This window comes from Rutilus rutilus, assembly GCF_951802725.1.
Source record: "Rutilus rutilus genome assembly, chromosome: 6".
NCBI classification, from domain to species: Eukaryota; Metazoa; Chordata; class Actinopteri; order Cypriniformes; family Leuciscidae; genus Rutilus; species Rutilus rutilus.
Window position 1 is genome coordinate 39,586,186 of NC_140214.1, and position 233,667 is coordinate 39,819,852.

General features: G+C 39.2%; 8 protein-coding genes and 3 long non-coding RNA genes across 25 annotated transcripts; 5 read left to right on the forward strand and 6 right to left on the reverse strand.

Annotated features, from left to right (window-relative positions):
• The first annotated feature begins 17,285 nt into the window (after positions 1 to 17,285).
• LOC311291369 lies at positions 17,286 to 223,217 on the forward strand. Its single transcript, XR_014627554.1, has 2 exons — positions 17,286 to 17,343; positions 223,056 to 223,217. It is a non-coding gene; the product is annotated as an uncharacterized lncRNA (long non-coding RNA).
• Positions 56,265 to 76,540, reverse strand: gpaa1 (glycosylphosphatidylinositol anchor attachment 1). Of its 2 annotated transcripts, none has more exons than XM_084410329.1 (14): positions 76,447 to 76,540; positions 76,219 to 76,283; positions 75,471 to 75,577; positions 75,138 to 75,317; positions 72,518 to 72,629; positions 71,930 to 72,077; positions 70,437 to 70,538; positions 69,857 to 70,053; positions 66,096 to 66,292; positions 64,808 to 64,961; positions 61,926 to 61,997; positions 61,386 to 61,582; positions 59,534 to 59,704; positions 56,265 to 58,061 (listed from the first exon to the last, which is right to left on the reverse strand). In XM_084410329.1, exons 3-14 carry the CDS (start codon positions 75,542 to 75,544, stop codon positions 57,818 to 57,820), a joined length of 1,848 nt encoding a protein of 615 aa, XP_084266455.1. In that variant the 5' UTR covers positions 75,545 to 75,577; positions 76,219 to 76,283; positions 76,447 to 76,540; the 3' UTR covers positions 56,265 to 57,817. The 2 variants fall into 2 exon arrangements, with proteins under 2 accessions (XP_084266455.1, XP_084266456.1); XM_084410330.1 differs by lacking the exon at positions 76,447 to 76,540 and adding an exon at positions 76,386 to 76,435.
• On the reverse strand, positions 76,443 to 108,812 carry LOC311291341 (uncharacterized protein). Of its 5 annotated transcripts, none has more exons than XR_014627544.1 (17): positions 108,663 to 108,812; positions 107,075 to 107,858; positions 105,689 to 105,862; positions 95,103 to 95,475; positions 94,590 to 94,705; positions 94,492 to 94,517; positions 94,293 to 94,333; positions 93,684 to 93,728; positions 92,058 to 92,190; positions 91,696 to 91,855; positions 90,053 to 90,176; positions 82,701 to 82,735; positions 79,010 to 79,073; positions 78,871 to 78,905; positions 78,717 to 78,780; positions 77,663 to 77,816; positions 76,443 to 76,495 (listed from the first exon to the last, which is right to left on the reverse strand). XR_014627544.1 is itself a non-coding variant. In XM_084410313.1 (17 exons), exons 1-17 carry the CDS (start codon positions 108,669 to 108,671, stop codon positions 77,598 to 77,600), a joined length of 2,268 nt encoding a protein of 755 aa, XP_084266439.1. In that variant the 5' UTR covers positions 108,672 to 108,812; the 3' UTR covers positions 77,124 to 77,597. The 5 variants fall into 5 exon arrangements, 4 of the variants coding, with proteins under 4 accessions (XP_084266439.1, XP_084266440.1, XP_084266441.1 ...); XM_084410313.1 differs by lacking the exon at positions 76,443 to 76,495 and adding an exon at positions 77,124 to 77,606 and having other exon boundaries at positions 77,737 to 77,812; XM_084410314.1 differs by lacking the exon at positions 76,443 to 76,495 and adding an exon at positions 77,124 to 77,606 and having other exon boundaries at positions 77,737 to 77,816.
• LOC311291343 (uncharacterized protein) lies at positions 97,198 to 103,756 on the forward strand. Of its 5 annotated transcripts, none has more exons than XM_084410321.1 (2): positions 97,198 to 97,350; positions 97,852 to 103,756. In XM_084410321.1, the coding sequence occupies exon 2, from the start codon at positions 98,360 to 98,362 to the stop codon at positions 100,247 to 100,249; it is 1,890 nt and encodes a 629-aa protein (XP_084266447.1). In that variant the 5' UTR covers positions 97,198 to 97,350; positions 97,852 to 98,359; the 3' UTR covers positions 100,250 to 103,756. The 5 variants fall into 5 exon arrangements, with proteins under 5 accessions (XP_084266447.1, XP_084266450.1, XP_084266449.1 ...); XM_084410324.1 differs by having other exon boundaries at positions 97,230 to 97,350; positions 97,819 to 103,756; XM_084410323.1 differs by lacking the exon at positions 97,198 to 97,350 and adding an exon at positions 97,454 to 97,764.
• LOC311291336 (NACHT, LRR and PYD domains-containing protein 3-like) lies at positions 109,198 to 141,401 on the reverse strand. 2 transcript variants are annotated; one of them, XM_084410307.1, is made up of 14 exons: positions 140,886 to 141,401; positions 138,648 to 138,773; positions 137,952 to 138,056; positions 137,692 to 137,776; positions 137,233 to 137,428; positions 135,308 to 137,138; positions 133,792 to 133,962; positions 121,220 to 121,393; positions 120,333 to 120,503; positions 112,370 to 112,543; positions 111,798 to 111,971; positions 111,456 to 111,617; positions 110,571 to 110,654; positions 109,206 to 109,970 (listed from the first exon to the last, which is right to left on the reverse strand). In XM_084410307.1, exons 2-13 carry the CDS (start codon positions 138,704 to 138,706, stop codon positions 110,606 to 110,608), a joined length of 3,351 nt encoding a protein of 1,116 aa, XP_084266433.1. In that variant the 5' UTR covers positions 138,707 to 138,773; positions 140,886 to 141,401; the 3' UTR covers positions 109,206 to 109,970; positions 110,571 to 110,605. The 2 variants fall into 2 exon arrangements, with proteins under 2 accessions (XP_084266432.1, XP_084266433.1); XM_084410306.1 differs by having other exon boundaries at positions 109,198 to 110,654.
• LOC311291364 lies at positions 152,152 to 153,074 on the forward strand. The gene is made up of 4 exons (XR_014627550.1): positions 152,152 to 152,479; positions 152,573 to 152,774; positions 152,873 to 152,914; positions 152,984 to 153,074. It is a non-coding gene; the product is annotated as an uncharacterized lncRNA (long non-coding RNA).
• Positions 153,480 to 155,220, reverse strand: LOC311291355 (putative nuclease HARBI1; the record flags this gene model as incomplete). The annotated part of the gene is made up of 4 exons (XM_084410347.1): positions 154,320 to 155,220; positions 154,124 to 154,239; positions 153,931 to 154,042; positions 153,480 to 153,853 (listed from the first exon to the last, which is right to left on the reverse strand). Exons 1-4 carry the CDS (start codon positions 154,750 to 154,752, stop codon positions 153,480 to 153,482), a joined length of 1,035 nt encoding a protein of 344 aa, XP_084266473.1. The 5' UTR covers positions 154,753 to 155,220.
• Positions 155,906 to 158,393, reverse strand: LOC311291363. 2 transcript variants are annotated; one of them, XR_014627548.1, is made up of 4 exons: positions 157,985 to 158,393; positions 157,747 to 157,906; positions 157,577 to 157,672; positions 155,906 to 156,859 (listed from the first exon to the last, which is right to left on the reverse strand). It is a non-coding gene; the product is annotated as an uncharacterized lncRNA (long non-coding RNA). The 2 variants fall into 2 exon arrangements; XR_014627549.1 differs by having other exon boundaries at positions 157,747 to 158,391.
• c8a (complement component 8, alpha polypeptide) lies at positions 171,997 to 186,142 on the forward strand. Its single transcript, XM_084410331.1, has 11 exons — positions 171,997 to 172,165; positions 172,235 to 172,346; positions 172,625 to 172,772; positions 173,767 to 173,914; positions 174,531 to 174,720; positions 175,625 to 175,807; positions 177,964 to 178,204; positions 178,336 to 178,455; positions 178,549 to 178,706; positions 181,267 to 181,492; positions 185,540 to 186,142. Exons 1-11 carry the CDS (start codon positions 172,065 to 172,067, stop codon positions 185,686 to 185,688), a joined length of 1,776 nt encoding a protein of 591 aa, XP_084266457.1. The 5' UTR covers positions 171,997 to 172,064; the 3' UTR covers positions 185,689 to 186,142.
• On the forward strand, positions 193,078 to 199,012 carry LOC311291422 (uncharacterized protein; the record flags this gene model as incomplete). The annotated part of the gene is made up of 10 exons (XM_084410457.1): positions 193,078 to 193,091; positions 193,274 to 193,338; positions 193,547 to 193,593; positions 193,685 to 193,840; positions 193,943 to 193,987; positions 195,159 to 195,236; positions 195,473 to 195,663; positions 196,116 to 196,275; positions 197,493 to 197,596; positions 198,980 to 199,012. Exons 4-10 carry the CDS (start codon positions 193,693 to 193,695, stop codon positions 199,010 to 199,012), a joined length of 759 nt encoding a protein of 252 aa, XP_084266583.1. The 5' UTR covers positions 193,078 to 193,091; positions 193,274 to 193,338; positions 193,547 to 193,593; positions 193,685 to 193,692.
• On the reverse strand, positions 200,558 to 232,873 carry c8b (complement component 8, beta polypeptide). Of its 4 annotated transcripts, none has more exons than XM_084410326.1 (13): positions 232,715 to 232,873; positions 231,869 to 231,983; positions 231,315 to 231,465; positions 227,522 to 227,663; positions 226,699 to 226,831; positions 225,884 to 226,081; positions 222,155 to 222,395; positions 221,922 to 222,050; positions 219,277 to 219,440; positions 215,357 to 215,507; positions 207,493 to 207,554; positions 203,341 to 203,491; positions 200,558 to 202,236 (listed from the first exon to the last, which is right to left on the reverse strand). In XM_084410326.1, exons 1-13 carry the CDS (start codon positions 232,777 to 232,779, stop codon positions 202,082 to 202,084), a joined length of 1,857 nt encoding a protein of 618 aa, XP_084266452.1. In that variant the 5' UTR covers positions 232,780 to 232,873; the 3' UTR covers positions 200,558 to 202,081. The 4 variants fall into 4 exon arrangements, with proteins under 4 accessions (XP_084266452.1, XP_084266453.1, XP_084266451.1 ...); XM_084410327.1 differs by lacking the exon at positions 203,341 to 203,491 and adding an exon at positions 203,068 to 203,080 and having other exon boundaries at positions 207,499 to 207,554; positions 231,869 to 231,986; XM_084410325.1 differs by having other exon boundaries at positions 231,869 to 231,986.
• Positions 232,874 to 233,667: the final 794 nt, after the last annotated feature.

A 233,667-nucleotide genomic window follows, 5' to 3' on the forward strand; every position in this document is an offset into this window, starting at 1 on the left:
GTACTCGTTACATCATAAGAAGAATGGCATCTACGCTAATTTTAGTGTCTTTGTTTATCCCAAGGTTTTCCCACAGCCTGCCGTATCCAGGCCGTATCTAGATCTGATGAAGGACCTTCGCCTGGACCGATGACAACGCAGTGCTGAATTACCAACTAGTCTCTCCCTGTGGAGGATCCCTTTCCCACTCTACAGATAAAGCATTGTCGGGAAAATTCATTTCGCGTACCTACCCCCAAATGATAAAATAAAATTCTGTATCAAAATTTATAAGGAAAGACCAGTACTTTGTTTAGGCTTGGTTTGTAGGGAATTCCAAACCTGCGCACATATATTCAAACGCACATAACTATAGAACCAATTCTTAATGCTCATGTGAACGCCATCAGCGTTTATCACAGGTTCGTGTTTAAAGTCTGTGTAGAGAGAATGGTGTCGTCTTGGCGGCCCCTAATTTGATAACAAATGATCGTTGCAACGGAAGCGAATCAATCAAAACTAACTTTAGCTGGAAAATAACTTTATTAAAGAACCCCTATAAAGCCAAAACAATCTCTATTACCTTAAATTATACGTTTATCTCTGTAAAGCTGTTTTGAAACAATCTCCATTGTTAAAAGCGCTATATAAATGAAGATGACTTGACTTGGGTAGGGAGCACTATGGCTCATGTCCTCCGCTCCGAAGTGGCGAGTCTGCTAGCAAAAGGGGCGATGGAGATAGTTCCCACATCACAAAGCGAGTCGGGCTTCTACAGCCGTTACTTTCTCGTCCCGAAGAAAGACAGCAGCCTGAGACCCATTTTAGATCTCAGACACCTGAACAGGGCCCTCATGGTACGGCCATTCAGGATGCTCACGACCAAACACATCCTGGCGCAGATCCGCCCAGGAGACTGGTTCTTTTCAGTAGATCTAAAAGACACTTACTTTCACATCCAAGTAAGCCCCCATCACAGGCCATTCTTAAGATTTGCCTTTGAGGGGCAGATATATCAATACAGAGTCCTACCATTTGGACTGGCTCTAGCGCCTCGTACATTCACGAAGTGCATGGACGCGGCTCTCTCCCCCCTGAGACAGCAGGGAAACCGTATCCTAAACTACGTCGACGACTGGCTCATACTGACTCAGTCAGAGGTGGAGTCCCACACTCACAGAGCTCCTTGGCCATCTAGAATGCCTCGGGCTCAGGGTAAACTTTGCCAAAAGTGTGCTGTCCCCCAGCCAATGGATCACGTTCCTGGGAACAGTTCTCGACTCAGCATGGCCCACGCCGGGCCGGGCTCTATCAATACAGCGGATCGCCGCGTCGTTCAAAGTGGGCTCCTATGTACCCCTCAGAACGTTTCAAAGGGATTTGGGCCTTATGGCTTCGGCATCTTCAGTACTCCAATTAGGTCCCCTTCAGCTATGGCTAATGCCGCAAATTCCAGCCCATGCGTGGTGTTCGGGCCTCATGAACATCAGGGTAAACCAGCGCTGTACCAGAGCTCTGGCCCCCTGGAAGAACACCAGCTGGTATCAGCAGGGTGCAAACATGGGTTTGGTTTCAGAGAGGAGGGTTATCTCAACAACCTCGGTTGGGGAGCCCTGTATGAGGGCAGGCCTCTGATCGAGCTCGGAGAAACGCCTACAAATAAACTGCCTCCTAAAAACCTTCCTCTGGCGGGACACCACGTCTTGGTCTGTACGGATAACATGGCCGTGGTGTCCTACATAAATCGCCAGGGCGGCCACAGGTCTCGCAACCTGTTCACTATAGCCAAACAGCTACTGCTATGGGCTCACGCCAACCTGCGCTCACTCAGGGCAGCTCACATGCCGGGCATGATGAATACAGAATCAGACATGCTGTCTCGGGGTAACGTTCCCCCAGAGGAATGGTCTCTCCATCCCCGGACGGTGCTTTTGTTGTGGGAAATCTTCGGCGAGGCAGAGGTGGAACTCTTCGCCTCAGAAGACAACTCTCATTGCCCAATATTCTTTTCAAAGAGCAGGGACGCGCTGGCCCACGATTGGCCCAGCCTCCCCCTTTATGCATTTTCTTCGGTCTCGATGCTCCTTCAGGTCATTGAACAGATCAGGAACACCAAGTGCACAGTCCTTCTTGTAGCCCCCCTCTGGCTAACCCAGATTTGGTTCTCAGAGCTGATGGAGCTGTCCACGACACGCAGATGTCCGCAACCTCCTCACGCAGGCGAACAGGACAATCTGGCACCCCCATCCCAACTTGTAGGCCCTTTATGTATGGCCCCTCAACGGGTACCCCAGGGCCTCCCAGAAGGGGTCCTAAACACCATAATTGAGGCTAGAGCTCCGTTCACAAGACGCCTCTACTACCTCAAATGGTCAGTTTTCTCCAGCTGGTGTCTAGCTCGAAACCTCGACCCACTTAACTGTGAAGTACCAATGGTACTTCCTTGGGAAAAAGCGACCTCATTGTTCGCTTCCTTAAAGGAGCCAGGAGACTTAACCCGCCGCGGCCACCTTCGGTGGCGGCCTTGGACCTTTCCCTGGTTCTACGGGCTCTTAAGGGACCGCCCTTCGAGCCGCTTCAATCGGCTGATCTGAAATCTCTCTTAAAACCGCTCTGCTGTTAGCACTAGTGTCAGTTAAAAGAGTTGGGGACTTACAAGTACTCTCCATGAGCGCGTCTAGTAACATGGATTTTAATGGTGAGACTTTTGTTTTTTTAATCAGGCTCTCAAAAAGTACTTAAAAATATTTTGGATTTAGCCACCTATTATTGTGCAACAGGCCACAGGCATTTATCTCACATTTTGAGATGTTTCATTTTAAACCAGAAAAAAAAAAACCTGATTGATTAAATCTAAAGCATTTGACACACACTTTTCATCTTTAACATCCTTCCCTCGAGTCATTTTGACCCGAAATTCATTTTTAAATGTATTAAAAATTGTGTGTTCATCAGAGGGGTCTAAGACTCCAGGGCTTTTGTCGAACTTGTACCACGAATGCACGCCAAAGAAAAATGTAATGGATTCGAGGAGTTTTGTGGTTAAAATTTAAAAAACCTACAAATCCTGCCCTCGTGGGTCAATTTCAGTACACAATTCAAACTAAAAATGCTAAAACTTTACCAAAAAAATATTTGCTAATAGGGCAATTCCGCGCAAAACTGTCACATCCATAACGCCAACTAAATACCATGGCATTGTGTTGGCGTTATGGATGTGACAGTTTTGCGTGGAATTGCCCAATATCTACATGTGTATCTGAATGCATACTGAAGAACTGACTTTAGGACCCAGAGGAAACACATCATTTGCTCCATATAGCGCTATAAGGCCATCTAGTGGAAGAGTCATGAAATATCATGTAGCCTAATGTTATTTTTCTCCCACAAGAGTCCGCAAAGACACCCAATGCAAGATATTTTGAGCTGAAATGAAAGGATTATGCAGGAAATTGTGAGTTATTTTGAATTGCAAGTTAAACTGTGAATTTTAAGTTGAAAGAATGTGAGGAATGTGCTTATATTTCTATTTATTTATTTATCAAATCTAGTAATTTAAAGGTACATAAAAAATAATAATACATTTTAATCACTGCTCTCTCTCCACCACTGTGCCGTCTCTTAAACAAATGGTGACATGTCATACGAGGGGTGACAAAACTATTGACTTGTTCTATACAAGGTACATAAAAAATAATAATACATTTTAATCACTGCTCTCTCTCCACCACTGTGCCGTCTCTTAAACAAATGGTGACATGTCATACGAGGGGTGACAAAACTATTGACTTGTTCTATACGAACGTTAAGGATGGTTTTGTTGCTAAATTGCTTCCTCCACTGGGTAAAATTGATAACGTCAAAGACTGTGCGCATCTGGTCAGAGGATGCCTGGGAAACATTAAGGGGGTGCTTTGAGTGCACAGATTGGACTGTATTCTTTGATGGAGACAGTGATTTGGACAGTATTTCTGACAAAGTAACCTGTTATATTAATTATTGTGTTGAGTCTATGATCCCTTGTAAACTAATCAAAATGTTTCCCAATAACAAACCATGGGTCACCAGAGAAGTTAAGGCTGCTATAAATAAGAAGAAAGCTGCTTTTTACAGTGGTGATAAAGAAAGAATTAAAAACGCTCAAAGAGAGTTGAAAGTCATTATCAGACAGGGTAAATTAAAGTATAAGGAAAAGGTTGAAGGAAATATGTCCTGTAGCAACACAAGAGGACTATGGAATGGTATGAAGTCTATTACTGGATATGGGACCAGTAAACCCAGTTTATGTAATTTGGGTTTACAGGCTAACGATGCCAATACTTTTTTTGCAAGGTTTGATGAATTAGACTGAGAATGAGAATGTCCTTTCCAATCTTAACAGCTCTGAGGACTGCAGTCCAGCTATTATTCGTAACATTGAAGAGGTTCGTCAGCAGTTAAGGCGTATTAAACCAAATAAGGCAGCAGGTCCTGATGGTGTTCATCCAAGTACCCTAAAAGTGTGTGCTGACCAGCTGTGCTCTGTCCTTCATTCATTGTTTTCTTTATCTCTGTCTTCTGCCAAAATCCCAGTTATGTGGAAAACATCCTGTCTTGTCCCTATTCCTCAAAAAAGCTAAGGTGTCTACTGTAACAATCTTGCTAACCTGAGGCCTATAGCTCTGACGTCGCAGATTATGAAGTGTTTCGAGAGGGTTGTACTGGATCATCTGACTAGGCATGTGTCTGCCTTTCAGGATCCTTTGCAATTTGCTTACAGGAAGGGTGTGGGGGTAGATGATGCACTACTATTTATGCATCACAATATTTACAGTCATCTTGAAACTACTGCCAGTTCCGTTAGGATCATGTTTTTTTTTTTTTTTTCTAGTGCTTTTAATACTATACAGCCACATATTTTAGGTAATAAATTAAGTAAGGGTTTAAACAGTATATCACCTCGAAGGGCATTAACCCGCTTATACCATGGTCACTTGCCAAATAACACATTTTTAAAACATTAGTTTATATTTTAATTAGTTTTACAATCGAAATCTAAAGTTACAAGTTACAAACAATAACTTGGTTTCCTTGGTTACGCCTTACGGTTTATTTAGGTGTTCTATATCACTTTTTAACTATATATCTAACTGTATATTTAACAGTATATCTGTTGAGGACAAAAATAGAATAAACCAGATGTATTGGAGGTTACTGTGGAAAAGAGGATAAGTTCAAAATTAAATATTGTCCTGCTTTTTGAAGGCCATCCACTACACAATTTGTTTAAGGGACTCAGAAGCTCTTTCAGTGAGCGATTGGTTATGCCTCGATGCTCTAGTGAGCGCATGAGAAGGTCTTTTTTTTTTCGCAGCGATCAGATACTTCAACGAACATTGTTAATTACTAAATATTATCCTTGTTTTTTATAGTGTTTGTATTTTTATACTTTTGAACTGTGATATTGATTTTTTTTTTTTTAATTGTGTCTCCTAATCAGGTTTTATTAGTCTTCTAATGCAGAATTATTCATTTGTTTGTTAGTTGTGTATTGTGTTTGATGGCTGTATGGTTGGTGGCAAACCAGTTTCCCTACCGGGATTAATAAAGTTTTTCAATTCAGTTCAATTAAAAAAATGCATGAAAAATAGAAAGAATATTATGAAAATGAAATAAAATAAGCTTTCTGGACAAAACAATAAATCATTTTAGGGGTTCAGGTCAAAGTGCAAGGGAAGGATTAGGGTTAACAACCACCAAGGGGGTAATGTTTCAGAAAAAAACTGAAGCTTCTCCAGGCGCCGCCATTGATTAGCGGACCCCCACCTGCTGTTAGCATTCCATTGACTCCCATTCATTTTGGCGTCACTCTGACAGCGAATAACTTTACATCTGAGGCGTTTAAAGACTCCATTTGTCCATTATTTATTTCTAAAGAAACATGAAAATGTATAAAAGGCTCCATTACCTTGTATCTTACGTTATGGCCCCGTAGAAGCAGTTTTTGTAAAAATAGGCTAACGATTGCGTCATAACCACGCAACTCTCTGTCGCACAGTAGAGAGATTACCGTATGGACAGGAGGAGAAGCTTGCGGGCAATCGGGCGGACGTGGAGGCAAAATGACAAAATAATTAATCAGAATACTTAGCAAAAGTTGCTCCTGCTCCTAGCTCATGGACACCTCCTACTCACACTCTCCGTCTCTGCAAGATTCGGAAGGGAATGATTCAGATTTCTCTTGGCACAGCTACTAGAAGACAGACGGGTTGCTCACGTCACATCTACGTCGTCAAGCTCAGTGTGAGTCTGCACAGTCGCTCACCCATCAGGAAGTGAGTGCTTCTAATTGACTTCACTTTTCTCCGTTGAATCCAATGGGGTCGCTGTGTCCATTTCTTTTACTGTCTATGAGAACAACTAGTATGCGTAGTATGTGTCATTGTACCCAGCACTTCTGAAAATGCGAAGATGGTGGTGGGTGCAGACAACCTTTTCTAAGTGGAGATAATTTTCCCGGGATTTCCCTTCTAACTTTACTTTTAATTATGAACTGACGACAGTTCGAACTTTGTGTAGAATTTTTGAAATCGATCAACTTTTACCCCGTGTTATTCAAGAAGTGTTTTGACTGAACAGTGCATAGTGGGCCTAGTCATGGCGGGGAAAGGAGAAAAGCGCACACAAAGTGAAGTACATTCCTATGCAAAGAATTCTAATGCTGAGAAAAGTAACAGTGATGGAATGAGTAGCTCAGAGAGTAAGAAAAAAAAAGAACAGAATTGAATCAAAGGTGTCTGAAAATGCTGTGCTCATCGAAGATCTGCGGGAGAAAGTAGACTGCATATACAACGAAGTGGGCGGCTTTCGCATCGAAATGGACGTTCTGAAGCAGAAACATGAAGCTTATGAACAGAAAATTGCGATGTTACAAGAGAGGTTGTCCGATGTGGAGCGTTATGGAAGTAGGTGGAATTTGCAGCTTTAAGGGCTATCGGAGAACAGCAAGGACGACCTCAAGGCCAGAGTCAAGGAGGTGTGTCGTGCAGTCGTTCCAGAATTCAAACATGAGCACAGTTGATGTGGCTCATCGACTGGGCAAGATCAACAGTGAGAACCAGCGAGCCAGGCCTGTGATCATTCGATTCATTTCACGATCTGAGAAAGATATTCTCTGGAGGGCAGCCAAAACCAGCGAGTACTTGAAGACTGCAATTCAAGGAAGATTTGACGCCCGCTGATAGAGCAGCGAGACAGCGGCTGTGGCCAGAGGTAGAGCGTGACAGGAAAGCTGGAAAGACGGTCTACTTTGTGGGAGCGAAGGCGTATGTGGATGGGATCCAGATTCGACCAAAAGATGGAAAAATGGAGATCTGATGAATTTATTCTTTTAGAGACCCAAAGCGAGCAGCAGAAGAGAGAAAGGAGTGAAAACAGATTTCTCCCTTGAAGTTCGACAGCTGACAATCTTCATGAAATTTCTGTGTTCAGGTAAAGGGGGAAAAAAAAGGAAGAAATAACTAATTTGTTCAGATATATGTTATATACTCAGGGAGGTGCTGAGCAGTTAAACCAGTTCCATGGACAGTTTTTCCCCTCCCTCCAACGTCTCATTTTTATATATTTTTCTCTCTCTTTCCCTTCTTACTCCTCATCAATACATGAAATATATAGAAGGTTCTTTTTTTTTAATAAGTTTTTGTTCATTTTAACACAGAAGGGTTGTCCGGGTATTGTTCTACTTAGTAAACCAGAACCTATACGGTTGTTGTTCAAGTTTTTTCTTATCCTGTCTTTTTCTTTAGTTTCTCTTAATGTTAGGGGCATCCGCGATATAAATAAAAGAAAGGCTGTATTTTTATTTTTGAAAGACAAAAGGGCCGATTTTTATTTATTACAAGTCATGGTACAAATAGATCAGCAGGGGTCGCTATTCTCAGAGGGAATTTCAGGGGCAAAATTCTTCATAATGAGAGTAATAATAATGGAAGGTGGATAATAATCATATTAGAGGACTCTCATAAGCAATATATTATTGCTAATATGTATGGTACTAATTGCAAATCTACAAATTTGATTTTACTCCATGAATTAGAAAAACGAATTATAGACCTATCAACTAAATACATGAATGCAAAATGTATTCTCGGGGGTGATTTTAATGTAGTCCGATAGTAACTACATTACTGTTACAGATAGTAACATAGATAACATATAACATATCCGTCTTATTCTTGATTTTATTGATTATAGTCACCTTCTCAATGATGACAATCTAATACTATTTGTTGATTTTAATAAAGCGTCCGATACAGTAGAACACAAATTCATGTTTGGGTGGTTGACATGACATGGCCTTTTTTTGGTCCAATGTGTCAATGTAAAGTAAATTATAGAAAAATATATCAAAAACTGTGATGATATTGTTCAGAAAGTGCTGTTTTATATGAACATACAGAGCATTCATGGGTTTAATCTTCCATTTTTTCACAATTTTCAGCCAAACCAGAATAAGCTCATATGGCGTGACTGTCCCAAGCACATTTCACAAATTTTTATTTTGAATAAAAACAAGAAAATTAATTTGTTTTCTGTTTAATCAATCATAAATTGATATCCCAGATGTCTACTTGTGAGTCTGCTTGACTAAAAGTTCAGGCATAATATTTTGAAGCCACCCTTAACTAAAACATTTTGTCCCAAAAATGGATATCATAATGTGTGACGCCATATTCCTTTTTTTAAATGGGCAATTGTTTGGAGACCTTTGGGGAGTGGGGGTCCTCCTTCTTTCAGGAGGAAGAACAACACCTCAGAAGGACACGGAAAGTTACAATGTCAGTTTTCCCTCTTCATCTTTTAAAAAAAATCAAGTAAATCCGGCACTCCTGCTTCAGTTCCCAGTCTTTTGGTGTGACGCATTTTACACAAAAATGCCCAAATGAAATTACTTTTCAGTCAATATTACCTTTAAAAATGTATTGTCATATTTTAGTTAGCATGGTTTTAGCATGTTAGCATAAAAGCACATTGCTTAATGTCATGCTAAGTACATGAAACCTCATATGATGTGACACAAAATCATAAGGTGTGACAGGGTTTTCTTGTCACACCATATGATTACTTTGTCACACTATATGATATGAATTGCATTTAAATACGTAAATAATGCTCTTAGATACATATTTTATAACTAATAGTTTAGTTTATTGAATATTTCGTCCTTTTAACACATTTTGATACTATATTATTCACACATTTAATATCTATACACCAACTCAATTATCCAATTTTCAAGCTGAATCCATGTTAAACTACAGCATTTTGTCACTCAAATGTTTCCCTTTATTTATTTATTTATTTATTTATTTACTAGTTTGAGGTAAATTTCAGTAGATGGCGAGATAATGCGAATACAGAAAGAACAAGGAAATGATACATCAGCTTGCTGTTCGGTCATTGTTTTACGCATCCTCATTTTTAAATGAATTTATGCATTAAATAGAAAAAAAATGTTCAATGATTTACTAAAGATTATTAGAATTCATGTAGTTAATATTCAGCAGATTAAAATAAAAAGTGCAACATCAAATGTATACAGTAATTGGATTAATGAATGTGTTTTACACATATGATTCTTTGCTACTTTGAGTAGAACTCAGTGTTTTAAACAATTTTGTGATTTTTGCTGTAACTGAAACAATGATTCACTTGTCAAACTAAGTATGGTTGTTTGTTAAATGCAGCTAATACAGATTTTTGCATACAGATTGTTGTGTGGTGTGACATCATATGGCGTGATACCATGTCATTTGCTGTGACATTCAGAATTTTGAAAGAAAGTAAGACTTTTTGGTTATTAATCATACAATCATCAATGTGACAGATGGGGAATAGTGCCAGCAAAGGTTACAAGCATTTTGGTACTTTTATAACAAGGTATTCCCAAATTAAAGTATATTGAAAGATTATGAGTAAATGTCTTTCTATGAGTGATGATAAAGTAAAATAATGCAAAATGTAACATATTTGCACATAAGAAATGCTATAGGCCTACTTTTATATAGTAATGATAAAGAATCAGGATAAATTGACTTACATTATCACATTATACGCCTTTTTAATTTAATACACAATAACATTCATGTCACACCAAATGACATTTTTAGTCACAGACAGTAAACTAGTGAATAAATGTAAATTTCAGGACAAAATCTACAAGACCACATATATATTTGGAAATATAAGAGTTGGTAGAATATAATCCAATGAGTTCCATGACTTACATTTGAGATTTTTTAAAAAAACTTTTTTTTAGCCAAATATGTCAACCACCCGTTTGCAACATTAGAATACTTTAAATTTGGGAATTTCTTTAGAAAGGCAATTACAACCCTGTACACCGAACAGCTCTGTTAAAATGGTTAATGGGACTTCTGATAGATTTTTTCTTTTTAGGAGCATCAGACAAGGCTGCCCAATCTCACCGTTTCTTTTTCTGCTCGTCACACAGGTCCTTTCTTGCTATGTAAATATGAATTTCTTTCAAGGTATTAACATTTTTGGGAATGAATTAAAAATGTGTCAGCTAGCTGATGACATAACACTATTTTAAAAAAAAATGCTGCAGAGGTTAGCAAAGCAATTCGTACCATGAATAATTTCTCTAAAGTATCTGGTCTCAACCTTAAGCAAATGTGAGATTTTTCCACTTAGGGGTGTTAAGCTTGAAGAAATCGATGGAATCCCTGTCAAGGAGGTTGTCACATATCTTGGTGTAAAACTTTGCAAAGATGAATCATATCGTGCTTCTCTTAACTTTAATCCGATTATCAACAGTACAAAAAGAAAGTTTGACTCTTGGTTGCAGAGAGATTTATCCATTTATGGTCGTGTCTTATTGTATAAATCTGAATTGTTTGTCCAGATCTGCGGATATCTCCCAAGTTCTAACTGGTTTCCAGGCATGCTGTGGTGTTCACAGACGCCTCTGCCACCGGCTGGGGTGCCACGTACAATGGGCATGCAGTGTCAGGGGTGTGGACGGGCCCTCAACTGCATTGGCACATTAACTGCCTCGAGTTGCTAGCAGTACGTCTCGCTCTGAGCCGCTTAAAGAGGCCGCTACAGGGCAGAGACGTGCTGGTCCGTACGGACAACACTGCAACCGTTGTGTACATCAACCGACAAGGTGGTCTACGCTTATGTCGCAACTCGCCCGCCATCTCCTCCTCTGGAGTCAGAAGCATCCAAGGTCACTTCGAGCCATGTATGTCTCCGGTGTGCTCAACCGTGTGGCCGACGAGCTATCATGAGCTGTGCTCACGGGAGAATGGCGAATCCACCCCCAGGCAGTTCAGCTGCTCTGGAGAGAGTTCGGGGAGGCTCAGGTAGACCTGTTTGACTCCTCAGAGACCTCCCACTGCCAGCTGTTTTACTCCCTGACTGAGGGAACACTCGGCACGGATCTACTGGCACACAGCTGGCCCCGGGGCTTCCGCAAATATGCGTTCCACCCAGTGAGCCTACTTGCACAGACCCTGTGCAAAATCAGGGAGGACAAGGAGCAGGTCCTTCTGGTGGCCCCCTATTGGCCCACCCGGACCTGGTTCCCAGAACTCATGCTCCTTGTGACAGTCCCTCCCTGGCCCATTTCTCTGAGGGAGGACCTTCTGACTCAGAGACGGGGCACCCTATGGCACCCGCGTCCGGACCTCTGGAAACTCCATCTCTGGTTCTAGGTGACTTATCCCCAGAGGTACTTAACACCATCACTTCTGCATGGGCGCCGTCCACAAGACGTGTGCCTTGAAGTGGAACCTGTTCGTCGAGTGGTTTTCTTCTTGTCGAGAGGACCCCCGAAGATGTTTGATAGGGTCCGTGCTTTCCTTCTTGCAGCAAGAGTTGGAGCGAAGGCTGTCTCCCTCCACCCTCAAAGTACATGCTGTACTTTGAAGTATTTCAGCTTATAACGACCACATAGATGGCGAATCAGTTGGAAAGCACAACCTGGTTGTCAGGTTCCTTAGGGGGGCGAGAAGGTTAAACCCTCCTCGTCCCCCCTCCATACCCTCTTGGGACCTTTCCCTGTTGCTTCAAGCTCTTCAGGATGCTCCCTTTGATCCTTTGCAGTCAGCAGACTTAAAGCTTCTCTCTTTGAAGACTTTGCTGCTGATTGCACTGGCCTCTATCAAGAGGGTAGGGGGCCTGCAAGCATTTTCGGTCGACGAATCGTGCCTAGAGTTCGGGCCTGGTGACAACCATGTTGTACTGAGACCCCGGCCTGGCTATATGCCCAAGGTTCCTACCAATTCCTTTAAAGATCAGGTGTTAGGCTGGGTTCCATATGTGTAACCCTACGGGGATTCCATATGTATATACTTCCACGGCTGCTCCTAATCAAAGCCCCATGTATTTCCCTTAGGCTAAGTTACCCAATATTCATATGCAGTACAACCTTCAGGCTTCTGCAGCGTTCCCCTTCCATAGAAAGAAATCTCACTGTATGGGTTATCACGGAACAACAGTGACAGATACGCTCTGTGTAAGCCCTTTCCTTTCGTCCGTCCAGGCAAGAATGGTACAGGCTTACACCGGGCACTGGATGGGGTGCAGCAGCTGTGGCGCTTTGGTAGGGATTCCTATCAGTCGGTCACGACATACGATAAGGGAATGTCGCGGTTACATATGGTAACCCTCGTTCCATGAGGGAGGGAACGGAGACATACATCCCATCGTCACATCTGCTGCTGCCCGTCGGGGCGGCCAGCTTACCAGGCTTGGCTCCTCAGCAAAAAAGGAGCTCACGTCACACCTGCTGGTCATTATATACCTGCGCTGCGAGGCTTAACAGCTGATGCAAATGACTGCATGCCAATGTGTTTTGGCTTGTATTAGCCTCTCTAGCGATATTCCTATCAGTCGGTCACAACGTACGTCTCCGTTCCCTCCCTCAGGGAACGAGGGTTACCATATGTAACTGACACGTTTCGCCATTTGGCTGTAAAGAATGTTTACCTGTACAGAAGGTTACGAACATTTACTCTATTAAGGTTGGCTTTTTGATAACAGACTGCACACTAGGGTCATCTTTATTCCTTGTGTTGCGAGGACTTTGGGGACTTTAATAAATCTCACATTTGGTTAATTTGTGAATGGTGCAAATCTTTTGTTCGATCTTTGGTTCAATTATTTCCTTTCCATGAATTGGCCAAATGCGCTTGCATAATGGTCTGAAACGATTCAGATTTGTTCTGATGGCTCTGTCACTGAATCATCTGAAGCTGTTTCTCCGTCCTTCGGATGAGACGTTAAACCGAGGTCCTGACTCTCTGTGGTCATTAAAAATCCCAGGATGTCCTTCGAAAAAGAGTAGGGGTGTAACCCCAGCATCCTGGCCAAATTTGCCCATTGGCCTCTGTCCATCATGGCCTCCTAATCATCCCCATATATACTGATTGGCTTCATCACTGTCTCCTCTCCACCAGTAAGCTGGTGTGTGGTGGGCGTTCTGGCGCAATATGGCTGCCGTCGCATCATCCAAGTGGATGCTGCACATTGGTGGTGGTTGAGGAGATTCTCCCCTTCCATATGTGAAGCGCTTTGAGGACCCTGAAAAGCGCTATATAAATGTAACGAATTATTATTATTCTCGGTCAGTAACAACAAATATATAACAAATAGCGCTGTTTTCAGTTTAGTTTCAGTTCAACTCGCAGTTTAATTTTACTTTGAACTGCGCAGCACCGCCCAGTGGATAACGGAAAGCAAGCTTAAAGGAGTTGCGTTTACTCCCGGTTCTGGACACTATTATTAAACAGCATTGCGACATCCAGTGAGAAGTTGTTCAATTTGACACACCTCTGTTACAGACCACAAATCACTCGATGATTTAACTAGTTTTAAATCAGATGAAGCAGCCTCAACATTCCCAACACGACTGAAACATTGTGCCATGAACGAAGTTAGAAGACTTTAAATCCCCTAATCACCACCTTTACAAACATTTACTGTGAATGTACTGTAGTAATTTACTATGGTTTGGGCAGAAATGTGGAATATTTATACTGAATACTATCTTATAGTCATTTATATTGCAGTAGATTAATTAGGTGGGTAGAGGAATATACCATTCATTTTGTGTATAGTTTTTACCTGTGTTTAGGCATTTTGTTATACAGTGGTAGTGAGTGAGTAGCCATGCATGGTTTTACCTGTGGTTATCAAGTCTCACTGTCAGATTATTTTAATTTAAGCTACAATAATGATAAATAAAATAATTCTTACCAATAGCTATGATCTTGTATAATTCATATTTTTGTACATAGCTGTAAATAAGTTAATTAAAGACTCATAAATCTGCATACTGTTGGGTACCACATTTCCAAGTAAATACAATACTTTTTTAGGTTTACTTTAGCCTATTTATTGATATTGTTATGTTTCAATAAGTAATAAATAATGTTTCAATAAATAAGCTAAACCCACCGCCCCTCCTCAACATTCCGATTTAATAATCCGGCCCTCGAATGAAGCTAATTGAATAGCCCTGACCTAGGGGCATAACATTACTCACTTTTCATGCAATTCACTTCATATAATATAGCAGTACATAAGTCAAGTCTCAACTCTTGTTTAAGACATTGTTCATATACAAAAAATATGCTTAATCCAATATGGAATGGTAATGCTTGAAATGCTTCTGTTTTCTCCGATTTGAGGTACAGTGGAGAACTTTGGTTATACCAGCTATAATCCTCTAGATAGAAAGGTCATCTTGGACTTAAATTGAAGCTTATAAACTTGGGAAGTTTTTCATGTACATTTGAGGCAGTGATATATATAATAAAATGCTTGAAAATGATAACTTTTGATGACAATTTGTCAGGTGGACAGGCATTTTTTTTGTCTTTTGGGGTATGTTGAGGGTGATATTTGACAGCAAAAAGGCAGCAATTCCCAGAATCTTTTTCTGCTAGTTTCCCCTATGTGTCAGGATACACCATGCAAAATTTTAGGGTCATATGGCCATTTATGTAGCTGCAGTACTCTAATATTCACAATTACATCATTCCGCCAAAAGCTTTTCCCAAAAAGGGTGTTTTTTGGCCCCTGAGACCAAACGGGGCCGAGTTGGGGGTGATCGTTATCAACTTGTGATGGCCCACGGTATAAGATAATAGGAAATAATAGTGAAAAAAAGGTAGCAAAAACATCCTGAGGAGTGGACCTGGCTCCCGGCCTATCTGCACCGCTCCGCGCTCAACTCAATTTTTTTTTTCTTTATACTCAAAAATCTCCGATCCGAGAATAGTGATCTATTCATCAAGCCAACGCGCAAATGAAAGTGAGAGTAAGTTGTAGACGCTCAACACACACTCATATTTATTAATAGTAAAGAAACTAAATGATATTAGGCTACCAGTGCTGCTGTCGCTCTCTCCTAGCGCTGATTTTGAAATGAGCTTATGATCAATAAAATGCAGCTCATCTGTTGCTTTTGGTGACGTAAACTCTGCATAGGCCTACATTAAATCTGCATATAGCGCGGGAATAGAAGATCCGATTTATATCAGTTTTGCGAAAACACGACGTGTGTAGCTAACATGAGTCCAGTGGCCCACCGGCGTTTTGCTCATCGTTATTCTAGCGGACCTCCGGCGGCAGCCGCCGCTTTCCCGACAGTGGTCCGCTATCGTGCCGCTGGTTTATAAGTGTTTTCTGGCGGACCACGGTTTATAATCAGTTACTCATGCTAACCAAACTTCCCTTACACTATAATGGATACAAAAATAAACAATGTTCACCCCTTTAATCAGCCAAAGGCGACTGCTACTCACTGGAGAGCAAGTAATGTCCATAAGATAATACAAGTCATGAGTTTAAAGTCCTAATTGCTATCCTTCAACATTTTTAAAGGGTAAGTTTGCAGATTTTCAACCCGCTATTCTTACAATGTTGGTAATATGTTAGAACAATGTTTACTCTTTCTCTGAGTTACGTGTACTGAGATATTCCTGTTTATTTATCAGCAAAACTGTCATGCAAACCTTCCCCGGTTTCACAGAAAAGGCTTAAAATAGTCCCAGACTAAAATGCATGTTTGAACTGTCTTAACTGGAAGCAACTTGCACTGACATATCTTACAATATTTCAGTACCATAGGCCTTTTTCACGGAAGTTAGAACGCACATCCGGTTCAGCGTTTGTTGTGTAAAGCGACTTCCGGTCGAAACAGCAATGGCTGAAGCAACATCGAGGTGTCACTGTAGCATCCCTCATTGCTCAAATAATAATCAGTGACAACCATATTTGAGTTTTAATGCTTTTCCAAGCGATGACTGTCTGACAAAGAAGTGGATGCATGCTATTTGACACGTAGAAGTCCCGACGTTTAAGATCGCTAGAAGCGCACGTTTGTTAGCCGATGCTAATTACACTGCCGCTACTGGCAGTAGCCTACTAAGTTTTATATATATATATATATATATATATATATATAAGATTTATTTTTTGTTAATAGGCTATCTTCATTACCCAGAGATATAATTAAACAAAGTATTAAACAAGTAACCTAGTCAAAACACATCTAACAGAACAATGTTTATTTTTTACATTGTGTTCTTATTATTTTTTTTAATTAACGAAATGTCCATTTTCGTCTTTATAACAGAAGATACAATCTTCAAGATAGCCTACAATCTTCAAATGTATAACGGATTGTCACCTTATAAACAGTCCTTTGTGTGGTGGAATAGTTAGTGAGCATTATTTGGATAAAGTATGGTGATATCTTCCTGGAACAGTAATTTAATTTGTGTCAACATTAACTAAAATTATATTATGACTTGAAAGTGAAAGGACATAAATGTAAAGGCTTCAATAATAGATTTAATAAAATATGGCGGGAAAGTAGCTTCATAATTTGTTTTCAGAAATGCATAAACATACCTGGAAGGAGTGACTGCTAGTCATGATCTGCTCCAGCGCTGTTACCTCACTATTTCGTCGTCAGAGTAAGCTACGGTGCCACATTGCTGCCACATATTATTTCCTTATTATTTTGTACATTATTTTATGTACAAAATATGTCTTTATCCACATAAAATTGATATAGCCTAATCCTATCATGTCTATCATACATCTACGTTCAAAAAGCTGATAGCCCCCAATGGACATGTTAAAATATCAAATTCTGTACACACCTTATTAATAAACCACACTACAGAAAAGACGAGTCAGATGAGTCCAGAATATGAACGCAACGCATTTAATTACACGTTAAGTGTTTTCCTCCCATAGAAACCCTTTATTAAAGAAAAATCTTAACGTGTCTTTCTATGGGATGATGGCATTGCGGTGCACAACAAATCCTTTAAATGGTAGGCTATTCAATGCAAAACAAAAAAGGAAAAATATAAATAGCCTATAAAATAAAGAAATTATTGTGACAATATTTATTTTAAAGCCTAAACGAATTTATTTAAAGAAAAACACCAGCTTTCTAGTGTTGTGTTTCAGCCGCCCAGCGCACACTGGTACAGCGCTTACTCGCCGTAGAAAATTCATGATTTAATTTGTTAAACATGAAGAGGACTTGTCCGTCTGGCATGGCCGCTCGCCCTACCTATTATTAAGCACATATCCAAGTGTTTGTGCAGAGTGCGGAGCGCGCACTGCAGGCGCCGGTGCCATCACTCGCATTTTTACTAACAGTGCGGTAACAACTTAAAATACTCCATCATTTCTGGTCATACAGAAAACAATAATACATTAGTCGCAAATACTTTTATTTGTGTAAACTCACAACAACAAGAACACGTTGTGCTTTTGTAAAATAAAAGAAACAGGACGCGCTTTCATGATCTCTGTGAATTGGGGCGCGTCTCAAAAATGAACTGAAAAAACAGCGCATCACTAGCCTCACAGACAAGAGAAATATATCTATAAAGCTTGAAATGTTCAATAACGAAAAAAAAATCCAATTGAAAGCAAATACGTACGGTAGGCTACTATCTGATGATGTAATCCTGTCCGATGAAAGGTGCATCTACTTTACAGCGGATATGTATGGAGATGTTTTCAGTCGACACTGATTTAGAAAACACCAGTTTATTAATAAACAATTAAAATGCTTCGTTATTTTTTCAGACAAATTAATTACCATTAGCCTACTTTTGCGGCAATATGTATGCGCTTGATTTAAATGAATGACTACTAGAAAAAATCTTTAGTCTATGGCAAATCTTATCAATAGCCTACATTTAATAGTTGACATTATTTAATTAGTAATTAGTATCCAGCTCTTTACATTGCATTAGTTGAGTTGGCATAGTTAATGAACTAATAAAATAAAGTTTAAAATAAGATGCTAACCATATATTTCAACATAGCCTATCATTGCATATTCCACCACACAAAGGACTGTTTATAAGGTGACAATCCGTTATACATTTGAAGATTGTAGGCTATCTTGAAGATTTTTGTAAAGACGAAAATTGACATTTCGTTAATTAAAAAAAATAAGAACACAATGTAAAATATAAACATTGTTCTGTTAGATGTGTTTTGACTAGGCTACTTGTTTAATACTTTGTTTAATTAACGTTATATCTCTGGGTAATGAAGATAGCCTATTAACAAAAAATAAATCATATATATATATATATATATATATATATATATATATATATATATATATATATATATATAACTTAGTAGGCTACTGCCAGTAGCGGCAGTGTAATTAGCATCGGCTAACAAACGTGCGCTTCTAGCGATCTTAAACGTCGGGACTTCTACGTGTCATAGCATGCATCCACTTCTTTGTCAGACAGTCATCGCTTGGAAAAGCATTAAAACTCAAATATGGTTGTCACTGATTATTTTTTAAGCAATGAGGGATGCTACAGTGACACCTCGATGTTGCTTCAGCCATTGCTGTTTCGACCGGAAGTCGCTTTACACAACAAACGCTGAACCGGATGTGCGTTCTAACTTCCGTGAAAAAGGCCTATTGTTTTGTCTCAAGTAATGTTTTTCTAAAGTACATTTTAAAAAGCTACTTAAATATCCTAATTTAACTAAGGCTTAATACTGGCTTAATCTAAGCCCTGTGTGTGAAACCGGGCCAATGCAATATAAGGATAATATCTGGCAGTTTTGTGTCTATCTATAGTTGCCATCATCTGAAGTCTTCGTGAGTGTTGGTGTCATTAGAGGTCTTCATAAGTGAGGCTGGATCTGGAGCTGCTGTAATCTCTAGTGAACTTGCTGAGCATCCTGAGATAGAAACAGGGAAGCAACAGGAGAAAGATTAGCATAGCTGCTGTTCATATTATTTCAGGCAAAAGATGATCATGTGCACTTTTTCTATTTCATCACATATACCTGTAGTGCAAGATTATGAGATGTGTAAATTGAATGCTTGGCTACAGAGATGTGTCTTTAATCTAGATTTAAATGAGGATCATGTTTCTGGGCCCCAAACATTATCAGGAAGGTTATTCTAGAGTTATTCCCTTACATTCTATTGAATTAATAGGAAATCGTCAGATTTTAATGAGAAAACATGACCTAACGAGTCAGCATTTTTATATTTGAATACTATACATTCTCACAATGCAAACGTCCTAAACATTTCTGAGTATTATCAATGTTGAAAACAGTTTGTGCCAGTTTAATCCATTTTCTTTTTTCTCTCTCCAGGATTAATTGTTAAATAGACCCAACATATATAAATGGTAGTTTACACTACTATTCAAAAGTTTGGGTTCAACTAGAATTTTTTATTTTTTTTTAAAGAAATTCATATTTTTATTCAGCAAGGATGCATTACATTGACAAGAAGAGAGAGTAAAGATTTCTGTTTCAAATAAATGCTCCTCCCCCCCCCTTTCTATTCATCAAATAATCCTGAAAAACACAACAATATGAAGCAGCACAACTGATTTCAACACTGATAATAATCATATGTTTCATCAAATCATCATATTAGAATGATTTCTGTAGGATAATGTGATGCTTTTCCATAGAAAACAGTTATTTAAATGTTTTAATATTATTAATGCAGTAACTTTTACTGTAATTTTTTTTTATTTTTTTTACCAACAACATTAGTTTATGTTTGAAGTTTTAGTTTAGTTCCTTTATTGTCCACAAGTGGAAATTTGTCTTTGGCTTGGTTTTACTTACTAGTCATATGGTTGATAGCGCCTCAGAGATGATGATCAGCTCAACTCTGCTACGGTGCAGGGCATCAGCATGGAAGGATCTAGGAACACAACAAACCATTGGTCACAGAGCCAACAATATTATTATACACTGACAGGTTTATTAAAAGGAAAGAAGCTACAGCAGAGGTGAAATGCAGAAAAGAGAAAGAATATACAGAAAATTATATCTTAATTAGGCTAACAGAATTTATGGTTTTAGGTTTACTTATTCATTGTGTTGTGTTCAAAAACCTATAACACTTGTGGTGTTCCCAGTCAAAAATGACCGGCCTACAAAAAATAGCTTATAATTCATTTCTTATGCTATATTATCACCCAATTTTGGATTCAATCTTTTTGTCAACTTGTTTTCTTTCAATTAGGACTGGTTTTATATCTCTATTTGCATCTGATTAATCGTAGGGCTCATTTATCTGAGAGTAGGCATTTATGAATAATTTTGTAAATATTAAGTAAAATATGAACATGTTCATTATGTTCATGTACACATATTATGTGCTTGCAAACATTGAGCCCTTGGACCTGTGCATGTGTCGATATATGCATACACACGCTACCCAAACACACACACACACACACACACACACACACACACACACACACACACACACACACACACACACACACACTTTAAAACACACAAACTATTTTGAGTATTACACACATTCTTTTTCACCGAGAGAAACTTGATCCCTACCCTGAATTGCATCTAATATTCATTCATCCATCTGACATTGATACACACACAAAACAAATCAAACTTCCTTGTGAAACATTAAAGTAGACTAGTTTGATCAAAAGTACAATTTTTTCATATTTTATTTAATATTTACAAAATTATTCATAAATGCCTACTCTCAGATAAATGAGGCCTACGATTAATCAGATGCAAATAGAGATATAAAACCAGTCCTAATTGAAAGAAAACAAGTTGAAAAAAAGATTGAATCCAAAATTGGGTGATATTAGCATAACAAGTGATTTATAAGCTATTTTTTTGTAGGCCAGTCATTTTTGACCGGGAACACCACAAGTGTAGTAACAAGGTGACAAACCTTTCTTTACAAAACTATCAACACCTCTCATTTACACATAAGATGTGATTAAAGGCCCCCCCAAAAAAGGGCCTTAACATAACGTTAGCAACAAAAGCTCAAGCTATAAATTAGCCTAATGTTAACTTACCTCTTGAGATTACTTTTTCGAAGACACTAAACTATTTCTATAAAGTAAATATTCAACAGAAGCGTGTCAGTTACAAGTAAGAGAAGTGTCAAGAACAATTGTGTGTATTATTTGTGTGATTTTAGAGGCTAAACTCACCTGAAAGCAGTGAAAACAGCGAGAGACAGAGTTTTCCTGACAGTTGCAGTAGTGTGGTGCTGCGCCGACGCCGTTTCCATGGCAACTCATCTCCGCTCCAGTGTTTGAAGTCCCCCCGGTGGGCGTGGTCTTCAGATTATGACGCGTTTCGACTGTAAAAAATAGGTTGCGCTCTGTCTCTATCCCGTACGGCCATGCGCTGGCTGTCGATGACGTCACCGCCCATTCGCGCCTTTCCTTCCCTCATTGAGTTTTAACGTCAAGTCTTCTGAGGTGAGGTGCGCAGTTCACGGACACGGTATGTCTCATATCTACACAACCATCAAACACAATACAGGTTGTTTAATTAAGCGACAGACTCATTTCTGTATTGTTTTCATCGGGCACAGCGCTACTTAAGTTGTGCGTCTTCCTACTAGGGTTATTATGGAAAGGAAAATAAGGGACACTCAAAATATTTGTACTGTACAACACAGTGCATATCATTTTAGCATCTACAGTTAAATATGTGTACAAAATATAAAGGTTCTCACTTCTCAGACAAACACATTTGGGTCATTTTGTGGAAAAATGAACCAAATTTCAGAAACTTTCACGGCTTTAAAAATATATATATTCTGAAGAAAGACAAACGTAAATGAAGAAGAAAGCCAAAATATTAGGCTACATGTGATGGATGTGTATTTACTGAGAAAAAATTATAGTTTTGTAAAATGGGTCAAAATGACAATTTTCACCTGAGATTTGGAGTCAGATTACAGGGGGGGGGGGGTAAAATGAGAACTGCATCATTATTTTACTTTTACACATAGATTGTTAGGTCTATTTAGCTAAATCAGTTGACTTAAGCCATCTTTGTTTTATTATAGCTACTGTTTAACTTGAGTGCTTTGTTTTTTTGGCCAACATTTTTTTTTCAGTGTATTTTTTTTGCCTAAAGTTTGCATGCCTGCAGCTCATATTACAAATATCTTAATATCCTTTTAGATTCGAATTCTTAACAAACTTTTCTTTTGGTTTCTTAATTTTTAAGGCTGAATATAGAATAAAGTTAATTTTAAGTCCCAATATATAGGGGAGTTTTCAATGGTCGCACATTTTCTGAAGAAGAAATAACGTTGAAACTAGAAATGTATTTCTTTTTTTTTTCTTTTTTATCAACACAATTGCACAAATTACTGAGTGCCATAAATAGTATTTTTCCTAAGTTTGTGTGCCTGTAACTCTAAAAGTAATATCTTAATATCCTTCTATATTCTCATTCTTAATAAACTTAATTTTAAAGGCCCTATATGGTTCAATCCCATAGATATGATGTGGCTCCATGTTCAAATTGTTGATTTTTTTTCAATATATAGCTACACCAACAGATAGCATATTATTGTATCATCAACCTCTATTCAAAACAATAAACATAAAAGGTGTATCTATCTATAAATTACAGAAACGTCTGTCTGTATGTCTTTGTGTGTGTCTGTATGTCTGTGTGTGTCTGTATGTCTGTTATTCGCATATCTCTCGAACCGTTAGTCCGTTGGATTTCAAACTCGACAGGTGTCTTGCTACGGGCACGAGTAAGTGCAGTGCCAAGTTTGACGTTGTTTGGATGAGAAATGCAAAAGATATCGTTAAATATATCGGTAAAAGAAGCCCCAAGAAGGTTGTGGTTTAAAAATAAACATTCTGACATAAACACTCAGTCAGCTACACTGTTTACTTCTGAATATTATAGTTTGGTTCCAAAATGTGATAAATCCATTTTGATTAATTTGAGAGAAAATGTGTTTTCTTTACCAAGAAAGTGGCAAGATGAAAACCACTATTTTCTGTTTCAATCTTTCACATAGCATCTTTAGGTTATAATAACATAAAAAATTCAAATCCAGATTTTGATTTTCAAAGATTTATTATAAAAACGGATTATTTTTTCCTAAAAATGCAATAAATTCATGACACTTTTTTTTTTCAAAATGCAATTAATCCATTGAATCAATATAAAATTTATTTTTTTATCATATTGAAACTGTTGAAATCAGCCATCGCTAAGAAATATCTCCTCAACTTTTTTGACGGCGATCAGCTCACAAAAACTGATTTTGCACGGGCACTTTGCACTGCTCCCTGAATCAACGCGCTTATTCATTTGTGGATGTTAACTGAATCTGAAAGTCAGCTATAATGTTTACTTCTGTATATTATATTTCATTCTGGTGCGCTTAACGTTATTGCTACTGTGTAATAGTAGCCTATGCTATTCACCAACTAAACATATCCTATTCAATGCGTTCACAGTCTCTTTCACGGCCATCATTTGTAGTAGCCTATTCACAAACTGTTTGCTCAAGCATAGCGTTTTCTCAGAGTTCACTCTGTGCTTGCTTTCTACCATGCACAAATAAAAATGTCTCTGAAATTTTGCTGTGTAATTGTAACAATGAGCACTCAAACACACCAAACCAACAATTACTAAAAACACATTCAAAAACTGATTTTGCACGGGTATTTTGCACTAGTTTTTATTGTAATTTTAGTGTATTTTTTGTCAGGAAGATACATATAGATGGTGTTGGAAACTCAGAATCGAAAGACCAGGAGACTTGGTTGTTTCTTCAGCAAGATTGTTTATTGAAAACACGAGCTGTCGGTCGCTGCAGTCACCAAAGTCTGAATCTGTGAAATGTTTTCTTACAGTTTATATACATTTAGGGGCAGGAACCAAAAAGACTGAGAGTGCTGCCCACCCTAATTCACTCAGCATATCTATTCAAATGCTGAGACCCGAGTACAGGACTGGCAGGACTATCTTGTTAAAACACAAAATCCGAGAGCCTTTAAGAGTTTCAGTAAAACAGGACTGACCGGAGTCTTTTGCTAGAAAACTCTGATAATAATAACGTATACCTAACCTTAACATGCTAAATTCAATGTAAACCTAAATTAAACATTTTAATAAATTTGGAATCCCACAATGGCATAACATTTAAAAGCAAAGTAACTGAACATCTTTGAAATTACAGCAAAAAAAAAAAAAAGAAGCATTTAAACAACGGCAGTTACAATTTTGAACTAGGTCTAAATGTTTTTGCAACCACGTATAGCCTAAATAAAGATAAAGAGTACTTAGATGATTAGTATGGGCTGCTTTTGGTGCTTGAAATTGGCTATGGTAGGCTATTAGTTACTTTAATGTAAAATGTTTTTTCTCTATTTAACATTAACTTACAATAGTTAAAGATGTGTGATAACGTCTTCCCTCAGGTAGATTGCATGTTTTCTTGCGTTACTCATGTATAATCACATTGTTTGTATTGTAGTCGCCTAAACTGATTAGCTGGAATCAAAACGCGGACAGTGAAAGAATGGATTTGCCGTTAGCGCGCGTCCTGATGGCTGTGAAGCGGGAGCGACAGTCAGTAGAGGATTCTGCTGGGTCTTAAAGCCTACCGTGAACGTCTATGTTTGCTAATCAAACAAAGATTTGTCTAAAAAAAATGGTTAATTCTGAATGCCTGATTATGTATGCCTAAAAAAATACGGGACAAACTGCGTTCCGTATGGCTTTCATACGGGACGCTTCATTGTTGCCTTAAATACGGGACGATTCCATATTATAAGAAATGGTTGGCAACCCTACTTCCTACTGAAATAAACATTTAGTGCAGCCGCAGCGTAGCCTACATCAAGATGTTAGGTCTGGCAACTCACCATAGACACACATTATGGTGTCATTCCATTGCGGATACAATATAGCGAATACAACCCCGACAGGCGAAGCGGAGGGATCTTGAATCAGCATGAAGGGGTTGTATTCGCTATAACCGCCTCGCTCTACATTATCCCGCTTATTACATGGCAACCTACCAAATAAATCAATCATTTGAGACAAAATATTGATTTAAAAAGGAGTTTATTGATTTATAAACGATTGTATTGCTATATATTGTTATACTTAGCAGCGGCCTGTTATAAAGAAATAAATGGTAAATAGTATTAAATAGTATAAAGATAAATAGTTTGACACTATATACGTGTCAAGCCTGCGTCATCTACAGTTTCATGACCAAACTAGTGATTTATAACACAAATCTTCACCTTCATTACATTAAAATAGATCAAAATCGTGTACAGCAGTTGTCGACTGGATTTGATGGGATTAAAAGTTCTATTGAACTCATCAGTGATCATAAGTTTGAGCTTCACTTTTTATTTCACGTTTGTCTCTCATTTGAAATCTCACGTCTTAACCTGTAAGCCAGCATCCCCGCTTTTGAAAAAATCCCAAGAATGAACCTTTGCACTAAAAGCATAAATGGTCTCATTTGAAAGCAGAAACATGGCAGTTTATTGTAAAGTCAGAATTAAGTATAGTTATAATGAATAAAATAGTTGTAATGTTATTTTTTATTTATTTTTATGGAAAGAAAATTGAAGTTGCCATTGTTTTAATCTAGAAATGCACTGCAGCTGCCACATTCCTGACCATGTTATATTTCAAGTCTAAAGGCCCGGGCATGGGCGGCACTAGGGAGGGGCTAGCAGGTGCTTCAGCACCCCCAAGAAAGACCAAAGCACCCCGATAGCACCCCCAGGAGGAAAATGCTTAACGTGTAATTAAACGTTGCGTGCATATTCTGGGCTCATCTGATTTTTTGTACATAGCATAGCCTACTTTATGATTTAATATCATAATGATTAAAAAATGCACGCACAATTATCCGTGAACTTGATTTGAACAAATGCTTTCAACTTGTGTGTGCAAAATTCAGAATTAAATGAATGTGCAGCAAATAGAGAGTCTGTAGGCCTACTATACTGTTGTAGCCATTAAATAAGCGCATTTAGTTTCATATTTGTTAAAATATTATAATGTTATTTTTTTCCATCTATGTTGATTATGAAAAGTGAACAGCACGAGTAAGATAGGATGCGCAATATATCGAGAGACATGGAGTGGGTCACCAGACAATATAATCATGGAGGCGCCCGCGCGATCACTTGCATTGCACGTGAACTGGAGCGCATCTTATCCTAACTGAAACTCATACGCCTCACAGACATGAGAAATACATCAAATACACAAAGCTTGAAATGTCTTTAAATGAAATAATTCAAAATTAAAAGAAATAGGCTACTCTCTGATTATGTAATCCATTATGTGCATTAGAGCCCTGCGCAGGACTGTTTTCTTCATCCCGCTCCCGCCCGCCGAATTTCTGACCATTACCGCCCGCTCCCGCAACGTATGTGTTACACTCCCGCCCGCTCCCGCAATATGTATGTCCACTCCCGCCCGCACCCGCAAAACTCTGAGAATTTATTCCCGCACAATAGGGATGCACCGATTGGGAAATTCTGGGCCGATACCGATACCGATGTTTAACTTAACAACTTGGCCGATGGCCGATGCCGATGCCGATGTTTTTTCTTTTTGTTATTTATTCCTTCTTTTGTGCCACGGAAACATACAAGTCTTTCGGCTCTTGATCACACTATCCTAGAATGAGCACAAATTCAATCAGACCAATTTATGAAACAAAAAAAACCTTTAATGTCACTTTCTGGTTGACAGTTATAACCTTATTTATAAGTTCTTTTTCAGTTGTTATGAGGAGCAATATGAGAGAGAAATTTGGTAATCATTGTCTGACCCAACAAAAAAAACATTATAATATTCATTTTATTTTTCGTGTTCGCATTTATGAGGGAAAAAACACGGGTGAATGTTCATACCAAAATATTAAATTTTAAGCGCGCACGCGCTCTTCTGCGAGAGAGAGAGAGAGAGAGAGAGAGAGAGAGCGAGAGAGCCCCGACGGCGCGCGCGCTGTCACTCACTATTCAGAGCGGTCAAGCTTCCCCGTACTTTTTGACAAGCGTCCTTGACAGGGAGGCCAGAGCTTCTTTGCAGCTCAAGTCGGCGGCGGTGTGTACAGTTAACGCTCTATCTGTTGACGGCGCTGAGGGAAAAGCTCCCGCCACTGGAAGAAGCGGTCGCCGCCCATTTGTGTCCTCCTGCGCACCCATCAAAGCCGTGCAGAACGTCTTCAGCACTCGCGGATCGTGCATACTCCGCCGCTTCTTCTGCTACACACCATGGTCGTTCTTTTCTCGAGAAAAGGAGTTTTCTCATAGAAAAAAATAAAATAAATGCGTCATTGTACCCAGCACTTCTGAAAATGCACTTCCGAATGCGTCTCTGTCCCCAGCATATCAAACCAAACTGACGCCCATGTGACATCGGCGAATGTCATTTTTATTTCCCGATGGCCGATGGCAGTTAACGAGGCAAATATCGTCCGTTACCGATGTTCAGCCGATGCATCGGTGCATCCCTACCGCACAATAATAGGGATGCATTGATTTTGTGTCTTCTCCCATCCCGCAGGAAAAAACACGTATTTTTATTGCTATTATTAAAGAGATTCATGGGGTTGTTTGTTTCGTTTCCTTGGCCGGCATGTATTCTGGACACATACACACAAGACAATGGAGGAAATCGAGTGTATGCTGTTTTTGGATAGTTTTGTTTTTGTTTTTGCTGTTTTTTATTCAGGATACTCCGTCTGGCACGTGCAATGATGATGCAGTGAATAGTGATGATGCTCTCTGATCAATCAGCAATCTGCCGTGTTTTCACGTCACATTTATCGCCTCAGCTCGCGATACTAAAATGTGTATCGCTCAGAACCTCGCCGGAGGTGGTACGAAAAAAGTACCTGGAAGCAGATACAGGTACAACTTTTACACAGTGGAAAACCAAACAAAGGCGAGCCGAGCCGAGCCGAGCTGGTCCTGTGTAGTGGAAAAGCGCCATTACTGACATCTCCATCATGTCGCTAGGCTACCTCCCGATCCCGCAGTGTTTTTTTTAGCCTCCCATTCCCGCCCACAGCAAAGTTCAAACCGCCCGCTCCCGCGAGATTTGCGTTGGGTCCCGCGAGACTCAATCCCAATGCAGCCCTCTAATGTGCATTTCTCTCTATAGGCGCGTTCACCCTACGAATATGGTGATCGCCAACTTCATCTTTGCAGCCAACAATGACACAGAAAACACTAGTTTATTAATAAAAATCAATGCATGCGTCACCGGATTTACAAATGCACATCTTGCTTGTTGCACACACACATATGTCGAAAATAACAAGATATTATGTAAGGGATAATGTATAGAGAGGCGGTCGTTATAGCGAATAACAACCCCGACAGGCTGAACAGGACCCCGACGCGAAGCGGAGAGGTCTTGAATCAGCCTGAAGGGGTTGTTATTCGCTATAACGACCGCCTCTCTATACATTATCCCGCTTATTACATGGCTACCTACAAAATAAATAAATAATTTGACACGAATTATTGATTTAAAAATGAGTTTATTGATTTAAAAACGATTGTATTGCTTCCGCCAAAGAAAATAGTCCGTTCCGTGTCCATAGCAACGCACTGTTTTTCATGGCAACGGTCTGTTGTACTTCGCAGCGGTCTGTTATCAAGAAATAACAGACGGCATTCTACATTGGAATTCAGCCAAGCCATGTAATAAGTTGAAATAACATTATTATTAATAAAAAGTATTTTAGAATATTTGATTGAATGCTGAATGTTGCGCTTGTTCAATTTAATAAAATTAAAACTTTAATTGTGATCATTAAAATAATTGAATATTAAATATTTAGAGGCCAAGTTTTGCTAATTATATATATATATATATATATATATATATATATATATATATATATATATATATATATATATATATATATATATATATTGCCTGTAATTGCGCAGCTGCCCGTCAATGATCTAGCAACCCCTCAGCACATGCGTTAAAAATTCTCTGGCGCCACCCCTGGGCCCGGGTATACACGAATATCAGTCACGTGACCTCTTACGTCATCCGCTCTTTTTCCAGATGACTGCCGCCATCTTGAGCATCTACCGAGTACTGTCTATACTCTATAGTACTGACAAGCTTGCTATGATTTACAGCTTCGTACAGATACAGTAAATGGCTACGAAAGACAACATTTCGCGCCTCGACTGCCATGAAAAGAAACGCTACTTTCAAAAAATATCATCGTTAGGGTGTGATCCCTACGCGATACCTGATGATGCCATGGTCCTGGGTTCTAATCCGCACTTATATAGCCTCGTTTTTTTTTTTTCATCAAAACCGATTATGTTTATCAGTGGTTGTATATCAGGCAGTGACATGTTTGTGTGCATTTAGTTTTGTCATTTCACGGGAACGAATAGAGAGTCTCCACAACGGATTGAAGCGCGCGTCCAAGTGAAGACTGTGCGCAAGCCACAAACAAGCACAGTATATCCACAGTAACAAACACTGATCGCAGCGGCAAAGAGCACTTTGATCACTTGATTTCAAAAACAACACATTTCAGCGCTAGATCGCCTCTTATTTAACAAACAAACGGAATGAATGCTCTGCTAGTTAGCGCTTCGACTCCGAACTTCGTTATTCGAATATTTAAAAAATAATGATATTCGTACGAATATTAGGCATCCTTTAATATTCGAACCTGTTATGGGCATTATTTTTTGTAAATGTGTTTGCTTGTAAACGTTGTTTTCAATTCAGATTCCGAGGCTTTTTCACGCCTGGTGAAGTTGTGAATCGCGAGCTCATTAGCAAGGCTATTGTTGGTCATCTGGGCTCCTGTAGGTGACGTTAACGTCCTGGTTAGCGCCTATTTTGTATACCAAAACAATGGCCGGCCAACGCCTACAACAACCACGCCTGAGTTTGAAATCTACACTCCTGACAATTTGAAATGCAACGTGTGCCGCTACTTTGGGTTACCAAAGAAACAGGGAAAAATCACGAGTAAGGAGAAAGTCCCTTTTTTTATTATTTTTATGTTATACAGAAGGGTGCAGGCTTTTGTGTTTTATATACAGAAGACATAGGACACCAAAAACAAAGTACAAACACATGGTCAAACAAAAAAAAACGTATACAATAAAACAAATATACAAATTATATACCCAGTGCTTTAATTTCAGTAATGTCTACTAACATAACTGTTCAGGAGTAATATGGGCTAAAAAGATCTAATAAAGTCAGATGTAAAATAACACTGCATAGTTTATCATAGATAGATTAAAGCTTATAAAAGCCAAAATTATTCATTCAAGAGCTGCGACTGATTTTCTCTTTGCCTTTTGTTGTTTGATTCACATTAATGGAGCAATCGTCAGCAGGTTTATTAGACTGCTGCCTCTTTAAGACCAAATGCAGATCTAATCATTATTACGCATCATATTTTCTCCCAACTATTTACGCCCATTTAAGACATAAACTGTATTTAAGTGAATCTCCAAGACGGTCATTTTGACATATTTTTGTGTATATTTGATCGGTTAGATGCGCACACGAAGCCCAAAATATACGTTGCTTGTCTCGTTGCAGTGTGTTGCGGAACGCGCGCCGCATTTGGAACAGCATCTATTGCGTCAATTTTGGTACTTTTAATAGCCTTTTATTATCAAACGCGTCCCGCAGTTTAGCTATAGTATAGACTACATTTTACAACAATCACCGATCGTGCAGATTCTGACGTTACGTTTGCACTAGACAGAATGTGGCTTTAGTTTTTAATGGTTATACCTCAAATATCTTCTTTTTTATAATCATTGGAAGCCAAAATCGAAATCTAAAATAAAATTAGTTTAATATCAAAGATCTAATGTGTAACCGTTTGAATGTTTAGTTCTGTCCTCATCGATTCGTCAGTAGGGCTGGGTATCGTTCCAAAAATTTCGATACCGATACCGATACCTTGATTTCGATACCGGTTCCTGAACGATACTTTTTTCGATACCCATTTTATGAAATCCATTTTAACAAGATTACATAATACATTACCTCAGAAAAACTTTGGTTTTATTTGTTTGACTCATGCTCCTTAGCCAGTGCTATTTTTTTTTTTTTTATAAAGAGCTCATGCTCACCAAAGCTGAATTTGTTTGATCAAAAATACAGTAAAACTTGTAACATTGTGAAATAGTATTACAATTTAAAATCTTATTTGAATATATTTCAAAATGTAATTTATTCCTGTGATGTCAAAGCTGAATTTTCAAAATCATTACTTCAGTGTCACATGATCCTTCAGAAATATGAAAACAGTTTGCTGCTTAATATTTTGGAAACTATGATACATTTTTTCATGATTCTTTGATGAATAAAAATTTCAAAAGAACAGCATTTATTTGAAACAGAAATCCTTTGTAATATTACACATGTTTTAGGGTCATTTTTGATCACTTTAATGCATCCTTACTGAAAAACAATTCTGACTAACCAACAATTTTTTGAACGGCTGTGTACATTCAGTAGGTCATTATTGCAATATAAACACTGTCAGAGTGATCAACAAGGTATCTCTTCATTTACCAGTCGAAGACGAAGCAACTTTCTGCTCTTATGTTTAGGCTACTCCGTGCACTGTCAAGGTCTTCATCATATCTGTCGTGGTACCGGTCTTTGCAGCAATTATTTTACCGCAAATACTGCATCGCGCGCTGTTGGCATCGAGCCTGGAGAAATGTAGCCACACTTTTGATCGACTTTTCCACATCTTTAGGGTATTGTGTGTGTGCGCGCGCTCTCGCCTCTCATAGGAGTATGTGCGTGGAGAGTTTGTGTGTGTGTGTGTGTGTGTGCTCGCGTCTCATTGAGTATGTGCACGAGTTTGTGTGAGCGCGCGCCTCTCATATGAGTATGTGCGCGGAGATTTCCGCGTGTCTCGTGTGTGTAGAGTTTGCGTGTATGTGCGTGAGCGACTTTAGGTGTGTCGTTGTGCATTTCATGTATTTGTTTGAGCACTGACGTTGACGAGTTAACCCCTTAGGTATCGAAATCTGGTACCGAACAACAAGTCATTTTTCGATACTCTAGTATCGAGGCAATTCGGTCGGTACCTAAAAAGTATCTAACTCGGTACCCAGCCCTATTCGTCAACAGGGCTGTTGTGTTGCGCACCGTGGCTCCCTCGCTCGCTCGCTCTCTCTCTCTCTCACACTCACACTCTCTCTCTCTTTAGCAAAAATGCATCACACACAAAAGGTTCACTATTATTATATATAGAAGTGGCTGGCGAGATTAAATTGGCAAGATAATAATTTAGCAATAATAAATAGCACTTTCTTAATTTCTCCAGTACCGACAGCAGAACGTCTGAGCTTATCGATCCAGCGGTCTTTCATAATTCAGCACAGAGGCTCGTTTAATGCCGGGTCTCGGTACCCATCCCTAGACAGTGTGTTTTTCTTTTGAAAACATCATTGCCTGCCTATTGACATTGACTGATACACTGCCCTCTGGTGGACAGAACATATGCAACTTAAGTTTGATACCAATATGTAGTGTTGTTCCGATTCCGATACTAGTATCGGAAATGCCGCCGATACCAATAAAAATTCTGGCATCGGTATCAGCGAGTACATCTACGCATGTACCGATCCGATACCATTTTATTAAACAATACCTAGTTATGCACGCTAGCTTTGCTTAACGCTGCAAATCGGAGATCAATTCTTCTTCGCTGCTCTAAACAGTGGTTGCTTGTGGCAACACAGGAAGTTGTGCTGTTGCCATAAGCAACCACTGTTTAGAGCAGCGAAGAAGAATTGATCTCCGAAGAAATGAAAACACAAATTTCCAAATGTAGGCGTGCGGCAAGCGCATAATGTAAGAGACGCTGGCACCCAACATCAAATGGCAAACGTAATGAAAACGGAACAAAACTGCGCTACTCGTTATTTTGTGCTTGACGGACAGTTTGGACCAGTGCAGCGCGAGCCGATCGTGATCAAGCTACACTGTTACTACACAACGCTAAGAGATCCAGTAAAGAAAGCATTCGCCACTGAAGTAATACCATCGCTGCGAAATCTAGTGAGAAGCATTCACATTTCTCCGTTATTAACGGATCAAACAGCGTGTGGAAACCTGGAAGAAACATGGTGCTTTCAAGTAACGTTACTTTTTTATACTTTTTTATACAGTTATATATTGTAAAACTAAAATACCTTTTATAAAATAATTCTATCAATTCATACAGGGCTAGTATGAATTGCAGCTGTATAGATATACACACAGGTATCGGATTAGTACTCGGTATCGGCCGATACCCTGAGTCCAGGTATCGGAATCGGTATCGGGAAGGAAAAAAGGGTATTGGAACATCTCTACCAATATGTCTTACTGAAGGCATTTTAATGGTCAAAATATTATTAATAAATATTCTAATATATTCAAATATTAATAAACAAACAAACTTCGAATATGATTTTGGGGCAAAAGTCAAAGCCCTACTGCTAGTTAACTGGAGATGTTTTGTTTATTTGTATTGGTACATTCGTGCCGCGAGATGTTTCTAAAGTGGTGGGGGGACTATATCGACCTTAGCAAAAAGTGGTGGGGACATGTCCCACTAGGGCTGTCACTTTTGTGAAAAAATCCTGTTTGATTTTTGCGACATAAATGTTAATTGAATCGATTGTAAAATCTAAGCAGAGTGGACTACCATAACATAAATGAAAAACATGTTGCATACAACATACTGCAGTCTTCAACATGACTGTGTTTATGATTAGAAATGTCAAACAAATTTCGCTTACGTAGGCGATTGTAGACCGTAGTCTAAATCTGTATGCATGAGACTGTCTGCATACCAGCAAAATTCACAGTTTTTTTGTAAAAAGAGCCTGCAGTTGCTGTGTGATGCGCGTTCGCTGCGGGCGTATCGTGATGAGCTGGACACGCTCCGAGAGAAGACCGTTAAAATCGATTCCCTATTTTCGTTTTCGAAACTTGCGTTGGTTGGTCCGCTCGATTGTGCAATCGATTTTCGAGCGTAAAGTGACAGGCCTATGCAAATCCCACCCGCAAATTACACCTATGGATGTGATGATTAAACGATAAACTGATCTTTGACGCTAAACACATGCTGTTAGACAGTAGCTATATGAACCAATTCACACCGATTTCTTGATACTGTTTGGAAAGATTTGTAGGCTATGTTATTATCTTTAGGTTGGCGATTAGTGACAACGTGCAGCTAGCGTTAGCTCATTAACAATATATTTACATCCACTCACCACAGAGAAAATGAGCACTGCACAGACAGGTGTTTGCAGTTGGTGTCCAGTCTTCTTTCTTCGTCCTGAGGTAGCCTGTAAAAGGATATTTTGGGGTCTCCTTTTTTGTTGTTGCACCCCACAGCACAACATATTGAAGGCATAGCTAGCTAGTTCCTTTGCGACTGATGTGAATCAGGTACTCAAGATGGCGGCAGACAAGTTTTAGAAGTGAGTGACGTCAGTGAGGAGACGTTGGTGACATCATCTGATATTCAGCTATACTTCAATTTCCACATCCGGATGAGTCTCGCGGGCAGTCGTGTCTGCACAGCTTTCAAAGTTAACTCAACTGGGGATGAGGGCATATGGACGAATTTTGACACATGCGCAGTACAGTTTTTGTGACTCTTCTGTCTTTCTTGCACATGTGTCATTGTATGTGCACTGTCCGCATTGTCTCAAAAAATAGGCTTTGTGCGGACGTCTGCGAACCCTCCTGATGACGAAAATTGGATGGCCGAAGTATACTTTGGGCTTAAAACTCTGAATTTTATTAAATGTTTTTAAGATCATGTCAGGAGATTTTATTTTGAGAAGACTATAAAATGCTAACTTAAGTTTATTGTCAATTTCTAAGCATCTATTCTGTGTCTCTATTGTTTTTTGGTGTAAACTGCCCCATTCAGTTTCAGTCTTCCCTGCACACATTCACACCTCTCTGGCCTGGTCATTATGACTTTATTATAAATATCTTTTGTCTTATATATATATATATATATACACGACTTTCTATTCACACAGTTTTAATTCCTAATTTATTTGATCAAACTTCTCACTTCACCTTCTTTGAAACTGTATCAAATGCCCTTCTTGAAAAAAGAAACATTTCAGTGAGCTTTACTATTCAAAGTTATTCATAAAAATAACATTGCTCAGCTAGGTGGTAGGTGCATCTTAGGGCTAGCTAACATGTTAGCTTAGCACACCATCAATGCACAAAAATGTATGAGATTAAAACCATGTTTTTTCTCCAAACTTATTTATAACGCAAGTCGTGACCATCTTGAACGGCAGCCTGTGAAGGGAGTGGTTCAAGACGCGCAGATCCAGGATTGGTTGTAACCCACCGGATCTTTTCGGTACAATGAAGTAGGGGCTGTAGAAGCCGGACTTAATTTCGGCTAGAGGGACAGTCTCGATCGCACCCTTTGCCAGTAGGGTGGCAACCTCCACTCTCATGACAGGGGCATTGCCACTGACCATAGTGAAGCGGACTCCCCTGAAGCGGGGAGGAGACCACGCGAACTGAATCGCGTAGCCGAGCCTGATGGTTCTCATGACCCAGCGGGACAGCCTGGGAAGCTCTAGCCAGGCTCCCAGAAACTGTGCCAGCGCGGTCATGCAAACCACAGACGTACCGTCGGTGGTGTAGCGAGGTGGAATGACCGGCCCAGGCTTGGGTGGCATAGCGGCCCAGTGCGGGGGCACGGTCATTAGCCGCATCCTACCAGAGAAGGCCAGGAGAGGACCAGCGTCCCACGGGGGCGTGCTCTGGCAGGAGTCTGGCGACAGAGGGGGACGAGAGCGGCGTGGCCCGTGGGCAGCACACACTGTCATCTGAGACCTCTGTGACAGAGGGGGAAGATAGTGGCGGGACCCGTGGGCGGCATGCACTATCGTCCGAGAACTCTGTGTGCTCAGGGTTGGGGGAACCAGTTCTTTCTTTGACTACATTAGGGTACTGCTCGTCGTGGGACGAGCAGCGGGGAGTGGAGAACAAAAGATTCTCCCCGGCCCTCCACCGGGGGAAGGAGTGGCCCTGCTACCATCTCCTGGGAAAAACTGGTTGCCAACCCTGAGCAGCCCCTCTCAGGGGCGCCGCTTAGCCTGGCGTTTAGCGGGGCGCGGGGCCAGAGAGGGCTGTGGCTCTTCCTGCGGCTTTCTCCACAACGCGGCCCGGGTGGAGGCTGCTGCTGGGGCCGTGCAGGAGAAGTGGGAGCCACAGAAGGGGCGCCCTCGGCGGCGAGCAGGCTGAGGATTCTGTGGCAGAATATGCTTTATAGCCTCAGTCTGCTTCTGAGCGGTCGAGAACTGTTGGGCAAAGTCCTCGACCGCACCGCCGAAGAGGCCGGCCTGGGATATGGGGGTGTCAAGCAGACGAGTCCGCTCAGCATCCCGCATATCAGCCAGGTTCAGCCAGAGATGTCTCTCCTGGACCACGGCTGTGGACATCACCTGGCCCAGGAAGCGTGCGGTCACCTTAGTCGCTCAGAGAGTGAGTTTGGTGGCGGCACGCAGCTCATCAAAGAGCCCTGGGTCAGACCTGCCCTCGTGCATGTCCCTGAGCACCTGGGCCTGGTAGACCTGCAGGATGGCCATGGCATGCAAAGAGGCGGCTGCCTGTCCCGCCGCTCTGTAAGACTTCGCCACCAAGGTAGACGAAAATCTACAGGCTTTGGATGGGTGCTTAGGGTCACTACTAGGGATGAGCGAGTACAGCATTATCTGTATCTGTATCTGTTAACCATATGAATTATCTGTATCTGTATCTGTACTCGGACTGGGCGGGGCCTAACCCGGAAGTGGGCGGGATTTAACCCGGAAGTGAGTCGGGTTGTCTTAAAATGGGCGGGGCTTTAACCGGTATGTTATTTTAAGCATGCAATTGATATGGGTTGATCAGAAATTGTTATATTTATTGCTGATTAAAAAAATATTTACATGACAGCATCAGCATTGAGCTTCAGATCAATGGTTTTGATCACGATAACAAACGAACTACAGAACAAGTTTTGCAACAATGAATACAACACATGCTGTTGCAATTATGAAGTAAAATGTAATGAACAAGAGTTTTCATCTCAACTAGGGCTGGGTGATATGGACCAAAAGTCATATCCCGATATATTTAGGCTGAATTTCGATATACGATATATATATCCCAATATTTTTTATTTTTCATGTTTTATTTTTTTCAAAATTTGTTAACACACACACAAGTACTGTCCCCCTTTACTTAACATAAATTGTAAGAATATGACTAATAGTAAAGACTAGTACTAATAAATAAACATTAGGCCTATGCTAAAGGTATTAAATAGCAGTCCCAAACTAGTTTTTGTTAATACAATGTTGGTATGAGCCACCACAGTCATTTAAAAATATAAAAAATAACACAAAGAAAAATAGTGGCATTTTGGGGTTAATATGGAAACGACAGTTACCATGGTGAATAGCCTACACAATACAAGAACTGTTAATGAAACATGGAAACTGCTCCTGGTGAATAGAATGAAAATCATACCTGCATTACTTTTATTTCGTGTAATTTACAACGTAACGGCGTTGCATGCTCGTACTTTCTTTTGCACTTTATATACAGTGAGGCGATACACAGCGCGCAACGCCGCATTTGCGCGTGCAATTGAGTGTGCGCTACGACTACAGCTGACAGGACAAGAAAGTCCGTTTTTCTGAGGTGAAAGACTTTATTTCATGTTATAACATAACATGCTCTAAACACGCACGCAAAGTGGAAAAGGAGGGGCGGGGTGCGGGGAGCAGTGCAGAGAGCTCCGGGTCAGCAGCTTGCTTGGAGCAAGGATCACAGCGCAAATTTGAACTATATCGGTATGCGATATGGTCTAATTCCATATCGCATTAAAAAATAAATAAAAAAATATATCGATATATCGCCCAGCCCTAATCTCAACATAACTTTCTTTTTTTTTCAATCCGAGCACAGATATTGACTCGTATTACTCGTATAATACTCGTACTCGACAAAAGTGCTTTATCCGTACCGGATACTCGTTTCAGCCGAGTATCCGGCTCAACTCTAGTCACTACGATAGGAAGCACTCTGCGGACACAGCTGCATCGCGACAGAGAGTTCCACCGGGGTAACCCCAGTGTACCCATGGGCAGCGGCCTCATCGAGGGGAGGAAAGGCGGAAGAGGTCGACGAACGATCACAGGAAGACAATGGTGTCTTCTAGGACCTCTAGACCTCCTCATGCACATCCGGGAAGAATGGTATTGGGGTTGGCTGCCGACAAGGGTCAGCGGCCGCGCCCAAAAACCAATCATCCAGCCGCGAGCGCACAGGGTCAGGTGGAGGGGACCACTCGAGCCCAATGCCAGCCGCCGTGGCTGCCCGGGAAAGCATGGCCGTCATCTCGGGATCTGACTCGGGCAATGCTGGAATACCTGAAGGTGGCAGCACAGCCGAATCGTCACTTCCCGAGGACTCCTGCCCACCTTGTGATGCTGCGACTGACATTGCATCCTCTTCTGGAGCGCCGAAAGAGACACGCGGGGCCTCCGTAGAGGGACCAGTGGTCTCAATCTGAACACTCTCGGGTAACAACGCTGGAGAGGGGGGTGTGGACCACGGACGAATCGATGGTGTTTTGTTCCACACCGTCACCCTCAGGTCACCCTGGCCACCAGCCGAAGTACAGCCTCTCGGGGAGACCGTAGATCGGGGTGTGGATGAGGGGACTCTCGCTCGAATGAGCTCATTGAGTCTCGACCGTAGCATTGAGATGGTCATGTTCCCACAGTGAGAACATGAATCATCCACAAGCGCTGCTTTAGCGTGATCAATGCCCAAACACACAAAGCAGCGATTGTGCCCATCAGAATTGGGTACATTGCGACCGCAACCAGAAATGCACAGGCGAGGCAAAAAAATATATACTATGGAAGTCAATGAGACCAGAAACTGTCTGGTTACTGATATTCTTCTAAATATCTTCCTTTCTGTTCAGCAGAAGAAAGAAATTCATACAGGTTTGAAACGACATGAGGGTGAGTATATGATGACAGAATTTTCATTTTAAAGTGGAGTATCACTTTAACCAGCAAAGCTTTAAATCACATGCAAATAGTGAACTTTTGTCAACTGCAGTGTCCCTTTCCTCTGCGTTAACATTTGATGTGAATATACGTCGCGTTGTACAGTATGTTGAGACGGTGGCACCAGAACTGCAACTGATAGAATGCACGATACTACGATATTTCTTCAAAAGCAGATCGTGGAGACATTTTAATCGTCCACGATCAAAAACCATGATATTGCACACCCCTATGCCGCCGCGCTTCCTTATATACCCACGAGGTGGGGCGGAGTTACGCCATTGCATTGCCATTGGCTCGTTTTATATACTCGAAGGTGATAGGCTTTCTAAGCGAAACCAACCCCATTCGTCGTCACTGACGTAACTTGTAGTGACCCGAAAGGGAACAGAGATTTACTAAATTAAACCAGTAATATATATATATATATATATATATATATATATATATATATATATAAAATATAATATAATACTGTATATTTCTGTCATAATTTCATCTAGTTAAACCGAACTTTTATATTTACAGGCTGTAGTGAAGACCTTTTGAGTTTCAGAGCGTATTTGGCAATGGTTTCTCAAATAAAATGAACAATGCTCTTTAAGCGTTCTCTCAGAGCAGCTCTGGTTATGTTCATGTGTTCACATTTTATATTGTGAGAAATCAACATGTAATTCGTTACTTTCGACCTCTGGCGGCAAGTCACTGTTAACAAGTGAATCATTGAGTCGTTAATTCAACCAATTTGTTCAATTGGACTGATTCATTCAGTAACAAAACAGATGTGTTGCTCAGAGATGCAAAACAGTTCTGCTGTGGCTTTTAGTGTAGACGGTATATATCGCACACCCCTATGAATTATTTTGATGTACTGAAATTGAAATTAATTCTCTTTTTTATTTTATTTCAGACATGATGGAGGAGAACGAGGAGATTGAAGAACTGAGTGAAGTGGAGGAGGAACGTCATGTCAAATATGGAAAAAAACGTTTCAGTCGTTCAAAGACTAAAAAGACATTTTTAAAGAATAGAGCCAAGAAATCTTTCATCTGCACTCAGTGTGAAAAGAGATTCTCAAGCAAACGATATCTTCAAATTCACACAAGAGTTCACACTGGAGAAAATACGTTCACATGTGATATGTGTGGGAAGAGTTTCACACTATCAGCTACCCTTAAAAGACACATGATGATCCACACTGGAGAAAAGCCATTCATGTGTGATCAGTGTGAAAAGGGATTCCTAAACAAAAATCATCTTGAGACTCACATGAGAATTCATACCGGAGAGAAGCCGTTCACATGTGATCAATGTGGCAAAACATTTGCTTGTGCATCAAACCTGAAGAAACACCTGTTAGTTCATACGAAGGAAAAGCCACATTCATGCTCTGTTTGTGGAAAGAGTTTTTCACTGCTGCAAAGTTTGCTTAAACACCAGAAAATGCATACTGGTGTAAGAGCTTATTTTTGCTTCGAGTGTGAGAAGACTTTTGTTTCAGCAAACCATTTGAAACTGCACGAGAGAATTCACACCGGAGAGAAACCTTACAAGTGTTCACACTGCAACAAGAGATTCAGTGTGTCAGCCAATCTGAAAACACATGAGATGACCCACACTGGGGAAAAACCTTTCAAATGTTCACACTGCGACAAGAGATTCAGTGTGTCAACATCTCTGAAAACACATGAGAGGATCCACACTGGAGAGAAACCTTACAAGTGTTCACACTGCAACAAGAGATTCAGTGCGTCAACAAATCTGAAACCACATGAGAGGATCCACACTGGAGAGAAACCTTACAAGTGTTCACAGTGCAACAAGAGATTCAGTCAGTCAGCCAATCTGAAAACACATGAGAGGATCCACAGCAGAGAGAAGCTGCACACGTGTGATCAGTGCGGAAAGAGTTTCACTTTTAAAACTCGCCTGAAGCTTCACATGAAGATTCATGAGGTGGAGAAACCACATCACCGCAGTCTGAGATCACGGTTAGTAGTTCATCTTTATGTGCTGAATCTATGCAACGATTATACACTTATATACTTACAATTATAGTCTGAGGAATAATCACAGTTTCACGATTATTAAGCATTCATTAACACTACTAATGTATAAAATCACATGAACACTCTTTAGATTATACAGTGTTATTTATTGCTGCCCTTTGAAACCGAAATAACACTAACCAATTATTGCTGCTTATTTAAACAGAAATAACTGTGACCAAGTGTATTTTTTTCTACAGTTCTTTTGGAGTTAGAAACATGGTAAAAATATACAATGGGAAGAACAAGTATTTGATACACTGCCGATTTTGCAGGTTTTCCCACTTACAAAGCATGTAGAAGTCTGTAATTTTATCATAGGTATTCTTCAACTGTGAGTGACGGAACCTAAAACAAAAATCCAGAAAAACAAATTGTATGATTTTTAAATAATTTGCATTTTATTGCATTACATAAGTATTTGATCACCTACCAACCAGTAAGAATTTCGGCTCTCACAGACCTGTTAGTTTTTCTTAAAGCCCTCCTGTTCTCCACTCATTACCTGTATTAACTGCACCTGTTTGAACTCGTTACCTGTATAAAAGACACCTGTCCACACACTCAATCAAACAGACTCCAACCTCTCTACAATGGCCAAGACCAGAGAGCTGTGTAAGGACATCAGGGATAAAATTGTAGACCTGCGCAAGGCTTGGATGGGCTACATGACAGTAGGCAAGCAGCTTGGTGAGAAGGCACCAACTGTTGGTGCAATTATTAGAAAATGGAAGAAGTTCAAGATGACGGTCAATCTCCCTCGGTCTGGGGCACCATGCAAGATCTCACCTCGTGGGGCATCAATGATCATGAGGAAGGTGAGGGATCAGCCCAGAACTACACGGCAGGACCTGGTCAATGACCTGAAGAGAGCTGGGACCACAGTCTCAAAGAAAACCATTAGTAACACACTACGCCGTCATGGATTAAAATCCTGCAGCGCACGCAAGGTCCCCCTGCTCAAGCCACCGCATGTCCAGGCCCGTCTGAAGTTTGCCAATGACCATCTGGATGATCCAGAGGAGGAATGGGAGAAGGTCATGCGGTCTGATGAGACAAAAATAGAGCTTTTTGGTCTAAACTCCACTCGCTGTGTTTGGAGGAAGAAGAAGGATGAGTACAATCCCAAGAACACCATCCCAAACATGAAGCATGGAGGTGGAAACAATTTTTTGGGGATGCTTTTCTGCAAATGGGACAGGACGACTGCACCGTATTGAGGGGATGATGCCATGTATCGCGAGATCTTGGCCAACAACCTCCTTCCCTCAGTGAGATCATTGAAGATGGGTCGTGGCTGGGTCTTCCAGCATGACAACGACCCAAAACACACAGCCAGGGCAACTAAGGAGTGGCTCCGTAAGAAGCATCTCAAGGTCCTGGAGTGGCCTAGCCAGTCTCCAGACCTGAACCCAATAGAGAATCTTTGGAGGGAGCTGAAAGTCCGTATTGCCCAGCGACAGCCCCGAAACCTGAAGGATCTGGAGAAGGTCTGTATGGAGGAGTGGGCCAAAATCCCTGCTGCAGTGTGTGCAAACCTGGTCAAGAACTACAGGAAATGTATGATCTCTGTAATAAAATGCAAATGAATTACTTAGAAATCATACAATGTGATTTTCTGGATTTTTGTTTTAGATTCCGTCAATCACAGTTGAAGAGTACCTATGATAACAATTACAGACTTCTACATGCTTTGTACGTGGGAAAACCTGCAAAATCGGCAGTGTATCAAATAATTGTTCTCCCCACTGTAAATGTGACCCAGGAAAAGCCTAAAGTGTAGGTGAAATGTAAAGTATAAATGTTCTTTTCACCCAAAACACAATTGTTTGATGCAAAATGATTTTGATTAGAAATAGTGGAAACTCACACTGGGCATGAATATTCACTCGCTAATGAAGCAATGCTGTTTCCTTCAGAGAGTATTTCCACTATTTTCTTTAAAGGAACAGGCCGACTTTTTGGGACTTTAGCTTATTCACCGTATCCCCCAGAGTTAGATAAGTCCATACATACCCTTTTCATCTCCGTGCATGCCGTAACTCTGTCCGACACACCCACCGCTAGCCTAGCTTAGCACAGAGACTGGAGGTAAATGGCTCCAGCTAGCATACTGCTCCCAATAAGTGACAAAATAACACCAACATTTTCCTATTTACATGTTGTGATTTGTATAGTCACAGTGTGTACAAATAACAAGGTCACATGAGACACAGTCATCTTCTAATATTTTACACACTGGGAACTATATTCTCAGAAGGCAAAGCACTGCTACTTCTGCGGAGTGATTTACTCCGACTCTGAGCGAACTCTCTGCTCCTCACCACGAGGGGTCTCAGCTGCTGCGAGCAAATCACTCCGCCCAAGTAGCAGTGTTCCTTGAACCAAACTATTTAAATATTGAGCAAGCGAGGTCATTGGCTGCAGAAGCAGCAGCGGCCAATCAGCTAGTGCCGTGTAGGAAATTTTGCGATCGTTACAGATTACATGTCAAGCCTGCGCCACCTAGAGTTTCATGACCAAAATAGTGATTTATAACACAAATCATCTTCAGGACATTAAAATAGATCATAATTGTGAACCGCAGTTGTCGACCAGATTTGATGGGATTAAAATGACTATTGAACTCATCAGTGATCATGACTTTGAGCTTCACTTTTCACTTCACGTTTGTCTCTCGTTTGAAATCTCACATGATTTAATGTTTCTTTAGACCGGATGGACGTGAACAAGGAAGAAAAAAACAGAAGCCAAAAAATCTGTCTCCTGCCCTCAGTGTAAAAAAACGCTTCACATGTAAATCAAGGCTGAAGATTCACATGAGATTCACACTGGGAAGAAGCGGCTCAGGCTTTCACTCTGGAAAAACATTTCCTTTCAATGTGTTCTTGTGCTCTCATAGTTCAGAGAGCTGAAGAAGATGCCATAATACTTTTAAGAGGCATTAATCTGATATTCATTTTTAACTTGTTCTTCATTGTTTTTCATTATAACATCTAGTTTATTTTCCACTTCTATTCTTTCATGTAAATGCAAGATATACTTTCATGTCGCTTTACAAGTGGACACTTTTCTTGAGATGCTTTGGCTCTTACAAGTCAATAAAGAGAGATATCCGTCTCATGCACTCATACATGTTTGTATTTGTTTCAAGTTTCAAATTGATTAAAAAGTTCACGCACATAAGCCTGACATTGGATGAGATTTCTGTCTGTCTACATCATTAACAGTTTCACCCTTGTTCACCAGTTTGTTCTGGTCAGATGTTCATTCACACCAGTTGGCTTCACGAAGTCAGAAAAATTACTGTGAGCTTTAAACAACACAGTTTTTACCAAATAACCTGAAACCGTCTCCATCTTACCACAGCTTTACACAGCCAGCAGAAAGAGAGCAGCTGGAATAAAGAGAAGTGGCGTGTAATCCTTGTTATTGAACGATCAAATACACATAATTATGCCAAAATGCCCGTCTTGCCGGTTATGTCTTGAGTGAACAAGTTTGTTGGCTTGTATTTTATAAATTCAGATTCATTAAAATACTGAATTTAATTAAAAAGTCTAATAATAATACAATTATACAAAACATTATAAAAAAAAAAAAAATGTAAGTCCGTTTTGGTTTTCGGCCAAGTGCATTCAATTTAAATTTTGGTGTGTCCCTAGTTTAAATGAATGACTCACTCATTAACACAGTCACTTGCCGCCACCTACTTGTGGATTAATTTCATGTTTAATAGTAGGCTATCATTCGGTCTAAATTATTTAATTTGATTGGTAACAGTCCTCTGGTGTCTTATTTTTGTAACTGAATTTGATTACATAAAAAAAATTAAAATGCGAGATGAAGCATACATTTAATAAGAGTGTCTGCTTATAATTTCACCAACAGTAATTCTGGATTGCCTCCACCAAACAAGTAAATAAGCAAATCAGAACACAGCGCGCCAGAGCAGCAGTTATGTGCACAAGCGTGAACCACTAGTGTTTCTTCTTGCTGCGAATCTTTTACTGTATATGTTATCTGCCAATGCAACAAATTTCTCCCTGAGACCAGAGTTCTGCGCCTTCCCGTCTTACTGGCAACTGGTGAGATCACTGGAGGTAAGGATATTTTTGGTTTATGATGTTATATAATCTACTAGTCATGTAATTTATTAAACATTTCAACTAGGCCTATTTCAATTAGGTACAGTGGGGAGAACAAGTATTTGAGACACTGCTGATTTTGCAGGTTTTCCCACTTACAAAGCATGTAGAAATGTAGAAGTCTGTAATTTTTATCATAGGTACTCTTCAACTGTGAGTTACGCAGGGGAGTTTTTAACGCAGGTTAAAAGGGGGGGTGCTAGATCACTGACAGGGGGAGCTATTATATAAATACTATTAATAAATGAGCAAAACTTGGCCACTCAATATTTAATATTCAATTATTTTAATTACAGTTTTAATTGTATTAAATTGATCAAGCACAACATTCAGCACTCAATTAAATATTCTTAAAGATTTATTATTATTAATAATATTATTTCAACATAATATCTCATTATTTCGACATAATTATGTGTGCGTGCAACAAGCAAGATGTGCATTTGTAAATCCGGTGACACGCGTGCATTGATTTTTATTAATAAACTTTTCTGTGTCATTGTCGGCTGCAAAGATGAAGTTGACGATCACCATCTCCGTAGTGAGCTATAGAGAGAAACGCACATAATAGATTACATAATCAGAGAGTAGCCTATTCGATTTGTTTTGTTTAAAGACATTTCAAGCTTTCTAGATATATTTCTCATGTCTGTGAGGCATAGGCCTACACTGAGTTTCGGTTCATTTATGATGAGATCCAGTTCACGTGCAATGCAAGTGATGCGCCAGCGCCTCCATGTCATGATTATATTGTATGCTATATTTGCTTATTTATTAAATCCAGGCAATTGGTTGATAAAAAAATATTAAAATTAAGATACAATTTAGGCTATATAAAGTGAAATTCACTTTAAAGAAAGGTTTTCTACAAAACAAAACTTGTCTAACCCACACCATGTCTCCCAATATATTGCGCATCCTATCTAACTCATGATGTTCACTTTTCATAATCAACATAGATTTGAAAAAAAATATTTTAACAAAAATGAAACTAAATGCACATATTTAATGGCTACAACATTTAGGCTAGGCCTGCAGACTCTCTATTTGTACAAATTGTTGCACATTCATTTAATTCTGAATTTTGCGCACATAAGTTGAAAGGCATTTGTTTGTGCATAAAACTACCTATCTGCTGCATTTATCAAGTTCACAGATAATTGTGCGTGCATTTATTAATCATCATCATCATGATACTAAAATAATAATAAAGTAGGCTATATGCTAGCCTACTATGTACAAAAAATCAGATGAGCCCAGAATATGAACACAGCGCATTTAATTTTTATTTATTTAAAAACAACTTCTTTTATTTTTTATTTAATTACCATTTTAGGAATGCTTAATGTGGCTTAATGCAGATTAGAATGTCCTCTTATTATGTCAAAATAAAGACTTATGTCGAAAAAAACGAGATATTAGCCATGTTGAAATAACGACTTAACGAATTACAGGAGGGACCGTAAGGGGCCGGTGCTAAGTGGATCGGGCGGCAGTCGAAGGCGGGGGCCTAGACAACCCGATCCCTGGACGCGGAATCTAGCTCTAGGGACATGGAATGTCACCTCTCTGGTGGGGAAGGAGCCTGAGGTTGTGCGTGAGGTTCAGAGATTCCGACTAGAGATAGTTGGGATCACCTCTACGCACGGCTTGGGCTCTGGAACCACACTCCTCGAGAGAGGATGGACTCTTCACCACTCTGGAGTTGCCCATGGTGAGAGGCGGCGGGCTGGTGTGGGTTTGCTTATAGCCCCCCAGCTCAGCCGCCATGTGTTGGAGTTCACCCTGGTGAACGAGAGGGTCGCTTCCCTACGCCTTCGGGTCGGGGATAGGTCTCTCACTGTCGTTTGTGCTTACGGGCCGAACGGCAGTGCAGAGTACCCGGCCTTCTTGGAGTCTCTGGGAGGGGTGCTGGAAAGTGCTCCGACTGGGGACTCCATCGTTTTACTGGGGGACTTCAACGCCCACGTGGGCAGCGACAGTGACACCTGGAGGGGCGTGATTGGGAGGAACGGCCCCCCTGATCTGAACCTGAGTGGTGTTTTGTTATTGGACTTCTGTGCTAGTTACAGCTTGTCCATAACGAACACCGTGTTCAAGCATAAGGGTGTCCATCAGTGCACATGGCACCAGGACACCCTAGGCCGGAGGTCGATGATCGACTTTGTGGTCGTTTCATCCGACCTCCGGCCGTATTTCTTGGACACTCGGGGGAAGAGAGGGGCGGAGCTGTCAACTGATCACCACCTGGTGGTGAGTTGGATCCGATGGCGGGGGAGGAAGCTGCACAGACTCGGCAGACCCAAACATACTGTGAGGGTCTGTTGGGAACGTTTGGCCGAATCTCCTGTCAGAGAGATCTTCAACTCCCACCTCCGGCAGAGCTTCGACCAGATCCCGAGGGAGTCTGGAGATATTGAGTCCGAGTGGACCATGTTCTCCACCTCCATTGTCAACGCGGCCACTCGGAGCTGTGGCCGTAAGGTCTCTGGTGCCTGTCGAGGCGGCAATCCCCGAACCCGGTGGTGGACACCGGAAGTAAGGGATGCCGTCAAGCTGAAGAAGGAGTCCTATCGGGCCTGGCTGGCTTGTGGGACTCCTGAGGCAGCTGATGGGTACCGACGGGCCAAGCGGACTGCAGCCCGGGTGGTTGTGGAGGCAAAAACTCGGGCCTGGGAGGAGTTCGGTGAGGCCATGGAGAAGGACCATCGGTCGGCCTCGAAGAGATTCTGGCAAACCGTCCGGCGCCTCAGGAGGGGGAAGCAGTGCCCTACCAACGCTGTTTACAGTGGAGGTGGGCAGCTGTTGACCTCGACTGGGGATATCACCGGACGGTGGAAGGAATACTTCGAGGATCTCCTCAATCCCGCCGTCACGTCTTCCATTGCGGAAGCAGAGGCTGAGGGCTCGGAGGCGGACTCGTCCATCACCCAAGCTGAAGTCACCGAGGTAGTCAAGAAACTCCTCGGTGGCAAGGCACCGGGGGTGGATGAGATCCGCCCTGAGTACCTCAAGTCTCTGGATGTTGTGGGGCTGTCTTGGCTGACACGCCTCTGCAACATCGCGTGGCGGTTGGGGACAGTACCTTTGGACTGGCAGACCGGGGTGGTGGTCCCTCTTTTCAAGAAGGGGGATCGGAGGGTGTGCTCCAACTATAGGGGGATCACACTTCTCAGCCTCCCTGGGAAAGTCTATGCCAGGGTACTGGAGAGGAGAATCCGGCCGATAGTAGAACCTCGGATTCAGGAGGAACAGTGTGGTTTTCGTCCCGGTCGTGGAACACTGGACCAGCTCTATACCCTCTACAGGGTGCTGGAGGGCGCATAGGAGTTTGCCCAACCAATCTACATGTGCTTTGTGGATTTGGAGAAGGCATTCGACTGTGTTCCTCGCGGCGGCCTGTGGAGGGTGCTCCGGGAGTATGGGGTCCGGGGCCCTTTGCTAAGGGCTATCCGGTCCCTGTACGACCGGAGCAGGAGCTTGGTTCGTATTGCCAGCAGTAAGTCAGACTTGTTCCCGGTGCGTGTTGGACTCCGGCAGGGCTGCCCTTTGTCGCCGGTTCTGTTCATAATTTTTATGGACAGAATTTCTAGGCGCAGCCAGGGGCCGGAGGGGGTCGGGTTTGGGGACCACGCGATTTCATCTCTGCTCTTTGCGGATGATGTTGTCGTGTTGGCCTCATCGGACCAGGACCTCCAGCATGCACTGGGACGGTTTGCAGCCGAGTGTGAAGCGGCTGGGATGAAAATCAGCACCTCCAAGTCCGAGGCCATGGTTCTCAGTCGGAAAAGGGTGGTTTGCCCGCTTCAGGTTGGTGGAGAGCTCCTGCCTAAAGTGGAGGAGTTCAAGTATCTTGGGGTCTTGTTCACGAGTGAGGGAAGGATGGAACGGGAGATTGACAGGCGGATCGGTGCAGCTTCTGCAGTAATGCGGTCCCTGTACCGGTCTGTCGTGGTGAAGAAGGAGCTGAGCCGCAAGGCGAAGCTCTCGATTTACCAGTCAATCTACGTTCCTACTCTCACCTATGGTCATGAGCTGTGGGTCATGACCGAAAGGACAAGATCCCGGATACAAGCGGCCGAAATGAGCTTTCTCCGCAGGGTGGCTGGGCGATCCCTTAGAGATAGGGTGAGAAGCTCGGTCACTCGGAAGGAGCTCAGAGTAGAGCCGCTGCTCCTCCACAGAGAGGGGTCAGTTGAGGTGGCTCGGGCATCTTTTCCGGATGCCTCCTGGACGCCTTCCCGGGAAGGTGTTCCCGGCATGTCCCACCGGGAGGAGACCCCGGGGAAGACCTAGGATACGCTGGAGAGACTATGTCTCCCGGCTGGCCTGGGAACGCCTCGGTGTCCCCCCGGAAGAGCTGGAGGAAGTGTCTAGGGAGAGGGAAGTCTGGGCATCCCTGCTTAGACTGCTGCCCCCGCGACCCGGCCCCGGATAAGCGGTAGAAGATGGCTGGATGGATGGAAATAACGACTTGTGTCGGAAATAACAAATATTATATCAAAATAACGACTTATTAGGTCAAAATAACGAGATATTAGCTATGTTGAAATAACGACTTAGGCCTAATATCTTGAAATAACAAGGTCCATTTTTTTTTTCCTTCACCATGTGGTTCAGGGCTTCCATAGAATAAATTCTGAATATAATTGCTTCCAGAAATATTTGTTGGGGGTGCTATCAGGGTGCTTTGGTCTTTCTTGGGGGTGCTGAAGCACCTGCTAGCCCCTCCCTAGCGCCGCCCATGGAGTTATGGAATCTAAAACAAAAATCCAGAAAATCACATTGTATGATTTTTAAGTAATTCATTTGCATTTTTTGAACGACATAAGTATTTGATACACAAGAAAAGCAGAGCTTAATATTTGGTACAGAAACCTATGTTTGCAATTACAGAGATCATACGTTTCCTGTAGTTCTTGACCAGGTTTGCACACACTGCAGCAGGGATTTTGGCCCACTCCTCCATACAGACCTTCTCCAGGTCCTTCAGGTTTCGGGGCTGTTGCTGGGCAATACGGACTTCCAGCTCCCTCCAAAGATTTTCTATTGGGTTCAGGTCTGGAGACTGGCTAGGCCACTCCAGGACCTTGAGATGTTTCTTACGGAGCCACTCCTTAGTTGCCCTGGCTGTGTGTTTTGGGTCGTTGTCATCCTCCCCTCAATACGGTGCAGTTGTCCTGTCCCTTTTGCAGAAAAACATCCCCAAAGAATGATGTTTCCACCTCCATGCTTCACGGTTGGGATGGTGTTCTTGGGATTGTACTCATCCTTCTTCCTCCAAACACGGCGAGTGGAGTTTAGACCAAAAAGCTCTATTTTTGTCTCATCAGACCACATGACCTTCTCCCATTCCTCCTCTGGATCATCCAGATGGTCATTGGCAAACTTCAGACGGGCCTGGACATGCGCTGGCTTGAGCAGGGGAACCTTGCGTGCACTGCAGGATTTTAATCCATGACTGGCACGCCGTGCCCAGTTCTCTTCAGGTCATTGACCAGGTCCTGCCGTGTAGTTCTGGGCTGAACCCTCACCTTCCTCATGATCATTGATGCCCCACGAGGTGAGATCTTGCATGGTGCCCCAGACCGAGGGAGATTGACCGTCATCTTGAACTTCTTCCATTTTCTAATAATTGTGCCAACAGTTGTTGCCTTCTCACCAAGCTGCTTGCCTATTGTCCTGTAGCCCATCCCAGCCTTGTGCAGGTCTACAATTTTATCTCTGATGTCCTTACACAGCTCTCTGGTCTTGGCAATTGTGGAGAGGTTGGAGTCTGTTTGACTGAGTGTGTGGACAGGTGCCTTTTATACAAGTAACGAGTTCAAACAGGTGCAGTTAATAGAGGTAATGAGTGGAGAACAGGAGGGCTTCTTAAATAAAAACTAACAGGTCTGTGAGAGCCGGAATTCTTACTGGTTGGTAGGTGATCAAATACTTGTGTACTTCAATAAAATGCAAATGAATTATTTACAAATCATACAATGTGATTTTCTGGATTTTTGTTTTAGATTCCATCACTCACAGTTGAAGTGTACCTATGATAAAAATTACAGACTTCTACATGCTTTGTAAGTGGGAAAAACTGCAAAATCGGCAGTGTCTCAAATACTTGTTCTCCCCACTGTAGGTAATATGGTGTGTGTGTGTTAGGGCTGTTGGAACGAATTCCGAAATTCGAATATAATTCGAATATTAAAAAAATCAATACTATTCGAATGCTGAAGTTCCTATTCGAATATTGCTTTTTTATGTATAGATTTTTTTTTTTTAATGCAATCTTGCCTTTCTCGCCGCCTTGGCACACACATGTGAAAATTAAATGCTTTTGTTTCGTCTGATAAACAATAAAGTTTTTGAATCGTAACACAATTGTGCACGTTATCCACGCTGTATCATCATAACAACTGTCAAAAGTCGCGGAGAGGAATGTCTCCACGGTAACGGAGATCAACAATTTGATTCTCAGTCTACATTACAACGTGAAAACGGCGTCTTCAAATATATCCACTTTGGAGTGCGTTTTCATTAATAAAAACGCCGTCTCAGTGTGGACGGAAGGCCAAAACGGAGAGGAAAATATACGTTATTTTTTTTATGACAACTTACAACCTGACAAGCTAGGCGATCTGTCCGAGGAACCGCCGCTAAAACAGGCAAGAATTACTTATGTTCTGCCTCTCTCTCTCTCCTCATCACGGGGCTCAACTACCAGCAGTCCGCCAAAAGGCAATAACAGACAAACTGACGGTTTATCTGTGAAGATATGAGACCGATCAACATCACGCATTGGCGATCCATAAGACTGTGTAATGTCGTAAATATTAATAATAGGATGAATTTGAGCATTTAATATTCGAATATTATTCGAATATTAAATAAAATAAGGAATGGAATTCGAATAGTATTATAGAGGAAGATTGACAGCCCTAGTGTGTGTGTGTGTGTGTTTGTGTGAAACCTACATATCATTACGTTTTAGCAACATCAAGTTCACCTGTAAAAGACCTAGTGCTAGCTAGCAGATCAAGTTATGGATGGCTGTAGCTACACAGAAAAAGTTGTTCGACTATAATCATGTTCGTTTGCACGTCATGCATTTTAATATTAAATTCCTGACTTGGCTACTATCGCCTATCTTGTACAGTAATATTAAAGTATACCCTATGCCACCACTTTTCCAATGTTGTTGTTAATGCTAGAAATGCTAAAGCCTCTCTCTCTCAGTAATGTGTCGCTAGTCCCGGCTTTTTCACTGATGCCACCGAGAAGCATTTAAACCAAAGTGAGTGACAAACTGTGTTATTTTCAAATGGTGCATGCCCATGGATTTACTATGGTTAACGTCTAGCAATATTGCCCTTGACTTTGCTTGCTGTTGGTTAGCTAGCATTGCGTCAAGCATTACTTCTCATAACTTTTTTCTCCATATCCATGTCCTCGATTTTCTCATAGTAAAGTTGTGTTAACGCGATCCCACGTTCCACCATATCTTAAGCTATGAAAGGCGAGAAACTGGTGAGTGGGTTTAGCTGATCAGCAGCTGGTTTTGCTATGTTTAAGGAGGTCCTTTTTTATCATGTAAATTGACGCAAATAGACAGCTGAAGATGATTTTTAAGTAATAATTTTCTTTCTCTGTTCACTAGGCAGTTCCTGGTCCTGGCAGTTATTGCTGAGCACTCTCAACCTCTGACAATGGCACCTGTGTTGGTGGAGTTAAGCCAGGGTCTCGCTGCAGACAAGGCCCTTAGCCAGATTAAACTGTCCCGCACTGCAGCTTCTTACAAAATGGTGGATGGTATGGGCCATACATTTGCGGAGAAAACATTCTCCAACTTACGAGGATACCCCTTCTCTCTGAATGTGGATGAGAGTACCCCCAGAAGTAATGATAAGGTCCTTTCTATGCTCGTCAGCTAGAAGAGCTAAATGATGTTGTGGTTCAACACCCTTGAAGTTGCAAAAGTCAGTTCAGCCAGTTTGGAGAGTTTGATGTGTGACTTTTTTCAGAAAAGTCGAACCCAATCAGCATAATGCTAGACTCAAGCAACGTGATGCGCAGGAGCAGATCAGGGCTGGAGACGAGGATCCGAGAGAGGCATTGTCCCACTCTGCTTGACGTGGATAGTGACTCTTGCCATCACGTCCACAACGCTGCAAAGAGATTGGCAGAACCTTTTGAAAACTACTTGTTCTTTGCAGACATCCACACAGACCATCAATGGGCATCAGATCAGGTATCTGAACATGCATTTCATTTTTGGCATTGGCTTCTTCAAAAGAGATGACATCATCAACATGGGTCCAGTTGATAAACTCTCTGCCGGAGCATTAGGGCTGCAGGGGCCGACAGAGAGAAGAGGATGGAGGCAGGCGGAGTACGGCTGCAGTGCTACATGTGGAAGTGCCGAGAAGGCCAAGACCACTGCTCTGGCCAAAGAGAGGCAGACACGTCTCCAACATGTTGAGAAGAAAACGAGTGCAGCCAGACGGAAGGCCCTGGATACGTTGCAGGAGGAAGAGGAAGGAGGAGGAAAGCAAGAAGAAGTGCTAGATAGTTCAATGAGAGTTTGTTTCTCGGAATAAAAAATTAAATGGAATATTCCAAATTAGTGTCGGTGTATTTAGATTCTCAGAATTTCATTTGACTCTATGTGCCTATAGGGGTGGGCCAGGGATGGCAGGAGTTGGGGGCAATGTAAGTCTCTGGATATTTGCCGCGGAATGAGGGCTTCGATTACCTCTCTCTTTTTGGACCATACCGTAAAACTTAAAATAATAGCCCGGGCTTTTATTTTCCCAAATCACCGAACTGCACCGGCTTGTATTTGAGACAGGCCTTTAATTTAGTGTTGAGATGAGCGTGACAGTAGGAGGTTACCAAATCTGTGTTTGTGTTTAACCGATCAGTTAATGTAAGAATTAGCCTACTATATTTCCGTATGTCTAAAGGGGGTTGCACACCAGACGAGAAGCGCAGCGTCACGTCTTTAAAATTCGAACACATTATTCTCTATGAGTGTACATTCTCAAATCGTCGTTAATGTATATACTGACTTCACCCTGTGCTGCAATATACATTCAGTTTTACACTCATTAGCAGAAATCAGCTGCTTGAATGAAAATTGCTGATGTTATCGGATTTTCGGGTGATATTCTCAATTCATTCAGTTAACGGACGCTCTGAGGTAAAGTGAATTCAGACTGCAGACTAAGCAACAATTGTATTTAACTGTACGGTACAATCATAACATAGTACAGACATGATATTGCTGGCCATAAACTGACAAAGTGTGCGATACCTTGAGTTGTCGTAGACGCGACGCAGCGCGGCGCCTCTCGTATGGTGTGCGACCCCCTTTTAGATTTTTGGCAGCATGAAAAAACGAAATGATGTGACAGCCATGGGCTGAACAATACAAGTTACCGGTAATATCCATCGAGCCTATATGAACTAGTTGCCTGAAACACATCAACATAATGCTTTGAGCATAATGAAGCATAATGTTTTGAGTTTTGACAGTTTTGTAAATTATTCATTTCTAAAACTACTTTTTAATTGTGTGAACAACATTGCACCAGAAATATTCTGTCAACTAGTAGTGAAACAAAAGAGCGGAATAAGAACTAGAGGCACAATAAGTGGAAACTGTATAGCCGCAAAACGTAGAACAACATTTGGTCAGACATCATTTTCAGTAAGAGGCATAAAATTGTGGAACGCCTTACCCATCAGAAATTAAAACATTGACAGAACTCAAGGTTTTTAATACACATTTACAGCAATGGCTGAAACTGAAACAACTCTGTGAACACTGACTGTACAGGATACAACACAATACATACAAGCAAAAAGTTGCATATGTTAGCATGCACAGACATATGCACACTTTTTTTTTTTTTATTGTTAAATGTGTTTAGACTCTGTTTTATAGTGATTCTACATCCATTTAAGCCCCTATCTTATTTCATGTATGGGATGTATTTATTGTATGTATTTTAATAGTTAATTCAATACTCTGTAATTTCTGTTCTAATTTTACAAGCCTAACCAGGGACAGGGGTTGCAAATCATGGCGTTTATAGTCATGGCTATAAACCTGTATGCATGGCATCTACTTTGTATTCTTTATAAAGCAATGTTCTATGCATTTGTCCCTGTCAAATAAACATTAAATAAAAATAAATAAAAAAATAACAAGAAAGAATGAAGGATCCTTCATGGATCGCCGCGATCCTCAACTACAAGTTCATTGGCGAATTCCTCCTCCTCGTCGCTCGTTTGTGTTATTTGTCAATATTATGCAAAGTATCCTTGGGTTCTTGTAAGGCACTATATAAATAAAACATTTGTATTAACTAAAGCTTTTATTAATTAGACTGCTTCAACTTTAACCCTCATACTGTACGTACAGTTTAGTACTGGACATGTGTGTATGTTAGAATAGTTTGTTTAGTGTAGTTAAAGTATTAATTGTATCACACACAATGATGTTGTTAGTTTATGCTCATAAACTGCAGTCAATAATCATGCTAATCACTATTACATGCTCTTAAAAAGGTCTTGGATCGGTATTAGGATATTATTTACGGCCAAGAGAGTAATATCTGTCTACGGTCTGTAGTCGATCTCGCTAAACATTTGCTGGATGAGTGTTGGTAGACCAATTCTGTGAAGAATCCCCAAATCAGTTATTTGATCCAAATGTTTTATTGATCATAAGTAATTATAAATATTTCCCCTTTGGGCTAATATTTTTACCTTACACCTCGTAACACAATTACTAACACATAAAAAAAATAAAAAATAAACAATTATTGATGGCTGGACCGATCAATTCAGAATATCTCCCATCCATCCTTTGCTTCACAAAGCGGTTCATATTCATCACATCAGTTTATTGAAATCACAACTTAGTCCAGTGAATGCTTTCTGATATTTCTCAATTCAAACGGTTGTTTTATTAATATTACCACTTGAGACATGGGAACTTGATTTAAATGTAAATGAACAAATAATTAAGATGCAGTAACTCTGATATTTTGTTTAAAGTAATTTTATTCAACTTTAATAATCAAAAAAATCCATGCCATGTGCATAATGTATTGGAGCATATGAAGACAGTGTTGCCTGGCACACATTAAAGAGGGGGAGAACAATCCTGTTACAAACTCTCTGAGTATCAAACCATATTGATAAAGAGATTCCAGCACCCATGAGTTCAGAACTAGGTAAAACCTTTTCTATAATGAGATAATGGTAACACTTTACAATAAGGTTCATTAGTTAATATTAGTTAACTACATTAGTTAATATGAGCTAACAATGAACTGCACTTAAACAGCATTTATTAATCTTAGTTAATTTTAACATTTACTAATACGTTATTAAAATATTGTTAACATTAGTGAATGCGCTGTGAACTAACATGAACAAACAATGAACAGCTGGATTTTTATTAACATTAACAAAGATGAATAAATACAGTAAAATGTATTGCTCATGGTTAATGTTAGTTAATACATTAATGTTAACTAATGAACCTTATTGTAAAGTGGGTTACACTATTTATTTTAAGGTGTCATTGTTACAGTGTAATCATATATTAGTACTGAGTAATATTAACTAACTACATGTACTTACTATAGGGTTAGGGTAGGATTAGGGTTTGGTTGAGGGTTAGTTGCATGTAATTATGCATAATTTACTGTTATTACTATGGTAAGTACATGTAACATGTAACAAGGACACTGTAAAATAAAGTGTTACCGAGATAATAAATTAACCAATATGTCTACTCTTCTAGTAACAATATTGCCTTTCTTTCCTAATGTTTCTGCATTTGCTTCATTCATTCTGTCCTACTTATGTCCTCATGCCATATTTTGTGAATCGGTTTACAACATTGGGCAATAAATAAACCCCTTTCCCCCAAACACACTCAATACTTGGACCAAAGAACTCTTACCGTTGAAGTCACACCATTAAACACTCTTTATTCGTGCTTTCTCAGCGCCTGACATCCGCCTAGATCTTCCTTCCGCCAACCAATAACAGCAGACAATGCCCACAGATGGACAACAAATCCTTACGATTGGCACAAAGTGGGATTGTCCTGAAGAACCGCTCCATCAGAGGCTGGTTACTTCCAGAAGAGGATGTTCCAGAACATCAGCCAGCAGGGGTAAACAAACAGGGCTAACAGTGGGTACACGAGCGACCCGTAGAGCGCGTGATCCAGAATGCCCTGCGAGATGACCGAGAGGAACAGCATCCAGCCCTCGTTGATGCTGACGGGCGCCTCGATGAGCTCCTGGTAGATGAAGACGCAGTAGAGGATGGTGAAGGCGGGACTGAGCAGCACCATCACCAGAGCACTCAGAGCTCTGACACACACGGAGACACAGCATTAGAGGACAGACACAGGACCAGGAACACAGTAAGAACTCACTAGCTGTGTGATTCGAGACGTATAATTTGGCTATATCTTAGGGTACGTTTACACTACAACGTTATGCTTAAAACGGAGAAGTTTTTCCTTTGAGTTTTCCACATACAGGCGACACCATTATCAAAAATGGCTAAAAACGCTGTATTCTGCTGCCAGGCCAGTAGATGGCGATGAAACACTATAGACTGAACACGTAATACGCATGTGCATGACATCATCATCTTCAGAGATTCACGTTTTTGTAGTTTACACAGAGACAGTTTTCAAAAATGTGCACTTTGAAACCCGTTTTCAAAACTTTGCGTTTTCAGGCTCCCAAAACACTGTTGTCGTGTAAACGAACGGCCAACACACATGAAAAGTTTTACGTTTTTAGTTGAAGACGGTGTCGTGTAAACAGCCCCTAAACTTGTATTAAGAGTATTTTCAGCAGTTATCGGTATCGCTGACCACAGACTGATGAGGCAATGAAATCAACATGTAACGTTAACACTGCAGCCTGTAAGAATGACAGCTAGTGGTGGAAATCGGTACTGCAGTCCAAATTCAAAATATCGGAGAGAGTTGTTTCCCCGCCTCCTCAGACTCGACGCTCACACGGGTTGCCAGATTGAGAACACGCAACAGGAACGAGCGCAATTGACAATGAAAGCTAAGGACACTTACACACTAAGTTGATGAGTTGATTTATCCGCGTTTTAATATGCTCTCGTTAAGTCACTGTGCACAAAGTTGTTATACACAGATGGAAGAGCAGTGAGTGATTTTGTTCTGTCGTTTGTTGCTTGATTAACATTAAAAAACACAGATGGCAGCAGGAATATTAGGCTGCTGTCACTTTAAGAGCGAATGCGAGTATGATCTAATATCAGTGTATTATAGTGGATATATAGTGGATACTCTATATTTTTTGTAACATAATTTTGTGTGAATTTGTCCGCTCAAGTGCAAGAAGACGTGAAAGAGAGCTCAGTTGTCCAAGTAACACAATTAACTCTCTTTTGTGTCTTCTTGCACTTGAATATTTAAATTATCAAGGCTTAAACTTTCGTGACGAAACTGTCCCAAGCGTCCTTCACGTTTGTTCACAACAGCATTGTTAGAAATCATAAAAACGTTACCAGTAAACTGGCAGGTCACATTGTTTCATTTACTCGCCAACGTTTCATGTTTCATTTACATCGCCGAATTTTACTTGAGTTTGGTGATATATGTATATATAACAAGGGAATGTTTTTCAATTTGATGTTCATTATAATGGCCAGTGGGTCTTAGTATAAGCAAAAAAAGATCTGCTTATACTGTCATTTCAACAAATTTAGTCAGATTTCCACCTAAACTGCCTCAGGTTATCATTAGAGCATGCTTGACACATATAAAAGAGTGTTTGCTGAAACTGTTTTGTACTTGGGCATGTGTGGCGTGATGCTGGCGGTGATGGGCACCAGTGTGACGGCCAAGATGAAGCCCAGAGAGAAGTTAATGAGGGCTGTGCAGCCCAACAACGCTGCTAGATAGAGCAAAGCCGTCAGTTTCAGCACTTTCCAGCCCTGCTCTGTTCCCTCTCCAGACAACAACCTGTCACAGACACAAGAAAACACACGATCAGTGTTGGTGAATAAACATCTGACACAGTGGAAATAGCTTTAAGGCCCGGGTATACTTCATTTTCCGTGTTACGCTCAGCTTTCAGAGTAAACTCAACCGTGGATGGAGGAGTTCAACACGTGCGCAGTAATGTTTATTTTCTGTACTCTACCAGACGCCAGAGGGCAGCACTGAGTCACGTCATTTACAGGATATTCGCTCGCAAGGACAGAAGAAGAAAAGTGGCGGATCCGCTGTTGCATGCAAAGTTTAGAACAAGAACCGAAACAAAAACGATGGAGAATGATCTGATGCTTTGTGTTGTTTTGACTAGAGACAGAGCTGCTGTATGACGCAAACAAGCTAAAATAACCCACAACTAAGTTTTTATGAGCTACCGAACCATAAAAACGAGCCTTTAAGGACACAAAAGTGGATCCAGGCAATAAGACGTGAAGGACCAGCAGGAAGAATGGGTTAATTGTGGGATCCTGACACACGTGCAGTAAACATTTTGTCACTGGTAGGTCAAATATCCAAATGTCAGTTTTATGTATTATATTTCTGTAAGATAAGCTATCCTGTCGCCGATTACGTTCCCCTCCAGGGGGCGCAAGTTAGTTCTCAGAGTAATATGACGCGCTCTGTCTGTATCTACCTTTGCGTCCTTAAACGCTCATTTTTTGGGGTCGACAGCTTCTAAAAACGTAGTTCTGGGTATTTTAGCTTGTTTGCTGTAACCCCGTCACAAAGCAGCTTTTAGACATTGTTTTGTTTTTTGTTATAAGGAGGCAGCTTCAGGCAATACAGAGTCACTGGAGAGGGTTGGATTGTTTCCCCAAGGATGGTGTGGTTTTCAGATTATGACGCGTGTCGCTCTGTCTCTATGTGAACGCTAAGCGGACCAGGACTACTTTTGAAGCAAGCGAACTGAACTACAAGTGTGAACACACCCTAAAGCTTTAAAATTAGGACTATATCTGGAGGAATTTGTATAAAATAGTTTGCTATCAAAACGTCTGATGCATACGGCACACTTTTCTGGATGTCGCGATCTGATTGGTTGAATTCTACAGGATGTCCGGGAGAAGTGTGTGTGTGTGTGTCGCATTCTTTATCAGTCCGCCTGGAAACAAATGCCATGACTCAAAACCCCTCGTGGAAGAAGAAAGCCTTGTGTTTACAACCGTGACACTAAACGCTCACCAGGATCAACTAAACGCTGGATTTTCAAAAGTATATGAAGGTTGCGGGTCGCACAACGTTCTTGATTGAACAATTTATTAAATATACGTTATTGTAGGCACATCGACATTATATTGTCACATCCCTAAACATGACGTGGAACAAAACGAACTGTGATTGGTCGCGTTACATGTCAGTCAAACGTCCTCTTGGGCGATCCTTGGCCAAGAAAAGCTGCGATAGACCTTCTGCCGTCAGTCTGAAGCTCTGGCTACGCGAGCCTACTCTGTCTCTTTAGCTCTTTCTGCACTGCTTTTGACTCGGTACATCACAACTGCCACCTAGTGGACTCTTCCGTGTTGACATTCACCTCGCACATGCACTGCTGTATGCGTACCATCCACGTGGACCCTCCTAATGACGAAAACTACATCACGCGGACAGTGAAGTACACTTCGGGCTTTAAGAAGAGTTCGTGTGTGTGTACCGTTGTGTGTTGTGCGGCAGGGCTAGGCCTGCGGTGTAGATGGCAATAGCAGTGAGCACCACAGCTTCAGTTTCAGACACAGGGAAGTGCTCGACTGCGATCTCCTGCAGATGAACAGGGAGCAGGTACAGCGCCAAACCTGTCAGGTGACTGATCACCACTGGGGTCAACACTGACAACACGCCCGGACCCGACGGCTAAAGAGAAACACAGGAAACAAACGTTACGCTACGAGCAACTGGGGATCAATCCCCGAATCTGATATATTAAACATAGCTTTAATGAAAAAGTGAAGGTCAACACCCAGACAGCAACATAGTGTCGGCCCAGATCCGGTGTGTGTATATAATATATATATATAATGTATATATATAATATATGTATATGTATATAATATAATAATATAATAATAATATAATTAGGTGTAATTTTACTTTCTTTGCTTAGATTATCAACATTTAAATTATTTTCATTTCTTTAGGTGTAAAACTAAGTGGGAAACAAATGACTGTGTGTACCTTAAAATAACAGGAGACTTACTCGCTCTGCTTCACTGACTCCATCGACCGCTGCCAGATCCGGCGTTCCCAGATGAACCCAGAGATCCAGCGCCTGAGGGGAAATTAAGGTTTCCAACAAACACATCGTCCTATTCTGGTGAGAAATAGTGTTCGATTCTGATTTGCCCCATTTTTTTTTTTATTCAGAAAAAAATCTTTAACAAAAAGTTGCACCACAATAATTATCACACAAGCAAATTTCCAAACTAGGTGCGGGAAAAAAGGCCCCTTGTCTAATTGTTACTAATGTAGAGGATCATGAAGCCGGCTCACACTGAAGTCCATTACAAACCACGCAGCTTTTGTCAACATGGCAGATCCGCGGGACCAACTTTTGCCCTCGCCCGATCATGTTGATTCCTATTGAAATGACTAGATTTTTGACCGCACCTTTATACAACAAAATACAAAACCAGAAATGCAGAATTTTGGTCAGTATATCTAATTCTGAATGGTTTCTAATAGAGAAAAATAAATTATATCCACACTGATTTGATTGAACTGTACATTCGATTCAATGATTCGTTCATAACTGTTTAATGTTTGTTCACATTGCTGTTTATAAAAAAGTTTAAAAAAAAAAAAGAAAACGTGCCGTTTTCCTGTATTTGAGGGCAGGGTCCCCGCGGATCCTTAAAAAGTCTTAAAGGCCTAAAATTAGATTTTTTAAATTTAAGGCCATAAAAAGTCTTACAAATTATTTAATTTTAAACTTCTTTTTTTTCTCTTGCGAGTGCGAGCTGACATCGCGTTTGTCTCTCATGCTTGCTTTCACTGCGTGATGTGTGCAGTTATAGATGTCCCCAAATGAGTTTTTGTCTTATATTTATATCATATTATGTTGTTATATTAGAATATCACATGAGCAAGAGTGCCGTTTTCCTGTGCACAATTGCAAATGTGCTATTTATTTTATACAACAGTTAAATTAACAATAAAGTTAACATTGTGAGTTACTTTTTGGACACAATATTGTCAATTTTCACTTTATATCGCCGACGAGAATTTCATAATGAAGCCGTAGTCCAACAGACAGCGATGAATTTTTTTTTTTTTACTGAAACCCACGTTTTGAACGAATCATTTTAACGATTCAATGAACAATCACTTGTTTTTCTGAATGAATCAGCCGTTTGAACAAAAATCGGTTGAATAAATGACTCCAATAACTCGCTTAAGACAGTGACTTGCCGCCACCTACTGGTGGTTTTAGTTTCATATTTAAAGTATCCTTTAATTAAAACGTTAAAATTATAAATCATTTCATATTTAAATATTGAATAGCTTTATTTATGCAATTGTAAATGAAGTGTAAACATAGTAGGCTAATGCCAATTTTGATGCCGCTTCTGTGTCACCTCTGCACTGCAAGGATGGATTTTAATTTAAAGGAGTCATAACCTAGTATTACATTGGATACCTACTGCTGTATTATAGTCTTTCAGGCCCTTCTAAAAAAGAAAAGTGGAAAAAAAATAAACACAGACCTACTTTTACCCTTATTTCTGAAGGCATTATTGTCTCGCGAGATCAATGCGATGTTTTGGCGGTCGTGGACGCTCTATATGGCTCTGCACGCCAGTTGAAAGGGTTGTTGGGACAGCGTCATTAAAAATGAATTTCATCCACTGGTCCCTGATAGTTTCGTCCGATTTTGGGAGATAAAACACATTTACATGTTTTTTATGGCAATCAACCACAGAGCAAGTCCGGTGTGCACTCGGTTTCTCCATCTTTCCCGACTGAACTGAATATGAGGGGGAGAGGGGAAGGGCGGGCTTCCTGCTGCGGTGTCCATATATGGTATATCCTACTACCTCATGACGTCAAGAGGGAGCTGAAATCAAAATCTCGTATTTGAGTGGGCGTGCACGCACGCTGGTTTATTTACCCTGAGGTAAACAAACGCTTCACTTTTAAATATCGGCTTCCCGGCCAGTGTATAATCGTTAGTCGATCATAACATACATTGATTCTCGTGGAAAAGTGAAAATTGCAGGTTATGACTCCTTTAATGATTTATTTTGACATTGGTACTGTGTTATTCTAATATAATTTAATTTGAATGTTAGAATTTGACATAAAAAGTGATACCTCTAAATAAGTTTAGAAACAATGTCCATATATAGGTGAAAATGCCCCTGGAAATCAATTTAAGGCGGCAAATATTGCCCCTTAATAAAAATGTTAATTTCGGTCACTACTGTGAACTGACCACTGCATAGAATATAAAAAAATATGAATATCTTCATGAGTCTTCTGTCAACAACAGGCCTAAACCAGCCAGGATACCAGTACAAAAACACAATCAGTAAAATATCATCTAATTATTATCAACAAAACTTTGAAAATATCTAGACATATTTTTGTCAATATTGCGCACCCCTAATGTACGGTATTAATTTTGATTTCTTCAGGTCTTAAAAAGCCTTAAATTTGACTTTAAAAATTGTGCAGATACCCTGGAGGGGCTGTTTACACGTTTTCAACTAAAACGTAAAACTTTTAATGCGTTTTGGCTGTTCGTTTATACGACAACAGTGTTTTGGGAGCCTGAAAACACAAACTTTTGAAGACGGGTTTCAAAGTGCAAGTTTTTGAAAACGGTCTCCGTTTAAACAGCAAAAACGTGAATCTCTGAAGACATGGCATCATGCTCATGCGTATTACGTGTTCAGTCTATAGTGTTTCATCGCCATCTACTGGCTTGGCAGCAGAATACAGTAATGTCGCGTAAACGTACCTATAATGGCAGCTGTCGAAGGGATTTAAGGCTGTTTGGTGTTTTGGTTATTCATTAATAAATAACTAGACCCAGTCCTTACAGACGATTAAAAGCATCGCACAGACTGAAAAGGATACTCGAAGCAGCAAGATGACTGCCAGGAGGCCAAACGCCGGCATATAGTAGCCAATGGAGACAAACCGAGAGAGAGAAGGCAAGAGGTAAAAGAAATATGACTGATGAAGACGCTCCAGGAGATTGTTCAGTTTACGGGCCATTCCCTCCAACAATCTGAGAAGGTGAAAGAGAAGAACAACAAATAAGGATGGATGGTCAGTTTATCTGATTACCCCAATACTGGCTTCAGCCCTGATCCTAAAGTAAGAACAACTGCCATAAAACAGAGTTTGACTGCTTAGCGTGGGCCATGGCTTTTAAAGTAAAATGGTTTTGACATCAATAGTGAGTTTCAAACTAGGGGTGTGCAGGAATATTACATTTTTTGAATATTCGATCTGTAATTATTATTCAAAAAATAAAATATGGTTACACTTTATTTTAAGGTGTCGTTGTTACACTGTAATTATACATCTAAGTACTGAGTAATAATAAGTAACTTCATGTACTTACTATAGGGTTAGGGTAGGATTAGGTTTTGTTTGAGGGTTAGTTGCATGTAATTATGCATAATTTATAGTTATTACTATAGTAACTACATGTAACATATATAACAATGACACTGTAAAATAAAGTGTTACCTAAAATACTATTCGAATTTTACAGTTTGCTTTGTGCTTTTTTTTTGTTATTTATATATATTTTTTGTTTAGGCCTACACATATTGTTTAATGTTTTCAACTGAAAGAAAACCTTAAAGGGATAGTTCACCCAAAAATGAAAATTCTGTCATCATTTACTCACCCTCAAGTTGTTCCAAACCTGTATGAGTTTCTTTGTTCTGCTGAACACAAAGGAAGATATTTGGAAGAATGTTTTAATCAAACAGATCTCGGTCCCCATTGACTTCCATAGTAGGAAAAAATATATACTATGGTAGTCAATGGGGGGACCGAGATCTGTTTGGTTACAAAACATTCTTCCAAATATCTTCCTTTGCATTCAGCAGAACAAAGAAACTCATACAGGTTTGGAACAACTTGAGGGTGCGTAAATGATAACAGAATTTTCATTTTTGGGTGAACTATCCCTTTAAGATATATGGTAAGCTTGTTGTGTATATTGCCTAACCATAGCTTGTTCAGAAATGGTGACAAAAACCAACAAAAAAAACTTAAACTTAAAAAAAAACGTCTTTCTCAATAAACGTCATTGAAATAAATGAATATTCAAATATTAGATTTTTATGAGCCCGAATTTTCTAATTCAATATTTTAGAAAAATGCCCATGCCTAACACAAACCCAACCTGCCAATGGTGGTGGCGTCCATCTTGTAGTGTCTGAAACTGTTGATGCCCCGAATAGAGGCGGCTTCGATGTGGTATTGCAGGAAGAGGCCGTGATCGCCCCACGAGCGTCCACACGCCTGCTTCAACACCATCAGCATCATGGTCTGAGCCGCGTGGGTGTATCCCTCCGCCGTGTCCCAGTCGTTCCTCTGGAGCTGTGGAGACACAAGCAACAGCAATCCTGACGTGTTCAGCAAGCAGTGTCTCGCTAGCCAGTTTACACAAACTCTGGAGAACAGTGAGCGCCTCGCACTGAAATCAATCAATACATTCGTTTGAAAACAAGTCGTTGAGGCTTCGCTGTCGGGAACATTGAGCTTCTGATCCAAACTTCTCCCGAAGCAAACGCAGCCACACATCGCAAACATGATTCTGAGCTGTTCACATATACAGTCAAACCAACAATCATTCAGACACCAGATATCATTTGTGATATTGTTTTACTAGTGTGTGCAGGACACTATAGTTCATTTATGTAAGTGAGGAGAGCAAAATAAAGTAAACTCTGATAAATTATACCCAAAGATTCTTCATACAGTCACTGCCAGTAACATTTATAAAAATTCGGGACCAAAAAGGATTCGGACACTTTGACCTGATCATGTTTTGCTGAAGTGTTTTTTTCTTTAATTGCTAATGCGACCTTTTTACACCACAGACTGAACAAAATGTTTCAGTCTGGTTTCTGTCCTCTTCATAGCACAGAAACAGCACTCCTTAAAATCACTAATGACCTTCTCCTAGCTGCTGACTCTGGTTTACTAGCCATTCTCCAGGCGTGTTCACTAACACACCTCTTAACCGGTTTTATTCATCTCTCAGGCCGCACTCAGTTCATTCAGTTAAAATCATTCACCTCTCATTCAGTCCCTGTCATCACAGGAGTACCCCAGGGCTCTGTCCTGGGGCCCCTGCTGTTCATTATTTATCTTCTCCCCCTTGGTTACATCTTCCGTAAATATCAGATTCACTTCCACTGCTACGCAGATTACACCCAGCTCTATCTTTCAACCAAACCTAATTCAAAACTTCCACCATTTTCCCTTACTAATTGTCTTCTTGACATAAAATCCTGGTTCACTTCAAACTTCCTTAAATTAAATAGCAATAAAACAGAATTGCTTCTTATAGGTACAAGATCGACATTACACAAACTCCATAATTTTTCTATTCCCATTGAAAGCTCCTTCATCTCCCCCTCCCCTCAGGTTAAGAGTCTGGGTGTCATCTTCGATAGCACCCTCTCTTTTCCCTCTCATGTTAATTACCCGGTCTGCTTTCTACCATCTTCAAAACATCAACCGTCTACGTCCTTTCCTCACGCCTCACTCCACTGCCATTCTTGTTCACAGCTTAGTTACCTCTCGTTTAGATTACTGCATTCCCTTTTGTTTGGCCTCCCGCATAAAACCCTCCATAAACTACAACTGGTCCAAAACTCAGCTGCCCGTATTGTCACTCGTACCCCTCTATTCATCACATCACACCCATCTTACAACAGCTCCATTGGCTCCCCATTACTTACCGTATCAACTATAAAATACTTCTCCTCACTTTTAAAGTCATTCATAATCTCACCCCTTCATATCTTTTTGACCTCCTCCATATACCCACACCCGCTCGCACTCTCAGATCCTCTTCTTCCATCCATTTCACTATCCCCCGTGTCCGCCTTGTTACTATGGGGAGCAGAGCTTTCAGCTGCTCTGCTCCTCAGCTCTGGAACTCGCTTCCACCGGACCTCAGTAATACTGATTCCCTCTCACAGTTTAAATCCAAACTCAAAACCCATCTGTTTAGAATAGCTTACTCCCTCTGACCACAAATGCATTGTCTTTTTTAGTTGTACAGTATTTTATTTCATTGTTTTTACATAAATATTAACATAGTTTTGTTGATGATGTATGGCGACTTTGAGTGTCAAGAATATAAATAAAATGCATAATAATAATAATTATTATTCTCGTATTCTTCAGGTGTGAGGATTGATTGCCAGGAGAATAAATGTTGAAATATGTGTTATTTTGTGGGTTTTTTTAGTGATTTTTAAAGAGTAGAGCCTGTGGTCAGGTTAAGGATGGGCAATGAAACCTTAACTGTTTCAGGCAAGTGTATAGTGATAAGGTGCGTCCCAAATCACATACTTGTGCACTATCCTACGCCATTTTGTAGTATAAATAGTGCGAGTAGTGCATGTGTTCACACTGAAAATTCCACCCAAAAAAAGCACTTTAAATACCTAGATGACGCAGCTTTAATTACGTATGGAGGGGGAGGGGCTATCAGACTCTGATGTTGAAAGACAAAATAAACGTATAAAGTTCATACACTGCACGGTTGAGTACATAGTGGATAAGTACATAGTGCGTCGTTTCGGATACAGCTATAATCTCTTTGCTAGTTACATTAGCATATACAAGCGTGCTATTGCTAGCTAACCGTTAACCACAAATATAACTAGGGATGCAAGATATATCGGCCACCATATCGGCATCGGCTGATATATGTTCATCTTTAATGTTATCATTATCGGCCTGATAAGAAAATTTGGCTGATATATTAAAGATAAATAATGGATTATTTCCTTCAGCCGAGACACTTCAGATGTACACTGTTCAACATGATGGTTTTAAATTGCTTGAAATATGATTGGAATCACTTCAAAAAAGAACACACAGGTCAGTGCAACATGTGTCTGTCATATAGGCTACATACAATTATAATGAGAACATCAATATAACTGTGTGTTTGGGACATGGCTTCTACTGTTTATAGCCTCCAACACTGTAACTGTTTCTGTAACTCTCCAAAGCACGTGGATATGAGGCACATGATTGGCTGTCGGTTGCGAAGCATCTAGCCGTAACATTGTAACGCCACATCATAAATTATGAATATAAGTTCTATACAACATAATGACAGTGTAATGTAAAGCCCTATCCGGACGGGACTAGCTTAACATGGAGAGGTGGGGTAAAGTAATAATTACCAGAGCTTCTCTGTGATTTTAGTCCCGCCTGAATGTGCATCTCAGTGATCGTGACGGACAATGTCAGTAAAGATTACAGCGACTTTTACCTTCAGTAAAAAGGTCAGAAAAATGACCTCAGGTAACACTAATCCCGTGCGAATAGACCCGCTGTAAATATGTACGTATATATTTCATAATTTCCTGTTTAAAAGTAGTTTTCCGCGGGTTTTCAAGTATGGAGACGCTTGAAAAAGCATTCAGTTGCGTTCTAGTCGCTGGGACGAGTCTGTGGCAAAACTCAAGTGTTTCACACACACCATTCAGATCAGAGAGAAGATCGACAGCACTTTAGAGGCACGAAACATCTTTTAGCGTTAGGTAATTATTACCAACACAATCCAATCTGAAGTTAATTAATACATCATTCGACCGGACATAACTGTTATATATATATATATATAAATAAATAAATAAAATATTGGTATGTGTTTGCGCACGTGATATCAGGAAGCAGCGTAATACACACATGACGGTATGAGGGTGAAGGCGATGAGTAAATCAAGTTACTCTTCCACTTCTGCTAGTTTTACTGAGATATCTTATCCCGTGTGAATTGGCCATTAATATTACAGACGTCCTGTGGTAAAATTACATCACTCCATCTACCCTGTTAAAGTTAATCTCGTCCGAATAGGGATTAAGACTGTTTAATTTGTAATCTTACTAGGACTTCCCCAGTTTGTCCTACCTTCCCCTGAATGGTGCAGAGCACTCCTAGCTTCTGGCAGAAGGCGTAGAAGAGGTTGGCCAGGTCCAGGTTGGGCAGCTGACCGTTGAGCCCCTCCAGGATCAGGTCCAGGCTGGTGATGACATCACTGCTGAGCTCCAGCGAGAGGGCGGCTTGAATGGACCCCGCGCGGCCCTGCAGGGGCGAGTACTCCATCCCTGAAGCAGAGAGAGAGAGCCGGGACAATGACCACAGACACAGCTGGCCATTCACTCTTTAAAAGCGCTTGAATGAGTGCAGTTGTGAATTTAGTAGGGGTGTGACAAGATCTCGCGAGACTAAAATGGGACGAGATTTCTCGTCGAGTGAGAAGATGATTCGCGATATCACCATATTTCATCCTCCTAAAGTAGAACTGAAATTACATTTATTACAAGATTAAAACATTTCAAAATGGATTTCTATAAAATTCTGTGCAAAAATCTCGTCTCGTTCTCGTGAGATAAGTGTTTCGTCACACCCCTAGAGATAGGGTCATTTTCCCCTAGAGATAGGGTCATTTTTCATGATCTGAATCCAAAATGAAGACGTCTGTTCACACCTGTAATGTTAGTGTGGTGGTATCCTTCCAGCCAGGCCTGCATGCCGATCAGATCGTGCTCGTTCACCAGGAAGATGATGTCTTTGGCCCAGTAAACCTGGCCTTTGGGGAAGAAGTGGATCAGTCAATTATTTAGAAAAGAAGATCAATCTCATTGCAGAACATTGTGATTTTTACACCTAGAGCAAACTTATCAAGAGGCACAGACTCAAATGCTTTATGTAACCTTATAAAACAAACAAAACCTATCTCTCAGAATTCACTTCCATATAGGGAAAACCCACCAAATATATATACATACAGATATACAGATAACAGTCCTAGAACGGTTGCCCAATCAAAGCTTATTAATCACATTTTTAATCATGCAAACTAATTATTGCTGATATTTTGACAATTTTTGGTTTATCAATGCAAACGAAACACATTATCTTGCAGGGTTCGGCCACTTGGTGGCACAATACAATTAGAAACATAAATAGGAACCAGCATTTTTTATCATTTTCTTGATTTATTTTTTGCAGAATTTTAGTACAACTAGTCCAGGGAGATTTTTGGAGACCATATTTAACAAACACATTAAACTTTAAATTCTCCCGGATAATGAATAGTTATGAAATGGCCAAATTCCTTTATATTATATCTTGAACAAAATGCCCAATTTTCAAAATACTGTGTAAGAAGTGATTCATGTAAAAACTGGTGCCGATCAAACACCAGGTGGTGCAATAAATATGATAAACACACCATAATGCTTTAATTCACATTTTTCATTGTCTCTTTTTTTATGCATCACAGAAGTGTGGATATTTTAGGATTGCAGTCATTTTATTCTTGGCACATTTCATGAGATTCTCCAGAGAGTTCAAGCAATTTCTCCAAATAAAGACTTTCAAACTAATCGTTTCATATTAAGCCCCGCCCACTTCCGGTTGCACCCGAATACATATACAGACCCCGCCCACTTTTCCAGCGGTATTGAGATTTGTCGGCCCTGTGTATAGTTGGTATTAAGATGAGCTTCGGTCGATCGGTTCACAAGTGGACGACACTAAACACAGGTGTAAACGGGGTTTAAATGTTTTGAGCTTGTCCACTTCCGACCTAAGTTTGGTTTGAAGATGAAAAACGTACCAAACACAACGTTCTCTCATCATTCCTGATTTCTAACACACACTCACAGCGTTCGGCTGGTCTTGAGACTGTCAGAGCAGAAACTAAAGCTGAAGCGCTCTGTGTGTTTGTCTGTCGTCTACTAGTAAACTAAACACTACATTCACCCGGCCACAGACCCTCCCCTCGAAGAAATCAGGACAGAAGTGGGTGAAAGTGGACAGAAGACGGATTTAAACACCAGGTGTGAATGGGAATGTGTTTCCCTGGTCTACTTGTGATCCGATCCACCCAAACACATCTTAGTAGCGGGTGTAAACTGGTCTGCAGATACCGTCTCCGCTGCACAGCCCTGTGTCCCAGTATAACCAGTGTCTTACTCCTGAAATACTGCGCGAGAGCCAGCAGAAGACCGACCGCCTGGTTGTTGCTGTGTCCAGGACTGCAGGGAGCGCTGATGACCAGAGCCTCTGTGCGAGGAGCTCGAGGAGCTCGCAAGATCCCGTACACATTCGTGCCTCGGACCATCTGAACAAAACACACGGGAAAACAGGATTTACTCAATTATACCTCATTACTGAATCAGATTTACTTCATTCTTCAGACTCTAAACATGAAAGCAATGCCAGTCTCGCCTTTTGTTAAATGCCTATGTATTTAAAAAAAAAACAGTAATAAAATTATTGGTAACACTTTATTTTAATGTGTCCTTGTTACACACATTACATGTATTTACTATAGTAAAAGCTATAAATCAGGCATAATTACATGCAATTAACCCTCCTGATCCTACCCTAACCCTATAGTAAGCACATGTAGTTAATTATTATTACTCAGTACTTAAATCTATAATTACACTGTAACAGGGACACATTAAAATAAAGTGTAACATAATATTCCCCCAAAAACAGCTTACAGTCAGTACAGGTAATTTGCATTATATACGGTTAAAAACGTGATAGACTCACATATCTTTCTTTGTTCTCGTCGGGGAACGGCAGCTTGCGGGAGAAGCTCTGGGTGAACACCTCCAGTCCTCGAGCCTGCATCGTCTTCACCAACCAGTCCACCGGCATCCCACTGCACACACACACACCAGGTACTCCTCACGCACTACACACACTACATCTGCTCTACAGTCCGCATGAAATCAAAAATGGTCAATTCTTGTTTGTTTTTATTATTACAGTATTTATTCTAAATCATTTATATGTCAAGTCAAGTCAAGTATATTTCATAATACAGATTGTATCAAAGCAGCTTCACAGTATTAAATTAAAATAATACAACAAGGTTTGTTTCTAGTGGAATTTATTGATTGATAAAATCTAATTAAATATCCCCAGAATATCCCCAACTGAGCAAGCCAAAGGCAACAGTGGCAAGGAACCGAAAAACTCCATCAAGTGACCTAATGGAGAAAAAAAAACCTTGGGAGAACCCAGGCTCAGTCGGGGGCCAGTTCTCCTCTGGCGTTTATTAACTAGAGGCCGGATTGTAATTTGAACTGTAAGATTAAAAATATTATATGAATGCCTGGCTGAAGAGATGCGACTTTAATCTAGTTTTAAACTGGGAGAGCGAGTCTGAGCAACGAACAGTATCAGGAAGGCTATTCCAGAGTTTTGGAGCTAAATGTGAAAATGCTCTCCCTCCTTTGGTGGTTCTGGATATCCTAGGTATGACCAAAAGCCTTGAATTTAGTGATCTTAAAGAGCGCGATGGATTATAGGGCGATAGAAGATCCGTTAAATAGACTGGAGCTAAGCCGTTTAGGGCTTTATAAGTCAGTAGCAATACCTTGTAATTAATACGGAACTTTATAGGTAACCAATGTAGTGATGATAAAATCGGTGTTATATGATCATATTTTCTTGATCTAGTAAGAACTCTAGCGGCTGCATTTTGGACTAACTGTAGCTTGTTAATTGAGGATGCAGGACAACCGGCTAATAAAGCATTACAGTAATCTAGTCTCAAGGTCATGAATGCATGAACTAACTTTTCTGCATATGTGACCCTGGACCACAAAACAAGTCACATGGGTCAGTTTTTTGAAATTGAGATTCAGAAAGCTGAATAAATAAGCTTTTCTTTGTTAGGATAGGACAATATTTGGCCGATATAAAACTATTACGAAAATCTGGAATCTGAGGGAGCAAAAAATATCTAAACATTGAGAAAATCGCCTTTAAAGTTTTCCATTTATGTTGGCGATTGTGCTGCATTCACTCACAAAAATACATGTTTTATATCTTTAGGGTAGGAAATTTACAAAATATCTTCATGGAACATGATCTTTACTTAATATCCTAATGATTTTTGGCATAAAAGAAAAATCGATAATTTTGACCCATACAATGTATTTTTGGCTATTGCGACTCGTGACTGGTGTTGTGGTCCAGGGTCACATTTATGCACATCATTGTTTTAAATTCATGTTCCTGGTAATCTTGAATCAGAATAACAGCTCATCTCTTCTCTTCTCTGATGATGTGGGCGGGGCTATAACCTGTCACTCACATGAGATCAGCCAATAGCAAACCACAACCATCCAATCAATTCCCGAACGACAAAATCAAGCCCCGCCCACATTTGTTCTTGTTCCAGAAGCGTTTCACTCGGTTATAGTACGTCACAATAGGGGAGAAAAGACTATCGCAACTTTCGTTTCATGGCGACTTTAAAGTGACAATACGTTTACATGCAACAAGGTTATATAAAATAAAAAATAAAAAACCTTTAATATTCTCATAATATCCATTGCAGCATCATTTCTTTACTCACAGTGTCTGAAACAATTCAATAAAGGATCTGGTCTCTCTAAACCAGGGGTGTCAAACTCAGTTCCTGGAGGGCCACTGTCCTGCAGAGTTTAGCTCCAAAAACACCAGCCTGGAAGTTTCTAGTAATACTGAAGACCTTGATTAGCTGGATCAGGTGTGTTTGATTAGGGTTGAAGCTAAACTCTGCAGGGTTGTGGCCCTCCAGGAACTGAGTTTGACACCCCTGCTCTAAACCCTTTCTTTAGAGAGCTTCCTCTGCTCTGATTGGTCAGATGGTCCAGTCTGTTGTGATTGGTCTACGACTCAAAGCTCATATCGGAAGACAAATACCCTTTTGCATTTCTGAATTTCAGCACCAGCTCTTCCTCAGCACTCGGTTTTACCGTATCAATCTCATCAAAGTGGATTTGCTTTGTCAGCAGAAAACAGCGTCTTCTCGTCATGAACAACATGAACCAAACACTTCCAGTCTCAGATAAACTACAGTGTTTGAGGGCGGGGCTAAGAGACGCTGTTCAGCCAATGAAGATCCCAGACTGGCATTATGCAAATGAGCTACAAACCTACATAGGTTGAAGCAGGAAGTGAGACTGGAATTACTGACGATTCGTTTCAGGCAGTTCAGAAACGCTTCTTCCTTTTGAGAGACAATAACTTCATTTATCTGCACTTTGAGCTCTGAAACTTTGCAACCTTTTAAATTCACAAACAGCAATATTACACACTACTTATTACTAAGCATAATTATACAGCAAGCACTCGTGCTGCTCAGACACTGCCATGATTTCCATGATCTACTCACCCTGCCTTTCTCTTGTGAGCGTCGAACTCCTTGGCCGTGGCCAGCGCTCGTTCCCCAGCGGAGAAGCGCTCCTCCACCATGGTGGACCCCATGGCGTTCTCCGACATGTACGTGCGCAGCGTGAAGGGCTCGAACGCCAGGCCCATGAACCACACTATGGCCGCCAGGTAGCACACCATACTGCATAACACAATGTGGAACAGGAAGTGATGACACAGTCAGGTTGAAACAAGGTTAATGAATGCTGTCATTTCAAAGGTGAAACTACACAGAAACAAGCTTTTTACATTCATAATACCATATCTTACATTCGTCTGGCTGGCAAACACCTACCATATGGGTGTGTTGAGGCGGGTCAAGAGGTTGGTCAGGGCTTTTCTGCGGTTCGGGTCGGACAGCAGACCCATGATGATGATCTACTGCTCTTCTTCAACGGACACCTAATGAATGAGAAACAAAACTCTCCATCTTAAAGAATATGGAAACACAATAGCTTTCATTGTAAGTCTTCAACACTTATTATAACAGAAGGTGTTTATTTCCCTATATTGCCCAGGTAAAAGACATCTTCGCATGGTAATGTTTTATAGCGAACATATGTTGAAAGAGGAGATTTAGTTTAATGGACAGAATTCATAAAGGTGTTTAAAACCATTACATTTATCCGTGTTTAAAACCAACACACACAACCACTGCTTGGGAAAACAAGCAAAACGCTGCAGTCCAGTGTTTGTACACAGAGAACCAATGCTTTAAAGTTAACTAAAACATAGATTAATAATAATAATCGTGTTCTGCAGATTTGAGTCATATGTTCTCAGTCTCAGGAGTTTCAGCTCTGTAACTGCACTATAACACGTCCAAATGTTTGTGTAATGCTTACAATAATGTTTTTGAGTTAAGTTATTATTATAACGTATTAATAAATCTATTAAATGGCGATGTCACAATGAATGAAAGCTAACAATGAAACTATGAAACTAAAACACCAGCAGGAGCCATCCACAGCAAATTCAGTGAAATGAGAAGATATAATTGCGATTAAAATGACCAGAATGTTATCATAATTAGGATTAATTACCTGAAGTGTGATTTATTCAGCGTTAATGCTGAACTGCTGTGTGAATGCAGACACTAGCTCATCCCCTGCGAAAACACAATTTAAAAGCCTTCAGAACAATCACAAAATGCGTGATGGCTTTCAGATAAACTAAAGAATATTAACGCTCCTTTATATCGTGTCCTTGCCTTGAAATATCAAACATTACAGTACAGTTTCATCTGCAGCTGCATCAATTCATTTACTCACACTGTTGTTCCGTGTTTCGGCCGGAAGTAATACGGTGCGGACCAACATCCTGTGGCGGGGAGAGAAAACCGGAAGATTCCCGGTTAGTTTTGTTTGTTTATTTTTTCATGTTCCAGTGTCAAAAAGTATCATCATTATTATGGTGCATATAGGTTTAAAAATAATGCCGCCCTTAAAATGAATAAAGTCATCAGAGTATTTAAAACGGCGAAATAAATAAAAGAGGGAATATGAATGATATTGAATATATATTTTACAAATACAAAAATGATACAATGGGCAATTATCCCATTAATTTTAACTTTGAATCTACTTTAAATGGATAGTTCAGCCAAAAATGAAAATTGTTTCATAATGTTCTTATACAAGTTGTTCCAAACCTGTAATTTCCTTGATTTTATTATCCTCAAAATTGCAAAATTTTGTATCTCTTGGTTTTAGGGGAAATCTTAAGATTTTCTATCAAACACTAAACCACAATTTCATTATTGAATTGTACACATTTTTAATTATCAAATTAAGTTGAATGAAAATTACAAGACCCCCGACTCATTTTGTAGTCTAGTAGGCTACAGTATTATTTTAGTGTAACTACAGTAGAGTATATCACAGTTCATAATGCAGAGTTTTATCACAGATTGACTCCAGCTATCACTCATTAGAAAAGAGTCAGTATCACTGCTGAATACAGATCCATTTATTTCACGCCAACATTTACAAGTTGTGTTTTCATTTATAAACAAACATGTAATCAAACCACCGACTTCCAATGATGAAACTTGCAAAGTTCCCACACAACGAGATCCTCAAACACAAAAGCTTGTAAAGTTGTATTTATCGATAACATGCACAAGTTACTCTCAATCCTTAAGGATGACTTTCGCAATTCATTCAATAGTTCCTATGACAAAGTGCCACACCCTCATTTCATTAAAACCCCTAAACCGACCCCTCGCTGCTCAGTGCCAATGTAACGTTTCAAACTTCAAAAGTTCACTCTCATTAAACGCCACAGAGAGTTTGTTGATGACCAAGTCTTCAGAAACAGGACTGACGAACTGTAAAACTAAAGCCCAGTGCTAGATGGTCATTTTCCAAACGCCAGCTCCGGAAGAAATGTGGATTTCCTTGGTTATGATGGAGGTATGAAATCAACATCGCTGTGGAAGGAAAACAAAGATGCGCGTTTCTAAAATGTTACAGATACACAACTCACTTCTTTGATGGTTCAGCGGCTGGAGAGAATACACCACTGATCTCGCAAACATCAGATGATATAATAAAACTCACCACAGGCTCAGAGAGAGTCAGCGTACAGTGCCGGAGGAGGCAGAAGATCAATGTCTGCAAACTGGAAGTTTTCTGCCTCTCTGTCGCGAACACAGAGAGACGGGACATTAACACACACACACACACACACACACACACACACACACACACACACACACACACACACACAAATAGAGACTGCATGAGTATCATTACTAGCAGGGAATTGATGTGACACTAAATAGTTACTATAATCACTTACTTTGATCATCAGTGCTGACAAAAAAAGTTGCAAATGTTCAATGAAAGAAATATAAATTTTATTGCAAATCATGTATAACTATGAATAAAATAACACCTTATATCGATAGTCTTTGGACATTCTGTTAACTACTAGTTAACGTCAGTCAACATTATACTAACCTGAACCTAAACCTAACAAGTCCACTAGTACTCAGAGTTAGTTGACATGTAGTTACTTATAGTTAGTGGAGTGTTAAAAAGGGTACTATCGAAATAAGGTGAAACCTAAAATTAAGAGATAAAAACATAACTTATGGAGAGAATTCATTTTTCATTTCATCTTTTTGAGCTTCATGTTTAACGTATGACCTCTCTACATTAATGAACACTTCAACGCCTGTACAGACTGTCCCGTCTTTACTACTGGACATTTCTTCAAAACTGTCCTCAATAAATCAGTGATGTGGACGTGATTATACAGCTGTGTTTCTCTAGTGTCGAGCTCACTGTGTGTGTGTGTGTGTGTGTGTGTGTGTGTGTGTGTGTGTGTGTGTGTGTGTGGATATACAGCTGTGTTTCTCTAGTGTCGAGCTCACTGTGTGTGTGTGTGTGTGTGTGTGTGTGTGTGTGTGTGTGTGTGTGGACGTGATTATACAGCTGTGTTTCTCTAGTGTCGAGCTCACTGTGTGTGTGTGTGTGTGTGTGTGTGTGTGTGTGGACGTGATTATACAGCTGTGTTTCTCTAGTGTCGAGCTCACTGTGTGTGGACGTCTTCAATACTCCAGTCACTGAAGGTCTGATGAGCAGAAGAGGTGCTGTCGACTGAGAAGAGGAAACGTACGGATTAATCAACAACAGAGCACTACACAGTACATGAAGCTCAACGCAGAGAGAGCACTAATGCATGCTTACAGATCTCAGGCATAGAGACCGCTTTAATCTGACTCCTGGAAATAAAAGAGAGAGAGAGAGAGAGAGAAAGACGAGTCTAGAGATCTGTGTAAAGTTCAGGTGAACTGAGGCCATTTTATGAAACATAGTTCAGGCTCACGAAGTTTCAGCAGAGAGAGACATGGTGTCATCTTCATACATCCATTCTTCACTGTCGTCAGTGACTGCAAGTCAAAACAATGAAACAGAAAAACACACACCATTTTACTTTTTATTGACATGCATCCCAAATATTGGCACTCTTGCACTTTTTTGAAATAATCCACAATCTCTTCCAGAAACTGATATCCACACATGTACTGCATGTCTTCTGTGTGCAACTGAACAAAAACTATCAAAAATAAATAGTGATTTCACAGAAAATCCTAAAATGGCCCAGACAATGTTATATTACCTTTTATAAAACTAGTTAAAATAGATTAAGCAAGTACCAGTAACGTGCGGTGAAATCTTGTCATGGGTAGGCTGTGACCTATCAATGTGGCATATATGTTTATATATTCATTCGGTTAATGTAGCAACCCAAGTTCATATCAGGCATCATCACGCTGCCTGCATACAGCAAAGTCAGTCATATGTGAGGCTAATGCACAAACAAATCTAATAATCAAATTAATGGACACATCTATCTTATGACTTATACAACAAACAAATGTTTTGTGCGGGAACCCAGTAACGTTAAGAGAGGGAGGCGGCGCGGTGTCAGCGAACTGACAAGCAGCCTAGTCACTATTGTAGTTTGTATTAATGCCATGGTTCAACAAATAATGTAAAGGTTAAATAATAATTCACTTAGACTTTATAAGAAGCAATTGCGACTTTATTTCACACAATTCTGACTTTATATCTTGCAATTCTGACTTTATAACATGCAATTGCGACTTTATTTCATGCAATTCTGACTTTATATCTCGCAATTCTGACTTTATAACACGCAATTGCGACTTTATTTCACGCAATTCTGAGAAATAATGACAAGATTGCGAGATGTAAACTCGCAATTGTGAGATAAAAAGTCGCAATTATCTTTTAAAATGTTTTATTCTGTAGCGGAAACAAGCTTCCATACCTCCTGGCCTCTTCCTCCCATCCATCCTCCCTGACGCGTTAGTAGGGCCGGCCCAGCTATCGGTAGGCGCCGGCGGTGCCGCGGTAGCCTACTCCTGAGAAAACGTTTTGGAAAAGACGGGCTATGGACCCAACCAACTCTATAGGAGGGGAGGGGAGAACTCCCTCACATGGTACAACCCATGCAGAGGCTGCGCGCTGCGGTGTCAGAATGCGGAACGTCCGAACGTGTGTAGCCTAATGTAACTAACGTGACAAATGTGAAAAAAGAAAATTTAAAAGTGAAGCGGCCCACCGGGAATTCTCCCGATTACCCACCCCGGGCCTGTTGACAGCCAACGCTAGGCGCTGCTAGATCGGGAAGCGCGGATTGAGTGAGAGCGAGTGGATCACGTGACATGAAGCAAGCTCGGTCTCTGCCTCAATGTTGATAATTCAAGCATGAGAACTGACTGCGCATGCGCAAACCTACATAAACTACGTTCTATGGACCAAAGAGGCACTGCTAACCTCTGCCTCAATGGCCATTGCCTTGCATTTCCTGCATGAAACAATGGTTTTAGGAGCAAACAATGGCAAAATGAGTATATTATATGTGTATTCCTGAAAATTTTTGTTACAAAAATTAATATTTGGAATAAAATAAATGCAATTAATAATGTGGTGAATTAATAAAGTTCTTGGAATTAATAAATGTAATGTCAACATTTCCTTTGGTGAGGCACTGCCTACCCTGCCTACCCTGACCGCACGTCCCTGGCAAGTACAGTGGGAGGCTTTGATTCTTATTTACTTGTTCAACCCTACTTGTTTGAGAGCATGAACAAAAGAAAGAAAACTAGAGAAACTGTCTGAGACGTCAGACAAATAATTCATAGTTTTATCAAGAAAGTCAAGGCTGTCAAGGCTCATCTCTGCCTCTGAACCTCGCTGTGTTTTCCTGGGTTTTGCCCTTTGATTATGGGTTGAGTTTTTGCCTTCTCTCTATTAAAGATGACGCTGCGACTGGATCTCACCGCATCATCAGCCTCTGGTGTTAAACACACTGAAGCCAGACATGCTCTCACTATAGGGAGATTAACTATTTCAATTAAAAATAATAATTATGATTACAATCAATTCAAAACATTGTTTTGGAAGAGAAGTGAATCCGCTGCTGACGGGACGCTTTCTGTGCGATCCGAGCAAAACATTGACAAGCACAGTAGCCTTAGTCTTCGGCTGTGCCTTAAACGGTCAAACACACACAGAAGTGTGTCATGTGAGTATTCAGCAAAGCACAGATGAGCACACACTGTCTTCACTCACTCGAGGACTAATGCTCCTCTGATGGGGACTCACTCACATACAGTACATACTGTAACCTGTTATTCACTGTTTGTTGCATATTAGTTCGTTTTTTGTCATCTATGGACCTAATAAAATTAACTTATTGAAATGTTTTAAAAAGTTTTAATCCGCCCCGAGAAAGCTGTTAAAGGGACAATGTGTAGTTTAAGTATTTTATTATCTAAAATCAATATTTTTATTCATAAATATGTCCTCCATGGTGTACAAATACCTCTGCCAATGATCTGACTTATCCTCGTAAACAAAGAATTTATTATCGTTATTTATTACATGGCTTGGCTGAATTCCAATGTAGAACGCTGTGTTATTTCTTGATAACCGCTGCGAAGTATAACACCCCGTTGCCATGAAAAACAGAGCGTTGCTATGGACGCAGAACAGACTATTTTCTTTAGCGGAAGCAATACAATTGTTTTTAAATCAATAAACTCCTTTTTAAATCAATAGTTTGTGTAAAATTATTGATTTATTTGGTAAGTAGCCATGTATGTAAGGGATAATGTAGAGCGAGGCGGTTGTTATAGCGAATACAACCCCTTCAGGCTGATTCAAGATCCCTCTGCTTCACCTGTCGGGGATGTTATGTTATTCGCTATAACCGCCTCGCTCTACATTATCCCTTACATACATGGGACGGGTAGGTCCATGGAGGCTTCCATGTTGTTCCGCCATCTTGAAAAACTATAATAGCAGAGAGGGACAAAAAGCCAACGCGTTTTCGTTCAGAGCCAGCGTCACGTGACTGAAAGCAGCTGAACCGGACATGGTGAGAGACGCTTGTCACTGCCCCAGCAAGTTTAAAAGGCTGCACTGCATGGTTATTTATAATGGAGGACCATACTTATGTGGAGCCACAGGACCGGAGATTGCAAAAAACAAGGGTTAATGTCGGGATAGCTTTTTCCAGGTGGAAAGAGTTGATGCAGGAGAAAGCTTTCAAAAGAGATGCTGAACTTGCCTGCCTTCTTCTCGACAGGTAAGTCAATGTTACGGTCTAAATTACAAGCTTTTTCTCATTGCTTGGTCGCTTCTCTGCCTTTGGAAACTTTCAGTTCTAATCAAACATCCGTTTGTTCGTTGTGTCAAGTTGCAGTTTGTTTGAAATAACAAACCTGTTCACCCGAAGGAAAACTCGAAGTGCTTTTAGAAGACATGTTGTCATAGCTTTTTGGTACATAACGGCTACCGTAGAAGCAACACGCATTTGAAAAAGCGAGGCGCTGGAGAGCATTATTCGTTTGAATGCAAAATACAATTTCACCACTAGATGGGAGAAATTCCTACACATTGTCCCTTTAAACACACATGATTACTTCACCACAGGCTGTTGCACATATTTGTCACGGCTGTATGAAGAAAAGCAGAACACTTACAGCTACTGGTGAACACAGGATTCTGATGAGAGGACCTGCAAACATCAAACAGTTTCAGATGAGGCGCACTCATGGCACTGTGGAGGTTAACAGTCTGACTATCATATGCTGTGGATATAGTGTTTAAACTGTGTAATGCAGTGCAGTGTCTGATGGGAGTTAACATCAGATGAAGAGGACAGGACTGGATCTTTATACTTCTATCATGAGATGTAGAAGAGTCCTTCAGTTCAGTGATGAACGTGAAGCTGAACGCTCAGAACGCAACATCTATGGACACAATCACTTTTGAATGTTGACTTTTTTAGTCACTATAATGATTATACATTATTGGCAAGAATTAAAACCTATATGTGTACGATGTGCATATCTTCGAGAGCAGGTCGACGGCTGATGTGTGTGATATCAAACAATTTAACGATGGGAATTAATACATGCACACCCGTTGCTGCAATAAAATAAATGTTTACTGAAATTATTTGAAAATGAATCAATGTTGATAAAATAATGAAACCATTTGATTATAATTTGTATACTGGTGAATATGAGATTAACATGACACAGCAGAAACTAGAAGGGTTTGAAATATCCATCCAGTGAGAGCAGAAATAAATAAAATGGATATTCATCTTGCAGTAATTCTTCTATTCCTCAAGTGTCAATTAGTACAGTTGTACAACACAAGGTTGCCAACAGGGGTGCAAATCTAACGTTTTGTCGTGATACGACACTAAATAGATTCTCTCATCCAGATATTCGATATTTGCCAACAGCTTTAAACGTGCCGCGATACAGTTACGATTCGATTTAGCGGTAGATCGATTGATATAGTAATATTATGTGCCTATTTTACACAACCAGTGATTGGGACATTCACAACAAATATACACTTTAGTTTTTTAAATAATCCATAAATAATATCTAATAAAATTTCCAACACTGCGTTTCTGCAGTAAAAATATGCTCCGATTACATTACGATGTCCAGTTTACAGGAGAAAGTGTCAGAACGGTCGACACAGGCTGTGTTTACACTGCAAGTCTGAACGCACATCTGATCTTTTTTCTTTGAGACAGTTTACATTTACTTTAGACACGATCCGATATCTGTTAACATTCATTTCTGACAAAGAAGACTGAGTTAATCCGGACAGATTTGAAAAAGGAGTTTGTTTCAAAACGCTCTCCGTCCACTTGCGTTTTCCAAAAGTTTCTCATCCACACTGAACCGTCGGGAAACGCTAACTTCTCCTCATAAACCCTCACTGAGATGATGCAGACATAATCAAGTTATCATGCAATTATTCTGGCAGGATCATTTTATTTAGCAAAATATCAAGGGCTGGACCCGAATATTCGTTCGGTGGATTGGTATTCGATTTTTTTTTCACACCTGGGATCCCCCGCGAAACGGTTCTCATTCGCGCCTGAATAAGGCCAGCGACACACTGGCTGCGTGGCGTGAGCGTCTTTATTTCAGCTCCCATGTTAACAGGTTGGAGTTTGCACACTGCCTGCGTGAGATACCGACGTTCCTGCAATGGGAGTGTTCTCTGGCTAGAGCGCAGAACAGCGGAGTGTGTGTGGACAGAAGTGCAGAACAGCGGAGTGTGTGTGGACAGAAGTGTGTGTGGACAGAAATGCAGAACAGCGGAGTGTGTGTGGACAGAAGTGCAGAACAGCGGAGTGTGTGTGGACAGAAGTGTGTGTGGACAGAAGTGTGTGTGGACAGAAGTGTGTGTGGACAGAAGTGCAGAACAGCGGAGTGTGTGTGGACAGAAGTGTGTGTGGACAGAAGTGCAGAACAGCGGAGTGTGTGTGGACAGAAGTGTGTGTGGACAGAAGTGTGTGTGGACAGAAGTGTGTGTGTGGACAGAAGTGCAGAACAGCGGAGTGTGTGTGGACAGAAGTGTGTGTGGACAGAAGTGCAGAACAGCGGAGTGTGTGTGGACAGAAGTGTGTGTGGACAGAAGTGTGTGTGTGGACAGAAGTGCAGAACAGCGGAGTGTGTGTGGACAGGAGTGTGTGTGGACAGAAGTGCAGAACAGCGGAGTGTGTGTGGACAGGAGTGTGTGTGGACAGAAGTGCAGAACAGCGGAGTGTGTGTGGACAGAAGTGCATGCCTGAGCTTGTGTTTCGGGTTAAGCTGGGTTGCTTTGACATTGTGGAAAATAGAATAATAGAAACAAAATGTATTAGTCTTTTTACCCGTTATTATCAATCTAAATTAATCTCGTTTTTAATTTAACTTAATTTAATTTTTCTTTATTTAAATTTTGGTTTTCTTTATTTAAATTTTGGTTTTCTTTATTTAAATTTTGGTTTTCTTTATTTAAATCTACCCTTTACTGTGTCAGTAATTTGTTAGTCAGAAAAATATTAGACTACCTTAAAAGTATTGCTTAATTTAACAGACCTGTGTGCGTTTAATAGCACTAGTGCAGTGTCCGTTCTCGGAGAATATAAGCCCTGCTCGTGTGAGGTGCGCCGCTTCCCGCTCGCGCTGTTCTGTGGTTTACTAAAAGTTTATTAATTATGAATGTGTCGCGTCTCGCGTGTCCATCTATATTGCACCAAATGCGACACTGCACTCCCTTGTGAAGTTGATTGGATGAACGGTTCTCGAAATAATCAAAATGCAAACAGACAGACACAGAGATTCCTGCCTTTATTAAAGAGAAGAATGTTCAGCCCCCTCTATGCGAAGCTTCGAATATTCGATGTTCATTACTACCGAAGCCTCGAAGCTCAAAAAATGCCCTAAAAATATCTCCACATTCACTGAATGGTCCAGGTCGCTCTCACTCATCATTATATGTTTGGTCTAAAACACAAATCCTCTCATGTTTTACCGCAGGACAGCAAATGAGTACATTTTCTGTCATGTTTGCAGGACTGTGATATGAAGAGTGTGTGAAGGAACATAGCAACTGTGTGGGAGTGAATAACACATAACAGACACAATACCAGTATAAACATGAATATCTGTGGGTTCAATACGCGTCACATGACTAAACTTACATCTTCGTTCTTAAATGCAACCGTTTTCTCAGTCCACACTACAACACGAAAACTGCGTTTTCAAATGCATCCTGAAGGGTTGGGGTCAGAATCCCTTGCCTCTTCATTATATATCCTTTACATTATTCCTCTAACAAGTACTAATCAAGTTTATAATCACTAACTATATTCACGAGTGATTCAGATATAGTTTTAATCCTATTTTGTTGTCAGCATTTCTGCTCATATATTTTTAAGTCTATTATGGTGTCTGTGACTAATCTTTATTGCCCTGGACGAGGCCCTTGAGAACAGGCCCTTTGTACTGGGAAAACAGCCAATAATAGAAGAGGGCAAGCCTGAAGGCCCATCAGATGCTCTGTGTCTGTTTTCTGCTGACCAAGTTGAGGTTACAAGGGTCAACTTCTACGTGACTTACATGATCTAGTTCACAGTTAGTTCACAGAATTGTACTTCTCTCATGTGTATTTTTCTAGAGAATAAAGTGGACAGTATCTGTACTTCTTTCTGAGGAGGGAAGGTGTTATCAGAATGTTTTGGGTAGTCTGACCTGATAACACTGAGCTCAGGCTCTCTACAACCTTGGTGGAGCTGTGATTCTCCTCGTGCTTTTGTGTATGCGTTGCATGTTCTGTGCAGATCTCGGGACCCTTCTCGACGACCTCCGAGGTCAACATCGAACCTTCAGGGACTCGGACGACAATTATCTTGACTAATGTCAACGTACCCTACTGTCTATCTCTAAAGCCTGGAACACACCAAGCCGACGGTCGGCCGTCGGGCAGTTTCCGTGTGTCGGCCGACTAAATCTTCTCAGTGTGTTCCGCACCATCGGCTGAAATTGGTCCTCGTCGGCTTTGTAACGACATGTTCGACATGTTGAATCGGCGTCGGGCCGTCGGTGAAAGAGGGAACTCTGATTGGCTGTTTAGCTTAGTGAACGAGTCAGTGCAGGAGAATAATAGCAAAACAGCAGCTAAGTCAAAACGGTAGATTGATAGAAGGCTGTTCTAATGATATGTCATCTTACCTTAGTGTTCCTTGGCGCATATTTCAATATTAACACGAGAGGAGTGGAATAAAGAAAGTGTTTAGCAGGATTGATATTCAAAACGGTAAGCACGCACTGCTTTTGTTTATGGTGTGTGTATCTGCAGCCGGCAGCGTCGGTTTCTCTTTTTGAATGACGAATATGCTGAATATATCTTCAGAAATAGACAGTTGTCTCATTTACACGCAGACGCAGAACGTGCATTCTAGCTGACAGTCGGCTGCTGTTCTCTCTGTGTGTTCAAGTGCAGCTTTTAACCCCGACGCGAGGCGACAACACAGTCGGCTTTCATCAGCGCTAGTTCGTCGGCTTGGTGTGTTCCAGGCTTAAGTGTAGAATTGTTTAGACTTTCTGTTCTCTTAGCCAATCAGAAGTAGCAAATGGGTGTTTCTGCAACTACGGGCACTTTTAAGTCCCAGGAGTGAAATTTTAGATTTATGTTAAAATTTGTCATTTGATGTTTCATAAATATAAAAGTAGTGTCAATACACACCTTGACATAAAAAATGATGATTAAATAATATGATTTAATGTAAAATTATGAAGCATTTATAGGTCCAAACACCATTTTTGCTCATGTCCCACACCCATTTGGTTTCAATTTTGAGATACTTAAAATTAGCTCATTCTTTTACAATATGACATTATTTCAAATGGAATTGTTTAACATACAGATTCATTTACAGCATCTTAAAATTCTTTGTATTATTTACTGATCATTTTTATGATTTTTTTAACTAAATGTGCCTGTCCCACACTTTTGAGTCCTTACCGCAACAATGAAAAAAAGCTTTTATTATGAAATTTTAATCGAACACAAACAAGTCTAGTTTCTATGAAAACAGAAATTATCACATGAGCACATTGCTGACAGACTGGACCACCACACTACCTCACTCACAAGATACCAAAAAAATAAGGTAAACATCATCTTTTCTGCTCTAGTATTTATTGTGCGTCCTTACCATTCAGCTTAATAATTGTGTATTTATAACTACATTTTAAAAATAAATTTATATTACTGTTGAATTCACATATATTAAGATGTTAAGAGTCAAAACTAATGTGGTAGGCCTTGCTAGCTGCCAATTAGCTAAAATATTAGCAAAAATGTCATTTCCGCAACATGTCTTTACCGCAGCAAATTTGGGTGTTGCGGTAAAGACTTTTCGTTGCGGTAGAGACAAATTCAAGGTTTACTGTATATTAAATTACAAATATTTAGTATATTATTAGTACTTAAGTATATATTAGTATTTATATTAGTATATATATATATATATAAACATGCCATTTTTTACATTAAAAATAAAATTTTGTCCTTACCGACACAAGATGTCATTACCGCAGCACTGCTCTATTTCCTTTTTTTTCACATTTTCATTTGCAAAAAAATATATTTTTACACTTAAATTGAGATGATTAACACATTGAAATTGCAACATCTGTCATAAAAAGTTAATTATGTTATCTTTTGTGTGTATGGAAACAATTGACATCTAAGGTTACTGTAAATTTTTTACATGGCATAGAAAAAAACATGAAATTCCCTATTTTGTATACTATTTTTTTATATCAGTATTTACAAAACTGCATCAAATTTGAAAAAGCTATTTAAATATATTACATTTTTTATAGAAATTACTAAAGAAAAATGTATAAAATGAACGTTATTGTAACATTGCGGTAAGGACACTTTTTAAGAAGATGACCCGAAAAACATAAAAAATAAACATGTTCCAGATTAAAATCTTAACAAATACATTCTATTTTGTGTAAATCTTTATATGTATTACAGACTGTGATGGTTAAAATTGAAATTCATAGAGGTTTATTTTTTTAAATTAGGATAGTCAAAAGTGCCCGTAGTTGCAGAAACACCCAAATATGTAATGAATGCCCTTGGAAATGGTATAATTGGTGTAAGATTTTGTGTAAGGTAGACTTTGACGCTGGCTCTACCAATTTAACTGCAAACTATTCTCCAGTAAATTTTTACTTATTTGATTGAACTTCACGACTCCTGGTCTTCTTTCATCATATCTGGTACTGGGTCTGAAAACCGTACCCCCTTAAGCCTCTGTTATACTTTCCGCGACCGCGAGGGCGCGAGGGTCCGTGTGACGTAAAAATTGTCATCGGGGGTGCGCGCGGAGGCTCCTTGCGGACAGCCGGTTCATTAGGTTAAAACCGCGAAAGAGATGGAAATAACATGGACGCCGAATCTGAAAAAAAATGGAAAACGCATGCTTGAAATAGAACCAATGCCTATGCAAGCGTTTCCAGGCAAAATAGAATAGGAAAAGATGTTTATATGTCATTTTGACACGAATACATGTTAATAAATGTCATTTTGATGTTTGAAAGTGTCTAGGTTTTGACATCAATGCAAATATAAACTATAAATATAAAAAATATTATCGATTATACTGTCCCGACCGATCTACTGCGCATGCGTTGAACGCGTTCACCGAGCGGACCTAAGCAGAAAGTATAAATACAAGTAGTCCACGTCCGAGCTGTGCGCAGCTGTCGTGTACGCGTCCAAACTGGAGTATAACAGAGGCTTTACAATCCACTTTGGAGAGTGTTTTCAAAAAGGTTAGTTTTCGTTGCTAAAAACGGCGTCTCAGAGCGGACGGAAGGCCAAAATGGAGAAGGCGTATTAGTGTGGACAAGGCCTGAGATAACAAGTGTGAATTACAGCTGTGTGTACTAGTGAAGCTGCTCATTTATTTACAAACACAGCGGTTATCACCTCAGTGCTGAGAAATAGCCCATAATCAAGCTTTCAGTAGCGAAGCAGTTTTATTTAAAACAATCATGTATTGATCAATTTCTACGCTCTATTTTTCTGTTCTTCTAAACTATAAAGTTTTCACCCTAGTAAAAAAATAAGTGAGTCTGTTTCATGATACGACATTAAAAAGATACTATCTTTGTGGGAAACCACATTTAGAAGTGGCTCAGAATGAATGTGAAAAAAATCGGATCTTGTGCGTTTGCATGTGTGCAACACACTCCGATGTGTCAGATACCTGTAATATGCGAGTAAAAAATAGGATTTTCTTGTGCCAGTGTAAACACAGCCAGAGATGTTGAGTGTCGAAATAAAGGCATTGCATCAATACATCGTATCATTAGTCTTTTGATCCATACCGATGTATCGTGACACCTCTAGTTGCCAATCCATGGTTAACTTGTTAGTGAACTTTATTTTATATGCATGATGTCATTGAGTTTGTCTGAATATGAATGTGTTTTTCATATTAGTTCTGTACCTGCTGCTGAAACTGAGGTTATCTCCATCGGTCTGGCCTCGTCCGGCGGCCTGCGACGCCTTCTTCCCCAGCTCCAGCATCTCCTTAATGTTCAGCTCCACATTCATCACGGATATGTAGCCGTCTGTGAACACGACAGCAGAAGAGAGACCGTCTCCTTTCAGTCTCAGAAACTACATTAACTCCTGCAAGAGATTCTCTAGGACATTAGGATGACTTTCAAAAAGTGGTCAACTTTATTTTAACTTATCTTAAAGGGGTGGCTGAATATGATTTCACTTTTCTAACGTTAGTTAGTGTGTAATGTTGCTGTTTGAGCATTAACAGCATCTGCAAAGTTACGACGCTCAAAGCTCAAAGCGAAGGGAGATATTTGCTTTTACAGAAATCGCTTTAAGGACTACAACAAACGGCTGGTAGAGACTACAGGAGCTTCCTCCCAGGTTACTGACATCACCAACCCTAGAATTTACTTCTGTTTGGAAATTAATTTCTGATTGGTCAATAGCTGTGTTTATGATAAAACACGGCTGTAACCGCTTCACCCAACGGTTCTATGTATCACTACACAACACCCCTAGCAACCACTCTTAGCAACGTCAACATTCTCATTGATATTGTTCATTGAAGCTTATAGAGTATTGTGAGAGATTGGGTAAGCGAGTGTACCTGCATTTACAGCTCAGTCCTATATTAATAAGAAAAAATCTGTTTGAATGTCCGCTGTGATATCTTGTCCTTTTAACAGTTAAGGGGTTTTGTCGTGCTATGACACATATAGTCATTTGTGTCTTCCTTTTCCATGTTCACAAGTTCGAGTCCTTTCAATATAAAAGTCTTCTCTACTGACAGACTCACTCATAAACACAGTCTTTGTCTCCGTCTAATGGCGAAATAATGTATGTAACTTCTGTTCACGGTCAGGGACTACTTTTTCCAGCGGAAGGAATGCTTTTAGTGAATTTACTTCATCAAAGTTGAATAGATGCATATTTTTTGGCTTTAATATTTGTGTTGAGTGGTAACCGTTTTATAAACGCAGTAAGGTACGAGAGGCTAGTGCTGTATGGTGATTGGTGAATAAGTCACGGCTGACTTCACTTCGCGTCGTGCCAAACAACACCCTTCAGCCGTGACTTATTCACCAATCACCATACAGCACTAGCCTCTCGTACCTTACTGCTTACATAATCCCCGCCCCCGGGAACGCGATTTATAGATTATCATGACAGAATATGCTAATCAATGACTAGGAGATAGTAAACTCCACATCAGCAACTAACCGTTCAGAAATGTCCTTCTTGAGCCTCTCCATCTTTGTCCGACTCCGAGTTTAAACATAAAAGGCTAAAAGTGTTTGAAATTTTCACTTTTGAAGCTCCGCCCTCTGTGCCGGGAGCAGCAGCTCATTTGCATTTAAAGGGACACACAAAAACGGCGCGTTTTTGCTCACCCTCAAAAAGTGACAATTTTAACATGCTAGCTAAAACTTCACGTACACACTCTAGGGACATCAGACTTATTTTTCATGTTGTGAAGAGGGCATTATAGGACCCCTTTAAGGATTGGTGAGGGAAAAGAATATACATACAGTTTCTGCTACGGTACAAGCCATGACTAGAAGATTTGTAAGAACGTCTCACATTTGTTGTTGGCGTCTCTGGCCAGCCATTTGCCCTTGGGGCAGTTGACCGTTCGGATGATGCTGATGAGATCCCCACTTTTGACGGGCAGGTCGTATTTGCGGAGTTTGCTGGCCGCCAGCACTCGGGCCCGATACATGGGCTCTTCCAGTCCGGTGATCTATAAGGAAACAGGGGACATATATCAGGACCTGCAGGACACCTGGAGGAGTTACACTAATGTAGGTCACCATTAAAGATCAAAGCAAACAGCATCTAGAAAAGTGTGCTTGAGCTATCCATCTTTAAAGTAAACACCAGTCCGTTTGAATCTATATCTGCGCTACATTAAGTGTGGCTTCAATTTATGCGTCTGAATTCACTTTAAACTTCTTGTGCAACATGTTTCTCTTTTTGTCCTTCTCTTTCTGCTCTTTCTTCTCCTTCTCCAGACGCTGCTTCTCTCTCTTCTTCAGCTCTTTATCCTCCTGGTGTTCAGGACTCAGCTGCTTCTTTCTGGAAGAGTCACACATGTTTTAGCAGGTCAGCGTCTATGAGGAACAAGCTTTGCTCAGAGTCTCAGTTGGTAAATCACCAGATTGACTGTGTTTTTAGCAATGAAACATTTACATGTGTTACAAGTTACGTATATAAGCGTACATCTCATGTCCAAGTGAAAAAACGCCCAAAAATAAGAAATCATAAGAAAGACATAAAATTATAGTCATATTTAATATAACTGAAATTAATCCAGTTATTTTAAAGTAATAATTATATATTTTGTACTCCAATAACTTCAATTCATAAACACACTTTTGCTGGCAAATGATGGAAAACAAGGCAAAACATTGCTGACTGTATACATATTAAACACATTCTTACTGAAACTTTCAACACTGTAACAAGTCGTTTTTGCAAATTCAGCAAAACTTCTAGATAATATCTCTGTGACAAATCAGCAGAATTTGAAACAATGAAAAGTGTGTCACAGAAAACTAAATCTGATGTACAAGACCAATTGATCTAATGGCATGACTGGGCCAAAAGGGCATGTGACCGTACTATAGCCTGTCCAGAAGAGCTATTTTCATGACTATAGTTTGCATTAGCACCCGCTTTTTTAGCGGCATTGGTTATGGAAGTATTTTTATTATTTATTTCTCCCATAGGGTTTTTTTTTATAAGTCTTCGCTAAAGCGTTATAAGCCATGAAACAAACCAACCAGCTTCGAGAATCACAACATTACAAACTTTGATTTGAAGTAAAAAAAAAAAAAAAAAAAATTGAAAATTGGACAAAAAGACAAAAAGTACAAGACTGTGAACTTAATGGCTTTAGTGAGAAAGAACTACAATCCCATGAAGCATTGCAGACAGCATAACTGAATTAATAATAAATTAATATAAAACTACTTTCACATATTGTGAAAGAAATATTCATACCATATAGTTTACGTTTATTGCAAAATGCGCATATATATATTGGAATATATAAATATCTTAATAGTGTAGGGAGACTGACTCAAAATGCATCATGGGTAATGTAGTTTTCATCAGGAATTCTGCTGTTAATCTTAAAAATAAGCTGAAATAACGTGGGCTGACGGCTTCACCAGAAGCAAATACCATCGATTAACATCTCGTAGCTCACAGCAGGGCTGAATTTAAAGGGTTATAAGGTGAAAATCTATTTCTCTATGGAGAAAATGAATACTAGGTTTTACTTGAACCAATTAAGAACGTTTTCTCTCGTAATTTACATCAACGCGTTGTTCTCAAATTTAAACCTAGCTAAATTTAAGTCTCCATTTCTTCAAAATCTTGTCCTCCCTCAAAGAATCTGCTGAGGACATGGGATGTGTTTTTGAGTTTATCATTAGATTCTTTAAAGGACATTTTTTACCCACATTATAGTAATGCGTTATAGTTTATACATTATAGTTTTCACAGATTACAGTAGAGGACATGTACCTTCACAGAGTTCAGTCACAAAACAAATATCATAATACCTTTCGTGATGACTGTGGCCATTGTGATCTTCAGCTGTATTAGACCTTCACATCACGAGGGGAAAAACAACAAAAACAACAGTTTGCACTGCAAAAAAATGCTTTTGTCTCGTTTCCAGTCCAAATATTTTAAAAAAAATTCTTAAAATCAAGAGGCATTTACTAAAGTAGTAAAATGCCATAAGATATTATACCTTATTTTCTGGGAAAATAAATCAAAATCAAGTGAGTTTTTGCTTAAAACAAGTAAGAAAAATTATCTTGTTTCTGTTTGAATTAAGATTATTTTTCTGACCCCATTGGCAGATCATTTTGCTTTTAAGCAACAACTCACTTAATTTTGATTTATTTCTCCAGAAAACAAGACATAATATCTTATGGCATTTCACTCATCTAGTAAATATACCTAGATGGGGGTGCACTTACTAAATGAGTGGTACATTTGGACTGGTATATTTTTAAGTATAATTGGACTGGAAACAAGACAGAAATACTACGTAAGAAAAGCATTTTTTGCAGTGTGCTCTTTTCTTAAACTGTGCAGCATTTGAAAACAACATTTATCATCAGTTTCCTGACAGCGGCAGAGTGAAATAAGTGCTGACAAACCACTGAGAGACATGCCATATATTCTTCCAAATCTCTTCTTTCTGTCAAACAAACCAAGAGATCAACAGAGATAATACACATCATTATTAGCATTGCTCAAGCTGGCAAAGACACATGCTATCATGATATATCAAACATAATATTTCATGTAAATTAACAATTCTTTAATAAATGGCAATAATAAGAATGAATCACTCACCACATGGCCGTTATCAGCATACGGATCTGAAGGAGAAAACGCATCAGTCATTATCCTCCACTCATTGACTAGAGCTGTAATGCTAACATAATACTCACTTTTAGGAGCTCCTTTACTCTTCAACGAGTTTTGAGCAAAAGAAAATTTGTGAACAGTCTCCACATCCTCGTAAACATTGTCAAATGTCCCATGCAAACGCCTTTCCTTAGGAAAACTAAGGGGAAAAGAAGAACATATCGATGAGATGAAGTCTCAGATGAAGACCCCAGGACTTCTGTCACACTTGAACCACGAATACAAACAAAAAAATGGTTATGCATGAAATTGTGTTATTTTGAATTTAAGTTGAAAGAATGTGAGGAATGTGATAAAATTACTATATTATTTATTGATCAAATCTAGTCATTTAAAGGTAAATAAAAAAAAACATAAAATGGATTAAAAAATTTATGAAAATGAAATAAAATAAGCTTTCTGGACCAAAAAAAAGAAAAGGTATAATTTTAAGGCTTCTTTAAGGTCATTTTGACCAGTGAGGGAAGAATGCAATTTAAAAAATGTTATTCGTATTTCAGGAAGATCCCAAATAATGAGACAAATGAAACGTTTACACTGGTTGTGATGGAAGCTGGTGTTCAGTGTGTGATCCATTCATTTTGAGGTCAGAGGTCGCCAAGATCCCTGCGCTTGTGGCTTGCTCTGAGGACTGAGCGAGAGCGTCTCCTGACGGCGTGTCCCGTGGGCCAGCATCCCCTGGAGAACATGTGACCGGGAGAGCCTGTGTATCCGGGCCGGTGTGTTCCTCTGGTGGAGGAGGCAAGGATTCGGGGAGCTCTGTGGCCTCTAACTCCAGGGCTGACAGATCGATAGCATCACTGTCTGCCGCTTCTGCTGCAAACACGTCGAAATCTGGGAATTCGGGAGGAGGTAAACTCGTGTCCTCAAGTGACGCATCAGCGGTGGCAGAAATCTCAGGCTCCGGTTCTGAAAAAACAGAACAAGACTGAAATCAGCTCCTGAAATTACATTATTCTGAATGGATGAGCTGCATTTCAAGCTCAAGATACATCATAAGAGATAGATATATATATATACACAGTGCTATGCATAAGTGAATACACCCATGATAAAGTTGACTAAAAAGAGGAATAAAAAAATCATATTTTGGAAATTGAACTTAATGCCTTAATTAAAGAAATTAGGAAAAATCCAACCTTTAAGGACACCAATTTTCTTTGTGAATGAATAATGTATCGTAAATAAATAAATGTTCTTCCTTAAAATACATGGTGCATAAGTGTATACACCCCTATGTTAAATTCCCATAGAGGCAGGCAGATTTTTATTTAAGTATTTTTTTTTTTTTAATTTTAGGATACTATGCATCCTGATAAAGTTCCCTTGGCCTTTGGAATTAAAATAGCTCCACATCATCACATAGCCTTTACCATACCTAGAGATTGGCATGGTTTTATTTCAGTTAGCCTAAAAGCTAGTTTGATTTGCATTGAGAGATGATCTTATGGAAAGTACCCCATGCCAATCTCTAGGTATGGTGAAGGCTATGTGATGATGTGGGGCTATTTTAATTCCAAAGGCCAAGGGAACTTTATCAGGATGCATAGTATCCTAAAATAAAAAAAAATAAAAAAAAACTTAAATTAAAATCTGCCTGCCTCTATGGGAATTTAACATAGGGGTGTATACACTTATGCACCATGTATTTTAAGGAAGAACATTTATTTATTTACGATACATTATTCATTCACAAAGAAAATTGGTGTCCTTAAAGGTTGGATTTTTCCTAATTTCTTTAATTAAGGCATTAAGTTCAATTTCCAAAATATGATTTTTTTATTCCTCTTTTTAGTCAACTTTATCATGGGTGTATTCACTTATGCATAGCACTGTGTATATATATATATATATATATATATATATATATATATATATATATATATATATATATATATATATATATATATATAAATATATATATATATGCAAGTTACCAGTTAAGAAGGTTTTTTTTCTGTTTTTGAAAGAAGTCTCTTCTGCTCACCAAGCCTGCATTTATTTGATCAAAATACAGTAAAAACAGTAATATTGAGAAATTACATTACAATTTAAATAACTTTTCTATTTGACAATTTATTCCTGTGATCAAAGATGAATTTTAACATTTAAAAAAAAATAACTAGATTAATCAATTTTTTTCTGATTAATTGCGATTAAGAACATTTAAGGTTGTATACTTTAATATATTTTATTATGCAATAATCTCCAAATAAATGTAGAAATAGCATAAAGACAGTATATTTTAAATACTTGTTTAATGATGCATTTTTAAGAATGAAGGCCGGGATCAATGATAGTAACACTGAAACTGGACACATTTTTCGCATGCGTTAACGTTGACAGCACTATACACACACACACACACACACACATAAAGTAGTAAGTAAAATTAGGGGGTATTCATTCATATTCATGTCATGAAGCACTCTAAGAGGAATTAGTCAGATTTTTTAAATGTTTTAAATGTAAATCTTTTTCTCATATAGTAGTGGAATATTTTACACTCATATACCTAGACATACGCAGGTATACACAAATACACTCAGACATACAGAAGCACAATGGAAGGAAACAGCATATAAAGATAAGAGTGACAAAAGAGGACTTATCTGCAACTATGCAGGAAGGCATGGTGTAAGCGAAGCATAAAAAGTCACAAGACTGTGTTTTACTCAGTTCCTCTGGAAAAACACAAAGTGGCCTTTGTGTTTGAACAAAGAATGTTCAAGTGTGTTCATTTTCTGACGTTCATCTCTAGAGAGAGGAGGCTTTCACCAGAGGGTAAGCATGAAAGATCTTTTGAGTCAATGCTTGTTACTGCTGTATATGGTGTTAAGGGACATGGTATAACAAACAAGCCATTGTAGTGATGTAGCGAGAGGCCCATAACAGAATGACATTTCTTACGCATACGGCTGTTTCTGGAACAGGAAATCACCCACTTTCTGTGAGATGATGTCAGAAGCGGAGATGCTTGAGCTTGTGCGGAAGATTAGTATCAAAGACTGGTAGAAAATCTGCTTAGAGCTATGCTGTAAAAGTGTGAGTGGAAAACAATTTTAAGGCAGGACCTGATTCAGCCGAATATATAAGAAGCAAACAGATGTATTGCTCTTTCTTGCTACCAACAATCTAGTACGCCAGCTTTACTAGACGCAAGAAGCCGACTAGCTTTAGCTATTTTTACATCTGTCAGTTAGTACTCATTTATAATCTGTAACAAGTATTCTTTTCATTTGATTATTTTAGTCAAGTTTGTTAAAAATTTATTATAATCATCAGGCTGGACCTTGGATCATTGAGTACAGTTTTCTTCTGCCTGGATCAGGAAATCCTTTATGGAGGAAACGCACGAGGGGTGAGCATTCTTTCTGATACAAGAACAATTACCATGTGTTTTGATTTGATCATATAGCCTAGCTAAAGAGGCAGCATGTAACAAGGTTGTTGTTTTAGTGCAAAAAAGGTTTAAGAAGTACCACAAAAGATAGACTTATAATACAGGTAAATCAATCTATTATTGTATAGACTGATCATCTGACTTCTTGAGGACACGACTAAAGGGTAGGCTCTTTAGTTACCGCGAGATTATCTCGATAAACTGAGAATAGTTTTAAGATAATTGGGAAAGGTATTAATTGTGAATCCATCACAGTAAACCTGACAGCAAAAGACTACCTAAATAGGGGTTGATTTATGGTTAAGCGTGCCAGAGGTAAGTCTCGAGGACAGCGCTGTAGGACCAGAGAGTACCTAAACACACCCTCAAGCAAAGAGAGGACTCCATTGCATGGACTATTTTAAGTATTCTCATAGCACAGTCATGGATAAAATAACTAAAATCACTCTACTCCCACAAGATCAACTAAATAGGCTACAAAACGAAGCAGGGAGAGCAGAAGGGAGAGAATTCCTAACCGTTGATCGCACTATCTATACATCCAACTCGGATGGACTAGGACGTCTGGTCAGGGAGGTTGCCGCAAAAAGATCAGGGGATAAGGTTACAGTAGAAATCGGTGACAATGATGTAAACGTACCACTCGTTAGAGGAGCTAATATAGTGGTAACTAGAAATGGTATTCCATGCCCAGACGCTCTAGTCACGGCTGGATCACCCGCACCATCAGATCAGACTGATCGGGAAGCAACCGGGCGTGACTATGGCGACCCTGGCGAGGGATGTGGAGTAGCTATTCCCAAACAAAGAAATCTCATAGCTGGGTTCAGTCCCCTAACTAGAGAGGGAGAAACATGGGAAATGAGAGAGACAGGGTTTAAACCGTACCAAACTTCAACAGGGAGAAAGTTAAACGGTAATAAACCCAGAGTGCAGGTAAACACAGAGCCTAATCGTAGTTCAGGTTCAGAGGATCCTGAAGACGAGGAAATAGCTTGCAGGAGTAGGGTTAATAATAAAAAATCCAGAAGTCAGTCCAATGAACGTCGAAGCAGCTCGCATAAAAGGGAAAATAACACCCTGGGAGGTATACCATTTCTAACCCACCCTGGTCATGTGTTTAACCCGCTAGATTCACAAGTAGCAGCACTAAAGGGACCAGAGCAGAAAATAATGCAGCTCGCTTGTGGACTTACTGCGGATGAGATCATGGATATGCCGGGAACCAGCACAAGAGAAAACTATTACGTGTTAGCAGACCAGCTAGATTGTATGCAGAACGCCCTGTGTTATATTTTATTAGATGACAATACAAAAGATAAATATGAACCGACGATAAGGGAAGTGTGGAAACTACGGGAGGCCACTCGTAGCAAGGCTCCCCGCCCTAAGGGTAAAGTTTCAAGAAAACCGCAGAAAGCTGCTTCACCTAAAAGCTCAGACTCTGATCAAGAGGAAGAGAGCAGGCGCCCTAAAAAGCCCTTGTCAGTTAAACCACAAATAGATTTGTCCACGCTAGCTGCGGTATCCAGGCAGAATAGGAGAAGGACGCAACCAGAATCTGACTCAGAAGTTATAGTCTCTAAACCTAAGCGAGATCCAGCTAGACAGGCTGAAGGAGACAGTTTCACTGCCATCCAGGTCCTGCAGAATATGAAATTCCCATGGGCAAAAGATGACAATATGCTTAAGGCAAAAATGGTAGCTGACCTGGGGAAAGCCCTAGGTACCTCAACTGTCCTGGTAGAGCACATGATAACACATCATACAGGATTATCCATAAGCCTGACTACCCTTAATGCACACTCCCTGATGATAGGTGTAGATAAGGAAGCTAAGTTCAGGAAAGACATAGAATTTGTAAAAACCGCAGGCCTTTGGCTATACCTTTCAGGGAAAGCCAGACAAGGGTGGACAGCGGGAAAAATGTTAGCCAAACTAAAAAAGCTAGCCAAAGAAATACCTAGATGTCATGAGATAGCCAGCTGGGGAGCAGAAACAGACTGGTCCAAAATGTCTAAATTCGCAGTCCGATATGACAGGGAAACTGTGATGATAAATAGGATCAGAGAAAGCTCAGGCCAAAACAAAGATAAACCAGTAGAGTGGGACAGAGTCAAACAAAACACTGCCTATCAGAAACCTAAAGATAAATCAAATTATAGAAATGAGGGTGAAAGAGGAACTACATATATAGAACCTGAAAAATGGGCAAAACTGACCAAAGAGGAGAAACAAGCCCACATTAATAAACGAAACAAAAGCAGAACCGATAGATAGAGTAGTCAAAGATACGAGTTAAGAAGATTACTAGAAAAATATATAAAGACAATTCGGCCAATAGTAAAAATGATTGTGGAAAAATATCAGATATATTGGGAGGAATCCCAGCGCCACAATGACAATATCCATTAAATAAAACCGCTTATAAAGAAATAAAAGAGACTATAAGCGAACTATCCCGCAAAAGGGGTAATAACTATAGGGAAAAATTGTCCAACAAATTCTCCAATTCTCTAAAGTAACAGAACCGGATAATAGATACATAATTAATGCAAAAGATGCTACAAATAGATTAAACGAAGGTAAATTTAAAACGGATTTTGGTCCATACCTTTAGCCAAGGAAAGTAGACCGCGTACGGCTTTTACATTACTGGATAAAATGTGATCCAGGGACACAAACTTGGTCCTTTGGAAAGAGGGGGTAAGGGCATTGACCAGAAATAGGGACACCACAGTTTACCATAAGGTTCAAGGAAAATATGAGAAAACAGTGATTGAAGTAGTAATGGTAGAAATCATTATAAATATGTCTTTCCAGGAGGAATACCCTATTTTTTATGCCAAGAGAATATAGCCATTATGTCACAGAAACATCACTGACTGTCAGAGCAAGATCACAACAGACTTTTGCAGGGACAGGTAGAGTAAAAGTCAAATTTGGGCCAGAAAGCAACAGTGAGCTGTGGGAGGTACAGGCACAGATAATGACCACAAGTGATTACATGGGTCAAGGTAAAGCCATCGACTCTCCGGCTGCCTGAACCAAGCTCAGCTGAAAAACTGACCAAATGGTGTAAAAAGAAGTTAGGGAAAGCATAGGATGCAACCTGTTCTCTCTCTTATCTTGTGATTGCAGAAACATGGGTGCACCAGGAACACGTCTAAGGAGGAAGTACAGGAGATGGCGTCAGGACCGACGCAACCAAGGAAAAGTCCTGCAGGCTTGTATGACTGTATGGGTGGCCAGCATATCAGTATTATTCTTGGGCCTTACTGCAAGTAGTAATGTCAACCAGAAAGGAGTAGCTTTTTGTTATAACCAAACTGTATCTCTATATAGTAAAGCAAAATATGGCCCAGAAAGGATTAGATATGTTTAAAGGATTTATAAAAGATATAGATAAATAATTTTGGAACTGCACAGGTACTTTTAATAAGAGCACCCTGTACGGCCCGTTATTATACAGACCAACTGTGCAAGGGAATAAAACCAGGATAAGATGGACTGTACTTAAAAGCCATAACCAGGCACATGTAAAGTTACGAGGCTTAATCTATCAAATTAGTGATCTAACAAATTTATCGGCCATCATGCATGTGTATAAACTGTGGAACATCCCTTTTTTTTTTAAATAACCAAGATAGATGAATGAAATTGTTTGACAAAAGAGGATGTTTCTGTAGTCCAGAATCATTGGATAAGCCCAAAAGAGTTTGATAAGGTCGAACCAATAAGATTAGATTTTTAAAAAATCCAGTCAGCCAACTGGGAGGTCAGCTCCACTGAGCGAAGCATATAAAGTAATTACACATAAATGGGTCATCGAAGATGTCTTAGATCCAGTGCAAAAAGGTTATTGGCCGAAGGGCCTCAACCCGTATGTATTAATTCTAGGAATCTTTAAAAATAAACCCAAACCTGCTTATGAAGCATTTAACTGGGTAACAAGATTACTTTTTTCAAATTCACTCGGCTGGGATGTTTTGAAATTGGATTGGGAATAATTACCTACGTCTTTTTGACGGTAATTAGCTGGAGGAGAAATATCGCCTTAAGACCAATGGTGAACAGATTGGCTGTGCTATATTTCGTAATTTTGATAATGGCGGGGATTGCAAGGTACCTGCAAGAACCAAAATTATTAAAAAGACAATCATTAATAGGTATTAACGACCATTCCAAATTCATGGAGATTGGTTGAGAACTGTTAATGTGGATTGAAATTTTACTGTACTTTACTTTTTTAAAACTTTTTTACTGATTTTACTTTTGAAAAAAAAAAAAAAAAAAAAAAAAAAAAAAGAGCAATTTTCTTTTCTACCAACATTTTTAATCTGTAGTTTTACTATTATTGAATTTTCTGTTTTTTTCTGTGATTTTTTTTATTTCACTGTTGATTCTGTGTTGTCACAGCAGGAACCAGAAAAAAGGAAACCACCTCATTACAATGAAGTTCACAAAATCTGCAAATCATGTTTTAAATATAAATGTTATCCATTAATGATTACGGCATGGGGACGGGATCTTAATACATATGAACACTTCTGCTCAGAATGTATTATTAAGAACGGCTACTCTATGGCGGAAATGAAAAATATAACCTATTGTAAAGGCGGGGCCAGTTGGCTCAGCCCAGGCAACATTACATGACCTGTGAGGCACTGCAGTTAATTGATGAAAAAAGTGGCGAGTAGTTGAGTTGCAAGAAGAAACAGAACTATTGATAGGCCACAGAGAGACTGTGACCAAGACCACTTGTAGTGTCGACATTCACACGTATAGATGGAGGAACTAGACAAGCTGGAGTGAATGGACAAATGTTGTTGTTATCGATCCTGCAGATTTGTCTGGAGAGGTCTTCACCGGCCCAGTGGGAGCCACGGGTGTTGACCCTAGAGCACTTGGCCAGTGGGACCGAGGTGGCTCTGAATGACCAGAATCTGGTGCAGATGGACCAGGCTCCGCGGAGGCGGGACTTGTTCCATTGGCAGCCAGTGAACAGGATGAGGTACAAGACAACAATGAGTTCTCCGTCTTGCAAAATTGGGTTCTTGCTTGAGGACAGGTTTTATGAATGTTGCTTGGATTGGGTCATGGTTGCCGTATATGTTTATAATGTTAAACTTGATGAATTTGACATAATTGTGCCTAGAGTGCTGATGGAAAATCGTGCATTTAGACGTCCGAGAGGGGGTGTAGTGGAATATTTTAATAAAGAGTTAAATGTACCTCCAAATACACTCAGACAAACGCACACACAGACACACAATGGAAGGAAACACCATAAAAAGATAAGAGTGACAAAAGAGGACTTATCTGCAACTATGCAGGACGGCATGGTGTAAGCTAAGCATAAAGGTCACAAGACTGTGTTTTCCTCAATTCCTCTGGAAAAACACAAAGTGGCCTAAAACATGAACAATGTATGTGGTTTGGGGTATATATATACACCTCAGAACAAGAATGTTCAAGTGTGTTCATTTTCTAATGTTCGTCTCTAGAGCGAGTGAATTCTCTCTAGATCCTTCTTTTTGCCTGCTGTTATTTCATAACCTGAGAAGCTCAAGACGAGAACAGGTTATCTTTATCAGATTGCTTGCTTGAACGGCTTAGAAGTAAGTTACTCTTTGTACATCCATTTTCCGGGACTGCCCCGGGCATGGATTAGCTGAAGAATCATAATCTGTAACCTTTTGATCATTTGCTAACAAGTTTTTGATTATTGTGTAACCAAGTATTATTTCTCTTTTGTTTAAATAAACGTTTATTTCATAAAGACAAGTATCTTCTCGACTTACTTCAGCTGTACAAAGAAAGTTCAATAGCAATAAAATAGGCATTTGTACATCTTCACCTGACCAGGACAAAAGAGATCCAGGAGGCTTTCACCAGAGGGTGAGCATGAAAGATCTTTTGAGTCAATGGTTGTTATTGGTGTATATGGTGTTGAGGGACATACCTTAGATTTAACTGGTATAACAAACTAGCCAGTGTAGTGAACCTGACCTGACAGCAAAAGACTAACTAAATAGGGGTTAATCAGGCAATGAGGTAAACACCAGGGGCCTCATTTATAAAGCAGAAAATACTTCTGATATAAACATTTATATTAAATATGCCATTCAAATTAATGGAGTTAAACACTTAAACATGAAATCATTACTGAAGTTACAACATTTTTTTTAATTCAATCAATAGAAATATTTGTTGTGGATGCGATTGTTTTTGAACACTTTTCCTGTGGCGTGCTTTAATGTTTTAACCACAGAGATAATTGCTTATGATAATACCAGATTGTCTGAGAAAATAGTTTCGTGCAAATAATGCCCAAGGCCTATATCTGTTTCCATTAAAAATATAAATCAATTAAAAATACAATTCGGCAAGTGGAAAAGATTGAGAAAAACTTTCTCTGAAATGTATTTTACACTATTTGATTTATGTAGGCTATTCAAAAACAAGGCAAGGATAGACAACTACTTGATTTGTATTAATGTAATGTTTCTTGTACCGTTTATATCATTTGCATATGATTATTCATCCACGTGATAACGTTTAAGTTATCACGTGGATGAATAATCATATGCAAATGATATGTAGATGAGGATCTGCAGAGTAAAACTAGGCGTTGTAAGCTCCATATATGTTTATTTCGGGTGGAGACGCATGTACGCACAATCTTCCGCTGACTGGGATTTATAAAGTGAATTCTAAAGGGAGTTTTATAAGTCTCAATATGTTTTGCGTACGCCATTTTTGGCTTTCGGGCGCACGTACACTTTTAGTAAGGTTCCTACGCACAGTTTTATAAATGAGGCCCCAGATCTCACCACAGTATATACACACTACTGGACAAAAGTTTTAGATCGGTAAGATTTTTTATGTTTTTAAAATAAGTCTCTTCTGCTCACCAAGGCTGCATTTATTTGATCAAAAAAAACAATATACAGTATTATTGTGAAATATTATAACAATTTAAAATGACCGTTTTCTATTTTAATACATTTTAAAATGTAATTTATGATGAAAGCTGAATGTTCAGCATCATTACTCCAGTCTTCAGTGTCACATGATCCCTCAGAAATCATTCTAATATGATGATTTTATGCTCAAGAAACATTCATTATTATTTTCAATGTTGAAAACAGTTGTGTACAATTTTTTTTTTCAAAATTCTTTGATGAATAGAAAGTTCAAAAGAACAGCATTTATTTAAAATATAATATTTTCTAACATTATAAATGTCTTTACTGTAACTTTTGATCAGTTTAACTTATCCTTGATGAATAAAAGTATTGATTTATTTTATCATCATCATAGCATCATGCAATAAAATGTAAATAACTGTTTTCAACACTGATAATAATCATAAATGTCATAAACCAAATAAATGCAGCCTTGGTGAGCAGAAGAGACTACTTTTAAAAACATTAAAAATTTTACAGATCTAAACCTTTTGACCGGTAGTGTGTGTGTGTGTGTGTGTGTGTGTGTATGTACACATACAGAAAAAAAACTTTAACAAAAAAAACCATCTGATTAATTCCTCCAAGCCAGAGCGCTTCATGGATATGAATGAATACCCCCTAATTTTACTTCTCATAGCTTACGCTTTAACCATTTTATTGTTGCACTGAGGTAAATTGCTAAATGCACAAGAATCACCTCAAAAAAGCAAAAAGTAGTGAGGTGTGTGAATGAACTTCTACAAACCAGCAGTGGGTGTTTCACCAGCGTCTCTGCCGTGACGTCCAGTCCTGTATCTGTGGAGGTCCACACGTGGGGGTCTCGGGGGCTTTAGGGGCGCCGGCCCGAGGGATGCGGGATCAGGAAGAGGTTTGCGTAGTCTTTCGGTCTGCAGGACTGCACTGAGCTCCATTACAGCGGCTACGGCACAGGACAGGCATTTCACAATCACAGATGCACTGAAGAACTAACAGGACAGGCTCCACAGCACCAGTGTAGTCCTAACTCTACAGTCCTGATCATGCAAGCTGAAACTGCTGAATTCATACACAGTACAGGTCAAAGGTTTGGAAACTTTACTATTTTAATGCTTTTGAAAGGAGTGTCTTATGCTCATTTATTTGATCAAAAATACAGGAAAAAAAAAACGTAATATCGTGAAATATTATTACAATTTCAAATAATTGTTTTCCATTTTAATATACTTTAAATATAATTTATTCCTGTGATCAAAGCTGAATTTTCAGCATCATTACTCCAGTCTTCAGTGTCACATGATCATTCACAAATCACTCTAATATGATTTATCATCAATGTTGGAAACAGTTGTGCTGCTTAATATCTCTTTTAGAACTGTGATACTTTTTTCAGGATTCATTGATGAATAAAAAGTTAAAAAGAACAGCATTTATTCAAAATAGAAATGTTTTCTAACAATATAAATCTTTACTTTAAAAGAAAGAAAAAAATGAAAGAGTAATGATGCTGAAAATTCAGCTTTGATCACAGGAATAAATTATATTTTAAAGTTAATTTTATCCCTTAAAACTCACCTTTGATCACCAAAATTACATAATTAAACTTATCTTGAAAAAAAATTAAAAATGTCTTCATGTATTAAAATATCTTGAATGTAACTCGACACCCTTGCCTCATTTAATATACGCGGGTCTATGAATATGCAAATGAGCCCCGCCTCCACTCACTCAGCTCAGAGATCCACTGGTTGACGATCACACGTTGATCTGATTGGTTACAAGGTAGTTTGTGACGTCAGAAACACCAGCGATTTCAAAGCGTGTTTTTGAGACTGTCTTTGGTTCACTGCAGTTTTAAGGAGAGAATACTCAGCAATGCTGTCGACTTATGAATTTACACACGGTTTGTCTTAAAGCACATTAAAAACACCACATAGACACATAAACAACATTAAAAGCTGGATTTTCACCACAGGGGGACTTTTGTATATTAAAATAGTATATTAAAATAGAAAACCATTATTTTAAATTGTACTTATATTTTTGATCAAATAAACACAGGCTTGATGAGCATAAGACATTTGGAAACAGTATTGTTTTGACCGGTATCGTATGCATCCATATAATAGAAATAATGGAGAGTTACGCGACTCACTGTGTGGCGCTCGGCTGATCTTCAGTGGAGATGAAGTCACTGGACGATCAGCAGGAGATGGAGGACTCTCTGTGGGTTTACTGATGTAGAAGCCCTTGGGTCGGCCACACACCAGCAGGCTCTTGTGGGAGAGCTTCCTCTTGGCTTTCTCCAGCGTGCTCAACACATGCTGGTCAAAGAAGTGGCTAACACTCCCCGTGCCAGAGGACGAATCCGTCAGGGACTCGCTCGGGGAAGGAGTAGCAGAACGCTCGAGGCTCGCACGCGGGTTTGACTCTCCGGTCTCAACACTAAGAGGACTTTTAAGACCATTTTTACCAGTTTCTTTGGCACACGCTGAAACTTTGGCCAAGCTGAAAGGTGTAGGGAATTGCTTCCTGGTGCATTTGAGAGGTGATGTGATTCCCTTTGAATAAGGAGCTGAAGAATCATGCTTTGGCTCGTTTGAAGGCGGCAACACGAGGGGCAAATGCCGAAGTTTGAGCGACTGCCTGTTGTGCCCATCCTCACCAGAACTGCTGACTTCAGATGTTGTGTTGGGAAAGCTTGGGAAAGATACAGGCCGTCTTCCTGCGAATGTTTTCAGGTCTTCTCTGAAAATGTTCCGGGGTAGACTAGGGGCCTTGGTTTCCACAGCTGAACTCAAGCTCATGGTTATCGGACCAGAGCGGCCCACGCCAGCTGTTGGGGGGCGTTTGGGTCTCTCGGGAAGCACAGGTCTGTTGCTCACCTGGAGCTCTTGCTGAAACTTGGCCCTTATGGATCTGAAACTGCTGCAGGCTTCCTATAGTCGACATGAAACGCAAACGGTAACAGATTTAATCGGTTAGTTGTCATAGGCCTACGTATACATTTAAGCACCCACATATCAAAACATTTCAAGAGACAGTGTAAAATAAGTAGGCAAACACATCCTTTATGAAAATTAACCATGGTTTTACAAAAAAAAAAAAAAAAAAAACATGGACATGGAGTTAAACCTTGATAACCACAAACTAATCATGGTTTTACTACAAAATAATAATAAAAAAACATGGTTAGTAAAGTTAAACCACAGTAACCACACATTAAACATGATTTTACTACAAATAAAACAAAAACAACATGGACACAGAGTTAAACCTTGGTAACCATAAACTAATCATGGTTTTACTACAAATAAAACCAAAAACTGATCATGCTTTTCCAAAAAAAAACCAAAAAAAAAAAAACATGGTTAGTATAATTAAACCATGGTAACCAAAAACTAATCATGGTTTTCCAACAAATAATAATAATAATAATAATAATAACATGGTTAGTATAATTAAACCATGGTAACCACAAATTAATCATAGTTTTGCTACTCTAACCATAGTTTAACCATTAATACACTTTTACTAATTCAACCCACGTTTAATTTCATAAGGGATTGATTGAAATAGAGTATTTCAGTATAAACATCAACTCCATATAAACAAAATACACGTATGTGTGATTAAACTAAGTGTGCTTTTTGACCCATTTAAACCCATCTATCCATTTGACAAAATAGGATCTGTTTGGCGTTTTTACTTTGTTTGTTATCTATCCCAAACAATGTTTTTACCTGTTCCATCGTAGTTCAGTCTCCTTCTTGGGCAAGAGCGTATTAAACAGTATTATAAGCATTACATGATCTCTTCAAAATAATCGTAAAACACGTTTAGGCAGCGGAGCATTGGTCTTATTGATTGATTAAACCGCCGCCTACTCTGTTGAAGGATTGGCTTATGAATATTAATTACGTTGCGTGTGGGTTGAACCACTGATTGGCTGAAACTAAGACGAGGGAGTAGCGGGCAAATGAAAGAATCCTACATTTACTTCGCGACGTTCGAGGAGAAAGCGCTGGAAACGCCACACCCTGGAGACCCCTGCTGGTCAGAACTGTGTACATGCAGACAAACATGCATAAAACCCTTGTCAAACCAATTGCAAACGTTTATTGAAGATGTATGCAATTAAGAAACCATCTAATACGATTAAATGTCAAGTGTTTTTATAATATGAACTATTTTATTAACTTGATAGGCTATTGTTATTTATAAAAAAATGTCAAAATGTAAGACAAATTAAAAATGTATTCTTTTTTCTTTGAATATCAGGGTCAAGCAGTTTATAAGATGACACTGCCTTACAGGTGAATGTGATTTCAACAAGTATGTTTCTGGATAAACATCTTTATTAATCCTGCATTCCAATCAACAAATCATATTTGAGTGACAAGTTTACAGTTTATGTTGAGTTTATGCTTACAACCAGGGTTTGGTGCTGGTTATTTACCTGTCATTTCCCTCTTTAAGGATAAGTTATGTGTAGGGTTAGGGTTTCTGGACAGGAATTGTGTTACAAGATGAAAAACAAATGTTGACCCAAGAATATGTCCTGCTTGAAACCACAGCAAAGATCTTTACACACAGCAACTCAAAAGTTTATTCAGTTTCGTTCCAAGACCATAAAAAAACATTCTCAATCACACACCCTACCAACATGTACAACATAAGTTAACTGTCACACACACACACACACACACACACACACACACACGTTGCTTACTGTGCCATAAGGCTTATACCCTGGTTAGCCAGTGCTGACTGTGTCATTCATTTGCCAAATGTTGTCCAAATTATTTTGCAATGTAATCGGGCCATATTTGCTGTCATGTGTGGGCCACTTTAGGTTCACATCAGATTCACAGTGATTACAGTCCCTCATCTTTGTCAAAACTGGCCCAGTTATGTTTTAAGATAACTGGGCCACATTTGCTGCAACATGTGTGGGCCACATTTGGTTTACACCCAGATTAGTCATCCGGGCCATAAGAAGGCCTGCAGTGCCGCATCATTGCCTGAAGTGGCCCACATCCGTCTGCTATCTGAGGAGCGAGTGAAACACACACTAATGCTGTTAACTGGTAAACATGTTTAGTCGGTCTGTAGAGGAGAAGAGACTTCATCCACAGAACAAAGACAATATACTGTAGATCTGTGCATCAGCAACACACACACACACACACACATAACTAACTTCATATACAATAAAACAATAACAATAAAGATATTCTGTGTATAAAATATTAGAGAGAAAATGTAAATGTTTAAAAGTTACATGTAAACTTTATATCTTTTGAAACATGTATGTGCTATACTTGACAATCACGTTCATGATTAGAAATATTTACATAATTATGGATGAGTTCAATCCAAACATTATTATATTTGCAGGCCTGATAGTGAAGATTTCTGCTGACACTCATCTGAGCTTCTTCCTCTGTTCCACCTTTAATGACAACTAAACCATCATTTGGCTGAATAATAAACCAACATGAATCATTCAATATCACATGTTTCTAATACGCATGCTAACACACACGCTGCTTTATTTAATTGTGAAGTCTGAGTCTCTTCCACCTGTATGAAACACATTTACACATTTATTTCTCCTCATAGACAGTAGTGACTCTTCTGTGGATCACCTGATGGTTTCTGCTCCTCTCATGATCATTTCACACTATGATATAACGCATCCATCAGAGTTTGGCCACAGATCTTCATTTACTCTGTAAAGTGGAACAAAAGAGAAAACAATCAGTGTTCAGAGGAACAAAGTGAAAATTATTATATTTCAATTACTGTTTTTTTTTTAAGTTAAATTGAATTCCTGTAATCAGATTAATTACTGACTTTACATGATCTTGCATATAGATATTTGTGTTTTTAAGTATAATAGATTTAAAACCTGAATCATGTTCATATGTTTGTGTGTGTGTGTCGGTGCGACTCCTATTGAGTCTCTGTAAAGCAGAAACTAATGAGTGTACGGCGTATGGAATAAACCACAGGGAGCAAATACAAATGTTATTTTGAGTTCAAACACAAACCTTTAGTTAAAGCCGTTTGTCCTCTAGTTTAAACATGTTTGTAGGCTCTTAGTAAATCACTGAGAGTAAAGTAAGTGTAAAGTAGTGTGACGTGTTGCTTGTCACAGTAAAAACACACTAGAGACAGAGACATTTCTCATGTGAGCTGGACGCTGTGAGCTGAAGCTGGAACTGCACTGATTTTAGCAGGAGTGCAGCGTTTTCCTACAATCTGACCAAGTCTGTTTTCACACTGAAATGATTCACTTCTACTGACACAGTTAATAAAGCAGGTGTTGATGTATAAAGCTGTGACAGTGAGCTTTTCTTCTCTTTCCTCCTTTGTGTTAAACATTTCAATAACTCCACATTTTGTTCTCACACAAACCCTTTGTTGCAATAAAGCTTAATGATCATTTCCTTTCACGAATGTTTGAAAGGTTTGTTCACATATCAGAGGTAAATGAAGATCTCTTTAATATCTCAGTGATGTTTCCTCACCTCAGGACACAGTTTGAGTCTCGTAGCTCGTCTCTGAGCCGCTGCTGTGAGTCTCCTATCATATTGTGTCTCAGATCAAGCTCTTTTAAAAACTGCAGTGCTTTTGAGTTCGTCAAAGACTGAGTTAAAGAAGAAACATCTGTAATGCCACAGTCATATAGACTAGAAAGACACAAACAGAGGAAGAGAGATTATCTTACAAACAAATCATGAATGTAAAGAATTTTACACAAATATAATGTGAACTCAGACTCATTGTGAGATATTGAGTATAAAGTGTTTTAGTTTAAACTGTTGAAGTGATTTTAAGCATTTTGATTCTTGTATGTGAATGTGACTGACCTCAATCTCTCCAGTTTACAGTGTGAATCCTTCAGTACGGCACATAAGTGCTTCACTCCTGTGTTTCCTAGTTTATTCCCGCCCAGGTTCAGCTCTCTCAGGTGTGATGGGTTTGATTTCAGAGCTGAAGTCAGGATGAGACTCTGTTTCTTTGTAATTCTGCAATCACTCAGACTGAAGACAGAGAAATAACAATAGTTCACATCTATGATGATCATCTTATTGAAGAGCTACAGCAGCATTTAGTTTCCAATAGTCTGTTCAGAAACCCAGTCACACTAGTTCTGTGTGCTGGAAGACACTGTTTCTTCTCTTTCATTTTTAACTATTTATTTGGCGTCTCTCTTCTTTATTCTCGGTTGAAAAGGCAGATTTCTGCATGTACACAATCAGTACATTGTATCAAATGCTGGAAATAATTTTTTTTTTATCTAGATAAAAACACATAAAAGTGAGCAATAGGGAAAACCCAGAAAGTGCACTGCTATAAACAATGAAACATAAGCCCTGCTGTCTTCAAATAAATAAACTTCAGTCACACTGTAATTGCTGTACAGTATAATGATACTAACTGTAGTTTCTCCAGCTTGAATTGTGGGTTCATCAGTAGATCACTGAGGTTTTTCACTCCAGAGTCTCCTAGTTTATTCCAGCTTAGGTTCAGCTCTCTCAGGTGTGACGGGTTTGATTTCAGAGCTGAAGTCAGGATGAGACTCTGTTTCTCTGTAATACTGCATACACTCAGACTGAAGACAGAAAGAGAAAAGAAAATGACTCAGATTTATGATGATCAACTAACGTGTTTAGCTTCATCCAGCAGACTGACAAATAAACAGGGATATCCAGGTTCAGGGAACACAGACAAAGACTACACATTGTTCATTTAAATATACTACCAACTAGGGCTGCAGCTATCGATTCTTTTTGTAATCGATTAATCTAGCACTTAATCGATCGATTAATCGAGTAATCGGATAAAAAAAAATTGGTGTGTTTTTAAACAACCAAAACAAATAATGCATAACGAAAATGATGTGGCTGTAAAATGATCAAGCATTTGGCTTTTATTTCTCAAAAAAAACCACAAAAAAACAGAGGTATTTATTCCAACTCCAACATTTGGCTCCAAAACTAAGCTTATTTATTGTAATTTTTACCCATTTAGTGTTTTTAAGTGCCAGTGCCAACAATTATATAACAATACAGTTAAGTCAACTTTATACTGTAAAACATGTATATTTGAATTGAATTTTTTATTAAAGTGTCTTGCACTTACATGCCCAGCCCAAATAGGCTTAAAAGACACTATTGACATAAAACAAACATAATATAGATAGATGACCATCATACAAAGTACATAGGAAGATGACCATCATACAGAGTACATTACCATCATTTTCACAATATACACTGTCAATTTAGGTCAGGATATAAATTCCTTTGCCTAAGTTTCCACGCCTTTTCCACATATCTAGCCAAACTATAAATTTCATTTTCAAAGGCCCAGCTCAACATATCCTCATCCGTCATCCAAAACAAATCAGGCTTTTTATGTTGAATTCTCTCAAACATACCCATTCTTAAATCATGATATACAGGACAAAAAAAAAAAAAAAAATGCCATTCATCCTCAAAGACCTACATAATCACACAAAACACATAATCTGTCCTCTTCTGGGACACCTTTATAGCGCCCCACCTCGATCTGCAAAGGCAACACCCCTGCTCTGAGCTGGGCACACAAAGACCTCTGTAATCTGGTTAACCAACATTTGACATAAGGCTCTGTGGAGTAATCATTTTTAAAGTGAACATAGCTTCTCAATTTGGGCTTATTTTAACACTTGCCATTGCCATAGCTCTTTATAGGAATTAAACAAAGACTGTCTGACCTGAGATATATTACATTGTAAATTATTTGTAAATATATACTGTGCTTTTACTGATGAGAGTATTCCAAGGACCTCCATTGACCAAGGGTAGTTGTGAGCTTTATCCCAATCAAAAACTTTCCGAGTAAGTCTATCTTCAGGTAATCTAATAAGACGATTCCATAATCTTATTACTTCCGCCTTTTGTTTCACCATACAAGGCTCCCAACCCATATCTCCCTCTAGCGCAGCTCTAGTAGTGAACCTGTGCACTCCAAGGAAACACCTCATGGCCCTGCTCTGCAATCTATTACATTCAGGAGCATCTTCGAAGCCCCAGACCCCAGCTGCATAAAACAAAATAGATCCCACCATACTGTCAAACAGCTTGGTAAATGTTAAAAAACTTATTTCAGGGCAAAGCTTCATCCTATTAATAACGGCTCCCAGGGCCCTCCCTGCAGACTCAGACAAAACCCTTCTCCCTTCTGAAAATTTCATATTTTCGTGAAAAAGAAAACCAAGATATTTATAAGTTCTGGAGTACATAAACTGTGTTTGTCCAAAAAAGAAATCAAATTCACTGCGTGACACAGATTCACAGTTTTCTAAAATGGACTACTTGTGTTTTATCCACATTTATAGAAAGTCTCCATTTATTGCACCAATCCTTCATAATGCCCAACATTCTTTGTAGTTTAGTTTCTTCATCTGTGCAAACAACAATATCATCTGCATATAATAAAATGCTGAGGTTAAAGCCATCAATGTCTATACCCAAATTTACTAACTTTATCTCTTGAGCCAGATTGAGCTTTCACAAAAAGCGCAAAGAGAGTGGGTGAAAGAACATCTCCCTGCTTGACCCCGAATGGAGTGGGAAACCATCCTGTCCTCATGTCATTAATCTGCACACAGGCCACTGGAGTCTTGTACAGAGCTCTGATGGAGTTATACAGGTGACCTGTAATACCAATAGAAAGTAACTTATATTTCAAAAGATCTGTTAACCCAATCAAAAGCTTTTTTAAAATCAACAAAACAAACAAAATTACTTTTGTTTTCCTGCAACCTTGCTCTAATGACAGATGATAAAACATAAATATGATCAATACATGCCCTGTGTTTTCTAAACCCATTCTGTTCATCCACTAAAATTCCATTAGTTTCAATATATTCACTGAGTCGGTTGTTAAGAATACCAGAAAACACTTTACATACTGTACTTAGCAAACTTATTCCTCTATAATTCAAAGGTACTCTTGGGTCAGCCTGTGTGGTCTTTGGAATAGGCTTAATAATCGAACTATACCACACCGAGGGAACAGTCCCACTCTTAAAGCAATATTGGAATAACATGTGCAGAGTATTTAACAGCTTGGGGCATTTAAGAACCTCATTAGAAAGTTCATCCACACCTACAGCTTTATAAGGTTTGGTTCTATCAATTGCCTTCTGAACTTCTTCTAAGGAAATACCATTGTTTAGCACACTACTAAAATAGGGTGTTTCCAACATAACAGATCCAGCTTCAAGTAAATGTTTTAATTTACATATCTCAGCTAGAAATGCACCATTAAACTGATGAGAGCTAGAACAAGTGTACAAGTCTCTGTAATCTTTCTCCCATCTGTCCAATATTTTATCTGTCTCGAATACAGATCTCAGACCCCCCACTTTCTGTGACTATTTCAAGTGGAATTAATTTATTTCTCTTTAGACCAAGCTTGTTTATTTCTTTCCAAAAATGCTGTGGATTAGTATTTTGAAATATCTTCATTCCAAGAGCTTTACCTCTCCTATAACGCCTTTTATACAATCTAAGTTTTTTATCAAAATCATATTGACAGGTTTTAAATATATCGTGCAAGTTCTTCCTTAAAACAGGCTCCTTGCATTTTAAATATCTTTTCTCTGCCACACGAAGATTTGACCAAATATTCTATAATTCATTATTCCAAAAAGGTTGTTTAATTCGATACCATTTCTTGTGGGCCCGTTTTCCATACAATTTTGATCCATATTGACTCATTTCCCTATGTAAAACCCCACAGAAAAGTTCATAGCAACAATCAACATTATCCTGTGCTTCCCCGCCTTTGTCCAGTTGTACCAAGCGTCCCGCACAAGCCCTGAAAAGTGAAGCCAAAACGTCTCGATCGCCCCCCAGTGACTGGTCCTAGTATAGGTCATAAGCCCCGCCTCCCCGTGTTATTCAATGGGACGTGAGACCAACTAAACAATTAAATTACACTTCAAATATCTTTTTTCCAAAGGTGGTTTCTTTCATTTGCTGTCGTTTTTATCTCGCTGATGTAAGTTCAAGTGTCTGTTTCAAAAATAAGTTGTTTTTTAGTTAGTTACGTGATGCGGTGGTGTGACGTCATGATTGACAGCTGTGATTTACAGGTTCTCTGAGCGAAGTAGTCACTGAAGCACCAACGGACTTTTTTTTCGGGATCTTCGGAGGACTGAGGAGATTGTGTTTACTTTATTTTAACAAGCCTCTTGTCGTACTGCAATCAATTTTTAAAAAAGTGTGCAGAATCCACCCTCCCTGAGTGCATTCTGCGAGAGTGAGGGCGGAGCGCTGATTTCGCGGCTTTACTTCCTGCTCACTACTGCGCAGGTCTGGTCCCGAGATCGCTACTGCGCAGACTCAAGTTCCAATATGTCAGCGCCATATCGGGACACTGGCGGCTTCAGTTCTCATCAATGGAAGAGAGCGAAGGGGCGTCGTCCATCTTTTTTTACAGTCTATGAGTTGTACTATAACCTTTTTTAGGGCTTCATCAGAAGTTTCAGAAATGAGAAAATTGTCCTTGAGCTTTCTTATTGGTTGTTTACAAAGTAGTGTAATGTCAGCACTATTTATAAACATCTCTGCTGTTTGAAAACGTAAATAAAGCATGGAGTGATCAGGGGGTCTACTCCTCTCATCTATTAGCCCTCGGGACCCAGTTCTTTCCAATAATTCAAATGGAGTGAATACTTTAAATTCAATACATGTTCTTAAATCTTCATGTCTCGTCACAATATAATCAACTACCGCCTTACCCTTAACAGAAAAAAATGTGAAATTATCATACTCCGGGTTTATTCTTCCATTAACCACACAGCATTTCGACTCTTTAAGGAAATCAGTCAGACTTTCCCCATGCTTGTTCAGGCCCGAGTCCAACACCACTCTAGGACTAATATCATCCTCGTCGACATAGTCTCTGTGGTGCGCAACACGACTATTCAGATCCCCACAAATATAAACAGAATCAGCCTCAACCGTAAAAATCAAAGACAATAAGTGTGCATAAAAAAGGTCAGCATTACGGCCCCATGTTGAAGTTTCAGGAGACAAATAACATGAAATCAAAATAAATGAATATTGTGAGCTAGTGTGCTCGAACCGCAAACACAGAATTCCGTCATAAGTCTTGTCCTCAATCGTAACAGAAAAGTTGTCCAAATTAGTTTTTTTTTATAAATACACCCACACCCCCAGAGGCTTTGACAGCTCTTTTATGAGCAACACGATTATGTCCAATCCAACTGTATCCATGAAGCTCAGGTATAAGAGCGGACAAATGAGTCTCATTTAATGAAATAATTCCTGGCTCAAACGAAAGAAGCAGTTGCGCTCTTAGCTTACCATTTGCAAGCGTCCATCCATTAACGTTCCAATGAACTAAGGCAATATAATCCAAAACAGGCTGGGCATGAAGTCTTCAAACCGAAGGCTGTGGTGTCGATCCCGCCGTACCCCTGGCTTGACCACGCTTTACTAGCCGTCCGTTGTTAGCCAAGTAGTAGTCTTTAGCAGCTGGGATCTCTCTAAGCAGAGTCCTAAGATTGAATTCCATGAGACGCTCAGCGTGTGATTTCGCTGACGAAACATACACCCTTCGGTAACTTTCATTGTCCTTGAGTTTAGGCCGCCGCCGAAGCACAGCCACCTTCTCCGGTGTTGTCTCGAGTTCCACTCTGATGAGTCCCGGATTTCGCCCTTGCGCCCTCATGCGCTCCACGGCCACAATTTTTGACACCGGCTCGCAGTCCATTCCCTCGCACAGCAGAGTTTTTACTTTGGCCTCAACATCTTCTCCCTCCGTTTGCGACAGTCCCACAATTACCAACGACACGTCAGGATCAAACTGCTTACCCTTAGCTTTTTTCTCATTCATTTTAGTGATCCATTCTAGAACAGAGAATTCCCACTTCCAGATCCAATGCGTGTTGCATCTCCTTGACTGCTTTAGCCACCTCGCGCTTGAATGCTTCTTTACTCTCACTAATAAGTTTTTCCATGGACTCACGAAGACTTTCCATTTTGTCATTCATTTGTTTTTCAATTGTAGTCTGCATAGTGTCCATTTTTGCGCTAAGCGCACGTAGTTCATTCATTAAAGCCGCGTGGTCGCTGTCGGCGTCTTTCTTACGGTGTCTAGTACCATCAGCCATCTTGCCCCTGTATAACATGTAAAACTATGAAAACTTAAATAGTAAAGGCCATTTGGCCTTAGTTTTGTCTTCTTAATACAACATTACAAAAAAAGGATTGCACCTCCTGCAAATTACCCACCTGAGAACAAAAATAAATGAAATGAATATAAAATATCAAGCCAAACAGGTACACAATGTATACAATTTATATTTAAAAAAAAGTGTAGCTTTGAAAAGGGGATTGTTTTATTGCAAATATGCATTTTGTTAAAGGAGAATTTTAACATTGAGCTCATTTTTTTGTAAATTTGGATTGCTGTCAGTACAGAGAACAACGACAAAACATAAAAGTTTAAGCATATGTGATGCATTGCATATGTGCAGGTCTGACTGGCGCGTGAGTGGCTGAATGTGAGGTGGAAGTGTGCTTTCGGAGCATGTGATTGGCTGAAGTTAAGTTATTAACATTAAGTGGAAATTGTTTTTTTTTGAGTGAATAAATTGAACTGATTACTCCAAAAACATTGATTAATTTAGGAAAGAAACAAGTTGCTGAAACTGATCTTTGATGCTCACACATATTGCTCATATGCCTCTGGACACAGAAGGATTGCATTGGCGTTTGATTGAAATGTAACATCTATGCAAAATAATCATTGAATCATTTCTCATTCCTGTTTGGAATAAGTGATTGTGTTTTGTCAACAATAAGCATAAAATTTCTGCATTTCAATTTTGTAGTGTGGATCATTCATTGCAACATTTAACCTGATTCTCATGTTTAAGAATCTGTTTTCTGCTTGACAAATAATTTATGCTACTGTCCACTGACATGCTTTTAAAGCTGTTGATATCCCATTTTTTTGTCCTTCAAACACCTTAAATTGCACATGTGTAGATCAGGAAGATCTAAATTTCCCCTGAACCCCCCTAGCAACATCAATTGTGGGACCTCAGTTTTTATAAAACCCTCCATACGGCCCTGCCTTCATGTTACCATTGTCTTCTGTCTGGCTTTGTTCCCTGTAACTGCTGTTGGTGACCTTCATGTTTCTCAGTCAAGTCTTTGTTTTTTTAGTTTTGTTCACGTTTATTTGAATAAAGCTGCACTTGCGTTCAGTAGTGATGGGAGAAACAAAGCTTTTCAAAGCTTCAAATCAATTAAACCAATTTCTTCGCAAAATGATTCACTGTTTTGAAGCGTTAGTCTAAGCGTGCAAGCGTGTGGCTTCGAAACGACACACGCTGAGACAAAAACTGCATAAAAACACCTTCTACAAACCCATTACAAATGTTTTATTGAAAGTAAAATCTATTAAATGCAATTAACTAATCATCTAATATGATTAAATATCAAGTGTCTGTATAATATGTGCTCTTTTATCAATTTTCAGTGCTTGTTTTGTTTATTTTATGGATGGCTCAGCTAAACAGGCCAATAAGAAACTATTAACTACTATTATTCCTTTTAATTATACTAATGTCTAATTAAAACATCTACAAATGTATAAAACTGATCAGAGATCAGGTTAAACCCACAGACACTTGTTCAATCTCAGTAAATCTGCATGATTCATGGGTTCACAGAGATCATCGCCCCCCAGTGGAGAACCATTGACATTTCCAAATGTTTCGAAACAGTTATGAAGTAACTAAGCCTCGTTTACTGAAATCATGTGACTTTGGCAGTTTGAAACACACTCCGAACCACTGATTCAAAACAAAAGATTGGTAAAGGTTTCGTAGCTTCATGAAGCGTGTTTCGAAAGCTCCCACCACTAGCGTTCAGTGGATCTTATTACAGGCAGATACTGATCACAGACTTTTAAAATGCACTAGTTCAATTACCAATTTTTACAAGTTACAGTATATGCTGCACCAAAATTAGACATTTTACATTTTGGGAAATACAAACACTGAATTGAAAGCAGTTATGAACATTTCTGATTCTGATGTCACAAAAAACATTGTTCTGCCTCTACAGAAACTGAAATAATTATTGACCCATGATCCAACTGTCTGTCTTAACCAAATATTTAAAGCTTGATATCACATTTTAATTGTGTGTTTTAAATTTGCTGTTTAATTTTATTACTTTAAATTGCTGTGGCTCTGTGTGACGCTGAGGAAAAAACTGCTCTGGCTCAAACAAGTGAGGAAATATTATCATCAGCTAACATTACTACTAAAAGTAAAGTAACATTATAAATAAATGAGCGATACTCACGTCAGTGTGTTGAGTTGACAGTGTTTATCCTGCAGTAGAGCAGCGATCTGATTCACTCGTGTGTCTCCTAGTTCATGTTTACTCATATTCAGCTCTCTCTGGAGAAACGGGTTTTTACCCACAACTCTATTCACATACTGACAGGCTTCCTCTGCAGCAGGACTCAAAAACCTGCAGAAGAGTCAATTCAGTTCTCAACTAAATGTCTGTTGCATTACAAAAAAGATAGATACGATAAAAAAAAAAATTCTTTGAACATTTAAATACACAAATAAATATAAATTTAAAAAAGAAACTAGAGCAACACTCAGTCCTAAAGCAAACTCATAAGAACAGAAATGTCTCACAGAGCAGAAGGGCAAAGGCTCACTAGATCGTGGTTTTCAGTGTGAATACAGAGTGTGAAATTAAGATCTTTCTGGCTTTTAAGCAGGAGAAGTGAGAAACGTCAGCACAGAGAAAACTGGCTTGTGAAACTGCATGTTTGTGAACATCTGGAGACTCATAGACCTGCTGTAGAGAGATGCAGTGAATCTGGGCTTGATGGAAAACTATTGTGTTCAGAAAACTATTTCACTAAAAGGTTATCTAGAATTTTGATGAGAAGTTTGCACAAAAATAAAATTGTGCATTTCAATTATCAAGGTATACTCCAGAATAGCAGCCCATATACTGACCCATAATGTCTTTTTGACCTTTAGCTCGTTTCACAACTAAACTGTGTTGACGTTTATCATCATCATGACAGAACCTGCAGCATCTGATCTGATCTTGATCATTTTGATGCAGCTAATTGTCAAGCTAATTGTATAGCTAAAATAATATATTAGTTATGTGTATTTAGCCTCCATATAACTAATTTAGTAAATTATTTGACCCCGTCTCACCTCAGTGTCTTCAGTTGACAGGCTGGATCCTGTAGTAAATCAGTGAGCTTCTTCACTCCTGATTGTCCAGGATCATTTCCTGTGAGATCCAGCTCTATCAGGTGTGAAGGGTTTGATCTCAGAGCTGAAGCCAGAGCTTTATAACCTTCTTCTGTCACACTGCAGTTAGAGAGTCTAGAACAGGAATGAAAGCATTCAGCTGATTAATCAGTTAAATCTGAACAATATAAATCCTTAAACTTGAATTTTATTTTGTTCTTTGTACAAATGCATTGAAATTTAGATGCAAAAACTGACAACTGAATATGGAGGCAAACAAAAGGCACAGAAATCTTTAATATGTTAGACATCAACATCACTTTCGAGATTACAATCTAAAAAATCTTATTTTATATAATCTTATCTAAAACTGTGTGAGCCCGTTTATCGGTCCAAATGGGGGTTTCTGCCAAAACAGGTGAAGGTCTCTGCGTGTTACTGTCTTTCCGCGTGGCAAAGTAATTTAATTCCCTTTAAGCTTTTATCTGACCCCATTTTATATCTGACTCCATTTTCAGTTAGATTGCCAATTGGTTATTGGTCAATTACATAATAGTTTAACAATAGATTTAATTGTTCTATTTAACTCTTTACTTATGTTTTACCCGTTCATATTAGGAAACTATGTCGCTCAGAGGTCCTAACACCTTGTTTAATGTGGGTCTCACGATCACAATCTCGCCAGCTTCAGTCACTAAACAGAGGTAATTGCTATATACCTGAGATCGGTCGCATTCATGCTTACACAATCAAAGATACTTTGGTAAGTAAGTGACTTAGGTCACTTGATGGAGTTTTTCGGTTCCTTGCCACTGTTGCCTTTGGCTTGCTCAGTTAGGGATATTTTGGGGATATTTAATTTAATTTTATCAATCAATAAATTCCACTAGAAACAAACCTTGTTGTATTATTTTAATTTAATACTGTGAAGCTGCTTTGATACAATCTGTATTGTGAAAAGCGCTATACAAATATACTTGACTTGGTAAAGCCCCCGTGATTGCATACACTTGAAATTAAAGTAGCGTTTACTTCAGTAGAGGTATGGCCACTACTACAGATATAAGTCAACCAACTTTACTTGTCTTATAATAGCTTTGGATTGGCCATGCCATGGTTTCCCACATACACTTATCTAAAGTAACATTAAATAAAAACAGAGGTAAGACACACCCAGATTTAGGTTGGTCAAGCAGCACTTTTGCTGCCCTAAACGTAAATTCACTTGTCTTTGCAAAACATGTACACTTGAATTAGCGCCAAAATATTAGTCGTCACTAATCTGATGCAAAACTTGCGGTAACTTACGAATCCGTTTAATCTACTTGGGAAAACAATTTCAGAGTCAGTCGGAATAAAATCAAATGTAACAATTTATTATGTCAGGTAAATGTATCATACCAATTACATAATCAGTTCAAAGATAAAAAAAAAATACAAAACATCAAATGCTCTGGAATAAAGAGAGAAGATGCGAACCTGACATTATAAAATACATGATGTGGAGTGCCTGCATACACTCTGCATCACAGGCTAATTTGAGTTACAAATCGCCACGAGCCTTCTTCAGCATCTCCCTAAATACTCAGACCAAGCAGAAACCTCTTTTCAAATGTTAACATGAGTTCACAGTGGGAATTTGCATTAATCAGCGTCCCAGACTTACTGGGGACAGAAGTTGAAGGAATGATGTGTAAATTGGGAGGTGATCAACTGACGTGTGATCGTGTCTCGAATGGGGATGGTAATATAGCAAGAGATAAAATGTTAATTTCCTTTGTTTTCTCAGAGAGTTGCCCTCTCTTCCAGTTCTTCCAGTTTATCCAGTCTTACAACTGTACAGGTGTAATAAGTGATCCACTGGAGGCAAGTTGTAAATTAGAACCCAAGTGCAGTTTATTGTAAAGAAAACATGAAACAAAAACATGACGTGGCATGACAAACAAAAACCGTGGCATGAACATGAACTTACTCAACAGCAGTACAGGAAACAATACTTGACCCAGACACATGGCAAACAAGAGGGCTTAAACCCCATGTTGCAAGTTAGAGTACCCAGTAAGCCAATGTATAGAAAAATAATGTAGGAACTAGATTTAAATATAAACATATACTTATAAAACGCTATTTAGGCTTCTGGAGTCGTTTTTGTGAGAGAATTTTACTTCCGCATTTGAAAACCGCCGAACCTGAAGTGACGTAACATGAGTGAGAGCGGTCAAAGTAAACAATAGGAAAGCAATGGATCGCAATGACAGCTCGGAAAGCTGGGGGAATTGTAGCCTAAATGTTTACTCGTATGATATATATAATTCATATATAATTGATATATATGATGATATCATATAATTATGAGCCTGATATGAAGCCAAGTGAGCAGGACAGGCCAGGGTTAGACAGAACAACGGTGAGTTGTGGTGTGAGGAGAACAGGGCGAGAGAACAGTGTTAGCTTATAGATGTATTCACGTTAGCCGACGATATGTATAACACTATGCTCAGATCACAATACTGTACAGATTATTATCATCATGGATCAGGCAATAGCAAATGACCCATTTGGTGACGATGAATACAAAAAATGATTACAAACTGTCTTACTGTATAAAAACTTTATATGTAGAAACAGCCAACACAAACATTAAAGTCGGTTTGTACAGATTGAAAATTAATTATAGAACATAATATATTATATTTATAATAATAATAATAATAATAATAATAATGTGTCGGCTGCAGACTAATAACAAACACATAAATGCATTACATTACAAGTTTATGTAGGATATGTTAATGAATTAAATTAAGACAAGGCACATTTTGTAAAACAGATGTACAATAAAAGTGATCTCTGACGGATCCGTGAGCGTCATGTTTCCCGCCGGCGGCCGAACCACATGCTGACGGCGGACCGTCACCGGGCGACCCGATGAAGGAGCCGGGACAGTGTGCACATATCGCCGGGATTATAATCATTCGGTCTATAGTGAACGCTACACACTACCGCGTTTTTCAAAGCAGAAGCAGAAGTGAAGTCCCGTCTCTTACCCGGCACAAAACGCACACAGGCACGGAAGATCGCACCGTCCTTTTTCTTATTCGGAAACCTGTGGACTCGATGTCCTGACAGGCCATAATTCACAATCATTTACCACGACGATGATTAATTGAAATACAATAAGCACCTAAAACACACTGAATCATGACCGCTCCAGCTGAATACCAACCTACTCCGCACTGAGCGCGAACGCAGAGCCAAACGACTACCTCATGTGACGTCATATGACGCGATGGTGAAAAAAAGCGTTTTTTCAACACGGTCAAGGAAACTGTCACGTTTTCTATTACATTTGTGCCCTTATGTCTTGCAAAACAATTTTTAATCCTGCATTTACTTTTCATACAAGGTTATATTAATTTTGAAAAAAAAAAAAAACCTGCAACATTGGCTTTAAATACACAGATAAATACACAAATACAAAAAAAATACACAAATACACATCTAACGTAGCACGGCGTTCGTGGCTCGACTAGTCGAGACTGTTTTCCAAGATGACACCTGCCTGTATACGGGTAATGTACTGTCTTTATAAAGTATCTTCTTATAAAACTGTATGTACACTTACAAAGTTCTCAATGCTTCGGTTTGTATGTAGAGACCCTCATTATGCTACCGTGTTAGTGTGAGGCTATTTTGAGCCTTGTTAGCGGTATTAACTAGCGTTTTACTTTTACTTACTCTGTGCCCCATATACTAGCGTTATAAGCTAATCTGTTTTTAGAGATGAAACTCTTTACATTCGATTATCATGAAAACGCATTCCATGGAACGATCGACTCGGTAACCATGTATTAATTACCCCTAGGTTAATTTTTCACCGGAATTGTCCTTTAATTTAATGCAGCAAATGTTATTTTACAGTGTAGGCTACTAAGATCTTTAGCCTACAACTCAGCCTTTTTCTTGGTTGTTTTTATAACAGACAAATCACAATTTATTTAACAGTGCCTTTTATAAAAGAGACTATAATAGAACTAAAAATTACCATTATATGTAGAATATTTTTGTACTTCACTTTTATTTGTTCCCATGTTCTAGTGGTGACTCTGACATTACAATGAACAAAGTAATTATGCAATTATTAAAATACAAAAATATAGGCTAATAAGTGATAAAAACATCTAACATGGCCACTTCTACCGGATTTAAATTGTCTGCTACTTTTTGCCAGCCCTCTCTCCTGGCTTTTGCAGACTTTGAGGTGTTCCCTGGTGTTTTGATTAAACATTAAAATTCCGAATAAACTTCCTACTATTAGTTCTTGCTCTGCTGAGGAGAAAAACTGAGCGCGCTCTTTGGCCACGCTGAGCAGCCAATAGCAGCGTTGCTGATCAATGTTTCTACTATCGATACATATCCCCTTTTAACCCTTTAAGTGTCACCCCCCTTTTTTAAATATACATGAAAATTCACATTTCGACTTTAAATGGTTGTAATTAAAGAATGCTTTGGAGTATAGACGTAAAATTGGTCTTGTTTTAAAGAAGACATTTGGCAGATTTTTGTTGAAGTGAAATAAATTAAGAAAGTGAAACAAAAAAAAAAGTTATAGAAGTTTGAGTTTATGAAAATGTACAATGTAAAAAATAATTATTCATATTTTATATAAAATATATATTTTTAAAACCTGGCCGACTCTAAAACTGCTAGAAAATCAAAGCCAAAAATCTGAATAAGTTGTGTTTCAAATTTTAGGTTGATATCTCAAAAAATGAGCTTTCAGTGAGATTTTGTTTGGGCGCAGTACCAAACATTTTCACTAGGTGACAACTGGACTCCATTACTGCCCATATAAGGGCGCCTCCATTTTCATATGCGTTATTAAAAACATTTTAATATCTTTTTTTCTAAAATAATTTAATGGATGATACCTTTTGAACTCTTGGCATGAAAACAAACTGAGGTTTCAACCATTCTATCATGATTTTTCATGTTCATTGCTAGGGATGCACCGATCCACATTTTTTCACTTCCGATCCGATCCCGATACCTGAATTTGGATATCGGCCGATACCGATACTATTCCGATACCAGAGCTGTGTTTGATTTAATACTATTATTATCATTATTGTTTATTTTGTATGTTGCTGAAATAAACTTCTCTCAACAGGCAAGTATGAATGATATGTTATGTACGTAGCCTATGTATGTATGCATGTATGTCCCAAAAGGTAACTTGAGGTAAGTATAAGGTCAGAAAAGGAAGTCAGAAAAACAGGAAATCCTGTTAACAGGAAAAATCCCATTCTGAAAACAAATATGCAACTGTAAGGGTTTCAAATTGATTGTCATGTCAATATTTATTACATTCCCAAAATGTCAAATACTTGCGTCTTGAAATATAAGAAAAGTGCAAGTGTAAACATCTTACACACACACTATCTGAAGGGTGATCCTCTCTCCGATGCAGTAACGTTAACTCTCTCGATGAATGCTCGATCAACATCAGCATCGTGCAAACAAACAAGCGGATTTCGCCTCAGACGCGCGTCGATTTTGCTTCAAACTTTAGCTTTTTACGCACGTAAATTTGACTCTGGTCGCGTGAATGGATTCAAAATATTAAATGTTTGATTGCGTTCGTTGTGTTGTACGACACGAGGGAGCTTTAAACTTAAAGGGCTCTGAATTACAGCTTTGCAAACATTGCATTTTGCTGTCTTGCTCTGCGGTGTTTCCAGTGTGAAGTATTTCCACACAGCGGACGTTGTTGGCTAGCCGCAAACCGTGGAATGGATTTCCTGAGCGTGTCTCATAACTCTGTGTCTCATTGAGCTGCGCCTCCGTTCAGGAAATCCATTCCACAGTTTGCAGCCAGCTAGCAGACTCGCCGGCGGGAATCACTTTTGGAGTCATTTCAGCAGACGTTAAAGCGAGCGCAGACATGACTCATGGATATCGGATATCTCAGCAGGTTGGATCGGGAAAATCCGATACGTGAATTACGCTGGTATCGGTCCCGATACCGATACTGGATCGGATCGGCCCCATCCCTATTCATTGCTATTTCAAAATAAAGGTCTGAACATGCCTTAGGAATATGAAAATATTGTTGTTGCAAATTGATAAATTACAGCTCCTCTCTAATTTATTTTGAAAATCATTCACCAAATATGAAAACTAGAGTTTGTAAGCTTTCAAATGATATATAGTTTGTCAAGATTAGTTTGTTTATTATAGGATATTAATGTTTTAAATATGTAATGATTTTGGGCCCACCGGTGGGCCGGTGACACTTAAGAGGTTTTAAACCAGCGCATGAACGCGCAATTATCTCACTAACTCAATCCAGCTATACTAATCATATCCGGCAGGTGTGTTCGAAGAACCTAATTAGCCAGATCATGATTAGCACGATGATATCATCTTGGATGTGTAATTTGATATCGGATGTTTTAAGCAACATACGAAGAACGAGCCCCAGGTCTGAAAGTCTGTGATCTGAATGATCCACAACAAATAACCAGAAAATGGTTGGAAAATTTAAGTTTGGGAATGGCCTAATTAAAGTCCAGACTACAACTCCATTGAAATGCTGTGGAAGTACGTGAAACACAGCTCATGCTGGAAAGTCTACAAATGTCTCTGAGCTGAAGCAGCTTTGTAAGGAGGAGTGGGACAAATGGACCAAAATATCTTCACAGTGGTGTAAAACACTCATAAACTAGAGGAAGTGTTTAGTCAAGACTAGCTGCAAAGCTGAAAGCAGAATCAAAGATACACAGCTCCCTCAAAAGCACTAAAATACATTAATCCTGTCACATAAAATATTAAGAGAAGTGATTTCTACCAGAACTCACCCTCCATTCTATGGCAGATTTACCAGCTCTGAGAGAATCATCTGAATTCTGACTCAACACTAGGTATGCAAGTAATGATTACATCACTAAAGTATAAATTACTATAAACAAAAACAGCACAATTTAAGTGTGAACTTATAAGAAGTAGACTATACATATAAAAAAAATACTGTATCCACTAAATATTATAATGCCTTGAAAATTAGCCCATGATTTACTCACCCTCAAGTAATCCTAGGTGTATATGACATTCTACTTTCAGACGAATACAATCGGAATCATATAAAAAAAAAAATGTCCTGTGCCCGGTTGCATAAAGCACCTTAAGTTTTTCCCTTAAGTATGATACTTAAGGGACGATTTCCCCTTACCTAAGAGAATAACTTAAAGGTACAATATGCAAGAATTTTGCATTAAAATATCCCATAATCTCAAGGCCAGTGTTATATATTTTGTTAAGTAGATTACTTACAATATCCCAAATGTTTCCAACTATTTTTAAATCGTCAGAAAATTGCGATTTTAACCAAGGAAACGGGGCGTTAGAGCAGGGGGGAGCTGGGAGTCGCCAGTCAATTGCGTCATATCCGCGTTACCCTCGGTTTCCGCTCGTACTGCGTGGAGTCCTGGACAAATGCGGAAGTTGTAGTTGTAGCGTCTATCAAGCAACACACGTTAGCTTGTTTTGTGCAGTCGTTATGGAACACAATTATTCTTTACCGATTGCAGCTGGTTCTGTCGACAAAGTATGCTTAATTTTATATTTTCCAAATGTAGCATTCGGTAATAGTTATGTTTATGTAAGGAAAGTATTATTGCTTTACATTTGTGTTTAGTTTATTGACATTGTGTATCACGTCTGGTGTTTATGGCCATGTAAATAAATACAGCATGTGTTATACATAAAGATTAATCAGTATTTTGGCAAATGATGTGGGTATGTTCGAATGTACTTTTACAACAATTGTTTAGAACACGTAAAACTGCGCCGCGTTATCACAACAATGAATTCGACATACATCTACAATACAGTAACATCTATGATAACCAATGTAGTATTAAACCTTACTTTCATTTTAAGTCAGTCAGGAAGGAAGACAGGGGTCGGCGTGACTGGGACTCGTACTTTATTAAAATAAAGCAAAACAAACAAAAGTCGCGCACAACGCGCATTCACCGTGGCAACCGCGACGGCACAAAACAGTTCAAAAATGAGAGCTCGGATCCACCGGTCTTCAGTCTCTCTCTCATTCCAGCGCGCGGCTTATAAGCGGTCTCTCCACGCGGCTCACTGCAATAAGACACAGGCGTTCGTCATTTGCACTTGACCTACTTGCTCGTCTCTTCTCTCTCCCATTACAGACCGCGCTGAACCACGCCCCCCTCGCCACAAAAAGCATGTCATTATAAAAAAAAAACTTAACCTCATCCTTGAACATGATTTTTCGATTCCCGTCTGACTGATTTACATCCACGGTGGAGTTTAAAACGACAGTTCCCATCATTCCACGCTCCTTCACATCGTCATCAAGCTACGCCGTTGTTGTTGTTTGGAATGTAGCGCCCTCTCGTGGCAAAAAAATCCTGCATATTGTAGCTTTAAAGGTGTTGCATATAATCTCTTAAACGATTCTCTTAGGTAAGGGAAACATTTAATTGTTTCACGACAGCGATCCTGGATTCACGTTATAAAGGTCTGTTGTTGCCATAGATGCGCAAAACACTAACACGTTCGCAGTTTCATCAAATAAAGTAGGCTAGGATATCGGAATGGATGAGAAATGCATTCTTCTTGACGAATATGGTAAAAGAAAAACAATTTTTGACCGTTGCGTTTAAATGACGAGAAAGAGCCCCCGCAACCCGATGAACCACTCTGCTGACAGACAATTTATGCACGTGGAAAACATCTCCCACTACAGTCTGAAAATTCCCAGTTGCAAAAAAACGCAATGCTATAAGTAGTTGTAACACCGCAGGTAAAGAGTGGTTGTGATGTGTGACATGCAAGGTCGCCGTCTAGTTTGTTAGCGATGTCAAATGTTGCACGTCGATCAAATCGGTATTCCTGCAACAATTTTTTATCGCTTAGATGGTCCAAAGGGTTCTCCCTATCCCTAAAAATGATTCTTGGCACATAATGGTCTGCAGCTGGTTCCATAAATTCAGCCATGTCGTCTTATTTTTGTCCGCGTTACTCTTAAAGGTGCATTGCGCAACATTTCATGTTAAAAATACCCGTTTTTCTAACCCATACATGCTTAAACAATTGCCTGATGAGCTGAATGAGCCCTTCTATGATCACTGCGATTGCCTCTATAATCCTGTACAGTAAAATAAATAAGAGGGATTCGGGTCGGAATCGACTGGGCGTGACGTCATGCGCGTTCACGCTTACCTGGCTATGTCTGGCAGGTTTGTGTATTCGCCGCCATTATCCGCATCAGCGAAGACAACTCAAGCGACTTTTGCAAAAGTAGAAGATGGATTCAAAGAGACCGGCTTCTTGTTCATCCCAAACCCCAACGCAAACTCCACGTAACCGCGTGCACAACTCTGGTTGCAGTTTCGCGTGTCGCCAGAAGGGGGCATAGTTCTGCAAAAACTCAGAGACTTGCGCAATGCACCTTTAACCCTCTGGGGTCTGAGGTGTTTTTGGGGTCCTTGAGATGTTCTGACATGCCCTGACATTTGTGCTTTTTTCAGTTGCTTATAAACATATTAATGGCAAAAAAAATTTACACACTATTTAGCACAAACAGGGCTACCATAATATGTGAGCAACAAGAATGTACATGTCTGCATTTTTGAGAGAATAATGTTTATGCGTGGTTATTGAAAAAACTAAAAACTAAAGTTTCTGAAATAAGGCCATAAAACACATACTAAATATGTGCCAATAAGACTTTTGTCTAATAGATGTCATTGCCTAGTGTTTTTTCTTCAAAATGATGTGAAAATCACCCTGCCTAATCATTCACATAACACAATACATTGATTTGAATTTTGCAAAGCACTTTCTGTTTGGAAAGGCCATATGCGGAGTGGGCGTCACAGATAATGCATATGTAGTGGTTCACACCTCAGGAGACAATGGGGCCCGCATACTTAATTAGCCATTCATTCAGGTGAGTCACTGAGCCACAAGAATGCAAGAGCAACAGTTGGAAGCATCTCAATTCTTTTTTATTTTTCCACATATTGTGCTTGCAATTTGGCCTATAATAGCCAAGGAAAACATGTCTAGTAATTGTGCAGTTAATTCTCATACTGTATTTTCAGTTTTGGAATATTTATCCTCTCCCCAAATTTGTCACTAATAAAACACAATAAAAATTATTTAAAGAAAAGGCTTATATTTACCTTTTAATAGTTTGTTTACATCTACCTTGTAAATATATTTTTTTATTAAAAAGGTTACAATTACAACAACAATTCAAGTGTAATCTTTCTTTGTAAAAACTAAAGTATACATTTTATCATACATATTTCAAAGTTAAAAAGGTTACAACAACAATAATTACAATTTCAACAATATTTCAAGTGTACTCTTTCTTTGTAAAAAAAAAAGATTATAGGCCTACATTTTATCTATGTATTCATTACTTTGAATATAGCCAACATTGGAACAGCTAACATCTTAGTTGATGACTTTATTTTTGACAAAAATAGTAGGCTATTTTATATATAGAAATTGCTAAACAAAAGCTTATTTGATGTGGCAGTATATTCTACAGTAAAAACTGTACCCAAATCTAAACAAAATGTTGTCTTTCATATTTCGCCTGACTGTAACGTTGTTTTCATGAAATATTAGTGCATACTGTTAATTTGCCGTTTAATATGTTGCTTATACAAATAGCCTACATTTTATTTAAACATATTTCAGTTGATTTTTACTCATCTCAGTATAGCAATACAGTTTGCTAAAACAACATAATTCATTCACACACGCGATTTAAATTTAACTTCTGGCAAAGATGAAGTTGATGATTGACTCGCGATCTTCGCAGTAGGCTAGTGAACGCACCGGAGAAATGCATATTTATTAGGCTTCATAGTTTTTTTTTTTTTTTGGATGGTTTTGTTTAGAACCAGCTTTCTGTAAATATATTTAAAAAAATTTAGACATGTGAGGCGAGTAGGCTACGGGTTCATGATGATCTCCAGTTCAGACCTTATGTTGTGATTGCTAGCCTATATTTACTTTAAATCCAGTAAATTTGTTAATGAAAAAATTATTAAAATTAAGATACAATTGATACAAAACGAAATTCGTTTTAAAGAAAGGATTTGTACTTTCTGTTTTGAGGTCTCTGTGAATGTTTGAAAGTCTTTTAGTGCTTAGAGCGCTCGCGTCCATAATGGAGAACTGTCACGTAATATTGTTTTTTTCCTCATAAATGCGAACACGAAAAATAAAAGACAAAAGACTTTAAAGTAAAACTTACTCCGAAATTGTGTCCTCGGCGGAATTCGCTCTTCAATATGCTGCCGTTCGTCGTCTGTTACAATCTTCCTCTGAGGAAACAACCCGGCGCTGTCCAGAATCATCTGAAGGGCGTCTTTATTACCGGAGAAGCGTGCCATACTCAAAACGCGATGAACTATCAGTGAGTCTGATGAAGAAACGGTGTTTTTATGGCATTGATCGGGGGGCGTATGCGATGCATACTAGATCACCTAAACTATTTACATGTGAATCGCGCCGGGGGCGGGGCGGCCGCAGCTCATTTAGAGATAATGAAGGGAGAAGGAAAAACGGTACCTCTCCTTGCTTTCAAGCGGATTACATGAGTTGAAAACATTTGTTTTTTATATAAATTACTTCATTTAAAAGAAGAGAGTTCAAGCTTCATAAACACATAACTCACATGCCTGTGTGAGAAGTATTCGCTGAGTTATGATTCATTTTCGGACGCGTTTCAGAATGGACTACACGGACAGAGAGAAGGCAGAACCTAGCTTCGTGTTTATTTTTCTTTATTTGGCAAAAAGCACCACACTTTGTTTTTATTGTGAGTATACACAAAAAAAATACACATTTAACAGAATCGATTGATGTATGAAACTCCTATGGAAAATCAAAGTCAACAGAGTATTTCTGAGTTTCTTTTACACTGATAAAAAAAAAGCGAGCTGGTATCGCCGGCGATACCGCCGACCTCAGGGGGTTAAGGTTACGATTTCCAAACCTTAAGCTATACTTAGGGAAATGACTGTTAAGGGGTTTTATGCAACACTTAATGCTTTTTAAGGGATTACTTAAGTGAGAAAACAGCGTTTAAGGGAAATTCTAAGTGTTTATGACGTTTCACTTAAAGAAACCTTAAGTACCCTTTTTTTTCTGCAACACCCTTAGGTTTAAGGGAAACATAAGGGAGAACTAAAGGGAAAATTACACTTAAGGTGCTTTATGCAACCGGGCACTGGCTCTTCCATGCTTTATAATAGCAGTGAATGGCTGTATATTTTTCAAGTCCATCAAAGTATGAAAAACTCGATGAAAAAACACAACAACAATAAAATAGCACAATGACAGGATTGATATGGTATACCCACATTGTAACAAATAAATAAAAGATCTTTGAATTTTTCACAAAAGTTCTCTCGCATCGTCCTGTCAATCATCGCACCTCACTCTAGTCATGTGATTCCTGTGGCTCAACTTACCTCAGTATCTCCAATTTACACATTATATTCTTCAGTCCAGTGCAGAGCAGCTTCACTCCTGAATCCTGCAGATTATTATTGTTCATGTTCAGCTCTTTCAGATTGGTATCTGATCCAAGAACTGCAGCCAGAGCTGAACAGCTTTTGTCTGTTAAGTTACAATCATTTAACCTACAATAAGTCACAACACAGAATTAGATGGAACACATACAATACATTTTCTATATACAAATATTAAACACATTTTTCATTTATTTTTTACATAAACAGCACATACAGCAAAGAGGCTGAGTTAAACTAACATTCATCTTCAGAAACTACTATTTCCAGTACATTAGTGTTTTTTATTCAGTGACAAATAACATCAAAATGTAGATAAAACGAAATGTGTTTGAAAAAATGTTTGTGTAAAGCTTTTATAGCTATAGGATTTTTTCTCTATTTATGTCACCTGATGGAGTTTAGGTTTTTGCCACTGTTGCCTCTGTCTTGCTTAGTTGGGGACACTTAATATTCAACAATATTATTGACTTGACTGCACCGACACCATTATATGAGACAGTTCACACTTTTATGGCAAGTTAAAGGCCTTACACTATAATTCTAAAAATGCCTCCATTCACATGTACATGTCTTTTTGACATAAAATCTTTAATGATTTAAGTAAAGCTAAGATTACTTAAAACTAAGAACCTAAGAAATTTTATTTGTTTTTAATATTTCAAGATTAAGGTCAACCGATGTCTGATGCCGATATCTTAGAGAGCAGGGTGGCCAATGGGTGATATATCATTAATTTAAAGATAGTAAAAAAGCATCCAAAACAATTGCTGAAGTGAAATTTATAGTTATTTTACTTAATTACTAAATTAAAAAATATATATTTAAAAAAATTATATGAAAAAAAGAGATTTTGAACGATAAAAAAAAAAAAAAAAAAAAGTAAAAAAACTTTTTGTAGAAAACCCATCTTAAAATGTGTACATCAAATATGATACAACATTATCTAAATCTCTCGATCTACATATTGCATTACATTATTAATACATTAAAGAATTACTCATAGAAATAAGCATTTAAAATATCTAATTACTGGAAGAAACAGAGGGATAACTAATATATGATGTGGTAATATATATGTACTTTAAGTTAGATGTATTATAAAAATCTCAATGTTTTATGCTATAACCTTTCAGAATTTCATCTTACTTTTTGGCAATGTAAATAACATCTGTACCAAATTAAATTCTTTGCCCTCAGTTTGGGTATATGAATAAAATGTCAGAATTCTATACAATTCATAAGAGTCTGGTGTATCATATGATACAAAACAAATATGCAAACATTTTTCCATGGTATTTTATATTTTTTCTTAAGGTTTGATCAACTGTACACACACACACACACTTTACAGGTATAGGTTCATGTTTATGATGGGGAATCACTATAGAGTAATGTAGATAAATGCATTTTTCAGATGAGAGCTAAACATGACAAAATATATTAAAAGACTTACAGGGCTCTTCTGGAGGTTTTGATGACTGCCGATAATCTAATGAGACACTCGTCTGATTTCTTGAATTTCTGAAACTCAAACTCCTCCAGCTCTTCCTCTGATGTCAACAACACAAAGGCTAAAGCAGACCACTGGGCAGGTGAAAGGTCACCAGATGAGAGACTTCCTTTGCTAAGGTGGGTCTGAATCTCTTTCACCAGAGTTTGGTCGTTCAGTTCATTCAGACAGTAGAACAGATTGATGGATCTCTCTGCAGGAAGATTATCTTCTAATTTCTGCTTGATGTACTGAACTATTACCTGGTTGCTCTGGTCATTGCCGTCTTGCTGTGTTAACAGACCTCGTAAGAGTCGTCGATTGGACTGGAGTGACAGACCGAGGAGGAAGCGAAGGAAAAGGTCCAGGTGTCCATTGTCACTCTCGAGCGCCTTGTCCACTGCAGTCTTGAGAAAATCAATCATGGATTCATTTCTGTTTTCCTGTTCTGTAGACTCATGATCAAACACACTTGTCTTGTTGATGTCTAGAAACAGATGTGCATAAAGGGCTGCAATAAACTCTTGAATGCTCAAGTGAACAAAGCAGTACATGGTACCAAGAACGATCCCTGTTTCCTCCTTAAAGATCTGGGTACACATGCCTGAGTACACTGATGCCTTATAGACGTCAATACCACAGGCTTCCAGGTCTGTGTCATAGAAGATCAGGTTGTTTCTTTCCAGCTGATGAAATGCCAGTTTCCCCAGTGAAAGGATGGCGTCTTTATCCCAGGAAACATCTGGTGTGTATTCTCCATCATACTTTCGGCGGCTCTGCTGGATCTGAAACCGGAGAAAGTGTGTGTACATTTGTGTCAGAGTCTTGGGAGTGTCTTCAGTGTTTGATTCCTGCAGTGTTGTAGAGATCTCATCAGCTTGAGTGTTTTTCACATCATTATTTCTTTCCTCCTCCAGAATGTTCTGGAGAACAGTGGCTGAAATCCAGCAGAAGACTGGGATGTGGCACATGATAAAGAGACTCTCTGATTGTTTAATGTGATCTATGATTGTGTTGGCCTGATTCTGATCAGTGAATCTTTTTTTGAAGTACTCTTGCTTTTGTGCGTCACTGAATCCTCGTATCTCTGTCAGCCGGTCGATGCAGTCAGGAGGAATCTTACTGGCAGCTGCTGGTCTGGTGGTGATCCAGATGAGAGCAGAAGGAAGCAGATTTCCCTTCATGAGGTTCGTTAGGAGAACATCCAGAGAGGCTGGTGACGACACATCACGCCACGTCTCATTACAATCAAACTGCAGAGGAAGGCGACATTCATCCAGTCCATCAAGGATGAACAGCACTTTGAACTGATTCCTTCTTGTAAGGTTCAGTCCTTTTGTCTCTGGGAAAAATTTAGTTATAAGGTCCATCAAACTTAGTTTTTCTTTCTCCTTTAAGTTCATCTCTCTGAATGGAAGAGGAAATATGAAGCTGATATCTTGATTTTCTTTTCCTTCAGCCCAGTCCAGAACAAACTTTTGCACAGAGACTGATTTCCCGATGCCAGCGACTCCTTTTGTCAGTACAGTTCGGATCTCCTCGTCTTGTTCAGGTGCTTCAAACAAATTTGTGCAATCAACCTGTATCTCTTGTGCTTCAAGACGTCTGGAAGCAACTTCAATCTGTCTCACCTCATGTTCAGTATTGACCTGTTCACTGCCACCCTGAGTGATATAGAGATCTGTGTAGATGTTATTCAGAAGTGTGGAGTCACCTTGCTTCGCAATTCCTTCAAACACACATTGATACTTCTTCTTTAGGCCACATTTCAGCTGATGAATGAAGAACAGCTCATCTAAACACAGGAACAGACAATAGATAGTTTTAATCTTAATTTTCTCTCCTACATTTATAAGAGACGATCTGACAGATGATCATGAGTCTCTTACCTTCTAGAGCATCAGCAGCTTCATCTTGCTTCATCTCTCTCAGGTAATGTAGTGTGAGATCAAGAGCTGATTCTTTGATACTGGATCTGTTCTCAATAAAGTCCTTCACTAAGTGTTGTGTGTTCCCATTTTGTAATATTTTCTTTAACTTCTCCAGCTCATTCTTCAGAAATGTGATTATTTTGATCTCAAGATCCTACACACAAAAGTAAGAGAAAAGACAGAATAAAACAATGTAAGCCAAATTGTACATCTACATTTGGTCAACACTATTTATTCAATAATTATAATACATGTATATTAAAAATCCTGTTAAAAGACTAACATGCTAACCAAGTTGTGCTAAAATGTGTTTAAAAGGAAAAAATAAGTGATCAAGAAAAATTTAATTACATTTTTTTCTTCAATAACATTTGTTTGTTAGAAATATTAAACATTTATAAAAATGTGTTTTCCTACCTGGAAGATCCCTAGAAGATCATCTTTGAAATTCTCGTGGTTCCTGTGAGTCTGAACGTCTGAGTCTAATGTCTCATATTGAAGCCTGTAATCAAATTAGTAAAATAAAATACTAACTGATATTTTACAGAAAGAGAAATAAGCATTAGTTGTGAATACACTGACAAATATTTGATCTAAATATGTTTCATGATTGGTATTCACTGATACAACTTTTAAACACAGTCAACGTGTGACAAAAAATTTGTAACACAAAATACCTTTTATTAGATGATGGCGTTTTCTCACTGAAGTCTGGTGGATGACCTTTAGACTGATCACTCTTCAGAGACACAGAGCTGGACACATGTGAGCCTGATCTTACACTGATGACACAAAGAACAGAGAGAGAGAAAACACTTTAGTAAAGGAGGATCAACTGTGTGTGAAACACATCTGTGTCTTTATCTAATCCTCCACAGAAATACACACACTCACACAATCAACAGTTTTATAGTTAACCATCATTTTGTTTACTGGCTCACATTAGTTTAACAATTACTTTAATATACATGAGTGAGATTAAATATGTTGAGGATTATAATTTAAGAGAACATGTCAAATTTTTGTTTATTGACAGAATAGAGAGTAGAATGTCTGTATGACACAGTTTTGTTAGCATACTTGAATTAAATTAAGTGTATAGTTGTTTTCTAATGTCTATCAATAATTTTATGATCTAAAAACTAAAGTAATTTATTCGGATTAATTCAGCTTCTAGAAGGTTATTAAATTATTAACTGTGATATTTTCTATAGAGTAAACAGTGCTTTATAGTTAATGTCAGTGTTAATTTAAGAAGTTCAAAAGTTGTGCAAAGCATTTGCAAATATAAAACAATGCTTAAAGTTTTGTTATTGACAGGAAAACACAAAGTCCAGTCGAGTTTAAACTGATGAAAACAGACGCAGTCTTACCTGTGTTTCTCTGATAGACTCATCTGAGAGAGAGAGTCCTTTCCTCTTTCCTCTGACATACTGCAGCTAAACTGACACTGAAAACTGATCAGCACTGCTTTCTGAAAACACTCAATCCTTCATCACCTGGAAATGACACCATTTTACACAGATGAAGAACATCTTATTTAAAGCTACAATATGCAAGAATTTTTGGCCTCTAGAGGGCGCTACATTCCAAACAACAACAACGGCGTAGCTTGATGACGATGTGAAGGAGCGTGGAATGATGGGAACTGTCATTTTAAACTCCACCGTGGATGTAAATCAGTCAGACGGGAATCGAAAAATCATGTTCATGGATGAGGTTAAGTTTTATTTTTATAATGACATGCTTTTTGTGGCGAGGGGGACGTGGTTCAGCGCGGTCTGTAATGGGAGAGAGAGAGAAACGAGACGAGCGAGACGCAAGTAGGTCAAGTGCAAATGACGAACACCTGTGTCTTATTGCAGTGATCGGCGTGGAGAGACCGCTTATAAGCCGCACGCTGGAACGAGAGAGAGACTGGAGAGAAAATTGGACGCAGAGAAAGAAAACTGGTGGATCCGAGCTCTCATTTTTGAACTGTTTTGTGCCGTCGCGGTTGCCACGGTGAATGCGCGTTGTGCACGACTTTTGTTTGTTTTGCTTTATTTTAATAAAGTACGAGTCCCAGTCACGCCGACCCCTGTCTTCTTCCTTCCTGACTCTTGTACCTCATCACACTTTTATTTCATTAAAATGAATTAACCGCAAGAAAAGTAAGGTTTATTACTAAATTGGTTATCATAGATGTTACTGTATGTCGAATTCATTGTTGTGATAACGCGGCGCAGTTTTACGTGTTCTAAACAATTGTTGTAAAAGTACATTCGGACATACCCACATCATTTGCCAAAATACTGATGAATCTTTATGTATAACACATGCAATATTTATTTACATGGCCATAAACACCAGACGTGATACACAATGTCAATAAACTAAACACAAATTCAAAGCAATATATACTTCCCTTACATAACCATAACTATTACCGAATGCTACATTTGGAAAATATAAAATTAAGCATGCTTTGTCGACAGAACCAGCTGCAATCAGTAAAGAATAATTGTGTTCCATAACGACTGCAAGAAACAAGCTAACGTTTGTTGCTTGATAGACGCTACAACTACAACTTCCGCATTTGTCCAGGACTCCACGCAGTACGAGCGGAAACCGAGGGTAACGCGGATATGACGCCATTGACTGGCGACTCCCAGCTCCCCCCTGCTCTAACGCCCCGTTTCCTTGGTTAAAATCGCAATTTTCTCACGACTTAAAAATAGTTGGAAACATTTGGGATATTGTAAGTAATCAACTTAACAAAATATATAACACTGGCCTTGAGATTATGGGATATTTTAATGCAAAATTATTGCATATTGTACCTTTAAGACAATAATGAAGAATGTTGAGTTATCATCAACAACAGCAACAGCAAAAACAATCTATAAAATAAAGTGAGTTACAAACAAATATATTTCCATGTAAAATAACCGAATGGTCTTAATCATTTCTGATTGTTTAATGAGTTTAACTGAGTTTAACTGACCAATTCATTGGGGAACAGAAATGTACAGTGCTGGGAAAACTGAACCCAATTTGTTGTATTCTCTATTACAGTATAATATAATTTTACAATCATATTTACCCAATCTTTATTAACTGTTGAATCGTTTGTCATTTAATCATTACTTCAAGTTCACAATGGTGGTTGATTTCATTACTTTCAAATGATCCCAAAATAACTAATTACGTAAAAGTAACCAGAATTATAATAGACATACTGTATAACTACTAATCATAAAGCTATATGAACTGAAATATTCAGTTTAATAACAGCAGATTGTTGTTCATTGACGTTAGGCTTCATCTCTGTCTACTCTAAATGTCTGCTTCAAAAATACTTTCGATTTCACATCACAAAAACAACAGCCTAAAACATAAGAGGAAATGGGAGAAAATTTTTCAAAAACATATTTGGTTTCAATAACCCTTTATCAATAACACTTTTTGTGTTTTTACTTCAAAAGATTGTAATTTCTGGCAGATTCTTCGTCTGTTCGGAGTAGCAGAAGAACAGCCTTCTGTAACTTCACATTTAAATCACGCTTAATATACAAAATAAAGTTCCTAATAATTACAAATGACTTTAATGGAAAATGTATTAAACTTACTTGCAGTCTTGTCCACTAAGAAGAGAATTTATAAGTATTTTAAACTCAGTAACGCTTGTTGTCAGTCCGCGCGCGTCGTTCTCATGATCTCTTCCTGGGGCTCGTTCTTCGTACGTTGCTTATTACATCCGAGATCAAATGACACATCCAAGATGATTTCATCGTGCTAATCATAATCCGGCTAATTGAGTTCTTCGAACACACTTGCCGGATAGGATTAGTATCGCTGGATTGAGTTATCTGAGATAACTGCGCGTTCACGCGCTGGCTTAAAAGGGGATATGTATCGATAGTGGAAACATTGATCAGCAACGCTGCCATTGGCTGCTCAGCGTGGCCAAAGAGCGCGCACAGTTTTTCTCATATTATATCTCTGTTTTTTCTCCTCAGCAGAGCAAGAACTAATAGTCGAAGTTTATTCGGAATTTTAATGTTTTAATCAAAACGCCAGGGAACACCTCAAAGTCTGCAAAAGCCAGGAGAGAGGGCTGGCAAAAAGTAGCAGACAATTTAAATCCGTTAGAAGTGGCCATGTTAAATGTTTTTATCACTTATTAGCCTATATTTTTGTATTTTAATAATTGCATAATTACTTTGTTCATTGTAATGTCAGTCACCACACTAGAATATGGGAACAAATAAAAGTGAAGTAAATATTCTAATGGTAATTTTTAGTTATATTATAGTCTCTTTTATGAAAGGCACTGTTAAATAAATGGTTGTCTGTTTATAAAACAATCAAGAAAAAGGCTGAGAAAAAAAAAGATCTTAGTAGCCTACACTGTATTTTTGCTGCATTAAATTAAGGCCATATAGTCATTTCAACTGTTAAATCTTGAGTAATGATGAATTGCTTTGACTTGTGGAAGTAAAAACTGATAAACTTATGTTAATGTAAAAATATGTATTGAAGAAGAGTTCAAAAAGAGTTATTGATCACATTTTTCCCAAGTGTAGTTCATTGTAATTACATTGTGTTTTCCTCTTTTGTGCACTTTTACATAATACACCAACACTTGTTAACTTAAGTGGACATTTTCTAACTTTCCAAAGGAAAGAAAGTATAAGACTTTGTAATGTCCATTTGTTTCCATTGCACTGGACAGTGAATAAACCCTCTCAGAGAACTGTCATATGGAGGAACTAGCCTACCTGCAAGTGCATAAAGAACTTTACTTCATTTATACTTGTATGCTTTATGGCTGCAATATAAGTTTAAGGATTCCACATCTACAGAAAGGCCTACAGAAGAGTCTGCACAGACAGAGGAGACATAGGCCTACAGGTGGGCAGTGGATAGCCAACTTTTCCTTTTATTTGTTGCATGAGGCATGTGTCTAATATCTCTTGTTGCAGGCACTTGACCACTGGCTTTTCTTTACAAAGAACAACTGAAATAAAACTCAAGGAACTAAGCATATTTGTCTTTTATTAAACATTTAATGAAAAGTGTATTATTTTTTTTTTGGCAGTGTTGTGTAATATGGCACATGCAAATGCAACAATGTCACAGGCCCTGTCAGGTGTGCAACCCTCAGACTTTTCAGACACTGAAATCTTCCCTTTAGTTAGCCAAAGTTAATTTCATTGTGTGCCCTTGTCCTGGCTAGAGCTGCATTGTAACTGGTTTGGGTCAGGGAATGGGGTCATAAAACACCTGTCTGCAGGCAGGAACATGTCATAATCACCTATGAAGAAATGCAGTTCTGTTAGGATCAGCATAAGTGTATGTAATACAGTGAGCTTGATATTTAATTGTGGAACTTTCCTTACCACTTTCAAATAATGTGCATAAATGTGAATCTCTGAAAATTAAGTCATACACAGATCCTGGCCATTTTGCTTTCACATTTGTGATATGGAAGATTTGTCAACTGCCTTTTTTTTATTTGATATAATATTATTAATCTGGAATATTAAGAATCACAATAGTAACTGGGCTGCACATTTACATTGTGAACCCCCTTTCTGTTCACATAATCCCCTTCATTGAGGCCTTGATGGCAGTCTAGCCTATAAGCCTGAGTGACATACTGTAATCAGCATGGTCATGATCGCATGATCTTCATAAAAAAATATTTAAATAGTCTAATAAATAGTAGGCTATAGTCTAATAAATAAAAAAAATAAAAAAAAGCTGCTTAAAAAAACTGATTTACATTGGGTCTTCAGTGGCTTGGAAATGCCACAAAAAAAAAAAAAAAAAAAAAAAACTAAAACTGTTTTTTAAACCTAAAAGCGCCAGGTAAACTCCGAATGACACGACAAACAGCACTTTCCATCAAGTTCTCCGCATCTCCAATAGTGTAAAGGAAAGAGCCACTCGCAATTAATCTTAGGGTACAGTTTGTGCTGTAGTTAAAGCCCGACTCCGACAAGTCGAAAATAAATGTGCGTTTCCAACAAATTAATAATGTAAACGACAATCTCATGAGTCACGAGGAAAAAAAATATATATCAGAAAGTGCACTATCGCACTGCGCTGGACTTCCCGTATCATCTCCGTTTATGAGCCGCAGTCTAATCCTGTTTACATGAAATAAGCCTGCTCCCGAGCAGGTTTAAGATTGCGCACCTGTTGCTATGACAGCAAGTCCAGGATGAGCGTCGAAGAACCAAACAATCCAAGATCATGCCAAATCGTCAACAATCAAATCCAGCTAACTGAGTTAGCGACGTACGAAGAACGGGCCCCTGAGGGGTATTGCACAAAAGTAGAATTAAGAAAGCCAGGATAACAGAACAGTCGCGGCTTGACCTAGTTTAATCAGTGCATCCTGGCTTAATCCGTTGCACGTTTGCTGAGCCAGGATGAGAACGCGCGGATATGTCAAGCCAGGTGTATATAAGCTGTGTCCCAATGTTGAAGGCTGCATCCTTCGAAGGACGCAGACTTCAAGGATGCAGCCTATGCGTCCTCTGAAGGACGCACCATGTAGCCTTCCTAGGATTTCCTAATTGTGCAACCAGGTGTTCCCGATCACCGCTCCTGGCGCCAAGCAACGGTGCGAGAGGACAGCTGCTATCCTGATCATTCATTTTGATAACTGAGTAAACAGCTATGGAGCCAGAATTGGCTATTGTCATTTTTATGTTTTATATTTTACTGGAGGTCATGGTGTGCCCCGGCGCTGCCGAATCATGTATTTTCGGTTTAGCCCTGTTTGAATACAAAACCCAATTTAATATAAAAAGTCCAGAATTTCTCGCGCTCGTCATCTGCAGCTGTCACAGTTGCCAGGCGACAAGAACAATCCTTCGTAGGCTAGACCGGTCCGAGCGCGTCAGATGCGCCCTTTGATATGGGACGCTGCTGTAGTTAGCAACAATTTGTTAATATTGTGACAATAAGCCTACATTTTGTTACTTTAATTTTCGGAACTGCATATTTCGTTAAGTATTCACTTACAAATGTGAAGTAACCTGAAGTACTTTTTTCCCTCACATCACAATGTGATTAAATTACACTACACAAAAGTATATAATGTAACAACCAGATATTACTGTATATTGAAAATATACAGAAGTAAAATGCAACATAGCCTACGCAGTAATGCAGTAGTAGCCTAACATAAATGCAGTAAAAGTACTTTTTTCAGAAAGCCGTCGATTGAATCAGCCCTGCAAACCTGTTGGTAGACAATTTAGTGGATAGTGGAAATATGCACTTTAACACTCTGGAGACCATCCCAGATGATGTCCCACCAGCAGGAGGCATTACCAGGGGCAGCCCATCCCGGTCCAGCAGCTCCAGCGTCTCCCTGCTCAGCTCAATAGAGTCTACATCATTTTTTTTTCTTATTTTATGTATTGTAAAATTAAATGTTTATTTTATGTTGATTTTGATATGTTTAACGTATTTTGTAAATAGTTGGAAAAAGTACTTTAATGTAGCCTATAGAACAAATGATTTTCATTTACCAATTTTATTTGAAAAAATAAAAAGGTATAGAATTTGTTTCATGCAGAAAGTATTACTGTCATTACAAAAAAAACAATGTCCAGAACAATTCATTCTCTTTTATTTACACAATTAAAGTTGCATAAAAATAAATGTACATCATTTTTCTTTTAAAAAATAAAAGTGAAAAAAGTTAAACAAGAATATGTAGAAAATATATATATATTTTTCAATCATTCTCTCAAGAAGAGAAAACAGCCTGTCCATCCTCTCCCTTCTTTCCTGTGCACTCCTCGCCTCTGCCTCCCTCTGTAGTTGCATTTCTTCTCTGATCAAGTCCAAAAACTCGTCCTGTCTCGCCGCCTTTGTGCTGGTGCTGCTGCCCCTGGCTCCTCCTCACCGTGGGCACCCACTACTGAACTCGGCCCTGGTGTGTCCTCAGGGATTGAGGCGATGAGGACAGGGGGGTTGGTGCAATGCATCTGTCCCAACACCTCATCCATGAGGACAAACCAGGGCCAAGCTTCAGCAGTGGGTTTCCCACTCACACCCTCTCCTGTCCCAGGACACTTGCAATCCTAAAGGCAGAGCAAATGAACCATGGCTTGTTAACAACAACAGGACAATACATTTCAGCAAAGATGTGTGTATTACTTTTCTTTATATATAGACCCATTTTTTCCTGAATTGTTCTAAAAAAAGAAGAAAAGGGTACTTAACACAGAGGAGCAATCTTAAGTGCATTGTTAATGTGACATACTAAAATATGTTATTTTTTTTTGGTTCTGGGTGAAATCATTTATTTTCTTAAACTTGCTCATTTTAATAGAGCATTATTTGGGTCTGTGAGATCGGGACTTTTATTTTAAAAAAAGTTAAACAAGGACTGGGACTTTTATTCTAAAAAGTGAATTGAGGACTGGGATGGAAGAGCTGTATCGCGCCAGCGCCCTCACAGTTGCTGGGATAATGTGCGACGCATACACGTTTGCTTCTGTCTCTTCATTTTTTCCTGTTTTCACAGGTATGCCTTTAACAATAACTAAACAATATGCATACGAGTCATGTGAGATCTTTGTGTATGTTCATGTTGTCATTTCATTGTTGTATTTTATGCATAAATGTTCTGGTTGGTGAAGATAGTGAATGTGTGTAGATCGTCCGACATTTTGTGGATGTTGTGATAGCATGTGCTCGTGTAATGCATTTATTTTGATTCATACAGGCTCCAGTTACCAGGTATAGTGTTCATTCATTAGTTAACTTGTATTAAATTTGTGTTTTGGTTTATTAGAGTTCATGTGTATAAATATCAATGTATTTCTCCTGCCAAATGTTTCAAACAGCCATTTCAGTGCAAACGCAGTTAATACTGTTCTATTTCCTGACAATTCAGAGACAAAAACTAATGTTAATGTAATGTGATGGCAGTGCTGATTTTAAAATCAGTAACTATAATGTTTATGTATGGGTTACATACACATATTCTCAGGTTTCTAGGCCTTACATGTTTAGTCATGTGTTGATTTTATATACATAAAATACCCTTTAGCTCATTCTGAGTAAATTTAAAAGAGCCATGTGAAAAGCTATAATGTATAATTTGATGTGGAGAAAAAAAGGAAAATGTAAATGTGAAATGTGCATTGTTGTGATAATAGAGAAAATGAAAGAATGACACTCGTGCACTAATTAGGAAAAAAATACTTTATTTGAAAACAATGTGGAAAAACACATTGAATAAACAGTTGCTGGAGATTATGTGCGACGCATACACGTTTGCTTCTGTCTCTTCATTTTTTCCTGTTTTCACAGGACTTTCTAATCTGTAAACAAGGCTTTCTGCACGGGGCCTGTAACAGATTTGTGGGGGCTCGTCCGGGATGAAGTCCGGTACGTGGGTCGCCTTGTATCAGCCGAAGGAGTGAGGATAGATCCTCGCGATCTTGAAGCAGTGACCTCACTCAAGAGTAACAAACCTCAGACAGTAGGAGAGGTGAGGAGACTCCTCGGATTCCTCGGATACTATCGGCCATTCCTACAAGACTTTTCACGTGTGGCCAAACCAATCTACGAATTGCTCCAGACACAGCCGGGGGCAACTATGCATCAGTACAGTCAAAGGAAGAGAAAGTGTCCCCAGATGCCCTCTCGAACACCAGTGGAATGGACCGGTCAGCACCAGAAAACACTCGACCTGCTCATTGACATGCTGGTAAATCCCCCGGTCTTGGCTTACCCGGACTTCGACCTCCCATTCGTGCTACACACTGACGCATCAGAAAGGGGACTCGGGGCTATCCTTTATCAGCACCAGGATGGAGGGCTGCGGGTCATCGCCTACGGTTCTAGGACCCTTTCCCCAGCTGAAAAGAACTACAGACTGCATAGTGGGAAGCTGGAGTTTCTTGCATTAAAGTGGGCGGTATGCGAGAAGTTCAGGGACTATTTGTTTTACGCCCCTCACTTTATCATTTACACAGACAATAATCCCTTAACCTATGTTATGAGCACTGCAAAACTAAATGCAGTAGGCCATCGTTGGGTGGGAGAACTGTCAGATTTTCGCTTTGAAATCAAACATCGACCTGGCAAAGCGAACATTGACGCTGACACGCTATCACGCCTCCCTCTTGACATGGAGAAATATGTCACGGAGTGCACGGAGGACCTGTCGGCAGAGGTGATACGAGCGGTCTGGGATGGAACTCATGCTGCTAGGAAGAAGGATGTGGCTTGGATTGCAGCACTCAGTATGGCTCACGAAGGCATGGACCAATTATCCCCTGCCCCCTCATTGCCACCTATAAGCAAGGTCGAACTCGCCAAAGCTCAAAGGGATGATCCAGTGGTCTCTAGGATAATAGAGATGAAAGAGGCAGATGAGGTGCCGGATGAAGACAGGAGGAGAAGTGTGACTGGTCCAGCCAGGAAACTCTTAAGAGAATGGAGCAAGCTGTCTTTGCAGGACGGATGCCTGTATTAGGCATGTGGCTGGAAGGAAACAGCTCGTCCTGCCGACCAAGTATAGACAACTTGCCCTGGAGTACCTGCATGATAGGATGGGACACCTCGGCCAAGAAAGAGTAATCCACTTAATGAGAGAGAGATTCTACTGGCCCCATATGAAGAGGGAAGTGGAGGAGTATATCACCAAAAGGTGTCCATGCATCAAAGCAAAAAAACCTGTCACTCATGTCCGAGCACCCATGGGATGTATAACTTCCAGCTCGCCATTGGAACTTGTCTGCATCGACTATCTGCACCTGGAGCAGAGTAGGGGAGGATATGAGTACATACTAGTGGTTGTAGATCATTTCACACGATTCGCTCAAGCTTACCCAACGAGAAACAAGTCCGGACGGACAGCGGCTGAACGGTTGTTTAATGACTACATCCCTCGGTTTGGCTATCCAGGGAAGCTACATCATGACCAGGGCAGAGAGTTCGAAAATGAGCTGTTCAGAAATCTCCGACAACTGGCTGGAGTGCGTCATTCAAGAACATCTCCATATCACCCTCAAGGGAACCCAGCTGAGAGATTTAACCGGACGCTCCTGCAGATGCTCCGAACAATGGCTGAGGAAGAAAAAACAAAGTGGAAAGATCACCTGCCACAGATTGTACATGCCTACAATTGCACTCGGCATGAGTCAACTGGGTATTCCCCATTCTACCTGCTGTATGGACGACATCCTCGACTTCCTATTGACTTGATCTTCGGGCTGGTTGAAGAAGAAGAGGGGCAAACGCCCAGAGGTTTTGCCGAACAGTGGGCTAGAAAAATGGGTGAGGCATACCATATAGCGAGCGAGAGCAGCAAGCAGGCAAGTGCACGAGGCAAAGCTCAGTACGACCTCAAAGTCAAAGGTGCAATACTAAGACCTGGAGACAGGGTATTAGTCAGGAACCTCAGTGAGCGTGGAGGCCCGGGAAAACTCAGACCATACTGGGAGAAAACTATCTATGTGGTCAAAGAGCAAGTGGCTGAGAACCCAGTGTATAAGGTGACCCCTGAGAATGGATATAAGAAGGGAGAACGCACTTTACATCGAAACCTGCTGTTGTTGGTAAATGATTTACCTGTGGAAACTCCTTCAGATCTTAGGAAACCTGTGAAGCAGAAGCAAAATGGACAAAAGGACAGAGAAAGACAGAGCAAGGAGCTTACTTACCACGGGGGAGAGGAGACGGATTCGGACGAGGACGACACTGGAGAGTATTGGTTGAGGATTCCTTCAAGTTGGGCCGAGCCTAGAAGGCAAAATACTTACCGTCCAAGTCCAGAACCAAGTCAGGAGAATCCACTGGTGGAAGTGGCGCCACCAGCGTCTGCAAATGGAGAGCAAGATCAACTACAAGTGCCACTACAAGAAGGATATACTCAAAACAGTAGTCGTTCATTGGATGAACCTGCTCACTGCTCCATACCCTCACAAAGGAGTGAAGAAGATGGTGAAATCGAGAGTCTTTGGATAAATGATGCAAGGGACTATCCAGCAGAAGAAGATCCGGTTATACTGAGACGATCTGCACGAGAGAGAAAACCAAAGAGCAGGTTCACATATGAGACACTGGGTCAACCCTCGATACAAACTCAGCCTGCACTCCACAGTATAGCAGCTTATACACTTCCATACTTACCTGTGTGGACAACACCTTATCCCCTACCACATCCCTTTCAGAGTACACCTTACACAGAAATAAACACATTTACACCTTTCACCTACACAGTGCCAGTATATTGAGCAAAATAAGTGGTATTTTGAACAAAATTTATTGTACTGAATTGTGTGAGTTTCGTAACTGGAGCCTCTTTCATTTTGTCGGGGAGGATGTGACATACTAAAATATGTTATTTTTTTTTGGTTCTGGGTGAAATCATTTATTTTCTTAAACTTGCTCATTTTAATAGAGCATTATTTGGGTCTGTGAGATCGGGACTTTTATTTTAAAAAAAGTTAAACAAGGACTGGGACTTTTATTCTAAAAAGTGAATTGAGGACTGGGATGGAAGAGCTGTATCGCGCCAGCGCCCTCACAGTTGCTGGAGATTATGTGCGACGCATACACGTTTGCTTCTGTCTCTTCATTTTTTCCTGTTTTCACAGGTATGCCTTTAACAATAACTAAACAATATGCATACGAGTCATGTGAGATCTTTGTGTATGTTCATGTTGTCATTTCATTGTTGTATTTTATGCATAAATGTTCTGGTTGGTGAAGATAGTGAATGTGTGTAGATCGTCCGACATTTTGTGGATGTTGTGATAGCATGTGCTCGTGTAATGCATTTATTTTGATTCATACAGGCTCCAGTTACCAGGTATAGTGTTCATTCATTAGTTAACTTGTATTAAATTTGTGTTTTGGTTTATTAGAGTTCATGTGTATAAATATCAATGTATTTCTCCTGCCAAATGTTTCAAACAGCCATTTCAGTGCAAACGCAGTTAATACTGTTCTATTTCCTGACAATTCAGAGACAAAAACTAATGTTAATGTAATGTGATGGCAGTGCTGATTTTAAAATCAGTAACTATAATGTTTATGTATGGGTTACATACACATATTCTCAGGTTTCTAGGCCTTACATGTTTAGTCATGTGTTGATTTTATATACATAAAATACCCTTTAGCTCATTCTGAGTAAATTTAAAAGAGCCATGTGAAAAGCTATAATGTATAATTTGATGTGGAGAAAAAAAGGAAAATGTAAATGTGAAATGTGCATTGTTGTGATAATAGAGAAAATGAAAGAATGACACTCGTGCACTAATTAGGAAAAAAATACTTTATTTGAAAACAATGTGGAAAAACACATTGAATAAACAGTTGCTGGAGATTATGTGCGACGCATACACGTTTGCTTCTGTCTCTTCATTTTTTCCTGTTTTCACAGGACTTTCTAATCTGTAAACAAGGCTTTCTGCACGGGGCCTGTAACATTAACACTGCAAAATATGACACATCAAGATATGCATACAAAATACTTAAGAAATCATATTTCTGTATACTAAAATTTGTTTAAAACCACATAGCTTGCATGACAGCACTACAAAAACACATAAAAGTGAAACCCCATTGCCTTATCTACTGCTTTTCTTATTGTTTTGGGCTTTATTGGGTGAGTGATATTTCTTATAATAAGTGCAAATATTACAGATAGGTCGTTAAACTATAACGTTATTACCACAAGTTTTGCCTAAAACTACCTGATAAATGAAGCCACGCAATGGTGACGAAGGAGTTAAGAAGAAGTTTATAAGAAAATTTAACTCTGGTTTCGCTAGCTATTTGAGTAAATGAAAACATAATACTTACATTTAAATGTGAATTTGCCGTCCACCACCGATCTCTAGTCTCGGCCGCCTTTAAAAATAAATAAATAAATGCTGTCTTCAACGGCGCGCAATGACTTATGGGGTAGGATAGGCCGCTAAGTGTCCATTTATGTATCCTTCTTTTCACGGGGAAACGAAGGGTGCATTTGGCGTCGCTTTTGAATCAGGGAAGCCTTCGTCGCGGCGCGATGACGCAACCGGCCTTCGAATACGGCCTTCGGAGGATGGAGAATTGAATTGGGACAGCCTTCATCGAGCCGCGGTGACGCAATCGGCCTTCAAATGCGACCTTCCAAGGATGCAGCCTTTGAATTGGGACGTCCTTCGTCGCGCCGCGGTGACGCAATCGGCCTTCAAATACGGCCATCCGGCCTTCAAATACGGCCTTCGAAGGACGCAGCCTTCACTTTGGGACACAGCTATAGTTTGGATAAATGCGCGTTCACGGCATTCTTAAAAAGATCGCGAAATCGATCACAGAATCACCGATGCAAAAATGGACAAAACCCGTGCGGCATACTTTTCGCCTAATGAGCAACAGCTTCTTATGGAAACATATGAAGAAGTGAAACATATAATTTGTAAAAAAGGCAATACAGCTGCTGTAATAAAGCAAAGAGAGAATGCTTGGCAAACAATAGCGGACCGATTGAATGCGTAAGTAGTCCAAATAACCAGTGCTCCACTGAAACCCTCATAATTACAATTAATTTTACTTGTATTTACAATTCATTTTCAGTTACTTGTCATTTTCAAAAATAATTGTATACTTTGCCTTAAATGTGTCCAGTGGACATGCATTTTACATGAAGAATAATTGCAAACACTTACCCACTATGTGCATCTATTTGATATATTTAGTTTCTTTTATGTCTCTAATCTGTTTAATCTTTTTACTATTACTATTTACTATCTATTTGTATGTAGGTTTTGTTTCTAATTGATTTGATGTAATCTATAATCAGATAATTTGCTCTATTTTCATCCATCTAATCTATTTTATCATTTGTATCTATCTATTCCTCTTAAAGAACAAACATGTCTGGCCAAAAAAGGACTTGGCAGCAAGTCAAGATTAAATACAAGAATATTTTGCAGGCTGGTAAGTGACTTGTTTGCTGAGAACATAGGTGACATGTTTGCTGACATTTTATTATCTGTGCTGATTTTAGCAATAAAAAAAAAAAGTCATATATCTGGTACGGGGGGTGGCCCTCCAACCCAAGACTTCACCCCAGCAGAGGAGCTGGCCCTGGACTTAAATAAAGGGAAGCCAGTGATTGAAGGGATCCAGGGAGGGACAGCCACTGACTCTGGCCCAGCAAGGGAGACTGGCCTCTTCATACAATGTACATTATTGTCATACTACTGCACATGGAAAATATTGAAATCCATTTATATTTTGTTATGTGGACTGTGTGACTTTGCCTTATACCTTGCAGTGGCTGGTAACACCCTTACACTTTTGGAGCCACCAGACTATGATTCGCTGGTGAGTATTCTTTATTAAATCATAGGCTTTGCATGTTCTGTCAAAAATATCAATACAAGTAATGAATATGGCAGAGGGAAGCCACATCTACAGCAGTGGAGTGCACTTCTGCCGATGATGAGACCGTGTCGCTGGACTCCAGAAGGCTCGAGGTATCATGTCAATTTTGTGGAAGTAGACACATTTTTTAAGTTTATAATAGATAAGAAGTCAGGGAAGTGGTACTAATAGAAAATATCATTTGTTAAAGGATCCTGACATTGGGCAGCCTGATAAGCAGCCTGGTAACATAGTGAGTATCACCTAAAGTAAATTTACATTATGCAAAAATTCTGCTATGCTAACTAAAAGGTGTTCACAGAATTCACAAACTGTCAGAAATCTCTACACAACACATCTTAAGAGACAGATCGAGCTGACAGAAGTCAAGATTGATGTGAGTAAAAGAAAGCTGCAGGACATGGACCTTGAGATGCAAATTAAACGCAAGACACTGAGGAAACTAGAACTGGAAATCCAGAAACTAGAAAGAGAAGTAAGTGACTTCAGTTCATACTGTAACCATGACTGTAACACAATGTATTAATCATCATAATTTCTTCTCTCCAAAGCTCCAAGCTGACAAGTGATAACAGCAAAATAATAAAAGAAAAATATTCCAAAACCATTGTGGTCTTGTAAATTTTTTTATGAATGTCAAGTACACTTTATAGTTATTGATCCAGTGAAGTGGAACTAGAATTTGGGAAGATAACCACAGTGTGTGCTACTGATGCCAAATAAAATGCATGTACACATGAAAAAGTTATATAGCCTACATTATCCTTTATTAAGGGATGGGCTAAATCAAAACTAAATTAACTGAAATAATTTGCAATGTATTGTTCTCTAACAAGTCTACCATTTCTGTTATCTGGAAATATGGCAGCATTGTCCCAATCAACATCCAAAGCAACTCTGGGAGCCCTTTCTTTTCTTAGGCTGGCAATATTGTGCAGCACTGTGCAGGCAACAGTCACGTCGCATGCTCTGTCTGGGGAGACCCTCAGGTGGTGCAGGCACTGAAATCGTGATTTCAGGAGGCCAAAGGTCATTTCAATTCGAGCCCTGGTTTTGGCATGGGCATGGTTGTAAGCTTGCTGTGCTGGGGTTTGGGGGTCTGTAAGGGGAGTCATCAGAAATGTCTCACAGGCATAACCTTTGTCCCCCAGCAGCACACCAGAGAACTCACCTGCGAATACAAAACATAATTCTTACAAGTACTGTACTCTTGATGTTCAAGGTGCTTAAAAAAATGGGGTGGCTTACCTAGAGAGAGTCTCTGGTAAATTCTACTGGCCCGAAAGATTCTGGAGTCATGGACTGAGCCAGGCCACTTTGCCTCTAAATTTGTGATAAGGCAGTCAGCATCACAGATCATCTGTAAAAATATATAGCCTATTAAGGTCATTTAATACACAGAATTATTATGTAGCTGACAGTAACCATAACTCATTCTTACCTGAACATTGACACTGTGGAAGGATTTCCTGTTCACATAATCTCCCTCATGTGCCCCTGAGGGGCGTTGGATACGAATATGGGTGCAATCCACTGTACCAATTACATTAGGAAAAGCTGTAACACAAAATAATGAGTGTCATACTGTGACTGTGCTAATGTAACATTTTGTAGTAATCTGTTATTATTCGTGTTACCTGCAATCTTGTAGAACTCCTCCTTGATGTGGATGAATCTTCTGTGGCCAGGGAAGGTGATAAATATGTGCACAAGAGATTTCAATGCCAGACTTACATTTCTTATTGTGCGGCAAATAGTGGCTTTATTGAGGTTTTCTGCATCACCGACAGAATACAGAAACATGCCACTTGCAAAGAATCGCAGTGCTACGCAGACCATCTGTGGGACAGTGAGAGCATGGCTCCGTGCTGTCCTGTGCTGTATGTTTGGACCCAGCAGCCTACACAAATATCTGATGCCATCACTTGAGAATCTGTACCTCTCAGTCAGATATTCGTCTGAAAAGGCCAATGGGTCTGCCCTATCTCGGAAGACTCTTTCATGCCTGAATGCTCGTCTGAGTATTAAAACTTCCTCATCAACTACATCATTCAACAAAGGGCAAGCCATTGTGAATGGTAAACACACAAATCTTTAGTCTATATATACTACATATTGACCTCGTTACGGACTTAATTGAAACCACATTTGCAACTTCATGAGCCATTTCTTATTATCTCATCAACTGCAATAAAATATAATATATTGATATTTTTTTATCATTCAACAGTACATTTCTACTCTATACTTGCATATATAGATATACATAGTCTATATTCTATTTCTCATATTGTATAGTATAGTTCTTTTGCACTGTGTTGGCATTCATTGTGGACAGCAAAGTAATAATTGCTCAGGAAAATCTGCTTTCCTCACTGTGTGTATGACAATAAACGCTTTAAATCTCGAATAATATATATATTCATCAAACCTCTGACAGTGAAATGAACAGCAGTTTTCAATAATAACTAAAATAACAGTACGCATAATTAGATGAATGACTTTTTTTAAATAATCATATTTTTTTAATGCAGGACCATGAAATGACCAAAACACATTAATATCTAGTAGGATTTAGGGAGGAACTAGCCGATAAATCACTAGGATTAATCTTAGCCCGGTTGTTAGCCTGCTCCAGAGCAGGCTAGCTGCAAAGTGTAAATCTCCATAGTAACTTAATGTAGATTAATTTAGCCTCCCTTCATGCAACCGAGTCAGGGCTAAATTCAGCCAGGATAACTGGAAAATCCCAGCTTAATCCCTTATCTTGCTTTTGTGCAATACCCCCCTGGTCTCGATGGATTGTGGATTAAACACATAAATGGCCGCGAGTGTTATTAGTGAGCAACAGGTTTAGGTGTCAACAGGTGTTGTTCCTTTCGTTTTCCTCTTCTTCGTGTGTTTTACAGGAGGGTTTGGAGCTGAACAGTTGCACACCGACACCTGTAAAATGTAATGAGTTGAGTTAACTTAAAAAAGTGAGGAAACCGATTGCCTTAAATTTATAAGTAAAGTAATGAATTACTTTTGAGTTGGTAAAACTAAATAGTATTTGTAGACTAAACTTAATCATCGAGTACAATTAAGTACTGGTGACTCAAAAGCATTAGTTGAGGTAACTTATTATTAGTGTTCACTTTACTAGTAAATTTAAGGAAACCGATTGCCTCACATTTTTAAGTAAGCTAAACTAACAAAAACGAGTAAAGCAAAAAACGAACTATGTTGTCAAAACATTCATTTTATTGTAACAGTGTACAAAAATAGTTTCTTTAAAGCATTTTTAAAGCAAAAAGGGTTGATGGTGAGTGATTTAAACAACCAATTAATCAACCCTACAATAAAACATTTGTGTTACTGCAAACACACAGATAACTGATTAAAACAGACATTTTTGTTGTGGGTATAGGGATTTGTCACCCATCAATCTGGATACAACACCCAAAATGCAAATATAGACCTAAGACAGTCTTGTTTCTGCTATTATAAACATATGAAAAACAAGTTTCGTTACTGCAGTTTTGGTTTTTGTATCCAGGCTGACAGTTGATTAAATAAAACTCACAAATTACGTCAGAATTGCAACATTTACAGTTTTGCTTTTTAGGATTTGTATCCAGGATGACAAAATTATACATCCAAAGTGTAAAAACAGACCTACAACAACAGTCTTGTTTCTGCAATCAGCTCAAATCTGATTAAAACAACAGATGTTTTTTTAGTTGGATTTGTTTTAATCAGTCACCCATCAACCTGGATACAACATCCAAAATCCAATAACAGACACAAGACTAAATCTTTCTGTTATTACTAACAAACACATCTTGACTAAATAAAGTTTTGGTTTTGCATTCAGGTTGGTAGGTGTCTGATTAAAACTATACCAAAAAATGCAACAACAGACCTACTGCAACACGGTCTTGTTTCTGCCATCAGAAACACAAACGACACACCTTGAACAAAACATCCAATTTATGCAGCAATTACAGTTTTGTTTTTATAGGATTTATACCCAAGCATGTGAAACATTCTCAAGTCCATCCATTGCTATAACACCCTCCAAAATTATTGCTTTATCAGTGACCTCCAATGGCAAACCTTGTGGAGACATAGGGCTGTCCTCTGGCACCCCAGTGAGAATTCCTATTGATACTTGAGGTGCAACAATATCAATGTCCTAAGAAAGACAGAAAAGCAATATTAAAATACATTCTTATATTCCAAACGCAAACAAGTGCATGTTCCTTTTAAAAATTTAAACTGCTTAAGGTGCTGTTAAGTAACTAGTAAATTTGTAACAGGGCTTCAGTGGGAATTGTCAGTGATAATTTGGATCTTTTCAGCAAAAGAATCATTGAAACATTTAATAGCAATGTCTTTAGTAAAACATTTACATCCATCCCATGATCGGTTTGGTTTCAAACATTCCTCAAAATATCTTGAGATCCTTTCCCTATCCTTTTAATGTTTAACTTATTTAATGCGAATTATTGGTCATCGAAAGGCATTTTTGTTGTTACTGCTTAAACCGTCTGTACCAGCAGAGTGAGGCGATAGGGTGGAGAAGGGATGCTGCTAAAACTGTCACGGGACATAGGTAAAGAATGTCTATATATACAGACCTCTTTGCGCTGAGTAGTTGGATTGAAATTGAATTGGAAAAATTCAAGACACTATTCTATATGAGATTTTTATACTTTGAAAACGGTTTCATCCACATTTAAGAGTTATTTGATCAAATGTTATGGAAAACAAAGAATATATTTTACTTTCATTTTATCTATCTTCTATGTGCTTTATATAAGATCTCTTAAATAAACGTAATGCTGACACAAAAATTGGGACATCCTTCTTGTAGCACTTTTTACAGATATTAAATTAGAAGAATACTTACAAAGCATGTTTGGAAGAAGTCTGTAGTGTCTTCCCCAAGAAGGACCGCAAGACCACGGAGAACTGCTGTCCGTCGAGCAGTGACATCAGTGATGTTCTAAGAAATAATATATAAAACATCAAGCTCACCAGTGAAAACAGATCACTTTAAACTTGACAAAAAACACTTACTGCAGACTTCATTTGCATTAGAAACTCCGAGAGCTTTTTTTCCAGCTGTGCCTTTCTTTGATTCGAAAACTTCCAGAAAACGAGAAGTATGTTTATCAAGGGCTGAGAAGAATTCTTGCTTGAGGTTTTTGCTTGTGATCCGGTTGAACTCAGCAATAATCTACGAAAAGGAGAACAAAAGAAGCACATTAAGACTTAAAACATTTTACATGCCCTAGATAAAATGTGTCTTAATTACCTGACTTTCCCTGAAGAGTGCTGGCCATCTTTGTAAAGTCTCTTTTACTGAAGGCTCCTTTTTAACCAACTCTTTTCTTCTTAGCGAAAAAGTTATGTCCATGTACTGTGCTATCAGTGTAGAACTCTTTTCACAGAAATAAACACAGAACTTACACTTCCACTGCATGTCCACTGCACTCTTCAAAGAAACAAACTTCTGCAAAAAAGATAACAGAGTTAACAAAGTATATGGATTAATGGTAACAAGCAATTTGTAAAAACATTATTTTTAGCATCCACTTTAAAAACTTGCATAAAATATTGGTTTCTTTGCAGCACATCTCTTATTTAACATTCTTTTGCATTTTAAGGCATTGAATTAATGGTTTTCGGGTCGATTCGTTTGAAAACAGAGAAAGGCAATCTAAACTGGCTCACGAATCACTAATTTGTTCAGTATATGGTCTGAAGGCACGTGAGGTGTTTAAAATCAGAATGAGTTTTTAGTCTTAAGAAAAACAAAAGTTTTTCTTAGACACACGTGCTTACAGAATATATAACCTTACACGTTATTGTATGTATTTTAGAACAGAAGGCAAAAATCCTGTATACTATGCTCAAATGTTCAATTGCAGGTATGAGTAACGTTACTCATGTAAAGAGCTTCACCCGTCCATCACTAATCTGAAAAAAGTTGTTTATATATGAAGAGTTTCATTGCAAAACGAGATATATCCATTTTGAGAAATGTTGGTTATTTGACATTATTATTTAAGACATCAACAGTCAAGTTCATTCACAGTTTTTTGTACATTAAACTATTACTTGAGCTCAGTGAAGGCCAGGGACACAATATTCTTCAAATCCAGGATATTTTTTTATTTAATTTTATGTCCATAAATAGTTCATAAGTCAAAAACCATGCCAAAATGCAACATATTTATCTTAACATTGTCAAACATCTTAAATTGGTTAAAAAAACAATACATCATAAATATATGGAATAGTATATACAAAGATTGATTAATAATAATAAGATTCTGATTTAGTTTTGGCCAGAACATACACAACATAACTTTTTTTTTTTTTTTTTTGCAAAACGCTATATATCCACCTTAGGCTATATTTTACTAGGCTGCTATAATACCATTAAGAAAAGCTAGTGAATCAATGTTTTGTTTTGTTTGTGTGTGTGTGTGTGTGTGTGTGTGTGTGTGTGTGTGTGTGTGTGTGTGTGCGTGTGTGTATACGTGACTGACAGCTCGCCTACAGTATTAAATGGTAAACGTTATTGCGTTTTGCAACCGAACTCTTCATATATAAACGACATCAACACTAATTATAAACTTGTTAATTTTCCATTGCATACCTTTTCCTTTTACTCAAGTAATTATTAAGACTATAACTTCAACTAATAATTTACACAAGTTTTTGTTACTCTATCCACCTCTGTAACTTGTCTGTTGACCTAAAACACAATTTATCTTAAAGCGAGACGATTACCAATTGTTAGATTGCTAAGAGCAATCCAAGGTCATCCATCGATTTTATATCAATATTTTAACAAATACTACTGTTTATGAACTTTGATTGGTATATTGTTATTTTGTAATGAAAATGTAGCAGTTAAACTATAAAAAAAAGAGACTCACCTCATCATGCTCTCATCCAGCCACGTACAAATTAATGAACCGGCTATCTGAACCGCGTGTGTAGTCTTCTTCTTCTTCGTCCAATTAATGAGCTCTTACTCCTTTGGAGTATTACCGCCACCTACTGTATATCTGGTGCATTCACAATACTTAAACTTTTAAGTTGAGCTAAATGAACAAGTTGAGTTTAAGCACTTTGTGTGGGGAAAAAGTTGGAATTACTTAGTTAAACTAAGTAATGCCAACAAACTTAATAAAGTAAGTTAAGTTTACTTAATCATTTTAGTAAGCTCAGCAATTACATTTTACAGTGTAGGAGCGGGATATTATAACACATATATCTCTAAATATCTCACATATATATCCCCCCCCCCCCCCACACACACACACACACACAAAAAGTGTGTTTTTTATTATATTTTTCTGGATTCTGTTTTATGATTTAATACAACCCAGTTAACAATATTTGGTTCCCAGAACGTTATTTTCAGGTTCCGAGAACGTTCCCTGTTGGTTAGCTAGGAAAGTTTTCTTTACGTTAATAGAACGTTCCCTATAGGTTAGGGGAACGTTCCCGGAAGGTTCTCGGAACGTTATAAAAAATAAATTAAAAATCTTTAATATTTATATAATTTCTATATTATAATTTATAATATAAGTATAACATAAATTATAAATCTAAATTAGGTTGTAAAGTGAGTTGAAAATACGTATTTTTCAGGCCTTATTTCAACCGTGAATTCATGATTATATTTAATATTCATAATAAAACAATTCATAAAAGATTTGCAGACCATTTATTGACACATCAGATACATCTTTCACATAAAAAACACGTTCCTGATCACATCTTAAGTCTGCATTTGATCAAGCATAAAAACAGTTATTTGTGAAATATTACTACAGTAAAAATAACTTTTCATAAATATACATGTAAATATACAGTAATGTGTAATTTATTCATGTGATGCAAAGCTGAATTTTCAGCATCATTACTTCAGTCTTCAGTGTCACATGATCCTTCAGAAATCATTATAATATGATTTGATTCTCAAGAAAATTTATTATTATCAGTTGTACGGCTTCATATTTTTGTGGAAACTACGATACAGGTTTCAGTATTCTTTGAATAGAACTTTCAAAAGAGCAACATTTATTTGAAACAATTTTGTTAAAACAATTGTAAAGGTTTTACTGTGACGTATCAAATTTTTCTTTTCTGTATAAACATTTTTTCAAAACAATTATGTCACGGTGTGGGTTTTGTGTCTTGTTCCTTGTTCTTGTCTGTCATGTAATTCCCTGCTTGTCATGTGATCCTGCCATGTGTCTTGTCCCATGTTCAGCTGTTCCCCGTTATGTTGATTAGTCTTCCCAGGTGTTTCAGTTTAACCACGCCCCCTTGTTATCTTGTTTAGCTTGTGTTCCCTTGTATTTAAGCCCTGTGTTTTAGTTCAGTCCTTGTGAGTTCTTGATGTTGTAACGTTTGCTGTTGTCTCCTTGTTGTTCCTGTCCTGAGTGTTCTGTCATGTACCCTGGATTACCTGTTTGTTTGTTTGTTTATTAAAGTGCTTGTGATTGGATTCACTCTCCGCTTCATTCCTGCCTGCATCGTTACAAATAAATCTTAAAAATATTGAAAATGTTTATAAAACAGAACAATTGCGCAAACAATTACGTCTTTATTCACAAATGATGTATCTCCGACGCATGAGATGGCTGGCTCTCTCGCCAACACATCCCTGATGAATCGTGGTGCTCCGTGAACACGTGTCAGAGATGTATATTTTGTGAATAAAGATGCAATGGGTTTTTTTGCACACACAATGCATAAAGTTGAGGTTAAACCACTGGAGTCATATTGATTATTGTTATAATGTCTTTACTACATTGAAAGTTGTAGTTGCATAAACTGTGAAATGGAGGGACAGAAAGCTCTCAGATTTCATTAGAAAGATCTACATTTGTGTTTCAAAGATGAACGAAAGTCTTACAGGTTTGCAACGACATGAAGGTGAGTGATGAAAATGTTTGGTAATGTTTGACGCATTAGGTAAATCAGTTCCTCAGGGGCACCAGTAGATCTCTTCCTGATCTCTGATCTTCTGCTCCTTCCACCATCCCAGTCCTGGATTATTGAGCCACGACAGAAGTTTCCACTTTGAATGCTTTAGCCAGGCTGTTTTTTCTCCAGCATCTAAAGTGAGAAAGAAAACAATAACCAAAATGTAAATGTAAAAAAACAATGGTTGTCCAAAATGTGAAGTATACACTTGAGGTTTCCCTCTACATCAGTGATCTCAAACTCAATTCCTGGAGGGCCACAGCTCTGCACAGTTTTGCTCCAACCCTAATCAAACACACCTGATCCAGCTAATCAAGGTCTTCAGGATTACTAGAAACTTCCTTGCAGGTGTGAGTTGGAGCTGGTTGGAGCTAAACTATGCAGAGCTGTGGCCCTCCAGGAATTGAGTTTGAGACCACTGCTCTACATATTTGTGGAAGATTTCAGTCATAGATAAATTGTAAATGTTTGCTTGATTAGACATTACCTGTCTAGCGACGTATGCTTATGCTGAAATATAATATTGGTTTGTGTTTTAAAATCAGCTATCACATGTCATTTTGTAGCGAACTGTCTCGTGTGATTAAAGTTTTGAGCTTCAGAACTTCCGATTACATAGTGAGTTTTTAGGGAGCGAATGTTTCAGTGCACTGTAAGGATTTTGTGATAAAGACGGCCCTTAACCACTGACTACTGAGCTAGAGACCTGAGTGATATGCACCCAGAGTTATGCACCTTGATTAGCTTGTTCAGGTGTGCTGGACTAGGTTGGAGTAAACCTCTGCATGTAAGTGGACCTTGAGAGACAATGTTGAGATCTCCTGCAATATGAGTTTCTGGTGATCCTGGATCGGCTGCTCAGGTCTGCTTAATTGGGTTTGGAGATAAACTCTGTGATCAGGACTAGATGGCAAACAATACTGTAAAGGGGAGAAGACAAACAATATTATTACTGTATGTTATAAATAATTTGTTCTGTGTTCATCTGCTTACCTGTACAAAGTATGCATCATAAATAAGCGGTATATATTGGATTTGATCTTTTAATAACACTGTTTTACTATATAAATACTAACTACAAACCTGATAAAAATGACTGGGCAGTGGAGGAAAGCCTTATTTTGCCCTCCAGGTGGGCGTAATGGTGTGACGTCACATGATAACTATGAATTAACCATACAGTGCTACTTTTAGGTTAAATAAATTAGCTTATTTCCATTCATCCATTGACCAATTGTCAGCAAAACCTTTACAAAACTACAAAATCTCTCATCTACACATAAGATGTGATTAAAAGGCCAAAATTACAGCTCAAGTCTATAGTTTACCTAAATTAACGTTACCTTTAGTTAGCCTAACAGTTGAGATTTTTTTTTGTTTTTTTAATTCAACAATTGCACAGTTTACAGGAACGTTCATCTCCATTATAAAAATGACATATTGTGCAGTTTCCAACATTGCAGGTGTTTTAACATAAACAAAACATAAACAAAAGACTCACATCATCACATTTTGCCAGGGGAAGTACGGATTTACAAAAAGATATCAAAGTGTTTACAAACATTCACAGTTTTTGTTGCTTTTTGATTAAGAGAATACTTAATCGTGTTGACATATTGCTTGACCTCATTGTTAAAAGCAATAAAAGATGTTTTGGAATGCGCAAACTTACATTTATGAATGTAAAATTTTTCCAAGAGAATAATGAGATTAATAATGAAAGTTTCATCAGGCCTAGTCTTAGTTCTGTTGAGGTCATAAAGCCCAAAAAGAACATCCTTCCAAAACAACTTGAAATCTTTCTCAATTTTTTCTGCAATAAAATTACAAATGTCAGACCAGAAACTTTGGACAAAAGGGCAGTGCCAAAACAAATGGGTAACTGTTTCAATATTCATAAAGCAGAAAGTGCACATTACATCAATGTCTTTTTTAGACGGGTAAAACTTATTTTAAATGATATTTCTCTAATTTTGTTGGTCAGCAGATATCGGTTGGGTAAGAGCCAGACCTTCTTCCAGTCAATGTTTTGCACAAATTTATTCCAGTATGGAACCACATATGGGACTGTGATAATATCTGTTTTGAACAGGGATCTAATTAGTTTATTGTTCTTACCATTGTTACAAGAAAAACAAATCTTACCAACTGAAGTGTCAGTCAGCGATAGCAAAGTTAGTTCTTGTGTGTCCAATCTTGGTTGAGCTCTATATAACATGCAGACACCAGAAGAAATTGCTCCAAAGACTTTGGCATAATCTCCAGGAGACACAGGAATTTTGTATTCTTCTAGAAACTCATTATAAGAGTAAAGACAACCAGCCCTGTTAAATAATTGGTCAACAAAAATAATGTTATTATTAAACCAGTAATCAATAAATAAAGATTTGTGTTTAAACAGTATGTCTTTGTTGTTCCATATGTAATATTTGTTGGGTGAAAAGTTGTGTTTGAAAATAAGAGACCATGAAAGGAAGGCCTGGCGGTGAAAGGATGACATTTTTATCGGGACTTTATCAATATTATAATTACAGGTTAAGAAATAGCTCAACCCACCCAGTTTTGACAGAATATGACATGGTATGACATTCCAAATAGAATTAGGGTTTTTAAAGAAATGTTTCAACCAATTTACTTTAAAAGTATTATTAAGAGTACAGAAATCGATAAAGTTTAATGGGCATTTACAAAATGGAAAAGATAACTTTCATAGTGAACCTAAAGATAGACCTATTTGTTAATCACTGGGAAAAATGGGAAAAATATGCTAAACAGAACATGCCTGAGATTACATAAATCATTATCTGCTCTTAGTTGACGAGAATGCTACAGGTCGATATGGATGCCTTTGCTCTTATTTCATTTTATTTTCTAATATATAATTACTTGAATTAATCCAAATTCTGATAACGATATGCTACTTTTGTTAACTCTCTGGGTGTTCAGTGGTTATATTTTGTTTCTGTTCATCTTATTTCTTTTCCTAAAAAAAAAGGGATGGAGACAAAACGAGTAATGTCCTTGAAAATATTTGCCATATTTGTTCTTTTTCTAACAAACATGATTGTAGACTCACAATCTGACAAATGTGCTCTGTACCGTCTCATATCCTTTTAATAAAAACATAATAAAAAAAATAAAAAAAATCGATAAAGTTTAATCCACCCTTTTCATAGTCATTTGTTAGAACAGACTTCTTCACATGATGAGTTCTATTTTTCCATAAGAAGATAAAAAGTAGCTTGTCAATCTCAGATATATGTTTTTTGTCCACATACAGAGATAGAGCTGGATATGTTAACCGTGATAAACCTTCTGCCTTAGACAGTAGGGTTCTGCCTCTGAGGGAGAGATCCCGTAACAGCCACTGGTTCAGCTTTTTTCTGGTTCTTTGAATAATAGGGTTGAAATTCAATAAAGTCCTTTTTTGTTGGTCCTTGGTAATTGTGATACCTAAGTGAGCAAGTTCACTTTTGACTGGGATACTACAAATGGAAGATTTCATGCAGTCCTTAATAGACATGATTTCACACTTATTGATATTCAGCCTTAAGCCAGAGGCCATGGAACATTTTTCTATGGTATTTATTGCAACAGAGACTTGATTTTCATCTCTAAGAAAGAGAGTGGTATTGTCCGCCAGTTGAGATATAATAAGCTCTCTACCTATTGATGCCGTTTATCTCACTTGATTTAATATGATCAGACAAAAGCTGGGCAACCAATAGGAAGAGGTAAGGCGAAGCCGGGCACCCTTGTTGGATGCCTCTAGAGACATTGAATCTGGGAGACATACCACCTGTTAGTCTAATTGAGCTATTACTATTGTTATATAGACTTTTAATAGCTGATTGATCATTCTAAAACTGATTGTGTTTCGTCTATGATGGAGTCCAGAACAGACCGTAATCTTCTAGCCAATAAGAGAGCTAAGATTTTATAATCGTTGTTAAGTAAACAAATTGGGCGCCAATTATCTAAAAATAATTTGTCCTTGTTTGGGTTAGGAATTAGGACTGTTATTCCTTGGGTCAGAGAGGTGGGGAGGCATTCGTTTTCAATGGATTCTATGAAGACTTTCAATAAAAAAGGGGACAGTTCAGCGATAAAAGATTTATACAATTCGGAAGATAGCCCATCACACCCAGGCGATTTGTTATTTTTTAGTTGGTTTAAAGCTTGCTGTACTTCTTAGGCATGTCACAGTGCTCTCTATCCACTTCGCTTATCATCTTCACTGAAAGGGAGTTAAAAAAATTATCAGACACAGTTGGGCTAAATTGAGAGCTATACAATTCTTTATAAAATTTTGAACAAAACTCTGATATTTTACGATGATCTTCAGTGATAGCTCCATTAATATTCAACTTACTGATACTGTTGTTGGTGGAACGATATTTCTCTAGACTAAAGAAATAACGAGAGTTTTGTTCGCCTTCTTCTAACCACTTAGAGCGAGACCTGATAAAGGCACCCTTTGCTTTTTGCCGATACATTTCATCAAGTTTAATTTGTGAGTAAGATAACCCTTCTTTTTCCTCCTTTGTTAGGGAGTCAGAATCTCTGCAGGATAATTTTGTTATATTAGAGAAAATCTTTAACTCCTCCGCTTTCCTGGCTTTGACTGTTTCAGCACCAAACTTTCTTAAATATTTTCCTATCTCATATTTGAGCAGGTCCCAGTTGAGCCCAAAACAGTTTTCTTTGTTTGCTTTAGACCAATAAAGTGAAATCATATCCTTAATCTTATATTGGACTACCCCATTTTGCAGTGCAGAACAGTTGAGCTTCCAATAGCTTGAGCGTGTGGCAAGGGTAGAACCAGCTGAGATATTAAGAGATATGCATATGGCTTTATGATCAGTTAAGGGAGTAGGGCAGATGCTATCATCAACATAATCCTTGTTTAAACTGTCAGATATAAGCCAATAGTCCAGTCGTGATTGCCTGGAGCCTGATTTATTGCACCAGGTATACAATCTGCTATTAGGATTCTTCTCTCTCCATATATCTATCAGTTTAAATCTTCTTATAAAGTCAGTCAAGTATGAGTCTGAACTGTTATGCTGAGAAGGTGGACTTTTATCTATAGAACCGTCTAGAATAATGTTAAAATCACCTCCTCACAATATAAACGCATTTGGGAATCTAACCAACCAACCTGTAAAAATGTTTTCAATTGACAACAAAAGGTTCACATTTTCTTTCTTGGTATTGTACCCATAAATATTAGAAACTACGTAGGTTGAGTCATTGTGTTCAATAACTTGGCAAATAAAGTGACCGTCTGGGTCACATTGTGTGGTCAAGACATTTCCATTAAACCTGTTATTTAAAGAGGCTACCCCAGCTGACCGCTCTGTTCCGTGGGAGAGCCATATAGTATTTCCCCATTGAGACCTCCAAAAGTTAGAATTGTCCTCATTAGAGTGAGATTCTTGAAAATAGATAAAGTCTGATTTGAATTGTTTTGCGAACAAAAATAAAGCTTTTCTCTTAACACTATTACGAAGACCCCTGGCATTTAGTGAGACAATTGATAAAGACAAAAAATAAGAACTATGAAAGATAAAGAACTTAAACTTAGAAAAGCCTTGGTTAAATACTACTAGTGTTGATAAGTAACAGTGGGCTGTCGAGATCGGCACCATATTTAGCAATATAACTCAGCACCATAATATAACCTTGACATCACTCACGTAAAAGAAGAATAATGTGCTATATCATATAACCGTAGAAGTAAGAAACGTGTAAACAATATACCTTTTTTTGAACCAGCAGGAACTTCACCTGCTATAATCTAAGTAACACAAAATTTTACCCTGAGATAAAACAATTCAGAGTAATTATCCTGGAATGACCTGAACACGAGGCACTTATAGGCCAACCTTCTGATCTAAGCTTGGCAGATGAATTTCCGAACCGTTCACGAATCCTTTTCCTCCCACGAAGTAGGCCGTTTTTCCTTCATCCCGAGCTTTCTTTATGTGCGGCCACAGTTTTTGTCTGTTCTCTCTGTCCTCTTGGGTTAAGTCCTCTGAGAAGCGAAGACCGTTGTTTTGGAGATAAGAGTTGTTTTTTGCTGCTTTCCAAACTGGATCCCTGTATCTTCGAGAGATAAATCTCATGACAACGCCTCTAGGTTTCGTCTGATCTTGTCGAAGTTTTCCCGCCCGGTGCGCGACGTCTATAGCAGCAGGGAGCCTTTCCTTTTCCTGCGGTAGAATCGCCTGACAAACACATAGACAGTAAAAGAAATGGACACAGCGACCCCATTGGAACTCAATTGAGACAAGTGAAGCCCATTTTTAGCGATTTCTTAGCACTTCCTTTCCTGACGCGCAGACTCAAACCGAGCAAAGCTTTACACGGACCACGTGAGCAACCCGTCTGTCTTCTAGTAGCTGTGCCAAGAGAAACCTGAATCATTCCCTTCCGAATCTTGCAGAGACGGAGAGTGTGAGTAGGAGCTGTCCATAAGCTTGGAGCAGGAGCAACTTTTGCTAGGTATTCTGATTAATTATATTGTCATTTTGCCTCCACGTCCCCCCGATTGCCCGCGAGCTTCTCCTCCCGTCCATACGGTAATCTCTCTACTGTGCGACAGAGAGTCGCGTGGTTATGACGCAATCATTAGCCTACTTTTACAAAAACTGCTTCTACGGGGCCATAACATAAGCTACAAGGTAATGGAGACTTTTATACATTTTCGTGTTTCTTTAGAAATAAATAATGGACAAATGGAGTCTTTAAATGCCTCAGATGTAAAGTTATTCGCTGTCAAAGTGACGCCAAAATGAATGGGAGTCAATGGGATGCTAACTGCAGGTGAAGTTCTGCTACAAGATGGTGGCACGCGGCCGACTTCAACTTCCGGTCGACTTCCTTCCCCCCTGGACAAACACTGGTTACTCGAGCCCGCACATCCTCCTCCCTGTCCTCTGTCAGCCCTTGGAGCCGCAGGTTCTGTATCGTTCCAGCTCACTAACCCGGTTCATGGTTTTCAAAGCAGAATCCTCGTTCCTTTGCACCCTCTTCTCAATGTAAACCACCTTTGCATTTAAGACTTTAATGTCGCCGTGTACAGATTCCACCATTTTTTCGAGGGTGTCGCTCCTGTCGTTAATAAGATCAGCCAAGGAGCGCACTGCATCGTCTGAGCCGAACCCGGCTTCTCTAGTAAAAGTTGGTTTCTTATGGAGCGGAGGCTTACTTGGCGTTATGGGCAAGGGCGGGAATTCTTCTTCGAGGCTTGTTTGCTGGTTGTAATCCATTCCGTCGTTGGTATACTCGTGGTCGCTAGCTAAGCAGCTAGCCCCCTCCTCGTTTGACATGGAATCGTTAGGCCGCTTCTGTCCGGACTTTCTAGGCATTTATAGTCGTGTTCGTTTAGTCTTTCGCTGAGAGTTTGTGTTAATCTTTTCTTGTAAATTATTTCAACTGCATTTGCAGAGGCTGGCGGCCAATATGTGCTTTAAATCCGGTTTGATGCCGAGAGCTCGTAACGTTGCGGCTATTCACTCCGCCATCTTGCTGGAGCCCCCCCTAACAGTTGAGATGCTAACGGACTTTTGCGAAGACACTAAACCATTTCTATAAAGTAAATATTCAACTGAAGCGAGTCATTTACATCAAAGAAAGGGTAACACTTTACTTGAAGGGGTGTGCATAAGACTGACATGACACCGTCATAATCATGACATGATACATGTCATAAATATGAAGGTCTTATGCATGTTTATGACAACTGTCATTAAGTGTCATTCGCTCAATTATGACATTTTTTAATGCAAATATGACATTGTGTGAGATGTCTTTGTTTTGGCAACTTGACATTACTAAGACAACACAACCTGTCATAATTTTGTCATAAACATGACATAGCAGATTAATTCTCAAACTTAACAAACCACTTAGGCTTTAGGGGTTAACATTTCATTAAACTGTCATGTGGTTGGTTTTGACATTGGCTGCCATGAAGCCATTATAACATTTTAATGACAAATTAAATTTGTACCACTGTACTTGAGGTCAAGAAAAACATTCATGACACAGTTATAATGGCTTCATGACAGCCAGTGTCAAAACTAACCACCTGACAGTTTAATGAAATGCTAACCCATAAAGCTAAGTGGTTTCTGAAGTTTGATAATTCATCTGCTATGTCATGTTTATGACAATTTATGTTGTCTTGGTAATGTCAAGTTGTCATGACAAAGACACTGACTGGTTATGATGTATTGGTTTATGTCAAGTTGTCATAACAAAGACATCTCAAACAATGTCATATTCGCATTAAAAATGTCATAATTGAGCGAATGACACTTAATGACAGTTGTCATAAACATGCATAAGACCTCCTTCATATTTATGACATCTGCCATGTCATGATTATGAAGGTACCATGTCAGTCTTATGCACACCCCTTCAAGTAAAGTGTTACCAAAGAAAGTCTCAGAAACATTTGTATGTACTATTTGTGTAATTGTATGGACTAAACTTGCCTTAAAGTAGTTAAAACAGTGAGTTTCGCTGATTGCCAGTTGAGCTGCTGCCTCGTTTCCATGGTAACGCCCTCTGCTCCAGTTCAAATGCGGCTTGAATGTTCAGCGCGCGCGCGCCCATTAAAACACGGTAGAAGTCACGCAGCATTTACATAAATTTAGTGAATTATTTGATAATCAGCTAAAATATCCTGAAACTTGATACATTATTAAGTGGATAGGCCTGTGGCCATCGCAAACTGTAAATGGAATGAGAATATATTATGAAAGCATTGAAAATGTAAAACAATGTTTGAAGTCATTTATATATAGGCTACATTATAATTTAATAGGCCTGCCCTACCTTTAGAAATGGTAAACGTGGTGTAGAAACAAAATAGCAAAAACTGCATGATATAATTCTGAACATATTTTCTCATATACACAAATTTACACGAGGAACAATTGATAAGCTTTATGTTCTAACTAAGTATTGTTTAAATGTATTTCAAATATACAAAATGTATTTCAATATATTTAACAGTGCTTCACATATACAGTATGTGAATATATTAATATGCAGTTATTAATAGGCTATTTAAGTGATGTTGTTTCGGTGTTTAAACTACTGTGATGTTTAATGTTTTTATGGATGCATTATAGGCATATTTAATGTAGTAATTGTTAACAAAATGTTTAGAAATAGGTGTAGGTAATAATATTCAGCACAAGCGTTTTCAACGAGATATATAATAAACCACCAGGGAGCGCCTTTTGCTGGATTTATGCCAAATCATGTAGGTATATGGTTTGCGAAGGTATGATATTAAAATAATAACCTGCAGTCAGAGAACGTTCCCAGAACGGGAACCTTAGGGGAGCGTTCTGTGTTTACTGGGAAATGTAGCCTATCATCAAATATGGCGTCTTTTGAAATGAATTAAAATTTTCTTTTAAAATGTAATGAATCAGTTTTTCAGTGTGTGTTTGACAGTAGTTTTCCTCAGATGAAACGGGGAAAAGCTTGTGAAGTGACTGAAGAGCAGCTCTGGAGATGAAGATCATGTGGATTGTCCTCATACAGTGAGACTGTGTGTGTGTGTGTGTGTGTGTGTGTGTGTACTGTGCAGCACAAATACAGACGTTAACTTATGTAAACTCAGTTAACTTATGTTGTACATGTTGGTAGAGTGTCTGATTGAGAATTTTTTTATGGTCTTGGAACGTGATTGGTTTTCTTTATAGAAAGCTAAAATCCTTTTTTTTATTATAAAAGTGTGTCATTAAATATCTACAAATTTATAAGACTGATCCGAGATCAGGTAAAAATCACATAGCCTATAGACACTGGGTTCATAGAGATGGCGCCTAGCGGCGAATAATTTTATTATTTATTTATTTATTTATTTTGCGAACCATTGAAATTTCGAAACAGTTGTGACGTAGAATCACCGCTTTGAAACAAATTAATGTTTCGAAAGCACCCATTACTGCATCTAGGCTATCATTTGCTGGTAATGTATATGTCAAAAGACTTTAGGTAGGCTATGTAAATGTGTGCTGTGGTAAAGCCTTAGGGTTAAAGAAAATGGTAATTTTCTGCCATTATTCGTTTTTTTACAGATTTGTTATGTGTGCAAAGTGACATATGCATTTATAATGGCCAGAATACAATCTGGTAATAATTATTGTTTATTTTGACTCAATGAGAGTCAACCCTAATTCTCCATGTAAAACTTGTCATGTATTTGCTTAGAGGTGAAGCATTCTTGGCAAAAGTGACTAGAGATTTTTTTTTTTATTTTTTTTTTTTAATGCTGTCAATCATTAATAATACTGACAAACAATGTGTAGACTGGACCTAGGTCTCAGATCAATCTCAAACCAACCATCTCAGCTATGTGCCGATTTCTGTTTTCTGTTTGTACATTTGGACTTTTTCTAGAATGTTTCAGTTACCATGTTTCTGCCAGATTAACTCATGAATCATCAAGCAACAGGTAATAATAGATACTGTACTTTTAGGAGCTTTTTTCATGTTGTACTCTTCACATATTGTGTCTCTTCAGGGCTAATGCATCTTCGAGACACACCAGAGGGGTCGATACCCCCCCTCCTGTCGACTGTAAACTCAAGAGCTGGACGGACTGGTCACCCTGTAACACATGTAGCGACAAGACGGTAAACACATAATTATAGACACTCATCTAAACCAACAAATATGGAAAAGAAAGCCTGTTTTTGTTAAATGAAATGAGGTTCAAATCAATTAAAAATATCCATCCACTCCAGTGGACATCATGCATTATAGGAGATTTGCTGGGCAACAAACGAGTGTAGCTGTAATGCAAACATGAGCAACATTTTAAAGTGATCGTATTGCGACTGGTAAGAGTCGCAATATGATAAGCTGATGTGCACTGAAAATAAATATTTAAACCGTTTGTGATGTTTCACAGTTTCGCTTCCAGTACTTGGAGCGGCCGTCTCAGTTTGGTGGTCAGCAGTGTGTTCACAGTCAGTGGGACGAAAGACAATGTCCACAAGAGGACGAGTGCCAACTCCAGAAAGACCACTGTGGGGACATGTTTGCTTGTGGGCCTGCTGGTAAATATTTCTGCCTGCTTTTTTTTCTACACGTTTGTCAGTGTGTATGTCTCAGGTGTCCTCAGAGCCCATTTTTGAGTGGAAGGAAGTGCTGTTTTCGTGCATGTATCTTTAAATGCAAATTAGCTGCTGAGTCCCCGCCCCCATTTCCAGAAGAGGGTGGAGCCTCGGATACTCTGCCAAAAACCAATGGATTTAATTATCATCTCTATCGCTCATGCTCACATGACATTGCAGTTCTTCATCATGATGAAAGTTTATTATCTGCATATGTTTTAAAGCCATATCAGTCTAAACTTCTGATATATGGTTTTCTGAGTGCACAGAAAGCTGAGTGTCAGGCGGTGCGTCGCGTGAGTATTAAACTAACTTCTCTTTCACGTCTTATTGTGCTTAAACTGTCCACATACACACAAGGTTATGTCAAAAACACACAAGGTTCATATAAACAGTGGGTTATGTCTGTGTCTGTGAACGTAAACAGCAGGGAAAGAAATCGCATGTGTATTTTAGTTCTGTGTATTAAAGTGACAGCAGCGTAATATACAGGACCTACTGCTATAAATGCTGTTAATATGAGTCAAACAACAAGAGAAAAACAGAAAACCACTCACTGCTTTTGACTGAATAACTTCAGTAGCTTTAATAAGAATACATTTCTTACTTGAATGCTGCTGTTAAATGCTCTGGCGTGGAGATAAACATGGCGGACTGTGTACAGCTCACTGAGGGGTGGAGCCTATGCTAATGAGCGGAGTCTGTCAGCAGCCGTGGGCGGGGCCTAAGCATGTGTGACATCACATTGCATAGATATTGAAAATGCTTATTCTGAGACATTGATTATGATTTATGGGGATGAAAAAAGGAGCGGGTGGATTTTTAGCATTATTGGGTGGATAAGTACACACACTGCCGACACACACGTTCAAACCCCATGTAAAAGTTAATTCTGCATAATCGGTCTCCTTCAAATGTGTTGTCTGTGTTCTCACAGGACGCTGTATTGGACAGCAGCTCCGTTGCAATGGTGAAATAGACTGTGTAAGTCAGAACGATGAGATCGGCTGTGAAGTGGTGAATAGAAGAGAAACCAAATGTACCGACATGTTGATCATACCAGGAGCTGATAAAGCCACTCAAGGGTGAGAAGCAGGAGACTGATGTGGAAATGCACACGTGATGTTTATTTTAATAATGAAACACCGTGCTATTCAGCATTCAGAAATATGTTTTATTAGAGATATCACCTTTAAGACAAGAACTGCAGCTTATGGAGGTTATTTATTAAGAAAACGTGTCTGTTTAGATGTGTCATATGTAATTATGTTGATGACCAGTTACAGGACCAACAATATACACTTTCCCTTATCCATTCATATAAAATTGAAAATTAATCTGTCTATTATCTTGATTTATGCATTTCCGGAGTTGTTTCAGTATCAGTGTAGTTACTCAAAAAGCATTTCAGTATCTGAACTAGCAATATTATTCAGATCTACTGTATAATGTCTGCGCATGAGTGAAAGTCAATGGTCTCCAATACGGTTTGCTTCACAACATTCTTCAAAATATCTACAGATATTTAGACCCACATGACATGAGGGAGAGCACATGATGACAACATAATGTGCTTTTAATGCTGAATATCAGTAATCCTGCCCAAGTGGAAAATTACATTTTTGGCAGATAATCAAGCTTTATGTTTACAAGTACAACATGTATCCAAATCCTGAATTATTGTTTGTTTCATTCCCTCAGATACAATGCTTTAACTGGAGCTTTTATGAATCATGTTCTGGACCCCAGATACTTTGGAGGTGTGTGTGAATACATCTATAATGGAGAGTGGCGGAAACTCACGTACGACCCCTTCTGTGAACACCTCAGCTATGATGATGCTGAAAAATATTACCGGAAACCATACAACTTCCTCACATATCAGATAATGGTAAGCGCTGATATCTCTGGCTCCTTAATTTGGCAGAACAGAACTAGTTTCAATGTTTATTATGCTGCACATGAGTGTGTGTGGGTTTTTTTATATCATAATTTTATTAGAAATAATTACGTTAGAACATTCAAGAAATCATATTTTCTGTTTGAAAATAAAGGTTAGAAGGCTTACAATACCAATCATGAAGCAAATATGGACATTTGGATAATGTATCCTAAACTTGGCTTTATTAAGCAAAATGCAACCTGTTACAATACATAATCAGAATGGACACTGTTTTGACATTTAGGGATATTGTAACTAAAAGCGAGACAAAAAAACAATTTTCATGTTTTTAAACTACTTTGTTTTAAACGAACAAATTATTGCTCAACCAATATGGGTTTCTCAATGGCTGATTCTTAAACTAGTAACCCGAATCTTAAATGTGTGGTTAGAACAGTAGGGTCAATTTGTGTTTAGTTTAGTAAGGATGTTGGAGTACAGAGTTTACATTTTTTATTAACATGTTCATGCATTTCCAGAATCTAATCCATGCTCTTTTGTTTGTTGCATAATTCTATCATTATTAGTAAGTTATTGGGAACACACATAGCACATAAATGGCATTGTTTGCTGAGAATGAATATGTAGCATTTTATGCCACCAATCAAACAATCCTTAAATAGAAATCTTAGTGAACACAAATGCAAATTTAGCTGATCTGAATTCTTTATAAAGAATCTGAATTGCACATATTGGGTTCTTCTCAATCGGAAAGCTGTATCCTAGTAAGGCCCACGCGGACTCGTTCTTGTGTTTAATGCTGAGTAGGACTGGGTAAAGAAGGACACAGCCTAACTAGGATGCAACCTTACGACTGAGACGCATCCGCTGACTGTGCTTTTGTCCTTGCCAGGCACAAGCAACTACTGAGGAAGCGTCAGACTATCATGAGGATGCCGTTAGCCTTCTCAGAGCAAGACAGACAGAAGGATCCTCCAGCTTTGGTACAACACAGAGAGTCGCTTTTTTGGAAAGTGGTCGGGAAGTTAGTGCCGAATACAAGTTTCTCAGCAACATAACACAATACAATAATAAGGTAAAGTAATACATTTTGGATTTCAACTCAACTCTCTTTATTGTCACCATGTACCAGTGTTGCCAAGTCTGCATATTATAAACGGCTTTTTTTCTTCTTCAAGAAGTCACTTATATATTTGGGCAGTGGCTGGTTTTGGCCTTATTTCCAGAATAACAGTTGCATATTTGGGCTTATTTGAAGAGTGTAAGGCTCCAGCTTGTTAAGATTCTCCCAGCCACTAGCTGTATTTGACACTTCTGTCTTGTAATGCCTCTCCTGGCCACTAAGAATGCTGTAGAATTTAAGGGTGCTTTTGATCATCCCCTTGCGAAAAAGAAGTACATTTCAAGTTCATTTTATGAAGTATACTTAAGTAATGTTCAAGTATATTTTAAGTATACTTTATGTAGTAAGAATACTAATATCAATTTACTAGTAGTAAATTGTAAGGCTGAATCCCAATTCTCTGTCTTACCCCTTCCCCTTAGTTTTGCACGTTCACATGAGAGTAAGGGCTATCCCAATTCTCATTTTGATCAAGGGGTAGGGCTAAGGGGAAGGGGTAGATACCCCTTAAAACCAAGAATTTTCGCAAGCTTACTTGAAACCAAGGGGTACCCAGAATGCACTGCGCAACCGGCAACAATGGTGGGCATACCATCAAGAAAGTCTCATTTTCGGCTTAAATGATTGATTGAAAAATTATGACAGTCTTGTTTTGTGCTCTACAAAGTCATGTACATATATATTTGCAACCATGTTGTTAACTGAAACGTTTTTAAACGTTTTTAAAAATCGCTGGTCTGCTACGCTAGGCTATGCTAACGATACATTGCTGGTTTGCACAATCAGTCCCGGATTTCTCTGACTATTGTCTGGGATTCGGCTTTTGTTTTTTACAGTCGCCATTCATTATGTGTAACGTTTCATTATTTGACACTGACACGTATGTGCCAGCTTTGCAGGTCATGTATTCAGCTTCAAATGGATCCCGACTGATACGAAAACACAGAAATTTAAGCAATGCTAAAACGCACATAAACCGATCACTTGTTTCACTTGTTTAGCGTTCATGTACGTTAAACACTACATTCAGATTCACCGATTTGAATGAATTCAGTCCGATTGAAACAACACTCTGTGCATAATGAATAGCGACGGGTAAGACAGAGAATTGGGATTCAGCCTAAGTGTACTATTTCAATATTGCATGGGACTAAATTAGCCCACTTTTTCAAGAAACTTTGCTGCCGTACCATGAGTCCAGCAGGCGTAATTATATGACGCAGCGCCTGAACATAGGTCTAATAGGTTAGACAAACTTAGTCCCGGTCACGTTGGAAGTTACCGGGCTGGGGACTATTTTCAGGCGCTGCGTCATATCATTACGCCTGCTGGACTCATGGTACGGCAGGAAAGTTTCTTGATTATTACGCAGGAATGAGAGTATAGTTCCTAGCCATATCAGCCTAGAAAATCGCAACTTTTCATTTTCCGTCGGTCTTAGTACACGACGTAACTACAGAAGAGTCAAGTTTTAAATAGGAAAAATATCGAAACTCTTTGGTCATTTTTTTGAGAGAGATGCTAATGGTCCTGTCCGATTCAATGATCTATGCTAAGCTATGCTAAAAGTGGTACCGCCAGACCCGGAGTTCGGCTGAATGGATTCGAAAACGGTAAAACTCAACTGTTTAACTCTGGGGGAGTTGTAAAATGAGCCTATTTCCAAAAAAAGTGGAGTATCCCTTTAAGTATTTTTATCAAAAGATTGAGTACATGTACAGTATAGTCCAAAAATACATAGACCTTTCTGTCAGTATAAGTCAAGTATACTTAAGTGCATTTTTAAGTCTGAGAACTACATAAAGCATATTTCTGAGGAGTACATAAAAAGTAGACTGAAAGTATACTTTCTTATTTTTTTGTTTATAAGAAGTTTACTGATAACACACTTGAATAAACTTATTTTTTGTAAGGGTATAGATTGATGTGGGGGAAAAAACATGTTGTTGGTTTAGATGCAGAGATTAGTTTATTTAGCAACAGTTTACGGTGCAACAGTTTCTAATGTATTAGAGAAAATGGTGCAAATACTGCTAGTCATTTCCTCTAGTTCATTAGTGTGTTTGGGTGCACTGAGAAGCTGACACAGATCATGTTTTCATGTTTAGGAGAGGGGTTTTGTCAGGCTGTTGTCAACAGTACAAACGGCTCAATTTAAGATGAGAAGCAAAGACTTGACTCTGGATGAGGACATGCTCTGGGCTCTGGGTGATCTGCCAGATCAGTACAGTTTCGGTGCATATTCCAGTTTCTTCAATGAATATGGTACACACTATGTCACAGAGGGAACCATGGGTGGGGTCCTTGATTATGTTGCTGTTGTGAACAAGAATGCCATGAAAAGAAATGGTAAGTAAATTACATATACAACCCAAATAAAGTATCTAAAATAAATGACTCAACTGTATTTAGCTAACTTTATTCAAGTTAGAAAATCTAATTGGTGCTTGTGCCATTTCCCACATTCTTTTCACTATTAGAAAAAACTGGGCAAGAGATTGGAGCGTGCATTGGTGTTTCTATGGGCCTGACATTGGTCGAAAATGTCAAACTGACAACAAAAGTAAAATCATGTAAAAAATTTGGAACAACGGATGAGAGTATGTAACTTGGAGCCCCATGCATTTTCATTTCTTCTTTTGGTTTTATACTTGTTAAAATTCAACTTTTAATTATTATTTTATTTTCCACAGTCCGTGATCAGTCCAGCAGTGCTATTGAGGATGTCTTGGGCTTTGTGAAGGGTGGAGACACAGGCTCCAGCAGTGGAAGTTGGAGTATCAGAGATGCCAAAAGTTACAAGGATTGGGGGAAGAGTCTCAAATATAACCCTGCGCTAATTGAGTTTGAGGTGAATTTGCCTTACTAACTTAGCCTGCTCTTCGCAGGTCGGTCAAAAAGTACAGGTTTTTTTATTTTATTTTTATGAAATGTACTATATTTTAGTTTGATAAAAGTTTTTTATTTAATATTTTGTATTTTTAGGGGATTTTTTTTATACTAAATTATATTTACGCTGTATTTATAATCCATTTATTCACTTTTTGAGCATTTAAATGTCCAACTTAAACTGTCATAAATCTTGAATACTTTAGAGCGACAGACTTAAGTTTGATCTCTTTTCAAAGACGACACTTGGCAGATTATTGCTGAAGTGAAAAAAGTTTAAAAAAGTGAACTTAAATAAAAGTAACAGGATTTTACGTGTATTGTTATGAAAAATGCACAAAAATGTCATTTTACATTTTTATATGAAATATATAAAATCAGAGCTAAATCTAAAATCTAAACAAGTTGTGTTCCACATTTGAGCTTGATATCTCAAAAAATTCGCTTTCAGTAAGGTTTTGTTTGGCCACATTACCAAAAGTTTCCACTAGATGAAATTTGTCTCCCATTCATTTCCAATGAAATTTACAAATGTTTCGGTCAAAAATGACAGAAGAGCACCAGAGGATGCTTAGTTGTTTCAAACTTTAGTTTCATCAACTCTGGCCCTTGAGGTCCACTTCTCTGCAGAATTTAGTGTAAATGTAACTTGACAGTGAGCTATAAATATATGCTAGGTAAATATTTTTCCGTCAGGTTCTAGGACATTTGATTAGGATGGCATACAAATGCAGGGTTAAAAACAACACAATTTGGGGCATTTGGCAACCCAGCGCTGGGTTGAAAAGGGACAAACCCAGCACTTGGTTGTTTTGACCCTGGGTTAAATGTTTGACCCAACATGCTGATTTTCCTTTTTTAACAATTCAACAATTTTTTAAAAAATGTCTAAAACAAACTCTAAATAGGTTGTAAATGAAAATCACTTTTATACTCTCAGAATGACTACAGTAACACAGGCAACAGCAATAATCAAAAGGTGAAAAAGAATATTGACAGACAAAAACAGAAAAAGAAAAAAATATATAGGCAAAAGTTTTAAGTTTAGGTAGACAAAATTGCCTTATAAAAGATTAATATTGAATAACTTACATTTAAGAAATGTTTCTTCTATCAGTGAAAATAGTACCACTAACCAATCATACCATCAGACTGAGTGCCCAAGAAACACACAGACTGAGAGCCTAAATATCAGGAATAAATTTGATTATTAAAGCAAATCGACAGGATTTTACTCTCTCCATGTAATGCCCGGTACACACTGTATGATTTTGGGCTGTCCCAGATGAAAGATGACCAGTCGTGGAGATGGTCGTGGCTCCTAAACGGTGGCCGTCATACAGAGAGAGAGGTTCAAAGACGGCCGTTGTCAAGGTCTTGCAACCAAAGATAGATGAAATGGGGTATTGATTAACACGTCATGCCGCTAAAAATTAAACATACTTCCCTCAAGCTCCATTTGCAGAATTGTCATGCCAGGTTGGCCCCTTTTCCCTAGCCAGGACCACGTCCACATTCTCCTCTTTTGCTTCCTCCTCTTTTTTCATCTCATTTTCAATTGCCAAAGTGCGATTAATCTTGCTCTATTTGTTCACCACTAGCGCATGCTACAGACAGACTGGCGTCCTTTGCGCAGTTAGGGTGTGCCATAATAGCTAGTTCAAGACTAAAAAATACCTGCAAGATATTTGTTTTGACCATAATCCACGTAGCAGACCAGATCTGCGCTGCAAGAAGCTCGTCGGCTTTGTTTAAAAGCATTATTGTAATGTGTGAACACACTGGCACTGAGAGTTGCTTGTTATTTTTATGTTTTAGTCAAAAAGTTAAAAGTGTATCTGTTGCATTAACCGTTCAATTGCCATTTTGAGTTCTTTTCACCCACATGCTTAATGTGTGACACGATGCAGTACATGTGAAACGGTGTATGTGAAATGACATTATAACGTTCTAAACGCAGCAGTAGTTTATGTATTTCTCTTGTGGGTATTTGAGCGACACATTTGTGAGAAACCACCCAAATTTTCCACTTTGTTAATGGCAGACCCATGGAAGATCATCCCTTTAATATTTGGCACACTTCTTTACGATAAAAATGTTACAGCCACTGTAATTTCTTGAACAATAACGTGGACATCAAAACACACAAACTTATGAGGGTTTAAACTTTTATTTTGAAACATATTGATGTATTCTCCTGTTTTGGCGTAGGTTTATAGATCATTTACGTTACAAATCTGGTGAAATGGCGCACATTGCGTTCCCATATGCGTTACCTACCGGCTAGTGAAACTTCATCGTATTTACTTCCGCGTTGCAAAATAAGGTGGATAGGATTGCCGAAATCGCACAGACTGTCACGGTCACTACGGTCAAGCATTGGGTTACTGATTATGTACGATTATCAACCCAAATTTTGATCTCTGTCAAAACTCCATGTTTGAAATCTTCATTTTAAGCTATATAGGCTACTATTTATAGTTATTTCTTCTCTATTTCTGGTCATTGTGGTCCTGTCATAGATTGCACCAATATTCGAGTTGGTACGCTTGAGCACATCAGCCGAGCAGCTGCGCACAAAGTTGCCCCACCTGAAGATGGCATGGGAAGAGTATATGGAGAACTTCAACCCATGTCGCTGTGCCCCATGCAGGAATAATGGCGTCCCCATGCTCTCCAGGACAGCGTGCAGTTGTATATGTAAAAGTGGATACAGAGGTAATGCCTGTGAGGAGACTGAAAGAAAAGGTAATGTACTTTCACTCTTATTTTACAAATGCATGTGGTTTGAGTACTGGCAGTATGTCAGAAGAGGCAAAACTCTATTCGAATTAAAAATAACGGCTGCGTCTGAAAGCTGAAAAATGGTGCCTCCACAGTTTAGTTCCAACCCTGCAACACACACACACACCTGTAGTTTTCACATAGGTGTGTTAAATTTGGGTTGGAGCTAAACTCTGCAGGGCGGTGGCCTAAGCTTTCAGACGCAGCCAACATCTAAAGCAGTGGCTCTGAACCCTGTTCCTGGAAGCCCCAAACCATGGACATTTTGTGTCAGACAAAGAACAAATTGAAGAGAGACATACAGTAGTCCAGGGGTTCTCAACTGCAGAGGTTTGCTCCAATCTTGATCTAACTCGCCTGGCTGCAACTTTCTGGTAAGGCTGGCCACACACTTGAAGATTTTAAGCCCGATTTTGAGTCCAATTTGCACCTCTACGTGATCTGACCAATTCGAGGCTTGTCGCAAATGCCTTTTTGTCCAAAAATCCTCAATCGTGTGGTGCCATTATGATTCTTTTACTGCTCCCGATGGCGCCCGCACTATCCCAAATCGAACATGTTTGATATTACCCGACTCTTGATCTGGCTGCCTCTGACGTATGATAGCCAATGAGAGCGAGCGAGCTTCACCAACCGGATGTTGAGTGCTTCTATAGCCAAACCGTGGCAGCCACAAACACGCCACGAAAGTGGAGTATTGAGAAAGAAGATCACACATTCTTTTCTTCTCCGTTGTTTAACAAAACTCACAAATAAAACAAATTACAATATAGCTGTTGTAGGGCTGCATGATTAAAGCTACAATTTGCAAGAATTTTTTGCCTCTAGAGGGCGCTACATTCCAAACAACAACAACGGCGTAGCTTGATGACGATGTGAAGGAGCGTGGAATGATGGGAACTGTCGTTTTAAACTCCACCGTGGATGTAAATCAGTCAGACGGGAATCGAAAAATCATGTTCATGGATGAGGCTAAGTTCTTTTTTTATAATGACATGCTTTTTGTGGCGAGGGGGACGTGGTTCAGCGCGGTCTGTAATGGGAGAGAGAAGAGACGAGCAAGTAGGTCAAGTGCAAATGACGAACACCTGTGTCTTATTGCTGTGATCCGCGTGGAGAGACCGCTTTTAAGCCGCGCGCTGGAACGAGAGAGAGACTGGAGAGAATATTGGACGCAGAGAAAGAAAACCAGTGGATCCGAGCTCTCATTTTTGAACTGTTTTGTGCCGTCGCGGTTGCCACGGTGAATGCGCGTTGTGCGCGACTTTTGTTTGTTTTGCTTTATTTTAATAAAGTACGAGTCCCAGTCACGCCGACCCCTGTCTTCTTCCTTCCTGACTCTTGAACCTCATCACACTTTTATTTCATTAAAATGAATTAACCGCAAGAAAAGTAAGGTTTATTACTAAATTGGTTATCATAGATGTTACTGTATGTCGAATTCATTGTTGTGATAACGCGGCACAGGTTTACGCGTTCTAAACAATTGTTGTAAAATTTGGAAAATATAAAATTAAGCATGCTTTGTCGACAGAACCAGCTGCAATCAGTAAAGAATAATTCTGTTCCATAACGACTGCAAGAAACAAGCTAACGTCTGTTGCTTGATAGACGCTACAACTACAACTTCCGCATTTGTCCAGGACTCCACGCAGTACGAGCGGAAACCGAGGGTAACGCGGATGTGACGCAATTGACTGGCGACTCCCAGCTCACCCCTGCTCTAACGCCCCGTTTCCTTGGTTAAAATCGCAATTTTCTCACGATTTAAAAATAGTTGGAAACATTTGGGATATTGTAAGTAATCAACTTAACAAAATATATAACACTGGCCTTGAGATTATGGGATATTTTAATGCAAAATTCTTGCATATTGTACCTTTAATTGCAGTTAACATGAAATCGCGATTAAACCGATTAAACCGGCTGTGATAATGTTTTATGTGCAGCTTGTCAATGAAGTACGGCTCAGTGATCAGTAGTAAACGCTGCTCACTCTGAAAGCACGAGTTTGAGTCGCTTATTACGTGCATTTGAAAAAGCAACACGCATCAAACATCTTTCCAAACTTGAGAGGCATTTATGACATGCTATGACATTTAATAACATGCTTTTACTCCAAACTCACTTCATAACGACAGTTGAGCTCTTCCTTCTGTGAGATGATGTGGCTTCTTACACAGAATAAGGCAGTCGTGTGTTTATTAATCATGTTTAATCAAAGCGTTTCAATCTTCTGTTTATTCAGCTATAGATAGTATGATGCCCATAGGAGTTTCCTGGGATGATGTGCGTTATCGTACTTCTGCGGTTTAATTTTAATGAATCATGCAGCCCTTATCAGCTGTGAGGGTCCAAGTTATGCTCAACCATAATACAAAGTTACTCTATTACAGTGTTTCTCAGCTCTGGTCCTGATACTTACGGCTGTTTTTTAGGTGGAATTGATGTGTCCATTTACATGTGTATGATTTTAGGATGATTTGTGATTTATAAAATGCTCTTAGAAACATTTGTTTCATGTATTTTCCATGACGTGACCAAACAAAAATCATAATGTGTTAAAGCAAGATTCCCCAGTGAAGCCCTGGTTTACAGTGATTTTAGAAGAGCTAATCATTTATTGATAGCAAATAATAACTTTTCTGCCAAGTGCTGTAGTTCTTCAGCAATGTTTAGCTGAATGGTTGCATGCATGTAGTGTGGTCAGTTCACAGGTGTTTGTTTAGAGTATTTTACAGCAGCTTCAAATGCATCTCATCCAATCATAATCAAGGGCTGTAACTATCTGTTTTATAACTGGTGCAGTTTCAAACATAACTTGCATGCGCTGTTAGTGGCTTTGGATAAAATAGTCTGCCAAATTCAAGTAAAAGTAGTAGTAAAAGTAGGATCAGGACATTAGCGCTTTGGGTATGAGAAAAGCACATTATAAATAAAGTGTATTATTATTATTATTATGACTAATCAGACTCGACCTTGGGTTTCCCAGTGTTTCCCAACTCTGTGCTTCCAGGAACAGGGTTGGGAAACACTGTGGTCGTCATTTATAAAACATGCATATGCACAGATTTGAACTTAAGAGCATACGCTGAAATCCACACCAACGTTTATATAAAAAAAAAAAAATTAATAATGTTTTTGACGTGGAAAAGTAGGTCAGGATCTAAGCAGATGTACACACATATCCTTGTGGCAGAGAGACGAAGAACTGCAGGCATTTGGAAATCTAAGCAGTTTTTTCCACTGGCCGTTCGTAAGTGAAGTGTTTAGAAGTTGACTGATGCTCTTTTATACCTTAATGACATTTATTAGGCAGCGTTTACAAGGCGGAGATCTGAAACCATTCAGATTTATAACCTCACATCTGAAAGAGAGGCATACTTTTTTTTTCGTACGTTCGTTCTCTGAATCATACGTTCTGTACGCACATTTAAGAAATTATGTTAATATCAATGTAGGACAGTTTCTTTGCCACATTTTATAAATGAGGCCTGTCCCAATAGCCACGCTTGTGGTCTTTGCACTCGTCTACTTGCATGTCTACTAGCTTGATATTCATGACTTTGCACTTAAAAAAAAAAAAAATCTGAATGTGTGTTCAGTAGTTCCTTTGCAACACAAATTAAGTGGTAAAAAGCTGTTGAAAACATTTTAGAAAATACACATACTCATCTCTGTACCAATACAATTTTGTAACACTTTATGTTTTACAAACCAATGTAATCTAATTAATTTGACTTGCATTGTAAGGTTCATGGGATTTCCGGGAATTTATCCGACCTGGGAAAGTCTTGTGCACTTTCTGTCATTTGCACACACTCTCGAGTGGCCAAGAACGCAAGTGTTGGTATTGGGACAGGCCCACTGCACTACACACTTGAAATGTCTATATGCTTTTCACATTTTACTATGAAGTGTTTTATTGGTGTATATGATCTGTCCCGCCTGATCAGGTGAGGTGATGAATGTTAAGCGAGGCGTTCACAGAGCTCATATTCCCTCTGACAGGTCCTACACACGGAGTCTGGAGCTGCTGGAGCTCCTGGTCCCCATGTGTGTCTGGAGCAAAGACACGAACACGAGAGTGCAAACATCCCCCGCCAAAAGACGGAGGTCTTCCTTGTCAAGGAAGCAGTAATCAGAAGAGAAGTTGTTAAAAATCTAATATTCTCATGGTGACAGTTTTACAAACAACACCACTTCTGTCTGCATACAATACTGAGTCTGCCGTTGATGCTCATTTTGGTTGCAAGAAAAGCACTAATTTAAATGACTATTTTGGGTTTACCTTTACTAGCTAATGTTGTAATTTAGTTAAAATATGTTACTTTTTCTTTGTCAGATGAATGATTTTGAGTGCCGGCTTGTGGCTCATCATGTTCCTCTTACTCCTCTTCTATTGTTTATCACTATCTGTACTGTCCTATCAACATAAGGCAGAACATATATATTTTTAATTGTTTCATTTGTTGAAATAAATGTTATGTGATCAATTGTAATAAGGTTAGTGAGAAGTGTTTATGAGATTTGAAATCAAGATATATATATATATTTTTTTTCTCCCAAAATAACAGCTGAACTTCCTGAAGCTATACTGTATGTTACTCTAAGCTAGGAGAAGAGCACAGAAATGATATGGACTACTTGTTGTACATTTACTGTGTTTTCTATGTCCTTTTTGAGACTTGACAGCCCCAGTTCTTATTAAAAGGCACTACTTTTTTTTTTTTTTTATCTTGCATTTCAGAATTTCGATAATGATCAAATTCAAACATACAAAGAACACAAATGACATCAGTTAAATTTTACTAAAACATCATGTCAGTGTTTATCATGAATGTAGGAAAGATAATAAATTCAGCTAAGTGTGTCCAAACCTCTGACTCGTAGTGTTGGTTATATATCATTCAGTTATTATATATTATTATCTTAAAATAAGAAGCAACAGACCAGAATATTAGCTAGTTGCAACCACAGTAAGAAATCATTCAGATGGCATGTACACTTGGCTGTGCTGTGCACACTGTATATGCAGAGAAAGCCACAAAATATTACAAATATTGTCATTTTGTGTACAGTCCTTCATGTTATGTTTGTTCCATTCTGTGTTATGTTAGCTTTATAGAGAGCAGGTTAACTCGATGTGGGATCATATATAAAATAGCTCGCTCAGTTCACCTCATGCCGAGCAAAGAGGAGGTTGTCTCGTGGCTCAACAAGCCATCGAATGGTGCTATATGCAGAGAGTCACAAAATACATGTTTACAACTTATATTTCATATTTATGCAGAAAATAAGAACAGTGCTGAACAGCAAGAGAGTTGAAGTTTCTTTATTCAGTCCATCAACACATGCAGAGTGGATTCCCATCAACCTGGGACTCGTTACACTTGCTAATTTCAATGCGCTGAAGTTCCCTATAGTTCCCTAAACAGTGTCCGCAAGAAGAGCCAGTCCAAGCCGATCTGAGAAAGCAGTGGCAGGGCAGCCCAGTGATGTGAGTGTGACGTTCAGCACCGTTTTAGCGGAAGCAATACAATCGTTTTTAAATCAATAATTTGTGTCAAATAGTCGAATGTCAAATTTTCTAATCGAATACCAACCCACCGAATGAATATTCGGATATTCAGGCCCAGCCCTAACTGTACGCACCAATGACACATTGTGCTGAAGTGACCAGACGTCAGGAGACTGAGGACATCCAAATGTCTCCCTTCATGAGCCTCCCATTGGACATGGTAGAGCAGTTTCCAAACCAAGCCTGCCTGTGTGTAATGAAAAAACTCAATTTAGCATATGATATGTATTTTTCAGACCCTTCATTAAAATGTAACAATTCATTCTTAGAATTAAACCGTATAGGGCCTTCAAAATGAAGATACCAAAATAATATTTTGTTAAAGAACCAGAATTTTAAAAGGATATTAAGATGTCTTTAATATTTCTTGGAATACAATGCACCAACAATTGCTAAAGTCAACAGATTTTACTAATAGATCTACAAATGATGCTGCCATTTCTCTAAAGGCAGTTGTGGCCTAATGGTTAGAGTCAGCCTTGTAACTCAAAGGTCTCAATACAGACAGGAAACAACCGAGGTGCCCTTGCTCTTCACCCCGACCTCTCCCCTGGCGCTGCCCACTGTCCAAGGTTTGCGGTGCGTGTTCACTACTCCTAATGTGTAAACTAACTTATGGATTAAGTGCAGAGGCCAAATTCCTTCACTTTCACTAAAGTCATTTTTACCCCTGTGATTTTGGCTTCATCTCAGATGAAAATAGTACAAGAAATTACTTGTCATTGACAAAGTTGATATTGTTATGGACGATCTTATAGTTGAACACCTCCAGAGGGACAACGCAACAAGAGCGGCAATTCAGGTAAAGACTTTTACGTGTTTGTTATTTTTGCCTTTGGAAATTTTTGTCTTTGTATTATTCTAATTATTTTTAAAGAAAACAAAATCATGTTGTGATGATTCATAAGCCTTTTTAAACAAGACTAGCAGTAATTTTTCCCCATTAATACTAAATGAATTTTATTAATAAAATAGTAATATTAGCAAACGCCCCTAGAACCGAACTGGTTAGATGCTCCGCTGACGACCCTGGATTGACGTCTTGCATCTGGTAAGGGCAATATTTGATTACAGTGGATTATGAACATGTTTTAGAAGGATCTAGGTATTACAGTGGAATAGAAATACAACACTTCCCAAAAAGACCATAAAGCAGTAGCAGCTCACACAGAACACTGCTGCCAGATTGAGGAACCAGAAAATATGAACATATCAGAGTCCTCAGATCTTCACACTGGCTTATCCAGTTACATTTAGATCTAATTTATAGTGTCTTATTAACTCACTGTCATCCATTGTACGCAACACATTTCTTCTCCCTCTTCGTCTTTCTGTCATTTTCTCCTCTGCTAAAAAAAACTCTTAAAGGAACACTCCACCGTTTTTTGAAATAGGGCTTATTCATATTCTTTCATACATTTAGATAGGTGGGTAAATGCATTTTTGTCTCAGTGCATGCATTGTTTTAGTTTGACAGGGTCGGCGCTAGCTTAGCTTAGCACAATGAATGGAATACTTTGTTGCCAGCTAGCATGTCCTGAGTAAAAGTGATAAAACATTTTTTTTTAAACCCACGTAATTACTTCTTGTGGCCTGCGTATTCACAACGAGTACAAATAGCGATGCAGATTAAGACTAGGTGATTTCTTAGGCAGATATTGACTTGGGACTATATTATGGGGAAGCACAGGCGAAGCACGGCTACTTAGGTGAAGCACTGCTACTTGGGCGCAGAGATATCACGCAACACATGAAATCCCACGACTTCTGTCAACATACCGGTGTGCAACGAGTCAAAACACAGAAGAACAACACTTGTGACCTGCACCGAGTGTCTTTGCTTTTGGATTTTTTTTTTTTAGAAGTTACAGCTACAGTTACAGCAAACATGGTAATTATCTGCGTAGCAAAAGGTTGTGAGAACAAGCAAAGGACATACACGAATGTAATGTTTCACAGAATTCCATCAAATGTGGAACTGAGAAATAAATGGCTAGCTGCTCTGGAGATCTGTACTTCAACGCCTCTCTACAAAATCAAACAGTATCGTGTTTGCGAAAAGCATTTTGCACCGGAGGACTAAGTTACTTTGAAAAAATGGAATATGGGCCCAGAAAGACGATACTACGTCTGAAACATACGGCTGTCCCCATCCCATCTATTTTCAAAGCACAGGCAGAACAAAGTGCTCATGTAAGTTGTCTTTTATTACTCTTCCTTATGTTAATCTGTGTCTTTATTCGGTTATAAGATGCTGAGAAGCTGTACAGACTATACGGTTCAAATAACGTTAGCCTCCTCTAGTATAACCTCATGTTGAATTCAACCTGTTTAGCATGAACAACCAAACTAAAATAAAAATCGGTGTTATCGTTAGTTCGTTACCTGTAAAATGAAATGACTGAGGGCTAAGTTAGCTATATTTCTCTCACCGAGTTAGCCTGGTTCTTTTGACTCAGGAGTTTTAGTATAACTACTAGAGAGGAGAAGGCTACAAGCAGTTTACTATACATGTGTCATGTTTAAAATAATCACTTAGCCTACTCTGTGGACAGCTGTCCATTTGGTCTATTCGGCGTGGGGCGTTTTTTCCAGTTCACTTTATCACACCGGAAAAAAAAATCGAGTACTGCCGGATGAATCAACGCCGTGAAATCCGCGGTAACTTTAGCTGTGACACAACTGCGGGCACGCTCATCTTGATCTGACACGTTGAGCCTGGTTATCGATGGCAGAAACTTGTCCCACTCGCCACAGCACAGACACTCTATTTCCGTCGGCATATTCCCCCACATTCACACCACCAGTTCGTGTTGGTTCTCATCCTCACGTCCTCGGGCTGTTGAGCGATCGCAACCTCCTCCTGTCGTTCTATTTCCACTCATTTTCTGTAAACTCTTGTATATTGGTATGGTTCTGGCTCACACAAAATCAGCCATGTTCATCGCCATTCATGAACTGTTGGGAAAATAGCCAGGCAGCTACTATTCACACCGGTATGTTAACGGAAGTCGTGGTATTTCATGTGTTGCGTGATATCTCTGCGCCCAAGTAGCAGTGCTTCCCCATAATATAGTCCCAAGTCAATATCTGCCTAAGAAATCACCTAGTGTTAATCTGCATCGCTATTTGTACTCGTTGTGAATACGCGGGCCACAAGAAGTAATTACGTGGGGTTTTTTTTATTTATTTTTATCACTTTTACTCAAGACATGCTAGCTGGCAACAAAGGATTCCATTCATTGTGCTAAGCTAAGCTAGCGCCAACCCTGTCAAACTAAAACAATGCATGCACTGAGACAAAAATGCATTTACCCACCTATCTAAATGCATGAAAGAATGTGAATAAGCCCTATTTCAAAAAACGGTGGAGTGTTCCTTTAAGCCTCTTAAAAGTCCTCGTCCTTACTCCTAACAAACCTCTTGTAAGGGTTAAGATGCTTTCTGAATTACTTTACTAGGATTTTTATTTAATTTTAAGAGTAAACACCCACATTTCTAAGAACTTTCTTAGGATTTTGTCACTAGGAGCTACTCTTTGCATTAATACTTTTTATGAATACGTGCCCAGATGTGCTATAACAGTAGTCACATTCAAATCCAGACTCAAAACACATCTGTTTAGCTGTGCATTTACTGAATGAGCACTGTGCCGCTGTTCGTACTTTAATTATTCTTATTTCTTTTGATTATTTTAATTTCTTCTATGTAAAGCACTTTGGACTACCATTGTGTATATGCAATGTGCTATATTAATAAACTGGCCTGGCCTGTCCCTGCATGTTTCTGTTGTACTGAAGGGTTCATTCTAAAACCCGTAGAAATTTCCTGCACATATTGTCAATGTTTAAAATAAAACAATATCCTGCAAAAAAAAAAAAAAAAACTGCAGGATTCCTGTAGGTTATTTTTGTAAGGAAAACTGTTTCATTCACAACTAATTAACAAATGGATGCACCTTGCACTTCTCTTACATGTTTGATTTACTTTAAATTCTATAAGACAGTTTTCATCACTGCATTTTAAAAATGATAAAGCTCATTTAACAGGGCCGCGTGCAAAACGCGTTAGACAGCTCTGGGAAAACGCTCACAATCCCACAAATTATCACACTATGAAAAAAACATACATTTCCACATATTATTCCATATCATACTACTTACTTCTCAACCATTTGCACATCAAAGCCGAATGCTTCCACCATAGAGGATGCCACGCGTTGATGGCATATAGACAGTAAAGGTTGATAGAGTAACTCGAGTTTAGGCCTATGGTTTAGGCATGTTAGACGCGATCGCTGGTTCTTCGCTTGCATGCATGCTAATTGGCGATTCGCATATCGCCACCTATGGGTTGTTGAATATGTTATGCATATTTCCCATCCCTTCCAGCTACCCAACACTGACTGCACAACCGATTCATTTTAATTGTTAATTTAGTAAATCTAGCCAATTTAGTTAACATATTTAAATTCTAAAGTTTATATATAACTTATATTTACAAAATTATTGTGGTATATCACTTTTTGACAAGGTACATTTAAATATATATATATATACACATTTGTGCACGTGCCAAGCCCGCGAAACCTGCCAGTATATAAGCAGGGGTTGTGACCACCGCGCGCAGAACCCGGTTTTCGTTGTAAGTGGACGTCCGTTATCTACCAGCATTTCTGAGGTAAAGTACTTTTTACTTAACTGATTTAGGTACAATTACTTTTAAAACATACGAACCCCCTACAAAGGTAAATGACACTTAAAACTTTGAAGAAAGTAAATAATAAAATCTAATTATAGCATACTGTATAGTCTATAGGCCCCTAAGTTACTCAGGGTAACCAGATAAATAAGATAAATAACTGCCACTTTCACCTAATGAACATTTTTAATTGTCACAAAATTTATTAACTGTCTTTTCCAGTAAATGTACCACTACTACTTTTCACATAAACAGTGTTTTTTCGGTTTTTCCCCCACCGTCCACTAGTCGCTATAATGAAATACCGTTAAATGCCGTTAAGTCTGTGTGACGTCATTTGGGACACTAGAGAAAATCCGCTCATATTAAAATGAACTTTTTAGTTTCATCAGTCATGTCTGTAATGTTATCGTTACTTTAAAATAAATAAAATATATAATTATTAATAACTATCCTTACTTTGTATGGAAAGCGCGTTGTCTCACAGGCTGAGAGAGCGAGAGGCGTGGCTTGTAAAGATGAGATCAGATCTATAATGAAATCGGCCGTCCGTCTGTCATATTATTAATACCACTACATTTAATAATATTTATAAATATAAATATTGTTTTATTAATAACAATAATTATTATAATATTTTATTTCAATCATTATTGTTAACAGTGTTTATAATAATAATAGCCTAATTATTAGTATTACTACTACTTCTACTATTAACAATAATTAAACTCAAATAATAATAAAATAAGTTATTATTAGTATTATTAATACTATTCATAATTATAATGACAATAATAATAATAATAATAATAATAATTGTATTTTATTATTACTGTTAACAGTATAAAAAATACTAATACTAATTAGTAGTAGTATTTTCAAGAAAGAAAATGTATTTTACTGACTTAATATGGTTTCTTATTAGTTAGTGGGTTGTAAAGTCTCATCAGATGCATTACTGCATTCTTCTCATGCATTTTTTGATGCAATTGATATATTAATAAATCAAGAGCCTTTATTAACTTTTGGAATTTATACCATGAAAATAATGATTCTCTTCTCTTTTTTTCAGTATATATTGCAGTCTGATAATTGTAAGTGATAAAGCAGTCACCCTGATTAGTCAACAATCATTGCCAAAATGTAATGCATTTTAATTCGTACAGATCTCACTCATATTCAGACATGTTTCTACTTTCTCTCCCCTTTCCTTGTGTGTCAACAGCAGCTAACTACACCCCAGAGTCTCTTTAAGAGCCCTAGCACAGCGACTTTGTCTTTGTAAGTATATGTTTTGAATGCCTACCAGACACATTCTTATATTTAAAAGTTATAAGTCAGATGTTGGCCTGGAGACTCATATATGATTCAGTTTGATTCACAAGCTCTTGCAGTGTCTGATTCATGATACCAATGCATTTACCTAAACCAACCCAATGATTATCTTTTTATTTATTTATTAGATTTCAAGTGCGTTTTCAAGTGCCTCCTCCATTGAGTTTATTTTCTTGCCATCTTTTATTTCAAAGTAAGTAATATTATTTAGCTTCACTTCAAGCTATTATTTTTATTTTTTATGTAGTCATCTAAGACTTTCATGTAGTCTAAGTAACTTCATGTGTTTTTAATGATGGGTTACCATTTGCACAGTGAATTTTACACAGTAATCAAAATAATTCAATCAAAAATAAAGGGATTTCTATGCTCTGATTGTCTCTGACACACATATTTCCCAGAATTTGCTTCTTGAATTTCTCTGGCAGCCCAGCAGCCTCTGATCAAGGTAAGTGACACATATTAAGAGTGGTGACCTTCATTAAATTGTTGTTAGAATAACAGAAGCACATTCAGACATTACACTAAAATATTTACAGGCTTAACAATGAGTGAGGACAAAAGAGAACGTTCGAGGCAATATCTAAGATCCTGGAGAGCAACTAAACGTGTTCTTCAGAAGATATCCACACAACACAACAGCACTGAACTGGACGGTCTGGAAGAGTCCATCACAGAAGGTCAATGGGATGCAGGTGATACCTCAGGTTCCACGGAGAACACAATCAAGTCAGATCATGATCAACTTTCAAAGAATACATTGCCAACTGCACATTAATAATGTGTGATGTATTTAGATGAGACACCACTGTGGGCGACCCCAAGAAAAAGAAAGCATCAAGGTACCATTGCAAACACCATTCAACAAATGGCAATTAAATTCAGGTTAAAGTAAATGAACATTTTGCATGCTATTTAGATGGAGCATTTCCTAAAAAAAAACCCATCAATTGTTGAGAAAAGGCCAGACAAAGGTATATTTGTATGCTCTTTTTAAACAACGATTTAAAATTAATGTTTAAAATGAAAATTTCCCCCCTGAAACATATTTGTTATTTGACATTTCTTTGATACAGCACCAGAGGCTACTCTTCCCATCCCAGCCCAACATAAACCAAGTACATTAGTACAAACACATCGAACAGTATATAGTCCCATGAGTACATCAAATATATTTTCTGCAATTACATGTCATTCTTTTTTGTCTTTGTATACTCAAAATAGAAAAAGTCAAAGAGTCTTCCCACACTCTAAAAAATGCTGGGTTGTTTTAACCCAATGTTGGGTCAAATATGGACTAACCCAACGTTGGGTTAAAAATGCAATTTAAAAATGGACAAACCCAGCCGTTGGGTTACATTTTTAATGTAACCAATGCAATTTGTCCATTTTTTAATTGCATTTTTGTCCATTTTTGATTTTGTCCAAATTGACAAAATAACTATGCAAATGTAAATTATTATTGGATAAATTACTGCTGCCATGATCTATACAGAAACTTCCTATTAATAATGTTTAAATTATTTAAGAATAATTTGTCAGGTATATAAATGTTGTACAGAAAATAATGACAATGACTTAAATACTCAGATTGCAACTGCTTAAAACAGTGGTGCCTACTAAGACAGGTTTGTGTAGTAAAATATCACAGGCAAAAGTGGCGCATCCGTTTAGTGGATTCGTCTCAATATGATGTTGTTCAAGGTTCAAGTTGACAACTGTGTTTTTATCATGCTTGCAGATCCTGATGAATCACCCATATTTAATTCTGTGTCTGTGGCAGAATATAAAATGTAATTTGTATTCAACATCTGTAAACTTTATCTGAATTGATTTTAGATTGAACTGAAAGTAGCTGATGTTAGAAGTTAGATGAGGCAATGATAATAACATTGTTAAATAGGTCATATCATGAGGAATCAAGCTGTCCATACAAGATACCTTTTCCTACACAGGATAATTCAAAGTTGAGTGCTTGTTGTATAACATTACATTATAACATCACTTTTTTAGAGGAGAGACAAACATCTGCAAGGGCTGACCACACGAAGACCCAACGACCCAATGACCCAACGAAGAGTGAGCTTAAAGGTACATTTTATAGGCCTAAGAAACAAATGCATCGAATGTAAATTATAAAAATAAAAAGAGTTCATATCGATACTGAGTTCTTCCGTTAGATAGCGTTTTAAGTGAATTGCGTTGTGAAGGTCAGTTTTCCTCCAATTAGACAGATTTATGATGTTTGTATTGTAGTTAATATATTACTCTAACATTAGGCTACTTTTTGGTTCACCAAGTGTGTAACTGGTGCTCTCTAACTGCAGAAACACTGGAGGTTCTGCTGAGAAAAGTAGACAGCCTGGCAGCCGCCCAGAGAGAGATCCTCATCCTGCTGAGGAAACGCCAGGGTCACCAGAGAGCGGAAGACATCCTGGAGCTCAGTGTTGCTCAGAGCAAAGAGGAGCTTGAGGCCCTTGACCACCGCCTCAGAGACTCTGGCTTCAGAGAGAGAGTGGTGAGGGTTTTGGTTATTTCATGAAGCATGAAGCATGACATTACCTTGATATTTGTATATATTTATTTAAATATGATTTAACAATTACAAAAACACATTCATGGTTATGTCATTATTGTTTTTTTAGCACTAATTTACAAGCAATGGAAAGTTGCATTAATATTATTTCAATTATTTTTATTTGTCATATTTATTTAAAAAAATTATTTAATGAATTCCTCCTCATTCCTAATAAATAAAATCTATAAATCGGTGATACAATTCTATAGTATGTATTTCTGTAGCAAATATGCACAATTTCTTTATTAATATATATATATATAATATATATACAATTATGTAAGCTTCTACTTTTACATGTTCAACAACTAAATTGTGACAATGAGAAATGAACAACGACTATGAGTTTGTTGACTGTACTAACCTGCATGCCAAACCATGACGTTTCACAGATTCACCATCTCAGCCTCATTGGTGGGGCCGATCCAGGGGATTGTGTGAGGAGAGTGATGCGGGCAGTAGCGACAAACATCGTGTGGAGCCACTTCAGTTTGAAGGGGAAAAGGGAGAAATTGCCTCTGATTGACACAACTCTGTGTAAAGTCATCAAACGTGAGTCTGAAAACATAAATAACAAATTATTTCTTTTCATTTCTGGAAACATTTACTTGGCCTCATGTCATTCAAAACTGTATTTCTTTCTTGCATATAACAAGGGATGCTTTGCAGAATGTTAAGCCATTTAAAAGTATAAAATCACTGTGCACTTTTTTGTGTTAAAAATATGAGCATCATATATCTTTAGTGTATCAAAAAAAAAAAAAAATTGTTTTAAGGACATGGAGTCAAGTAAATAATTATCAGGGCTTCACAATAAGTACTGCCCGATGGCCCGACGCTCGGGAAAGTTGACGGAACTGCTGTAGGGGTATATATCTATATCTATATATAAGTATAAGCAGTAAGGTACGAGAGGCTGTGCTGTATCGTGAATAAGTCACGGCTGAAGGGTGTTGTTTGCGAAAGATGAAAAATATGTATCTATGCAACTTTCATGAAGTAAAATCACTAAAAGCATTCCTTTCCGTAGGAAAAAATAGTCACTGACCGTAAACAGAAGTTACATACATTATTTCGCCATTAGATGGCAGCAAAGACTGTCTTAATGAGTGAGTCAGTCAGTCGGTAGTGAAGACTTTTACATTGAAAGAACTCAAACTTGTGATCACGGAGAAGGAAGATGCAACTGACATGATGGCACGGGAAAACCCCTTAGCGGTGAAAAGGACAAGATAGGGCAGCGGATGGGAAAAAATGTTTTTTTTTTTTATTATGAATACAGGACTGACCTGAAGGAAAATGCAATGTCTACTGTAAATGCAGCTACACTCGCTTTCTCGATCTCTCACAATACTCCACTCTTGCATTAATGAGCAATATCAATGAGATCAAACATGTTTAAGTTGCTTAGAGTGGTCCTATATTCATCCTATATTCATAATAAAAAAAAACATTTTTTCCCATCCGCTGCTCTATCTTGTCCTTTTCACCGCTAAGGGGTTTTCCCGTGCCTATAGTCATGTCAGTTGCGTCTTCCTTCTCCGTGATCACAAGTTTGAGTTCTTTCAATATAAAAGGTGTCTTTACTGAATGAATCAGCTTTTTGAACGAATCAAAAATTTGTAATCATTAAGTCTGATAATAACTTTTGTAAGTGAAATACCCTTACCAAACTTAAAATGATAGTATTATATTGATAAAGTGAATTTGAGCGCATAAATAAATGGTAGGCTACTTACATAATATTCTGGATTTCTGTTTTGTTCCAGATGCTGTTATGAAATGCAAGTCTGGTCTGGGAGAGAAGGACGTAGAGTGCTACATCGCAGAGACACTGAAACACGTGCCAGCCCAACTGAACAAACATGCTCAGGTATTGATGCTGAATATAGGAAAATAGGGGGAACAAAGTCAAAATATTTCATATTAATCAGACAATGGTTCGATTTGATTGAAACAATGGAGGGCAAAACCTGCAAAAACAATACATATTTAAAACACGCAAATAAATATATAAATAAATCCACAAAATTCTACATAAATAATTAAATGTGCGAGAAAAAAACAACTAATGTTGGGGGAAAATGTTAAAGGAAATGCAAAACGGAAAGTTTTCTTGAATTTACAACACAAATAAATCAACATGCACGTCAAAGTTGCACAAGTTTTATAGTACTTGCATGAATAGTAAACTTCCATATCAAAGAAATAATCACTCTGTACTGACGAACACAATCTGGATCTCCTATTCAGCCTATTTCTCCTCTGTGTTAAACAAGAGATGTAGCCTATCTGGCTACAACTATAAACAGAACTTACGCTCTATGATTGGTCGATGAACTGTGTGTGTTTTTGACACTTCAGATGGATCACGATCAGTTGTCATCAATCGTCACATATCACAACGTAATCGCCTCAGTATCTCACCAATTATATATAATTAAGTGAATATTTTTCCACCCTTTTGGTGTTTTATCCAGTTATCACTTATTTATTTCCAACGCACGGGTCGGGTGATGCAATACACACACTGCTAACCGCACTTTTTTAAACTGTAACTCTCGCGAGACTTACTCTCGTTCTTTTTTTATCGACATAACATCTCGTTATTACGAGGAAAATGACGCTTTACCTTTCATATAAAACCCTGATTGCCACAAGATCTTATGTCACAGGAGTTGCATCTTTTTCTCACAAGATGTTATGAAAAGGACTGACTTAAAATGAAAAGCATTTCATTTTTGCTTATGTCCAATCGATATTGTTTATCGGGACTATAAAAACTTTTTTCTCCACAAATGTCCACGTTAACGTCTGTTTTAAACAGAACTCAAGAGCTTTATTTTAAGCTAAGCTAAGCCCAAAACACAATTTCCATGTTAGTCAACATTTTCACAGCATTTTTGTTAGGAAAAAGTTACAAACTGCTTTCATCACCCTGGACAGCTCCTATAACTAAGCTCATGTTAAAATATCAATAAACCTAATATTATCTCCTCGATTTAATAAGAGCTTGCAGTGAGAATGCAAAAAAAAGCTAATCTATATCCCAGCTAAGTGCCCTTCAAAGACATAATTTCGCCGTTTGGACCAAAAGGCCAGTTTATGAATTGCATTATTTGCAAAAAAATAATGTGACACAGTTTAAGAATCATATCCCTTATTTTGCCTTTTATTTTAGCCTAATTCAACTCTTATTTAAAGGTTACAATGAAAATGACTAACCTGTTGTTTTGTTGTTGTGCTGTTTCTTTAGGATCGACTGCCAGTACCTGCAGAATTGGAGTAGTTCGCTTGTTCTACATTCCTCGCAGTGTTCCCTTTCTTTGTCTAAACAAATTATAATTGTGTTATAATTATAATAAAAATGTTAATGTGTACTGTTGTTTTCTAAATAAATTAGCTGAATTTACCTTATTTTGAGTATGCATTCATCATTCAGCAGATTTAAATAGTCTTTAAATGAGGTGTGGGCAAATGAGGACACAAACTGTCCGCCATGAAAATGACATACAGTATTTAGTACCAGCACAGGACGTTGTCCCAACGTTGCGCTTACTAACTGGTAACGTCACAAAGTTACGTTGTAGCAACGTATCTGGGAATTTCACTTTTCCGGTTGCCACGACGAAAGATTGGTCACCAGATTACGTTGCAGTTACGTAACAGTTACGTATTTGTGTTAGCTGGGCTCTCAGTCTCGGCCCCCCATCGCTAGCAGATGGGTCTGACCCAACAAAAATCCATTATAATCTTCATTTTATTTTATTTTTCGTGTTCGCATTTATGAGGGAAAAAACAACGTGTCAGTTCTCGGTTACGGATGCGAGCGCTCTGAAGCGGCACTAAAAGACTGCTTTAAAACTTTCACAGAGACCTCAAACAGAACAGCTGACTTTCTTTAAAGTGAATTTTGTTTTGTATTAATTGTATCTTAATTTTAATCAATGTTTCATCAACCAATTGCCTGGATTTAATAAATAAGAAGTAACCGAAACTCAGCGTATGAGGAAGCCTACTTGCCTCACACACCTGAGAAATATATATATAAAGCTTGAAATGTGTACTTTTAAACAGAACAATTAAAAACGAAAGAAAAAAGACTGCTCTCTGCTCTCTGCTTGTAATCCGTATGAAATGTGCATTTCTCTCAGGCGCGTTCACTACTGCGAAGATCGCGAGTCAGCATCGTCAACTTCATCTTTGCAGCCGACACTGACACAGAAAACACTTGTTTATTAATAAACAATTAAAAATTTCTCCTTGCTATATTTGACATATTCATAATCATTACATTTGACAGCTTTTATGTGCTTTATTGGCAGCGCCACCCACATGTTACATGATCGCGTCACCACCGCATCAGCACCAAAAACATGGAGATGTTTTTCAAATCAAAAATCAAAAATCGTGATACGAACCGAATCGTGGGTTTGGTTTGTTACAGCCCTAGTAAGATGAGAAAGCAGAGGTTAAGTCGTTTGTCATGGTTGTAAACAAACAATGGCTATCTGAACATCTTTGCCAAGCGCAAACCAGTACAGAAGTAATCAATAAATTATCGGGGAGGTTCATGCCTTTTTTCACAATCATTTTGGAGGTTCATAGACAAATGTATTGCTAGTGAAGGGAGGGTCAAGTCTATTTTGACTACAGATCTCAAAACTCCTCCGGTAGCTCCTTAAATAAAAAACGAACAGTCCCTACATTAAACCACGTCATGTCATATTGTCAACATGGTACTTATGAAGCAGAATAGTGGGTCATATCATATGTCTAATGCTTTTTGAAAACTTAAGGCTTTCTTCTTCATAAAACGAGTCGGACATCATCACATTTTTGTATACATTTTTATTTATTTACATTAGTAAGCTACAGGACATCGTCTTTCAAAACATGACCTGCGCAAAAGAGAAAACAAAATGAATGCGTCATTGTACCCAGCACTTCTGAAAATGCACTTCTGAATGCGTCTCTGTCCCCAGCACATCTCAAACCAAACTGACGCCCATACATTGTATAAGAACTACATTAACACTAATACATGAATTGGATTAATTGGATTGCTTTGTGGTTTACAGAGCACAAAGTGATTTATTAAATGAAAGAAAAAAGAAAAGAAAAGAAAAACGAAACAAGATGTCGTGTTGAAAAGCTTCGAGTCATGAACCATTTACGATACAGTCGAGGAGAAAAGCCCCAGTGCTTCACAAAGCTTCATTTCACCAGCTAAATAGCACTGTTAACTGTGGGACCTTATATAGACAGGTGTGTGCCTTTCCAAATCATGTCCTATCAACTCAATTTACCACAGGTGGACTCCAATCAAGTTGATAATAATAATGAATTTAATCCATTTTGGAATAAGCCTGTAACATAACAAAATGTGGAAAAAGTGAAGCGCTGTGAATATTTCCGGATACACTGGGAGCAGCAAAAGTGCTTCACAAAATGTAAAGTACCACTAGTTTATATCTAGTTTAGTTCATTTAGTGTTGGTCCAAGCGTAGCGTGTTTGTCTGTTGAGGCCAATATTGTAGGACTTGCAATAGAAACATTCAGTTAACTGGTAGATGGTAATGCTAACACATTCTGTCAGTTTCATGTTTCAGCTTAAAATCAAGACATTTTGCTTAAAGAAAATCTTTGTGGTTTTTGTATTAACATTAATTTCTTAACACTAAATTTCCCCCAAAGCAAAACAAACATCTGAAAAATTACAATAATGAGAATATATTTAATTGTCATTGTGGGGAATAATACAGACATATTTTCATGTTTCACACATACAGAGAATATCAGAGAAATAATTAGGCCTACTTTTTTCTAGCAATTATTGCAGCTCTGGTTAAAGAAATGGATTTCTTTACGTATGCCCACCATATTCAGCAGAGTAAAGGAATGTTTTTACAACAATGTGTAACTATATGATTTTATTTATGTTAAGTCTTTTTAATACCATGGACCCTTTTCACAGACTGTGATGACTCGTTTCCATTTAAATGTTTTTTTTGTTGTTGTTATTTTTGCTTTTAATTTTTTTTATTTACACATTTATAATGCTGTATTGTGTTATATTACCTTGGCAGTAAATGAAAAAGAAAATGCTGTGAATTCTGTAATCAATAACATTTTCCCTCATTTGGAAAGTCACGGAAACATTACCACAGATTTTTTCATTATTTTGCTATTACAGCAAATACAAAAATTATATTTGCTGTCATCTCCTGTCCAGCACTATTAGAAGTGTATGATGGCTAACTATGACGGCTTCCGCTTCGGAGAAATCCCAGAAATGTAAAGAGATCTTATTGTTTGTGAAATAGATAGATAGAGAGATGGATAGATGACACACATGTTAGAGGCAATTCGCTGATTCCTCTTGAGACCCAGGACATGCTGTTCCTCCATTCTGCGGGGCTGGATTGTCACATCGGCGGGTGCGAAGCTGGCTCCTCCTGGAGCATGTGGACCATGAAGACCAGCAGCTCCAGCTGCCATCCACCGCCAATGCTGAGAGTGTTCGGATGACAAGAAACATGCATGGGTTAGATTCATGTGTTCTCAATTAGTACAAGCTTTAGTGCAAAGTGACTTACAAATGAGGAACATTTTTTAAATTCACATGCAATTTTTCATAAGATCCAACAATATTCATATTATCCAATGCCAAGTTTAAACTAAACTAGCTTAGTACGCAAACTAAAATGCAGAAGAGAAATAGAAGATTATTATTTTAATTTTTTTTCATAGCAATATTGAAGAGTAAGAGTCTATATTCATTTTGAATCTGTTAAAAACAATGTTTAATATTTTTAAAACGTAGTAGCTGCAGAGATGCAATGACCTGCAATGCAATTTATCGATCAGCGATTGGCTCTTTTATTTAGAAGGCTGGACTTACTCTGCTTTTAAATAAGTGTGTTATTTCACAAATAAGTGTGTTGCACTTTCTCCCATTCCTTGTAATATGAGTATACGGTTTTTGTATATCTAAAGACTTATCTAAAGATAGTAACTCCATTGCAAACGGTGCCTGAAACACCAATTTTAACATGGCCTCTAGTACCTTTTCTCTTAAATTTGACATAGTGGTCAGTTGACTGTCACTATCAAATGCTAATAAAGTACTTTAAAAACTGAAACTGAATATAATTTCTATGAAGGAAAACGGCGTGATACTCTGGCATTACAAGCACCCTTTCTGCTGGTCTAAAGAGCCCAATCAGAACTTCTACATCACAAATTAACACATGGGAAAGCTCTCGAAACGAATGGGCATCCACATCGAGTGCAGCATTTGAGACCGGGGCCAAAGCATCTCTCTCTTATAGATAGACAAACCTTTTCGCTGGGTGATCTTGTAATACGAGTGCATACGAGTGCACCGTCTCTCTATATAGTCTTTGTTTTTGATCATTGTTCTGAATCCAATCCAGAAGAAGTCTGACAAAAACACGAATTTTCTCAGCCTTTTGTTCGAAATGTTTTTATTTGTTGTTGTTTTTTTAATGAAAATTACCAATATTCAAATGTTGATAAAAAAGAATGAATATAATAGGAAAACACAACACTATTTCTATATAGTTATTAGTAGTGGTGTGTGATTGCTCTCACCTTTGAGCACGGCCATGCCGTTATTGAGATTGGAGGAGCAGCGGCAGGAGCTGGTTTCTTTCAGGTAATCGGAGAGAGTTCTCCTCAGGTTTTTCTTCAGGCTGTTAGCATTCGATTCTTGGGATGGCACCAACTCATAAAGTGGTTCTAACTGTAAACATTTAACATTACAGGATTTTGCAAAGTGAAATCAATAATCAAGGACAAATGGCTGTGTTGAAACCCCTATAACACTTGTGATGTTTCAGGTCAAAAATGACTGGCCACCAAATATTGAATTCAATATTTTTAGGGGCCAAGCCCCGAAGGGGCTGAGGCACCTATTGTATCCGTTGGTTTTCTTCTTATTATTATTCTTCTTCCCAGTGGAAGTCTATGGCAGCCCTATGAACCGTAAGTAGGAAAATGATGAAATTTGGCACACTTGTACATATGGTCATGAAAAGTAATTGGACCAATTTTGGAGTCTCTAGGACCAACTCTATAGAGCCACCACCAGTTCAAAAATTCAACATTCAAAGGGTTATAAGTTTTGAACCATTTCATCTAGAAAAATGAAACTTAGTACACTTGATTCCTCTCATCATGGTGATCAAGACCAATATAGTCCATTAAGACTCCGCCCATTATCGTAAATTTGGTATCTATGGATTCCTTGGGTCATGCCGAATCCGATACCGATTTCGCCAGGATTGAATGAAACACTTGTCCGCCATTTAGATTTTTGTCATAAATTGCAATATCTTATAAAGTATTTGACATATCGGAACCAAAATTGGTAAGGATCATCATTAGCATGGCCTGAAGGTACCTGAGAACTTTGAACACAGCGCCACCTAGTGTTCCAGAGGTATAAGGTGTTTTGCAAATACGCTTATAACTTTTGAAAACATAGGTTAAAATTTGATTTCTTTGTGTCATTACGTTCCTTGGATTATGCAGATTCCGGCGATATCTCATTTGTCATTTTCCAACAATGTGACTGTCCGCCAGATTGAAGCAAATGGTAAACAGTTTTTTCGCTACTCCTCCTTCAAATCTTGCTCAATTTTGCCCAAAGTTCGCTCAGATGATCTTTGGACCAAGCCGCACAGAAATGACTGAATAGATTTTTGATATTCACTAACGTTCCCGAGATATTCGTCTCCAAAGTTGACCTAGCCTGTGTTTGTTGCCTTATGCTAGTTAGCTTAGCATAATAATTGGTTAACATGCTAACCAGATGCCATTCTTTCTAATGTGGCTCTTGAGCTATCAGGATAACCATAAACTACATTAGCATTTAGCTAGCTTAGCATGCTAATCTCGTTAACATGATTTTGTGTGCTCATTCATACACTGAAGCCTCTCCTCTGCAGCTTTGTAAAACATGTCCTCTGGGTGGCGCAATCGGTTCAACCATGTGTCATGAATCCCGAACCATTCTGGTCGTGGGTTCGAGACCAGTGTGGGGCGACTTTGAAATTGTGTATAAAATTGTCATTTAAATTCCTTCCGGCTCTGCACTGCTGTTGGTGCTTGATGTACATTTACATGTATATTCAATTTGTGCTGTTTTTGTTCTTGCGGCTCCGCACTGCTATAGTAAGAATACTTTGGTTATTAAAGTTTCTTATAAAGTTTTGAAAGCAAAGTATTTTTAGCTACTTTTTGAACCCAGGGAACCATTGGAGGGCTTGGACCCTTTGAGGCTGCTTGCAGCTTTAATTGTCAACTTGTTTTCTCTCAGTTAAGACAGGTTTTTATTATTGAAACTAATTGATCGTAAGCCTCATTGATCTGATCCTCATTGATTTGAGAATAAAGTTGCTTCTCTGTGAAAATGAAAGCCTGTAATACTCAAAATAGTTTGTTTGTGTACATGAATATGTGTGTGTGGGCGCGCAGATGCACGGATATGCATGTATCCACACATGCACAGGTCTGAGGCCTTTATTTTTGCAAGCCCACATGTACATAATTTGTGAACATGGACATGATGAACACACTCCTGAACACTAATTGTTCCTCTGATTTTCGACTTCACCATTCATTTTCAATGGGCAGTCATTTTTGACCAATAAAAGCATTTCAAAACGAATTTCCTGGTTAAACATTAAAGTACACTACTGTGATAAACAGTGTAATGTTTTTCATAATTTATGTGAACCTGACAAAATTATCCACAAATAACGCTTTTTTTCACAAAAAACGGAGGTATGTAAGCTCAGATCAATGAGGCCTACAATCAATGAATTTAAAAAATAAATACAAAACCTGTCCTGATCGAAAGAAAACAAGCTGGCAAAAAGATTGAATCCAATGTTTGGTGATGATGTAGCCTAATGAGAAATGTATAAGCAAATTTTTGTAGTCGGGAACACCACAAGTGTTACAATGTGGAATTTTTTTTACAAAAAGTATCAAAATATTTTTGGGAAGTTGTTATTAGACTCTGGGTGAGTAAAGTCAGTACATTTTAGTCCAATGCAATAACATTACCTAGCATTTTCGGGTACAGGAAAATCCTCTCCGGGTCAAAATGACCCGAACACAACCCTAGTTCCCTGAGTTGCGAACGAGACGCTGCAACAGCAGCTGACACTATGGGGAACACCTCCCCGGTGTGATGATTGCATGACACCCAGCCACAGAAATAAATATTGGCTGATGCTACTTGGCGGCGTACAGAAGACACTTCATAATCAAACTCTTCTCAGGGAAATGCAGCAGTGACAAGATGCTCTTTTCTCTCAGACAGTGTTGTATAAAATATACAATTGTCATACTTAAAAGTAAAGAGATCTTTATAGAAACTGATTCAGGTAAAAATTTAAGTTAAAGTAGCTTATGACTAAAATAAGCAACAGACAAGATACAGTTGCTGACTAAACAAACTGAACATCAGCATCCCATGTTGGCTCTCCAAAACACAGCATATGCAGGTGATCAGACATTCTGCTCTTTTCAACAGGGATGACACAGTCTATAGAAGAATTTGAAGCTCTTTGGTATAAGATGCCAATACGCACAAAAGTGATCTTTACCTGTTTAAGCATGATCATAGATTCTATTCCCAGGGAACACAGATACTGGTAAAATGTGTACACTGAAAAGTCGCTATGTATAAAAGTAAATGCCAAATGTAAAAGGCTTTGCCGAAAGAGCAGAAGCTTTTGTGATTGGAGTCTATCTAGCATTCTAACTGTGCGTTCACTTCACACCGCCGCCGACTTGAGCTTCCAAAGTTACCGGAAGTCATTCATTTTCAATGGAAGCTGGCTTCTCTCAGCTGCAAGGAGCGTCAAATCCATCGGCGTCGCGTTTTGGGCGTTTTGAGCGTTTTGAGCGTCAATCTGAAAGTTGAGAGAAGCTCAACTTCATGGTAATGAGCTATGACGCGGTTCAGCGACAAGCAGCGGCAAAACGCCAGCAACCAATCAGAATATAGACGTCCTTCGCGCTGGCTGATTCCGGAGAAACATACGATGTAAACTTTCGTTCCTACCAAAACATTAGTTCAGAGAAAATGGAGGAGAAACTGATAATCGCTGTTGCTGGGTTTCCTATCATTTATGACGAAATTTATGACGTTATTATATAAAAATTGATGACGTTATTTTCATATAGGGACCAGTTACAAAAGAGAGAGCCCCGGCCGCGCGCGCACACTCACTCACCTTAACCGTCTTCAAACAACACGTCTTGCTCGCTCTCCCTCGCGCATATTAATCAAAATATTTTTTTCCCGACCAAATCGGTTATAAAAATGCTGTCATTATAAAAGGTTTCTAGTGTCAATGTATTGCTTGTTTTTTTTTCTTGTTTACATTTCATGGTGTGACACAGACTTCAGAGCGGCCAAAGCGTCAACAAGCGTCAACAAGCTTCTCCGTACTTTTTGACAAGCGTCCTTGACAGGGCGGCCAGAGCTTCTTTGCAGCTCAAGTCAGCGGCGGTGTGAACGCACAGTAAGACTGTGAGAAAAGTGTTAAAATTTTGCATACAAATTTTATTTATTGGTATATTTTTGTTTTATAAGATTTTTGGTTAAAGGGAATGTTTCGGAGTAAAATCAACCTGGGGTCCTTTGCACCATGACCTCAAGCCAAACACCCCCCCAGAAGCCTTTTTTCCCTTGGTCAAACATTAGTTTATTTAAATAACACTTGCCTGACCGATCTCACAGCTCACTCCTCTGAAACCAGCTGGACAAATACAAATACACCTTGTGCCTATCGAGAGAAACAGACAGTTATTACACATATTATCTCATAAGGATCAAAGGAACTATACCAACATTTGTTATACTTAGAATATTTACAAATTATGTGAAAACAATGCAGATGAGATGAAAATTCCCAGAGTCAGTTTTTCCATTTGTATTCCTAGTTACCACAACAATACATATTGTTTCCCATTTTTAAATTAATAAATGAATACTGTCACAATCCCTTTACTGTCTTGTGTTTAGTAGGACTTTTACTGTATGTTGAAGTATATTCTTAGTTCTCCATCGTTTCTGTGTTCACTTCCTGTGTTTGGTTCCTGTTTTGCCCTGTCACCATAGTTACTAATAAGCTCCCATGACATCAATCACCAACACCTGTCCCTCATCAGCCCCTTGTTAACCAGTCTATTTAAACCTCTGTGCTTCAGTTGTTGTTGCTGGATTCCTGTTGTTGGTTCCCTTAAAACATTCTTGTGTGTAGAACTACTACTACTACTACTACTACTACTACTACTACTATAGAAATAAACTGGAAGTGTGTAGAACTACCACATATGAGACTGTAATGTCCTGCACCCTTCAGAATACTGACTTCATTTCCCTTCGAAACGAGTGGTATAGTGATGCTTATATATCAAGTCTACGCGGGGCAGGGCTAACATCGGCCGATAGCCTCAGACCTCGAGCCGCAAGACAGGACGGAAGTGGACATTTGGTCTGTTAAAAGACTTAAGACTCCAGCATTGATATTTGACCACTGATTTACAAGAAGAATGTTACAGTCATTTAATAATTTGTTTCAGGAGTGCACATCAATCATGCTGAATCAAACCGTATTTATCATTATTTCACATAAAAAGAGAACATGCATACTTGCACACAAATCACAAAACAAAATGCACACAAACATGTCCCTGCTCTTGAGATACAATCATTGATGAACATCTTTGATTTTAATGAGAAGGGGGAAAAAACTAGGGCGGATTAGAACCCGAAACCTCTGACATACTTAACAAAACTTCTACCATCAGACCATTAGGGAATATGAATGCTGACTGCGGATTTATAGTGGTAAAAAAGCGTACTTTTCAGGCAAGAAGAGCCAATGCGCATGTACTGTTTTGAGCGCGAGTCTCAGGTTCTCTTACGAGAGGTTCTCTCGTACTGCGTAAGAACTTACGCTTGGGGGAAAGTCTCTTTCCGTGAGATATTGAAGCCAAAAATTATCCTTTAATTTTTATATAATGCAAAACGCGTTGCAGCAGCATACAGACATAGGCGAGGCACCTTTGCGCGCCTATTGGCTGCTCTGCGGCAACTGCAGCAGCCTATCGAGAGAGGCCCTGTTGACGCTGACCAATGGGGGTGCTTCGCGCCCATCTGCGCAGCGTCCCGCCGAAATAGGCGTGGCCTAGGGCTATAAATATAGTGTCGAGAGGCTGGTTCACTGATTTTCATCTCTTCAAGCGGAGCTCACGCATCGCTGGATCCTGAGAGAAGCCGCGCCGTCTGAAGAAGCCTTTCAGCGGGACGAGTCTGCATCGAAGCCGCTGGCCGAGCCGCCTTCTGCCGACATTCCTGCTGCGCTATCCGGTGCACTATATCCTTTACTGCAGTGTGTTTTCGCCCCGCGAATCACACACCCTTTCTCTCTAAAAGAGCTGAGCGTCTTTTTTAAGATGTCTCGCACTCTCTGTGGCTCGTGCAGGGCCCCTCTCAGCGACGGGGACCGCCATGTTATCTGCGTTTCCTGCCTGGGAGAAGATCATGCAGCTCTCGCGCTCGCTGACGGCGGATGCCCTCATTGCGAGCTGATGTCAATGGCGACTCTGCGGACTCGCATGGCACGCTTTCACGAGTCTGCACCCCTGCCCGCTGCGCTGCCGCACCGTAAGCGAGGCCCTGAACCTCCTCCCACCGAGGCAAGCTCGCCGGTTCGCCCGCCAGCTTCACCGCCCGCTTCACTCGAGTCTATCACCCCCGGACAACGGCCGCTGTCTGCCGCCGTTTCCGTCACGGATGAGTCTGATGATGTAGAAATAGCGGAGGAGGACAGCTGCTCTATCCTAGCGTCAGGCAGTGAGGATTATCCGAGCTCTGTTGATCTCGCACCCCCTGCTCGCGAAACGTCTGGGAAACAGGCCAGCATTGAGTCAGAGCTGAAGCGTCTGCTCTCTCAGGCCGTTCAGAGCCTCGGCCTCGAGTGGTCGACGCCTGTAGAGCCAGCACGTAACCGACTGGATGGCTGTTTTCTGAAAGGGGACCGTGTTGTTACACCGTCTAGACCCGCGCCTTTTCTTCCTGAGCTTCACGAAGAACTCGCGAAATCCTGGTCTGCACCCTTTTCAGCCCGTGTTAAAACTTCTGTTTCTGCTGCATTCTCCGTTGTCGATGATGCTAAAAACAGAGGATACCAGTCCCTTCCGGTTGTAGAGGAAGCTGTTGCGGATCATCTTTGCCCGCCCTCCGCTGGACGGCGCGCTAAGGCTGCACTTCCCTCGAAAGCCTGCCGCACCACCTCAGCACTGCACGGTCGCGCTTACACCGCCGCTGGACAGGCTGCAGCTGCGTTGCATACAATGGCCACGCTACAAGTTTTCCAAGCCAACCTTCTCTGCAAACTTGACGAGGAAGGATTGGAAGCTGTAAGCGTCACGGATTTAAGGAGCGCCACAGACCTCGCTCTTCGTGCTACAAAATCCGCTGCACAGGCCGTGGGGCGAATTATGGCCTCTCTCACCGTTGCTGAGAGACATTTGTGGCTAACACTGTCCGAGATGCCGGACTCGGAGCGCGCCGCGTTCCTAGACGCTCCCGTCTCATCTGCTGGGCTCTTTGGATCGTCTGTCAAGGATTTTGCGGACAGATTCGCTGAGGTACAGAAGACATCGCAGGCCATGAAACATTTCCTGCCTAAGCGCGCTAGCTCCACGACAGGTCGCTCTAAACAGCCGTCTGCTCGAAGCTCACAGCCGCAGCCACCGCCCGCCGCCGCCTCACAGAGGAAGCAGGCCCAAAGCTCGAGACCGCGCTCTCGCTCTGCTGCCCGCCGCCCTCAACGTGGTCCCCGGCCAAAGATTGACATCAAGTCCGAGGCCTCGAAGTCGCCCTAGCCCTTCTAGGAAAATGACGGTGTTCAAGTCCAGCTGCGGCCAGACTTCCACCAAAACTACCAGCTCGCTCAGTTCCAGAAAATGTGACTGTTCCATCTTATTTAGCAGTAAACAAGTCGGTAACACGGCCCGCTTGCCTGCTTACAAACGCCGTTGTCACGGCGACCCAGATATATCCCTCAAAGAGTGTAATTTCTGGTATTCCGGCCACGGCCGACGGTGTTATAAGTGTAGAAAAAATGCCCACTGTAACATGCTCATTCCTACACACAAACACAGCTCTTCACACAGAGCTTGCGCTCATAAAATCGACTCAGGTCGATTGCGCGTTAAATGTAGTGAATGTGCCCACAGCCCAGTGCCCACATACACTGCACACTGCATGTCTCCCGGTTTCTGTAAAAACGAAACCTACGCACACACGGTCACAGACCCAGGTTGTGTTCAGTGCTTCCCATGTGCCCGCTGTAGCGCGCCCTCATGCACTCACAGACATGTCAAACCCCGAAGGGTTTCGCCCACTCGCCTCCTCTCAGCTACCCGCTGTAACAGAGTTGAGCGCGGGCAGGCTGCCCGCTGTCATCAGCGCGCCCCCCGCCTCGTCTGCCGCAAACACGGCATCTATGTTTCAGCATACAAAAGCTCTTCAGCCGCCACACTGTCACGGCCAGAGCACAGACTTCATTCAACCCCTAGCTATTCATGCGACTGCATGGGCTCAGCTTCCCGGGGTGTCAGAATGGGTGCTGAACATTATAAAAAGAGGCTATTCGCTACAGTTTGCTCGACGCCCTCGCCGCTGCGAGGCGCGAGTCGAAACTACGGTGAAAACGGAAGTAGCTCATCTACTTCGAGCCGAAATAGCGAAACTACTGAGCAAAGGGGCCATAGAACCCCTATCTCTAGCTCAGAGCGAAGGGGGCCTCTACAGCAGATATTTCCTGGTGCCAAAGAAAGACGGGGGTCTCAGACCCATCTTAGATCTAAGACGGCTGAGCAAAGCGCTTTCAAAGCGCCCGTTCAGAATGATCACGACCAGACAAATCCTCTCGCAAGTTCGCCAGGGGGACTGGTTTGCGTCGATAGATCTGAAAGACGTGTATTTCCAGATACAAATAGCGTCTCGTCACAGGCGATTTTTGAGATTCGCCTTCGAGGGCCAGGCATATCAGTATACAGTCCTACCGTTCGGCCTGTCTTTAGCACCCCGTACATTCACGAAGTGCATGGACGCGGCCCTCGCTCCCCTGAAAATTCGGGGAATGGGAGTTTTGAACTACTTGGACGATTGGCTAGTTCTGGCTCAGTCTCGTACAGAGCTTATGGAACACATGACCATTTTGCTCGAGCACCTCGAGAAATTAGGTCTCACAGTCAATTGGGCAAAGAGCTCTCTGTCTCCCAGTCAGGAAATATCCTTTCTGGGCACAGATCTGAACTCGCTGTCAATGACAGCTCAGTTATCGCCACGACGCGCACTGGCCGTTCAGCGCATGACGGAAAGCTTCCGCCGCGGCGCTGTGGTCCCGCTCAAGCAGTTTCAAAGGATGCTGGGTCTCATGGCCGCAGCATCACCAGTACTTCAGCTGGGGCTCCTTCGGATGCGCCCACTTCAGTTCTGGCTGCAAGCGCGTGTACCGCGCCGAGCGTGGACTTCCGGTCTTTTTCGCCTCAAGGTCGATCAGAAATGCATTTCAGCTCTGAAACCTTGGACGGCGACCGACTGGTACCGGTCAGGAGTAAGCCTGGGGACTTCCTCGAGTGTGAAGGTGGTGTCCACGGACGCCTCCACCTCGGGATGGGGAGCACTGCTCGAGGGCAGACCGTTCTTTGGCCTATGATCAGAACGAGAAAAGCTCCTACACATCAACTGCTTGGAAATGATGGCAGTCGACAATGCGCTCAGGCGCTTCTATCCCCAGATAGCAGGACACCACGTTCTAGTCCGTTCGGACAATATGGCGGTGGTGGCCTTTATAAATCACCAGGGAGGCCTCAGGTCCCGAATCCTTCACAGGCTGACGGAACACCTCCTGGTTTGGGCCCAGCACAATTTGCGTTCACTGAGAGCAATTCATGTGCCCGGCCACTTGAATTTGGGACCAGACAGACTGTCCAGGAACAACGTTCCGGCAGGAGAATGGTCCCTACACCCACAGACAGTCCAATTGCTGTGGAAGAAGTTCGGCAAAGCGAAAGTAGACCTGTTTGCGTTTCAAGAAAACGCTCACTGCCCGATATACTTCTCCAAGAGCACGAACGCGCTGGCCCACGTATGGCCTCGCTGCCCGCTCTATGCCTTTCCCCCCATTACGCTCATACCTCAGGTAATAGAGCGGATCAGGGAAAGTGGATGCTCGGTGCTACTAGTAGCTCCGTTCTGGAAAAACCAGGTCTGGTTCCCAGTTCTGATGCAACTAGCGAGCTCTGCCCCATGGCCGATACCACTGAGGAGAGACATCCTCACCTAGGCCAAGGGCTCGATTTGGCATCCTCGCCCGGAGCTTTGGGCCCTACATGTATGGGCCATCAATGGGTACCCGCTCACCTCCCTTCGGGAGTACTAAACACGGTCACGCCGGCTAGAGCTCCCTCTACGAGACGGCTCTATTCCTCAAAATGGTGTGTGTTTTCTAGCTGGTGCACAGCCCGTGGCGTGTCACCCCAGGACTGTGGGGTGGTGAACGTTCTTTCCTTCCTACAAGAGCTCCTGGAAAAGGGCAGAACCCCTTCCACGCTCAAGGTCTATGTGGCGGCTATAGCAGCGTTTGTTAAACCTACGCTAAGCCAGTCACTAGGGAAGAACGATCTGGTCATTCGCTTCCTAAGAGGAGCGAAGAGGTTAAACCCTCCCAGACCCCCTTCAGTTCCCATATGGGACCTTTCCACGGTCTTGGAGGCCATGAAAGGTGCCCCATTTGAGCCAATCCAATCTGTGGATATCAAACACTTGTCCTTCAAGACAGCGTTTCTCTTGGCTCTCGCTTCAGTTAAGCGTGTGGGGGACTTACAAGCGCTTTCAGTAAGCGCGACATGTATGGAGTTTGGGCCAAATGACTCAATTGTCAGGCTCAAACCGAGACACGGGTATGTTCCTAAATCCCTCAACACACCGTTCAGGTCCCAGGTCATTTCCCTGTCGGCCTTACCGGTCCCTGAGGAAGAGAGGGACGCCGCTTTGCTCTGCCCTGTCAGGGCATTAAGAGCCTATGTGTCTCGCTTGTCTGTATTCAGACAGACAGAGCAGCTATTCGTTTCGTTCTACGGACACTCTAAGGGGCTAGCTGTAACGAAACAGACCCTATCCAGATGGATAGTGGATGCCATAGCGCTGGCATACACCTCTAAGGGCCTACAGTGCCCATTAGGTGTCAGAGCGCACTCCACAAGAGGCATGGCCTCTTCGTGGGCTTGGTCCAGTGGGATTTCCCTACATGATATCAGTATGGCGGCAGGCTGGGCCTCCCCGTCTACATTTATCAGGTTTTATAACCTGGAAGCTCACGCTTTGCAAGCTAAGCTGTTGTCGGTCTAATAAGCCAGTACTATCTGCCCCGAGGTCGGCTCAGATGCTGGAAACTGTTCGAGCAATGCTCACGGATCGATCATACAGCCCTGAGGGCAACTGTAAGACCCGTATTCTTCGTCAGATCAGGCCAATAACTTGCCCTGACTGCGTGGAACACTATAATTATAATGCTCCCTGGTGGGATGCTCCCTATTCAGGAATGATGCTTTAGCCTCTCTTCCTGGACTCTCTGTGAGTTCCTGATGATCATGTACCATATGGGCCCCGGGCACATGCCCTTGGGACTTTGGTATTGGATCTCAAGCACGCACGGCGTTTTACATTGTGTTCCCCAAGCGTAAGTTCTTACGCAGTACGAGAGAACCTCTCGTAAGAGAACGTACTCGGTTACTAACGTAACCTCGGTTCTCTCTAGAGAGGGAACGAGTACTGCGTATCCTTGCCGTGCCTGCAGTTCGCTCTGGTTCGCTCCGGTGATGAAAACCAGTGAACCAGCCTCTCGACGCTATATTTATAGCCCTAGGCCACGCCTATTTCGGCGGGACGCTGCGCAGATGGGCGCGAAGCACCCCCATTGGTCAGCGTCAACAGGGCCTCTCTCGATAGGCTGCTGCAGTTGCCGCAGAGCAGCCAATAGGCGCGCAAAGGTGCCTCGCCTATGTCTGTATGCTGCTGCAACGCGTTTTGCATTATATAAAAATTAAAGGATAATTTTTGGCTTCAATATCTCACGGAAAGAGACTTTCCCCCAAGCGTAAGTTCTTACGCAGTACGAGAGAACCTCTCGTAAGAGAACCGAGGTTACGTTAGTAACCGAGTACGTTTCTATGGGAACCGGAGCTGCAGTGATGTAATGACTCTGCCAATCAGCGATTGGCTCTTTCACTTAAAAGGCGGGACGTATGTCGCCATATTGCGTGTTGCACTTTCTCACATTCATTGTAATACGAGTGCACCGTCTCTCTATATAGTCTTTGTTTTTGATCACTGTTCTGAATCCAATCCAGAAGAAGCTAAAAACACGAATTTTCTCAGCCTTTTGTTCGAAATGTTTTTATTTGTTGTTGTTTTTTTAATGAAAATTACCAACATTCAAATATAATAGGAAAACACAACACTATTTCTATATAGTTTTTAGTAGTGGTGTGTGATTATTACTCTCACCTTTGAGCACGGCCATGCCGTTATTGAGACAGGGGGAGCAGCGGCAGGAGCTGGTTTCTTTCAGGTACTCGGACAGAGCTCTCCTCAGGTTTTTCTTCAGGATGTTAGCATTCAATTCTTGGGATGGCACCAACTCATAAAGTGGTTCTAACTGTAAACATTTAACATTACAGGATTTTGCAAAGTGAAATCAATAATCAAGGACAAATGGCTGTGTTGAAACCCCTATAACACTTGTGATGTTTCAGGTCAAAAATGACTGGCCACCAAATATTGAATTAAATATTTTTGTCAACTTGTTTTCTCTCAGTTAAGACAGGTTTTTATTTTTGAAACTAATTGATCGTAAGCCTCATTGATCTGATCCTCACTGATTTGAGAATAAAGTTGCTTCTCTGTGAAAATGAAAGCCTGTAATACTCAAAATAGTTTGTTTGTGTACATGAATATGTGTGTGTGGGCGCGCAGATGCACGGATATGCATGTATCCACACATGCACAGGTCCGAGGCCTTTATTTTTTCAAGCCCACATGTACATAATTTGTGAACATGGACATGATGAACACACTCCTGAACACTAATTGTTCCTCTGATTTTCGACTTCACCATTCATTTTCAATGGGCAGTCATTTTTGACCAATAAAAGCATTTCAAAACGAATTTCCTGGTTAAACATTAAAGTACACTACTGTGATAAACAGTGTAATGTTTTTCATAATTTATGTGAACCTGACAAAATTATCCACAAATAACGCTTTTTTTCACAAAAAACGGAGGTATGTAAGCTCAGATCAATGAGGCCTACAATCAATGAATTTAAAAAATAAATACAAAACCTGTCCTGATCGAAAGAAAACAAGCTGGCAAAAAGATTGAATCCAATGTTTGGTGATGATGTAGCCTAATGAGAAATGTATAAGCAAATTTTTGTAGTCGGGAACACCACAGGTGTTACAATGTGGAAAAAAGAATTACAAAAAGTTTGATACTTTTTGTAATTCACATTGTAACAATATTTTTGGCAAGTTGTTATTAGACTCTGGGTGAGTAAAGTCAGTAAATTTTAGTCCAATGCAATAACATTACCTAGCATTTTCAGGTACAGGAAAATCCTCTCCGGGTCAAAATGACCCGAACACAACCCTAGTTCCCTGAGTTGCGAACGAGACGCTGCAACAGCAGCTGACACTATGGGGAACACCTCCCCTGTGTGATGATTGCATGACACCCAACCACAGAAATAAATATTGGCTGATGCTACTTGGCGGCGTACAGAAGACACTTCATAATCAAACTCTTCTCAGGGAAATGCAGCAGTGACAAGATGCTCTTTTCTCTCAGACAGTGTTGTATAAAATCAGCGCCGTCGCTCCCACCACGCGCATCACGCGCAGTGCGTAGGGCACCAAGTGCTGAGGGGGCACCAAAAATAGCCTAATTAAAAAACAATTATAATGCCGATATTATTTCATTAGCCTATAGAAATATTATTATGCACATTTTAGCCATGTATATCTAACAAAAAAGGGGGAACAAGATCATTTAATTGCTCTAGTCTAGAAAGTACCGCCCCCCCGCTTTGGATGGTCCGTGCCGGTTGTTCGCGCGGGCGCCTTTGCGAAGGACGCGTTCGCGCGGACGAAATTTGACAGACAGTAGGCAACTTTTTTGGAAATGGCCCCTAAAAGACAGCAGGAGTTAGGATCTGAGAAAAGAAAGAAGAAGAAACTGCGAGATGATGCCCGTGCATCACTTGCAGGTAAGTCCATGTTTAATCATTCTTAAATAAGGGAAATGTGCTGCATGTGCTGCTGCTAACGCGCTTCGAACTTGCTGACGTTAATGTTAGCAAACTATGTTATTATAACTTATAACTTCGGTGCAAGCTAAATTGAGATTTTACTGTTAAACATTACCTATTTTACAAATAACTGACGCCAGCTAGCTGTTACTTTCTTTACTATCTTTCTTTAGATATTGAGCAGTAGTTTATGGTTTATTTTGACGTGACGGTGGTTAATACTTTCTCAGTAACAGTTAATGTTAGCAGTCAGTGCAGTGCACATGGTAGGCTAACAATTCCTGTTAAATATATAAAAAATATAAAATGTCATTATGAATGATATAAAGCAAATAATACTGTTTAATTGTGTGCATTATTGCACCTCATTCTATTATGCTTTTATATTATATTATATTATATTGATCAAATAGTTGATAAATAAGGAATAAAGGGGGAGAACTCCTTGGCTGCCATGCTTTCAGTTTTAAATGTTTATAATTTTTTCCGGTCTGAGATTCTTTGTTTGAATATTTTGTCTAATAAATGTAATTTATTCAAAGTGACATTGAATTTGGGAAAAACATGTCCGGATTATTTTGATAGTTTTTTTATTTTGCTATTCTGTTTACTGAAGAAAAGTTTGCACTTTCAAATGTGTAGTGTGTGTTGGCTATTCTACATAAGTTTACAAAGTCAGCAAAGCTGTGAAGATTTTGCTTTCTCTTTTTAGTGTTCTTAAGTTTTATACTGTGATGCTGCTATTGTGTTATTGGTATTGAGTTATATGTTTGGTAATAAAAAGTTAAACTGGCAAAAACAAACGTTTTTTTTTCTCGGGGTCGGGGTGGGGGGCATCATAAAGGAATTATGCTTAGGGCACCAAAATGGCTAGCAGCGGCACTGTATAAAATATACAATTGTCATACTTAAAAGTAAAGAGATCTTTATAGAAACTGATTCAGGTAAAAATTTAAGTTAAAGTAGCTTATGACTAAAATAAGCAACAGACAAGATACAGTTGCTGACTAAACAAACTGAACATCAGCATCCCATGTTGGCTCTCCAAAACACAGCATATGCAGGTGATCAGACATTCTGCTCTTTTCAACAGGGATGACACAGTCTATAGAAGAATTTGAAGCTCTTTGGTATAAGATGCCAATACGCACAAAAGTGATCTTTACCTGTTTAAGCATGATCATAGATTCTATTCCCAGGGAACACAGATACTGGTAAAATGTGTACACTGAAAAGTCGCTTTATATAAAAGTAAATGCCAAATGTAAAAGGCTTTGCCGAAAGAGCAGAAGCTTTTGTGATTGGAGTATATCTAACAATCTAAGACTGTGATAAAAGTGTTAAAATTTTGCATACAAATTTTATTTATTGGTATATTTTTGTTTTATACGATTTTTGGTTAAAGGGAATGCTTCGGAGTAAAATCAACCTGGGGTCCTTTGCACCATGACCTCGAGCCAAACACCCCCCCAGAAGCCTTTTTTCCCTTGGTCGAACATTAGTTTATTTAAATAACACTTGCTTGACGGTTCATGCTACCGCTAACCCGGACATCGAGGTCACTTCCGCTATTTGGGAAAAGTTTGTAAAAGTCCTGGCAGAAAGTGATGCAATAGGATGTAGTGTAACAACAAATTATTATTTTTCCGAAGTGTTAACAACTTAGTGTTAACTAATAATTGTTGCAAACAGGTACTACCAACAAAATATTAGTGCATTCCTGGAACTGGGTGTTGTTACACTACATCCTTATGCATCGCTTTCTGCCAGGACTTTTATGTGCTTTTCCCAAATCACTGAAGTGACGTCAACGTCCGGGTTAGCGGTAGCATGAGCCGTCAGGCAAGTGTTATTTAAATAAACTCCTGATGTACTTACAAACTTTCCAATGCCTCGTTTTATGAGTACAGAACCTATTTGTACTACTGTATAAGTTTGGTTCCATTCTGGGCATTATTAGTGGGGTAATTTACGAGATACATCATAGGATCCATTAGCGCCTGCACTAAGCCATCCGGCTGATATCTATGTCTGGTCTATAGCGATATAGAAATATTCAGATTTAAGTTGACAAGTTGAGGCTTTGTAAAGAAATGCATATTGAGTGAAAAATGTCACCTTCTTGTGAATAAAGTCTGGATTGTAGAACACAGCATCACCCCAGAGCTGCATAATGTCTGGAGTTGGGAGCTGTTTTGCAGCTAGACGTGACACTGTTTCACTGTCACCCCCTCTGACCACAATAAAGACGTCTTCCACCATGTCCCTATCTTCATTGGAATCTGAAATGTCAGACGACAAAACAGGGTGTTTAATTAAACATTAGTAACATTAGATAATCGGCTCTACAAGCAGCAAATGGATTTAATGACTGTTTCCAAACAGGCTTCTAAACACTAGTAGAGAACTGTTTTGATAGTGTTCAAACTCCTTATGAATTCAACCATGTCTAACTGGAGTTGTCACGATATCTTAAAATTGACATTAAACAGAAGTTGCTATAGTCTTTTCTTCTTTATTGTGATGTTTATCTGAGTGAAACGTCTTCTGGAACAACTTTAAGAAGACTTGATTTTGTCCATCAGGAATCATTTGTATTGTTGGATCATTGAGTGACAGGTTGTCCCACCCTTGTGACTGAAAACACATCTTCAGAGAAGATAAGAGATGTTGAAAGCGGGAGGCAGGGCTGTTGCTAGAGGGGTGAACGGTGATGACTATCTAGGGCTCCCTTGATTCCCCTGGAAAGTATTTTCAACCGACTTAAATCATGTAAACTACGCCTTCTGGGAATCCCCATTCAAAGATGCAACACAAGGAAATGCAAGTTACAACTCCGGTTTCCAAGTGCACCCCTTGAGGCCAGGTTGCAGTCGTGGGCTGGTCAGGGTATAGACCCCTTTTCAGTTGGTAAACATGGTGACGTTTTTTTGTGGGCGGAGCTAAGGTGGAGACAGAACGATCCCTCTGGCCGCTTCACTAACGTTAGTGTGCAAGTTTTGTTAGCTTGTTTTTTAACAATGACAGGAGAAAATCCGATTTTATCTTAATGTGCAAGGTCACTCACTGTCCAGGACCGCTATTGTTATTTGCAAAAGTTCATTTTAACGGACATCCCAGATTGGCTGACCCGGCATACACGCTCATTCAATGGATGGACGATCTGACAGGATTAACGTCAACGCTACCTCCGGTTGAGCGACCTGACTTCTACACCTACCCGATTTCTACACCTACCCGATAGAGAAACCGAGGGTAAAGAGAAACTGAGGGCATATACATATTTAGATGCCTATAACTGTACTAAATGGTCACGTAACAATGTAAAGAGTGACATTATGGTGCAATTTTAATGATGTGAATATTTTCTAGACATAAAAATTCCAGATACAGCATATTCATTTTTTAACTATGTATTTGATTACACTTTCTTACCAGGTTCTTCAAGAAGTCTAGTCACAATCAATCAAAACAATGTATACAATCATAGATGATTCACAAATAATCACAATCATTTAGAAAACATTATGCGATAAAATTTCAAACTGGAGCCTGTACTCCGTCGATTCTTGCACCCAACAACACAACAAGATGATATTTAATAACAATAATAATAATTTAAGCTCCTTATTATGTAGCCGAATCTGTGCTGGTTTGTATTGGCCGCCTCCAGTTTTCCCTTTGTTTTGCCACCAGCTAACGCCGTCTGTTCGTGGGAGCCTGATGGTAAGAGAGTCAGACTGGTAACCCAAAGGTTGCAGGTTCGATTTTCAATACCGGCAGGAAATGACTGAGGTCCCCTTCAGCAAAGCTCCTAACCCCCAATCGCTCCCAGGACGCCACAACAAAAATGGCTGCCCACTGTTCTGGGTGTGTGTGTGTTTGCAGTGTGTGTGTGATTATCACTACTCCTAATGTGTGTTTACTAACTTGGTTGGGTCAAATGCAAAGGACAAATTCCGAGTATGGGTTACTCTACTTGGCCTTCACATGTGACTTTCATTTATCTTTTTCACACTCAACCAGGGAACACTCACCATTACATTCACCCACCTAAACCTCACTCCCATCCATGATCCTGATGCAGGGCACATCATCAATATAACTGGTCCTACTTGCACCACTCTAAATAGAAGTCCAACTATGGTCAGCTCCACTTTCAACAAATACTCTTTTGCGGCTGATTTGGTGAAGCTTGCTCGCTCTCATTGGCTATCGTGGGTATCACGTCAGAGGCAGCCTGATCAAGAATTGTAAATAACGTTTGATATTTATGATTTGGGATCGTGCGGGCTACGACGCGATCAGGAGCAGTAAAATAATTGTAATGACACCACACAATTGAGGATTTTTTGGACAAAAAGTCGGTTGCCAGAAGCCTCGAATTGGGCCACACCCCCGATCGTTTGGGAGCGCAAAACAGGCTCAAAATCAGGCTTAAAATATTCAAGTGTGTGGCCAGCCTAACACTTCATGCACCTAACACATTGCAGTGAGTAGCCATAGGGTAATTTCTTACTGTAAGGATTACAAGATTATTTTACAAGAGACGGATTATGTTGCACTCCTGACGCCACTCCCATTGGCAGATGCTGCTGAAATTTGCAGTTACAATAAACTTTTCTCAACTTTGTTGTGTCACTGTTCTCTGGTGCAGTCTCTGCACATTAAGCTAAGGGGGGAGAAATTATTTTAAAAGCAAAGAAATTTGCTTCAACTTTCAGATTATTTGATCTGAACAGTGTAATTGTGGATTTGCTCACCTCCAAGCTCATTCAAAAGCCCTTTACAGCCACCAACTGAAAGTCCTGCACCAAAATACACTCCGTCAATATTGGCTCCAAGATTCAGTCCAAACTGAAAACATTTCTTGGTTTCGTCAAGTGTGTATCCTATAATGAAAGAAAAACCCTTAGATTCAGTGTAGGCTCATCTTTTGGAATAACAGGGTAGTCTTTGTTTTGATCACATACTATTTTTCCTTACTTTTACCTACCAGATTTTTCAAGTCGCTCATCATTGAGGACAACAGTATATTCAAAATCTCCACCGAGAGTTGCCTCTTTGATGAAATGTGTCCCATAGTCACTGTAGATCTGCCGATATTCTCCATATGTGTATTCCAGTGGCAGGGCACGCAAGCGGGACAGGAATTCAGGGTGTAGCATCAGGTTTGCGCTCTTTAAAGCATAGCGGGCTACCTCAAGCTCAGAGTGTGCTCGGATGAATTTCTTTTTCTGAGGACAACACAGAATAAAGTCATGGATGGCTCCAAATTATAGATTTCACAGTCTGGTTATCATTCTTTATTTTATTAATATTATTCATATCCAACTATTTTCTCATAGTTAGTGGTGTCTGCTAAGACCATCACCACTATTACAATTATTTATACTTAGTGAATATAAAGTAATCTAATCATACCCCTAACCCTGAACTTCAGTGTAATTCCTCCTTTAACGTTTATGCTACACATATGAAATATCTCTGAAACCATGTGGCTTATTTCATCTGACCAGGCTAAGTGGCAGACAATAAAATTGGTAATAAATCCAACATATCTACAGTGAAGGACCTGATCCACTATTTTGCAAAGTTTATTTCCAACCTGAGCTTAACTAAAACAAGAGGTGGTTCAAGTGTTTTTAATTATGATTGGAGCTAAACTCTAGAGCAGGGGTTCTCAACCTTTTGCAACTCATGGCCCACCAATGAGTGTTTAAAAACATTCCGAGGACCACCTTTCCACATATGATAGTATGAACACAGAATAACAGAAAATTCTAAAAGTACAATGATATACTCTGCTGTTAATCTGTTATGCCACTGTAGCAGAGTCAGCTATATAGATGAAAACTGTCCTTGTATCAAAAAGACTTTGCAGGTTTACTCAGTAGGGTAGAGTGGGGGAAAACGCCCCCCTGGGGTAAAACGCCCCCCACCTGTTTTTCCCAAAATAACCACTAAAAGTAGTCAAGATACATTTTTACTGTTGCTATGCACTACGTTGATAACGGGGATATACAAATCTCTATGGAGAAGCTGACACCAGCGACACATTTGAAGAGAAGAGGATTACATGGTAAATGCTATAATTTTCAGATATTAGTAAATAAGTGTTTAAGAGAATATTGTTCTGCAGGATATTGCAGTGATGTATGATAGATGAATAGTGAAGTCTGTAGTTTGAGATCATATATTATTTATAAGGAATATAATTATATTTTAAAAATTAAACATTTTTTTTAAAACTCATAGCTTGTGGGGTAAAACGCCCCCTACGCTGAGGGGTAAAACGCCCCCCCTGGGGGCATAGTTTCTCTATCATAATTACCATAATAAAATATTTCTGTCTATCAAATCCTTTGTTTTACACTTAATGCAGTATAACTAGGTGGTAAAATCTAAATATTTGAACAAAACATGAAAAAATTACCTCAAGTGAGCATTAACTAGCTAGCTTGCTAGCAAAGTTAGCTCACTGATGGAAGGTAGTTAAATTTGGCTATTTTGGACATTGCTGAAATAAATATTAATATATATACATGTTGATACATTACTTGCCTTTTACCTTTAGAGATTAAAAACTATTGTATGTTAATTTTGCTGTTGATCTATGAAGCAAACTGGTTGGTAAGAAAGGGGGCATTTTACCCTACCTTGGAGGGCGTTTTACCCCACCGCTGGGGCAAACCGCCCCCTTTGTACAAAAATATTTTCAGTGAAAATACTAATTAATTATGAAGGCTGAGCAATTTTAATATTTGGTGAATAACTCCTGCCATAGTCACTCAAAACCGGGATGGCAATTCTAGTCACATTTATGTTTTGTTTCACTGTAATGTCACATTTTCCTTAAGGGGGGGCGTTTTCCCCCACTCTACCCTAACCATTCCTGTAACAATAACAGGCTAACATACCTGTAACAACAGGTCAGACACACAAGAGGGGATTCTCTCTATTCGCTGCAACACGATCTCTATAACACGAATGTTATTTCTCGTGCCATTTATACGCCAAAAATTTTTTTTGCGTGCATATGCGTAGGATTAGGGGTGGGGAGTGGGTGCGTATTACACACCACACAGTGCGTATCATATGCATGCGAAAACTGCGTATCATATGCACGCCAAAAAATGTTTGCCGTATAAATGGCACGAGAAATAACATTCGTGGTATAGATACGAAATGTTCAACAAAGTTCATTTACCCCAATTTACATAGCCTATACTGTAAGTGTAATTTATCAAATACAGTTAGTGATATGAACTTGACTGTTTAAAACAATATTAAACAGCCCAGTTTTGTTCAAATGTCTCTGCAGCTTTGATGGTTTTAGCGCCTCATTTGACGACTATTCTCCACATTCAACACCTGAATCATCATTCAACAACATTTCTCCACATGCGCCTTCAGCTTAATGGGGTCGCACACCGGACGAGAAGCGCAGCGGCACGTCTTTAAAATTCGAACACATTATTTTCTATGAGTGTACACACACCGGCGGCGTCTGTCCGCAGCGCCAGCTATGGCTCAAGATTCTGTTCAAAAACCTGTTGCGCCACAGAGCGCCATTTACATAGTTTTATATTAAATTTACTACATTACATTTGTATCAAAGCGTCATTAATGTAGCCTTTATACTGACTTCACCCTGTGCTGCAAGATACATTTAGTTTTATATTCAAATTTACAGAAATCAGCTGCGTGGATGAAAATGACCGGATTTTCAGGTGAGATTCTCAATTAATTCAGTTAATGTACGTCCTGAGGTAAAGTGTTCAGACTGCAGACTCAGCAACGATTCTATTTAATTGTAATTGAAAATTGAATTGCAATCATAACATAGTAGAGACATTATCTTAATTTCGTAATGTCCTAAAACATAACAATATTGCTGGCCATAAACTGAGAAAGTGCGCGTGTTCGATACCTCGAGTTGTAGACGCAGCGCTGCGCTTCTCGTCCGTGTGCGACTCCCTCAGTACCTGCCCTTATAAAACCAAATTTAATGTATTCAGCGTCGTATTTTCTCACCACACACTTCGAAGCTTTTCCCTGCACAGGTCTGTCTCCCACATCTGCTTTTCTTTTCAGAAAACGATTAACGAAATTACAGTAACGTAATGTTACTGCGTCTGATCGAACAAACGTTCAATCTGACATGATTGGTGTTGTGATATTTAAACATAAATTTGCTTTTAGATAATGCATTTTGACTTGACTTGAGTGTTTTTGATCATATAAATTCATAAGAACAGTTAGATAATTAGAAAATAACAAGATTTGTAAATTAAACAATAAATAAAAATGAATTTGGGGGTAGTCTACCACTGCCTACACGGCCCACCAGATGACGCTCTGAGGCCCACCAGAGGGCCGCGGCCCACCGGTTGAGAATCACTGCTCTAGAGGACAGTGGGTCCCCAGGAGCAGGGGTGAAGACCTCTAATCTAGGGATCATAGATACTCTGGGATAGGCTCTTGGACCAGTAAGAAACCACCTAACATCCACTCAAAACGCCCAAGCAATTGTCTGGCAACCAGCCACAGCACCTTAGCATAATAGACTTCTGCAAATGCAAGCTAGAAAATGTAAAAATCTAGTTTCATCTTTGGTTCTTCATAGTAATGGCCATTTTCTGATTTCATCTGTTGTCATTTCACAAATGTAGATAATATAGTTCAAATGAAGCTTCACCTTAGTGACAGAAAAACAACTTACCGTCCCTGAAAAGGTGCGCATCTTCTTCACTGACTTCTTGTATTTGTGGTCATTGTAATTAAAACTGAATTCAAAAACCTGAGGAATAGCAATTCCAAATGAGACGCTAGTCTTGGATAAAGTTGCCTTGCTTTCACTCTTGAAGTATTCATTGTAAGACTCGTATGCCTCCAGCGTGAAATCATAGGAGCCTTTTGTCTGGGAACAAAGTAAATTATGTCATACACATACATTAAAAACAGAATCCAAAGTTCTGAAACTGCCATTATTTAATACTAGTGTAATTGGAAAAGCTTTTGTCGAAGAAGTATTTAAAGCAGGGATGGGCAACTCCAGTCCTGAAAGGGCCACTGTCCTGCAGAGTTCAGCTCCAACCCCAATCACTAACACCTGAAATATCAAACCTATGCCTTCGGGATTGATTGAAAACTACAGGCAGGCGTGCTTGATATGAGGTGAAACTAAACTCTGCAAGACAGTGGCCCTCCTACGTCGCCGGACTAATTTGCCTAATCTTCACGGTACTTTGAATGGCGGTGGAAACGCATAAAGCAACAGGTCTGGGGAAAAAAAAGTTCCTGGGACAAATTGTTTCGGGTAATTTGGGTGGAAACGCGGCTTTAGACACCGTCTAACAGTGAACCACCAGCATTTCGAGACAGAATGGCGTAACAAAGCATCGTTTGCTGAAATTTAATGCTTCGCTCAAAACAAAGGATTCGTAAAGGTTTCAAAACTCCATAAAGCAAAGTTTTGAAAAAGCACATCACGAATCTTACGTACTGCAGCTATAGATTTTAAAACATGCAACATACCTCTATTGTGTAATGCTGTATGTTATATGGCTTCCTGAAGCGAACATCCTGGATAAAATGAGGCAAGCAGCCACCAGCGTAGTATCGGTTATCAAGCACCACTGCTTCCAGTTTACCATTCAAAATGTTGATTCTAGGAATGAAGAACAAGTTATCTCTGATCTATGGCAGTTTTTACATTTGGCATCAAGTACAAGAGCAACAAAAATGTCGCTCTCTGTGTCAGACTTGTTGTAAATAAAAAATTGGTGAATTCGAAGCCGATGAGTTTTGAATGTTATTATGTTGTATTTGTTTAAGGTAAAAATAAAACGTATTATAAAGTAAACAAATCCATGGTTCATTGGTGGCAAAATGATCATGATATATGTATATATTTGCTTTATATATGTATGTGGTTCAGACTTGTATATTGATTAGGCCTACTTTGCTATTCTATAAATATATAGGCCTAATAAGTTGTATAAGTTGTATTATAATATGCTATAATGTATGAAATATATTTATACCATGCGCCAAAATACGTTTTTGTGTCTTAAAACAACATAACATGACACATTTTAATTTGTAAATGAAACTGCAGTGGAGGGAGATTGTCCCTGGTGTCCCCAGTTTTGGTCTGTTCTTCTCACAAAGCTACTGGATGCACTATAAACACAAGGGTAAAACTTGCCAGAGGTCAACATGGCATTACCAGGAAAGGAATAAAGGAAATACAGGCCTGTACAACAATAAAAACGTCGAGATCCATCAGTGAGCTGCAGTTTTTAAAAGTGAGTCCAATAGGAATAGGTGAGTACAGGAGTGTATTAAACACACGCACCCTTTGGCAAGATTCTCGATTCCATAATATTCCTCAGTTGGCTGTTTGCATGCTTTGTGCACTTTAGTACAGCCCTGTTCATCAGAACCATCGCCACAGTCATCATCGCCATTACAGCGAAGACCCTCCAGCACACAGCGACCTGTAACACACACACAGCTGTCACAAGTGTGTCCTTTAATTATTACATTGCAGGATCAAATGAGTAATGCAGCATTAACATTCTAGAAACATGAACAAGAATCTCTGATAAACTAATAAGCAAATAATAACACTGAATGCCGCCGTGACTACTATTTTTTTTTAAATGTTTTAATGTAACATTATTAATGTTAAACCAATCAATAACATGCAGAATAAAAGCTTTTTAAACACTACTTTTACAGTTAACCACTTACATATTAAATAGCTAATAGCAGACTTATTATTTGAGTAAGCTGTTAATAATTCATACATTTGATCAGCCCTCTTATGCCCGCTAGACTGTGCAATCCAATAAGATCATTACAAATAACACTGGATCTAATAAACTTGGGTACAACATGTGTGTAGACTGTACGATGATGACACCTATTGAATCGTAGACTACGACGCAAGTTAGTAAAGAAGAATAAAACATCATCAGCATGTGTTAGTGGAGAACAAACAGAGAAAGATGAATCACACTTTGGCAATTGTGTTTTTTATGTGCGCTGAAAAAGAGGAGGAAGTGAAAGAGGAGAATATGGACGTGGTCATGGCTAGGGGAAAGAGGAGAATATGGACGTGGTCATGGCTAGGGGAAAGAGGAGAATACGGACGTGGTCATGGCTAGGGGAAAGAGGAGAATATGGACGTGGTCATGGCTAGGGGGAAGAGGAGAATATGGACGGAAAGAGGAGAATATGGACGTGGTCATGGCTAGGGGGAAGAGGAGAATATGGACGTGGTCATGGCTAGGGGGAAGAGGAGAGTATGGACGTGGTCATGGCTAGGGGAAAGAGAAGAATATGGACGTGGTCATGGCTAGGGGAAAGAGGAGAATATGGACGTGGTCATGGCTAGGGGAAAGAGGAGAATATGGACGTGGTCATGGCTAGGGGAAAGAGAAGAATATGGACGTGGTCATGGCTAGGGGAAAGAGGAGAATATGGACGTGGTCATGGCTAGGGGAAAGAGAAGAATATGGACGTGGTCATGGCTAGGGGAAAGAGGAGAATACGGACGTGGTCATGGCTAGGGGGAAGAGAAGAATATGGACGTGGTCATGGCTAGGGGAAAGAGGAGAATATGGACGTGGTCATGGCTAGGGGAAAGAGGAGAGTATGGACGTGGTCATGGCTAGGGGGAAGAGGAGAATATGGACGTGGTCATGGCTAGGGGAAAGAGGAGAATATGGACGTGGTCATGGCTAGGGGGAAGAGGAGAATACGGACGTGGTCATGGCTAGGGGAAAGAGGAGAATACGGACGTGGTCATGGCTAGGGGAAAGAGGAGAATATGGACGTGGTCATGGCTAGGGGAAAGAGGAGAATATGGACGTGGTCATGGCTAGGGGAAGAGGAGAATACGGACGTGGTCATGGCTAGGGGGAAGAGGAGAATATGGACGTGGTCATGGCTAGGGGGAAGAGAAGAATATGGACGTGGTCATGGCTAGGGGAAAGAGGAGAATATGGACGTGGTCATGGCTAGGGGAAAGAGGAGAGTATGGACGTGGTCATGGCTAGGGGGAAGAGGAGAATATGGACGTGGTCATGGCTAGGGGAAAGAGGAGAATATGGACGTGGTCATGGCTAGGGGGAAGAGGAGAATACGGACGTGGTCATGGCTAGGGGAAAGAGGAGAATATGGACGTGGTCATGGCTAGGGGAAAGAGGAGAATACGGACGTGGTCATGGCTAGGGGAAAGAGGAGAATATGGACGTGGTCATGGCTAGGGGAAAGAGGAGAATATGGACGTGGTCATGGCTAGGGGAAAGAGAAGAATATGGACGTGGTCATGGCTAGGGGGAAGAGAAGAATATGGACGTGGTCATGGCTAGGGGAAAGAGGAGAATATGGACGGAAAGAGGAGAATATGGACGTGGTCATGGCTAGGGGAAAGAGGAGAATATGGACGTGGTCATGGCTAGGGGAAAGAGGAGAATATGGACGTGGTCATGGCTAGGGGAAAGAGAAGAATATGGACGTGGTCATGGCTAGGGGAAAGAGGAGAATATGGACGTGGTCATGGCTAGGGGGAAGAGGAGAGTATGGACGTGGTCATGGCTAGGGGGAAGAGAAGAATATGGACGTGGTCATGGCTAGGGGGAAGAGGAGAGTATGGACGTGGTCATGGCTAGGGGAAAGAGGAGAATATGGACGTGGTCATGGCTAGGGGGAAGAGGAGAGTATGGACGTGGTCATGGCTAGGGGGAAGAGGAGAATATGGATGTGGTCATGGCTAGGGGAAAGAGGAGAATATGGACGTGGTCATGGCTAGGGGAAAGAGGAGAATATGGACGTGGTCATGGCTAGGGGAAAGAGGAGAATATGGACGTGGTCATGGCTAGGGGGAAGAGGAGAGTATGGACGTGGTCATGGCTAGGGGGAAGAGAAGAATATGGACGTGGTCATGGCTAGGGGGAAGAGGAGAGTATGGACGTGGTCATGGCTAGGGGAAAGAGGAGAATATGGACGTGGTCATGGCTAGGGGGAAGAGGAGAGTATGGACGTGGTCATGGCTAGGGGGAAGAGGAGAATATGGATGTGGTCATGGCTAGGGGAAAGAGGAGAATATGGACGTGGTCATGGCTAGGGGGAAGAGGAGAATATGGACGTGGTCATGGCTAGGGGAAAGAGGAGAATATGGACGGAAAGAGGAGAATATGGACGTGGTCATGGCTAGGGGAAAGAGGAGAATATGGACGTGGTCATGGCTAGGGGGAAGAGGAGAATATGGACGTGGTCATGGCTAGGGGGAAGAGAAGAATACGGACGTGGTCATGGCTAGGGGAAAGAGGAGAATATGGACGTGGTCATGGCTAGGGGGAAGAGAAGAATATGGACGTGGTCATGGCTAGGGGAAAGAGGAGAATATGGACGTGGTCATGGCTAGGGGAAAGAGGAGAATACGGACGTGGTCATGGCTAGGGGAAAGAGGAGAATACGGACGTGGTCATGGCTAGGGGAAAGAGGAGAATACGGACGTGGTCATGGCTAGGGGAAAGAGGAGAATACGGACGTGGTCATGGCTAGGGGAAAGAGGAGAATACGGACGTGGTCATGGCTAGGGGGAAGAGGAGAATATGGACGTGGTCATGGCTAGGGGGAAGAGGAGAATATGGACGTGGTCATGGCTAGGGAAAAGAGGAGAATATGGACGTGGTCATGGCTAGGGGAAAGAGGAGAATACGGACGTGGTCATGGCTAGGGGAAAGAGGAGAATACGGACGTGGTCATGGCTAGGGGGAAGAGGAGAATATGGACGTGGTCATGGCTAGGGAAAAGAGGAGAATATGGACGTGGTCATGGCTAGGGGAAAGAGGACAACTTGGCATGACAATTCTGCAAACGGAGCTTGAGGAAAGTACTTTTAAGTTTTAGCGGCATTTAGGAGCCACAACAACAGAAATCTCCACGATGGGTCATCTTTCATCTGGGACAGCCCAAAATCATACAATGTGTACTGGGCATTACAGAACTAACTATGGATAATGTTAAAGAAATGGCTTTTTACATGTAGTTTTTAGGACCTACTAAGAATGACAAGCCATTTAGATCAGTATTCTAAAGTGAAGATCATAGTAAGACTATGGTGGTGTGAGGGTCACCTGTGGTAGTACAACGGAAGCCTTGGCATGGAGGAGGGGGTTTCTGGCAGGAGTATCGTGATGGAGCAGTGCAGGATTCCTCCTCTCTGCCATGATAATGACACGGCTCTCCTCCAAACTCAGACGGCTGGATAAGTGTGGCGTAGCGATACTGAAGATGAAGAGAAATAAAAACATTGATCAGCGAACATAAACAGAAGCTTAACTGCACCTGCTTCACACGCAAGAACAAACCTCATTGGTTCTTGCTGAAGCTCAAACGTGCTGCGTAACACGAGAATGAACCTCATTGGTTCTTGCATGTCAAGCAAACATGCTGTAGCTTCCTTTTTACATATCTGATGTGTCAGTTGATGAATGTTTCTTTGTGAATAAATGCCTGTTCATCAAATTAATGGATTGTGTCTCTTCAGAAAAAAACATAAAAATATTTATAACAAATATATATTCTATTCCTCTGCATACTCCAAAAATGTTAGTGTAGTTTTTGGTGATAAATAAATGAATAAACATACAGTATAAAGGACCAGACAATATGCAGAACACTAGCTCACCCTCTTCTTATAGCAGGGGTCACAGCGCGTCCATGGAGACCATTCAGACAGCGAACAGTCCACTGGGGCTTTGGGCGGCTGTACAGCGTCTCCTGAACTACAAAGCACTACAGCACTGCTGGAAGCAGATTTATGTTTTTATTTTATTTAATAAACCATCAAGCTCTTTATGAAAGTAATATGTATGATCATTTTTGGTAGCACTTTACAATAAGGTTAGTTAACTACATTAGTTAACATGAACTAATAATGATCAATACTTCTACAGCATTTATTAATCTTAGTTAATATTAATTTCAACATTTACTAATACGTTATTAAAATCAAAGGTTGTATGTGTTAACATTAGTTAATGCACAGTGAACTAACATGAACAAACAATGAACAGCTGGATTTTTATTAACTAACATTAACAAAGATTAATAAAAACTGTAATAAATGTAACAAATGTATTGCTCATTGTTAATTCATGTTAGTTAATACATTACCTAATGTTAACCAATAAACCTTATTGTAAAGTGTTACCGATCATTTTTATTATCATATGTTTGATAATGTATGGTCAAATGTATGAGAGAGAGAGGGGTTTATGTTTTTTCCCCACAAAATTATTGGTATTTTTGTATATTTTATTTTATAATAACAGATTGATAATGTTCCTGTCTACAGTCCACTGAACACACAGTCACAAAACTAAATGGTCAACAATTCTCTGAATGGTGCACACTGACCAAAGTAATTACATCAAAAAGTGAATCCTTCAAACCGAAACATTTATTTAGAACACTGGAAACCAAGCAAATACACTGTACATTCATGCTCATAAAGTAAAATGTTCCCACGTACCATATAATGCCCAGAAAAAGTATGGTTTCGCTGTAAGCTGAATTAGCTCTTAGAAAACTTTGCATTGTAATGTCAAGTAAACCTAGATAATGGTAGACTGGATAACACAGTAACAGACCTTAAACCCTCAAACCTACCCAGCAGCCCCTCCTCTAACCTGACAACATTCATACACATCCTCTTTTATACACAACAGACTGTGCTGCAGTTAAATCCTGCACCTCTATAATATTAAAATACTTGTATTAGAGAGCATTTCATTTTTCAACGTTTTGCAATAAAACTATAAACATTTATTTTGAGCCATCAAATAACATTAACTTTTTTAAAACATAACATCTAATGTATTTTAATGTGTTTTCCTTTTATGGGTTGAACAAATCAAAAACCTTCAGGCATTCAGGCTTTTCCAGGATGTGTTATTTGAAGTCTTGATTTCTCGTAAATGAGTCCCATCAAAGCGAACAGACAGAATCAATAGAAAAGTGTTTGTTTTGAGCTGCATTCATGTAACCATTGGACTCTCTGTTAAACATTAATGATCTTATTTACATTTACTGACTTGAGTAATTACTTTTTACATGATTTTCTTTTCTTAGTTTTTCAGACTTTTTTTTTCTTATTTTTACAATTTACATGCTTTTCGCACAGTTATTTTCTAATATGCAACTTAATGCACTGCTTAATCTCACTTTACGAATGTATGGAGAGTTTTTTTCTAGTTTTAATACATGCCTTAAAAAAATAAAAATAAAAAACAGAACAAAAACAACTACATAACAATGACAGACAAACTGGCTGAAGTTGTACAGTATGTCCACAATCAGTGTTGGGGAAAGTTACTTTTAAAAGCAAGAAATGCATTACAATATTGTATACGTAATTATTGCTATAATTGGTTTAATAAGAGTTTAACAAAAATGCAAACAACAACCAGGAAACACAGAGAGCAT

Coding starts and splice junctions, on each gene's coding strand:
- LOC311291343 (XM_084410321.1), top strand. CDS start 98,360: ATGGACTATTTTAAGTATTCTCATAGCACAGTCATGGATAAAATAACT.
- gpaa1 (XM_084410329.1), bottom strand. CDS start 75,544: ATGGGTCTGCTGTCCGACCCGAACCGCAGAAAAGCCCTGACCAACCTC. Junction 70,054..70,436: donor CCACCACACTAACATTACAG/GTGTGAACAGAC, acceptor TCTCTGCTTCAG/GGATGGAGTACTCGCCCCTG. Junction 61,998..64,807: donor CAGTCATCTTGCTGCTTCGA/GTATCCTTTTCA, acceptor ATTTCCCCTCAG/GCGCTGGATCTCTGGGTTCA.
- c8b (XM_084410325.1), bottom strand. CDS start 232,779: ATGCAAAGTTTTCTAAGAGCTAATTCAGCTTACAGCGAAACCATACTT. Junction 231,987..232,714: donor CTTTTTCTGGGCATTATATG/GTACGTGGGAAC, acceptor ATCTGCTTCCAG/CAGTGCTGTAGTGCTTTGTA. Junction 222,051..222,154: donor TGAGCGACTTGAAAAATCTG/GTAGGTAAAAGT, acceptor CTTTCATTATAG/GATACACACTTGACGAAACC.
- LOC311291341 (XM_084410313.1), bottom strand. Junction 90,177..91,695: donor CAGAGACGCCAACAACAAAT/GTGAGACGTTCT, acceptor TCGTGTTCACAG/ACGGCTACATATCCGTGATG. Junction 78,781..78,870: donor GGTCTCTATGCCTGAGATCT/GTAAGCATGCAT, acceptor TCCTCTTCTCAG/TCGACAGCACCTCTTCTGCT.
- c8a (XM_084410331.1), top strand. CDS start 172,065: ATGTGCCGATTTCTGTTTTCTGTTTGTACATTTGGACTTTTTCTAGAA. Junction 178,456..178,548: donor ATTTGGAACAACGGATGAGA/GTATGTAACTTG, acceptor TATTTTCCACAG/TCCGTGATCAGTCCAGCAGT. Junction 178,707..181,266: donor CTGCGCTAATTGAGTTTGAG/GTGAATTTGCCT, acceptor GTCCTGTCATAG/ATTGCACCAATATTCGAGTT.
- LOC311291336 (XM_084410306.1), bottom strand. CDS start 138,706: ATGTCAGAGGAAAGAGGAAAGGACTCTCTCTCTCAGATGAGTCTATCA. Junction 138,057..138,647: donor AGTCTATCAGAGAAACACAG/GTAAGACTGCGT, acceptor TTGTGTCATCAG/TGTAAGATCAGGCTCACATG. Junction 112,544..120,332: donor TGTCAACTCAACACACTGAC/GTGAGTATCGCT, acceptor TTCTGTCTTCAG/TCTGAGTGTATGCAGTATTA.